This window comes from Lepisosteus platostomus, chromosome 11 (genome assembly GCF_059453375.1).
Source record: "Lepisosteus platostomus isolate fLepPlt1 chromosome 11, fLepPlt1.hap1, whole genome shotgun sequence".
Taxonomy (NCBI): domain Eukaryota; kingdom Metazoa; phylum Chordata; class Actinopteri; order Semionotiformes; family Lepisosteidae; genus Lepisosteus; species Lepisosteus platostomus.
In genome coordinates this window covers 34,933,576-35,221,933 of record NC_142621.1, presented here as the reverse complement: position 1 = coordinate 35,221,933, position 288,358 = coordinate 34,933,576, and the positions used below count along the sequence as shown (strand labels likewise).

Here is a 288,358-nt window from a genome sequence, read left to right as displayed (position 1 = left end):
CCACAAAAGCTGCAAAAGGCAAGGTCATAGTAACACTACTAACTTGAATTCTGCATTTATATACATACTACCCAAGATACGTTTTTAATAGTAATTATATTTTATCATAGGAGATAGTCCTGTTCTCTTTTGCCAGTTAATAATAATTAGCATAAAGCCATTTATTAACTACATAAAAAGTGATGAGTTTATTCATTTTCTGAACTCATTCTTTATTATACACACTTATATAAATGTATTAATCTTCAGTATTCTTTGATGATCCATTGCTGGATCTAGGCCTCCCCAAACATATATACACATACATACTTGCATCTCAAAATTACATTGAAATATTTTTACTTGCAGTGCTTGGTGATGTTAATAGCAGAAGACCCATATCATCTCCTAAACATTGCAATTAATATCAATTATTAAGTAAAATGAAAGTGAATTTTCAAGCAGCAGTTTTGTTTAGTCACAAAATCTCTTTTGTAATACACCTTTAGTGGGAATGGAAACACTATCTTAGATTCCCACACACTTTCCAGGAATTGACCTGTATCAGTCAGAGGTTACAAATGGGAGTGTGTATCATGTTATTTTTAATTAGCAGTTTGCATATCCCTGATTAATTTACCGAAACCTGTACTTGAACTTAACTCTGCTTTGAAGATTTTAACCAAAACTTTATTCTGTCCAGCATAGGAGATAGACAACTAAAGAATTACAGCCTTCATTTTGGCACATCATCTTTAACTTTGCTCTGTGTGCATTGGGTCTATTAAGGGAAAAAAAACACCTTTGTCATGCTCACAGTAGCTGCAATACTTTAAAGTCAGGTTTTGTTTGCTTAGTGTGTTAATGAAGACTACAGGGACAGGGATGTCAAACACAGAGGATCCTGGTTTTTAAATGAGTGCTGCTGTCTTGGCAATTAATTGGTATGGATTTCTAAAGGGGTCTAATAAAAAGTCAGCTTTCAGCACAGCTAAAAATCTGCAAGAGTGATGTTTAGCCTTCTGAAATACTAATTGGTCAAACAATTACATAAGGCAAATGATACATACACATCACACACCCTGTTGGCATTTAAATCCAAATCTGCAACTAATGCTGTAAATGAACTAGTCTTTACATTTCAATGAGCTAAAATATCCTGCAGACAACCCTCACACTACTAAGCATATTATTACATTATTATGCTGATATTTCCAGGATCAAAGAGGTGGAACAGACATCAGATTGAAGTAAAATGCTATGCGGTTATTATACATAAAACAAAAATAGACTGTTGGGCAGTCTGTGAGGTCTTGGCAATATCCCATCTTTATAGGAGTGGCAGGGTCCAGGGTCATTCAGCGGCATTCATCTGTACTCCCACTGTCTCTTTATTCAACTGCAGCATCAAACTGTCTAAGTATTAGTATTCTTGAAAAGCTTTAGACATCATATCATAACTGCTGAACTCAATAACAAAATCTCAGAAACTGAAATGAACGGTGAAATGTTAAACTTGACTGAATAATGATAATTAGATTAGGTCACATACACCAACCATTTTTATTTTGCAAACTGTATGAGACGCTAGTACTGTACTGTATGTTGAATAATCTATACACCAATAATTAATCTGTTACATGAAAAGTTGTGTTTTTCAATTTTGAAACAGTAAGATTGCTCAAAATCAGTAGACTTTAGCACCTTCTGTTAATGAACATTATACCAAGATGTAGGCATGTTTCTGAAATTTCATTTAAACACATATTTCAATATTCCTAATTTACTTTTTTATATCTAAGTATTTATATCTAATTATCTAAGTAGTAAATTGTGGTCTCAGTTGTACTGTTTTTAGGGCACACAACAGTATCTTTTAGCACCTACAAAAAACCTTACAAACTGATTAATTGAAAATAGGGTGATCAATAAAATCTGTTAGCAGAGAAATGGAAACTAAAATCAGACAGGCAGAAATGTTAAGGAAAATACATTTTCTAATAATCTAAACAATATAATAGAGTAGACAGATTAACTGTTAAGACAATAAATCATACATCTCCTGGAATTGTTGCAAATGATAAATCTATATAATTCAGGCTAATACATTGGTTAACTGACTTTTTTTTCTTTTTTCTTTAATATCCTGGTTTTTAGAAATGGCCTGTTCATATCACAATAAAGACAAGTTGGCAGTACAGAAGTTGACTAAACCAGATCTCTTGGAGCCACCAGCATGGCTGCAGGCCATCATACAACAAGTACATTCTGTTGTGATGGTTCTACTAATTTTCAAAATACAGGTAGGTAAATATAATTAGAAACTCTTCCATAGAGAAGCAAAACCCAAAATACAAAATTAAACAGCTAAATATACACAAAATGGCATTTGCTGAATATGTGGCTGACTGAACAAAATATTAAAATACAGTTTTATAAATGATGCACTGGCATCCCATCCTGGGTGTATCCTGAATGGATGGATTCCTGTAACCCAAAAAGTTAAAAAAATCAGTGGTCACTCTGTGCAGATGTGCAGTCCAGACTCTCGTGATCACTTGCAGTCGTTGCTGTAGTTTAAACATATGTCTGGAGGATTTGACTCTACAAATTCTGCCCTTAACATATGGGTAATGCATATTCTTAACTCTGGACAACTTTTTTAAGTCAGTCAGGAAAAATGAGTATTCAAGTACTTAGGTCAGTTGAATGTTTCACTTAGCTGAAGTACTAAAGTGCTTTGCGGAAGCAAACCAGATGATGCAGGTGTCCTGAGGACTGAAATTCGGAAACACTGCTACAGTTGCCACAGGCATCTCAAAATCCTAAGATAATAGGTGTCATAGTACAAATAGTTTCAATACTTGTGTCCAACATCAATGCAATCTAAATAAGTACTTTTTTCCCCCAGAAGCATTTGATCTTGACTGGTCTTCCTAAACTCCTGTATATGCTTTTCCATCATTATGAAGCCATACGGGATCATGCCAAATTTCTGGGGAGGCAATTTGCTTATTCCATAAAGAATCTCAGCTGCCTCTTCTTTTTTGTGCACATGAAGGCATAATTAAAATTCTTTCCTAGCCACTGTGTCTGTCTATGAACAGGGAAGACTGGTCTGCATGCCGAGTGCACGCTCCATGCTGCGTGACATATTATGAGCTCCCATTGGTGTGACAATGGTTTATATGAGCCATCTCCTACCGTATGTGCACACTGGAAACCTAAATGCATCTTCATTTGAGGATAATTGATTACCAAAAGATGAAAAAATCTGTTATATAAAGAGCTTTCATCCGCACCTGAAGCCAAATACAGCCACTTGTAAAATTGAAAAACTACCACATTTTCTGTAAAAACTGCAGGCTGAGTGCACTAAAGTGAGGCATTACAATATCCCTTATGGTAACCCTTGACAAGAATTCCCTGCCTTGAAGTGCTATAGGTTATCCATTCGATTGCTGATGTGCATTTGCAGCATTACTGTCATTCCTGATTCCACTAACACATATGATATATGGGATACCTGCAGTGAGAAGACTTTATAACATTAATGCTTCCCACAGTATTTTATATTGCTTACAAAGCTTACAAAATTAGGAAAGTAAAAGGATTTGGCTAATTGAAGAACACTTTTGAAAACTGAGACAACAGAAACAAGATTTGACATCTAAAATAACATTTTATTTCTCTTGATAAGAGTTTACTACCTTTGTTCAAACACTGGTTTGTGGAATTGTTTCAATTACTCTTCTGTTTTTAAAATGAAAATTCAAAGCAATTTTTTAATACTGAAATTCTGGATTGTATTCATGAGGCATTTTCCATCATGCTAAGTGTGATGTTCTTTTTAGAAACAGAAAGTGAACTCCAGAATTTAATGGGGCTCTCAAATGTTAACACCCTAAAAGATTTGGATGATGCATTACAACTTCATTTTTTTCTTATAACAATGCAGAAACAAGTATAAAGTGTTATTAAAAGTTGGGTGAACAAAAATCAACTTTTCATGTAACAAAAATCAATGTTTTTTTTTCATGAAAAGACAATACAATATATTTTAAAAAGCACACTATTTCAAAGGTACTTCAATGTTATTTCGTATTCATGAAATCTTTGAAGATCATTAATGTACAGGAAATACATACAGTCTAGAGTAGAATTAGTTCCAGTAGGTAGCTGTATTAGCATGCATAGGCTGCAAAAGAACAAGTAAAGGTTTAGTCCATGCTGAAAAGAGAAGAAGAGAAACACAATATTTTGGCTGTGGAGCCTTCTCTGGGTGAGTAAGGCTCCACACCTAAGAAGGCTTCACAGCCGAAATGTTGTGTTTCTTTACTTCTCTTTTCAGCATGGAATAAACCTTTACTTGTTCGTAGGGTAGATTATATAGACTATCTATATATTATGTGTAATATATAGATAGATGTGCATGTGAACATTCATGCAGTATATTATGCATTATACTAATGCATTTCATACAGTATACTGTATACTATCCCTACATTGTAAATTCTGTTGTACAGTATATACAAAATTGTGTCCCTTGTGTCTCTTTTCTGGAAGGCCATTGTGTAAAAGGAAAATGGTGAATTAAAATAGTGGATGATGGCAGGGAGAGAATGGGTTCAAATGGGCAAACTCATAAATGCCCACTTGCAGTTTAAAAGAATGAGCTACAGTAGCTGTATTTTGAGGTATAAGGCTACTGAAGCTCAGGTAAATAAATAACCTTGTTAAGATGGTTATATGAATCACCACATGGAAAATTTATATTATATCAGTTCATTTACCCTTAACTCTTCCCTTCTATCTCCTTTTAAATGTATGTATTTACTGTATGTGCGTCTACATAAGGTATTTGTGAGTGTATGTACAGTAAGCTAAAGTTGACTACACAAAGTTTGCAGCAGATACCTACTGTACATGTGCTGTAAAAATGTGTTTACTTTGACGATACCAGTTTCCTTGCAATACGCCAGCGGTGGGGTTTGAGAGTGCTAATAGGTGAAGGGTGGGAGGTTTTAAGTATTTGTAGCTACAAAACCAAGTGCAAGTGTATGCTAGTTGCAGTGAGCCACAAGAGTAGATAGGTTGGTGGAGGTACAAGATGTCATCTGAGTGATCCGGAATTTTCCAGAGGGGCCTTGAATGAACATGGTATTGGAAATATATTTACAGGTGATGCAGCAAGTTATGTTGCAGGGGGATGTGCTTGGTGTGGATGATTGCTGAGGGCGATCAAGGGAGCTGTGAACAAGAAGGTTACGCAAATAAGGTGGTCGGTGATACGAGACAATGGGACAGTCAGAAAAAAGGGTACCAGTGAAGAGATTATCCTGTAAGAAGGGGAAGCTGTCATTAATGATCCTGGGGATAGGAAGGGTGGTAGGGTTGCGTGAGGATTAAAGATCTCTCCAGCCCCTAGTTTCTCATTTCACCTCTAACGGCCATGAACATACTGATCTCTCTGTCTGCGTTCTCAAAGAGGGGTTTTGAGACTCCTATTGCATAAAGACATCCGAAACCAAAATTATCCTGAAACTAGGATTACACCTTCCCCCTTCTCTCAATGACATTCCTTATAATCTTCTCTATTCATTTGCAGGTTTTGACTTCACACCTCTCTGCACCTCTCCCGACATCACACCACCTACTGTAAGTCTCCACTCTGCTTCTCTTCTGCACCTGCCTCCTCTCCACTCCTGGGTTTTGTTCTCCCATTCTCACACCCAAAGAAGGCTCCACAGCCTAAACGTTGTGTTTCTTTTCTTCTCTTTTCAGCATGGAATAAACCTCTACTTGTTCCTTTGCAGCCTACGCAGCTACCTACTTGAACTAATTTAAGACAATAACAACGTAAATTGGATTAAAGTGATCAGTCTATATATAATATTGTTACTGTTTGTACACATGATTTTCTAGTCATAGTGAAACATTGGCAGAACATACCAATCTACTGTATACACACATGCAAGATACAAATTGCAAAACAATCTAGCAGTCTGAACTAATATCACGCTCTACATGTTTGTGAGAAAGTGCCAGACAACAAGCATTAATTCCAAGCTCTTATATAAAATGGGGACATAAGAAAAGAAAACTTTTAAACAGGTAAATGGACTACCCTACTTCTGAAGCAGGTTCAGTACATACTCATGTGTACTACCAGTATTTAGACAGCTGCATTCCACTCACAGTAGCAGTAGCATTAGTGCTAGCAATAGAGTGTAACACACCTGATCTCTTTGACAGCCACAGTATTTTTATGTTCCAGGACTCTGCTTGATGTCACATAGTAGAGTGAGATATCAGGTGTTACAATAGATGATTACAATTTATAAGTGTTATGAATAAACATTGTCTATGTGATGTCAGCACTGGAGCACTAGCGAAACTAGTGAACTTCTTTCAGCACATATTTAGCTAGCTAGTCCAGCTCGCGACATTAAAAATACAAGAATTCTATAGTACGTATGGGCAGATAGACAGCATTCTGCTTCTAATAGTAGAATGTAATACAATGCATGGTCGAAGAACCAGCTCTGCTGAAGAAAGCAGAGAGACATTTGTGTTTATACCAGCTGCTTCAAACTTATGATGGCTATGGCTTTACTTTTGTAAGTGATGTTTGGATTGGAGTACTCTGCCAGCATGCACTTTTGGCCAGCTCCCAAATATGAACCCAGCATATGTGCACCAACTTATAATAGTTGTGAACTACATATGATATTTGAGATAGGCTTTCCACTCTGACGCACAGAGTGGCAGAGTTTTGTAGAGAACGTTTCTTAAAGTCACTGAGATACTGTTGACTCTTGGACATTTGCTCTCTCCACACCCATTGAACTCTGTAGCTCTTTCAAAGTTGTCATTGGCCTCGAAGTGGTCTTAGATATTTCCAGTTTCCTTCTTGCCCAGGCAGGCACTTTGGAGAGTCTGATGTAGGCAGTATCTGGCTGATGCGATGTACCTTCTATTTATGAGTGATTGAGCAGATTGTCAACGTCTTTGAGATATTCAAAGACTTTCATATTTTTGTACCCTTCTCCTGAACTGTGCTTTTTAATTACTTTATTCCTGACTTGCTTTGTTTTTACAAACTAAGTTTGAAAAACTTCCTCCTTGGTCTTCATGGTTGAGTCTTTTCTTGAAATTCACTACCTGACTAAGGAACCTCAGAGACACATGTTTTTATTATGAAATCAAGAGAACTAATTCTGTGATCTGTTAAGGTAATTTTATGCACCTTAATTAAGGTTTGCCTAAGCAAGTGGCAAGAGTTTGAATACTCATGTTATCATGACCTTTCCCTTTTACTTTTTGCTTACTTTTCTTAAATTGAATGGTTGGAGTAGGACGTGTATGTAACAAATATTAATTGCAAATGAACAAGTAAAGGTTTATTCCATGCTGAAAAGAGAAGAAAAATAACACGTTTTGGCTGTGGAACCTTCTTCACATGGAAGAAGCTCCGAAGAACCCAACGAAGGCTTCACAGCCGAAACGTTGTGTTTCATTTCTTCTCTTTTCAGGATGGAATAAACCTTTACTTGTTCCTTTGCAACGTATGCATGCTGACGCAGGTATCTACTTGAAATATTAATTGCTACTTCAATGTATCATGACTTTAAGCTTTAAAATAACAAAATATGAGAACAATGCAGTGGTCTGAATACTGTACATTTGCAAGGCACTGTACCTCTTAGTACTGGTTTTGGACAATGTACCAGAGCCCAGAAAATAGATCCTTCTCTTACACTGTCTGGGTAGAGCAAGGCAATATGAATGACTCCTTCACAGTGGCTGTGACTTCCCTGACTGCTCTCTTCAGTTCCCATCAGCTCCTCAGTTGCTTTCATTTTCTCCAGTAGTCCCAGCAACCAGGTATGTCAATTTGTCAATTTGTGTTGATGAGAGGTATTTGTGAACTACAAAATCAGGACTTCTGAACAAATTCAGCTTGAACCATCTTGTTGAAAAAACATCTAGTGTGCATCTACGAGACAGCTTGTAGAACAGAGGCAGAGTTCAACTCATTAATACTTGCAGGAAATGTGGAGATATGGCAACAGAAGTTCAAGCGGGTAGTTGCATCAGCATGCGTAGGCTGCAAAGTAACAAGTAAAGGTTTATTCCACGTTAAAATATATTATAAGAAACATAGTGTTTCAGCTGTGGAGCCTTCTTCAGGTGTGAAGGGACAAGGCTTATCATTTAAGTGATATTAAGTATTTCAAAAATCTGTGAGTGTCTGGACCAAACAGCCTGTTGGCTGTCACAGGAATGTTGTGACAAACCCTCTCTACAGTCTGTCACACCTGAAGTAGGCTACACATCCAAAACGTTGTTTCTTTTCTTTTTCCTGAAAAGAAGGTTGTCTACCAATTCAGGGAAGGGGGGTAGAAAAATATTTTTTTACAGGTGTAGACAAAATTGCAGAAAAGTCCAGTGAAAGACTGTCCTGTACAGTAAGTAATGGGTGAAACTAGAATCAGGATGAGGTTGTAGGTTGTAGGTCAACAGCAAGTTCAGAAATGTTAATCAGGGTAAAGAGATGAAACAATTTATTCGTTTAGGGGAAGATTAGGAAGGTTAGGACAATGGGCCAGACAAAGCAGGCACTGACTTCAATACATAATTAAGATGGGACAATCACAGAGGTCTCTGGAACAGCAAGGTTTAAAAAAGACTTGTAGTTTAAATATGTCAATATGAGAAGAAATGTTTAAGATCAGACCTAGGGTCAGCTGCAAAACAGGTTTAAGGAATGTGGTTGATCAGTGCAAATGCAAAAAGTGAAGGATTTACTGTAATTCCAGCAAAAAGGCAACAATAGGGATCAAAATCCGAAGGCTTCCCGATAGCAACAATGGTTATACGGAAGTAGACAAGGTGCAGCTTTAGTGGAAAACTGTTTATAGTATTCAGAACAATAAGTGCCATCTAAATTAATGGATCAAATATGAAACAGAATGAGCACAGATTATATAATATTTCTGTAAATGCCGAAAGTGAGATCAAATTCCGAAATCATAACAATGGAAGAAGATTGATAGATTTAAGACTGACAGGATTGCAATCAATGGTTCTAGTTTGAAAAGAATTAATAGAGTGATTAAGAAGCAAGGTGAGATTGATGATTGGATGTCATAGCTAGAGAAGAGAAAAGAAGGATGAGAGATAGAGTGAACATTGAGACATGGAAGGCACAGCTAGAGGAATAACTGTATCAAGAACATAGTCCTAAGTGCCTGGAACAGAGGTCAAATGACAGTCTCTGTTAAAGAGGCAGGAAGAAAAGGTTATGCTGGTCACCAGGAACAGAGGCGGAAAAAAAGGCAGATATAAAATGTTGTAGGATGCCTTCTGACCGAGTCAGATGTAGGATGCCAGACAGACCTAGGGCTATGGTGGTGTTACTACATGGCGCAACATGGCTATTCCTATAACTCATCAGATTGTGGAACAAAATTGTTCTCTATCATGTTTCCAGATTTGGACATACAGTACATAAGGAGTAGGCACTTCTGGAAGCTGCACAAATCAGCAAGAAGTACAAGAATTAATATTAAAACTGGATATGTTTAAGTCTTCTTAATGATTAGTAAGATATTTTAATCTAACAGAGTCTAGATAAGTAACAGGTGTAAAGCAGGATATAGCCTGGACAGGACGCCAGTCTATGACAGGAGACACACAGATATGAACAGGCACACGTTCACACCAAGCCAAGTTTCCCAGAAACCAATTAACCTACAAGTACTGTATGTGTTTGGACTGTGGCAGGAAATTGAGCACCTAGAAAAAAAAACATACAAACACAGGGAGAACATATACACTTCACACAGTTACAGTAGCACCCTAGGAATTGAACCAGAGCCCAGCATGGTTTTATCTACTGTGCCACAGTGTCCCACTATCATTTTCTATGCAACTGTAACAGCCCTTTCTTGATTCTAACCGAGCCTGGGGGAGATCTACCACATTAACCCTTGTATAATCTGTTTTAAAGGCAGCACCCAGATTAAAGTTGTGCTGTAACCAAGTTTTGACATTAAGCAGTTAGCAACTGCTCACATACATATCCTTATAACTTTAGAGTTGAGTTGTAGTGGAAGACCGTCTCCTGGTCAATTCAGTTTGGTCAGTGTTGCTCTTTTTCCCTCTTCTCTTTACCAACAGGCTGACATGGATACGACCAAGGTTGCTACTCTTGTGAGTTTCCTGCTCCCTCATAACCTTGTCCGTATTCCGTTTATTAAGGCAATTCTGCATGTCTCTGGAGTGTCTCACTACCACTGTCTGGTGGCCTAACCCCTTAACTGACACTCCAGTTACCTTCTTACTGTGACAAAAAACAATACTGTATGTATGAGTTATTTCGATTGAACATTGAAAAAATGTCAGTGGCCATGCACACCTTTTAATTTTCAATGAAACATATTTGTTCTTCTTTTACATGGTGTACCTCAACATTCCATATACTGTAACTGGTATTCTTCACTTGGGTTGGTCAGATCTGGCCACTCAAAGTCTAATCCATCCCAAAAAATATTTCAGCTCACAAAAACATATATTTGTTCATAGGTTATTTGCTATAAGCAGTGATATCTCATTACATTGCAGTTACATTACATTGAGCAGAGTGCCTCAGTACAATAAATGCTGAGGAAGGCAGACAGAGCTATATAAAAACATTTCAATGCTATTTCACATGCATTGGAGTCAGTCTCCAAAGTGGTCTAAGGAGTGTGCTAGAATAGCATTTCAATACAAACATCACATAAAAGATGTGAGCTTGTAACCAGAATCCATTGCATGCCTCCAGAATAAACACTAATAGCTCTCATAATAATGAGGAGACATACTTTAAAAATACTTCACAAACAGGAAAATACTGTGTTTTACTGTATTCTGCTACTACAAGCATGAAGCTGACTGCCTCTACTGTATATAATTACTGCAAGTACGCAGTGTGCTGGAAAAAGTCTGGAATGTCATAGAAGAGAGAACTGGCTTAGCACTTCAATACAAACATCACATACAACATCAGAAAATAATCAACATATGCTGAAAATGTCTAGTGTAAAAGCTCTTTTCTGCTATATAACATTGTGCAGAGTTTTTGGGCTAACATCCAGCTAACATCAGGGCCTGAGTTTTTTCGAGAGTGCTTGTGCTTCATACTTTATTCAAATATTCCAAACAGAATGATTGCTGTGTCTATATATTCGCAATGCGGCATCTAATGACAACCGTAGTACTGATTAAAGCCACAAGAGCCTACTAAATCCTATTAAATGTTAAAGTATCTCTGTGTGAGAAAAACAGAAAATAAATGACTTCTGTGGGAATTCCAATGACACACAGATATCCCTCTTTGAAGAAGGACAACATAAAAAAGTGTAACCACAGTGATTGAGTCTGCTAAGACTTTACAGACTTTTAGGGTAGCTTATGCGTTTTTTTTCTGTTATTTACAAATGCACTTTTTAAATGTAATATTTAATAACTAATATTATTTCTAATATACTGAAAGGGCTGTTAGTGCCAGGGCCCTTTCTCCTGCAGAACCAGGAAAACAAAACTCAATCCTACAAATGAGGCACTAATGCCATAGAGGAATGAAGAGAAAAGAATTTCTGTGCAGAACTAAATTACTCCCTAAATGGCTGTGAAACAAATGTGAGTCTTTTTTCCCTATTTCCCTAGTGCAAAAAACAGCAAGAGTCTGTGGTGAATACCACAAAAAGAAAATAAATCTTTCCTCCGCTATAAAACAACAGTCCCTTTCCTAATTCCTGAAATCAGTCTCTTCAGTGCTCACATTACCTAATTGCATTCTGTAGGTTTTCGTTTGCCAGTTAAATCAGCTGTACTATCTGCCTGTGTTATATGCTTGTTATTGTAATATTCACTTCTGATAATTTAGTGAATATAACCAACCAATGTTGATTGAGTATACAGACCAAATTATGCTATACAATGATTGGTGAAGGCAGGGTCAGGAGGCATGTTAGCTAGGTATCACAGAACAGGGAATGCATGGGTTAGTGTGTTTAGAGTTAGAGTAACAGAAAAAAGTTTTTTTTTTCTTGAGCAACACATCATCATCCTGGATGCTTTGTTCTTACACAAAGTGTACGAAAGAAAACAAGACAGTCAGCACTCTTCATGCACGTTATGTTTGAATTGAAATATTCTGCCACCAAAGCCCTAAGTTAATGTTGCTAGCACAAACACATATTTTATGGAGACAGACAACAGGCATCTTGATCAAAGTAGCAGAATAGAGTCAGTGTGTTTGTTTCTCCTTGCCTAATGCAGTTCAGTCTCTGTTTGGAAACAAGTTTAATATGAAGATCCTCACATAGATAAGCTGAACTCAAAGCTTGATGTTAAAATTGCTTACCTTTTTTGCATCACTGCAAGAAGCAAATAACACTGTGTTACTACTGTATATAATTAGAATGATGTGAAAAAAATCAACTTTATATTCAGATCCCAAAATATCAAGCTATATGTGCTGTAATAGATAAACTGTATGTGTGAGTGCTGCTCTTGTAACAACTGGTGTCATGTTGTTTGAGTCTTGTGTTTGATGGTATTTTGTTTTGTGAAATCTTTTGTGAGCCTTTTTCAAGTTAAGTCAACTGTTTAATGAGATTAATGGAGAACAGAATGAAGAACTGTTACCACTTTATTGACTCTTTTAATTTATAGACGGGGTTTGCCAGAAACACGTCCTTTACAAACAAGCAAAATTCAGTACTCATGGGAATATCTGCTTCAACGGTACCAACCACTTCTACTGAATGAAATATATGGACCTATTTCTGCAGAATGCTAATGCGGCAAACATCATGATAAAAACAACTAGGAAAAACTCAAGGACAGGCAATCTAAAACATCTGGCCAGTAGTGAGGGAAAGGGTGTGTCCATTTGAGGAATAAAAAAACAACTTCATTTGATTCCTCTGCCTAAATAATTTTCAGCAAAAGTCAACTCTCTCCATGAGTAAAGAGATGCTGATGTCCTGGCCTTTGTAGAGATTTGGCTCACAGACTCAGACTTGAACTCTGGCTGGACCAACATAGCACAGTAACAGGAAGAACACAGGTAGGAGGTGTTTTTATATCAGTAAAGGATGGTGCCACAACACCATGGTGCAGAAGAGACTTTGTTTACCTGATAGTGAGTTGCTGTCATTATCAGACCTTTTTCTCAACCTGGAGAATTCCTGCAAATATTTGTAACCTTTGTGTACATTCACGTAAAGGCAAATGCAGTTAACATTAAGGTTTTAGACTTTTTGACCAACAGATTACAAAGAGTGGGGGTACAATAATGGTTTAATGTCAAAGCAGTTTTGACCTTCCGCTGCGTATCCTCAGGGCTGTGTGCTATCCCCCATCCTGTACATTCTTTATACAAACAGCTGTAGAAGCCCTTTTGGGGACAGACACATCACCAAACTTGCTAACAACTCTGCTATTGTCAGTCTCCTCAAAGATGCAGACACAGATCATGGGCCTGTTGTGGATTATTTTGTTGAATACTGTAACAACAACTAAGTACCTAACTGTCGGTGCTAGAACTAATTTACTAACTTGATGCTGTTTCTCCTTTGCTATAGGGTTGCTAATCTCAGGTCTTATCCAACCTGGGCTTTGGGAGAGGTTCCCTTTGCTCCTCCCCCTCTTCTGAGACACCCAGCTGATTCTAGTCCTGAATCTCTTCTCTAGTCCGTCTGTCCTTCATACTGTTTGTAACCTTTGACCTTTGACCTTTGACCCGCCGATGGAGAACCTCTTCTCCCCTTCCACGGAATCTAATTAAACCATCTACAGGATTTATACCCAATTGATCTTTAACTTATAATCAACCCAAATTATCTTGCCCCTTTCACGGTGGATACATTTTCTCCAGGATTTATAAACAGCTGATGTTATTAGCTGACCCCTTGTGGAGCAAGATAAAAAGAAAGAGCCCTGTTCTGTTCTCAGTAGCAATATAAATCCTAGGTTGACCTAGGTTGATCTCATTTAGCCAGGCCCACTCTACCATCTTTATTTTCTGGCAAACCTGACATGGCAACATCCTTTCACTTTCATGCCTAAGACTTCTAGCCTCAAACCTGATGGCACTAGGGCACCTTCTCTCAGAAGAACTTTAAGAGACATGAGATCTTTAACCTACCTGAGTGAAGGGAGCCAACCTCATTCTCCTCTTACCTTTGACCACACACTCTACTTAGAGCTCAATAGACAACCCACAGGATTCTTCAACATTAAACCGTACTGTTATTATAGTGGAGAGGTGAGTAGGTTTCCCTAAAGACTAGCCAGATTGCTGGCTACGTGCTTTTACTCTATCCCTCAGATTCTCAGATTTTTCTCACTGTTTCTATCCCCCTTTTCTATCTGCATGGTTAATAAGCTGCAGATGTCTGAAAGTGTGAATGCCTCTTTTTTTCTCATTTCTACAAATTAAAAAGAGAAAAAAAAGAGAAAACCATTCATAAATCTCACCCGTATTTTCTCCCTATTACTAATATTCACACAGACTATTTCTTTCTCTAAATTACTGTGAGGTTCAGTTTTCACCTAACAAATGTGTGCTCATTATTACTAACATGCGTTGACATTCTTATAGATATTTTACGTCCTTGCTATTTTACCTCAGTAAAATACAGCTACAGTATCTATTTCACTCACTGACAGCCCAACTACCTTATTTATTTATTTATGGATGGTGAGAATAATTTAGCATCTGTTTTAATCTTAAGCATGTATGTGTTTTATTATTTGTAAATACATTTTTGTTATATGCATTGTTTATTATGTGACTTCTTTCACCTGCCTTCAAACCAAATTCCCCATATTGGATGGTAAAGTAAACAAGTAGAAACATTCCTCAGGTATGATGGTCAGCTAAATTAAGATCCCAGAGCTCTAAGAGTAATGGCATATTTTTAAACGTGATCTGAAAACAGCTCAATTTCAAATAAACTACAGTATGAAGAAGCTAGTTTGATAAGTGAGACATTTTTTTCTATGAGGAATAGCATCACCGAATGAAAAAATATATTTACAAATGTTTATTTTAGTTAGGCACAGGATCTGACTTAATCTGCTGGTGGGTAAGAGCCAACCACCTGGCTGTAAGACAAAGAAGTTAGGACCCACTTACAAAGAGAAATGTTACCCTAGGAAGTGCTGCAAAATTGGAGTCAGAATGGAGGAAGGATACAGAAAGATGAATGTGAACGGTACTTATATAGTAGCTTTCAGGAAATTTCATGTCATTTTCAAGAAGTGACAGTAACAAAGAATTGCAAGTTAGAGTTGAAGAGGTGAAGATGCCCTTGACTGCACTCATCCTTCCTGAACGTCTGTTACAATTTCTATTTCATAAATAAAATAAAATCACCAATACAGGATTAAGTACTAAAATATGTCAAAAAGGGGGTAGGAGTGTCCATTATTGCAGTTTCCATTAAATTATGAATTACATTTTTTTCAGCCCCAAAACAGACTATTATATTACATGGGAAAATTATGCATACCATATATGAGCTTTCTGGAAAAGTTGACTTCTTTAAAAATGTAACACAGTCAATGAAAATTGTTCCTATACCTTTTTTATCATAAATATACAAGCTCTTTATGCCATATACAGTCATATACAGCAAGCAACACATATAATAAGCAATTAATTATTTCAGGGGAAATCCGGTAATTCAGGTTTTACAGACGAAATGTAGCAGATTTTTCCATTAAATCTGAAGTCCATTAAAGCAAAGTCTGTTAAACCAAGTGTTTACTGTACTTTGTCAATGAGAGCAAATTGACTATTTTTTATGCAACCAGGAATGTGAGCTGAAATGCAGCTTAGGGTGCTGATTTCAAAATATAGCCACTACAATAACCATCCCTGTTGCTGTACTATCCATATTCTACAAATTTCTAGTCTAGTCTATAATGTGTATAGAACTGTTTAGTTCGCAAAAAAAGAGAAAATTGTCATGTTGTGGAAGTTTGTGTGTTTTCTTTTATTTGTATGAGAGAGAAGTTGAAGAGAAAAAAGTTTTGGTTTACTTTAAGACTTGTGTCTTACCCCAAAAAACTGTTTTCTGGCATCAAAGGTAATGCATAAGCACAGCACAGGAATCAAAAAGGGAAATGAGAGACAATCTGCATAGATTGATGGTATCTCCATAGGACACAAAAAACTATAGAGGAAATCAGAAATACTATTAGTTTAGTCAGTGCATCTTGAAGAGGTGCCAGAGATTATGGTCAACAGGCACAAGTTTAAAAGTATTAGTGACTTTGACTTTGCAACCTAGGCACTTGCCTTGTCACTTAGAAATAATATATGGTGAGGTCAATTTTTGCATAATGCAGAAATAGCCATTTGGGTGGAGCTGACTGACAAAGTAGTTGAGAGCTGAAGTATGTAAAATGAAAGTGCAAGTCCCCAGAATACTCACATACTGTATGTCGTGGAAATGAAAATTTGGTTTCTGCATGAGTTAATTTTAATTCAACTTGGATACATCCTGCAAATATGAATTGACCCTGGACATCTTAGAACGTGAAAGAGGGGTGAGGGTTAAAGAGACAGAAGTAGTTGGTGGCAATGAATGAAAAAGACTAAGGGTAATGAGGAAGAGAAATCAGAGAGCTTTTGAAAAGGAGGTGTGAGAGTAGGAGTTATAAATAATCCAGTTGTGGCAGAGCCAGTGCACTGACAGCAACAGAAGTCAGTGTTTAATGCTTTACATTAGAGGTAATGATTCCACTGCTGAAGGTAGGTTGTGACCCGAGCTGTATTTGTAAAAGTAGAGCTGCAAAAGTACAGGGCAAGATTAAGGATGAAGGTATCTGGTTCAGGCATACATGTTGGGAAGTCTGTGCACTACACATTATGGCAGAGAGCAAATTAAAGGTAGAATTACTGTAGGAGTTTCAATTATTGAGGATGTGGACATTATAATTAGATGTAATAATAATCTGTTGATGTAATAATTGTTGAAGCCAGAAGAAATAAAGATCTTAGAGTAAGAAATAGCTGAAGACAAAATATGAGGTGTGCAACCACAACAAGCTAAGGTGCACTGAATAAAGGTAGATATCTAAAGCACTGGGCAGGTGGTAAAGTAAAGAGGGAGTGGGAGGAAGTTTGAGGATGACACCTCACCAGGGGGATAGTAGAGAAATGTAAACACGAGGTGTTCCTAGGGCTAATGGCACAATGGTTAGGATGCCTGATTTTGACAGAAGATGGGGTTTGAGAGCCTGGGGTATGTGTCACCAGCAGGTTAGGGCACGAAACATTGTTGTATGTTGTTTAGGTTGCCCAGGACACCTGAAGGATTAGGGACCGCAGTATAGGAAATGGAGACAGCAAGGGCTGGGCCTGACATGATGCAATGATGTGTGTGCTTGGACCCACTAGGAGGTAGTAAATGTAGGCATTAGAAGCAGAGAGGGCTCTTGCTGAGACAGTTGAAGAGTTGCCATTAGTACATGTACATTGGAATTCTTATTTGCCCTGATCTCTCGGGACATACACAGTACAGCGGACTACACAGTACAACAGACAACAGCACACAATGTAGATAGTACATTACAAACATAATAAATAATAACAGCAGAAAAATAAATGTGTAATAGTAAGAAAAAATATGGTAGACCATGCAAAAACTGTATAGTGCATAGTGCATTGAGGCATTGTAGTTAGTTGTGAAGTATGCACACTGCAATAGGGTAGAAGCTGTTCTGTGGCTGTGGTTTTCTCTAGCACAGCTGACAGGGACAGAGAGAGGCTAAAATGTCTGTATATACAGTACAGCAAATAGCTGACCTACACAGGTTTCAAGGACACGAGGGGAGACACCATCGGGGTTGGCTACTTTACAGGTTTTCACCCTCTTAAGGGCCCTTAACACTTCATGTTTAAAGAGCTGTGATACAAAGTCCCATGGTTCACTATTTTAATATTCCTGGTAGAAACACATCCATCCACACATTAGTTGATGTAGGATGTGATCACCTCTGTATACTCATTTAAATCAGTGGAAGTGGAACTCATTTATTTCCTGGAAGTAAAAAGTAAAATGTTTTCTCAGAGACATTTTCAGGTGAACTTTTATCCAGTCTCTGTTAGGTAATTAGGTAAAGGGAAGCTTGAAGCCCATAGCTTGATGAGCCAGTAACAGTACTCTGGTTTTAATTTCTTTGAGCAGCTGAAGAGAAGGGGGAGCTAGGGAGAGTTGAATGTTAAGTTTTGTCACATGCAAAACTGAACACAGAGGAAGTGGAGGAGGAAGAAAGAAAAGGGATGGAGGTGGAAGGAGTATGTCAATACTGGAGGGAGTAGCAAGGAAGATTTAGTAAAATACAAAAGTAGGTTTCAATGCTCAACATCACCCAGCAGGAACATTGGTTGAAGTAATCAAGCTGTTGCTTGTGATATTCATAGAACAATGAGCAAAAAGAAAAAAATGGAGAGTTGTAACAGTGAAAATAAGGGGAGAGTAGTAAATAAGGGATCCAACTGCATTATGTTGGAATCCAGGGAATAAGAAAAAGAACTCTTTTTTCTTTCATTTGTAAATAGTCAGAATGTTTACTATACACCGGAGTTTAGCTAGTTCTGTGTATTTTATTTTTGCTACTATAACCACACTACCATTTCCATAGCTGAAAAAGCTGTAATGGAGTAAGTAGAGGAAGTGATACAGGGGCTATGGCACATAGGATAAAATTCAGAGCTGAGGTTTGTGGGCCAGACAATTTCTATAAGGCTTAAGAAGGCTTGAGACTGAGCCAGCAGCAAAGCTGGTTAGGAGAGAGGCAACTGACTGCTGCGAAGACTTGGCTGACAAAGTGAACATGGCAGAAAGGTGGTCATCTCAAGCCGCTAAATCTTTTCTGGATCTAAGGAGGACCTCATCAGAGCAACAGATCCATAGCAAAAGTGTGGAGCTTTTTTTTATAAAGACAAAACTGTGTCTGTGAAGAACACATAAGAAGTAATCAATTGCAACAGCTCAGGTATTCATGCTTGCAATCAATGTAGAAAATGAGCATGTGAAGCAGACCTACTGTAGTATTTCTAGTTTTTCAGAAAATGACATACACCCACTCCCCAGGGTTCTGCAAGTGTTTACATAATCCGGACTTGGCATAAATTGGAAGCAATCCTTTTCAGATGTTATGGGATACACGTAGAGAATTACCATTCATTATATTGCAGCAATCCTTTCTTATGTTTTCCCAATTATATATAGGGAGAGAAATTAAATAACTATAGATGAAAAAAACATTTAAAAAGGAGCCCTGGTGATGACCGCATTTTGCATACACTGAATTTACCTCACTATTTGTTCTTTACATATGTAACATAACATGAGAATTCTATCATGGGACCGATGGAGGTTTTTACATAAAGTCGAATTAATGCAAGTTTGAGTCTTATCTAACCTGGGGAGAAGGTGGAATGGAAAATTAGAGTAGCAGAGGAGATGGATGGCTAAATGTCAAGTTAAAGCAGGGTAGGTACTTGCTAAAAGCAATCAATCCATAGGTATGCTGGGTCCATTAAACCTTTTTTTTTGTCTTACAGTATGTAAAGCTCTGGAGGGGAATGAGGTACAGAAAAAGGCTTCAGAACCTCAATTTCAATAATCTGAACGTTTCTCTTTCTTTTTTTTTCCAGTTGCAAATGTGTTGAACATTCTCTCTTGCTCTTTTAGAGACCTATTGTAGTTGATACAAAGTAATGTCCACAAACAAAGGAAACTCCAAGGGACCAGAATTTGTCTTCTGCCAGCAAAGTCTTGTGAGAAGGTTAATCTTCCTCGTTAGCAGGTGAGCCGGACTCAAGCTGCTGTTTGTGGCTTATAGATCAGATCTTTTTTCACACAGGTAGTCTGAAGGTCATATACTTGTCTGTTCTGGAACTGCATCAGATGTATGATCCATATAATCCTTTGAGGTGAAACAATTTAATTTTCACAATGCTGTTAAGCCTTCATGAGTTCTCTTATTAAAAAAGAAAGACTCCTTACGTCTGAGTCTGAATCCATACTATCTCTCTGTATTCAGAGTTACAATATTATACTGATGTACTATATCTAGGACACCTGTCTTTCAGTCATATGTTTTCTTCATTCCTTGCGTGGGGAATCCTGGAGAATTTCCGAGTCATTCTTTCAGATAGGCCTTTGAGGCCCTCTGCTGACCTTAGGCAGGATTACAACATTGTTGTGGTCACCTTATAACAGTCAGCTAGAAAAAGAATTATCAAGTGATTAAGAGCCACAGGGTTTCTCCTCTCCCAGTGAGGTGGATATTCCCTTTCAGTTTGCCTGTCCCAATTCCTAATCCATAGAAATGAGGGTAAGGGTGGATTTGATCTCCAGCTGTTGTAAACTGAATATGTAACTTGGATTTGGTCAAGTACTATAAATTACAGTAGCCTTAGTGTATTTACAATAGAACACAGTATAGAAAGAGGTATGAAGCATGATACAAACTGTGTGTACTCATGGCAAAACAATGTGCTTTCATGGTATTCACTTCATGAACCTGGTGAAAAGCCACATAAACCATTCAAAATTATGGCAAACTTTCAGAACAGATTTTCCATTCTGCACTATGCTATTTTGTGTAGTCAGTAAAGTTACAGTGACATTCTAAGCAATGCAACCTTCCTGCCTACCTCAGCTGTATGATGCTGGAAGGACTCAGCAGAAGAAGGACAATTAACGTTTTCATTACACTGCTGCAGGTCCCCATGGACTGAAGGGCTGCTTATTTTGTTCCAATGAAGATAAAGAATTTTATTTCTGTTGATTATAATTACTTGAAAAAGGTTCATTCAAGGAGAAGAACAGCTTTTCTGGGGCAATGAAAAACATGAGCTCATTATTAGAGGTATGCAGCACAGGGAGATGGCAGAAAATAATGGCTTAATAAGATCATGGAACAAAAGAAAATAACAAAGGAACATTTTATTTCATAACTGTATTAATGCAAACTTGGCTTTTGATTGTAAGTGCAAGTGATATTTGTATTATTTTGTTTCAGTCACAGTTTCATCAGTTCTCATTGTGTCTGTCTGAAATCCCTCTTGTTGTTCTGAACAAGCCATTTATTTTCTTTGCATTTGTCACTTCTTCCCAAATAATTGCTATTAATAACTTAAGAATTACTTTTGACGTAGAACAGCAATTAAAGTAATGTGGTTAGTGTAATTATTAACATGGTTATTATATATCACACATTAGTTCCAACAGTGTTTCAGAAAAAAAAATTAAGGTCTTACAGTATGCCAAAAGAAACACATAACCAAATAATTTAAAAGTTTGTAAGGACTGATAGTCAAGCTCTGTGCTACCCATTTTGTATTAATAAAATAAAAATGGAAGGATGGTTTTGGAAGTTTTTTATTAAGGGAGTAAGACTGTGTCTCTATTCAGACAATGAGCTGATGCAATATAAAGGCCACCCTGTAGAATTCAAGTAATGGGAAGAAATGTAATGCAATGCACTAGATAAAATATTCAAAATAATCAAAAACCCAATCAACCTCTTCAGCATTGCATAAACAAGAGAACACAAAACTAAGCTGAAATATATTTAACACATACTGTAGAATAGGAGGCAATTCTTTACACAGTGGGGTGTGGGAGTGTGGAATAGGCTATTGGCCATGTTGTTAAAGATGATATCCTAGCTTCCTCCAAGAAATAACTGAATGAGATATTAAAGTCAATAGAACAACTAAGTGAGATGGACAGCATGGACTCTTCTCGTTTGCAAGCTTTCATACAGTATGTTGAAATTGAGCAGCTGTAGCAATATTTTTATAAGATAGCTGCCACCATAGTCAAAATGTACTGAGTTCAGGAGTACTGCAAATAAGAATTGTTGAAAAATAATTATTGTAAATTTTTTATTGGTCTTTGATATGAACATTTAGTGAAACACATGTGCAGTAGTACTGTATAAAGCCATGTGCACCCCTTCCTGTTTTAATTCCGACTCTGCTCTAAATCAATCAAGCTTATTAAATCTTTAGATAATCAAATTGAAAGCTTCATTGAACTAGTGTTTGATCATTTTTGGTACTCTGAACTTATTTCATAAATATTCTCCTTTGTGTGTGTAATTAAAAAAATAGAGAGTAGAACTCCTTTTCAACTTGGTCTGTGATTACTGCTAAACTATAACTATAATGCTAATTGTTTAACGATTAATCATGTGTAGACAGAGGTAGGAATGACAGTTTTAAATTCTCTCATTATTTAACAGAAGTTCATGAGGTCAAATTTTAATGTTGCACTTCTGCTCCCCTACAAATAAATATTTACTGGCTGCCCCAAATCTGCGCACATCTTTTCTAGCACTTGGCATTTTGGTCTTGTTAGCATTAGTCTTCTCTGTCAAAAACACTGCATATCAACACCTATCAAACATGCTCAGACCTGCATCCTGATTCTCATTCGTTCCACATTTTATGCATCTTATGTCCTCCGTTTCTGCTCAACATGGCAGCCAAACCAATTTGCGTTTAGCTGATTGTTAAAAGAAATCTGTATAAGTGGTTCTGGGAATCCTTTTGGCTCTTGCTGTAAATTCCTCACCCCAGGGGTGGGAGTGCCAAAGTATTAAGTATTATGAAATGCATCACAAAATCTCTAGGTGCTGTTCAAACCCTAACCCTAACCCTAGCTCAGGCACTTCAACAACATATATCTAAAACTTTGCTTTGAAAAGTTGTGTTCAAAAAGTTACCCAAGTGACTCCAATGTAGTCCAAAATGCTTCAAGTGGCAGTTTGATGACCTTTTCAAAGTAACTGCTGTGAATCTGCTTTCATTTTCCAGTATTTCTTTTTTGCGTTACCTTTTGCTCCTGGAATGGCAAATAAAAATCAACATGTTTGGTATTGTCTGCAGGTAGGATTATAAATAACACTCAGGTTTAGCTAAACCTACAGTTTTTCTCGGGTTAAATGCAAAAAACGAGAATTTAGCACGTACAAAGAGAGTTTTCAAATTTTTGATTTTTGTCCAGTTTTGATTGACAGGCACGCATCTTAGGAAAAAACGGCAAAATTGGGCCAAATTAATTTTTCAAAGAAATAACAAAAAACACTTTTTCTACATTTCCCATGCGTTCTAGGGCACAGCGGATGCATCACAAAATGTCTGGGAGTTGTTGAAACCCGAACCCTAACCCTAGCTCAGGCACTTCCACAGCATATATCTAAAACTTTGCTTTGAAAAGTTGTGTTCAAAAAGTTACCCAAATGATTCCAGAGTAGCCCAGAATGCTTAAAGTGACAGTTTGATGACCTTTTCAAAGTACTATGAATCTGCTTTCATTTTCCAGTATTTCTTTTTTGTGTTACCTGCTGCTCATGGAATGTCAAATAAAAAATGTTTGGTATCTTCTTCAGGTCAGGATTATAAATAACACTCAGGGTTTGCTAAACCTACAGTTTATTTCGGGTTAAAATGCAAAAAGACAATAGAATTTAGCACATAGAAAGATGGTTTTCAAAGTTTTGATTTTTGACCAATTTGATTGACAGTCAAAGTTTATTTGTAATAAAAAAGAAAACCAAAAGGCACAGGGTACTCTAGGTACTGGATTGGGAAGCACCGTCTTTGCCTCTATGCTGTAGCACATCAATCCAGCAGGTGTTATAGTTCAGCCTTAATGTATCAATTTGTAAATACTTTAAAAGTGAGTTTTGTTCATTTTAATTAGTTAATTGGTTACATTAAGCCTACTGTGGCATTTGAGAACTCCAGGGTGTTGATGTTCTCAGATTCTCTAAACTACTTAATTTAACAAATTATCTACTTCAACAGCCATTTTCGCTTCAAGTGTTTAAAAATGGATGATTTGAGGGTCACTGAAAAATATCTTTGATTGTGCTTCTCGAGAAAGAAGGGGCTTCACTCTTGACATAGATATTTCCACTCATTAAACACCTGTGGAAGAGATTTGTTTTTTGGCATCCTTTTTAATTAAAAAATACCTCTTTAATGCAAAATTGTAGTTAAGTCTGCCTGTTGATTGTTTGTTCATTCAACATTCAGTAAATTAAGTGGTATAAAGTGTAGAACACTCATATTAATAATGAAATTGCGTGTCTGGAATAAAATGGAGATTTTTTACTGTGTTTTTTTGTGTTTAGTTATAAGCCATGATAATTAAAAAGTGTTTGAGATTGCTTAATATTGATTCTAGTCCTACTGTAAGGAAGACATCAAATACCACATCTACTCTGGGCTATAGACAGACTGAAAAGTACAGAATTCTGGCAGGAGTAATTGGTAGTCTTTGGATCATTTCCATCCAGTTAAATTTTGTCAGTATTTTATCTTCAGCTACTGCAGTGCTGAACTCAGCACAATCATAAGACCAGGGACCAAAAGTCAATGACATGACCTTCTCCTAATAGTATTTTCAAAATGACGCGAGTATTTAGTTGTATGGCTGAGTGGATTAGAGCAATGATTTTATTTGTGAGAATGGGTTGTTGTCTTGAAATTGACAGATTGTTTTCATCAAACTGGTAATCATCACAAAAAAAAAATTCTGTGTGTACTTTTAGATTGAGCTTTCTAAAAACATTATGAGGTTAGAAAACCATAAAAACATGATATTTGAAATTTTCTAGAATTCAAAAACATCTCGAAATTGAAAGAGATTTATGTTTTGTTTTTCTTTTGCTTTCTGTACTACTTATTTGTTTCAATGAAGGAACTTGAAATGCACAGTCAAGCAGCCTACAACAAACCTACAGAAAGTAGGGAAAAGTATCTCTTTGCTGATCTTATTTGGTATAATAAAGCTCGGTGCATGAGCTTTACAGTCCTGAATGTATTTTTTTTTGTTTCTCTGCAGTTTGTTCTTCTCTCTGTGCATGTTACATGTATTTTTTTAAGACTTTATTTCAACTTACTTTTATTGGGAGGTTAGATTACTTTTGGAGTCTCTGTCCAGGAGTTTTTCCTACATTTAAACAAAAATGCAACTGACAGAAGTAGCCAATAGTCTTCTCTGCCCATAAAATGTCTGATGCTAAGGAACCTTTTAAATCTGTTTTGAAATAGCTTTCCGAGCAATGATCAGAGAACTGTTTTTTGTTTTAAATTCCAGTTATAATTGTTCTCTAAGTTTTTCACTAGATATATAGAAGTGATCATGAATGCACCTTTTTTTTAAAAAAGATTTAAACAAGAAAAAATCACATAACACTTATCTTCACAAGGGTGTATTCAACCTAATTGATGCAAGTGAGAGTTTTTAATTTATTCCCTAAAAGCTTATATAGGATATGCAAGGACAACATTCTTTCACAAGAAAGATATCTTAATGTTAAACTCAACTGTGAGGCCTCGAATCGGAGTTTAACCCTTGTCTTCATGAGGGGTTATCCTAACAACAATGAATGATATGTCACAACATGGCTGGTCAGAGCTCAAGCGCAAGGAACCGAGAAGTGGCGGAAACGCCCCAAAGAGACCCAGCTGTTTGGGTCCGGGACAGTGGGAAAGTGGAGTGAAAAAGAGGTAATGATAGAATAATAGATTACTGGCTAGCAGGGCTTAATAGCAGGTCAGGAATGAAAACAGAGCAGGCAAAAAAGTAAAAGGGGCAGGTGTGGCAAAGCGCCAGGCCTCAGAGGCGTAGCCCACTTCAACCTGTCAGTCGGAATCAGAGAGCCTCGACTTCAGGGTGAAACTGACTGCCGACCTCACCCAAAAAAAAAAGGGGAAAAAAATTAAATACAGAACTGGACGGTAGAGTCAGTGCAAAAGAACAGGTGAAGCCCAAAAGTCCTAGAAGAGACTGCCTCACTGCATCCCCAGCAAAAAACAGAAAGGTTAGCATGGCATCGTTCCAGCCCTTGTTCAAACTCAGCCCGTCAATTGGAATCAGAGAGCCTCGGCTTCAGGACAGAACCTACTGCCATGCTCCCTGGAAAAAGGGGACAGCACAGTTCTGGGGGGCAGCCCTCCTGAGTGGCCAGGGACCCAAGTCGGTAAGCTAGAAGGTCAACACACCAAAAACAGGAGAGGCAGAAAACCCCCACAATGTGATCCACTCGGGGCCAGTGATTCAAGGCGCACGCCCTAATAGGGCATCACCTCTGAGATCAGGCCAGGTGTGTGCTGTCAGCTCAGTCTCTCAGGATCCTCACTCCAACTTAAGGAACTGAGTGAGAACAGAATTGCATACTCAGGTGCCCTTTGGATCAAACTAGGGGAAACATCTATTAGGAACGGGTGACAAAACCTGCCCTTAGTCCCCTCTCATCTCCCGGATCCCCGGGTCAGCACTGGTGCAGGGAGCAGTTCCAATCAGAGCCCGAGAGTAAAGGAATCCTCAGGGAGCTCAAGCTAATGGAGAGGAGTGGAATGGATTCCTAATGACTGGATCCCTAGGAAGAAAGGGAGAAGGATTCAGTGAGGTCCTGGAAGGTGGCTAGGAAATTAGACAGCCCGAGAAACTGAGAGATGGTGAGAGAAAGGAAAAGTGTCCTGAAGGGTTTGATAAAAAAGGCTGCCCCAGAGAGAAGCCAGGAAGGTTGCAGGGATCAGGGCAGTCAGAAAGAAGACTTAGAGTAAGTGCAGGATTCTCTATGGAACAGGAATGTGTTTGCAAGCCTGAGGGAATGATGACCACATGGAGAGAGCCTTTGGGTTATGGATGGCAAAAGGCTGCCTTCTGAAGCAAATCAGAACCACCAGAGAAGAGAAAGCCAGTGGAAAAGAGTCCGGAGTTCAAAGGGAAAGGCCAGAAGCAGCAGAGGAGACTAGAGTGAAAACTTGGAACTGAAACGAAGACTTGGAGCTGGAACTGCAGTGCAGGGCGAAGTGCAGGCTTGAAACTGAAGCTGCTGCACAGGCAGAGTAAAGACTTTAAAAGCACAGGCTGCTTCAGTGGAGAAGGCTGAGGGTCAACTGTCAATTGGGATTGGGAAGCCTTGGCTCTTGGAGATTTGCTCACTCAGCTTCGGGAAGCAGATTCATGATGCCAAGCTTCCGGGAACAGAAATACACATGGGTCTGGCATTCCAGGGTGGCAGAACTACCCTGAATAACTCAGTCCATTGCAGCTTCAGCCCGCTGGCCTGGAGAGATACAGAGAGAGGGTAGGAGAAAAACTCCAACTGGGATGATAAATGGAATAGCAGTGCTTTGGCATTAAACAGAGAAACAGAGCAACAGACAAATTAAAATCATAATTGCTCATTAAGAAGGATATGGTCAGAGCGGCAAGCACTGAAAAACCATTAGCCCTCGTGTAAATGTGATGGTTTCCCACAGCAACCATGGGCAGAGAGATGCCGCAGGACAATATGATAGATATTGGCTTTTATTTCCCTGGCCATGTATTAATTTAGAAAAGTAATTCTGAATTTGTTTCACATCAGGTGTTGGATGTTATCAAAGTATGAATGCTCAAATGCTTTTATGACTTATGTTAGTGGACAATACTAGCAGTAGCAAAGAAGTGCTACTGTATTTACTGTACATTTTTACTTTAGAGTTAGACATTTAGAACAAATCAGGAAAAAAATCATAAACACTTTTACGTTTATAGAGTGTAATGTTATGCAGTCAAACCTGTAAAAAGGATTGTTGTAATGTTCCAGACCAAATAAAACAAACTACATGTTTGAATGTGTCTGCACCACAAAAAATGTCCCTAAGCCACACATAACAATACTGTTCTTATTGATCCCTGGTCTGTGTTTTTCTCTGCATACTAGCTGTTCCTGTCTGGTCTAAAGAAGTTTGTAAAATGGTTTTGGCATTCCTCCAGGAATACAATAGGAGCAATAGAAGTACAGTATATAGGAATAGCATTGATCTGAGTATGGTGGCTCTGTTTTGGATAAAGCAGTTAGAAAATGGATGGATGAATGAGTATGGGGGGATTTTTAGACTACATGTTTTTCATTTTTATCTGACAAATTTTAATTAAATGCCCAGCTACAGTATGCCTGGTACTCTATATACACATGCTGTTTTAATTTGTTTATATTTCACAGATCTGGAGGTCTGCTACTGTTACAAAAATTAAAAATAAAAAAAACAATAGAAGAAAGTATTTTTAAAAAGTCCAAACAAATCCTTCTTTTGCAAACCTGATCATTCACTACCTGTTTAAACCAATTCTGCAGTTTATAAATTGTGTTTCAATCCAATTATTAGAAATAGAGGCTAAACAAAATTTTATATTTATAGCATTCTGGATTATCATATTAAAAAAAATCTCAATCATATTTTGAAACATCTTCTTGCACATTAAATTATTTAAAACGTTATTTTGCATTGTTCACAGTTATGACATATCATTATCAGTTCAGTATGTTTTCACACACCTGTTTTTTCTGCTTGCTTATAATGAATAGATTAATTTTGTCATTCATAATTGACCTGCTGGTATTCCTCCCACATTCTTGGTTTGAAATAACTTGTTACTAGACTGACAGACAATTTACACTACTGCAGTCTTGTCTGCTGTTGATAGAGCAGGGGCTATTAAAGTTGCAGGCAGCCAAATCACAATAAAGCGTGAAATTTAATGGACTTAAAAGTGCTTTCAACCTAACTGATTCATTTTTATTTAATTTTGTTCTCCCTCAGAGTTATTAAAGGGGACACCAACAGCAGAAATGATAACTACAATAAATTAGATAATACATATTTAGCAAAGTTTTCATGATTAAAAAAGGCAGCATTTGTGACTTTGCAATTAAAGTTGTGGAGGAGCTAGCCAACTATATCTGCACATTTGAGCAAAAAGAGAATTCCTTTACAGAACTTTCATAAAAATAGTAATACGTTCAGTAGCGGGTTGTAAGATTGGACATAGAAATTAATTTATTGTATTAGCCTTAACTGTTGGCACTGCTGTCACATTTCTTGTGTCCAGGGCACGATTATAGTCGATATAGTCGATTAAAGTCGATAGCCAATGGGACCCTCCAAGGGTACGCAAGACGAAAAAACAATTGTAATGGCTGAAAAATTAGATTAAAAATAACTCCAAATAGTCTCATTACACAAAATATCAGTCTGTTTGTGGACCTTTGACACACTTAGATATGGAAAAACAAACAAGAGATACTAAATAAAGACTTAGCAAGTGCAAAAAAGTAGGCTGAAGAGTAGGCTGATAAATTGTATTATGGTAAAAAGTGTCTGTCCAGTAAAGGGTCAGACGAGCAAGCCTGCTTTACAAGAGCCAGCAATTTCAAGCATGTCAAGACACTGTAGCGGCGATGCTTGTTAATAAGGCAGAATTAAGTGTTGCAGTGCTTTCCCAAATGAGGCCCCATCTCTCTCTTCATCTCTGTGGTGCAGCCACAGAGAAGCTATTCATGCAGGCTGATTTAAAGATGTTTTCTTTTGATAAGGGACAGCTCCCAAATGGGGATGCACTTAGCTAAGCCTGGCTATCATGATCAATGGTCATCCATTGGCGCCTATCTGTCTAGGGAGTGCCAGATGGACATCTGGACTGCATTCCTAAGTGTCAGGAGTAAGTGACTCATATCTCACCTTGATCAACCAATCAGGGACTGGTAGGGCCAAGTAACCCACGTGGTGCCCATGGAACTTTCAGCCAATGAATGAGCTGAAGTTCCTCCAGGTAAAAACAGGCAACACAGAGAGCCTGTAGGAGACTATTCGTAGGACTATTCCAGTAGGAGAATTCTAAGGAGAATTCCAGGGGTGCGAGACAATTCCAGGGCAGGATGGCCCAGGAGCAGAAGGCTCCAAAGGGCAGGACATTCTCGCAGCGCACCTCCTGACCATCCTGAGACTCAGCCCGGACAACCACGGAACGGCCCACCCAGGGACGCCATTAAATGTAGAGGTTTGATGGGTTTACTGAGACAATTATTAATTGTAGCAGTAATCATGAGGTTGTTGGTTGTTCTGACGATTGATTTTCTAAAAGCCACAACGAACAACCTCGTGATTACTGCTACAATTAATAATTGTCTCAGTAAACCCATCAAACCTCTACAACACCAAAACTGTCAAATCGTTTCCCCTTTTTTAGAGCTACCTTGGCCAACATCAACATTATTGAGATTGGTGACATGATAAAAATAAATCAAAATTACCGATGGTAATTGGGAAAAAGAGTGTAGTTGCTCGAGGCAATTTACAGTACTAGTTTCCTTAAGTACTTGGTGTTTTGGTGATATTCGAAATTGCTGATTGTCTGTCGCTCAGAACCAGTGTTACCAGTGTAACGAAACTGTCCTGTAACTTCCATTTTGTTAGAAAGTAAACTGAGATGGATCTTTCCAATTGTCGGCTTGTATGCATTCTACTTTATCTTGCACTGAAGGTAAAACAGCCTTGCACACTGTTTCCAACACCTACACACAAAACTGATATACAAAGGTACAAAAGGGTGCAAAAATCAAACAAGTAAAAAACACAAATATGATAAAATTATTTTGGACTGGGATTTACAGTACATGGTGTGGTGAACCCACATTTCCATTTCGTTAATGTATGGTTTGTACTGTGGTCTTAGCAAATAGCTGTCTTGAAGTCCTCTAATTTACATCACCACATAGACACTAAACATACTATCTTAAAAGACAAACCAGTTGCATATTTCAAATGTAAACTGAAAGAAGTTAAAAAACAAACACCTAATACAGTTCAGTATAGGCAAACACTGAATCTTGCAAGGACATATCAAAGGTATCTTACCTTGTTAGCTATAGAGTGGCTAAAAAAGGATTGCCACACAATCACAAAAAATCTATGCTTACCAGTTGCTAAAGTTGTATGACTGGAGAAAAGGCAGCTAAAAAGCTGAATAAGATCCCTCTCTCTGATAATACAGTGTCACAGCAGATACATACCATCCCTGATACATCCAATCTCATCCAGTTAGTCAATTGCATCAAAAAAGTGAATTTTACACACTGCACATAGATGAAGTGACAGAAGTTGAAAATCTGGCATACTGTATATTTTGATTTACATTTGGTACTCATTTGAGAATACAGTACTGTATGTGAGGAGTTTTTTGTTTTGTCATCCCCTTGTAACCCATACAACAGGGGAAGGATTGACTGGACAGGCTGTGTGGGAATTTATGTTGACTATGACAGGGAAACATAGAGGAGTTGTAGTTCTATGAAGAAATCACTGGTTTTCTGGGTACACTGTAGCATGCATTCGAGAGGCCTTTGCCTCTGAAGTGCCAGAACACCTGTCAGTTCTGAATGACTCAGTGAAAACAGTTAAAGAACTGCAATGCAATTGTTATATTTCAGGGTTAGAAAGAATCAGTATTGATGAGTGCATTTCAAAACACAATGAAAGTAAAACATACACAGTAACTTGTAAAACCTCCGATATACATCACAAAATAGACAAAATTTCCAGTGATGCACCATATTCTGTGATTCAGAATGAAGCAAAAAAAGCTTCCTGGATGTAAAGAAGCGGGCTTGTGAATACACCTCTTTTAATCCAGTATTAACATTGCTCTCAACTTCAAGATAGTTTTGCTGATAAACGGAACTTAATTCTGCATGCAGATCACATTGGAAACTTCCTGTGGTGAAATATCCACTGCACAACTTGTATTTAACTCGCTCATACATAGGATTTAATTAGTTATTACAATGACTAGTGAGCAGGAAGGGCCACATCACATTCTCTCTCTTGACGAGACTAGGGATTTGCGGCAACAGGGCAACTTACAGCACTTTCACAAAGTTCACAATTTTGTGATTAATTCTAAATGTTTCTAAACTCTAAGAGAATTTGTTCTGTTTCCAAGGTTTAAAAACTGCTCTTAGAAATTGGGAGTTCCGCTATAATTTCATTAATTACAACACTGTGTAACGAAAGGGACAGTGAACATAAGAAAACACTGGTTGTCATATGGCAAGTTTTGACATCTTGTTGCACTGTTTTTCATAGACAACCTGTTTGAGTTGTCATCTTGCTTGCATGAAGAAAACTGGCTACAGAAACTAGCACACCTGGCAGACATTTTTTTCTGCTTTGGATGAACCGAATCTAATTCTCCAGGGTATCACCATCACAATGTTCAACACAAAAGGCAAAAGCAAAGCAATGATAAAAAAACTGAAATTCTGGGCTATCTGTGTCCAAAACAATTCTCTTCAGAGCTTTCCAGCACTGACAGAATTCACTGGAAACAAACAAAATGCTCTTAAATAAAAAAAAAAACATGTGCTAGGCCTCATATTTGAACATCTTAGTCAATCAGCAGCTGCAAAAATACTTTCCTACAATGGACACATCTCTGAGCTGGATACAAAATCCATTTGAAGTTACACCCCGTGTTCCAAAGCTGTCATTTTATGAACAAGAGAAACTGCTGGAATTGATGTCCGATGGGGATTGCGGTTACAGTTCTAACAGAAACCATTTATTTAGGTTATAGTTTATAAGAGGGTGCTTGGCTGAAAAAGTTTGAAAACAGCTGCTCTGTGTGAATCTCCATGCGAAATTTCACAGAGTATTCAAGTTTCCTCCCACCTTCAAAAGAGCTGACTCAGTTAATTATTGCTGCTATATTGTCAGTGTAGGTGTGTGCTGTGTGATGAAATGGCATCCCATCCAGGATGTCTTGCTGAGTGGATAAGTAAGTGGCTGGCTCAATATGCTGAAATTAGATTAATATTGTAACGCAACGGGGGCTCAGGCGGGCGCCCTTGCCGCATTAGGTCGGCCCCCCACCGTCGGGGGCTCGAACCCGGGACTCCCGCGTCTCTCTGCAGCGACCCAGCCCCGTGAGCTAAAGAGAGATCTCTCTACAGCCCAGTAGCTGTAGTCCTGCTATCACAGGGAAGGGCGGTGACGTCACCTGCTCTGGTACGCAGGCTCTTACACAGTGCCTGTCGCCGTAAGCGTTACAATATACAAAAAATATATTTGATAAAGATCATCACTATGCCTCTTTCTAATAAAAAATAAATTCCTTGGTGGTTGATTTTTGTCTGGGCAGTAATCTGTCATTACACAGCCTGGCAAAGTGTGTCAAAAGAGGAAAAGAGTCTCCCTGCACCTTGAGGATTTGTTTTCCATTGGTCTGACAACCAAAAAACTTGACAGTTGTTTGTACAACTTCGATAGCCTACTACTGCAATGCTACAGAAGATTATGAAGTGGGAGATCTACCTTGAAAGAATGAAACTAACTTTCTGTTGGTATTCTCCTTGTCCTTTGTGCAAATTTAGTATTGTGTGTTACTGGGGTTATTTTTTTTAGTACAAGAAAATAACTTTTCCGATTGAATGCTATGGCTTTATCTTAACTTCCAGGTACTTTACTACAGGACCAGAGGAGACTAAAACATAAGATAACAGGAATGTTTGCTGTAATGTTCTATGACTTCCTCATTAACCAGTACGGACATATTAAAACCACTGGCAACCAAAGCAGAAGAAAGCTTCATTAACAGTTTAAGAAATTCTTGAAAGACGTCTTTGGTTCTATGTAAAAAAAAAACAAGTGATTCCATTTATTTGCTTCTGAGTGCTCGTGTTCTACAACTTATTCCAAAAACACTAAAGCCCTTCTTGAGAGCTGTGTTTTGCAAACGTAATTGCACCCATTAGCTTCAAAGCAGGTTCAAAGCCTGTGAAGCACAAGTTTCATTTTAAAACCATATTGTAGGATCTCTCTGTGTTGCCTAGTGTTAGCTCAATTCTGGTGCCTTGTGGAAACACTCTTTTATGAGGTGGACAGAGAGAGTTCCCACAGGCAGGCATAGTGAGTTTAGGTTTGTGTTACAGTATCTGTCATAGGTTCACACTGTTTACTCTAAATGGAGCTTTGAATGGTCTGCTCATCAAATTACCAGAGCAGTCACTTGATATACTATAGGACATTAGAGTATCACAGTTTTTGAACATGTGAAAAAAATACACATTAACATTTACACTGAATCAGATTCTTAACAAAACCCCTAAAGTGATGACGGAAGTACTGGGAAACTTACACCCGAAAAAAAACTTAAAACATTAAAAAATATGGAGCTATACTAAGGTAGTTCTAAAATAATGGCCATAATAAGTAAAAAAAGAAATTGCTGATAAGACATAAATGAAATGCTGAAATCCTAACAGGATGTACATGTGGTATAAAGTCATGTAATGGAAATCACAAGTTGCATATCTACATTTCTGCTGTGTGAAACAGTTAAATCAAGAAAACACTAGACAATATCTGCATGCAGATCTAAGAGGTTAGTGAAAACATAAAGGCCTTAGAACTATCATTTTAATTTTATCATAAAAAAATCTTAAAGGTAATTAACCACTGCAGACTCACAATCTATAAAAGCTGTAAAGCATCCTTTTTAAGAAAAAAATGACTGAGCTGTTTTTGATTAAATGCGGACCACATGTGAAACTTGTTTTAACCACGTGACCTTACACTGTTATAGAAATTCTGTTCTTTCTCTCTTGGCTTGCTTTTAGGAACTGTCTCTCTTTTCACATCACTTATGCCAGGAAAAATTAATAAATAAACAGCTGTAAGAATAGACTGCTTGTTTAGTTGCAATAGAAAAGGTAGATATTATGTTTTCTGTCAATGTACAATACATCATTTACTGTTTATAATATTTCACCACTTATATGTTGCATATATCCACTGTGACCCAAAAGACACACCTCCCCAGCTGCCTGAAACTTTATTAAAGAAGTTTATCTTCCTTTACTTATCTTACATCCATGGGGATGACACTTCTGAATGATACATCTGCAAAACTTTTAAGTCCCCAAAAGGAAAATTATCTGTAGTATTTATCAGATAAATTCGGAATACATAGAACATACTGTACCTCAGAACCTTTTGCTGTTCCTCTTTTAAAATTACTGCTGTAAAAGGAGGTACAGAGGAACAGACCAAGAAGGTATGCATAACATTTCACTTGAGAAATAGAGGAGACTACCTGTAATGGGCCATGTGAACAGAAACGGATGACACTTATCCCAGTCCCCCACAGGCAGGCCATGAGGTTGTTTTTAATTATATTGTTTTGCTCGTATTCCATGCTTTGGAAAGCTTAAGATACGGTGCACTTGATGCAGCACATCCTAGAGTTCCTGCCTTAGGTCATCCTTTGAAAGGTTCTTTGATCACTCATCAGTACATAATTTAAAGAGTTTCCTTACCTGGACTTTAAGTATAATTCAAATAAATCAAATAAAAGATGTCAGTACATAATTTTAATAATATTATAAGTTGTTTTAAACATGTTTAATGCATTCTTCTGTCCATTCAGTTTCATTGCACAAGCAATCATGTTGTGCCATGTGACATACAGTATAAGACTCTCACATGGGGTAGAGTTGAATAGACCTCTTAGTCTTAGTGGATTCTAATCCTCGGTTTTGTCTGAAATGCTAGAAGAAACAGCATAGATAAGATCACTTTATTGGCCATTTACAATTTCTTGTATTATGAATTTGTCTTTTTGCATACACCAACTTGCTCTCCATGAGGCACACAGACAGGGAGAAAAGCTTGGGATAAGAGCCCAGGGTCAGCCATTTATACGGCTATATATAAATATATTACACGGCGCCCCTGGAGCAGTTGGGGTTAAGGGTCTTGCTCAAGAGCCCAACAGAATAGGATTCCTCTTCCAGCCACGGGATACAAACCGGCAACCTTCCAGCTATAGGCGGAGATCCTTAGCCACAGAGCCACCCAACCGTCCTGCATGGGACTGTGTTTGAGGCTTTGGAATCAAATACAGTGTTATAGATGCCATTCCCAGGGTCAACATTTCTGTTGAGCCCTTGACCAAGGTGCTTCTTTTTCATTGATCCAGTAAAATATCCAGATCTCTAAATACAAATGTAAGTGATTTTAAATCAGCAGGGGGGACTGGCAAACAGGAAGTGGCTCTAGCATTGTATAGGTAAATGTTGGTCTGGCCATGCTAGATGTGTAAGAGTGAGAGGATGCATGTGTCCTTTTACTCTCCAGCACAGTTCTGATGATGGAGTAATTATCAGGCCCAGATTTAGATAGGACAATCAAATATTTATTAACAATAAACATTACAATACGCTACCTACAAAAATAAGTTCTACTACGGTATCCATTCTCTTGTTGGCATCACATTGTGCAATGATGATGACTTATGAGGTCTGTTTCCCCTTCTTCTTCCCTTCTTTTCTTCATCCTGTATTTTCCAGTCCCGTATTTATGCCATCTGCGTGGAGCTTGCTACACTATATCTATTCATATGGAGGCAAGCTTAATGACCTCACTGAAAATGTCCATGTTAATGTTGAATGTTTATTATTGAATACTGTGTCTTAATAATTTACTGTGAAGTTTATTAACCTGAACTAGGTGGAAGCAAGCAATGGACTGCAAGGTGTCTTTGAGTTTTGGCAACCAGAACCTCACCGCATCAAGCTCATGATCCAGGCAGTCTGAGCACATCCTCAGCCACTGTACAAAAATGCTAAGTGAGGATCACTATTATTGGTAAAGGCTGTGACAGATTTCACTGTACTTTCATACAGTAGCTCACAGCAAGTGCCTTTGCTTAGCAAGACAGGCCACAGCTTTTGTCAACGTAGGGGAAAGGGCAGAACCAGTATCCACTACAGGACTCTCGGTTATGACACAAAACTGGCAGCTGATGGTTGACATATAAAAAAGCAGCTCATGTTTCCAGTCGCCGTCACAGAGACCTTGTCCTGTGATGAAACACCTTAACACATCATCTTGTTGGAGCAGACAGTATGATTGGACTGTCCGATTGCTGAAGCACACAGAGGAGACCAATGTTAAGTAGATGGCTAAGTAAATACATTCCTGATGATGCCTCCAAGTGCTTCACAAAATGTTTGTTATAAAAGTAAAGGACACCCTTTGATTTCATTTGTGTATTACTCGATGTTTACTCTCCTTCGAGGCCAAGAAAGAGACCTATGTTAATATACAGTAGCAAGACAATATCCATTGTTCCAAAATTTCTGAGTAAGGTTTGAACAAGCTGGAAAGTAGAACCCTTTAAACATTCCTGAAACTCTTCTACTCACAACAATATGATAACAAAATGAGGTGCACAGCATGAAGTTGAGCGTGTCGCTTGCCTGTGCAGCTGTTGATAGAGGTGTAAGAGCAATTATTTTTCAGTAGATCTGAGGGCTTGTATGAATTATTTTGAGGCAAAGGCAGCTGTGTATCTGCCCTGATCTCAATAATAATGTGAAAATATTTAAAAAAAAGGTTTTTGAGAATTAAAAAAAGACAACATATAAGAGACAACCATGTGGGATCATGGTAGAGCGCGAGCTGTACATTTGTAGCTCTGAATATTTTAGAACGTCTTTCCAACCTGGGATATTTCTTCCTGAATTCAAAGACAGGTGAACTAGTAGCATAGTATTCAAATCACAGTAATTTACTGGATAAATGATTTTGCCTTTCAAACCTGAAGCACAGCATAGAGTACTTGTCATTTTTGTCACATTCTGTCAAATTCTGTCAAATTCTCATCTATAACAGGAGTTAACATGTACTGTATGGACTTCTATGTTATTGACAATGACGTGGCGTTCTAAAAAGTATTGAATGCTCAAACTTGTATCATTAAACAAAGCACAAATAGTTGGTAGACTTTAAATATTTATATTGCAGCACTCTTTGCTGACATGGATTAAAAAAATAAGACGTAATTTATATTCTCATGAAAATAGTGCCATTTCACAGCACTACCATACAGCAGTACATACCAGGACCAATAGGACTACTAAATTTTCCCAGATTAATTCCTGGGACATTACTGTCACTGCCATGTGTCGCACATCCCTCCCCAGTCCCAAAGACTGTCCAGGATGATTGACTATGCCTGAATTTACACTGAGCCCAAGGGTCTCTTTACAGTCACAAGCATGGACACAGTAACCAAAAACAGCTAAATAAATATGGCAGGATCAAGTAATAGACATCAATATAGAACATTTAGCGCAGTTTATTTACACTGTACGGTGTCTGTACTACAGGACCTTATTGTATGGCTAGAACCTAGAATATAGTTCCAACACCTTTCTACAGGGGCTCTTAGTTGTTACACCTTCCTGGTTAGTGCTAAAATAGGGTGCACCACAGCTGATATGCAAGCACAGCCTGCTAAAGAAATTAACTTGCTTAGGGGTAAGCTTTACAACTGCACAGTGAGGAATCCATGTTCTTAGTCAGCAGGAGGTATTCTCATGTTTCTTGCTTGAAGGTCCCAGCTCCCAACACAACCTAGAGTCAGAGCGTTGGTGGGAGCATTATTACTGGATAAATAATTACTGGAGTGCTTTTTATACATTGTACTGTTTTGTGTGAGTTTGCTTGTTTTTTGAGTTCACTCATATTTTCATATTTTCACAGTTTCATATTTTGAAACACATTAACCCAATATTAAAGGGAAGCTTAGAGCTGACAAGACTGCCCACTGAAAATACCTTAAAGAACATTGACAGTCAAGACAGTGTGCTGGGCTTCACTCTAGCATTTTGTTTTGGCTCATGTGCATTATTGCTTAATTAATAACACCTATAACAGTAAATGTAAAGTATTCTGATGAGACACATCTTTGATTTAAAATGTAAAAACCTTGTTATAATGCTTGCTTTTTCATAAATGTGTAACCTAAGGCTTCATATAAACACAATGAATGTTAAATCAAAGGTTCTGTTTTACTTTGTGTACCTAAATTAATTTAGCTTTGCCAAGGTTTTGCACATATGCAATCATGAGGTCTCCATTGCTCTTTTATTTTACTTCTTTCTTTTTTGTTAAGTTAATAAGTTGTGCAAATACTAATTACAATGACTACAAGTTTTAAAGTGATAAAATGTGAAAACTGTGCAACCCTGACTAATATTGGGGGAAAAGCTTTTCTTAGACAGTAAGTTACGCCTGTCATGAAAGTGGGTATTGTCTTTTATCCTAAAAATTTCCTTTCACACTTTCCAAATCAAATGCATACAAGCATAACTCTGTGCCCATCTCTCAGTGTGCTGTCTGGCAGTGGAATGTTTCTGTCTACTCACAACAGCAGATCCTGTCTAGGGTAATGTAATAATAATTGCTTACACTTATATAGCGCTTTTCTGGACACTCCCCCACCACTGTGCAGCATCCACCTGGATGATGTTTATGTTATTGATTACTCTCTTTTGTGATTTTTTTAATAGCTTAAGGACGTCATTAATGCCCTTGCCTGGAGAGAAAACACAGATGTGATATACAGTAATACTATAGTTTTCAGAGAATTCTTCCTTGTGACCACTTGGACAGATTTTGTCTGAAACCAAAGTTCTTGTTTGGTGTCTTGTGAAAGAATATTTGCTCGTAATATTCACAGTGTTGAATAATGGCCCTGGTACAACTAAAATGTTCCTTCGAATATATAACTTGTAAGGCCACACTAGGTATTGTTTGGCAAGGGGTGGAGCTTCTTGTTGAGAAACGACATCTTTAAGGGCCTGCAGCTTTCAACAGTGAGTGATTTAACAAGTTACAGCTGTGGGTGGCCTTACAGTGGCATTATGTCTAGGAATCACCTGCTTGCTCCCTGACAAGAGACAGAAGAAAACTTACAACACAGAGGGAGGAAGCAAGAGAGTGCTCTCCTGTAGTAGTATGCTGTGAGGTGGATGGTTGTGTTTTTAAAGAAGTCTGTATGCAGAAGGGCTGGTCACTGTGTGTGTAGTTGTGTGATTTAGGAAGCTATCAGGCGAAACAGGCTGAGGTTTACTTATCTCTCTCCTGTAAGGGACTGGAGTAAGAGAGACAATTGTGGAGGCAACTGGGGCTTGAAAAATCCTACCGTGAGACTTCAAAACAGGCTGTGCTGGAGGCATGCCAAAAGAACACAGCTGTGTAAGCTGCTGAGCTGCATGTCTTGCCCATAGGATTTCAAGCTACATTTTGTGTGCTATACTGCTCGTGTTTATATGAGTTAGTGTTTTCTGTTATTTTCAGATAGCAGACTGGTGGCTCCGGAAGCACTGATAGAGGCTCGTTAATGCAGCCTGGTGGTGCAAGACAAAGGGTCTGCCGGTTGTACGTCGACGCAGTGTTGATGGGCAGACTGGCTGAGCACCGAGTGCACTGGCAGCTGCAACACCCATTGCAGATCATGGTCCAAGTCTGACTAAGGTTGGAGAGCAGAATGACTGGGCATCAGGAGCACTGGCAGCTGCTATACTGTATACATGTTTGTGTGTTATGAAAGCACTGACAGCGAGTGGTGTGTGTCTGATAAGGCAGAAGAGATACCGCGGATCCAGGGTCTCCATTGTCTGGTCTCTATATTTGTTGCTGTGATGTGCCGATAGCTGTTAGTGAGTCTTTGCAAGCAGTTAAGACACCGTGAATACAGGTGCTCCAATGTCCAAAATATGTGATTGTTCAATGTGTAACACAGCCTGGTGGCACAGGGTGGAGGCATCAGTGGCAGCATGCCAACACTAAGTCAAGAGGCAGCCTGGTGTTACATCAGGTAAGCCAGCTGCTACTAAGTTGATTGTGTTACACTGCAGAGCTAGGTGCTCTGAGTGAATCCACTGCGAAGCCAGATGAACTGACTTTAAGATACTAGGGAGTCAGGAACTCCAAACCTAGTAGCAGACATTGCTGGTCGTTGTAGTGGTCATTGCTGTGTCGAACCACTGGTAAGGTAAAGAAGGCATCAGAGCAGTCCCTGCCAAACGGGAGTGACCAGGACTCGGATTCCCACTGCTCCTACTAGCTAGTGACTAATATGCGAGGCAGCTGTTAATACCCTGATGCACTGGGAGGGCCATAAGAGCTATTGCCATGGCATTAGATGGTTTATGTCATGATGAAGATTTCTTGGCCTGGGTTACAGCAGGCAAAGGGCTCACAGATCCTCAATTCAGCTATAGCTCAGACAGAGTGTTGAATAGAACAGTAACTGGAGGCAGCCAGGTTTATAATGCTGGAAGCTTGGAATCTAGCATATCTCCCTTAAAGGGGGGACAAATACATCACTAGTATTCACTGTAAGCATAAGAATACAAGAAAAACTACTGGCTTCAACACCATGACACCATGCCTGCTATATTAGAAATTTCAAAAGCCTGACCTTGAGCTTGAGGCATAATTTGACAATCAACTTTCTTCCTAATTAACATGTTTTGCACCAGATTAATTCAGATCACACAGAGCATATCTTGATGCTTATTATATCAAGATCTTAACCTTTATATTCAAGCAATAGCTGTGTGCCTTTGTCCTGTCTTATAGCAATGTACAGTAATGTCAAGACTTAAAATTAAAATAATATTTCTGCATTGACAAGCCAGCATTGATGCAACAACTCATGCCTCTCTCTGCATTTAGCAAATTCTCTGTTTTTGAACTGTGCAGATTTTCAACTGCACAATTTGCTTTATTCACTTTTAGATTTTATTATTAGAAATTTACTCTATGCAGTTTATGTACATTCATCAACCAGCCACAACTGTAAAATACTCTTCAAGAAGATGTTCTATATGTCTCATTAAAATTAGATATTTACAGTAAAGCATAAGTTCACCTGGAATGACAAACAGTGAAAATTTTGCAAAGTACAAAATGAATCTCTAAATTTGCCATAGTAAATTCTTGTCAAGTGGTAGGTGGATTGTCAGCAAAAGTAGAAAAGCTGAGGTTCAATGAAGCGAGATAGACAAGTTGATTGATTACTCTTCTTCCACAGATTTCCCTGTGTTTAGATCCCTGAACGTGTACTAAAAAGCTCTCTGCCTCCCAGTGTTTGAAAAGCATATTAGTTTTAAATCCCTGCTCAGCCATACTCTTGCACCATTTATCCCATAATCCAAAGGAAACTGGACAGCCTTTGATGACCTCCAGGCATAAAGGCTTGTAGACCAATTAGCTGCCCTGTGCCTTGAGCAGCACTTTACATCAACTGCAAGAACCATAATAAATGAACTCTTAGCACTGGTAAATGGTACCATATTTAGCTACATTAACTCTTAGTACTGGTTCCACATATGTTACAGAGGTACTGCAGGGTCAAATCATCCTCTGCAGTCAGATCTGGAAATGTCAGAGATGGCTGTGTTCTTGCTTTTAAATCTCTCATTGAGCAGTGAGGGAAAGACAATATGTTCAGCAGAGTCAGTGCCAATGGAATTCAGTGTATTCAATACACAGAGAAGGAACGTGGTAAACCTTCTGGTTTCAGTGGAGAGTAAGAGGAAAAGTCACAGTAGGGAGAACAATTGTCACAATTTGGAAATGACACAGAATTGGCAAGCATGGGAAATGTATACTGAATTAGATCACCATCATTCTGATGCCTGAGAATAAAGAAGGCAAATTCAGATAAAATGAATCTGTTGTGAGTATTACAGTAGCTGAGTGGGGCACGATGTTATTTTTGTCTTGTAGCTAAAACTATATGCTCTGTCAAAAAAAAAACGATTGGTGTTATAAGATGAGACCAGACCGCAGATATCAATGGATAACCAATTAATTTTGTGAAAAACTTCTGTTAAACGTGTAGAATAAGATAGGAATACATACAACTCACTTTTGTTCTCCTATCCTTCATTGTAATCTAAATATGGTAGTAGTAAAGGACAAAGAACCAGAGGTATTGTCTTACAAGGCTGTTGGAAGCCTGACACATTTCCACTTGAAGAGGCCAAAGGTGGAAATAAGGAAATAAGTGAAGCATAACTGTTATGAAATACATATCATTCTGGAAACCTGACTGTGGGACTTTTTGGATATCTACTAACATCTCATGACTTTGAAAATAACAAGATCAATGAATTCAATCTACCATTTCCCAGAGGAAAAAAAAAGGCATTAAAAATATGTTTAAAATATAGAATTAATAACCTTTTTTAGCTAGGTTTTTCAGAAAGTATTGTTTAACATACAGTATTTGTATACTACTAGTTTGTTCACAATTTTAAAGACGCATGCTGTTACTTGACTTAACGCTTAAAGCCCGTGGACAGCTTTCAATTTAACTCTGAATTTTACCTCTTATTTTGTTTGCTTCATGTTTCTGCAGTACTTTTTAATGAAGATGTCAAAAAAGAAGAAATATTACAAATAAGAGAAAAACATATTGTCTTGCTCATTTAGTTGTACAGTAAGTAGTCTAAGATCCCAGTGAATCTTCTTCAAGAACATTCATTGACATGAATAGTTACTGTTGAGTTTGAAGGGGACATTGATTACTGGTATTTTAGAGGCCAAGTGAGCAACAGGAGTAATTGGGAGAAAGATAAGGAGTTGTCTTTGTACTTACAGGCAGAGTTTTCCTTGGTCTTTAGCAAGCTCATAGAGCTCATTGTGCATATTGTTTATTGTTCATCATTTTTCCATTATGAAGAATCAGAACCTTCTTAGTTTTGAACAGAGAGGAGAAATAATACAAAGCATTCAGAATCATCAAAGCCATTGGACCAAAATCAACCCAATGGTTTATTTAATGAACACTGAAACACAAACCAGTGCGTACAAGTGGAAACTACATGGACATGAATTGAAAACTGAGAAAAGGAGGCAATTAATTTCCCAAAGAGTTGGAGAAATAGAGAACAAGCTACTAAACCATGTTGTTGAAGCCTGTACTATGATCTAGAGATAGATTAACTACTAACTACCAAACAAGCTAGATGGGATGACTGGCCTTCTTTCCTTAACAGCCTTTCTTGTTATTATGTTCCATTATTGTGCGAGCTATATACCAGAGCTGTCAATGGGGAGCCCTGAATGGCCTTTTTGTCTCCTGGCTTTCAGTTCATCTGAGTCCTCATTTGCAGTACTTGATTGCTCTGTTTATTAAGTCTTAACTCCTTCCTACAACCAGCAAAATGCTAACATGGATGAAGTTTATTGACTCAGCAATAAAAAGCTGATATTTCAATTTTTTCTGGTTAAATAGATGGGAGACGACTTTGAAGTCTGTAGGAGGGGAAAGAAATGAAATCCCCACCTTCTTTCCCACTGTTACCACTGCATGTAAGGGAGAGTATCTGCCAGGGTACTGTTTGATGGTTTATGTATTTTTAATTCACATGGTGTGCTGAAAGCACACACTGCTTTTTGGGGGAGATAAATGTCCTTGTTTTAAGATCTACCTTGTCTTTATTTCTGCTAGTTTGTTTGGGTAAAAAAATGGTAACTTAGCCTCTCTTGTCAGGAAAGGTGACCGTTCTCATTTCCTTCTCGTGGTGGTGAACCAAAACAACATTAATCACTGCTCATGTTAAAAGGAGGCTGGGGTGTGGAGTCTTCTTCTTTGCATTTTTAGTTTGTTTTCTTTGAGCTTTTTCCTTTGTGGAAGCATGACAAAGCTGATTGAGTTGTCTTGCCAAGTTTTACAGTATTTTAATGTTTTTTAAGGGGAAAACCAGACTACGGTATGTCCGGTAGAGAAGAAAGTGTCATTACAATATGAGATGCTCTGCCTGAGGTCCCCTTCCTTTTAACATTTAACGTTTGCTTCATGCTGTCCTTGTTGAAAGATCAAAGTGTACCATACAAATAAGCTATAAGTGTTCCTTGTTGGTATTCCTAAGTACATTTTTTGTGACTTTCTTAATTTTGTGTTTAGGTACATATTTAAGATGTTCACTGCATAGTCATGGCATAAGAACTAGGAAATGTTAGCAATGAGAGAAGGTCATTCAGCCCATCAAGCTCCTGTGGCAGTTAGTGGTTAATTGATCTGAAGATGTTATCTGACCATTTCTTGGAAAAAGCCAGTGAAACCAATCAGCTTCAAGAACCCCCACACTTGTTACATGCTCCCACAACCCGTTGGGTAAAGAGGTGCCTTCTGTTTTCAGATGTAAATGCACGCCCACATACTGTAGTTTCCACTGCAGTTACATTAATATGTCCCACTTATAGTTAGAAATTAGTTTCTAGACTGGTGCACGGGGGAGGTGTGGCCGAGGCAAACAATCCAAAAGAATAATCCTTAGAGGGTATCCAAAACACAAGGGTAAGTCCAAAACCAGGAGATCCATCAAAACTAGGAATTAAAACCAGAAACTGGGTCGGAACCGGTGGACAGGGAACGGGAACGGGAACAGATATTAAAACCTTAACGGGACCAGGCGCTTCCAGGTCCCGGACTCGCACGGCACTGAAACCAGATGCAGAGCCCGGATGAGCGTCAGCGCCTGGCTTTTAAGGTGGGCTGGGAACAGGAATCAGGAGCACAGAATAAAGTCTTAAGTGAAAGGGCTGGAGCACCCTTAAGGAGGGGGAACTATAATCATGACAACTGCAACTGTGTAAATGAAATGGCATGATTTTTTGGTATGGAGAATGATATCTTAAGAAGGCAACATGCTAACTTAATGAGAATTTGTTGTTGTTTCAGTTAGTCTGTTGACTTTTATTTGTTAGAAAATAGCATTTCCAATTTAAAACAAAAAGCCGCTGAGATTATTAATTCCCTATTGGCATTAAAAGCACATTACTTAATGTGGTGAAAATTACACCAGTCACGCATGGCCAACACATGTAATACATTTTCTGCATTTCTGATGCTTGCTCTTTTAAGCTGTGGCAATTTAAAAAAATAGATTGGTCATGCTCACTAATTATTACTATCCATTTGCTAGTGACTCAAAATACCCAACCTGGCATATAAAATGGCCTGATTTCACAAATCAAGGTGCATTAAATTACTGAAATGCACGAAAACCAGAAGGCTGGAGAACCCCTGATTTGGGGCATTTGTATTGTATTTCCTGTATTACACTTATTTCTTGCATGTGGCCTTTTCAGGGTTCTTGGGCTACACATTGGACTGCAAACCACAAATGTACAATGATAATACATTGTTTTCTGTGCATCAGCCTCCAGGCCTTATTTTTGAGAGATCAGCACAGTATTCCCTTTCATCAAAGAAAATTAAAATGCAAGTCTCTCCCACAAATGTTCCCCCCCACTTAAAATATATATGAAGATTGGACAAAAAAGTCCAGCAAATACTTGACAAGAACCCCAGGCTTTCAGCACAACCCAATACCTCCCTGTTCCTTACGCATTTCACAGGCCAGGTCTTTCTAAAATTGGGTCTGGTGTAGTTGCAAGAGTGACTAGGAATAAGGATCTGACTGTGTAGGCATGATTACCTGTTTGCATTGACAACCAAACTGCTTAGTATTCAAAGTGTTTTAAAAATGATCAAAATTCTTTATTTTTTAATTTTATTTAATTATACTGAATTGCATGCCCAATTAAGCCATGATTAGTGGGCAAGGTTTATAGATTAAATTGTGTTTGATAGTAAGAATTGAGCAGTGGCATTGAAGCATTGGATCTTGTGCCTTGGAAATTCAGGACTATCTTTCTCTGGGCCACTAAACTACGACTGCTCAGGAATATTTCATCAGTACCACTGCAATAAAATTCCAGTTAGTACTCTGTCATTGTTTCAGCCTTGTCCTTGATAATGTTGAGACAAGCAGACTTTTGTTATCTGGGAGGCTGGAACACAAAGATAAGCCAAATAGTTAAACCATTGTTTGTAAAGTGTGTGTCAGGTCAGCATTATGCACTTGAGAAATAAATGAACAAATCCTATGAGCCGATCCCACCTTTATTTACCCATTAGATTAGGTGGCATAAGGGTAAATTAGTACAGGATCACAAAACAACATGGCAGGAAATAAAGAGAAACAAATAAAAAAAAACATCTCTACTACTGGCAAGGGCATTTCCAACTACTAAGCACCTATAATAAGTATAGTATAAGTATAAGTAAATACTAAGTACAATAATAAATGTTGCTAATGTTTTAGATGGGAGGCCATTTCAACCACTCTGTGTCTCTGCTGAAACATATACACTGTTCTCAGGAAGTTCTCAATAAAGCAAAAGTTCTAGGAAAAGAAAAAGATACAACATAAGTTGACATGTCAAAAACCAGGCACTTTTAAATAAATTCCTGGATATGCTGCAGTAGAGAGTATAGACTCTTATCCTTGTTTTTAGGTTTGACTTTATTAGTAGGATTTTAAAAACTTGGATCAGGTCCCCTCATAATTCTTCCAATCAGCTTATCTCCCAGTTGATTACTCTACCCTAAAATACCTTGTTCTGGACCCTCTCTGCCTTAGTATTGCCCATGGAAAACTTTGATGGAGTATTATTTGTAGTATTATGAATGGTAGTAGCAGTAGTAGTACTTGTAGCAGTCTTAGTATTGATAGTAGTAATAGCAGGAGTAATTACTAGTAATAAGCAGTTATTATAGGACAGTAGCTGTCATAGCAGTAGTAAGATTAAAACATAAGGGTATCAGTACTGTACTAACAGAAGTGGAACTTGCGACAATAATCATAGTAAAAGCAGTAGTAGCAGCAACTACAACAACAGAGTACTGATCTGTACACATACAGTATCTAGACGTAGTAACACAGAGCTTGTTGCTTTCTTTCTGTAATGTTTGTTTCACGTACAAAATGACTGGTGCACATTTGCATTTATAAATTGTATAAACCTGCCCTAAAATGCAATTTTGAAAAATGACTGAATCATATTAAAGAATTTATGGATCCTGACAACTAAGTTATGGTAATTGTATTAAAAAACTTACAGTATATAATCCCATTAATACCAATATCTCATATTCAGCTTCTAACACTATTACTGCTAATACCAATCATGACCATCATTGTCCACATACTGCTGGACTGAACTAAAGGCTGTACTCATGTCCTCATCATGCAAAACTGAACAGGGCCATTTTAGTGAAACTTTCATGGTGCTGCTTTGATATCCTGTGTACTTATGGTCATGCTGATGCTAAAAGAAAACCGCCCCCTTGCTCCCAAAGAGTTGAAAATCAGACACACTTTCCCCATGAACTACATGCCTCAGGGCTTGTTGAACAATTTTTCCAACTTCAAAGTCCGTGCCAGTGCTGAAGCCTGCATGATGAAACCCTGGAGGGATTTGGCATCAATTTTAGATCACAGGAAGAGAAAAAGAAAACCTACCAAGAGCACCCAGGAGCCATATTATCATTAACTTCGTAGCACGCGGACAGAAAGCACGCATGAAAGAGGGGGAGTGAGAGAATGAGCCCTGTTGAATCATAGAAGTGTTACAGAGGATGAACAACTCTGCACCTCTGCACTGCTTGAAAAGAGTTGATTAATGATGAAGCTGTCCTGTTTTTTTTTTCTACAACTAGAAAAGACGAGCAGGAATATATGGCAGCAGCCACTGGAGGGAAGCAGGACAGGGAGCAAACAAGTTTCAATTTACGTCAGGACCAGCCTGTGCCTCCTGTGCAAGGAATTCTGCATTCACACGCAAGGATGAAAACCTCCCTTGTTATTTCCAGTGAAACAGAGATGCTGGGGCCCTCTGAGGAAAACAGAATGTCTTATCTTTGTAGGTCAGCCTTGGATGTTATTTTTCCTCTCTGTACTCTTGCTACCATAAAAAAACACTAGCCAAAGTCTATCCTGAAAATGTCAAATCTGAAGACAAATTAAGTAGTGAAAAGGTAAATCTAGAAATTGTGGGACAGTGGACCCTCACTGATTAGTCCTCCAAAAATTACTGAAGCCAACAAATCAGGTAACCATACTGTACAGTTGAATCTCTTACAAAGTTCAAACACAGAGCTAATTACTTATGTTTGCTTGATGTGTGTGAGCATAGCTTCTTAATACACTGGCTATTCTGAAACAAAGTGTGTGCTTTTCTGAGGCAGTCTCTCTCAGGTTACGGGCTGGAGGTTGGTGCATCCATTACCCCAGGGACTGTGTGTCACTTACCCCTGGAATTTACAATTAGCTATTGGCTGCATGGGCATTTAGAATTAGCTACAGTACATGGTTAATTGATTATGATAAGAGTTTCCTGCTGTACATAGCAAGTAGAAAACATTCCTTCTTTACATGACTGAGTGATGCTTAATATTCCCCTGTATGTTTGCAAACCATGACAAAAAGGAAGAGAGTGGCTCTTATTCCTCCAATACAAGACCTGAGCTTGAGGAATAAGAACCACTCTCTGGGATTGGGGTTTCTAGAGGGTTTCTTTCTGGGGTTATAGAGCACAAAACTCAAAATAATACATAGGCAAACCCAGACTGCTAATGCTGTTTGATGTACATTAAGAATTGACACACTCTCTCCCATTTAGCCTACATTCTATTCACAAGAAGTCTTACCATGTACAGTGATGTGAAAAAAGTACACCCTCTTAAGATCGAGTGCATAAATGAATGCCCTCAAACATCACCGAGTTGAAGCAGTTTTGTGAGTAGGAGGCGAGAATTCCTCCCAGGCAATGAGAGAGGCTGAAAAACTCTTACAGTAAATGTACTGCAAGTTATTTCTTCTAAAGGGGGTTCCACACATTACTATATCATGGGGTGCACTTTTCCACACAAGGCTACTGAATGTTGGCTGATTTTTTTGTTTAATAAATAAAATGCGTGTGTTATTTATCAAATGAAGTTAGATTTGTAAACTAAGTGTAGTAGTGACATGTTATAAAGGTCAGGTGTGAGTTAGAAGTCTTGCTGAAGAAATATGGACATATTGCAACTTACTGAGAAGAGTGTTAGGGAGCCCATAGAGCAAGCACTGATATTATAAATGCATGAAATGCAGTAAGTTGAAATATGCATGAATCAGGCACTCAGCGTTAGACATTGATAGAAACTGCCAAATGGAGACAATATTTCTAGGGTAAAAAAAATATGTCTTAATCAAAATTTTCACATTGGACTCAAAAGACAGGAGAGAATCAAGTGTGACTGTTGTCCACTTATATCCTTCACAAGTCTTTGCAACATGGAAATACGAGCAAGATCATGAAGAATGATTGTGTTTTTTAACTAAAAAAATAAGAATTATTTAATCTTTTCCATTTTAAGAAAAAAAACTAGCTAGAGATAACGGTAGGCTTTCAAAAACCTATCTAGTATGGGGTTTTGCAGTTATAATAAGTTAGTTTTTCTGATTCAAGCAATCCATTAGTGGATGTGTAACAGGAAATATAGATACTGTATCCATATTACTCTTCATGAGTGGGAAGCTGTAGCTTAGCTTTCAGAATTCTGATATCAACTCAGACTGACCAGATTAGGTATACAGAAGTATGTAAGTGTTTTTCCACACTAGGCACGGGTACATCAGGCTGAAGCATATTAGTGTTATTTTAGCTTTATCTGATTTGTCACCGGAAAACAAATTAAATGTTCCTCACTAGTAGAAAGTACAGCTCACAGTACAGTAGACACTCACAGGATTAAAGTGGAATTGCAACGCTATTTTTATATTTCAGGGTTAAAAAGGATTGCATTGATGAGCGCATTTCAGACCACAATGAAAGTAACGTACACAGTAACGTGTAAAAGCTCAAAATAGTTGAAATCTCCAGGTATGCGTAGCAACATATTCTGCGATTCAGAAAAAGGCAACAAAATGTCCTGTGAGGTGATGCAGCCCTATTACAATGTAAAGAAGCAGGCTTGTGAATACATCTCTTATAATACAATTTAAATATCACTGTCAACTTTGAGACAGTTTTACAAATACTACTTTCTTGTTAACTCTGCAAATGTTCATGTTGGAACATTTTAGTGGTGAAATGTCTGCTGCACAACCTGTAGTTATCTGCTCATACATCACATTACATTACTCATTAGAGAGACGAAAGGGCCCATTTCAAGACCAGCAGTTTGTGGCAACATGGCAGCTATACAGTACTTACACAAAGTTAATGATTTTGTGCTTTATTCAGAATTTGTACAATTGTGCCATACCGTCAATGAATTTATTTTCTAACTGAGATTTAAGAACCGGTCTGAGAAATTGAGACTGCAGTTCCCCTTTAAGTGCTAGACAAACTATAGCCTGCTATAAACATCCATTATCTTTCTTAAAAACAAACACAAATTTTGTTTGTCTAACCTAAATGACAATGTTTGTCTTAAATTATTCTTAAAAACTTTTTATTATTTACAAAACATTCTAGCTTCTATATGTTTTTATCTTTTCAACACAAAACATACACAAATTCTGAATTGGCTTTTTCAGTCCTCCCTAAGCATTACATAGTAAGTGACCTTGAAAAAATCAGACTTCTGCACTAGCTACAGTACACAAGTAGGGAAAGAGAAAAGTAATCTGGATAAGTTAGATGCATAATGTAAAATTTGCTAATGTTTACAAATTATTGTAACACTTCGGGGTTCAGACAGGCGCCCTTGCCGTTGCCGCTTACAGTCGGCCCCGCACCGTCGGGGACGTGAACCTGGGCCACCGGCGTCACTCAACAGGGACCCAGCCTGGTGAGCTAAAGAGAGATCTCCCCACAGCCCAGCAGCTGTGGTCCTGCTATTACAGGGAAGGGCGGTGACGTCACCGCTCTGGTAAGCCAGCTCTTACACAGTGCCTGTCGGCCGTATGCGTTACATTATGAAGTGAATGCTCACATCATGAAAGTGTAGCATACAGCATAAATATTCATCCTCTTTATAAAATTTAAATTATCAGGTTTTTCCAAATCATTTCTGCAATCATGACTGTATTTAGCACAGCTGACTACATGATACACAATTCCAGTTTATTGCTGAGCTGGTGCCTTACATATTTTGTGTTTTGGTCTTGTGCCATATACATTATTCATTCTGCCACTTCTACCTGTATTTTTATTAAAAACTAAACTTTTTTTCTTACTTAGGTTAGGAATGTCTATTTATACACTTTCTTTTTATTAATAAATATTCCTTCATGTTGATTATCAACCAACTATATATTGGTTGATTATTTGGATGATTATATTGGTTGGAGAAAGAGAGGATTCATTGCACCTGAAAACCAAGCACATTTAAGATCACAAATGCCGTATTTTGTTTTAAATATGAGTGAGTACTTAATATAAGCATAATATTTAACTGCACACAAAGACCGCCTTGCCTATCAGTACGTTATAATTATTTTGCATCAATTCAGTGTTTGTCTCCACCTTCTGGCCAGATTTCATAGACAATGAAGGTCAGCTGTTTCAACGTTTCTGCCAGTAATAGACACATTAACTCATGAATTAGGTACTCCCATAGTTGGAATTTAGAGAGGCTATGCCTGCAGTACTCACAGTGATAAGTATTTCTTTCCCTCTCATTACAGGATCTTGAAGAGGTTTTTTCGTGAATTCTCTTTGTGGCACAATACCATATCTGCTACTGCTAATCGCTTTTCCTGTTTCATGTTTTGTGGTCAGCTGTCACTGACTCTGCAACTGGTCTATCCAAGACTGAACCCAATCCAGACCTGTTCTAGTCCAGCTCATCATAATGCAGCTCTGCTGCCTTTGCTGCTGCTCTGTGGAGATCTGGAATCCTCCTCCCCCCCTCACACAGCCATAACAGATACCTGGCCTGTGGAAACGTTCTATAGCTGTACTTCAGTAAAGGATTCTTCACCTCAATGCGATATGTATACATTCAAGTTGGCTATTAATTCCAGTGAAGGACTCAGTTATTTCTACTGCCATCTTTTTGTTTCTTTAGCCATTAACATCTGTTTTAATTTCTGCATGGCGACATGCAGACTACTTTCTCCCTAAACTGTACATAACCATTTTATAGCATTTATTGGCATACTACAGTTTAAAATAGACATTTATTGTCTCATTATCAGTGTATAACTGTTCATAATTCACACTGGCACACAAGACAAAAGAGGTTAAGCTAAAATTGTGTTAGACCTAAGCTAAACTATACTGATGGAAAAAAGAAACACAACATTTTCTGGAATAAGAATACTATAGTTACAACTTATGTACTTTCACAAAAAGTTGTCAATTTGTTTTAAGCCCTCTGACCAGCAATACAGCTTGTGCAGTGAGGCATTGCAATTTGCCAATCACACGAAAGCTCGTTAGGTGCACTTTTACCCAATGAGGTCCAAGTGGAACAGGCCCACACTTAGTTAGATTTCTGTGCATTCCATAATGCCTTGAATGTCACCAGAAGCAAGGGAGAGGGCCATTGGCATGCTGCAGGGAGGCATGTCATGTGCCATCGTTGCCAGACACTATGGAGTAAGCTGCTCCATTGTGTCCCTACTGCAGAGAAGGTTTCAGCAGACTGGCAGGACAGATGACCGTCCAAGATCTTGTCGCCCTTGAGTGACCACACCAGAGCATGACCGACACATCAGACTGGTCCATCTGAGAGATCGTTTCAGATCTGCCACCTGTACTGCTGCTAAAACTGCCGGCAGACACAATGCTCGGATCAGTGACAGGACAGTGAGGCTCCATGCTGCTGGCCTTAGAGCAAGGCGACCTGTCAGATACCTCTGCTCACACCTCTTAGACGTCACACCTGACTGGCTTGGGCCAGACACAGGCTGCGATGGACTCGTCAGCAGTGGCATTAGGTCCTCTTCACTGATGAGTCACTCTTCAGCCTGTTCCTCATAGACGGGAGGGCCAGAGTGTGGAGGAGGAGGTGTTGTGTTTCTTTTTTCCATCAGTATATAATTAGACCTTAGGAATACTACAAGTCATTCTTTCTCCACTTCACAAGAAGGAAGCCTTCTATACATTCCAAAGTATCACTCCTTGCCTTGGAGGATTTGTTGTAAAAACAGGTTTAAGGAACTTTTTAATGTACCTTTTTACCTTTTTAATGTATCAGGAAAAGATGTCTAAAACTAGATTGAAATCCAGTTTTTAGAAATATGAAGGCAAAAACAAAGTGAACAGCATTAGCTATTTAAAATTACTTTCAATGAACAGAACACCAGAATGCAACTGGATTGAGAATTGAAAGACAATTTTACATGAATGACAGAAAACATTGTATTTGCATAGAAAATCATCAATACACTGAATGGATTACCATGAAAACATATGGAAGCAAAGAAGCTGGCATCTTTCAGAACAAGAATTTACACTGTAGTGGACCAGTATTAACACTTGATAATATTTAAGTATTAATAGTCTGTGTGATTGAAAATGACGAACACTGAAGGGGGAACAGGATGGCCCATTCTTGTTTTTAATTTTCCTGTTCTTGCATAGGTACACTGAGGGAATCTAAATTCTAAAATATCAATGCAAGTTTTTGTTTTGATGATTTTTTATTTTATGTATTATTTATTTGTTGAGTAGTCTCTATTATCCAGGGTGGTGGAATGCAGAATGCTGCTACATGCACAAAGACAGGCAAGGCTAGGCTGTATTGCACATTTATTTTCCCAGAGCCAGATCTCACCCTCGAGGTCTGCACTGTTTTGAGTGAGAAAGTGCGTAAAGCAGCTCAGGGCCCTGATGGGAAACAGGGACTGCAGAGGTATTTAGCATCTCAGCAATGTAAAGGTCTCTTTTGCCTTGGGTATTGTAAAGTTGAGGATGGCTCATGGGCTGTGAATCCTGCTTATTTTGTACCCAAGAAAGATAAAAGAGTCACCTGCCCCAGTGACTCTTTATAATTTTAACTTACTTCCAAACACTGAGGATGACTAGTCCTTAAGAAATCGTGAAACTGCAGAGACTGCTACGAGGAGAACACTGAGACAGGTTTCCCTAAACTCCAGAAGTCCCAAACCACCACCTGCTTCCAAGCAATCCGTCTTTCTCCTATCGTTCATCTTGTCCTCACTTTAACAAACAGCTCTACAGGTTCCTTTTAAAATAAGTTTGCAATATGCTGTGTCACGGTTGGTGCTGCTTTGGGGATAAAGTTTTTAGCTCATTTAAGAAAAACCTTTTAATACTGCAACATCCATCTTAAGATGACAAATGAGCTTTGGAAACAAATGAATTTCCTCCCTTGGGCATCCCTCCCTGACAGGGCACTTTCCTTCAGCATCTCTGTGTGTTTATTAGTAGAAATTGGATCATTTATGCATCCTTCAGAATAATAAAAGGTAATACTCTACATTAGAAATATGTATACATAAACAAACTCTTAGCAATATATTGTCTTGTGTGACATGCTTTGAACATGTAATGGATTAAAAATAAAGCAATGCTTACTTAAGTCTGAGTGGGAATTCTACAGTATATAAAAAAAATAGAAAAATATTTTAAAAGTTCATTGTGGTCATTTATTTTACTTTTTCAGTAGTTTTAGATTATAAAATACCTATTATGTAACCTAGCCATTCTAGCCATTCAGAATCTTGTCATTCTTGTCATTTTATTGAAGATAGTCAAGCTTAAACTTCTTAAGTGCACTTTGTGGTTAAATATTGTAGCCCTGTCAGATTATATTTTGGGCCTCTGAAACTGCATTAAACTTCAGTGATGACTTCAACAGACATTGTGAGTGGTATTTTCCACCATTTCTGATGGTTTTAACAGGATTGAGATTTTCTTAATTTTCTTGCCAGGGAAGTTGAGAGAAGTCTTATTAAAATCCTCATACCTACCACACACTCTTTATCTGACTGGGGTTTCCTAATATTTCGGTCACTGAATGTAGGAAGAAGAAGATACAAAAGGAATGTTTAATGATGGTAATGTTTTTATCTAAAATTACTACAGGATATTGGACATATTTCATTATTAGAAATGTTTCATTTTATGACAAGAACTCATCTGTAATTAAACTTGTAGATGGACAAGAGTCTTAAAATGGAAAGACTCAAAACAGTTTTGTTTTTTTCTTGTACAGTAGCTTACTGAGTGAGTTTTAGGAAATCATTTTAATTAAGAGACAATATATCACAAATGTATTGATTGATTGGTGTAAACAATAATGTTAAAAAATTTGTCATGATACAATCAGTTTTTTTTCTTTCACTTATGTTTTGTTGATTATTAACCAATTAATGGTTCCAGTTAGCAAGAAAGCAGATGTTTTAGCAGTGTATAACAGTTTTTCTGCTTTTAGTGATTAAATTTGTAGTGAAGGAAATCATGGAAATGCAGAGCTATTTTGGTATTGCGCTATTTTTGCTATTTATTATTTATGTGCTTTATGTGTTCTATCTAGAGACTGAAACATTTAGAAAATCATATTTGAAATGTTAGTATAGGAAATCACAAACTCCCTGCCAAAACATTACTCCAGATGTAATTTTACAAAATGTGAGTTTACAGAAGCTTGCAATCCAGTTACTGTAAATAAAGAACAGTAGTCAAACAATTGTTCAAGGTAGAAATATGTTAGGCAAAGTATTATTAGTAATAGCTATCCATCCATTTTCTAAGCCATCCACCCATCTATTTTCTCACTGCTTTATCCTAGACAGTATCCTGGGGGAGCTGGAACCTGTCCTGGCAAGAAATGGAACAAGGTAGGATACATTCCGGATGAGACGCCAGTCTATCTCAGGGCACACACAGACACAAACATGCACACACTCATACTAAGGGCAACTTTTTCCAGAAGCCAATTAACCTACTTCAAACAAGTGTGACTATGAATCACCACATGATGCACAACTACCTGAATGCTGTGGAAGTAGTGAGGGCTTGAGCTGGTCAGTGTTCTCTTGTATTATCATAAATCGTGTTCTTTCCAGGCACCTGCAGGCCTCCAGTAATGTCATTGAGAGCTGTGCTTTTTCTCCACTTGAAGTTAACTCTCCTTTAAGTCTAAAGTCTGTAGTATCAAATGATCAGCAGATCTGATTGGTGAGAAGGTCAAGGAATGAAGTCCATTCAACCCATGCAGTACAGGGGTTGTACAGTAGGCACAAGATGAACTGATTAACAATTGATGCTTCCAAATCGGAGGTGTATAAAATTAACATTATTAGAAATGTTTCGTTTTATGACAAGAACTCATCTGTAATGAAACTTGTAGATGGACACAAGTCTTAAAATGGAAAGAATCAAAACAGTTTTGTTGTACAGTAGGGACAAGATGAACTGATTAACAATTGATGCTTCCAAATCGGAGGTGTATAAAATTAAAAAATATTTAAGTTCTGAAATAGTCTCCTTCTACTTCGTCCTCAAAGAAAAACAAGTATCTCAGAGAAAACAAGTAAACACAGTATCTCAATGAAATCCTGTATAAATGTTTTATTCTGAACGTGTAGACTCAAGAGGAGACAGGTGAGCACCTAACAGGAACTTTAACAGAAAGTTGGCTTGGGTGTTAATACCAATAAAGGTATTTTCTAGAAGCTCCAGCTGGAGATTGATAAGCTGTCATTCCAGCATTGAAATTAAATTAAAACCTGTCGTTATTTTCATAATGCATAGTAGACTAGAGGTATGCACCGTTGGCAAGATGATAAATGAAGGAAAATAAAGAATTTGATTCATTCTTGGCATGATGCACTCTGTCAAGTCATTGATCAACTGGTTTTAATTAGTAATCCATTGTTTAGTGCCTGGAATACCACTGAAGGGTTGTGACAATCAATTTTGAACAAATTCCATCTCTTTGACTAAAGTCTGCCTCGAGGAAATCACTGTGGATGTGTCGGGCTATCACAGCAACATCTGTGTCTTTCTTTATACTGTCACAAATGATAGGAGAGATGCAATGTTCCCTGAGGAAGTCGGCTGCCTTGCTTTGTAGAAGAATTAGCTCTGAAATTCAACTGCATTTAGCATTTGCCTTCGATGAAAGAGTTCTGGAATCCCAATAACTACAATTTGGGCAAAATGCTAATTTATGTATCAGGGAAGGGGGGGATAAATGAGTAAATATTTAGTAGACTATCAAGTTAGATTTTGTTATATTCAGGTTATTCAAAGCCTTGCTTTGAAGAGGCAAGAGTTCTCCTGTCAAAGTTTATTAGCAGCTTTAAAAAGCAAAACACATTTAAAATGCTCTCACTTTTGACTTTAGGCAAAGGAAAGCAATGCATAGAGAACAGCAGATAAACAAGGTTAGATTGAGGATGACACTAGATGTTTTTATGTTTTATTAAACGCTGATAAGGCTCAAATTGTAAACGTGCTTGATCAGGGAGCAGCCTGAGCCCTATGATCTACATTGTTGCAGACTTGTTCAAGTGACTCCTTGAAACTGCTAGGTGCCTTTCAACTTGCAGGAATTCTTCAGTAAGGGATTGTATAGCTCACAGCATGTTGAATGACAATTATCTCTGATTGGTGGCATGTCAGAGAAGAAGGCCCTCATTTTAAGAAGTGTGAGGAGTTCAGTCCTTTTAGGTAACAGGCATGATAAACCTGATTGCTCAGTGTCTAACCCAGTACTAGCACATTGCCACTACTCCTGCAAAGGAAGCTGGGAAATTTGGATCTAATAGGAATTTGTCAATTTCAATCAATCCAAAATGAACACATTATAGGTTTTACTCGACTTTCAATAAAGGACCTGTTTTTCTTTATATGAGAAGTTTTCCAGACCTTTTTGCTGAGATGGGACATTCCTGAACCCAGTAGTCATCACATTTATCATGTTCTCACAATCCCCATGGCAAAGTAGAAATATTACTTGATTGCAATGGGGATGTCTATCATAATTCATATATCATGATCTCACCACAGTCATAACAAAAATATATGCCTAAGTGGCCCAAATGATCTTTGCCTAAAAATTGAGTCTTTTTTCACAAACTGAAGTACTATAGTTAACGTTGAGATCAATTCCTCATTTACTCTTCAGTAATTAAATCCCTTCCTTAGTCCTGTTAATAGTCCTATTTACACAGAAGAATTCAATGTGTCCAATTCTGGATGTCCTCCTTTTAATGTGTCTTCAAGTTACAATTTCCTGACTAATGGAGCATTCTAAGGAATCTAAAATCACCCTTCACAGTCCCAGAATATGCTTACAGATGCTGTTTTGACCAAATGAACCTCTGTACATTGTACTTTTTTATCAGATTGTACTAGCATATACAGAATCCTGCCATATTAAAATCACCAATCTGAGGTGAGGCAATTTTCTTAATATTAGTCCATTAGTCTACTCTGCTCCAGTGTCATAGACATCAGCCATCAGTCAGGTCCTGCACAGTACAATGGCCCAAGGCATTAGGTGCTGCTGTGTCTATGTCTGCTCTGTTTTGTGCATAGTGTTGTGTGGCATTTGTTTATAACTTGTAATATCTCCACTCTGTCATTTAATAAAAATTTTAAATAATATATGTGTTCAAAATACAGCACATTGAGTTGCTCTCCTTTTACAATATGTTTACTTTTGCTTGTATGATATTTAATTGTCTGTAAGGGCGGCAGTGCGTTAGAAAAAAAAATGCCTTCCTGTCTAACTGTAAGCTACATACGTGACCTTATGTTCACTTTGACAGGTACAGTACAATCGTTCCTCCTGACCAGATACAGTCAAAGCAACTTGGAAAGGAAAGCATGTCGACTTAGTTCATCTCACGACACTATAGCAACCATTACTGAGAAGGCTCCCACAGGGGCCTGACTGTGTGATGGTTTGTTTTTAACTTCTCCAGCTCAATGCAAAATTTCTCATTTGGGCTTTCTCGAGCTCCCTTGTGTCTTCTGGTTTTTATTCCGGACATTTAACAAGCAGCAATGATCTAAAAAGATATTATGCTGAGTTATTCAAAATGTTACATATCCAAAACGCAACTCATGTGTGTATCATCGATCTTCCTCACTTAAGACATTTCAACATCAGAAAATACTGTAACACTTCCCAGTTTCATTTCCCTTACTAAGACACGCAGCAGTACAAGAGTGTACTTGAACTAATCTGAATTTGTTTCAGTCAGGATCAGGGTCACAAGACAGAATTCTATGCTCCAAATATAAGAAATGCAAGCTACAACAAAAGCTATCTGAAAAAACCTCATCATTACCCATCATATTTCCAAAAAACATGTAACACTGTAAACTAGAAGTTTCTGTCTAGAAAATTTCAGAATAGGCTTTCTATTATGGAAATTAATGTGGCATACTGTAGCTGAGAAGCCCTGGTTGCAATAAATACTGTCCTAAACAATAAATGCAAGATGTGAAGAAGAATCTCTTTCATGTATTGTGCATATACTGTTAACTGCAACACTGTATGAGAGTGACTGCAGTCCCCCAGGTAAGCATCTGTTCTTGAAAACAAAATTATCCAGGGCTGTGCTCTCTATTCATAGAACACATCCTCTCTGCATGCTATTTCCCATGGGTCTGCCTCACAGCAGCAATCCCCTCATCGCATGTAGCTCAACGGGAATGGTGACGCCAGAGAAGAACAATTGTAGGCATCGACTCTCTAAGCAACATGAATAAAAGAATCTTCAACAGGCATTCTCTTCTCTAACTGGCCTTCCTGCCTTTTTGTTTCTGACACAGAGAGGCCATGCTACTTCAGTGCTCTTGCTGTGTCTGAACTCATAAATTAACCACCTCTTATTAATGCTCTCTATTTTGAAATGAACTAGGCTGACAGTCATCCCACAGTCGAGCCCTCTGATTGTTGAGGGGCTTTAGCAATCCTCCAAGCAATTTGCGTGAAGCTTCAGTGATCTAATGAACAGGCCGAGTCAATTAGTCAAGGCCGACACTTTGTCCTTCTTATTTGGCTCTGGCGCATTAAGTGGGTGGCTTTGTCAGCCGATATTAATAAACGACAAGGCAAGCTTCGGCTAAACTCAGCCTGTCACTTTGGCCTGCCCTGAAAGACTATCCTCAACCTCTGTGAGTAATTAACAGTAAGCTAGTCTGAGCAAATAGAGAGGAAAAAAAACTGCCAATGAAAACCCTGCATCATGAATGCAGAGTAAGGGGTATGCAATGCAATATACTGTAAATCACTTTTATAATGTTCAATGACAAAGAAAAAAATGCAGCAATTGAACAAAAGAACATATTGCATTTTAATAATATTTCTTTTCATAATGACAATAACATTACAGTATCAATTAACAGATAGGAAAACAAAAATAGATTACATTTTGCTTCATATAAAGAGCAATAAACATGTAACTACACATTAAAGAGTATGTATCCCTTTATTATTTGGGTCCATTTGAGTTTGGACCTCATTTTTGATGAACACTTTAAATCTTAGTTACAGGTTTCTCCACTAGCTGTCTCTTTGACATGACTGGTAGACTACTTCAACTCTGAAATAAAACTTATCTTACAAAATTGTGTCATTCTTTCCAAACACCTAATAGAGCAGGGTGCAATTCTCTTGTCAATCACTTGACTTTGGTGACCCTTAGCAGCCGTTCAATAAAAAAGCTACTTTGTCAGCTTGGCATCAAAACTCTTGCACTGCTCAGATAAAAAAAAAAAACTGTCCTTCACACAGTCAGTCTTCCACCACACTGTGGGCTGAGACTGGATTAGCTACATGCAGTCAGTCTGTCTCTGTGAATGACTTTTCTTACAGTCCCACTTAGTGGAGAACAGCAGAGGTTATCAGGTAGGTTCATGAATTGCAGGGCTCAGGGAGGCGCAAGACAACACACCTCTGTCTCAGACCCTTGTACTTAAATGTAATTGTGGAGAAGACACGCCACAGACAATCAGTGTGAAATAAAAGTTGGCATATTCCACTTGGAGTTTACCAGTCTGCTTAAAAGCTCCCTAGCATTAACTGTAATCTGAAGTGTTTAATACAGAAGTTACAGAAGGTGTTAGGGTTAAGCCCAGCACTCACAAATGTGTCACCCCACATCCCTTTGCTGCCATTATTTTATCATGTAATGGGTTTTTAAAGCCTCTAATGTTTCCCCAGAGCAATTTTTTTTAATCTTGGCAGACACCTGTGCTCTTGACCAACATCAGTGTATCTCAGTGTAACATTCATTTTCAGGTCATCTGTTATGAACTCCAGTAGTACAATCTGAAATATTACTTAAATAATTCCTTGTCAGAAGCTCTGTACTCTCCCAATTTCTTAGAACTCTGTACTGTACATTTTATTAATTCACAAGGAAATCTGACCAGATATATAACAAGACAGAATGTGTGCACAATAAGCATTCATTGATACTAATATAGCGTGATAATATTACACTTAACAAATTAATGAATTGCATTTTGGGCACAGAGTGCTAGTGCTTATAAAAGTATGATCTTGTCTCACTGCTCTCATAATCCAGGCTTTGAGAGAGGTAGAGAGAATGAAAGTGGCAGACTAGGTTGAGAGAGTACTTACTTTCTTTAAAAAAAGAATAGAGACTGGTCAGTGGAAAGATAAAATTGCACTGAGCCCACCAGTGCATTAACCTGTTGAACTTAGGCGAAAGACAATTAAGAGGTGGGGAGGATTGAAATGGTATCTCAGAGTTCATTTTCCAGGCTTTACTGGCTATAAGTGTTAAGGGAGCTAGAGGAGCCAGGCTCCCTGCAGTGATAGGGCTGAGCTGGCAGCCGAGGGGATTGACAACCTGAAGCTAGAGAGCATCACACTGATGGAGACAGAAAGGCAATTTGTGTCAAATTTGTAGCATTGCACAACCATTTCTCTCCTGCAAGAAGTAGACAAAGAAGACTACAGAGCGACCTTACCTCTGTCTTTGACTTACAAATGGCTGCAAGGCTGCAGTTAGTCACAAAAAACACTAAGAATTGATCAAGTTAAATCTGTATCTTGTGTATCTAATCTCTATCTTTGCCTTGTGTTGTTAGGGTTTAAGGTTGTTGTATATTAAAGACAATTCCTCGTCCAGAGAAACGATATACAGTACTCATTGAACACTTCAATTCTTTAACTTTTTAATACTTTTCATGTAAATGACCACAGATCAAAATGGGGTAAGGTTTTTGTTCTCCTTCAAGAAAACTCACATTAAATAAAGGTAAAAAAAAGCTTAACACCAAGTTTACCCGTAATGTTTTCCTTTTCATAAGAAAATAATATAAAAACTGCGATTTCAGAGAAAACTTTTAGGATTAGAATTTAAGATACCCAGCTTGTTCTGTAGTTAATTTATCTGTTATTATGGGTTGAAGTGTCCTGTGGTCAATCACTGGATCTGTCACTGAGACTACCTCTTCTCTCCATAAAAAACAGTTTTCTATGTACAATATACTGTACCTCCTTTAATGCTTGGTTCAAAATATTGTAACGCTTACGGCCGACAGGCGCTGTGTAAGAGCCGGCGTACCAGAGCGGGTGACGTCACCGCCCTTCCCTGTGATAGCAGGACCACAGCTACTGGGCTGTGGAGAGATCTCTCTTTGGCTCACGGGGCTAGGTCGCTGCAGAGAGACGCGGAAGTCCCGGGTTCGAGCCCCGGACGGTGCAGGGGCCGACCAGATGCGGCAAGGGCGCCCGCCTGAGCCCCCGTTGCGTTACATTGGTGTCAGCAGTGGGATGGGATAGCCCTTCGCCGGGGACGGCGATTTAAGCGGGGGAGAGTGTAACGCTTACGGCCGACAGGCGCTGTGTAAGAGCCGGCGTACCAGAGCGGGTGACGTCACCGCCCTTCCCTGTGATAGCAGGACCACAGCTACTGGGCTGTGGAGAGATCTCTCTTTGGCTCACGGGGCTAGGTCGCTGCAGAGAGACGCGGAAGTCCCGGGTTCGAGCCCCGGACGGTGCAGGGGCCGACCAGATGCGGCAAGGGCGCCCGCCCGAGCCCCCGTTGCGTTACAATATCTTATATCAGACATAATGTGCATCAGAAACAGTTTTTATTATAAAAGGCATACAATTACAGCATAGATAGAAAACTACAACTGTATGTAAAGTATAAAAGACTAAGTATGTGATTTAAAATGTGTTATAAAAGTAAGTCTTTAAACTTTTCTAGTAAACGTAGGTAAAGTCCCAAGCTGACATTTTGAAGTTTCAGAATCTTATTGTAATGACGCGGCGCGATGACGAAGAGCTCACAGGCAGGTGGAGAGCACCGCAACGAGAAGGCGGCAAAAACCAGAAGCATGCAAAATAAACCCAAAACTCGGGGCTGAAAAGCGGTAGCGGCTAGAAAGCGCTGCAGCAAGAAAACAAGCGCAAAATAATAGAATAATGTATTCTACACCAAAAAGGGTGTGGAGAACTACGAGGAAACAAACGCACAGCAGCTCAGCTCATGGTGAAGGTATTTAAAGGAAAATGGAGCTACTAATTAAATAATAAACTAATTGGAAGACCGCTGTGACACTGCCTGTGCGGAGATCTAACAGCGCCGGGAGGTGTGCTGTACCGAGCGTGCATGCAGGACCAATCAGCCGCACCCGCTCGTGCCTGACAGTTATAAAGATTATATTGCATTATAATATAGTATAGATTTCCCTTTCATTTTAAAGATTTACACTGCGTAACAAAGTTCACAAAGACTGACGATGAGTTCGAATTTCATTATCATTGTCAAATGTAAAAATATTTTAAAACCAACTACCCAGTGAACTGGAATCTATTGCAGTGATGTCAGCACAGGGGTTATGTTCAGTTTAATTTCAGCAACAAATGGAATAAGTCTAAAGTAAATTACAAATATTTTTTTTTATTTCAGGCACAACTCCAGAAGTTGTGTTCTGTAGTGGTTATAAGTGTGATAAATCATGGGGTTTAAGAAAAAACAGCACTACAATAGTCAAATTGCATTATTTATACCTCCTATCTCTGTCTAAGACAAAACACCGATATGTACACCATGAATCAATCCTCTCCAGGTAAACTGAATTTCTCAAAGAGGTTAGCTATACAACTGAAAATAAGATTCTAGCCCAAGTTACTAGAGGCTGGAAGTCATTTTTATTGATTCTATCAGACAGGTCAAAGGAAACAGGCCCAGCTGGTTCAATTTCTGTGTTTCATAGCCAGTAAAGTGAAATAGCCATAAAAACCTTAACTTCCAGTCAGTAGTCACCTAATTTCATACTATGAGACATTTTACACGAGCCACACAAATACATTAACATCTACTGTGCATATAAACACACAAAGGAAAACTTCATTCATTGAATTCATTACATATTCACATGATTACACACATACTAGGTCTATATAATAATAATAATAATAATAATAATAATAATAATAATAATAATAATAAATAATTGCTTACACTTATATAGTGCTTTTCTGGACACTCCACTCAAAGCGCTTTACAGGTAATGGGGACTCCCCTCCACCACCACCAATGTCCAGCATCCACCATATATATGTATATCTATAAGAAAGATACATAATTACATTTTAGACTTTAAGAAATGTTATTGCAACTGTTGCAACTGTTGTCAAACTGTGAAGAAGCGGCACCAGACAAAGACGCTCTACTACTAAATGCAACAGATCAGTATATTAGAAGGCTCTGAAGAAAGATATTGTTCCTGCCTTGTAAACCTTCAATCTCCATGGTCAATATATTGTATAATTATATAAAATCTAGAAAACACCCATTTTTCATCCAAACAAACCTCCCTATCAGAATTAAGAATGTAATGAAATTGGTTTGGGATCATAGTGCACAGATATTGGAATCACCTCCTGAATATTTTAACTATAACAATAAGCTTAATATGACAAAATAAAACTTAAGTGTTTTATTTTATTTTTTAATGGTTTTGTACACAATTGAGCTATATAGCACAGCAAAGCTATATAACATTGTTTTCCAGTTTAGTTGCCTTTTAGTATATTTCATTGTTATTACTGAGCCTGGAAAATATCATACCTAACTGTGTCTAGACAGATATTTACAAGCATAGAATACCTCCAACACCATATAACTCCAGGTTAAATCAAAATAGATCTTTGTACACAGTGAATTACCTGCTTCGTTTATGAAAAAAAAATGAACACAAAACAAAGTGGATTTTCACTTTACACAATCCCTTTCCCCTCCCATCACAAGTTGCTGTCATGACTTCCTACACTGTTGGTGGACATATGCTTGAATTAACGCAAAGAATAACTATTGGAGACTTGCCCTGTCATTTCCTGAAGTGTCAAATGTTGAGGTAAAAGTTAATTTTGTGGGCATCAGATGTGTAATGAAGTCTCAGTTTGACTTCAAGACAACAGGAATGCACACAAAACTTTAATAGTTTTGTTTGTTTGTTTTCACTCCATCGTGCCCATTTATTGAGTTTCATAGAGCTTTTCTCAAGCAGAAAAAGAAAACATAATTAACTTTACAGGAAATAAAAAATAAACAGCTTTGCCTGCACTGTGGCAAAAGGTCAGAGAAAGTGATGTTCCCATCAACAGCTCAGTGGAACATCACTGTCCAGGGTACTGAAAGTCCTTTACTCTCTGTCTAAAATGCTGAAAGCTCTTTACTGTTCACTGGAATAGCTCTGTACAAGGTGATGAAAGCGTATTACTGTTCAGTGAAACAGCTCTGTTCATGGTGATGAAGGCTTGAGGATGAAGAGGAGAACTGTGAGGTTCTCTCTGTTCTCACTAGTAAGACTGCAGGGGCCTGGGGACTCAGCTAACTATTTTATCAGTGAATGAGCGTGAAAATCCAGAATTTCATGCACCAGACTGCTCTTCATATGGCAAGCATTCTACACAATAACAAGCACCTTTCATTGAGTATTATTGTAGTAACTTAGCATTGCCTTACCTTTTGGGCCTCTAGTCCAGGTTTTTGGGTTATTTTAGGTTACCAGAATGTCAAGTCAGCTTTTTGAAACTAGTTGATTTTAAATTAGACAAGTACACTGTAAATATTTAGATAGTGTATCATGGCATGCAGAGGAAATTAGGAGTCCATGAGAAAATATGGACTAACATGTGCAGACATGTATCAATGAGCCTAGTTAAATATTTAAGCTTTGGCCATTAGGAATACAAACAAAAATTGCAAAAACAGCAATAAATCAAATGAAAATGTAGTCAATTCTGTCACCATGTAATTGGGTGCTAAGATCTGTTATTGATCCAGGGGATAAGTTAACTTTACATTGTAAGTACGGTGAAAGACGACATGTCATCACTGTTTTAGTTAAGAAGATGAACTGGAACAACCTACCGAGTGCGGGGAAGGTGATGTGTGATTGCACAGAGCTGAAGGCAATTCTCAAAGCAATTTATTTGAGCAGAATGCTCTAGCTGAATATCAGTCTTAGATGATTACCTTTCATTCTGACACAATCACATCATGTATACAGTAGGTGTTTGTTTTTCTATAGGAAAATGTAAATCCCTGGACAGAACTCGGCAACACACAAAATATTGTAAAGCTTTTTTAACTCGCTGCTTCTCCAAAATGGCTCGGTGACAGAAAGGCTATAACGTTTACTCATTACTAGTTAAAAGGCTAAAGAGCAGAAGTTCAGCAATTTTTAACATTCTCTCTGCTTGTTGATATTGGAAAGCCCGAAGGGCAGCAAACCAATCTGTAGATCACGCACATAATAAGCTGCCTGCCATATGTAGTTTTGCAAATTATAAAGAGCAGATTTCGATACATGTGGTGATTTCATGATAACTTCTAACCTAATGGACACCTGCAATCGCGATGTCTGCGAACTTTTAGAGGGGATGGAGGAGCGATTTACGGTACAAATCTACTTTGAAATCTCTGCCAAGGTTCTTAATGGGGAAATGAAAATTTACCCATACAGTATAACGCGCAAAAATGAAGTGTACTGTAAATCAGATTAAAACGTAGAAGAAGAGGACGAAAAAAACAAATACTGAGAATTAGGGATGGAGAATATATATTGAAAATTACTACTTTTGTATTAAGCAATTATTTCGCCTTCTCCCCGAGTGTATCTCTACGATTGTCGGCAGTCGACTATGGAACAGTGATGATCACTGCTGCGAAAAATACACTTTGATTCCTGCTTACCTTTATACAATACGGTCCAATATAGTGGCAGAATCCTCTTTAGACGAATAAAATTGTGCGAGACCGCCGGAGCTTCGCGTTTACAATCCCTCCGTAACATACAGTACGGCGTCTCACATGTGTTTGGCTGTAGGCTAGGCTGATACAATATTACCAAAGCTAAATTAAAAACAGAAAACGACAATAATATATACATTTTTATTATTACTGTCATTCGGTCGTTGATAAATATCTGGCTGGATTAAGTTAAAGGACACGCGAAAAAACATTGTTAAACTCAAGATTATACTTTTGGGGCAGGCAGAAACCAACTACTCGCACTGATTTTGAACTAAATTTAATGGCGGAGTTTGATGGGATTAAAAATGTTTTTTAATGCCACTTTAAGGGTACAGAATTTGATCAACCCCTTTATAAGAAAATATTTACGAAAATATAATTTTGTATACGTTACCATGTTATGAATCTGAAATATTATCAGTTTGTAAACAATGAAATATATACCCGTTTTAGCAGCATGATTTAATTTAGAATTTTGTGTATCATGATAAGTGTTCTAAGTGGATAAGAACAATGTGCATTACAGATTTTGAACTGTGGTATAAAGCATTAATTTTGCTTATTGGTTTGGATTAAGAACTTTTAACATGGAACTGATGTTTCTGGTAAACTGGTAGACATCTTATGCCAGGACTGATAAAAAATACTGTAGTTAATGGTCAATTTCATCGTGGCAAAGAAGCAGGGGATAGAGCTTGCTTATCCAGTAAACTGTGTGCTAATCCCAGTGTCTGGACCTCACCTACTGCACCTAACATGGAAACATGACTACTGAATTGAAAATTAATTATTTGCGAGTAATTTCTGTATCCCAAGCTTAATGCTGTAAAAATAAAAAAACTAAATTATGAATTATTTGTATTTAAACCATGCCCTTATGTTGTTTGGAGAGGCCTGTTTTTAAAAACATGCTCTAGAGTAGAGCCTTGAAGTATAGAAAAGACCAAAGCTGAGGAAGACTTCCAAAAATTCAAGGATCCAGATTCACAGAGAGCTTTTTGATGGGTTTGATTCTCAGAAACAATCTGAAATTCACTTTCAAGATGTAATAGATGTCTTCAGCAAACTGTTGTGACCATTAAGGTCTAAGAGAATTCATCCCAATCATTGTATACAGAACAGAGAGGGATCCCAGCCTATAAAGACATAATAGGCAAGGCGAGCTTTTACTGAGGTGCCTTATTATTGAGGTTCAGCTGTAAATATTCCACAGCAGAGTAGGGAGGGAGTATGACACAGGAACATGTGTTGTGTGCACTTGATTTCAAATGCTTTTGACAAGGTTCAGCCCCAGGTCAGCAGGAAAATGTAATTGGTTTTCATAAAAATAATGGCGAAGTAAACTGTCTCAGCAAATGGGGGCCCCTTTTCCAGAGGAAAGATATTTCACAAGCAATGTAAGTCCTTAATTTTCTGTAAATCATTCCCAGCAGGCCAAAGCATGTTCAGAACAAATTTATATCGTCAGAAAAGCAGGAGCTGACACTAGGTCAGGGAAAATGATATTTTACACAGGATAATCCTATAGTGATGAAAGATTTTACTTTGGGTGCATTGCAAGTGCTGTTTCTGCCAAGCCAGGCTTTACAAGGAACCTGCTTATTAACAGCCTATAATCCATTCAAAAACATTTTTTTAGTTATTTTCTCCCTCTGTGCTTTCATGAATACTTTAGAGCAGATTTTTTAGCTTGTTTTTCACAATTATACTAAATCTGATAACAGATACTGTTTATGTTATTGGCAGATCAATGACCATGGATCGATGTACAGTAACTATAGTAACAGCTACAAACTCTTAATTGCTTGGCTCTACTCTGTGTGTAAATGATTTCTGTATCGTTTTACAGTACAACTGTTTCCATGCAAATGCAGGGAATCCAGTCACCTATTAGAATATGATAAATAATTTACAATCAAAATCTGCCAGAAAGCAAACAATGAAAAAAAAATCAATAATAATTGTAGGATGCACTGTTAGCATGCATTGCAGTACATGGAGCTGAAATATCCACTTGTTCTGTTTGATAGAAAGACTGTACCTGTGGAATAAAGCAGAAACGTAATCTCTGGAAAAATGTTCAGAAAAAAACAATAGTCCCATTTTAATTCATTCATTACAATATTGTTAATATTTAGAACAGCCATCAGAACGTAGTCTAGCTCCAGGGAATAATAATTCCTTCATCTTGGTTTTCTAAAACCTAAATAAAAGTACTGGCAAACTGTGTTTGACAAAAGTTGGTAACTGTATTGGAAACTGCATTTCTTAACCCTGTGTTATGAAATTCCTCACTGTAGTTATTTCTGATTAATAAACAGCAGCATTTTTCTCTTTGCAGTGTTGAAGTAATTTCACTGTTTGGCATGAACACTTCTTATTTAGCAATCAACCCAGTAAAAAAAACTGCTACACTCATCTAATATATTCTAATATATAGCTGTCTACCAGAAGAAGTCTAATTCATATGGGATCTGAAAATATATACTGGACCTAACATACAAATACTTCCTTTTCGGTAATGTATTGAAAGAACCATCTATTTGTCTTTGGGTACACCACAGTCCAAGTTGTTTTTTATTAATTTTATTCCAAACAGTTATGCTAGCGCCAACAAGTTTGTGATAAAAGCCATATTTACAAAAGTACCCAATTAAGTGTCTCACTACATTCCCTTCCCTCTCTCCATTAACAGGAGAGAGTTGGATGCCAGCTAGTCAAACCCGTAATCATATATTGAATCACATTTAGTGCTGCAACAGAAAAGTGCAGAATGGATACATATTTTTTATTGGTAGATAAATAATAGCATCAATTTTCAAGTATTCCATGGTAATGAACTAATTTCAATACAAATACTTGACAAATAATTTTGCTTGAAGAGAAATACACTCAATGAATGAGATATTCCTATTCCTAAACTAATTTTTTTATTTTTGTCTCCTTGAAATTGTGCAATTTCAAAATGAGATTTTCTAAGAAATGTGAAAAGGTTCAAGAGAAAATAAATCACCTTTAATCACCACAGACATATTCTTTCCCAAATAAAAGGTGTGCAACCATGTCTTCCCTACAAAATTTAAACTGCATTTTACCCTGTAAAACAGAACTCCTAATCAGAAACAGCTTCATCGATGTAAAATGTGAAATGAGATTTTTTGCAAGACATAGTAACTCCATAAATAAAAAAAAGTCATATCTGCTTTCTAGACCAATTTCAGACATATGAAGAAACCAATTTAACTCCATGTTTGTTTAGATGATGTCCCAAGTGTTCAATATACAGTAGTAGAAACAGTGTTATTAAGAGAGAAACTCCACAGTGACAAGTCACATAGAGGTGACTTTTTGCAACACCAGATGCTTATGCTACTCCCTACCAGGCTCAGGGGGAAAAGTACATCTTTCAGATCAGAATTACTGATCTGATATAATGGCAACAAAAAGAAAAACATCAGACTGCACAAGGGAATGGTTAACATGGGTGCTATTGTACAACTTAATCCCCTTGATGTTTAATCAGTACTGAGGCTTTAAAACAGCATTTATTTAAAACACAGTATGCTTTTCTCTATGAAAAAAATGAATTTCCTGTTTAGAACTGAGTGTATGTCTTTGACACATGACAAAGGTTCAAGAATTTAAACAAAGAACTGTTTTTTTTCAAGGGACTGCAGGTAACAGAGCCATTAATATGGTAAATGTAGAAACTCACTTAAGTTGTCAGTTATAAATATTTAAGACGAGTTATAAATATTTAATAGATGATTAAGAAAAACAATGAAGAATTTACAGATGTGGTACAAAGGAAACCATTTATGTTAATACTGTATGCTGTAGTACTGTAGACGGATTAGATTTATAGAGCATAATGTCAGCACTGTACATGTCTTTGTTTATTTTCTTTGGTATGGACATAAACCTTAAAGAGGTGGCTCAAATTTAAGCAATAAAGAGTGGACAAAATTAACCCAGATTGTGTTCTGTTTAACTCGGGAATTCACATCTTCACCATCCTCACCCATTGTGACCAACCTGATTTCCCCGACTCATGCCATTTTAAATAGAAAGATGCTGTTAATCTTTTAATAATAAAAAGCCACTCAAAAACCAAATCCCATACATGAGAATTGTTTTTAAAAAATTTAATACTCCAATAAACTAGAGTAAATAAGTATACAATTAGCCACCTGTCATGCTGGTGATCAATTAATCTATCTCCACCTCTTCCATAATGCTTTAACCAGTCTTCTCCTAATCAATTTCCAGCTCTAGACATTCAGCATTAGATCTGACATCAAGGCAGGAGAGACCATTGTCAGGGTGTTCCTGGAAGATTCTGGTGCTAGGAAGTGAGGGCAAGGAAGAGGGGCAGAGGTAGCGGGTGAAACAGGTCAACAGTATCGGAGAGATACTGTAAGGAAACAGAACTGAGAAAAGGGGAGATGGCAGGGCCCGGCTGTGTTGAGACGGCACAAGTGAAAAAAAAAGATGAAGGAGGGGTGATACACGGTGAGGCAGCAAGACAGAGTAAAGATGAGGCAACAAGCAAGAGAAATAGTAAGGCAGCATTGATGGGAAAGAGCAAGAAAGTAGGGATGAGGCAGGATGAGTTAGCATTGGTGACATATGGAGAAGCAGTAAAGATGAGGGAGTATCAGGCATCAGTGGTGACCCATGCTGAGGCAGTAGGTACGAGGCATTGTGAGGCATCAGGGGTGACCCATCGAGAGGCAGCACGTTAGAGGCATCGTGAGGCATTAGGAGAGACCCATGCTGAGGCAGTAGGTACGAGGCATTGTGAGGCATCAGGAGTGACCCATGGAGAAACAGTCGGAATGAGGCATCGTGAGGCATCAGGAGTGATCTTTTGTGACGCAGTAGGTACGAGGCATCGTGAGGCATCAGGGGTGACCCATGGAGAGGAAGTAGGTATGAGGCATCAAGAGGCATCTGGGGTGACTCATATTGAGGTAGCAGGCATGAGGCATTGAGAGGGATCAGGGGTGACCCATAGCGAGACATCAGGTATGAGGCATCATGAGGCATCAGTGGTGACCCATGGAGAAGCAGTAGGTATAAGGCATCGTGAAGCATCAATGGCGACCCATGGAGAAGCAGTACGTATGAGGCATCAAGAGGCATCAGAGGTGACCCATAGAGAAGCAGTAGGTATGAGGCATCGTGAGGCATCAGAGGTGACCCATAGCGAGGCAGCGGGTATGAGGCACTGTGAGGCATCAGGGGTGACCCATAGCGAAGCAGTAGGTATGAGGCATCGTGAGGCATCAGAGGTGACCCATAGCGAGGCAGCGGGTATGAGGCACTGTGAGGCATCAGGGGTGACCCAGACCGAGGCAGTAGGTATGAGGCATCGTGAGGCATCAGGGGTGACCCACAGAGAAGTTGGCGAAGTTGACTGTAGATTGACTGTAGAATCGGTGGAAGTGGACAAAAAAGATTGTTGGAGAAAGAGGGCCTGAGGTTGATGGGCCGGAGAGCTGAGGTACATTGAGGGAGCTTACGGGAGGGCAAGGGAACAACTACTCTTGAAGTACGAGAGCAGGAGGGAATGGAGGCCTGAAGGCATAAGGACGTCCGAGTGCTGACAGCAGAGGTCCAGGTAGCTTTAGTTCTTGAAGCCAGGATCTGTGGGTACAGACCGGGAGAGAAGAGCACAGGATCAGTACAAGAACACAGGAGACAGGAGAGAGCTGTGCTTCACAGTACTCATCAGCAGAGATCAGGCTATTCCTGGGTATCAGATAATTAACATCACTTGATCTAAATGCTTTTTTTTAAGATAAAGCCTTTACCAGCAAGCCTATCAACTTCCAATACTACAAACTATAAAATCTTGAATCGTTTTAATTTTTAGTAGTTTGTAAGTTCCTTAACTTACTTTAGCATTTTATTTTATGTGAAGCACATTCACTGTAACGAAATGTGCTATATAAATTAAATTTATTATTATTTTTATTAACTACCATGTGAAGTTAATTTAAATTTTAACACAATGTAATATAATACAGTAGCTATGTCCACATATTTCTATCCATCCAATTTCTAATAGTTTCTTTCAATAGAGGGTCACAGGAGCCTATCTCACCAAGCAATGGGCACAAGGCACTATGCACCCTGAATGGGACACCAGTCCATTGCTGGGCAGACATACACACACACACCTAGGGCCAATTTTCCCAGACCAAATAACTTATCAGTATTTTATTGGACTGTGGGAGGAAACCCATGTAAACACAGGGAGAGCGTGCAAACTCCACACAGATAGCACCCCAGGAATTGAAACCAGGGCCCCAGCACTGAAAGATAGCAAAGCTAACTACTGCACCACTGTGCTGTCGTTTACATATTTATGAGTGATATATAACACAAATGCATTTTGTTAGAATAAGATGTAAACAGGCATGTTGTATATATATAGTTTTTAAACTTTATTAAACTATTTAATTTCCAGTTGCGATTAAGTGTGTTACCATGGTTACCTTACACTGTGACGCTGTCGACTAATGCGATCTGAAACCATGGGGAACAGTTACATCATAGAACTGTAGTCATAGCATTGGGATAAACAAACTAATAAACATACTCCTGTGTGTTTGCATTGGGCTAAACAAAGTAATAAACACAAATACTACCTTCAATAAACACACTGCTGTATTAATACTAAGATTTATATTCAAATTCCATACATCATACCAATTGCTTACTCAAAAAAAATACCATAGTGCAGAAAGGTTTTCTTCGTAAGATAATATACGATATACTGTGGGTAGGCTTCGCTCGATCGCAGGTCACAGTGAAATGTAACGGAGATTATTTACTTCCCACTTATGAGTTATTACAGTTCGCACTCTCATGATTCATAACTAACGGTTTTTAGAGACTATAGCCCAGTTTTCCCTTGTACAGTAGACATTCTCACCAAAGTTTCTCTCCGCATAGCGACAATAGTGAATAGGAGCGAAAGGCCAGCAATGATCCAAACTGCGTCTTCTCCAGTCTTCATTGTTTCAGTTTCCGGGTCCAAGTCCAACTGGACCACCCTCGCAGCGATCGCTGAAAGGTTGTTGCCGAGCGCCGCGGCATTCGGGACCAGCGAACCAGGGGATGGCGATGTAGACACGGGTGTGAGACTGCAGTCCCTCAGTACCTCTTCGGGCCCTGGCGGGTCCAGAGGAGGCAGGAGAGGAGCCGGATCATTAGACTGTCTGAAGCTCAGCTCCACCAGGCCGGGTGCGTCCTGCTCGGAGTCCAAGAAAGGCGCCCCCCCTCCAGCGAGCCTTAAGGCCAGTCTCGGTATGCGAGCCAGGTGAAAGATTTTGTCTTCCAGCGTAACTAACGCCAGAAGACATATTATTATTTTAATGACTAACAGGACCATGTCCAATGAGTCTATTGCGATTCAGAGCAGTTTCGCAAATGCGCCAGAACTGCGATGACACCGAACTTGGAAACCCACGTTCCGAATATTCCAGTGTTACGTCATAATTCTACATGACAGATCTCTCCCGTGTGATGCAATTCGGAACACGCTGTCTGAACTCTAAACTGCACTTTCGTTTCCAGTTGGACTAATGTGCACAGGCAGCACACCAACCAAACATATAAGTCGACTATATGACTGCCTATGAACGCAGAAGAAGTTTAAGTATGGATGGTAAAGATTTTCAATTATTGTTTATCTAATAGTTTGTAGTTCTGTGTACAATGCTGCAAACAAATCTACAGAGATTGGGCTCCCAAATCTTGCAATTCTTCACCTCGTTTCACCTAACAACATAAATTTATTTTTCTTTAGCAAAGCCCTACCAGGACATTAAAAACTTTATAGTGCGTGGTACCTGTAAAAGACAGACAATATGGTCTCTGTGGCCTGCATTGTACAGTTTGTATGGTTTGCTGAACGATAGCTTTCAAATCCATGGTCATGCCCTAATTCCTCAGCTTTTGGACATAAACACAGGGATCGCATGTATTACCCACAATATTCATTTAATTCAAACACTTATTCTTGATTAAACTAGAATTGTACTATACTGAAAATTTGAACTATACTCTTTTTATTATAGTTTAATATGCATTGTGGCATAATTAAAACAAAATATTTTAACTCTTATTGATAAAATACAAATAAACATATCACATTAAGTCATTTATAAAAATAAGGAAGCTTTTTCATAAGGAATATTCATAAAATGGTATGGTCTGGTCATTATTGGGTATGAATAAAAACAATGGTCGTGTGCTAATGTGGACATTAAGGTGATATATATCAAATGCATATGCAAAACAATGTGAATCTTTGCTACATATCTGAGAAATAATTTACTTCCTGAAAACTTTTTCAAAAATAATGCAAGGCTCTTCAGGTCATCACTGTACAGTAAATGAGAATTTGTTCTCGACTGACTTACCTGTTTAAATGAAGGATAACTATTCTTTAGCCTTTTCCTTCTATAAATTATAGAAATTCTGTTTTGGGCAACTTTTTTCTATTAAATCACCAATCTGCCAAAAGGGCTGTCAAAAATCAGGCAAGCCTTTGTCTTTCTTTTTCATAACTCCACTGGCTGAAGTTCTTTTCAAATCTTTAATGCACTGTGAATGTTTGTTGTTAATTAAAGCACGTTTTAAAGCTGTCACATTCCAATATGGTCTGAGTGCTAAAACTTTTTAGTTTTAATGGTTTGCTTCATATATGTAAATAAAATACCCGATGAAAGAAAGCAATTCATGGTGGGACCTTTCTTCGTTTGTAAGTTTAGGTACCGTCAATTATAATCACAGTTATATCCAAGGGATTTTTATCACAGCAGGTCACATCTCTAACACTTCAAGAGGGCATAATCTCTCTTCGTTTTTCTTTTCCATATCAAAGTCAGCCATTCGTCTTGACTAGCCTTATTATGAATCTGTTAAAAATTCAATCACGGACACTGTGCTTTCACTTGTGAACTTTAGCCAGACTTATCATCAGCACTTTCCCAAAAGCAAAACGAGAGATTCATTGGAGCACATCAGTCCAACCTCAGTCATTTTGGCACGTTCCTCATCTCTCCACAAAGCTCTTGATTGTTTGGTTCTCATTACCTCTGAGTAAAAAAAATTAAGGGACAACTTACTTGGTTTTCTATGACAACATTTCACCACTGATCCCTACAGTATGTCCTTGGAGAAGGTGATACAGTATTTCTTAATGTCATGTATTATTTGAACAGCTTATAGTTTACAGCTAACTGGAACAATCTACCATACCCTATTATCCTTTGTGAAACACTTAGGTAACAATCCTCTAGTTAACAGGTTATTAGCAAAAGGCACTTGAACAAAACAATGATACTGTTGTTGCATTGCGGCCTGCTCCTAGCTAAATCTGCTCTTCTTCTGTGGACTTTGTTTCAAAAACAGAGTTCTCCAAAATCTCTTACCAAGAACTATGAGGGTCAGTCTAAGAGCAAAGTGGTATAATTCCCTGTTACGTGGTCAAATAATGTGTTGTATGTCTAAAACTGTTGATAAGGACGTGTTCCTTTGATGAAATGAAGTGCATGTCTGCAAACATTCTAGGTCAGCAACAGCATCTGTCCTTGACAATAATGATGAGGCATAATTCTGTCAAAACTGTTGCGATGATTGGAACAGTAACCAAATTAAACCTGAGGGGGGAGCACAGTGACATTGTTGACTCAGAAGACAGCTGGGTACATCTGGATGAAATGTTCACTGGTGTATTATCTACAGTATGTAACTCACATCTTCAAACATTAATGACCTTCTGTCATTATTTGTCCCTTCTCATGATTTGTTTTGCTATTCATTTTTAGCTGAACAGGATGTGTTTTGCAGAAACACTTTGCTGGATATTAAATAATAAAACAGACCTACTTATTTCAAAGGACTTGATTTCCCTCAAAGAATCCTTTCAACCCAATATGAATCATTATCAATATTGTGTTACATATCCACCCAGTCTGGAATTTCCGCACTGTGTCCCAACATGTCGGCTCACTGTGATGACCGATGTATTCCCAAGGGGGAGAAAGAAGAAATGCACACAGGCTTCTCAGACCCGTCCACCCATTGAGCTTTTTATTTCCTGTCATGCTACAAGATCTGGAATGACTTAATATTCAGCATCAGTTGCAGGAGAAGCTGTCTTCCAATGGGAACCTGCAGGCACCTGAGAAATCACAGGAGTCACAGGTTTTCTGGGAGCCAAGAGAGCCCTGGCCAAATGATCTCAAGCCCAATCCAGCTGGTGCAAAGCTGGGGAATTTCAGCCAGAGCTGGCCAGTAAGATGCCTAATCTTGGATTTATACTGTCAGAATCATAGAACCCAACCTGCACTTGGAATGAATGCCTTTACTGGTTGAGTCACTCAGAAGCTCTGACCTCCTTTTACATAAAACAGTGCTCTAAAATGCTTGATCATTACACCGTATCTGTAAACTAGTGGGATAGAAATATTTGATGGCACCGAAGATCTTGAAAATTCTCTGGATCATCTTGATGTCTTAAATCTGTAAGAGCTTTGGCCCCACCCCCTGACAAACTTAATTTGCTTCCTGTAAACTTAGAAAGAATTTTGAGATTCGACTGTCAGGAGCAAGCAGATGACTTAACCAGCCAGGCTTCCACAGAAACATCTTCATCCTGAGACAGTGGGATCCCATCAGGCAAACAGACTTCACCAAATCCAGACAATTTAACAAGTGGTATACCCTTCACTCTAAGGATTACCTCTGCCACCTTATGTCCACAACTGCTTACAGTCCTTTCTTTGGGTTCATAGGGAAAGACGAATATTTCATATTTCATTCACTCCATTGACAAGGATCACAGTTCAGTGGTCACAATGTATAGCGTGTATAACTGAGAATGATTGTTTTATGTCTTTTCAGATTACATGGAGGTTTTTCACCATTTCACCACACCAAGTGTGGAAAATAAACATTAAACAGACACAACCTGCTGCCAAATGAATCAAGTTCTCAAACTGTCCGAGTTACATATGTCTTTCAATTTCAAGAGAAACCACTAGTCCCACACAAAGTAGCTTTTTCATGCAGAGCATCATAATTATTTCCCTTTGTGTTGTATCCCCTTCACTCATGCATTTTTAATTTCATGTTTACAATGTTAAAGGCTTGCAATTGTCCAGACATTATTCCTTAGAAAGGAAATAAACATGTAATAAAGGCATCTCACTGATATATCTAGTACCGTATATGTAAACACAATGTCACTGAAGGAGAAAAATAAACTGCAAACGAATAGAGGAACAAAATAACATTTAATTAAACAAGAAAACCATAAACAAGTACAATGAGATTCAAATATGGCTGTTCTTTATTTCCTTAATAGTTTACTAGAAGTAAACAACACTGGCCTAGTGTTTAAAGACAGCTACAATATGGCATAATCTATAATTAGAGCAATTTTGTTTTCTCCATGTTCATGTGGATTTCCACCAAGTGCTTTAGTTTCCTCCCGCAGTCCAAAGACATACTGGTAGGTTAATTGGCTTCTGAGGAAATTGGCCCTGGTTTGAGTGTAGACATGTCTGTCTGTGTGTCTGCCCTGCAATGGACTGGCATCCCATTCAGGGTGTGTCCTGCCTTGTGCCTGTTGCTTGCTGGGATAGGCTCTGGCTCCTCCACGACCCTGTATTGCATTAAGCTTTTAGCTTTTAAATGTATGGATAATGGGTTTCTTTCGCCACATTTTTGAGAAGTATACTGTAGCACAATGAGTATTTGATATAGTGAATCTCCATCTTGTCCGAATCTAAAGCCCTCTCACAACAGGTACTGCCATACTGTAGACAGTGTATTAGAGGCCCAATAAGGGATTTGTATTTCTGAGGGCCAAGCATTTCCTATGAATCTGTGTTTTGAGTTCACATATTGGGAGACAGAGAAACTGACATATTTTAATAATTTTATTGTTTTTGATTATGGCACAAAAAGTAAGATAAAATCTGGGTTTGTTAGACACCTGGGCACTCTAAAAATCTAATTGGCAGGCAATTAAAGCAATTTGGAAGGTAGTACCTACAGTACTGGTTGCAAATACAAAATACAAAAAAATACTTGTAAGCTTTCACTGAGCACTTCTCTGAAATGGGGTTCACATGTCTATTTAATTTAAAGCATGCCTGAGCCTGAGATTCTGCAAAGTAAACTTTTCATTTGATAGTTTTCAAGGGGGTCTGCTTTCCCAATTTCTCGGTTATTAAATTTCAGTAAAAAAAATCTCAAAATTTTGAATTCGTGTAAAATTAACTTTGTGAACGTACTGTATGGTTTCCATGTTGTTACAGGCAGATGAGAAATCACTGTTCTCGCCACAAGCGAGAAACACAGTTGGTGCAAACTGTGACAGGAAAGTGGTCCTTCCTGCTCACCTGCCGCTGTAAGCAAATGAGAAACAGAAACATGGTCTCCTAACAACATTAATTACGATGAGTGCATTTAATTGGTTGGCAGGTTGCTCTTCTTTGTAATAATAAAAAGCAACTAAAAACGTCTTGTATGTGTTAGTTTCATGAATATATTTACTATTAATATAATAGCAAAATTCGCTTGGTCTAAAGCACGTTTATAATGTAACAGGACAGGGCTGTTACAACAAGTGTTATTGCCTCATTCTGAATCACAGACAATAACGGCAATATGGCGCTACACATATGTTGAAACTTAATCTCTTTTGTGATGTAAATTGGATATTGTGATGTTGTACACATTACTGTGTACTTGGTAGTTTCATTGTTATTTGAAATGCACTGATCATTGCTGATCTATTATATTAAGCCCAAAATGCAAAAATGGTGTAGCAATTCTCCTTTAATACCTATGCTAGCTGTTATACAGGGTGGGGTGAAGGGAATTTGTGTAGAACTGTGTGGAACGTAAATTATGAAACATTCATTTTTTTTAATCTTGAAAACAAGACAAAAACTAGGCCAAAGTAGCGTAAGCTTGTTTTTTCCTTTCTCTACAAGGGGAGGGGGGGGGGGGTTTATTATACTGCTCTACTGAGTGTTCAAAGGAGGGAGAAAAGTATTCTACACACCAAAGATGGGAAAACAAATCTCATAAGGCATGTGTTTCTGAGCAGCCCTGAAACAGCTTCTTTGCCTGTGCTCATTGGAGACAGGGTCCTCTCTCAAACAGAGTTATCAGACTGTTTTGTAAATTATAGACAGGCTGGGGGAACCATTGCTTCATGCTGACGCTGAAGAAGACATCAGCAATGCTTAAATGGGGCAGCAGATTTCATGTAATGGAGGGGACATCTGCTGGTGTGATTACAGAATGACAGACACATTTCAGTTTCTACAAAAATGATAAAATAATATTTATTATGACAAGGGGTGGCTGTATTTGGCCCTGCAGAACCCGCAGGTGTTATAACTCACCCTTACATCCTCAATTGGTAATTTCTTGGAATGTTTGTTTTGATCAGTTTCATAAATTGTTCGTTAAGGATATTATACAATGATATTTTCTCTGTTGTATCCACTGTTAAAACTTCTTGCATCTCACAGTTTGGCACTGGGGTAGAGGCTGGGTGAGGGTCTCTGTGCTTTGAGGACTTGTTGAATTTTCTCTCCAGTAATTTAGTAATCTCAAATTTTAACACAAATTCCATTACCAGCAGATTTCCCAACACTGAGCAATGCCAATTCTTTTACCACTTATAAGAAAACAATGTTAATTTTACATTTTTTTGTTCTTAAATGAGAAACAGATTAAACCCTCCTGATGCAAAGAAAAACTAGTGTTCACCCAGAAAATACAACAAAAGCAGCACACAAGAATCATTTCAGTTTACTCCACCTTTGTCCATTTACCAGTGCAGTTCTAAAAGCGAGGGTTTTCCCCTTTCTCAGATTGGAAGACTCAATGTCCAAGTTTATTAAACCCACCCTCAACAATACCATCCAAGTTTGCCCGATTTAAAGCATTACATTCAAATTAAAAGAACATTCCCCTCTTTTGTAGATTTTAAAACGCTTATTGCTAAAGAAGGAAACCCTGGAAAAGTGTTAATCACAAATAGTTTGGGGAAAAAGAAGTAATGAAGGATCAGCCATACTCTACATAAAGTTTTATAAATGGGGATTGAATAGATATTTCATTAATTAGAAATTAACTATAAACCAAAGTTCTATAGAATATCAATAATGCATTAAGTCAGGATTAGGGTGCGGTCAGTGTTAATATTAATGCTACTGTGTACTGTATGTATAAATGCATTATTAACATTCTACAAAACCTCAGTTTACAGTAAATTGATCATTAACATTATCTTCTTGCACCTCTAAACATGCTCTGTTTAAACATTCAAGTTCTGATTTAAAATATTCACTTCTAAATTGGGTGAACTGTAATTTAACAAAATGGGACACCATACTTTTGCAAAGCACTCCCAAAATTAAACTAAATGAACAAGATTTTCACAATTTAAGGGTTTGTGCATTACAAATGTTTACTGAGTGCAGATATCCTTATTCCGTTCGGACTCCATACGTAACGCAGTATAAAAACAAGTAGTGCATGCTGGTCCTGGAAATGTTTGGAAATTAAACCCGAAAAGTTTTGGTACTGTAAATTCAGTTCCACAGATCAAAGTCATTTGATAGCGTTAAATAATCATAATCATAGTAACAATAAAATTCCTTACATTTATTTTGTGCTTTTCTGGACACTCCACTCCACTGAAAGCACTTTACAGGTAATGGGGACTCCCCTCCACCACCACCAATGTGCAGCACCACCTGGATGATACAACAGCAGCCATAGTGCACCAGTACACTCACCACACACCAGCTATCAGTGGGGAGGAGAACATGATGTGATGAAGCCAGTTCATAGATGGGGATTATTAGGAGGCCATGACTGTTAAAGGTCAATGGGAAGTTTGGCCAGGACATCAGAGTAACATCCCTACTCTTTTCAAGAAACACTCTGGGATTTTTAATGACCACAGAGAGTCAGGACCTCGGTTTTACATCTCAGCCTAAGGATGGCGCCTTTTTACAATATAGCATCCCAATCCTTATACTGGGGCACAAGGATCCACACAGACCACAGGGTGAGCATCCCCTGCTGGCCTCACTAACACCTCTTCCAGCAGCAACCTTAGCTTTTCCAGGAGGTCTCCAAATCAGGTACTGACCAGGCTCACACCTGCTTAGCTTTAGTGGGTTGCCAGCTGTGAGTTGCAGGGTGATAGCTGCTGGCTAGAGTTTGTCATGTCTCAGTGGCAATTTTTTGAAGTGCTTTACAAAACAAAGTAGAGGTGGACATCTCTCAAAGTGAGAAAACAGGGGTGCTTTTTCTCTCTGCTCATGGCTCCCTGTGAGCCTAGCCCTGGCTTGAGAAAACCCTGTATTTAATCTGACAGCCCTACCCCAGTAATGGCCAGACAAGCCCCATTGTTTGGAATACTGGTAGCTGCATAGGTAGAGAGGTGGGGGTGTGAATGAAATCTCTTTGCATATGAGAGCTCCCATCTGAACAGAATGCTTCCAATGCATGTCACCCCTTAGGAGTGTTCTTTTTCTGTTGCTAAAGATCAAAGAAGGAGCCAAGGAGCTTTGAACAGATCTCACTCAGTCTTTAGGGTAGCAAATAGCTCAAGGTGCTTTTAGATTTTAAGGGTAACAACAACAGGATACTCCAGGCTGTCAAACCCCGTTCAAAAGAAATGGAAAACATTACCAGAAAAAAAGGAGGACAGGGTGAGATGCTGGTGAAATGACTAAATAGAAGATGAATTCCTCCCCTATGCACCTTGGAAACATGATTCACTATTAATGCAAAAGAGGTCTTCTATAATCACATTCAAAAATATATTAAAATGTATAGGGGCTCTTAGTATTCATAGCGCTTCTGTCCTTGTGACCGTGGGATTCTGATCTTATCTGATCTGAAAATCTCATCCATAATTTAAAACAAGCATATTCTTTAATAATTCCAGGAGGAACAATAGGAACAATGCCAGGGAGTTTTTCTTCTTTTTGCCAGTGAATGTGGTCCTGAGCATTCCTGACTAAAAACCTGTTCAGAATACATGCTATAGCTCCCTGAAGTATTATTTGGGTAAAACCAGTTATGCATATGCACAAAAACAGGGACAAAAATGGGTAAGAGATGAGAGGCATGCTTGTTATTTGAATATTAAAAGACTGAGAGACAAATATAGTTAAACAGTTAAAATTTTCATAGCTAAATAATTTTATTGGTTTTGCATTGGCCTTAATTGTGTATAGCTTAAATGTGGATAGAACTGTGATGAAAAGAGAAGAAAAAAAGAAGATTGGTTACCTAATGTAATCCTATATCAAATATTTATTTATAGGCTCCTGTATTTCATTCCAAAGCCACATATGTGTAAGCATGAGGATTTAGAATGAAATACAGGGAAACTAAGAACAACATAATAACATAAGGATTTTCACCAACAAGAACAGGCCATTTGCCCCATCTAGTTAGTTTTGTTGTTAGTATCAAATAAATCTGAGGATTTCATCCAGTCACTTATCGAAAGAAGCCATGTTAGCTGCAGCAGCATGGCTGAATAGCTTGTTCCAAATCCCTGAAACCCTTTAAATAATTTAAAGATTGAACTGGATAGACAGTGATAGAAATACACAGATAAGAAGTGTACTGTTAGATACTGACACTCATACACATTCAGCATTTAATAGGACCAAAATCAAAGTCTGCTTTCCTCTGAAGAGTGAAGCATTGCTCATGTAGACTAGAAAATTGAAAAAAAAGTTGTAACAGTGATCAAACTGTCTACTCTCTTATTAACATATTTTTTTCAGAATACCAAGGGACACATACTTTTCACCTGGGCATTGAGGATGTTCTTTTCATTTCCTCCACAGTAGAAAGGCTTGTATCAATGTACCACTTTGCAAAGATACATCCTGAGGGACTTAATGGCTTCCTGCTGAATGGTCACAGAACACTCCTCCTGGGTATTGCTGACACCTGAACTCATTTCATATATTCCAGTGACAGTCATGCCATGTCCCGGAAAGCCATAGTCCTGTAAGTGTTATGCCTAAATTCCAAGTATACTTTTTATTATATTATACTTATTGTAATATTAGTGTAATATTTAATTATAATTGATTTAAATAAGAAACTAAGCATTCAAAAGGACCTTATCCACATAAATCTGATTTATTAAATTTTTAATATAGTAAAACCCTGCACAGGTTATTGAGCTTCTGTTTATGAGATAACAGGAGGCACATCTTTACACCAAGGACTGTAGGTGCATAGAACAAGCTACCCAACTCTGGATTCTTTTAAGAAACAACTGGATGAGATTCACAGATTGATTAGCTGCTAACCACCAAACAGGCTAAATGGGACAAATGGTCTCCTATTATTTGTCACCTTTTTATTTTTTAAACAGGTGTTAATTTTTAAGTGATTCTGTGTTTTCTGTAGATAATTTTGGTGTTTGTGATTTTGGTATTAATATAGCGTTTTGAGACTCATTTTTCATACATTTTCCAATGCCTTCCCGCAAACAATTTTGTCTTCTGAGTGACACTGTTTATAAGATATTCCATTTCTGTTACAAGTGTCAACCGATCTACTTCTTCGTTTTTCACATATTTCTCATTGAAAGCAGATGCTGTTAAGACAGGAAAATAAAATCATGCAAATACCATTAAATATACTGTACTTTAACATACTGTATCTTTCATAATAATATCCCTATGCTGTCAAAAGTACAATGTTTGATTAACTGGGTTTAACTGATAAATGGCAGTAGAAACTGCAAGGAAATTAAGACTTGGAAAAGCAAGTGTTGTGTCCTTTATGGCGAGTACTATCAGGGTGGGAACAATTACAGTTTTAGCCTAAAATCCACAGCATTTTCATTTCTGAGAACACACTGTAGTTTCACAAACAGCCAAGGGCCATAGCCAAAGGCTGGGAAACACTTGGATATTGACATGTGCTTAGAGTCCTTACTAACGCGAGACAAGTGAAATATTCCCAGATCATTCTTGTGTCACCAATAATCATTTGGTTGATTACTTGTTAAAAATCAATTATAGTAACCACAATAAGAATCTTTATTTTATTAAATCATGACTATGACACCTGAAATCTAATTTGTGCCATACTGATTTATTTTGTTTCTGTTATATCAGCAGTATTTATTTATAGATTAATGTTTACATAAATTGGTTGGAGGAGGAACTGTGTCCCGGCTGTGCTTCACTAACTTAATGGATCTTACTTTATTAGTATATTTTTGACTATTGAAAGAATACTAATTATACACTGAAGAAATTATTGGTTGAAGTTAATAATTAAAGCAATCATGGTCATTCCCTTCTATTTTTAACACCATTTGTTAAATCCAAGCAATTTCTTTTTCCTTAAAGGGCTGAACTATTCATTGTGGGGATGAAAATAGAACAAGTCTTACTGGCAATGTGTGACTCACTTGGAAACATGTTAAACAGAGGAAAATATTAAACACAAAAGAAGACTATTAGGCAGGAAAACTAGATCATATCATATAACTGATTATAATTTAGTTTGAAAGACACCTTTAGCATTCCTACATGAGCAGGAAAAGCTGTTAAATGCAGATATTTTTAAGGTCTTTCCTAGGCCTTTTCCTACTCTATTTTATGCTGTGTTCTGCTTTGCTGTTAGGACCTGGGTTTAATAAATCTCACTAAGTATATTCAAGGAAACATAGCACATAGCAACTAATCTATTAATATTTCCGTTTTATTTCTCTGTACCTTTTCCTTATGTGTCCTGTTCGCTTTAGGGATTTTTTTTCTGCTACTGTAGAGTAATTAAAATGAAGGCCCCTAGGACAACCATGAGATGGCAAAACTGTTACAAAAATTTGCTTACACAGAGTGGGGCCATTAATATTCCTGTATTAATGGCTTTGATAAGACTGCAGGAAACCAAAGTACAAACTTGTTAATAGAACACTTTTCCAGTTTAAGGAAGCTGCAAAGCACTGCTGGGAGTTTAATGGAGATAAAATACAAAGCTGATGGGGAACACAGGTTAATATTGCAGTAATGACAGCTTGTGCTATCCTTGCCAAATGCCATAGCACTGCTCTAGATTCTAAAAAACTTTCAGAGGTGTTCTTTGCAAATGGTATTTGGCTGTGAGCTACTTAATACAGTCACATCATCTTGTGAAGCTCACAGAAAATCTAAAGATAATTTGCAAATGACTTTAAAGCTATAATAATCCAAGTTCAATCCTGAATACACAGAGCTGTGTGACAGGATATGAATTGTAAAGTGACTGCTGTGTCAGGCTTGAAAGAGCTGAACATTTAATTCTTGTCCATCACTGCAGACTAGTTTTCGTTCTGTCATCTGTGGTCTTGGCATCTGGAGCTGCATGCGTCTTTTTTCCAAATCCCAATTTCTTTACATTTTGTCACTAAAATGGCATTTTCAGTAATGTATCCCTCATCATGGAATACTCCAAGGCTTGTGCACAGGAAACTTGCCTTTTAAAAGGGTAGGAAGAGAGGGGTGTTGCATCACCAGTATTCCAGTTCCATGACTTTTGTGATGCACCGCGACAGTTTCTTTAAGCAGAGTCAAGTACTGCAAAGAAGCCACTACACTCTTCCCACCCTGTTCCTCGATACCCCTTGCAGGCAGTTTTCCTTCTTGTTAACAAATAAAACAGATCATGCTTGCTTCTAGCGATCAAATTACTGCAGCAAAATGATTTCCTGCATTTTCCACCAGAGGTATGGTAACTTTGCTGGTTGCGAGGCAACTCATATAAGATCTTCAGAAACATGAGGGTCACCTATTATGCTGCACACTGAAGTTGCAATGCCCATATTTAATTGAACACAAAGGAAGCTCTTCTATGCAAGAAAAATATACTTATCCTCTTTGCTGCCTCCTGTGAAAGAAGATGATCAGGTTTTTTAAGAAGTTATATGTTAAACCTAAATTTGAGTCCCCCCCCCCCCATCTACCAGCCTCTTCTCCTGAAAAACTTCATAAGCAGCTTAAATCAGACCTCACAAAATCATGACAGTGACACATCCTTACCCAATCCCAGTGTAAACTAAGCCAACATGTTCTAGCTGTGAAAGGTAGTTGTTAACTTGCCATGGATAAAGAAAATACATATCTAAAATTGCAGGGGCCATTTGAAAGCTTTATTACAGCTTATTTCTAACAGCTCTTCCAGGAACATGATTGTTCTAGCTATTTTCTAACTTTTATGATGTAGAAGACAGTTCTGTGGTTCACAAAGTGTGATGAGCCAGGATCCTGAAAACTTTTCTTGAAGTGCGTAAGAATCATTATCCTTGTTGATAACTCCTAAAGCCTGTCATTTAAAAAGCCATTGCAGAGAGTTATGAAGATGACAGCACCTCACTGCCTGTCACTGACATCAGAGATGATCTAATATCATCATGAAGTAAATACGTTTGTTAGCCAGAGGCTCTGTATTTTTAAAGGCCAAAAAAACTCTGTGAGAGAAGAGACACTCAAAACCTACTTCTAACATTGCAGACTAAATATTATTTCCATCAAACTGCATAATTTGTTCTATGACTCTTCTCACTGTTCTCTAGCAATGGATTCTTGGGAAATTACAAAATTGGTTTGGTTCACACCGCAGCTCTCACCAGGAAAAGATGGATGGTTTGGTTGGCTGACATATAAATAGAACAAAAACTAGTGCTAAAGAAGCATTTTTTTGTACATTCAGTAAGCTCTTATTAAAACAAGGACACAATGTCTAACTATCATTGTCTGCAAAGAGATTAAAAAGACTCATGTGACTATAACCTATTTCCCTGGATTTTGCTTGATTTCAGATATTAATATTAAACCAGTTTCATCTCAAGAAAAGCCTAGGGCATCTGTAAATAAATTGTCTCAAATTAAAGAAAATGTCACAATTGTTTTTTATTAGAAATATAAATTGACACAATGAGTTTGAGGAATCATACAGAGTAAACCATCCAGTGTGGTAAGCTAAGATGTCCCATGTCGTAGAGCAGACCCACACAGGCATCAGAACGAATCCACCCTGAGGCTGTTCCATGTTTCCACACTGCTCCAGTCCTACTGAAACAAAACCCTCAGAAAATCAGTCTGTTTAAAAACAGAAACATCAACACACTGAGCCAGGTTAAGACTTTTCTCACTGTATTAGAGTGACACCGTGTGGTGGCAGACAACAGCAGCTGGGGACTGTTATATAACAAGACTGATCGTGTATCCATATGAAAACCTCCACAAAACTGATTTGCTCTCATCAAGACTTACAAGACTTACAGTTACAACCATTCAGGAACATTTAGGGACAGCGATTTTCTGGTTTATAGTGATTTACAGTAATTTAACGAATATGGAAACATACATGTTTTGTAGCTCACAAAAATTAATCTTTTCTAACAACTCCTATCCAAATACTGTAAATGTAGTATAAAAAAGACAGTTTCAGTCTGAAATTAACAATTAAACAAACAACTGTCCAATGGTCTGTCAATGTCCATTGTCACAACATGTACGGTACTCCAAAAATTGGTATCCACTAACCTTTTCTTTAAGCAGCTATTCAATGCCTGAAATAATGCACAGGATGATGTTATTCACTTTGGAAATGCTGCTTTAACAATTTCTAATTTTTAATAATAACTAATTGCAAAACCAGCTCAATGGGACAGCAGGCAATACTTGTGGCACCAAATAGGCTTCTTTGAAATTTAGGCAATAGGTTCAGCTTGTGGAATGAGTGCAGCTCTGCTCTGCCTCTGCTGGGATCCAATCACAGCCACCTGAGGGCTCAGAGATTGCACACCATTCCCTAAACAGCAGCAACATCTGTTACACTAAAAGACTACTGTTTACTGTGGCAGAATTCTAGATAGTTTAGCTCACTTCTGTAACAAGCTCAGTGCATTGAACCCTGACAACAGAATGCCATCAGAGCAGATTCTAATTTATTGTAATAACACTATAAATCCATAACTCCTACTAACTTCAGTTGTGGAAGGATGTGCAGAAGCAACACTTCACAGTGTGTTGACTGAAGGTCTAGGTAAATATAAGTCACCATCCACCACTAAGCAAATGTAGTGTATTTAGATGTTTAATGCTGATCATGGACCAAACTGAGTTACTCAAAGTAAAAAATGTATGCTATTTTTTTGTGTGCAACTCAGGTTTTATTGCTCCAAATGCCAGTGTGGATAAAATTAAGAAACACATTCAGCTGCACATTCTTTTAATTCAGATGGCTTGTACACCATAAGCCATTCTTAAACTCTTCTGTGAATATAATCACAATTACTTAAATATATATTCTCTTAGAATGTCAGTCAGTTGTTTTAGAAAGAACAGATTTTACAGAGCATTGTTCTTTATTTATCGCTTCCATTGTAGTACTGACTTGAAGATAAACATCCCCCAAAATATACTTGGCTCTTATTTTCTAGCCTTGGATTTTTATGCACAAATATAACAAAAATAAGGTTCATGCTTTCAACTCAAATAGCACTTAGCAATGTTATACTTACAGGATTAGAAGAAAAAGCTCATTAGAAGTCTGTGTAATGTTTCAACCTAAAAGAAAAGAAGATCCATCAGTTTTTTGCTTAAAAATCATCAATATGGAACACTATCATTCATCAAGTTAAGTTTTTACTTGCTCTTTAATTTTTTATGTATCTAATTGCTTCTTACATTTAAGGTATTTATACATGAACACTGAGTGAAAAAGATGATGGATTTTGGGATGCTTGTAAACAGTAACGAAATGCACATTTCAGACTAATTAGCACCCTCTAATTATTAAAAAAAAACTCTGGCTGTTGCCAGTGCGTTTTTTTTTTACACAAAGGCTATGGAGTATGGCCCCACCAGCCATACTCCATACATGTTGTTAAAACCTATCCTAGCTTCTTTCAAAAACAGCTGGATGAGATTTCCTGATCATTTAGCCAATAAAAACAAATAAACCAGATGGACTGAACAGCCTTCTCTCACCCGTGAACATGATTATGTTCTTAAATGTTATGACATGTATCAGTACAAGATAAGAAAATACCCAGGGTGTCCTGCAATCACAAAGTCAATACAGTCCCCGATATCATTCTTCTTGTGCTTGTAGTTAAAAAGGAACCAGAAAAAAGAAAACCGTATCAACTAGCATAGTGTTTTCTCTGTTACATTTAGCAGAAATAACCTTTTATTTTATACCACTACGTTTCGTTTCCCGTATATCACTATATGATAATGCTTAATTTGACCGTTAGTTACGTTCAAGGATTTCATCAAGCACCACAGCATCAGTGTGTCTGTAAAGCAACATCATCTGATCTTTAGATAACACGTGTATGCTTGGGCTCTTCTCCAGACCACCTGCTATTTTGTGCAAGTACAGACACTATTCCAGTGTTGTACCTGTCCAAATATAAGCACAATGATCCTCAAACCCAACTTCAGTCACCTTAAAATAAGCTGAAACAAGGGCACTGGAGTGGTGGAGTGAGCAGCTGTAAATCAGCACTAATCCAAGAGCTCCATACCTGTACAGCAGAGCTTTGCCCTTGTTATTAGCCACAGAGAAGAAGCCGCTGCGAGGAGAGAAGTCCATACACTGAGGGAGGAAAATGGTTTTCCGTCGGAATACGGGAAAGTTGGAAAAGACGTTGAAACTAGGGATGTGAACCTGAAATCACCAAAACAAAAACAAAAAACTGAAATTTAACTTTGAAAGATGGGCAAAGACAAACAGATGGCGTACAGTTCAGCATCTGGATCACGTTTTTAAAAGCTCATTCAGAACTGACAAAGCAACTGTACCCATCTGTGATTTTAATGAATTTATTCCGTATCTTCATATTTGGTGGTACACACCTGGCAGTGTAATTAACATGCAATGAAACTAACCTAGTCCCATAAATGTAAAACTATACTGAGATAGCTGTCAATAATGAAGTGACTTTGATGCAGCACTATCAACACTAACACCTCGTTGTTCCACAACATACAAGAACCTTTTGACTTTCCTATTTATGTTGTCATTTCACAGTGGTTTCCATGGATACCTGACCGCGCATTGAGAAACAACATAAGTATATCTTGAACAGTAGCTCAGTCAATTCATTAGAGGTCTGTATGTTACAGGGGCCTTTTCCGTAAACAGATTATCACACTAAACTGGTCACTGAAACACTGAAAAAACAGTAGAATTCCAAGGTCATTTCTAGGGGTAAATTAAATATTTACAGCTGACAGTAGGGCTGAAGTCATTGCAATTCACTGAAGGCCTTTTTTTCCAGAGTTACTTTTCAGCATTTCACTGAAATATGGCAACATTAAGCAATGGGTCCTGAAAGTGTTTTACCCCTTACATTCTTTTATTAGAGACTAACCACATAACTCTGTGATTCATTGAAAGTAAGATGCTGAAGGCAAAAACTGAAGAATGACACTTAAGTTGAAAAGATTGCTCCTTTTGCCACAGATGCTGACACAAACTCTGCTTCTTATTTAATCTTTCTGTGAAACTAATGGAGACAATTACATTGGCAATGGATTTTCTGGACTTTCATGTTACTTAAAGGTGCATCTAATATACGCTACCCATTAAACATGCATTTGCCATCTATCCATTAGTGTGGGTCACAGCAACCACCCCAATTGGACACACAGGCACAATTTACAAACACCAATCAACCTGGACAAAAAAAACCCACTTATGTCAAGTTTCTGATCCAGAAATGTTCACACTGACTTTCTGAAATGTTACCATCTGCAGAAATCACTTATTTATAATTATTTCATTTAAGCTGTGGATGTGCCTGAAAACAGACACCATGCTTTAGCTTTTGCAAAGCACAGACACATGACTGTTCTTGCAACTATGCCCCCAAATCAATTTATCATGCCAGACTGAAATTATCTTACTCCATGAATTCTTGTTCTGACAGATGACCGTTCCATTATCAAATCTTCCCGAAACCTTTGCAAAGCTAATGTGCTGAAATTAAGACACCTTAAACACAAAATCAGCTTTCAGGGGATGTTGTAATTCAGCCTTCAGGCACACAGAAGATCCCTTCTGAACACTGACTTACCAGTTTGACGGCTTCGTCTACTACGTTGGAAGCCATCGCTAGTATTTCTGTGGTGGGATTGAACAGCAGCGAAGAAGCTGATGTCACCAGATTCATGATGCCCTTTAATGGCTTAGGTGTAGACTCTTGAAGACAAGCATCATGCGAATAGATATTTACCACTCCAGAATTAGACCTGGGGAAGACCAGACAGATAGTGGTCAGGATGAAAAATATTTTAAAAACACAATTCAGGTTTTGGTGAAGGCTTGACAGGATGCTCTATACCAAACGTTTTAAGGTTAGAGTTTAAAGAAAAACTCGAGCTCACTGTGGCTCATGAGAATTGGGAGATGCCCATTTCTGGTCTAACCAAGTATTATCTCTATACAAGATTCATGTGACACCATATAACCTGTGCCTGTTGGCTTGTAATGCCTACAGCCTCCTTCATATTGTGAACGCAGAAATACAATTAATTAAATAGCCTCAGCAGGAAAGCCAAAAGCATTAACATGCATTTGGAACAGTAGAGTAGTACAACAAAGCTAATTAATGATCAATTCATGGTCTTATAGCTTTGCAAGCTGCTCTCTAATTTGAGCACCAAAAACCCTGCGGCTGAGTGGAGGAGAACGTCTGTAAAGGTAGAGAAAGCAGTATTCGGAGTTGCCACTTCAATGCACAGTGGGCAAAGGCAGGAGTCAAAGGAGCACAATTTTCCTCATGGGCAAACCACCTGCTCACAGGAAATTAATTAGGGTAGCCAACCCACACAGTTTGATTACAGAGGATCAGAAAAGCAATGAGAGGGGAGGCTGTCAGGGAGTTTTGAAGATTTGCAAAGAAAAAGGACTGGCTGGGAATCATCAGGTGAGGCTATAAACTGCTAAACGTCTAACTCCTATAATGTTACTGGTCATGCATGTACACCGAGTACTGCACCTTCTCCAAAGTATGCCCATTCATATACTCTCCCAATTCACAATTCAAATCTCTAAGGAAACACTTGGTGGCTTCACAAAGAAAAACAAAGTGTAGTGTCATTTGCAAATATTAATAAGGCAATACTGAATAAATGCAAAGGAGTATTACTACCACAGACCTTTTATATGTACACAGTGATTATTAAGAATGTTAATGCACAAATATGGTGCATATATAGTTTAAAAAGCTAAAAAAAAGTTATTAATATAAAAGACAGCCGTTATCCTTGAAAACACAGAAGCTTTCAGATACGGAATGTCTATATACAAATGATTGCATATAACATCTATACATTGGGATGCAGATGCTCTTGTTCTGACTACTGGGTCCAATACTCGTCTGTGGCATTTTTAATGTAACTCAATATGAATATATATTTATTTTTAAACACCTTACTTTCTTTACAAAGCCTTTCTGATGCCAAGAATGGTTGCTAGAGAGAGTAGCATTTTGCAAAGGTATCAATTTTTGCAGTGTTGAATCCATTCAGACTATGTGCAATAATGGCCCAATTTTGAAGAAATGACACTGAAGAGTCATCATGCGGAGAATGAACGGGGACAAAATGAGTTCCGACAACAGCGGCTTTGTTAAGGACTTCATCTCATTTGGAGGCAGAGGCAGATGTGTGCCATTTTAGTGTGCCTTTCATTGGGTACTGCCCCAATTTGTTTAGGAGCCACTCTTTGCCCTTTTTTTTACTTTATGGTTTCAAATGACATTTTCGCCATCCCACCCAAAGAACATCCGTAGGTTTCACCATATCACCATATTTAACCAAATATCAACCTTGAATGAAGCCGAGTCCATATTATTCTGAGCAGCCAGAATGTGGATAGCAAACTCAATACTAAACAAAACTCAATTCCACTCCTGGCCCTGGCCAGCCAGGTATTTCATCACTGTACTGCTGTCTACAATACTGCAAGGACAAACTACAGGCTGTTTTTGTGAGAACCTCAAATTACAAGCAGTTTTTACTAGTGACATTGAAAAATCCACACTAGCATAAAAAAGCTTACTAAACAGTTTTGTTGTGGTGAAGGAGGCACAGGTCATCTCAATTTTGCCAATATTACGTGGACACATAATTCACATGGTACATTTTTAGATCTTAGCATTTTTACAAAGATTTGGCCTTATGATACAGTTTATACAGCCTTTTTTACAGGAAAAAAATATTTTGAATGTATTTTAAATTCCTAGCTGCAATTTTGTTTTAAGAACAATCATGAGAATCATCCCTCTAACCAGGTCTTTCCTACAGAAATAGGAAAGGACTAATCTTGTTCAATGACAGACAAGGCTCTCTGTACAACACAAAAGAATAACTGCAGCTGCACATACCAGTGACCAATACTGTGTGTGTCATTTTCAGCAAAGCCAGTCCTGTAACCCTGTCTGTAGATGGCTCTGTACTTGAGCTCCAATCAAAATTGAAAAACCTTGGGGTTATATTCGATTCTGGCTTAACATTCGACCCACATGTACAGCATACTGTCAAAACATCTTTTTTTCACCTTAGAAATATCGCAAGACTACGCCCTATGCTATCATTAACTGTGGCTGAAAAGCTGATCAACATATTTGTATTCTCTCGAATTGACTACTGCAATGCTCTGCTCCCTGGGGTATCTAAATCTACTCTGAACAAGCTGCAGTATGTCCAAAATTCAGCAGCCAGAATCCTGACCAGATCTAGTGCAAGTGTTCACATTACTCCCATCCTGGAGTCCTTGCACTGGCTTCCGGTCAAATTCCGCGTAGACTTTAAAATCCTCATGCTCACCTACAAGGCTTTACATGGCTTGGCACCTCAATACCTGTCTGAACTTTTATCGCCCTACTCCCCACCTCGCAACCTCCGCTCTTCAAATTCTGCCCTCCTTACTGTCCCCCAAGCCCGTCTACATTGTATGGGCGACAGGGCCTTCTCCTGCTATGCCCCCAAGCTCTGGAACTCCTTGCCCAAGGATATTAGAGAGTCACCTTCTCTAAACTCCTTCAAATCCAGACTCAAAACCCTCCTTTTCAGAAAAGCCTTTACTTAACTGGTTCCATTCTTCACCCCTCTGCTCTTCTTAATACCATCTTCCACGGTCTCCTCTATTGTTATTGTTGTATTGCTGTAATTATAATTGTGTCCTGTCTTGTGAAATTTTTCTTATTTATTGTTGTAGTCTTCTTATTTATTGTTATTGTCATCCTGTAAAGCGCTTTGAGAAGCCACCTTTAAAGGCGCTATATAAAATAAAGTTTATTATTATTATTATATTATTATTAAAAGCCACAAACACTTTTGGCTATAAAGTGGGAACAAAGCTTTTTGAACTCCCCGAGATGTATGCACCTATGTATGTAAGGGTATGCACCGATAATCATTTAATAATTGCCCATTCACAAAGTTTAATAATGTCATTGTAACAAAAATACAGCCTTATGTTAAATATTATACACTCTATTTAAAAGAACAAATGATTTATTAACTGGCCTGGATACTGTTGTTCTGCCTAAGTGCTTTCTCATTTTCAAGTTGTTATCCCCCTCGTTCAGATCTAAATTTAAAATAAGAAGAGAGCAAAGATCTTCGAGTTCCATTCATTTGGCGTCAGCCCCCGTCTCTGAGCTACTTGAAGGCGGATCACTTCATTTATTTTTATGGTTGAGACAACTAAGCTAAGAATTAAATCAAACGCAATACCCCCATCTCATTGATGTCAAAACAACGTGTTGTGAGGAGACACGACAGCACACACTCACAGCGTTCCTAAGCTAGCTTTTCTACTTTATAAAAAGACTATTTTCTAGAAAAAGGCCTGCTGTCAGGGAGGTATGTGCTTTTCCATTTTGAATTCCATTTATAGCTCCAATTCTCAAATGTAAAAATAGCTTACCTGTTTATACCCGTTACAATAAAAGTGAAATATCCTGTATTTCACAATAGATTAGGAAACAAACAGAAAAGCTTTAAAAAAAAACATGAATACTTCCAGGTAGTATTCTCACTTGGGCATTAAACCACTAACTCCTTCACTTTCAGCCTTTTATACAAACCCAAGCAAAAAGCTTTTTCCTTTGCAGGCTGATTTGTTGGCATGCAAAGTGTTTTTGTTTTCTGGCATCTCTTTGTGAACCAGAGAATGAGTTGAGATTATTCCATTACAATGCAATATTCACTATTGTTCAATGTTTTATTCCAAAATATAAATGACCCACCCCCTCCCCTGAAAAATATGCACACCTTTACAGAGAATATTCCTCACCTCATAGAAAACACTGGTACAGCAAAAGGAACTCAATTTTACATTTAAGGTAGCTAAACCCATGTAACCCAGTGTACTGTCTTATTAATCAGCATTAGGAGTTTTCTTATTTAATACCTTCTTATATGTTTTACTGCTTCAATGCCAAAGCTCAATGTATACACACATATATACAGATAACTTGCTATCTATCGTTTCTAAAATTTTAAAGAACTCAAATGTTATGGCTTTCAGCAGAAGGGTAGACGTCAAATTTAAAGATAAATTTTATCTCCTTCCATTCTGTTTGAAAATAAAATACTTTTGAAGCCAGGAATGTATGAGCATAGTTCTTTTACTGAATGTTAAAAAATATCCTTAATTCTCTCACAAACCATGATACAAAAAACTATGAATATAAGAGATACATTTTTCCTCTGCAGTCCCAGTGAAGACTGGTTCTTTTAAAGAAAATGATGTAAAATTGGTACCACCTGTTCCCTAAGTCCTGATCACAATGAGCAGAATATGTTTGAGACTAGCTTATTAACAGAGTTCTAAAGCCCATAATAAAACCTGTGCAATTTCAAATGAAAGCTTTTTCAAAGTTCTTTTCTCCATCATAAACAGTTTTTTATACATAGCCTGTTTTTCTATTTATGAAGAAAATAAACAGAATTGATATTTTACCACCAAACTCTTAAACAAGATTGAGGAACATTACAGATCTGGTAAAGAAAAACATTTTCCTTCTTGTGCCACCAGGTGGTGACGTTTGAGCTAACAGTAATTTGAAAGCGAGGCAATTTTCTCAATCCCAAAAAATCCAAAAAGACTACTACGGTTCCACTGAGGTGTTAAAGGTTTTCAGCAGCAGATACTGATTTGAAAACATAGCATCTTTTGACAATCAGAGGCTGAGCTCCTCACAAGAAAGGCCATCACCATTTGTTTCTGCTAACCTGAGTGAAACAGAGATACATTCCACTGTAGCAAGGACTGAATAAAATCGAAACAACAAGCAAAGAATTATCCAGGAAAAAAACATACTGTGGAGCAGTCTGATTCATTGTTAAAAGATGCTTTCCCCCACCCCACAGAGATAGAAAAGGTGCAAGTAAATCTCCTGCAATTAAAATACACTGGGTTAATTATCTGCCATGCTAACTTATGATTAATGAGAGAATAATCAGAAACACCCTTATATTACCATGTGCTTTCACCTAATTAAACTAATGAGTAATTGCTGGTTTTCAAAATGTGGAATTCAGAAAGAATGACGCAAGGGAAACTGTACATTTGCAAGTCAAAAGCAAAGCACAATTCTCTCACTTTGGCCTAAAATCCTCTGCTTTGGAGATGTGAAGCGCTCTTTAGGACAGCTGAACCCTTGACTTCTCCATACTGTAACCTAACAATTCCCAGTTTATTTCCTCTAATAAACACAAAGTTGAATTATAACAGCGGTGTCAAGGTCAAAGCTCCTGAATCTATCTGACTTGTAAGCTAAATTCAAGTTTAATGTTATATGTACCCAAATACAATGAAATGCTTACTTGTGTGTTTTCCTCACATGACAAATGACATAACAGATGATATAGAAAATGATATAACAAATGACATCACAATTCTGGGAGACAGGAACACAGAAGCAGCTAACTGATCTGTTGGAGACCAAGGAAGACTATGGATAATCCTGTTGTTATTTAAAAAAAAAACATCTAAAATAACACGAAATGATAGATCAGGAGAATGACATTTAATCTTTACTGAAAGCCCTGATAAAAATAGAATGTGGAATACAGACTGTCTAATGCATCTGGGGGAGATTAAGAAAGGATTATCAAGACATTTTGTTGTTTCACGTGTTTTTGATTCACAGTTTGCAGCGTGTCCGTGAGTTATACCAGCTCCTTATTTCACTGGATACTTTTGCAATTTTGTGCAAAATATGTCACATGAGCTGCCCCATTGAAAAGGTAGAACTGTTAGTACACAGAGGCACGTTCTGTTCAAACAGGAGAGGTAATGAATACCTTCACCCTTACTGGATCTTTAAACATCAATGAGAACCTCTAAAAAAGCCTTCTAGAAGCTGCTGCTGCAGGTAAATAATAAAAGCGTGCAACACACTTCAAGAAGAGTCTGAACTATATTCTTCACTAGACAAGACAGTTCTACCTGATCTCCTCTCCAGAGGGTACGTGGATAGATTATATGGCAGCTCAGATTAGATGCACATCAGCACAAGAGCTTCCACACTACTCTTAATCGTAGGAAGCTAAATGGGTTCTAAAAATATCACAAGCCAACCTCTTCGTAGGTTTGCCTAAGGATTCACATCCCTTAAGGCTGACTTATGCTCACACACAGCAAAGAACAAATTGCACAAATAACATTGGGTAGGTATACAAATGAGGAAATACTATTGTAATGAAATTTATTCACTGTATTTGGCCAATAGACCTTATAATTAATATTGTGGTTTCATCTTAAGACCCCAACAGCTATGTCTCCATACAATGAGAAGAAATAGAACCATGAACCAGGCTTTAAAAAGCTAGATTACTTTTATTAGATGGGGGAGTAAATGCAGAAATAAATTAAGTCCTTCGCAATCAGAAAAAAAAAAACAGTCCTTCTTACCCACAAGCCAGATACTGCCCATTTCTGGACACAGCAATACTTGTTCCTTTTAAACAGCCTTCATCTGTGAACCGGTTCATCCATTTACTGCTTTTAACATCCCAGATGTATACTTCTCCCTCATCTGAAAAACAGGGAAGGCAAATATTCTTTCAAATGCTGCAGTCAGCTTCCTGGTGAACACAAAGCCCAGTGCAAGCCTAGTGCACTGATCACAACATTAGTGGAACAGAAAGGTAACCCATGTCAAGCAGTGAACACTTCAGTATCCACTTAAATTAAAAAGATTAGCACAATCTGCTTAAATTATAAAAAAAATGTACACTTAATTGTTTAAAATCTTGTTCTATTTTTCATGTTACTTGTACCATCTTGTCAGTAATATACTTAAAATGACTTTATAAAACGATTCTCCCCTGAAGTTCATTCTTTGGGTAGTGTACATGTAAGTTTTTTGTATACAGTGTTGCATCTTTCTTCACTTGAAATAACATTAAGCACCTACTCTTTTAGTTTAATATAGCTTGGAAATTTATAAATGGATAACAGAATTCACATAACAGGTACCAATATTTAGTGCTACGCCACTTACAGAACAGAATTCAGTTTACCCACAATTTTTACTGCTACTTTTAAGATTAAATCAGTGATTAGTAAACCTGAAAAAAATCTAAATAAAATCTTTAAAATAATATCAGTTAAAACGAATAACAGTGATCAACAGTGAACAAAAACAGTGAATAGCATTTTCAAATGAATTAACGCCTGTAAGCAAGAATGACGTCTTTCATGAGCTAGCACACATTTAAAACAAAATTTGGTAAACTTTATTTAAAACGTGTAGCATAATTAGCTTCATTTATAACATTTGGTATGATGCAATACTAGAACAAATGCATGTTGTTTTATTTTTACATGTCCCTACAAGGCTTTAAACACGTGATTATAATGCATTTTGACGCTGTAATAAAGGGATTATAAAGCCATTATGCAACACCATTCAAATAAAGAGTTGCACAAAATTCCTTCACCAGACAGCAGAGCTCTGCTCATTCTGCGGCAGCATATGTTAGATTTCCTCACCAGAGCAGGCGTAGATTTTGCTGCCATCAGAGGAGAATGTGGCTCCTGTCACTTTACCATTGATCTTCATGCTCCGCACCAGCTCCTTGGTCTGCAACATTTATCAGATATTAAAGCTCACTTTATATTCAGATTTAACCAGCTGCAAATAATAAAACCAGTATTGGACTGCTGCTATTATTAAAACCACGATATTGCCAATTGGGTCAATTTTTTTTTGTGATCAACATTTTTAGTGAATTTTCAAACAGATGAATAAACAAAAACAAATGAAAAAAAAAGAAAAACAAGCAACAACACTATAATCAACAATGCAGTACCAATACGGTCATGCAGGCATACCATTTTATCATAAGCTCATGAAGGAATACCAATTACTTATAACATTGTGTTTTCCATGGTGTCTTAAATAAAGAACAAAGAAGTAACAAAACTCTGTTACACACCTTCAAGGTGAGCAGATGGAGATACCCTGAGGTCCCAGAGAGGAGAAGAAATGAACCATCGGGAGACACCTCAAACTCTTTCACCTGGCTCTCATTTAATGCTGGAGGAAAACGAATCAGGATCCTGATCAATTTCAGCACTGACACAAACATAAGAAGGGTTACAAGCAAGAGGAGGCAATTTGGCCCAACTGGCTTCTTTGGTAATTAGTAGGTAATTGATCCAAGGATCACACCCATCTGTTTCTTGAAAGAAAACACACTTCCTTTACAATAAAACAAAACTTCAGAAACAGTTTTCTGGAGCTTCACTAAGCAGAAAGTATACCCGATGCACACATTTGAGAGCAGAAGCCAGGAACACACAGGAGTCCTGATGTGAATGTGCCTATAAAGGACTTCATCTACATTTACTCTATTTTTCTCCCATTCATTTTAAGTAATTAATTTAAGTCATACCATAAACCAAACCACACCACGCTGCTACTGGCATCTTTCATACATCATACATTGTGTCTTTCGTACATCTACAGATGGTTCAATACCAACAAACAGTCTTTTTTTCTCTTAACATGTATGAATCATCAATTGTCGTCTATATTATACTAATGAAGTCTGATATTGCCAACTGTCTGACTCAGCTTCGCAGCACAGAAAAAACTGGAAACCCAGTTGAAATGCTCCCCAGCCAAGCCATTCATTACTTGACACAGGGTGTTGCCATGGTAACAGCGCAAGACAACCATGCTGTACAACCTTTGATAAGGCAACATAGGTTCACAGGATTACTGGTGTAAAATCTCACCTCTGACACCATGCACAGGGATTATTTTTCCTTCTATCATGTCATACACGTAAAAGAGCCGGTTGCGAGTGCCCGTGGCGATGACCTGCTCGCCATCTGCACTAAATCGGGCCTTGTGCACAGGAAAGCGCTCCAGGAAGATACTCTGGATCTTGGGGTTGGTCTTTCCATCAACCTTGGAGAAAACACAAACAATGGGATTCAGGGAGTCTGAAGGGGGGTTTAAGCAGAAGCCAAAAAGAACAGATACAGATGAAATCAGAAGTATTAATATACACATAATACTAATACATAGCGTAATTTCAGAGAATCTCACAATGTTGTTTTAGTGATTCTGAATCTAAATCCACACTCATTTGGCAGAGGTAGCTTGATTTTGTCAGGCTTGCCCCTGCTGTGATATTTGTCATACTAGCATTTGTAATGGCAGTCAGCCACCCACCTCTCACTTGGTACCAGTTACCATGGAAAAACTTGACAGGAAATCTGTATCACCTGCAAGCACGCCTGCATTAGGTGGTGCAGAATACTTAAGAACTGCACTGCCACTGCTCAGGGCTCTGTTATAGAGTTCTGTCTATGAGCCATAGCTTTGCCGTTCCTGATTTGTCTATGTTGAGGGGATATTTATAGTTCCTTATCTACCACTAACTCAAGATTGGAAGAGAGTCCTGACCACACGACAATTCATCTGTACTGTAGCATAATTTAATCTTGGTTTGTACTGGGGAGCCTCAGTGTGAGACACTGATGCTGAACCACAGCTTAACACTCGATCTCAGAGGAAAGCAATTATTTTAGGGACCTGAGACACAATGACAGGTTCTGTTTATGTCCACAGAGGAAAGCAGTACCTGGAATAGAGATACAGACTGGTCCATCCCTGCTGTCATCACCACCTGGGCTGAAGGGTGAAACTGGACTGTGGTTAGTTTCGTGTCTGATGGACGGTCGTTGTTGGCATTCAAACAGTTCTTCATCTGAGAAAAGAGCAGAAAACATATATGGAAAAAATCCCACACTCACCTCAACAGCATACAGGTTCACAGAGGGACAGGGTAGAGAGTGCTTCACAGTCCATACTCACTGGTTCCAATGTAATGAACATTACAAAGTGCAGAACATAAATACTAAAAAGATCACTTGCTTGTCTCACTAGTTTTATTCTAGTGTCCCATGTTTTTTCCTCTTTTATTTTGTCTTTCTGCAGCTCTGTTTCCAACAGCACAGGAACATGTCTTTCTGAGTTTTGTGGTCTCTGGATGTCTAAGCAGGAATAGGTCATATAACAGTCACCACTTAAGGTTCTGCAGTTTGTACAGAATTAATGGAATCTGTACACGCACAAATTTAAATAAAAAGACCTCCAAGATAAACTTAGTTTTTTCTTTATAACATTCAGAAAAACAGATATTGTGCATATTTATTTTCTCGTTATATGAAGCCAATGAATTAATGGAATATTAAAACAAATTTGTCAGGAATGAGTCCCATGCTTCAGTGTACTGTAAAAACAAATCCTCCAAAACATCAGTTTGAAACTGAAAAGTGACTTGGAGAATATATACTGTAAAAGAACCAGCCAGGAGCATAGTTTCCTGTAACTATATTCTCCTAGCTGGTGCTCTAATCCCGTGCTTTCAAATGGGTATTTTCTCAAAACAATCTTTTGAAACCAGATACTCCAAAACCCCAGACAGTGCTTAACAACCATGCTGGGACTCTTAATCTAAAAACCCCAGGTCTGTGAGAATCCTTGTCCATATTGTAAACATCAGTATCTGGGTACCGTAGCCTAAAGTTGCCTCCACAACCACAAATCCTTCACCTGTATGATTCCTTTGGGAAGAGATTCGGAAACAGCAACAAAGTTGCCTGTCTTTTTTAACAGGCTGTCCTCCTCATCATCATCATCACTGTCACCTTGGAAAAAATAAGCACAAAGAACAATCAAACCAATAAAGAGCTGCTTAACAGTCGTTTCTAGAGAAGACTTTAGGGAACATTCCATAGTGATAAACAGATATGATTTACCTTTTATAATAGACAACCACTTACTGCCAAAAGACTGTCAATATTGTAATACTTAACATGTAAATTAAGTATTACAATAAAGAAACTTAAATGTACTTGAAAGGGTGACAGGGAAAATACAACTGCAAAGCATAAACTAAGAAACTCTTCTCAAATAAGTACTGAGAGAAAACAATAAATACCTGGAAGATTAAGATAAATTGTGTAACATTTTCAATTAGCACAGAAGGTGAAATTTATCATCTTGTGACTGTGGCATACTCTTTGAGGAGGTGTCCAAGGGCAGATATCTTCTTAGTTTTATGAAGTTGCTCAATGTCCTTACCCTTCTGTCCTTTCCTCCTGTTCATCTTCTTCGCACCCTTCTCTGCCCATGATGGCGTTCCACCCATTGCTCTCTGGAACCTGCAGGTGGAACAGAGGGCAGTGAGGCAGGGAATACAATGCAAGTTTACACAAGTTTAGTTCAGCTGCAGTCAGATGGAACCCACCTATGAAACAGAACTGAACTGAAGATATGTACTTTGTGAGATGACAGCCCTGTTAGGGCCGTATTCCTCAGAAACCTCTGGGGAAATGAGCTGCTGCACTCAGTTGCCTGACCACTGGCTCAAAGCAGAAGCAGAAGGACTGACCAAGCAAAGAATTCACAAAACTCACTCATTTCTTCAGTCCATGGCCAGTCCTTCTCCTTCCTGTGAATGGAGCACAGAGAGATTCTGCCATCTGCCTTTCAGACGACACACATCCACTGACTGAGACAGGAAGACGTTTTCTTCGTTCACCTGACTAATTGTTCTTGAGAAACTAATCAAGAACTAATCATAGCCAGCAGCCATATCACCCTGCAACTCACAACTGGAAACCCACTGAAGCTAAGCAGGTGTGAGCCTGGTCAGTACCTAGATGGGAGACCTCCTGGGAAAAACTAAGGTTGCTGCTGGAAGAGGTGTTAGTGGGGCCAGCAGGGGGCGCTCACCCTGCGGTCCATGTGGGTCCTAATGCCCCAGTATAGTGACGGGGACACTATACTATAAACAGGTGCCGTCCTTCGGATGAGACGTAAAACCGAGGTCCTGACTTTCTGTGGTCATTAAAAAAATCCCAGGGCATTTCTCGAAAAGAGTAGGGGTGTAATCCCAGCGTCCTGGCCAAATTTCCCATTGGCCCTTACCAATCATGGCCTCCTAATAATCCCCCTCTATGAATTGGCTACATTACTCTGCTCTCCTCACCACTGATAGCTGATCTGTGGTGAGCGTTCTGGCGCACCATTGCTGCCGTTGCATCATCCAGGTGGATACTGCACATTGGCGGTGGTGGAGGGGAGTCCCCATTACCTGTAAAGCGCTTTGAGTGGAGTGTCCAGAAAAGCGCTATATAAGTGTAAGCAATTATAATTATTATCATATAAGGTGATGGAGAGATGGAGACAATGCATTCTAAAGAGATGAGGTATAAAAACTGGCTTTCATTGAAAAGAACCAAAGATTTCATCTCAATTGACCAAAACTTTAACTTTCTTTACCAGACCCACAGTGTCCCTTGCAATTATTAAAATTTGTATTCTTTTTTCTTGAAAACGTGGAGAGAAGTTTTCAATAATGCAAAAAAAAAACCCCTCTGAAAACAGCCTTCAACTGATTTACGAAGAATAAATTGTGGACACAGCTGGTTTCTCTACAGCTGCTGATACGGTGGGAGAGGCACAGCAGAAGACTGTGAAAATGGAAAACTCACTGCTCACGCAGTCTCCGCTGCACCATCTGCTTCGGGAGTTTCTTCTCTATGTCGCTCTTCAGAAAATCCTTCCGGAACCTGTGAGTCATGTCCACGCTAAAGTAAAGGCAGAACAGAGATAAAACACTGAAGACATTTCACAAAACCTTTTGCCGATTCTTACCAAACTCACTGCCATATCTGCTGATGAAAGCTATGCCTGGAGCAGTAGGAGAAAGCTGACTTTCAAAGGAACATAACAGGATTATTCTTCAACACTTATTAGAAGCATTTAAAGACCCTCCACAATGTAGAACTTGGAGCCAAAGGATAAATAAGCTACCTGGAAGCACTGCCTTTAAGGACATGTTTTAAGACTTTAAGTCGCCTCATATGATATTTTCCTACAGATGATGTTTACAGAGGTGAATGCCAATTCTAAGAAAAAATATTCAGATGGACATCAACAAAACATGGACAATACTCAACAAGCTGCAGCAGAACAATGTTACAAGGCTCAAGCTGTACATGGTATGAGTGGATTTACAAGGAAATAAACGAGAGGAGGTCAGCTCCTCGTATATTGCTTGTTTTTTTGCTAGTGGCTAAAGGATCCCAAAATCTTATCTAGTCATATCAATATCTATCTTCTTGACGTTGCTAGAGAATTAGATTTTTAGAAACAGACATCCAAGCTTAACGGTGCTGCTGGAGGGTGTATTCTACGTCAATTTCAACTGTATATTAAAGTTTTTTCATTGCTTTGCGACACAGATTACACAGCCAACCTCCAGCAACCGCCCCGAGACCCGTACTCACTCTTCCTCAAGGTTGTCATCCTCGTCCAACCAGGCGGCCTTTTTGGTACGCTCCACTTGCAGCCGAGATTCGTTCTCAACTTCTGAATCACTGGAGGACTCATCCAGCAGGTTGCCACTTGGCGCACCCTCATCCTTAAAGAGGAAACAGAATATAAACCTTAGCTTGTTCATAGCAGAGCACAGCATTGTTTAAATTACAGACCGGGGGTCTCCAACCCTAGTGTTTTTCAAGTCAATTGCAAACAATCCCAATTCAACACATGATGATTCTATATTGTAACACAATATGTGAAAAAGTCCAAAGGGGATGAATACTTCTGATAGCTGCTGTACGGGATAATCTGGAATGACCCCCGAGAGGGTTCTCCACCTCCGCCATCCACGCATGAGTTGATTAACTTTCTCATGGAAGAAAGGTGCCACATCTCTCCTGAAGAATTCCAGGTGCTGGTTGACTCTTTGCCATGGAGCATACACCTCATACGAGCCACACGTGGTGGCCCAGTGCTCTGGCAAGTGACTTTACATTAATTAGTGCATTTATTTTTACGTTCACTACCTGTACACGTTACCAATCATTTTAATCACATTGTTTGGGATATGGAAGTGAGATTAAGTGTCAACAGCTCATGCATCTAAAATGTAGAAATTTTATGATGATTAACGTACTTCAGTGAGATGACTTGTTTAGTATGTGAATTTGAAGAGGCTATACTGAGCTCTTATTGCTAGATGACTAAAATACAGGTTACAAAACTAGTCAAGAAAATCTACATCACCTATTTCTAAGCACCAAAACTTAAAAGTTCTTATTCAGGGTATAATGCACTTCACACATGGCTCTTGCATGTTGGCTTATTTTGTGTTAAATAAATAATGACATAAATAATGAAATAATAGTGTAGTCTGTTATGTGTTGTCACCTGAGGTTAGACTGAATTAATTTTAGAACCTGGTAAGGACCAGGCGATTTTTTCTTATTTCCAGATAAATAAAACCATAGAACTGAAAGAGGGTGTACTTTCTTTTTCACATGACTGTAAAGCACACCCTTTCAAATGAAAACTACCATAGAAAAGTAAGAAATCACTATTCACTTAAATACCTAACAAGTTAAAGTTCTGTTATGTGTTAGTCATTCCTCTCTTGGAATTCAAAGTGACAGATTAAAAGGCCACGGTGCTCTATAACCGCATAAAGAGGTAATTAGATCACCGTATCTGAATAATTACCTGTCTGGTTAAAGGCTTTCAACTTTTATCTCGGTGCCAGGTGACCCGCTTGTTTTCAGATTACCTTAAACCGCGTTGTGCTCCAAACATCGTAGCACTTCATTTAGTAGGCTATAAGAACGCAAATAGAAACCTGTCTTAAGTCCATTATGTTGTAACGGTATCCGATACTTCCGGGGGATATACACAACGATTCTAGGACCAATCTGTGATGTATCTTTTTAATTATGCGTCTGCTCCATTAGTTATCTAAATGTAATTTGTACACCTGGTGTAAAAGTAGGTATGTCCACAGAACATTAAGGGATGCTTTCAGTCTATTTTTTTAATTTTACTAAAAAAGCATGTTTAAAGACTTGATCTGAAATAAAACTAAGGCGCTTTCAAGCAGGGAACTTGTGCACCAGAAACAAAACATTTAACCTCGGCGTCTACTCAAAAAGATAGTCGCGCAGTGGATCGGTCAGTTGACGTATTGTAAAAACTGCAGCCTTCAGTTTGATTTCATTTTGTGGTTGTCTTGTTTAGAATAGTTTAAGGAATGGGGAGCCCTTTGCTTAGCAACGTTTTAAAGCCCCAGCTATTTAAAAAAAATACCGAGTAAAACCCAAGATGGTGTACACGGCAGCGAGTGAGAAAACGGAGTCCACACGAGCGAAAGTGCTTCTCGGCCGGCAAATGAGCTTACCTCTGCCGCTCCTATGAGCCTCTCCACCAGCTCGTCTTCGGCCCCAAACACCAGGTCCTCCAGCAGCCTCTCTGACTCCTCTTTCTCGCCCAGCGCCGTCACCTTGCTGAGGTGGATCTGCCTCTTAATCTCTTCTGCTTCGAGCTGACTGTCCGAGACTGCAGCTCTTTTTCTACTTTTCCGTTGTGACGCTTCACATTTGCGGTTATTTTCATCCATATTAATATATTTTAGTCAAAACTAAAACCTTTAAAAAAATGAAGTACCCTACGCTGTTTATATCAAATAATGAGGACCTCACGCGCTTAGGATGTCACAAACCTTGACACCTAACTAGCAATCCTAGCAAATCAAATCTAGCATCCCTTCTTCAAAGCACTACTCGACAGATAATCGGGGATCGCGTAGTTGATCACAATTTTATCACTGCCATCGAGCGTACATTTTAATATTACTTAAAAGCTACTCGTAGTGCTTTGCAAGTATGCGTAAAAACTCTCCCACATGGTGAAAACACGAACTTCCGCTAACTTAACCTTTGAACTATGACTTTTGAACTGTGAATGAGGCATACAATTTAAAATGCAGAAAACGAATGGATTTTACTCTATAATGTGTTCTGTTTTTGCTTGCTTTTTGTTTCAAAGTTGAATGATATGGTTTATATGATAACCGTAATATCCCAGATATGACATGTAAAAATCTGTTATGTAAACGGCTAGTCTTCCTCATTGATTTTAAGAGTAAGCGCTTTCGTCCGTTAGTTTTTTGCACATTTAAATAGTAAATGGCTTAATGAAAATAATTCTGAACACATTATAGCTTTTTTGTAAGGTGGTCTCAAATTATACTTTGGGGAAACAAATGTTTGACTGATATATTTACCCCCCCTTAATAATTGAAGTGGTTCGTTTCAGTCTGGTTTCCTGTGACAAATAATCCTCAAGTCTTTTGTTAACAGAATTAATTTAATTTTACGCCATTTTGGCTCTAAAATACAGCGCGTGTTGTGTTTAGAAACAGGGGGACCGTGGAGCCAATATGGCAAACACGTTCTTACAGTTTCAGGACCTTCTGCGAAACTCTTGAGCGCAGCAACCCCTCCTAGTCTCCGCCCAGCGACTCTTTATATAGCTGCTCTCTGCTCTGGAATTTCCCCGTCGGCCGTCAGTCGCTGTCCGTGTGCTGTCCAGTCCGCTTCTCTGTCAGTCTTCCGAGAGTCAACTATTTTTGGAAAGGTACTTTTCTGTTCATGCTGGCCACGTCCGACGCGATCTGAAAGGAGATGTTAGCCCCATTGTATTGGCCTTGATCTTGGGTTTTAATTTAATCTGTGATTTAAGAGATTGATTTCTTTGGCATATGGTTTGCGTCTTGTGTGCTATTGCAAAGATACTGCATATAAGATCGTTTTGAAAAGCCTTTACAATTGGACCTGTACGTATAATTGTCCTTGTAAGGATATACTTGTATTACACTGCGTTGCAAGCTGTGATGGTTTCATTGAATAATACTGGTGGATCGGTTTAACAGGTCTGCTAATAGTACGATATTACTTTATTTGGGTGAAACCCTTAATTCTGGTTTTGGAAAATATTGAAAAACGCTCATTGTACAACATTCCGTGAGCTACTTTGGGCGCTCCTTTTGTTTCGGGAATAGAAATTTGCCGGTTCCCGGTGAAGTGCAGCAGCAGCAGGCCATGTGGCAGATTGGCATTCGGCGAAAATTAAACATGGCCGCTTTTGAGACAATACAGTAGATCGCTTTTGGTCAAGTTCATCTGGGCTTCAGCTGGCAAGCCGTTGCCTGGGATCGAACTATAAAGGGTGGATTGTCCAAACTATACATCTGAAAAGACATTAAGCCTTACACTACCCTTAATCAATTTCTTGGAAGTTTGGGTTCTTTATGTGAAGGCAGTACTAAATAAATCAGCCATTCACACCCAGATTTTACCCTTAACATAAACTTAAAATAATGCAACTCTCTGCTTCCGCCTGAATCCTTCATTTTTGTGAACAAAGATGTCCCGTATCGACAGATGAGTAATCTGCTCTAGATTCACATGTTAAAGGAAGAGAATGACGTGAATTATTTGGAGACGCTATAGGTTTGCAATGGGTTGCACTATTGGAGCTCTCCGGGGCTTGTTAACAGCGAGGTTTGCATGAAGGTCAGAAGGGTTCGGAATCATATCCATGGCCATAAAAAAACTTATTTAGTTAAGCCAAGAAAATTAGTGGAATAGAAGTTAAAATAATGGAGCGGAAGGAATCCATTCAGTCGGAACTGAAGCAGCTCATCATGGGGATATTTAAACACCAGTTACAAAATATTTCCCGAACCCTGTTCAAGCAACCGTAAAGCGCAAATAATTGGTGATGAGTTTAAATTTGGCATAATTGCGACTTTCCACTTCGCTTTTGTTACAGCACAATGGCCGCCCAAGAGGAACGCACCTTCATTGCTATCAAGCCCGACGGTGTCCAGAGAGGACTCATCGGAGAGATCATTAAGCGCTTTGAGCAGAAAGGCTTCAGACTTGTGGCAATGAAAATGCTTCACGTAAGTACCACTCCCTACCTGTCATCTGTCAAAACATGTAGTTGAGGAAGCCTTAAAAGCGGTGGTTAAATTTTTTAAATGTTCAGTTTTACTTCTATACATTGACAGAGTTTCCTTTATGGTCCTATGGTATCCTTTGGTAACTATAACCATATCGTTCCGATACATCAGCAGTGTACTATCTGTTCCACCCCCTCTTAATCTGTGAGGAGTTGAATGTCTAGACACCTGCCATTTATAGTCTGCTCTCTTCTATCAATAGAAAGTCTTGGGCCCAGTGTGGATGAACCAGCTTCAGTCTTAATTCCATCTTCTTGCTTGCAGTTTTAGACAAGGTGGTCATTTCAGAACAGGGCTCTGGAAACTGCTATTCAGTTGTGCAGCTTCATGTTTGAGAAGGCATGAAGCAGTTGCATGATTTTACCGTATCGGTTGTACAGTTGTTGAAAGATTACTGGAGTGAGTTTTTTTTTTAAGACAGGCTTCAAGTATGTCAATCCTTCAAGACTAGAAGAGTTTAGCTTTGGCTTTTAATATTTACAGCACTGTTTTTCCATTGGCAGAATAGGGTGCTCAAATGAAGTGTTTAATGGTTCATTCATGGAACTTGGTTTTACTTTGTAAGTGCAAATGAGCCATTCCCAGAATGGCAACTGAAGTCTATTTTTGGCCATTGCCCTGCTTCATGATGGTTCAGTGCTGCTTGTCATTTGTACACCCTGATATGGCCCACCCTGAGTGAAGGGGAGCGGGGGTGTGTACATCTGAGCAGGAGTTTGGTGTGCACAGTAACACCTGAAAAACTACATGAGAAACGTATTTGGTGTAATTTCAAAATGCCTACACTGGCGTAAAATGGTTTTCCAATTAATTTTGACCGCTACGTTGTGTGCTGTGATGTATTTGTTGGAAATCTTTTAAGTTTTTGAAAAGATGGCATAAGCCTAGATGAATTTCACTAATTGGAATGTTACTAATTTGCAACACATCTCTCTAAGCAGTGGCATGAAATGGCTCGTGGCTTAGCTGTTATTTTCATCTACAGGCATCAGAGGAGCTCCTGAAAGAGCATTACATCGACCTTAAAGACAGACCGTTCTACTCCGGCCTGGTAAAATACATGAACTCGGGTCCCGTTGTTGCCATGGTAAGCTTTCTCATCAATTGTACTTCACTTTACAAGACAGTGAGATGGATAAGCTTCCCGTGCTGAACTGTAACAAAACACCCCCTTTTCAGGTATGGGAAGGCCTTAAGGTAGTGAAGACTGGCAGAGTAATGCTGGGCGAGACCGACCCTGCAGCCTCCAAGCCCGGTACCATCCGTGGTGACTTCTGCATTCAGGTTGGCAGGTGAGTGAAAGGCGCACCTATTCTGGAAAGGGAAAAGTGAATCTAAATCAACAAAAATTGTGAATGCATCAATCAAGGTGCATTCACAATTTTTAGAGCTTTTGATAAAGAATTGATCTCATTACCTAGGTGAAACTTTCTGAATTGGAAAAGGGATTGAAGTGGAGGTGGGACATTTCTTTTGCGTGCAAATTTGAGATTTTCTGCTTGACTTTCCACTGTACCGATGTTCTTTTTACATGTTTAGTGATATTTGCCCTTATTTTCTAAAAGGTGGACTCCCTTGTATGATACCCATATACAGTTGGCTAAAGTGGCAGTAATGTCAGCTAGTCATGCTGTGTGAGGGATGCTCTTGTGATGGACTTGATTAGTCAGTGAGCACTTCTTAGAGTTGTAGTTTCTCTTAAAAGTTTCAAAATGTGGTGCAGTGGTAAGCATTGCTGCCTTGCAGCACTGGGGCCCTGGGTTCAATTCCTGATGTCTATCTGCATGGAGTTTGTATTGTAACCTTTGTATAGGTTATAGCCAGTAGCTGTGGTTTACTCCAACAGTCCAAAAACATCCTGGAAGATTCATTGGCTTCTGGGGAAAATGGGCTCTGGTCTGTGTCCTGTAACGAACTGTTGTCGTGTCCAATCCTGCTTTGCGTTCATCGCTTGCTGGGATAGGCTCTGGTTCCCCCGCAAACCCGTGTTTGATAAAGAGGTTAGAAAATGGAGAATGGATAGTCCAAATGTACTGGGTCTGTTTTGACATTGCAGAGATTTGAAGGACCTTTATAGCGTTATAGCTTCATAGCTTGTTTGTGGATTTGGAAGACCGTCAGGGGGAAATAACTGGGCTATTCAGCCTTCCTTAATCTTGGCTGCTGAAGTGTGGACTAGACTGAATATACAGTATCCCCCCCCCCTGCAAAACACTGTCCAACTTGAAAACTCAGAAGTGAGCAGTGGTTAGTGGAAACAAGGTCATTTTTGTACGATCATCTCCTCAGTTGTTTTCTAAGTGTTCCTCTTGCCGTTTCAGGAACATCATTCACGGCAGCGACTCGGTGGAGAGCGCTAACAAGGAGATCAGCCTGTGGTTCAAGCCAGAGGAGCTGGTGGCTTATAAGAGCACAGCCCATGACTGGATCTACGAGTAACCTGGTGCCCTCGAGAGCCTCTGTGCTTGACCTCCCTCTCTTCCTGCCCATCTCCTTTCATTCCAGAGAATGTAGACCTGGGAGCAACATTTGTATTGTCCCTTTTATGAATGCAGAGCACTTACCAATAAAACCATGGAGACCCAGTTCTGGATTCCTTTTTTAAATGAGAATTTGAGAAATTGATTAAAATGTTTCCAATTGTTTCACAGTTAATCTCGACCCGGTACCTAGAAACTAAATAAAACTGGTTTACCTGACACGTTTCTTATAGTAAAGTTTAATTAGTTTTCTTCCAAAAAATATAATCTATATAGCCTAATTGTATTGTATAATTGCAACAACCTGACAGTTAACAGCTAGGAAGCACTATACACTATTCTCCCAGTCAGTCTTTACCTCCTCCAGTGGATATTTTGAGCACAGTTAAATAGATTGCATTGGTACATTTTGGTGAGAGGCACCTTTCTTTAAACAGCAATTGCATCCAGTTTGCTGTTGAATCCAGTTTTGTTTGCTGACATCTCATTGATTGAAGAGTATAAACAACATGCTTTCCTGACCTTGTTGCAACACAAGATTAGAAAGTTAATCTCTTCAGTCCTAGACTACAGGTTTAGTAACTTGTGACCAAATTACTGGAGTAGATTTTTTTAAATGGATTTCACTTTGTTGGATTAATTCCAAGAACACCCAGAATCATTTTAAGGAGTAGGTGGCACAAGTGTCCTTCAGGGCTGGTATACAACTTCTAAGGGGCAACATAAAATTTGTCCAGATTATCCGCCAATCTGTTTTGGTGATATTTGTTTCTATCAATAAAAGATTAATTATTTTTTAAATTAAATTTAAAAAAGAAAAATTGTCAGCAAAATCCTGCACAAAAATGTTACCAAGGGTGTAGGCCACTAATACTTTAAAACAAAGTTATACATACACACTGAACTGTTACTCGCATATAAGTTATCCCAAGGATACCACTTTTCAACAGCAATGTTGTTTTGCCATGAGATAGAACAATGGAGCATCAGATTTTCTGCTTCTCTATATCATGAATATAGTGTTACATAGTAATCTTTACCCACCTAATGCTGCTGCTAAAGCCTTATAACAGGAATGTCCTTTTTCAGGGAGATACATGGTGAAACTGGTCAAATTTAAACATGTGCACAATCCTTTAATCCAAAACCATAAATTAATAGTAAATTATTGGTTCCACACATAGTGATGCCACCATTATCCGAGCGGGAGTGAAGTATTAGGTATACTTCTGGCTGGAATGTCTCCATCTGCTGTTAAAACCCACTTTCGGTAACTATGCAGATCATAATATAAATTACAGATGAGACAGGTCACAATACAAAAAAGTATTGCATTTCCACAATTGCCTTCAGATGCCGGTTGAATAGCCAGAGGCATGAACAAGGTGTAGAGTAGGGATCCCCAGCCCTGGTCTTGGAGGGTTATTATAACCACTGTTTTTACAGTTCAGATGGACTTGTATTGGCCTCAGTTAACTCAGTTTAACTTAATCAATTTAAGAACTCCCCCCCCCCAGCTCTGGATAGGTCCTGAGAGTTCAAGGACATCTAGAAAACTAGCAGACACACCCAACCTCCTGGACCAGGACTGGGTAGAATAGAGCTTGAAGACTTGGGTGATTGAGGTATACACATGGCTTTATCAATGCATCACTTATCATGGACTTAGTCATTCAGTTATGCGTGTCATACCTTAAAACTACATCACTTTGTCACTCCAAGCAGTTTCTTGACACAGAGTACATCACTATACAAAAGGAAAACTGGTCATCATGGTGAAAAAAGGGCACTTCATTTCAGTAAGAAATGCAACACTTGTTTTTTGTATAATTATTTTATTCAGTGTAAAAAAAGGTCTTTAGTGAATTATTTTCATCTTTTACACAAAGTTATAATTTTAATGCTTTCACATCCATGCTGAAAATTTTTGCAAGGTTTGTAAAAAAAAAAGTAATCCAACATTCTTAAAAGTATTTCACGTTATCTTTTTTAATTATGTACATATTCAAAGAAAAACTTATACCTTGTTCACTGCACAAATTACCATGAAAATGAAAGGAAAGAATCTGTACAGACACTATATATCAAAACTCTTACAGAAAAGCATGTATAAACCCCATTTGTAGCTCTTGCCTCATGATTGCCACAAGGTCCAAAAATTATAGTTATTAATATTTTTTTATTTATTTTCTACAAAGGATCTTTGTTTTAAATTTGTATCCAAAATACAAGAGTACGGAAGAGAACTTAATTTTCCCCTATAGTCACAGTTTCTGAAAATCATTCCCCAGTTACAAAGGATTATCAGTATATCAAATATATAGCACCATAATACAAAGACTGAGGAAAAGAGGGGATTCACATCAGAGAAAGAGAGAGACCCGTGTTAGTATCCAATAAACAGAAGTTGCACATAACTAAAGACCCTTGCCACCTAAGTAAAGTTTTCAGTTCAGAATAATGGGCTTCATCTTATCAGTCTCCATAATTTACAATGTTTGGTTCAGGAAATATACCAGTGTGCATTTATATATATATATCCATTTAGTTTGCAATTTCCAAAAAAATGCTATGAGGTTTAACAGCAAAGGTTTGCTTTAGAAATGCCTTAGCCAGATGTGAAAGTTTGGTGTGCTTCTCTCATTTTTATGTTAAAATGACATCAATAGTTAGCTAGCAGCTCAATTTGATTTGAAACTAAATTGTCCCACCAACATTAACATACAGTTAAAGATAACTCTTGTTTTTTCTGAGATATAGTACATTTAATATAATTATACTTTTTAATTAGTTATTTAAAGCTGGATCTTTCATGTAGGTCTCCCTGTTATAGTGATATTGTACTGTTTAAATTTTAAGTTTAACCAATTTAATTTTTTTTATTTAGCAATACAATACACTGACAGAGAATGTCTGGGAAGGATACAGCATGACTGGTCAATCACAAGCACACCTTTGTTGTTTGTGATACATCTTGGGTACCCAAACAGAAGTTAGATTGATCTAAATAAAGGCTATGTAACTACGCATAATTTTTTGCTGAAAAAATCGTATTTGGTAGAATATTATAAACTCTTTATTGCTCTGCTGAAAATGGAATATGACCGAACTGTTCTTCACTTAATGCAAGCGAAAACATTAAATGCATATTTTAATTTCACTTGTACTATGTGTCCATATATCCCCTACATATTGAACATCAAAACAATGTATAGAATACCCCTCACCCCTCCATTGCAAAAAACAAACAGTAGAACCACTAAACCAAATTAGGGGACTGTGCCCCACCACCCCTTCAGACAACTAAAAGGAATAAACACATTGCTGGCTTACAAAATCCTGTAACTCTTCTTGTGTGCAGTACTCATTTTTGTTTTGTAATATATACTATATATATTTATATATAAGAATCCTTCAAAAGCATTCAACCATATCGCACAGAAAAAAAAGACATTCTCATACAAATTCAAAGGAACCTTTTTTTCATGGCCAAGAATCTGCAGTTTTCAATTGTTTAAAATATATTCTAAATTTTGTCAGAACAAGCCGTGGTGTGCCACTGTAGGAAAGACATTATTTTATTTTTTTCAGAAGCAATACTTGTTTTAATAAGAGGGTGCTTATAAGACATACTTTGTCAGCCTGTTATCTCGTGAAAACTGTGCAGAGGAACAGTAAATGTGGTTCATGTACAAACAGGACCATGAAGAACAAGTTTCTCTGGACAAGCGACATTGTGTTGGTACGACAAGACTGCTGTTCATGCAACCCCTGGTAGGTGTCAGTGGTGTCACTGCTCTCTCACTCTCTCGACATGAACCGTCGTTGTCCATCACTACACCTTCCTTAAGGTCCTTGTGTACTTGAAATACATTTCATCCATTTCACTTCTGCGCAGTATGCATTTTTTTTCCACACTCCAATTGTCTGAATACGCCAACTGAATTTATAAATGTTCGGCACTAGAGATTTTATTAATACTTCTGAGTACACAGAGACAGGACCAAACAGGAAAATGAAAAAGGTTCCTTTGTACCCTTTGCTCCAAATGGTCTGTGCATATTCTAAATACTGACGACTCAGAAAGCCACAGGCTATAGCCAACCCCATCCAGCCCCCAGCACACCAATAGAACACGATGCAAATATTTCCTGAGAATTTAGCCTGTCAACCTTACTGGTATTTGAAGCAAGACGAAGAGTGCAGGAATATTTAATACTCCTGTGATGAGTACTGAACCTCATGTAACTTTTATTCATTTAAAACGATATTATAGGAAATGTCATCTTTTTGTGTAACAATTATAATTCTCATATTTTCTATGTACGGAAAAAGCCAGTTTGCAACAGCAAATGTTTATTGCACAGTCAGTCTCAATGTAAGTGGTTCATACATGTTACGATATCTTGGTTGTGTTTATATAAAATACATGTACAAATAGTCACAGACAAAAGTATTAGAACTCCTTATGACCTACAGTGGGAAATATTCAGTGAATTTGAACCTTAAAATTAGATACACAACAGCAGAATTTTTTTTTTTTAATTTCTGCCTGCATGCATTGTGTATTGGGGAGAGTTAACATTCATTCCCATAATTCAAGGGGTGATGGTTTGCTGGGACCACACCCCAAGGACCCTAAAGCTCTTTACATTTATCTGGGGACCTGATTCCAGGCAGTCATTCACTAAAAGCCCTGCTACACAGCACATCAACTGAAATGTAAAATCACTTAACCAATGGAATGAAAGGAGAAATTTAGATAGGCCAGATTGGGCCCAACACAGGTTAAGATTTACACACATTACCAGAGTTAACATCCTTACTCTTATGAGGAGTGCCATAGGATCTTTAAATGATCTTTAAGAACGAGGCAGCCAGATTCGCTTAAAGAAGAAAAAATTAGTCTAGGGATCAGGATAGTAACATGTCCCAATATGTAAGCTTAGCAAATAGTGTTTATTGCACTTCCTAATGATGAGTCTAACATTGCTGGAGATGGAGACTGCCAAAACTTGTGTCTGTGACATTGAACACACTAGGTTTCTACAGGATTTGCACGTGTAGAGTGTGAAGGCTTGGGTAAACTAGTCCACCTTAATATAATAAAACTCATGTTGAACATCGACTGTCAGATGGTTACTCTTATATATATAGACAGGAGTCTCGAGAGATTAATATACACATGCCAACTGCAATTTGGAGGTGTATATGTAATATTGAATGTGGAAGGACTAAAAACCATTATTTCTTTCCACAACTTTTGGAGGCCTTATAAAATAAGAATATTGATACATAATTTGCCAGATACGACAATATAAACTTGTGACTTAGAATCTCTTTTGTTTTTTTGAATAATTTTGGAGATTTCTATACTTCACAAAAGAATGAAGATTGCAAATTACATTTTAAAGAGGTAGCACAAACATGTTTGTTCAAGTCTATTTTGATAGAGAATGTATTGTATGAGGAATACAAAAAACAGGCCAAATAGGTTCAATGTTCTGCTGATTAAAAAAGTAAAAAAAAATGTTCTTATCAGCTGTTAATCTCTTTAAATCTGAATGTTTAATAGGCTCAGTTAAATATGGTACCCATCTATTAAATGTAGCAATATGGCTCTGAAAAGATCATTCCAGATAGGTTTAATATATCTCTTCATAAAAAGCAACATAAAAACTTAGCTTGCATATCTTCATTTACATAGTTACCTGTAGTGTGCATCACATTTCTTACAGAGCTTTCTAAATCAGAAAACTAAGCCCGATTCATTTCTCTATATGTTTTGTAGCCTTCAGTGTACTTTTTCCATGAAAGATAAAGAAAACCACAAGAAAACTTGGCAAATGAGATGATGCTGCACCTAAGGAGTTTTACATTCCTGCCTTGGAATCTTTTAGACAGTGTTTCTGTTTTAAATCCAAGTGTCTGTTAATACCAGTAAGGTTTATGATTTAGATAATATATTCTGAACTCACATGCCGTCTTTTCTCAACAAACCTATATCTGCCTCTCCTTAAACTTAAAGTTTTCACTAAACACCCAAAAAAGTTACAAAAAATGACAAAGGAAAGAAACTATTTGCAAAAGATACACAACAGTTCTGAACTTTGAAAATCTTACAAAACATCTTTGAAAACTTCAAGTACAATGAACGTTAAAGTCCATCTGGCAAATTGTTTAAAAAAATCACACAAAATAATTTCTCTCATTTTTTTTCTAAGTTTTGTTTGGAAATCCTTACAAACCCTCTATTTAAGATCCCCCGTTAAATCTCTTCTGCAGTCAGTATCGCTACACATCAGCCCACTGCTGAAACCCACATGTGGGCCAAGACAGGCAGAATTAAGGCTTTTGTTTCATCAAAAGTCTCTCGGCTGTCTTACGGTTCCTGTTTGATGTAGTAGCTGCCAGAACCGTTGCTTTCCTGGTCAGAGACTCCTTGCGAAAACGTGAACTCATCTCCTTCCAGGTTTTCTTCCTTCAGCTGCATTGAGACCACTGCAAGCAAAACAGGAAAAACTTTGAAACTTATGGCGAAAAACCCTCTGGCTAGAAAGCATGGCATATTACAGGCATTGAAAAAAAATGGCAAAAAATTCACTGGCTTACAGTGTCCATGACGTTTTTAACTATGAAAATTCCAAGAAAATTCAAAATAAGATTTGAAATCCAGGGCTGCTGTTACAAGACATACCTGAGAAGAATACATCTAATTACACTGTGACTTACACACACATACATCTGGAACCTTGAGCTCGGAATCTGGCAAGTGGCACAGAAAATACACAAAATGCACAAACAAAGGAAGGACATGACAGAAGTAATATTATGGATGCAGTCCTGATTTACTATAAATACACACTTAGATACCAATAAAGAAATCTGAATTGGATCATGCCAGAAATGTACCAAACGACCTGGGAAATCACCAAGATTTGGTAAATGTATTCCCCTGGTTCACTCCATTGCTCAGAGATTTAAATTTCAGAGAATGAAGATGCTGTGAAATAACCACCTGGCCAGGTCTTCTTTAAACCTGAGGACCCTTATCAGCAGAGGTGGTGGAGCTGCTGATATGAGGCAGACAGGGCCCAGAACCAGGAGGCATCCTCTTGTCTTCCCAAGACTGCACACGACAAAGTGTAGCTGGTGCAGCAGGGCAGATAAACACCCCCTGATCTCCATCAGGAACCTTCCAGAAGAAACGTGTTCAGACTGGCAACAATAATCTGGAGTACAACTACCAACATAGGCATGGTGGCATTGCTCTCCACTGAGGACCAGTGTTTAGGACAATAAACACAAAGTGGCTCCCCTTATCAGCCCCCACGAATCCACTAAACAAGTTTTAACATTTTAAGGACAGTCATAGCTAGAGCATCATGGAAAACAACACCTTTCTAGAGTTAGAGAAATTCAAAACAGACCTTTACCAAACCAAACAGTTTTTACAATAAGAAAAAACAATGTAAGAAGTCTTTCTAAGCAACGAGTCTTCCCTAAATATTATCACCTGGTCCTGGCCCAACGTCAAAATCAAAACGGAAACCAAAACTCCTTATCCAAGAGCACACACCCTAGGAGAAACCCTGAACAAAGCAAACCACTATTCCACGATTTCAAACTTTTTTTAATTTTGGGAGGCTGGCTATTTCTGGAGCCCCCTAGTTCCACTTTTTCTGACAATTTATCGACGGGACCCCATCTAATCCCTACCCTCAACCACTGATAGGCAATAGGGAAGCTGGCAGCATGTAGCTGATGGACTGAGTGTTTCTTTCCGTGATAAATAAGCACACAAAGGGAGGGCAATGAGGGAGGGGATTTCTTTTCTATTAAAAGGGAAAGTCATTAGCAGTTGTTGAGTTGGCAAATGATAGAAAAAAAAATCAAATCAATGGTCGTCTAGATTGAAGAATGGTTTTCAACAAAGGAGTTGCAATCAAAAGATCAATGGATATAGTGTAAATAAATCAAGAGGTGCTGCTCTCTCCTGCTCCCCTCCTGCCCCTGGCAGCCGTGCAGCCTGCGGTGTGAAGAGTGACTGGGAGAGTGGTGGATTACCTGTTCTGAGGCCGGGGCTGAGCTCTCGGCTAGTGCTGGGAGGCTGCAGGGCCCCCTGGGGTGCTTGTGCAGGATGGGGTCGGTATGGGGGGGGAGTCAGCTCTTCGTCACCAGATAAGCTCCTCCGCACCATGCCTGTCATGGGCAGACTCGACAAACTGACAGGCTTCTTCACAAGCGGCATCTTCCTCTCTAAACACCAAGTCAGACTACAGTAAGCTATTCAGCTCCGTTGCCTTATTGTATTTTACCCCTGTTTCTGTTTCTTTTCCAGACCACAATTAAAAGCTTCAAAAAAGGCCGTCATATTTGCTCTTCATATTTTTAATTACGATAGTAAAAAAATGAATACAATGGGTTCTGAGCTTCCCCGGTCTCAGTTTCCTGCCTTTTCTGTTGAAAACAGCGTCTCAGAGTAAGTTTTTTTTAAAGTCAACACTCAAGTCCAGAAAACAAAAAAAAAGCAGGTGCGTCGGTTTTCAGTCCACAGAAGTGAGCTCCACCGCTCCAGCCCCCTGTGCCCTCCCTAATCGGTGTATAGCGTTCGTGGGAACAATCAAAAGACCGTCTCCTTCTATTGCCCTGATGTCTCTGACCCTGACGACTGAAATGAAGCCAATTCTGTTTTGCTCTCCTGTGCAATTCTCAGAGTTAAAGACAGCTGCTAACCTGCAAACCAGTTTTTAAAACAGATTTTTTTTAAAAATCCAACCCAAACAACCCAAAACCAAGAAAAGGAGAGAAAACTCCACCAAGCAAGTTTGCGTTATTAAAAACAGGAGGGCAAGAGGGAACACCAAACCACATGTAAGAAGTCACCCACTTTTCTTTTGGCCTTTGTACTGCTGGGACTTCTTCTTCTGTTTCGTCACACTCGTGGGAATTTCTCGGGAGGCTGGAGAGACAAGGAATCACAGCCTGAAATTTCAACTGTCATCCATTTACTGGTAAATTATGCAAGTTAAATTACGTATAAATACTAAATTATTATTATCCTAGACAGAACAATGGTAGAGTGTGTTATAAAAAAAAGTGAATAATTACTCAGAGAAGGAAGATACTTTAACTCTGAAATCTAGCCGTGGCCAACAGCATAAATACTGTTTGCTAACTGTTTGCATATTTCTCTATTTATCAAGACTTCTGGAAAAAACAGTTTAATAATGTTGGCAGGATTAATAGGTAACGTTCGGGACAAGGTAAGAACATGCATAACCTGATGCTCTACATGCCACTGATGGATCTTACAAGGTCAACAGTTCATTGGAACAAAGGTATGTGAAGATGGCAGAAGATGTGAGATAAATGGACAATTAAGGGTCTTGTGCTCGGTTGAGTGGTATCAATCACCATGCCTTTAATAAGCAGGCCTTGTAACATCATTACCGATATTATTTACTGAAGGAAAAACATCTCATCAGTTCCCAGTGACTCTAGACGTCCTACTACTAATCACTAAGGTATTCATAAGGTCTAAGACCTAGCAATGCATTTCATATGATTCTGGGAAATGAGATCATAAGTCCTTAACATATTTACCCAGACTTTGAGCTTGACGATTGGTAATGTGATGGTGTTTTAAAATTTTAAAATGACATAACTCCCTTTAGGATGCAATTAATGGTCACTGGGTCGAATCCCAAGGTTTGCAAATCATATACACTGTCCCGGATATAGTATGATTTCATCATTATTAAACAGAACCATTTTTAATATCACAGATGTACTGTATGGCCAAAGTCAAGTCAAACGTAAAAGAGACGGCGCAAAAAAAAAAATGCAACTCACTAAAGACTGTGACTGTAAAGTTACAGCGCTACATTTTAAGTTCATGCCAATCATTTCCTTCCTTTTTGAGCATCTATTATAATCAGATATATAATGTGCATGTAAATCCCACCTGGAATCCTAATCCATGAAGTGTGGAGAACCATAAAAAGTCTTTATGTATTAAAGAGGGATTAGTCTGCTTAGCTGTTTACAAGCAACAGAATTAACTTTCCTCTACAAAATCCAAAATGAATTGGATTAAGAGGAGCAGTTTTGAAAAGCAGATTTTACACAGAATTATTAAGTTCCACATCTTTCAGACAGAAAAATACTTTCTGTGGGCAAGGAAAGAAAGCTAAGAGGTTTGTGGGCTTTCTTATGTGCTGCTGAATGCTACGCCCACCCTGGCCATATAAACGTTTCTCAGGGCATCTCCCTTACTCTGTGCTGCCGGAGGCTGTAGCTGGTATCCAGTCAGCTGGCACCACCCCACAGGGTAGAGATCCGGAGACTCGCAGTCCACCCACTGATCGTACTCGTCCTCCCAGCCGTCGAAATGGATCCGCAACAGCCGGTGAACGATGCGGGTCACCGTGGCGACGCACACCAGCCGGGGCTCCATGAGGTCCACGGCCTCCAGCTTCATCCCCGTTCGAAAGCCGTGGTTAGGAACCTCCTGGAGGGCATGAGCCCAGGACGTCAAAGGGGAAGCCCTTGGATCTCCTAACATTTTCCTACTGCTCTGTTCCCTCCACCCTAAGGGTTTCCCTATTCTCCTTCCTGCTTCAAACCTGCCACTTCTCATCAAAGCTGGTTTTGCAAGGGTGTCTCAATCCCTAGGGAGCGATACGGAATTCTCTTTTCCATTTAATTTTCAACCACAAATAGACAATGTATCAAGAGCGGACACATTCTTGAAAGTCTTAAGAAATGAGACTGTGGAAGCAGGCTTAATAAAAAGATCACATGGCTCCGCGACTTGCATTTCTGTTTCTTATCAATCTGTTTTCTAACTGCTTTATCTAATTCATGGTCAATTTGTACAATGAGATTAACAAGATGTTTAATATCTTAAACAAATCTGCTCTGCTTTGAGTAAGTTTAAGCATCCTCTGATAGCTTACCTTATTAAACAGCTTGACTGGAGCTGCTATGGAACCTGTTTCCCTGAGGTAGTCAAACCATTTGAATGGGAGTTTGGTGTAGCCTGCCAAACAGAAGATGAGGTGAATTTTAGGCTGGATTGTACACTGCAAGATTTAAGCTTCAGAATTCAGTTTCAGAATTTTCAGCTTCCCCTCTTTGTCTTTTAAATGCAAAAATGTGAACAGAGGTCGTTTTCGTTAACAGACTCCTCAAGCTCAGTGCTTCCATCTTCATATCTGTATGTCATGGAATTCCTACCACAGCAAATGCATACACTACATAAACAGAACATGACTTTTCCTACATAGAAAAGGCAAAAAAGCTGGATTCCATCACTACTTGTACTGTGCAAACACAAAATGTAATGACTAGTTAAAACTTCCCAACACCCCAAAAATAATGTTAAACTTTTACTTACAGTCAATGTATATAATGTATATAACCTTACAATGAAAACTAATGACTGTTACTTTTGTATGGACCTTATTAACGTTCACATATTTATGTCCAGAAATGTATTGAATAATTTTACGTATTTGTATGTTTTCATGTATGGAAAACATGAAGAAATCATCACAAAAATTATCAGGATGCAAACAGAATCTTCTGAGTCAGTTTAATTCCGATTAATCTGCGCCTGCCAACTACTTGTTATAATACTTAAGAGACAGAAAAAAAAGGACACAATGAAAAGTTGTCTAGAAAAAACTCTTATGGCCGGTGAGGGGCACACCAACCCAAAGCTTATTCCTGGAGCATGTTGCACAAGGCAGGAATTGCATTTAGAGACACCAGTTAACCTGCGTGCAGCATGTGTTTGGGAGGCGAGAAGAAACTGGAGCAGACAGAAAAACAAAATAAACACAGGTAGATCATGCAAGCTCCATGCAGAAGGCAGCCCAGTCTGAAAGTGCTGCCGATTTCAAGAAAGCCACTCAGAAGGACTATTTTAAGCTGTACCTCTGGGTGGCGTGAGCTCGATGGTGTTGATTTCACAGAAACCAGCAGGGAATATGGAAGGGGAGGTGGAATGATAGCAGAACCAGTCTGAGCCGTCCGCAGCCTCCGAGCCATCAATTCCTATCATGAGGTAACCGTCTGCCAAGACCTACAAAACAGCAGTAATTGAAAGGAAGACAGAACAGTAGTCACATATTTGTGAAGCTGGACTGAGTCAAAGAGCTCAGTAAACCTTTTTTGTCATTAAAAGGTTGACAAACTATTGGTGCCTCGTACAAAAAAAAAAAATACTCAAAAGACCTATAAGTCTATTGTATAATCTGCTGTACAGGGATAGCCACATCATCCTAGGTGTTAAACTAGTTCAGTCTTAAATAGAAAGCAGTGGAAAATTAGAAAAAAATATTTTTTAATAATATTGAAAAAAATGTACAAAATATGCTGGCATACGGCTAGTTTACTCAACTTTATTAGTACAGTACAGCTCAAAGTACAAAACAATTCTGTATCCTGCAACCCCTATTTATCCTGGAAGGCATTTCATGCAATATACTCACTGAACATACAAAAAGTTAAAATAGCCTTTTTCCTTTGACAATTCATACTTTGTAAAGAACTGTCCCACACAATAACTCTGTGCCTCATTTTAATTAATACTGCAACAGCTCTTCCCTCACTTAATAGTCCCTTGCTTGTTTTCTTCATAAAGAATGACTGCAGCAAACAAAGAGTATGACAATTCCTGGCTTTCCATATAAAAGAGGACAAGAGTGTCACCTGGTGGGAGAACCGTGCATTTGCACACATCTCTCCCACAATAGCCCTTCCATGGCTTCAATCCACAACAAAACTATTGTGAATAAATCCACCTGAGAAAAAAAAAACTATTTCTACAACAGTAATAAGTATAACATTTCTAAACACTTTCCAAAGTCTGCAGCTACTGAGCAACTAGTTGTGTGATGGCATGAAATCCTACGTATTTCATGCCAACAATTTGTAAACTTCAAAACATTCTTGTAATCTGATCACAACCAAGACCAATCTTTAATTCCACTTTTTAACTGTCAGGAGTAGCATCATCCTTGTCTCAGTTGTTAAAGATGTGGCAAGAAAAACTACTAATACAAATATTTCTAGGTACAAAGTTCTGGTTTGGCGCTGCTGGAGTGAGAGAGCAGATACAGTAGCTATGTGTCAGTGGGGGTTTCCATTTTTCATTTCCTCCATGCTCTTGGGTTCTTTATTGAAATAATTACTTGATGGGTTAGTTCTATTTTTCTTCAGATTTTAATGTGTGAGGAACTGCTGAAACTGGAAAACCTGCAAAACTGTGGATCTGCAGGACTGGACTTGGTCACTGCCAACTGTTCTGTTGCACATTCATCTGCACCCAGTGATTAAATAGCAACACCAGCACTGGAGTCACTGATATATTAAACCAATGCAAACAAATGGAATATCTTGGCTAATGATGACAATCCAAAACACCTTTGGACAGTTCATATTAACATTAATAAGCAATACTTTTTTACTATTGGTTCTGGTGCTTTTTTACTACATCTAAATTGATGCTAGTTTATTTTATTATTCCCGTTATCTACTTTTAACAAAGTGCTGGTTTTACAGCTCTGTACTACAGTATGATTATTCAGAGCTGCACATATTATGCACATCTTTAAAAGAAACAACAGAAAGACCAGTGCTATTAAAAGATGAGCATTGTAACAGTGCAGTTATTGTTGCAATTTTACAACTACAGATGATGTATAGTTTCATATACTACATTCCCCTTTTTATTCAACATAACATTTACATTATGGGAAGCTTAAGAGCTCATTACCTTCCTTACAGTAGCTACACATATTGCAGAAAGATTTAAAGGGTCAATCGCTTCCAGCTTCATCCCATCTTTGAACCATTCCCCACTCTGGTCAACATCTTTCACCTGCCAGACACAGGAGGAGGAGGAGAGCCACAGTGAAAACACAGCATTATTTAAAACAATGATGTTTTAATTACTTCAGAATGGGGATATTTACATCAGATTGAAGCTCGGAGATAGAGTTAAAGTTAAAGAAATTGTATATACAGAAATGTTTTTCCACCCGATGGGAATTTTGTCTTTCACTGGAAGAAAGGTATTTTCAATATTACCTAACTGATCAAAATACAGATATTGTAAATGGTATTGCTTCCCTGTGTTTTAGATATGCTCTTGCCTGTAGACAAAAACACCAGCAAAAATACAAGCACCCCCTTAAAAATGCTTATATCACACTTTAAATAACAGTGGAACTATGTGGAACTATTCAAACTGAAAACAGAAGGCACGTCTTCGCCCAAAGGGTTCAGGAGTATGGAATAAACTTCCCAGTTATGTTGTTGAAGCCGATTTCCCTGTAATTGGACAGCCTAAAATATTTACACCATTAAAGGCGTTTGAACACATTTGAACAGGCAAACATGAATGAGTCTTCTCACTAGCGCTATAGCAAGATTGTACGCTTATGCATGTCCGCCTGCAGTTAATGAGGCAAGAGCTCCTCTTCATTATCCTTCACAGTCCTACAACAACTCACCTTCATAAACAAGTGTGCCGCGGCGTCAGCCACACCTTCTATTTTCTTTGCAATATCTGAGAAAAGAACATAGCATTAATTATTTAAACACTTTTTTTGTAGTTTGGCTCCATATGCTACTTTTTGTGTTTTGGAAGAATATGCTATTGTTTTTTTTCTAAAATGCACAAGTTTACATTTCTAAAAGTTTACCTTCCTTAAAAAGATGGTTTACAAAACATCTGCACCTTATTACACGTCGGGAGACATCAAACTACCCAGACAAGCATTAAGACTCTTTTTCCTCTGCAGTAACTGCCACAACAATTCTTCTCCTGCGGCCGACAGAGGACTCCTACTCCGTTGGGTCCCTGAGCAAGGCTCTTAAGCCCACCTCCTCCAGGGGCGCCGTATAAATGGCTGACCCTGTGCTCTGACCCCAAGCTTCTCTCTCCCCGTCTGTGTGCCTGTGTGTCTCATGGAGAGCAAGCTGGGGTATGCGAAAAGACAAATTCCTAATACAAGAAATTGCACATGGCTAATAAAGTGATCTTATCTCTTAATTGTTGTGCCCCCATTCTCAAACAGCAGTCCTGGTCTACTTATTTACATGCTCATACTGTTGTCAAGCAAGCTACCACAACTCTCACCGTCTGAGAGATGCAACACAAACCTGAAGCAGATAAAACCATGGAGAGATGCAGGGAACTAAAAGATAAAGTGTGGGAAAACCACAACACAAAAATGTCCGGTATCTGAAAACTGAGGGACTACTGTGGTAAACCCAGTCAGGTAATGGATCATCGTGAAGTACACGTTTCAGAGCTTGGGGAAGCGCGGCAGAGCCCCTGACCTGATCGCTTGAAGCGGTGACCGATGCTTCGAGACCAGCCGATGCAGTGAATGAGGGGGCTGTACATGTGGCACCAGAAATCGTCCGTGCCATCCTCGCTCTCCTCGTACACCAGCCGCAGCCGGCCGCCGATCACGGAGTCCACGATCGCCACCCGCGTCCGACACAGGTGCGTCTTATCCACCACTTCCACGCGCATCAGCTTCTTGAAGGGGTACTGCATGCTCTCCTGGACCTGGGAGAGAACACGGTGCAGAACGTGGTCAGCTCTCGCCAAGCTGCTCTTGAACCGCAAGATAAATATGGGGGAAGGAATGCGGAATTTTGGCTATGATTATCCTGAAATTAAGAAAATAATATTGATCGGAACATGAACATCATTAGCCACATAACAGTCTATATGGGGCAGTTTGTAAATTAAGAGGAGCAGGAGTTACCAGGGGGGCGGGGCAGTAACATAGTGGTTAGCATTACTAGGAGTGTTTTCTCCCACAAACTGTAGGTTAATTGGCTTCTGGGAAAGTTGAAGCTGGTGTGAGTGTGTAGATGTCTGTGTTTGTGTATGTCTGTGGTGACATGAACTGGTGCCTCATTCAGGGTGTACCCCTCCTTGAGCCTCTTGCTTACCGGGATAGGCTTTATCTCCCCTGAGACCATACATAGGGAGAAAGACTTGGAAAATGGATGGATGGAGTTATCAGGCAGGAGAGTAATATGAGAGAGGGGATACGCACCTTTGCAGAGAAGTCCGGGGGAAGCGTTTTAGCACCAGTGAGCCGCTTTACAAGAAATGCTTTCCAGTTGGTGCATTTATGCTGAATAGCTACAGAAAAACAGAGGGGGACAGTTGCCAGAGACACCATTAAGCTAAACCCTCAATATAAATTGCCCATAAACGCAATGATTATTTTAATAAAAATTACACATGCAGAATACAGTCAGAAAGGCAGTTAAGCAGCTAGATGGATAAACAGAAAGTCAAATACAGTAACTCAAACATTAACATACACAGAATAATATACAAGCTGACAGATAGGGTGTCTACACTGGAGGATTAATTAGGATAAATTATACTGGAAATAATTAGATTAAAAAAAAATTAAGTTATGTATTAGCTGCTGAAAATTATTTTTCTGATAAGCACTTGGGATTGGCACAGTTCACTTACATTTGGGAGGTACGAGGGGCTTGCCACTGGTAGCACACCAACCCACTGGGTGCACATCGGGAACACAGAGGTTACACCAGAAGTCTCGGCTGGAGTCGTTGTCAAAGCCCTCGTACCGCAGCAGTGCCTTGAAGCCTACACACAGAACAGATCGGGCATTACTACCTTGCAGTGATGTCTCATCAAATCTCAGGAGGTCAGAAAGGCTGGGCCTAGTAAGAATCACAATGGGAGATGCCTGCGAGAAACCAGGTTACCGTTGCAAGTGGTGATGGGAGATTTGTAGGGGGCACTCTTTTCTCTGACCATGGACACTGCCTCATGGAGGTGCAGTACTTCAGATGAGTCTGAAGCATTTATAATACTTAGTGGGAAGAGAGTATTGATGCATAGCTCATGGGATTCAAGTGATTCTGTATTTATAATCAGAGCCCTATGTGTACTTTCACAGCAGACAGGCCTTTTTATATGGTATTTAGTTTGTTTCATCACTGGAAGATAAAACAAATATAGTTTGCACGTAAAATTATGAAAAGCTCAGACCTTTCAAATAGATCAGACAGGTCCAATTAACAGAGATTTATAGGGCTGCTACTAAGCTGGGCAAGACTCCCTATGCTCAGATGTAGTTTTGGTCAAAATGTGGGCTGTTTAACCAGAAAAATTCAATATAAAAATACTATAGTATTTTTTATAGTGTAATACCGTCAGAAATATCATGAGTAAGGTGAGGTCTGTGCTTTGCTGCAACAATGACTATGCTGCATGATATGGCACAATTTAAAAAATTAATCATTTGCTACCTGATGATCATAAATTGCAAGGCCTTCAACTGCACCACTCAGAAGATTCTTTAATGAGAGACAATTAAGTATTATCTCTGAAGTTTTCAACCAAAGAGTTGCCTCTCCTTTTTCTTCTCACTACCTGAGTAGCTCTGGTTCTGGTTATACCTGCTAATTTGACGATTCCCGCGATCCAGTAGACCTTTCCTGGCAGATTGCTATCTGTGTTAGGAACTTCTACTCTTACTCCTTCCGAGATGTCACCCCAGGACCTTCCCATTGGTACCTGGTTTACAAATTTAAAACAGGAAAACTACTTTTCATAGGATGATAAAAAAAACATTCATCAATCTTAATTCCATTAAATCCCCGAATCTTGGCAGTAAATTAATGGAATGCTCTGCACCTGCAATATTCTGAACATTTCACCATTTTGAAAGGAGAGAAGCATTTGTCTGAAATAAAATTAATATGGAAAAAAAACATAACTCCTATTTGTAAAAGCACAATAACAAACAGTGTAGTAGTTTTAATTCTACTTACGTGCTTAAAGCAGCTAACAGGTGCCGCAACAGAGTTATTGCTGCTGATGTAACGACCCCAATCAAACCCCTCCACAGGAACCACTGAAAAGGGCAAGACAAGGACAGAAAGATAAAATATATTCAATTTATCACTGCTTCAGGTGACTTATTACCAACAGTGCTAATATCCACTCCAGCACCCAATTCCCTAAATATCTTTAATGCATTTTCAAGAAATTGAATCTTTTTGTGTTTTTATAAGAGTCCCACTCAGAAATGGCAAGCTTAAACGGCATTCATTTTCCAAAAGGCAGTGCCCTCTGTGTGCTATGCTTATATTCGTCAACCATGTGCTTCCTTTCAGCTACTTCTGGGAGCACTAATAAGAGAGTAATGATCTAGTAATACCACGCACCTACACTATGTACATTACAGAATTCAAATTTCTGCATCAAGGAAGGTGTCATTTATTCTTAGATTCACACATAAATGTAGTAAATGTTAACCACTCTGTGAATATACAAACTCTTACTAGTTAAATAGTCACAGTTACAGGACTTCACTGTCCCTCACCTGTTTTTGATTTAGCTTGGTTTTGTTGGTTTGCCTGGTACTGGGCATATGCTGCTAACTTGGCCATTAGAGGTTGTTTTTGTAAGACTTTTGCCTTTTTTGTAGGTGGTTTACCCTGCAAATAAAAAATATCCAATATTCAATGTTATTAACATATAAAGACATAAATATGTACATTATTTGTAGATTACAATCTTATAAAAGTGAATACAGCTGCTGTTCTTCTCTCTGTGACTCTAACCTAGGTCTTTTTGCTAACACAAGCACCAAAACAGCTTTCTTTGGGGTCACGTGTAAAATAAAGAACATTACCTGGAGCCTAGCCAGAATGCTGGCTTTCTTTGAGTTAGAGGAATAACTTCTGGAACAGGAGACGCTGCAGAATCGCTTGGTTTTGGAATAAAAGGCATCTCTGACTCCCACCATTCCACACATCTCACAGGTAGCTGAAAGAACAGGCAATTGTGGGTTACATCACACTTACAAGTGGTGGGAACAGTGAGAAACCTTTTAATTGAGCAAACATCCCTGCACGATCCCAGACTGTCGCTGGAAACATTTTTTTCTCAATTTATTCATTAATGTCCTACAGAAAAAAAAAACAGAACACACCCGATATAATTTAAAACAAGCAAATACTGTTAAAAACTGCACAGCTTACTCTGTCATGTGACTTTCCTTTAAACTTGCCTTTTTCTAGTTATGTTTAGAGATGATGACTCTTCCCAGAGCCCTTGTAACTCACATTTCAGTCTACAGATTACCAGTTGATATATATGTACAGTATATAGCTATGCATTTATTTATACCAGCTATTGAATGATGTTCTTTTCAACAGAACAGAGAATGAAAGAATGTAAAATAATCACAACTATGATATTTTAAATATAGATAATAAAGCTAAAAAATACTGAAAGAGTAATGAGTAAGTTTGGCCTCTAGTAAAGACAGAATGACTTAACTGCATTTTAAATGGTGGTATGGCGCTATAAAACAAACACCAAACACTCTGTGTGCTGGTGGTATGGCGCTATAAAATAAACACCAAACAATGTGTGCTATGCCTTAAATTTGGGTAATTAGACTTGTGTTGTGAGAGGACAGCGTGAACTTGTGGACTGACCCATGCCAGCTTTGCCATCTGGGTAGGTGTACACCTGCCCATTGTTCTTGATGATGGGCAGGTTGGCAGGTATGGAGGCGACCTCCTCCTCGCTCTCCTCCGAGCTAGAGCTGCTGCTGGTGTCCTCACTGCAGCTGTCATACCCATCATACATCCCGAAGGAGTCCCGCCTCTTCCTGTCTGACCGAGGAGTGTGTTCAGTCTGGGTGAACAAAGACAGGCATTGAAGAGCTCTGGCTGCAGACCTGGCATTTCCTATTGCCTTGGCCTTATGGGTTACAATCAGAAACACAGCAGGCATATTAACCAGCCTGAAAACCAACGTGCACTTAGTGTATTCAGATTAAAAATCTACACCAAAGCTACTGTATGCTGCCTATTTTTCTTTAGTTTAAGAGCATGATTCCAGATTGCAAAAACAGCTTTCTCAAAATACCAAAGTTTCTATAGTTTCTTTTAAACAAAACTTAACACATGATTAAAGTGGTGCATTTTAAAGTATAAGAACATGCGAACAGCTGCAAATTCAGCTGCTTCTTGAAGCAGCTCAGACTCTCAGAGTCTGGATCTCAACACAGGCCTAGCTAGAATGCTTCTTAAAGGCACCAACAGCTCTTTGTGTAAAGACATGTTTTCTACTCCCCAATCTAAATGATTGCTCCTTTAGTTTCTAAATGTGATCTATGTTTTATTACAGAGTCATAATAATTTTTTTTCATTACAGAGTCGTAAGTAGTCCTATAAATTGACCCAATATAAAAACCTCAGAGGCAGATATATTAGATGATATTATCATCCAGGTGGGTGCTGCACATTGGAGGTGGTGGAGGGGAGTCCCCCATTACCTGTAAGGTGCTTTTACTGGAGTGTCCAGAAAAGCGCTATATAAGTGTAAGCAATTATTATTAATATTAGGATCAAGCCTACTTTATCTAAACTAAACAGACTATGTTCCTTTAACCTGTCTATTAAAATATGTTAAAAAGGAAATAACTTTAGAAAAAAATTATGAGTAATGAAACCACATGTAATGTCATTACACTGTAACCAAAGTTGAATTATATAGATTTTTATTTTTAATTAGTCCACACTAGTGTATTGTCCAGCTTCCCTTGTTTTAAATTTCTCAGGTTTTGCTACATACAGTACCTTGGCATTTTGGTGTCTTGATGAGAACATAGAAGAATCTAGACATCCAGGTCCCTCTCATGAGTAGCAGTTCAGAATCTGCAATGGGGTATGCCTAGAGCATGTTTCTTTTTCCTGAATTGATCGCTTTGCTCTTAACATTACATTTTATTTGGCACACCTCGTATTTTGGAAAGGAGAACATGTTGTGTCAGTATTCAGTTTAGCTGTACAGTGCAAAATCCACTATCTGCTGGAGCTTACTACTGTGATAACTTAATCAATATTTAAAAGATATGTTTCTTAGCCTGCATATAAGAAAGTTTATTTTAATGGTATAATGGATGGCAGCGTGTGCCTTCAAGAACACAGCTTTGAACAGTATTCTAAGCACAGAAGAGACTTATTTGATAAATATGATGAACTCCCAAAACAGAAACTCGCTGTTCCAATAAATGCTACTCAAAGACCCAAGATAATAAGAACAGAACTTAAAAAAACCTTGCAAACATTTTTACAATGATTTCTTCCACTTATTACCATTCAATATTTCCAACTTTCAATGGTAGTCGAAACTTACTACACCCGAAATACACCTAGAAAATCTTTGTATAGTATATGTATTACTGGTCAGTGAGCACCTTACACAGAAAAACAAATATTTATGGAAATGAAATTTCAATGATCGCTATCCGATTTCATATGCATTTCACAGGATGCAATACATTCTACGGCCGCAAACGACAGTTGTAAGTATTTCAATAAGCTTAACTACTCCAACTGCAGTACACTACGAGTTAAAGGTGACAATAAAAAGATATACCGAGTTTTCACAAATATTTAAACAAGTCATTTAAAACTTGGTATCATAACATTTCCGGGCTCTAATTTGTAAACATGGCTACGATTTTGAACTCCGGCAGAAATGCTTAAAAATCTCAAGGCAGAGCGAAACTGCTGTGTGACACGGTAACAGCAGAATGGTAACCCGCAACGCTGGTCTACAGAGCAATAAGCAGCTATTTCTCAGCATTTATTTCTTCGGAACTCTAACACCTAGTAACAAGGTGTGTTCGCTGGGGTTTTTATCTGTAATATCAGAAAAACACGTATTTTGAAGGATTTACCCTTTACATACACGAATGACATGGAAGTCTACGTACCAAGTATTTCAAAAAAACAAGGAAGCATTATCTGTGTGTGTGCTTTGAATGCTACTACCACTGCAGTCGTGACGGGCCTGCACGCCTTTTCCACTTCGTCCTGCAAACTAGCGTCTCTGCAATGTGTTTCAGCTAATTCTCGGGTGCTTCACAATCGTTAAAGCCCCGGCAATCCGTCAGCCGAACCTTTGGAAACCTGATTGTTTTACCTAGGCGAATCTGGAGGCCCCTTTTTTCTACTGCTGTTTCTGCTGCAGGCTGACAATCACAACAAAGGAAGAGAAAAACAGGCTTGTTGCACTCCAAAGCACCACGCTCGATCTCCCCGCTCAACTCACCAAATCCCTGGCGTTTTCCATCAGCCCCTCATGCAATGCCGTTTTGTTTTGTGTGTGCAGTTGTAAAATTCCCGAGAAGGAGAAATAGAACAGAAAATCAAACTAAAACCCAAAATATTGAACTCCAGCTGAATATCAACAAAATTATCATATCTGCAGCGCGCAGGCGCAGGGTAAACCCCCTGGTTGCCATTGGTCGGAACGAGGAAATGGTAATCGACACAGTCCTTACACGGAGGATTTTGGCCCCTGGAGGCCACCGTACTACCTCAGAGGGGGGGAGTCTGTTATCGTTGCTTCAATGGAGCGCACCTGTTCTGCAGGCACCCAAAGACATATCACGAGTTGAACGGAATTATGACACTTCTGTTTTTTATTTGACATCCTTCAAAGAGCTATTGTATCCAAAGGAATGTAGCTAGATAGACCTCAGGCAGTTTTTTACTTGCACTGAACAAAAGCCCACTGATGTTACGAATTGACCCAGCTAAAAGAAATTGTACAACATCTGGGGCGCACCTGCTCGGTACATGAGGAGCGATCGAAAGAAGAGAAGACTCCGACACAGTTTTAAGAAAGCAGAGACCTTGTGATGGAGGCAGTGAATTTACACATCCACGCCGAATACGCTGTATCCCGTATGTGGTGTACATAGCTTTTGCGTTAAAAATTTGAAAACCTAATGTTTACGGTTCGCCCCCAAAACTAAAATGACCTGATTATTCACACGCAACGTACGAGTTAAGTGTGTGTTGTACATTTTGAAATCGTAACTGTTTTTCAAGATAAATACATTTCTTTAGTTCTCTCATCCTGAGTCGATCACGAATTTACAATACCATTCACCCCATTTTACTGTTGAGTCCCGCTTACCAAAGCGGACAACAGATTTTCCAAAGAGGAATTCTGACATGGGAACATTGGTTTTAAATGTGCACACATTTATTTCAACCAGCTTTTTTACCTTGCAACTTCCAATACAACACGAACTCATATAACATACTACATATACTTCAACCGTGAAAGTAGAAATACAGCTGCCATTGTACCATTAAATACATACGTTATCAGTAACAAGAACAATAATTAAGCTCGGAACTTTCGACATTTTGCGGCGCACAAAAACGTACCTTTCTAAGCCAACAGATTGCTTTATCGTTCGGTCCAACTAGAGGTCGATTAACTTCTGCTTTGATAGGGACACCTCTGTGTAAACCACTTCTGTGTGCGCGTTTTAATCGAAGACTGAGAGCAGTGTGTCTTTTCAGCACTTTGTAAAACAGCAGGAGTGTCAGGAAAACATATTTCAAGAGCTTGCTATTGGGATAGTTTGACATATTAAAACAGAACCATGGTAAATTAAAAAGTCTGTTTTTTTATAATTTTGTTTTGGTCGTGGTAATACCAACGTCGCAAGGAACAAGTATGAGCTGGTTAAACAAGCAGCAAAATTTGAGACCCAGCAGAGGGCGCTGTTTTGTAACATCAAATCAGACTCAGCTTTACCTAAAGCAGGTGAGTTGTTAAACGTCTTATGTGCCAGGTAGACAGCACTCTATAAAAATATTTCTTTTTAAAATGCAATGTATTAAATATGATATTGCACATGTTCGTTGGGCATGACATACCAACTTTCAACAATTCAAAAACAAGCACTAATCGCATGTGTAGCACCATATACAGATTCACAAACCTGAAATACAAACAAAATTAAACATTTTGGCGTCAGATTCCACCTTGTTCTAATATTTAATAATCCAACAGACTTCCTCACTTTCTGCTTTCGATAATATACCACCTCCATTCATCTGAGGGATATATTCTAATCAGAAGTGCAGACATTCGATAAGTTCTTTACTAGTTTATTTAGTTCCTCCAGTGGGTTCTAAATTGGCTATTTCTTTTGAGTTTTATGTTTGTCTTAAAACACATAATGCAAGACTTTACCTAGTTAATAACGAACAAGTCGTATGGTTCAGTGCATTTGAATAAATAAAAACGAATACAGTACTTGGAAGACAATGAAGAAGTGAACGCACAAAAAGATAATTCGATACACTCTGTTCTGTTTGAATATTTCAAAAATATTAATTTCACGACTCGTGCAAAATGAAACTACTAATTAATTAACGACACCCAGGCGTAATCTTTAAAGAAACGAAAATTGCAGCGCAATATTCCAGCCCTTCCAGTCGCAAATCCCAGCCCCGGTTTTAGAATGTGACGTCATCACGTGACGGTCTGGTCAACAACTCAGCTGCACAGGGAGCTGGAGGAGCGGCAGCCAAATAAAACACAAGACATCGCTCCCTTAAAGGGAGGGACTGCAACTTGCCCGGATTCTTTTATTTTTTTATTATTTTTTAATTTTTTTTTTAAAGAAGTCCGGCATCTACACAACGTTGAGGAGCAGATAAATTCGTACAAGATAACAAGAGGTGGAGGGCTGCACCGCATCGGAAAGAGAGAGAGAGAGAGAAGAAAATGGAGTTAGAGGACGGAGTTGTATACCAGGACGACCCGGGGACGGCGGCAATGATGTCGGAGCGGGTGTCGGGCCTGGCCAGCTCCATCTACCGCGAGTTCGAGAGGCTCATCGGCAAGTACGACGAGGACGTGGTGAAGGAGCTGATGCCGCTGGTGGTGGCCGTGCTGGAGAACCTGGACTCCGTCTTCGCCGAGAATCAGGAGCACGAAGTGGAGCTGGAGCTGCTGAAGGAGGACAACGAGCAGCTGATCACTCAGTACGAGAGGGAGAAGGCGCTGAGGAAGCACGCCGAGGAGGTGAGGGGGATTGAGCCGGGAGAAGGGGCGGGGGTGATATTTCCCCGCTAGGCCGTTGGTATTATTCATCATATTCCTGCACCGACCCTGTGCCAACCGCCAGCCGCCTCTGGGCCACACACGGTGTACAACACCCCAGGCGTTACCGTGCGCGCATCATGGCATGAGCGATCTGCACTGTCCGGAGACCCAGCTAACTGTTACCCTTCTTCCACACCACCCTTAATCATCGTGCCGTGGCATCGCCCGATTGCATTTTCCTTCTGTCAGCTGCCATAATTCATAATTCAGCTGCCATAAGTCACAACCCAGCCCACCCCGAAAAAGTAAGTTCGGACGTGCCTTGGGTTTTCCAGAAAACAACTGCACTGCCGTTCTGAGTAAAGAGGCTTCACATTCCGCAGGTTGTGGCCGTCGTGCCGAGCCCCTTCGCAGGCAGTTCCTGTGCCCCTGTATAGATGGTGGCAGAAGCATCGGATTGTTGAACCGGTGACGGGGAGAGTTGACAAGGTTGCGCGCACATTTGCCTTCTTAGGGACCTCCTCGTAGGTTTGGAGGCTGTTGGTGTAGCTGCGGGACTAGATCGTTATACGTTTATCCGTTTCCGAAGAGAGAGTGGCCTGCTATTTTTAAAGCACAGAGGAAGAAATGGAGAGGGAGGTGCTGTAGTGTATTTTCCTGTAGTAAAATTCCTGGATATACTTATCCATTTTGCATCCCTTTATCTGTCAAGTTCAGTGAGTGCTTTGAAGGTACAAGCTGGCAGTCATTCACAAACGGATCCCACAGGTGTGCTGGTGTATCAAGCATTTGAGTGGTTCCTCTATCATTATTTTGTAAGAACTGAGATTAGGCACTATTGGGGTACTGAGTTTTCTTGTTTTTTTTAATGATATTACTTTACTTTTAATTTCATCATAGAAATCCATAACATCCTTTCCCCTAGTCTGCATTTATTCTTGTTTGCTTAACATGGACCATAAGTGTCGAAGATAAAGTATGTGCACATGAGTTGTCATGACACTAAAAGTTTCAAGTTTTATGTTTTATTTATGATATTGTGTGAAGAGCAGTACATTTAATTTGGTTAAAAATAAGCAATTATTCAGTGTTTTAAGTTTAGACTTAGTCTTTAATGAATGAGTTCATGCTATGAAATGGTTTGAGATACTCCGTCAGGATTTGGGTGTTCACATTTAAATATATAGTGAGTTGTGTAGAAAAAGTGAATGATTTTTAGATTTCTACCCGTGTTAAACGATTTTGTTCCAGTGTTATTTTTACAGTTACAGTTTTTCTAATGTGAATATTTTGCTAATGCCAGCGGGTTTGTGGATCTGAATTGCAGGTTTTGCAATTCACAGGAACTTATTTTCAGAAATATTCACCCTGCATGACCATTTGCTAAGAGTCCCCTTGTATTTGTGCAAACTATTTGATTTGACATCAATCATTCTTCATATCACTGATGCGGAAAAATGCAGTACTTGTGCTATTTAACAGTGGCAAGGGCTGTTCTGAAGAGCCCCTACCTGAACTGAGTCACTTGCGTGCACCAGCCTAATCTAAATAGCCTATTTTTATCTTCAAGCTATGAAGTTAAGGTGGTGTATCCATAATCAACGAATCTGGAAAAAAACTATTTTAATGAAGAAGTAAATTGCTAAAGGGAAACAACTTGTACAATGAAGACGTCACAGTGGCAGTGAGACAACAGATCTCAGAAGCTAATCAAGTTAGAACCAGGTTACTACTGGACTGGGTGACCTCTAAGGAAAGCCAGGTTTGCTGTTGTACAGGTGGATCAGTAATTTGCTCTCTTCCCACTGGAACAAAATGTCACCATGCTGGGACATTGGTTTGGACAGCTCCTAGTGCTATAGGCAGGGCCTTCCTTCAGAAGAGATATTAACTCAAGGTCCTGACTATATAGGCATTAAAATATCACATGGCACTGCTCATAAGACCCGAGTGTGACCTGGTTAATGTCTCTGGTGTTACACAATTTGCCATCCTTAATTTCTCTCTGAATTCTATTGATTACCAGTTTCTCTATTCTGCACCTTATCTGCTCTATAGTGGGGTTACTGATGGAAAATTTTGCACTTGGGTATTTTAGGATTGCCTTTATCACAGCCCATATGAGAATCTGCTGCTGTATTCCCTGTTTAATCCTTCATGAATGCTGTAGTACCGTATGGCTGTTCAGTGCAACTCTGTGGATGTCAGCTCTTGCCAGCTCAACTAAATCTCAAAAGCCACAATCACAGCCACCCCACAGCTTCTTCTGTACTCAGACATGATGCATAATGGCAGTAGCAGCAGAAACTTGCATACACAGTTCTGTATTTTGATTACTAACAAACAACATTACCAAGGAGAATGGGAATCATTTCATGTTTCATGCACTTGTCATTTTTAGACCAATCAGAGGCAGATGGGAGATCTTGTGCTTATTGGTTGCCCTGTGGGAACCAGCCCTCCATCTGAATCAAGGCAGTTAGTTTCCAGCCTGTACTGGTTTTGGCTTTGCTACAAGTGGCACATGGGCTTTAGTAATCACAGTAGTGCAAATGCCCTGGATTGGTTTTCTCTTTTGCATTTTATGAAGGTTTTATGTCCTAGGAAGTGAAAGTGCATGTTATTCTTAGAATGTTAGAAGAAAGAAAGTCTGCAATTCCCACCAATTAAGCCTTGGGAGTTTTAAGAGCTTGGTCACCCCTGTCTAGGCTCATTATGGAGCAGTACAGTTTCTCAGAGCTCCTACTACACGTTGAAATTGTTTAAGCATCTGTGTCCATAGGTGCTGATGTATTATTATGCTATGCAAGGAAGTGGTGCTTTGCTGAGTGGATCCCTGGATGAGGAGAAGACTGTCGTTGACAGACGGGGCATCTCCTTTCACATTGCTTTCCAGGGATGGGGATAGTGAAGCCAAGCTGTCAGATTTCATACTGTGAAGTCTAGCAGGTATCCAGTAAGCTGCAGAAATCCAGGTTATGTGGCATGTTGAGGTTTACCTGTATGTGCAGTGCTTGGCTAGATTCATACACCCCGGTGAGACTCCGGAGAGATGCTGTGTGTGGCTTTGCACTGCCCTGAAGGTTTGGCTTTAGGATACATTTCATATTATTTAACAGCCTGAATCAATGTGGAGCCCCCATATCTTAAAATAAGACATTAATAAAAAGGACAGAGAACAGTTTTGACACTAGGTCTTCTGTACATTTAATTAGATTATAATACAGACTGAATCCTTTGCTCAGGGAGCTATTATCTTTTTTTTTTTCAGTTATTGAGCAAATATGTTGTCTAATTTGACAGGTTTAGAGTTCTGTGACATTGAATAAGCATTAATTGATGCAAAAGATGCCCTTTTCCGGAAGAAAATGCTTGATTAACCTTATGCTATAGTTTTAGCAGAATACGAACACTGCATCCTGATAAAGCTGGTAGGTACTATTTTTGGTGGACTGAATAGTTTTGGATTGAGATGACAGTTTGATTCATTACTTCCTTCAATAGTCTGCTCATACTTTCCATAATTTCATCTGCCCAGTGTATCCCTTGTGCCTCAAGCCTGGTATGAAGCACAAATTCTGACTAAATTAAGAAAGAAGCTTTATGATTTTGGCAGCAGTTATTAGTACAGCATGGAGCAATTATTTGCTTATTCCTGGGGTAGGGCTGGACTAAGGCTGTGACCTCCACAGTTATAGAACCAAGACGTGACAGACTGTGTGGACTCCTGAACACAGCGAGAAGAGTCCCTGATCAAATACTTTGCTTTTTAGCTTGCATGGTGGTTTTCATGATATCACACAATTTCTTGATTACGAATACCCAAACTCAGAAATCAAAATTAAAGCTCTGTCCAGTTAGTCCCTTTATAACCCCCTCCCAGCAAATGCAGAAACCAAGAAATCAAATAGCGTAGTCAAATAATCGACATGCAGCTTTATTAATAATGCTCGTTGATGTCCGAGCCTTTCTGGCAAGCGTGATGAGCTTTATTTTATGTGTTCTGATCTGGACATAGATGGACACTAGTGGTGCAATCACTTAGTGTAATTAGGTTCACCAATTCAGCAGTTTTCATTCCTGGCCTGATTAAATTTTAACCGGACACTTAGAACAAACCTGATCAGGCTCCTTCATGTGGGTATGTGTGGTTTTACAGCTGCAGGCATGGCTGCTGGGGAAAAAAAAAGATTCTGTCGGAGCATTTCAATTACATTTATAAAACTGCAAAGATAAGCAAATGGCAAAACTTAAATGACATCCACTCATCTGCATGTCAGAAAGCAGTGAGTTCTGACATTTTCACTAACCTGCTAGGAATGCTTTTGGCATTGTCTTTTTTTACCTGAAATGCTCTCGTTGCATATGTATGTTTTTTTTAACTTGGTTAAAATTGGGGGGGAAAAAGACCTTGAGGATCTGGATGTGATGTATTTTAAAATATTTCTTCTTCTGCCATATTTGTTTTGTCTAGTTTGAAGAAATTGCTTACTAAAGTTATCAAAGTAGAAAATGTGGGCTTGGAGGGCTAAAACAAACATCTTAACACAAATAGTTGTTAGGGTCTGGAACAAACTGTCTTGCAGTGCTATCTTTCCGAGTTGTTTCCCTGGTATCTTTCATGAAATGGCAAGAAAAAAATCCTCAGATCAATATGTTACAGGCAACGGAATGAGCAAAATGGGCCATGCAGCCCTTGTTTCACGTGTACAACTCTGACAACCTTTCCAGCAAAAGTAGCTTCCAGAAAAATGGGGGGAAAAAAATCAATTTAAAATGACTCATTAATTGAGAATAGTGTTTCCCCACTGCGGTTTATGTGTCTAAGTGGCATTATGGCTCAGCTCAAAGTTCAGGTGTAGCTGCTGCAAACTCAATGAGATCAGCTTTGCAAAGCAGTTGTGCTGCAGCAGGCTGTAAAGTGTCTTCACAAATGGCTAGGCCTCTTGGTTCTGTGTTGTTGCCTTGACAACACGTGATGAGTGTCTCAGTATTGTGGTTTCGGTGTCCAGTTCTTGAGGCCGTTTTGCCTTGCTTTGTGACTGTGCTCCCCCTCTCTGGTGATGTTAAAACATGAGATGATGATGTAATTGTTCAGTGACACATCACCACTATCTTCCCAGCCAGCAGACAGCTGGAGAGAGCTGCCAGCTACACAGTTACACTTAGTCATTTTCTTGGATTGTTTCTGCTGAGTTGGAAGGCTATGGAGTTTATTCGCAATGCTGATCTGCTTTTCTTCTTGGCATAAACTGGTTAGGAAGTGATTTTGGACACGCCCAAGTTAACCTCTTCCCTTGTATCCACTACAGTTATTATACATGCGTTGTAATCACTGTCATATGGGTTTTGTAGTTACATGGACAGCCTTAGAAGAAGACAATGTTTTTCAGTTCACTTTAAATTGTTCAGTAACAGTACTCAGTCTCTTATTTTGGTTTCTTTTATGTTCTCAAAAACGAAACATGAGAGGATGGTTAGTAATTAAGCTTCAGGTCTGCTTTCCTTTACAGGCCTCTTAGTGTGTAATAAATATTTTTTCAGAAGAAAGAAATATTAGTACCTTGAAGATCAAATCAATTATTGTTTTTTCACTCAGGGCAGGGGGGAGAAAACATAATTTTTAGTTAAAAGATGGCAGTATTTTATGCATACAGAAAAATAAATGCACAAAGCTTCTACCATTTGGTAAATTGATTATGAAAGAATAATGTAAGTGATTATTTGCTGTGAAGGAGTTAGAGGCTGCCGGTGGTATTCAGACAAGGACATGTCTCTAAACTGAACTTTTTACCATCAAATTGGCGTTATTTCTGCCCCCAAAACCTGGGGATTTATATCTGAATTTCTAGACTGCATTTACAGAAAGCTATAAGCAATAAGATTTTTTTTTTCTTTCAGTGCTAATTAGTATGCAAGGTGTGCTTTTATGAACATGTATCTTGAGAGGCACTTTTTAATGGTGATGTGTTTCAGCGAAACTTTTTCAGTGAAATATATTTCTGTCAGCCTCTTCAGCATTGATAGTTACTTCAACCTAATGAGCGGGTTACAGTTTAGGACCAAAATGCTGTATTGGAAATCTCCTCTGGTTTATTCTTGTCTATTTTTTTTTTTATCGGCGCAAAACCTCAAGGCAGCAGTTTTTTTAGTGAGAAAGTCCACTTTGCAACATACAAATTTTAATTGGCGGGGGGGAAGCCCTTATGTAAATAATCTGCCTTGTTGTAGAGCTTGGGGTTTCATAGATGCAACCAGAGTGAATTTGATTCTGAGGGTATTGAAGTAGTTTAAAAGTGCCTTTAAATGCCGTTTTTAAGTTCAGGAATAATCCATATGAAACAAGGACAGGGTTATTCTTGAAATTGTCACGTCCTTCACAGATGTGTATGTTTGTGTGTGCAGTGATGTTACATGGTTCCGCTTTTTCTAGCAACTCTTAGCAGTTTGGTCATTTGTGGTCTAAGACAACCTCCAGTCATATTCTTAACCGGTTACTGCAGCGTGCTTTCCCACTGCAGGACGTCTGAGGAAAGCATGTTTCCTGAAAGCATTTTTGGAGACTTGTGGGAATGATGCAGAATACCGAAGGCTTGACGAGACCCTTGAGCTTGGATGTAAGCTCTGAAACGAAGAGGGCGTCGTTTCAAATTTCGATAGTTGCTGTGCAATGTTGTCTTTGCATCTGTCATTGTCATGGGTTGAAAGGGTCTGTGGTACCAGTGAGCGCAGCCGCACTTCATTCTCTGCTTTCCACAGCCTGTAAAAGCCAAGATGGAACTCTCTCATTTTCAGGACGGCCGTCTTTGTTGGGGGATTCTTTACAGGGACGAGGAAGTAAAGCAGTCTCTGTGGTTACACAAAAAGTATAAACCCTTAATTGGGGAAAGAGGTTCAGTAAGGTCTGCAGCACAATGAATGCAGGCCTTACAGATGGCATCGTTCAGGTGGCTATTAAGTTACTGTGAAGAAACTCATAAGCATTTCGGTTCAAGGATCCTATTACTACACTTCTTCGTTAATTTCCTGCTGTTTTACAATAGCTTGGTGTAATCAACAAATGGTAAATGTTTTCTAAACAAAATAGCACATGATCTCCAACGCTTTGTGGCTGCACTTCTCCCCACAGTAAATGCTGTTCACACAACTCTTCTCGGGGGTTAGAGATCATCAACAACTGACCACTGTTGTCAGCTGTGCTATACGTGTTACACGAGCATAACTGCATTAAGGCACATGTCCAAAAATGCAAATCAGCCATGCAAGGGTGACAAAATAAATTATTCTTTGTGGATACACTGTAGAAAAGTCAACTGCAATACTAATTTCCACTTTAATCTGTCCTGCATTGCTGAATTTATAGCATGCAGAAACCACGTGTTTTGTGTAATACAGCTTTCAGAGGTGCAACACAATTTCCTTTCAGGATTCTTATTAGGTCTCCGAGAGACTTTTCAGTGATTCCTTTTTATCACTATTGCTGCAGTAGATTTATTGATCAGGATAGCTGAAACAATCATTCGTTTTTTTGGCAGGGTATTTCAGGAAAATGTGCTTTACAGCTCAGTGGGCTGTAGTGTTAAGCAGTATTATAACTCTGTGGGGTACTTGAATGAAGTCGACCCTCCTCCGGTCAGGCATACAGAGATTTCAAAGCTTCAACCTGCCTGGCCCTTGAGAGTCTTTTTGTGGAGCACACTGCAGCCCACAAAATAGCAGTCTTGGCAGCCTGCGGCAGTCAGGACAGTGAGAATGACTGAGGGGAGGGTGCAGAGGTAGAGACAGGGTGAGGCTGTCCAGGCTGTGTGTACATTTGATTCCTGGGAAGCTCAGCACAGGAAAGGGGATCTTTGGCCTCTCTGAAGGCAAATTCCAAGAATCGGACTGTGAATCTTTTTGCTGCTGTCATCATGTATAATAATCTCCTTATTCCCTTCTGAAAAAGAGCTGTTGTTTTTGGGCATAGTGCAATAGCACTGTAAACAATCTTGGATACTCATCATCCAGTGGCATTTGTTTTCCATAAGTTTAAAAGCTTGGATTTGGAGAACAGTTTTGATCTTTTTTTTTAAAACCTCTTTTTTGTTTGAGGGTCATAACCTTAAGCTGGGTGGAAGGATTCAAGTGCCCTTTTCATGTACAAAAAAGGCATGCTGTTAACTCTTCTGAGGGTTTACCAGCCTTTTCATTTGAGACATAAGCATTTAAGGGAGTGGGTTTTTAGACTTGGCAGCCAGATATATTTAGTACTGGAAATTCCTTTTCATTAATTTGCTGACTAATGTTTTAATGCAGCAATTTAAAGCAGTCTTCTTTTTTCCCTCTTCTCCATTTCCATCAATTGTACATTTTCTGCAGCCACCAGACTCGTAGCAGAAGGACAATCCTCAGCGAGGTTTTTTTCCTGCTGCTGCTGTCCTGCTCTGTTTGTAAAGCCTTTTGACAGCAGTGTCTTTCCAATCCCCTCCCTCTTGGTGACCAAGCTGTCTGACTATGCATGGTGTTACTCTGGTCAGTTGATATGGTCATGCAGCTACAGCATAGCACTTTCACTTTGCTGAATTTGGGACCAGACAGATATAAAATTTTAAACACTGCATAAGCTGTGACTGTGCTCTTACCTTTAGAATTACTTTCCTTCAGGTCTGGCACCTGTTCCCAGATCAAATGACGGAAATGGGATTTCTCTTACTAATTCAACAGTCTCATCACCGTACAGGTCCCATTTGCTGATAAGCTGTATGTGGCCATTGCCCAGCTTTTCCTTCTGGGAACACTAGACCATATCAGGAACTGAATTGTGCTTCAGCCTCTGCTGCTCCTGTCCGCCCAGGCAGCCTTGGCATAATCTTTATTGGATCTTGCACCTGAAAACCTGATCGTTTTGCTGAGGTGAAAAGTGCTAATGATAGTTAGTGTTAGTGTTATCTTTATACTTCTGAATTAGAATTGCCCATTGTTAGTAAAATGGGCCTACAGCTAGAACCCCCATGCAAGCAAGAAAGAGACAGAATATTTGTGCGTGTCCTGTGACTGTGGCTTTGTTTTGGAACGATGGCCCAGTGTGAGCAGCAGAGCTTGGCTATCAGAAAGAGTGGGCAGCACAGTCCCCAGGGATTGTGTCGTCGGACCACAAAGCTTCCGGTCAGCTGCAGGGTGTTGAGGGAGGGCAGCTGAGGATACCCTTGGCCATCATCGAACCTACCCCAAACCCCTGCCACTGCCGTGGAAACTCCCAGCCAGTTAAAGGGCATGGCTCAGATCTGAACCGTCACCGGACTCCGGGGCCCAGCCTGCAATGTGAATGGTTAAAGTCCTCGGATATTTCAGTTCTGATCAGGCTGCTGGGTTATATACTGAGCACGAGGGTTCCAGGTTCTGGGATGTGTGCCTGTGATCTGGTACAGGGTAAGGATCCTTGCCAGCGGAGTCCTGAGGTCCCTTGTAGAAAGCAGCCCTTCTTCTGAAGGGGGATTTCTCTAGTCAGGCTTAGTTTTATAAATGAATGGTTTTACCATTTACCTTTATCCCCTTTACCTGATTTTAAGTGGCTAATTCTTCTATTTAAAGAAACCTAGAACACTCAGCATCAAAACTCTTGAGCTGTGGGCAACCTTTCTTGCGAGATTGAAAATAAATAGCTGCCAGGAAGGGATGTTTTTTCTGATTTCTTCTTTGGTGTGTGTGATTTCTTGCTACATCTTTAGCAATTTTTTAATCATTGACAGGCAGATTTGTTCAGAGATCCCCAGTGTTAATTCAGGTTATAGCACCATAATAGGAGATGCACAATGACACACATTTTTAAAATAGCCATGAAACTCAAGAGGCTAAATGATGCATCCTGTTCCTCTTCCTGTTCCCCTTATATGTTCACACAAACTCTGATTTGTAGCTGGGGCTCAGTATGACATAGCAGACAGATTAGTAGTCATCTTGAAGACTTGAATTAAATCACAGTTCATAAAATGTAAATTTGAATTTAAAGGAATTTTAAAGAAAAATAAGTATGTTGACAATCTAAATTAACTTTGTCAGAAGATCAGACTACGGGCATTGTTTTACTGCGATGTATTGCTCCTAAATGTAAATCTCTAGATTGGTTGCTTATAAAGTCACGTACTCAGTAGTTCTTGTTATTGACTTTTAAGGCTTTAAACAATCTGGCTTCATCATACATCTCTGAACTCCTCCATATTAATACTCCCTCCTGTAAGCTCTATTCAGCTCTGATCCTTTGCTCGCTGTACCTAGGACTAAATCTCCGGCTTTTGGTGACTGCTCCATTCTCATGGAATGCCTTTCCTCCGGCTCTTCGAGAGACAAATACTTTGACTCTCTTCAAATCTAAATTCAAAGCTCGCCTTTTTACTATGGTCTATGTCTGATTGTATTATAGTTTTTCTTTCTTTTTCACTATATAGAGTGTCCTTGAGTTTGGAAAGGCACTACATAAATAAAAGTGATGATGATGATGATGATGATTATTGCTACTATTAATAATATCACTGTCGTTGGGCAGAAGACGCTTGAGTATTTGATTCGGCAATTTTTTTCTTGCTTTTCTACAGACCACACCAGTTTGTCCAGTAGTGTCTGTCTCTTGGTACATACCTCTCAGTGTTTAAATTATTTTCTGATGAGATGCTTTAATGAAACGTTTTGCTTATCTAGGGATATAATAAATAAGAAAAACCCCAACATTTCAGTTAGTTTCCTCTGCTGTGTTCACTGCATGATTTCATGAACATGCTTTTTGCCTCTCCCTGCCAGTTTTTAGGTATTTTTTCAGTGTAGAAAGTGTTGGATGGATAGATCTAGAAACCTTTTTTTTTCCTCTTTCTGGGCTACCAGCAGCAATTATGACCTACACCCCTAATGTTATGCAGCAGACATTTCACTGCAGAAATGTTCCACTGTGATCTGCCTGCAGAGTTAACAAGTAGGTTTTGGTGGCACTACTGTGTTGAAATAAAAAACAATGTTTCTATTGGGTTAAAAGTTGTATTCACAAGCCTGCTTGTTTACAGTGTCGTAGGACCGCCCACATTTGTTGCCTTGTTCTGAATTGCACATACCTGGATAATTTATCTATTTTGTGGTGTAAAAAATCCAATTTACAAGTTACCATGTATATTTTACGTTTATTACGCTTTTAAATGCACTTATCAAAGCTGATTCTTTCTAACCCTGAAATATTAAAATAGTATTGCAGTTCCGCTCTAAATAAAGCTCTCCTCCCAGACACAACTCGGTTTCAACTCGGTCTCCATTTTTTCTTTGGCAGTGCTGTGTTTATGTTCTCATTCTCTGATGACATGCCTTTCATTTTCAACTGGAAATGCGCTGAGGAATGAGGAAGCCTGAATAAAATAACTTTTACGCTGCGATCCTGCTGTACTACGGAGCTGAAGGAATTTGTGAGGAAGTCCCTGCCCATTGTCTAAGGAAAGAGAGCAGAAACTGGGCTCTCCTGGATTGAAATTGGTACATATCTCCCCTGTGCTGAAAGAACTGGCATACTTAACTGTGGCTGTTCTAAATAATGTGCTTTAGAAAGCATTTGTCCCAGAAGTTCTGCAGAACTGCCGAAGTTAGTCCTTTGTGTTTTTGCCAGCTGGAATGTGAGCCAGAGTAGTAGTAGGAGGCTGAGAATGCTCTTCTGCTCGATGTTTTGATCCTGTGCTGTTTCGTGACCTCTTATTAATCAACAGAAAGCATGTCCGATTTAAACCTTCTGTCTGCTAATGTTCATGCTGAAAGCTTCAAAATTCCCCTTCATGAAACTGCAGCCTGGACAGGACTCTAAATAAATAAGACAGTGGCTTTGCCAGGGGCTGACCGCTGCTAAGCTGGGCGGCCAAATAGAATTGAGTAGCTAGCGCCCGCAGGCCTTAACGCCAAGGGAAGAATCAGTCTTGGAAGCTGGATTGCTTTCAGGTCACATGAGGCTTTGTTCCTGTGAGCGAGCCAGAGGCCTACCACGCTGCTTCCCTTGCTGTTTGTGTCTGGAAATCGAAAACCTCCTCAGAAACCACACTCGCGTTTCTCGTCTATCTTTTAGCTTGTGATGTTGGCCTCTGCCCTTTCAGCTTCAGCTTGGCCTTCGGTAAAACTCATTCTTCACAGCAGGGCAGATGCATGTAAAATGTGGGGCAAAACTAAAGTAACACGATGTCGGTTAATGGAAGCACATGGTCTCGCTCACTAAAGCAGTTTAGTATATTGCATTCGTACAGTATCCACAGTCCCACATTATGCACTGTGTGTTCCTCCTGACAATATTTTTACTCTTTATTTTCTGCCCAGCTCATCTAATGTATCATGAGATCTGACTGGCTTGGCTCTGTTAATCAAAAGGTTGTGCATGCACACCCCTGTGTCATAAAGAGTTACCAATTTACTTGCGAAGCAGTTGTCTCAAGAATGGCCGTTTCTTTTCAGAATGTTTAAACTTCTGAGTATATCAAATGCTGCACATTTGAGCCAGGAGTATGTTTTGTTGTCCGATACCAGCACCCCCAGAGAAACCTTCGGGGGTGATACAGGGATGTGACAGGATGTAAAAAAGATTTTAAGAAGAGACTAAACATTAGCAGGCAGTTCTTAATATTAAGAGGGGCTCCTCTGCACTCTGCTGCTCCCATATGCTACTGTATTTAGAATTGCATTCCTGCGCTATTTGTTGGACTTTTTTTGTGTTGTGAAGTTGAAGTTTCCACACTTTAAAAAAAGGTGGGAAGCTGAGAGAAGGCACCCTCAGAGTTTGGGGCTTGGAAAGGAATGAGTGGGACATTATTCTTGACCTGACCCGAGGATATTTTTCAGCCCCATCCTACCCATGACCCCATTCCCATCTCTTACACGTTAGCACCTTTCCAAAGAAATGAGCAGAGTAAAAAAAAAAAGAGTGAAGACTTGAAACTGCACCTGAAACCAGAGTTGCTGTCGTTTGCTTTTTTTCTCTCACTTCACAGAGCCAGTTTGAGCGAGATGCCACACTGCCCTGTTTACAGCTCAGAAACATTATTTTTTTAACCTTGCATAGCAACAGTGTCAAGACAGTTGGTGTTAACTAACATTGCATATATTTACCAGCTTGTGGTGATTTCTAAGGGATTATTGAGGTGGAAAAAGCTTTATTTTGTGAAAATCGGGTCTCATGAAGTGTGCAGTTTTTAAAATTAAAAGCATAGTGCAACCTGTGTCTTTGTAAATGGGGCTCAACCTTAAGGATGTGATTGTCACAGCTGTGGCAGAAACCATTAATTGGCGCTTTTGCTCTTTAAATGATGTATTCTGGCAATACACTGTTCTGTTGTCTACTGAGGTAATCTGCTAATTTAGTATTTGGTAAATTCAATACCATAATTTACCTGTGAAATTTACATCTTTTTTTAATCTTGGCACTCATACTCCTTACATGTGATATCACATGACATGCTGGGCTTCATAGCTGGGCCTGTAGGATATGCTGTGTGAGCAGCTGCATGCATAGACTAGTGTTTCTAGTCCATTGCTGAGGGATGCGTAAAAACGCCTCACAACACCTCCAGGTTGTTAGAGTCCAGAAACTCGTCACCGTCTTGTCATGCGAGTTGCAGCGCTATCCATAGTACTTGAAGTTCCTTCTTCAAGAGTAGTAGCTGCCAGGATCTTTGGCAACGCTGCTGTAGGATTGTGTGGCCACAGTAATGGCACAACAGTCTGGACAGTTGTAATGTTGTTTTAATAATTTCTCATTAATAATTATATTCCTGCATTAATCAGATTGAAACCTTATACCATGGATATACCTCCATCGATCCATTTTTGATCTGCTTTATCCTTTTCAGGGGCACAGGGGAACCTGGCAAACAATTGGCACAAGGCAGGGTACACCCTGGATGGGACACTAGTTCAGTGCAGGGCACAGAGACACACTACACACACTCACTCCCAGAAGCCGGTTGACCTGCAAGTATGTCTTTTGCCTGTGGGAAGAAATTGGAGCACTTTGAGAACTCCATGCAGACAGCACCCCATCAAACCCACGGCCCCAGTGCTGTGAAGCAGCAGTGCCAACCACTGCACTGCCACTCTTGTAATTACCTAATATATTTCAAAAGCTTTTTCTGTCTGTGCACGTTTAAGGTAGAAAAAAGTATGAATGATGTTGGATTGAGCGCTCTGTGTGTAGTTGAAGTTTATGAAAGTTAATGTAGTTTGGCTTCTAGTAATTTTGTCCTTTTACCATTAAATGCAGAAGTTGACAGTTCAGTGGTCTATTTTTAGGTATTCTGAAACAACCAGCCTCAGCTGAAATTTCCCCTTTCACCTGGGTTGTTATGTGAGTGCACTTCTCCCTCAGGCCAGCTTCCCCTGGGCCGTTCCTCCATTGCAGAGAGCGTTGTTCTTGGTTAACAAAGGCACTCTTTATGTTGTTGCTGTGCATGTGGAGATGCAGCCTCCAATACTGTACCGGGGCCACGGATACAATATTTTTGTTATTCATGTGGTGTCACCCTTGAATCATGCCTTCTTTTCTCCAGAGGGCTGTTCTCCCTCCAAGCCCCACATGACCTCTGTAAATACTGAAACAATACCTGTGCTTATTTTCCACCAAAAAAAAAACTCTTGGAAACCCACTAAAAAGCTAGTTATGTAATGATTTTTTTTTGGCTTCTGTGTGTGAAAGAATGAGTCCTTTCTGAATGCGCTTTGGGAGCCAAGAATTATATCTGCGGATGCCTTGATAAAGCAATTTTTGTGTGCCACAAATTTTTTTTTGTGGGGACATTTGCTGTGGCTGACGAAAAACCTAGTGTGTGATTTCAGTCATTATAAGCTACAATTTAATTTTTAGATTCACCTGAAGTTATGAAGCTGACTTACCTGTACTGTCAGGTTTTCAGTATGTGTTTGTCCCTTGTGCGTCGATGGTTGGATGAGTAATTTGCTGCTGTAATTTGAATTCTTCCTAGACTATTCCACAGTTGCAAGAACAGGTGTCTCTGTTCCATCCTGTTCAAATGTGAGCCAATTCACAGGAACAGCTTAACTACTACTTGATAAGATGATCAGGTGTATATTTAGAAGAGGCGTTGCTGTTAAAAAATGACTTAAATGAAACAGTTCATTACATTTAATACATTCGTGAATTTTGTTTCAGACGTAGATTGAAAATGTACAAGTGCAAGGCTGTAGATTTGCGTTTGAAGCAAAATGACTGTTGTGTGTAAGAATCCCAGCATCATTAGCACTGACTCTGTACTTTGCCTAGGACAGCCATGGTAGCAATACTGGGCCTCAATAAATAGCAAAAATGCTAATGAGAGAGTGCATGAGCTTCATTGTATTTTGATTGAAAGCTCTTCCACATTGCATTGACTTTCTCATGATGACCTTCATTGAAACAGAGGAAGTGAGTGGAGACGGGAGTTTCCAGGAAAAAAGCCCTTCCTCTCATTTTTTTGTCCTCTGTAGACATGTTCATAGGAGTAGAATTGTTTTGTGCAGCCACCCTGTATGACTATATGAACTCTAGTGAGGGAGAGTCACATCCTGCACTTGCTTAATGCATCTTGTCTGTGAAAAGAACAGAATTGTAAGGGAGGTGTTGGCAAATGGAATCATTCTTTGCCCTGGGCACCTATTGCAGTGCTGAGTGGCCAAGCCAGGTCTATAGGACACCTCCTTCAGTATTGAACCCTTGATTATCTCAGCTGGGTGCTTTGATATTATTTCCTCCAAGAGAAGATGCACTTTCAGCCTTGTGACCAATATATCAGGAGATAATCGGAAAGAAAAAAATAGAGATAATTGATTCCTTGAAGACCCTTGGGCAGCCACTTGTGGTTTGTCTCTGGGAGTGTGCAGTGGGGAGTGCTGTTTTAAATTGGAGAGCAAATTGGGTTGTTTCCTGAGGCCTAATTTTTTCTGTTGAGCTGCTTGGTAGTGATTTTGTGGTGGTGGCAGTCCACATTATAATGCATCTGGTAAATATCTAATATCTAGTTAAAGCTGAGCAGTGAGGTGTTGCTGAATCTTGGTAAAAACTTTGGAAACCATGTCAAAGCAGAATATGCATAACATAAATAGCAAGTATATGTTCTAGGCCTGCTAAAACCATGGCAACTGAAAGTGCCACAGTGTGTCCTGCGCGTCTCCCTCTCCCTGAGGGCATCTGTCCTTTTTCCAGACGGCTCTGTGGCTCATACTTTCTCTCCACATGTGGCCACGTCTTCCTTCTTTCACAATTGTGGGGCTTGTTTTTGTTTTCCTCCATTTTCTGTAGGCCGCTATCACTGGAAGCTAAGTATCCAGGTCATTGGGCTGTAGAATAATTAGATTCACCTCCTCTAGGACATACAGTATTGGCAGGCTGCTAAGAGAAGATGCATTCAAACAGACGCCTGGCCGTTCGTGATGTGAAACGGCTTCTGCTGCGAGAGGGGTGTGTTATTAGCAGAGCCACCTGCTTGTTGGTCACCCGTGACAGCACAGAAATGGCTGCCTTTTCTTAAACTTAACTTTATTCAGCATTTAAGGTCACTCATCCAGGGAGATAGCTGCAGGTCTTGCATTTAACACTGAAATATTTAGTGACTAAACTACTGTTTCATTAGACTTCATGAAGCAAACACACTCTTACCCTGTTTGCATAAACTTGTGTTCAGTGCATATCAGCCACTGGAAGCCTCAGCCGCACAGAAGATGTGGTGAAAGGCAGCTGTCATCCTCCTCTTCCATCACTCAGCCAGAGTTCCTGTTCTCCCTGCTGGGCCACTTGCCTGAATGACGTTTGGGTTTTTCTTCAGCACATAGTACAGAGGTTTTAACCTGACACTGAGGAGGGGAGGTCTCCTTCGAAACAAAGTGATACTCTTCAAAGCCAAGTTTAGAAATGTAAAACCACCACTGTTTAGTGGATGTGCTCTAGTAGTACTTACAGCTTATCTGCAGCTCACCTTGTATTTTAGAGTTTAATATAGCTCTGCTTTCATATTAAGAGGATTCTATTGAAAAATGAACAGTCCCAAACTGTGAACTGTGTGCTCCTCCTGCCAATATAGTTGTACCTATTTTCTGTCCACATATGTGTACATATGCCTTGTATATGAATCTTGTATCTAGTTTAAGTTCTCTGTTTCTCACACTTCAAGTGACTCTTGTTGTGCTGTATATTTTCTTTTTTTTCCCTCATGCACGATTCTTTTAGTCCTGATCTGGTTCTTGCTATGGTTCCATATGGGCATCTGTCTCACCGCTGGGTTATTAACGGTGCTCTGAAATGTTAAGAAGAGATGATGTACAATACTTCACAAAAGAGATTTATGCAGGTTAATGCCCCCAGGTCATTCTTTGAAGCCCAGGTTTGGAGTGGATTAGATCCTTTCTACTGGCAGGCCTTTCAAGTCCTGACTGGCCATAAAGGGTAACAGAACCCAAAGAAAGTCTTTCTTTGTGGTGAATAAAAATTAGAAAGCCTAAAGCCGTTTTAAATTGCATGCAGATAACTTTCTAAAGTGTGGTCATATGAAGTCTGTCTGCTAGGTCATATGATAAGTTGATAAATTAAGCTGGCAAAGCATATGGGCTGTGCTATAGACCACATGTGTACTTTAAGTCTTCACATGCCAGCTGATTGAACTTTAACTTATGACTTTTTCTCTGGTTGTTGGGTGTTGGTTACCTGTGCTGTCCATCCATCTGTGTGCAGCAGAGAGCTGTGGTGTAGGATGCGTCTGACTTTTAGTTCTGCTGAGACAGATTTATTCTATAATTCTCTGTTGACTTGCTTAAGCCTCTTAGCAGCTGAGTATTTGCCACATAAAGGAAAAGGGTTTTCCCCGCTCTGAATCAGGATTCTGACAGTGAGCAACTGCAGTCTTCAACTTTGAGAAATGGATCTTCTGGTGCTCATAGAAATGAATTTTCTACAAGCTCCCCCTTAAAGAATTTAACCCAGATTTTTAGTAGAGTTTCCAATAAGGCATCGGCAGATATGAAAGGACCAATTTTATGAGGTGTCCACCAAAAGAATGCATGGCAAGTTTCTTTGTTTTCTGATAAATCCCTCTGTAATTTGCATCGATTGTGTGCAACTCAATAAATTAAAACAAATGTAAACCCCCACTGTACTGTCCAGACATCTTTCCTGTGTACATTACCATCCCCATAAATTTTCAGTTATACAAAGAAGTAAAAACAAAAAATTGATTGTGGACTATAGGATCTTCATTTACCTGGATGACGCAGTTCTGCTGGAAAACAGAATTGTCTCTGCAGAATTGAGATTAATCTTTAATATGATTCCTCCTTTATGTGAAGGACCTTTTATTTATTAATGATTTAACTCAAGGTGGCACAGACACCGGTCTTCCTTTCTGGACAAAGGGCTTGTGTATTCTTCTTAATCACCTCTATGAACTTTGCTCTAGCAGTCTGTTTTTCTTTGTGGGTTTTAGTACCTGGAAACATTGTGCTAAGAAAGTGGATAATCCAAGGAAGTTGCACATCTCCAGGGTAGCCCAGCAAGGGCGGCAGAAAACATCTATGATCTGACAGCAACAGAAAATATGTATTTTTGGATAGGGTGTTGTTAAAGCTGCATCCATTTATGAACTACTTATGTATTCTAACTGCCTTTTACTTGCCAGTAAATGTAGATCACCAGCAAACCTCTGTGCTGTTATGCTCATAGCATTGACAATCATTATTGCTGCCCCAGCATTTTCTTTAAGCCTGTAAAGAATCCTTACCCACCTCCACTGTTGGCCCTGTGTCTGCGGCTGCTGGAAATGACAGTGTCTTGCAATCATGACTAGACTGCTGTCCTCCTCTGTGAACAAAGGTCTGTACAGAATCGGTCAGGATTGCATCCATGTCTAAACAAGCTGTCCTTCCTTGACTTTGTCCAGGATCCCTTTTAGGAGGCCAAGAGATGGATTTTTATTTTTTATTTTTTAAACTGAGTTGCATTGAGATTGTTTTCACCCTTTTCTTCACAAATGGACTCGTGGTGTATTGAGAGAATATTTAAATTGGATGTGAATACTTCACTTTGAGTTAAACAATACGGATATTGTGTAATTTCCAGTACTGCTTTAGTTCTTATTCTGTGGATGACTACTATCAACCAAAATAGGTTTTAGTTGATCAGTTACAGCAATTATCACTTGTGATAAAGGCCCAGATAGAACAAAACCCAGAAGAGATGGGTACTCTGGAACTGAGAACCACTGTGATTTGTAATTATTAATGCAAATTCTCAGATACCAAAAAATCAGTATATTGAAATTAGGGCTGGGCGATATGGCCAAAAACATTATCACGATAAAAATGTTAATATCAGTCAATATTGATAATTATCACGATAAATGTCTTTCAAGTTTAAAGGCAGATTTTTTTCTCCTGAGTGAAAGTTAAAGAAACCAGACAGCTAATTGGTAAATTAAACAACTCTTTATTTTAAGAACACAACAAACACTTGCCAAACAGCAGAAACATTAAACAAATCTGAGGTTGAGAGTATTCAAGTCTTTTTTTTAATGTCAAAATATGGATGAGTAAAATTTACTAAATTAAATATCTTAATAGAAAAATTAAATACTGCAGTGTGACAAAACACACATAGAAGATGGCTCAGACAGACTGCAAAGTTTAAAGTGCTCTGTTTTATGTCTGATCTTAAAAAGCCAAAATATCTCCAAATTACCGAAGTTGAATGACCTTTTCTGTCGACGATGTCATCATCCTTCGAGCTGGTCGTTGGCAGCACTGCATTTGCTTCAGTGTCGCTCATTTCTCCACTCTAACTACAATCCTGTCAGCCACCACCGTGTGGGTAAACAACACCACGTTAGCTGCCCGGTGTGCAAAGCATAAACATATATATCGAACATTTATCAAACTTTTGTTAAAATTATATCTAGGAAAATTATATCGCGATAATTATCGTTATCGAATTATTGCCCAGCACTAATTGAAATCATGATTACATTAATAACAGTCTAATTATTTTTGCTCTAAACTTAGTTTTAAGTGTTTTTTTCTCCTTGAGTGTTGACTTCACTTAAGTAAGATCTTTTCCTCTTGATTAACATGTACTACGATACTGAATATGTATTCCAACTCCCTTAGATATGGTACTAACTTCTGTACTAAGATATATGTTATTATATTTCCTCATATTGAATACGTTTTTCCCCTTAACTTACGTTAAACATGCTTTTTCTCCTCTTAACTAGTTTGAAGTTACTCTGCGACTCTTAAAATCAAGGAGTGCTGATAAAAACATACAGCTAGTAGGAGTTAATTGTGTATACAAGAAGAGGCTCCTCAGCCAAAATATGGTACTTTATTTTTTTTATGTAACTGGCCACAGGCTTCCAGTTTGCTGTCAGCTCATAGTGAGTGTGCTCCATACAGCAGTAAAATATATCAAAACTTACTGGTTCGAAACTGAATGCTAACCTGGTCGGTGTCTTCAGAAAGTTATTTTAGTGAGATTCAGTATTCTAAATTGCAAGAGGGCCAATCTCAGAACATTGAGACAGGAGCTTCTTACAGTTTAACATAAGTTGTGGTGTAATAGACATCCTCTGCTGGACCACAACAGAAAAATGGCTCCTTCCTGAGCAGAATGGTTAAAGCTGACGCAGACAGTTTAATAGAGCTGCCATTGCCCCTGGGCACAGTCGAGTTTGGGGCAGACAGTAGTGGAGCAGAGCACTGTCAATAAATCATGTGTGGGTCACCGTGTTACCCATAGTATCGACAAACACAAGGGTAGCTTGGCAGTTTCCCATGTTTTGTTGTTTAGTAAACTACACATGATTGTGTAGGAAGGGTTAGAATTGAGTTCATGGTAAAGTAATGAAGCACATGCTTCAGGTGATGGGCTTGTTGTTCATGTGTGACTGGGGTTCACGCCCGATTAAGGAGCTGATATTAACGAATCCGTAGATGTCCAGAAGGCAGAGGGTGAGCAGCATTCGAATCACAAGACAGATCTCACCCCAGACCGATTGAAATCTCCGAATTTTCGTTGGGAGAACTATGCCTGTGGTTTAAAGCAGTGTTCATGAGGATTAACAAAGCTCTATTAGAAAAAATCTGATGAAAGTTTAAGATGAAAGAATTCTGGCTTAACTTGCTTAGTCGGACCCCTGGATCCCTGGCCGTAGGGTGAGGGGACAAGGACTCTCCAACAGAAGAAATCCATGGGTAGGTCCCGAGGTGGACATGGGTTGGAGGAGACGCCCGAGGGGCTTACAGTGATTTTTTTTTTTTAAAGGCATTGGGAAGTGACGTTATCGAGGCCTACGGCTTTAATTGACGGAGAAGAAAGGTGATTTTGGTTGCCATCGCTCCTCCTGATCTTTGTTACAGCCCTCGTTTTGTGTCCACTGTGACCACTGTATTTTGTGGTTTCAGCTACTTTTAGGTTGATTTTTTTAAGATATGTTTATGAAAGAGCAGAGCAGAGCAGAACTATTTCAAGTTGGAAATCAATAAAAACTAGGTTGTACACTTTTTTTTATTGTATTTTGTTTTACATCTAGCATTGAATTGTGTTCCTTAAACTGCCACAATCAATTGCTAAAAAACAATATTAACTCGCAATCTATTTAGTATGGTGCCTATCCAACTTTAGCCCTGCAGTCTACCACCTATTGCTGAATGCCTGGGTTTGTACTAAACCCTTCGTCTCCAAGTGCACTTCCTACTGCAGCAGTACCCATCGGTCTCTGTTTGCTTTTCGATCTTTCTCTTCCGTTTCTTTAGGAGTTTTTTTTATGTGTTTGTGCTCTGAAACAAGCATGCAATTAACTGTTTTTAAATTGCCTTGTTCCGACTAAATTTTACACAGAGAGATGTGAAGCTACAGCAATATTGGAATCATCTTGCTTTTCTGTTCTAACAGTACAATTTGTAAAAGAGTCTATAGAGTGAATTAAATTGCTTTGAAACCATTTATTCCCTCACAAACTGCTGAAAAAAAGTAACATTTAAAGTATGAGGGAACTGCACACCCGAATTCTCAGTCCAGTCATTATCTGTAGGCAACAAAATAAATTAATCGATGGTATCGCAACATTTTACAAATTCCAAATTAAGCACAACATTGTGAACTTTGTGAAAGTACTGTATGGTCACCATGTCTCAATCCGCTGGTCTAGCCAAGGGCAAGAGCGAAAGTTCACGAGAATGTCCTTGTAATGTAGCGCAATGTACGAGCGAATGAGTACCGGTTGTGCGACACACATTTTACCACAGAAATGTTCCAGTGTGCATGTAGAATTAACGAATAGTGTTTGTCGTCAAAACCGTCTTGAAATCGAAAGCAGTATTTCTATTGGATTAAAAGAGTGTATTCACAAGCCCGTTTGTTTACAATGTAATTGGGCCGGTTCATGTCAACGGAAGTTTTGTTGCCTAGTTTTGAATCGGAGACAAAGAAGGCAGTATGTCACAGCGCAAACCAGGAAATGTAGCTTATTCTGTGATGTAAATTAGAACTTTTAATACGTCCATTGCTACAACCAGCAGTCTTTGGAGATCCATGCCAACTCTTGTTTTTAAACAAATACCTAAATCTTACTTGTGATATCATATGTTATGGAGAATGTGTTAATAATAACGAGGATATCACGTGGTCATCATTATTTACAGGCACACTGCTCCGCATTGAAGTAAATTAAAATGAGGTGCATTAGATTCAAAACACGACGGGATTTTACTGATAGGGAGAATGGTTTGTGTAGTTAAAGCCAAATGAATGATGCATTTCTGTGACGCGCTCTATGAACAAACGTACTATTGAAGATTTTGACATTTGTACATCTTGTAATCCACGTCGGTTGATATCAGTCAAAATGTGGAATGGCCATTTTCAGTGGTTTTAAACGTGTATGAATTAATCATAAGGTTTTATTTAGTGGAATGTAAGCTGTCCGTTCATTGTGATGCATTGCTGGCCTGTGGCCGTATATCTTAACTGTGTCTTGCAGCGGTGTTTTGGTATTGCATGTGGAACCATCACCTTTCAGTATAGGGCCACTGGGAAATGTTTAAGAGATGGTTTACAGTTATTTAGTATGAAGCACTTTCTGCTGTGGCTGGAATGTACTGCAGCTGAAGAGCCCTTTTATTGCATGGGTTCAGTACAAGCTCTGCTGTGATAATGCCTAACCGGCTTAACAGGCTGCAAGCCTCAGATTACAAAAAAATCAATTTTTTTGTTTTTCAGAAGCACAGTTTTGGAGCAAAACACCCAACTTTAAGTAGATTGATTTTTGTTTAAATAGACACAAATTACTGTGTTGGGTCCCTGTCTGTGTGTGCTTGTCTGTTTAAAGTCACCTGCCTTGGAGACGTAAAACCGAGGTCCTGACTCTCTGTGGTCATTAAAAATCCCAGGGCGCTTCTCGAAAAGAGTAGGGGTGTAACCCCGGTGTCCTGGCCAAATTTCCAATTGGCCCTTACTAATCATGGCCTCCTAATAATCCCCCTCTATGAATTGGCTACATTACTCTGCTCTCCTCCCCACTGATAGCTAATGTGTGGTGAGCGTTCTGGCGCACTATGGCTGCCGTCGCATCATCCAGGTGGATGCTGCACATTGGTGGTGGTGGAGGGGAGTCCCCATTACCTGTAAAGCGCTTTGAGTGGAGTGTCCAGAAAAGCGCTATATAAGTGTAAGCAATTATTATTATTATTATTATTATTATTATTATTATTATTATTACTTCATTTGGAAAGATGTGTGGAGAGTAACATCTTTGTAGCCTTTTCCAATACTTTCTTACCATTCCCATCCAGGAGTCCTGGCAGCGCTGAACTCCATGAGAACACAGAGTACAATCTACACGAGAAGGTTTCCCCTTCAGTATAGAATCAAACCCAAGCTAGGGGCAATAGCCACATGTTTTAATTTGCCTAGATATCTTGACTGCAATTTTTGAGTACTGAGGTAGTTTCCCGTTTAAATGAGCATGTTTTTTTTCTGGATCAGATACAATACAAAATGGGTGCTTTTGACCTTGGCTCTTTTCATTCCGGACAGAAACTTCATAAATGCTTTGCTCATGAAATAGATGGACTGACGTCTGGACTTGAAACAGAGGTGCTCAAAGCTGACCTAGTCCCCCAGCTCTGATAATCCCAGTGGGATCATTTTAATAGCATTTTATAGATCATAACTATTTTTTCCCACAAGAATTATAAAATAGTTTAACAACGCCATTTATAAAAGTGAAGTCATTACGGTCATCTCAGAACTACCTGAACCCACTGAAACGATGATGCTACAACACAAAAAAAAAAGCTTTGGGAGATGTAAGCATCCGAACTATGACATGTAAAAATGAATCTTGCATGTGTTCTACTTGAGATTTTGAGAGTTGAGCAGAAAAGTAAAAAAAATGACCTCCCTTTCTATTTTTAAAAAATATATATTTTTCATAAACTATACAATAGTTTTGAAACCTCACACATGATAAAAAAAGATCAGAATCACCCCTGTATGTGTATCAATGATGAAGATATAGATGTCTAATGGTAGGTGAGTGTTTATTTGCAAAATGATTTGAAAAGTTGATTTATTTTAACAGCACTATATAAAATACATTTTTATTCCCCTGCAGAAAATTTTAATATAATGTTTTTCTTCTGAATGTTGCAATATAAAAACATCCTTGGAATTTTGCTTGTCTTTGTTTTTTTTTATAGTTAATGTTCAGATATCGATAATCCTCAAATAAGGACCTTAGATCTTTTTACTTCATTTGCAGGTGAATCCCATCTTACAAACAACAATTGATTTCCACCCTTATGTGCAGCACACAATGGTCATATTGGTCCTGATGTAACAATTAAGCATGAGTGTGATTGTTCTAATTGCACATCTGCAGTGTACAATCAGTCATTTAAAAGGCCAGGAATTGGAAGCTATTAGAAGATGGAAGGCTATCTTTATTTCGGAATACGGAGATTATACAGGTGCCACTGTATGTGTTCCATGCTGGTACATCCGCAGTCATGTAAGATGCAATTTATAAGGTTTTTATTTTCGGGGCAGACAAAAATATACTGTATATATAGGCTTCTGGGAAAGCAGATTACAGCTGTTAGTTACAGTACTGTCTCTTGGTTCCGTATGTTTGGCCTAGATGCTGCCCAATGTGAACCCTGTAATCAGATGAGTCATATTGCGTTTTGTCTTGTTGGATCTGGTAATGAACGCTAAGGAAGTTGTGATGGAATGATAAGTTTTGTTTACTCTGTATAAAAACGTGAACACACCGGGTCCGCTCAGTGTGGGGAAAAAGTTGCAGAATATTATTCCTTCACCACATCATTTTTAACTCTGAATGAGAAGAAAAAAGGTTCACCATTCTCCCTAAGCACTGTTGCTTTCTTTATTTCTCTTGCAGCCAGGGTGTGTGCAATACGCCCTGTGTCTGAGTTCAAGAGGCAGGTCATAGCTGAAACTGACAAGCCTCTAAACTGACTCACTAAATTGCGGTTAGCTCACATCTTGGACTGGGCGGGCTTCAGTCCTGACTAAAGCATAGACACTGAAAATTGCATGGAAAGGAGTTTGGTTGTATTAAACATTTTCAGCCTTTTATTTTGTGCAGTTTATGAAGTTTTGTCATTGAGTACGTGCTTTAAACTACTTGGTTTCCAAATAATTTCAGTAGAAACCGCTTTTAGAAAGACCTTGTAGACTGTTCCTTGAAGACTATTTTTACCACCATTTTTAAATGGAATGGTTAAAGTAAAAGTTTAAATAGATTTGTTGTGGTATGCTAATTGTCTAATCTTACTCCGATTAATCATTGATAAGCCATATTTATGAAATGTATGTGCATTTTGCTCTTCGTATCCTTATGGAATGGTTTGGCATTAAATCAGTGGTAATAGTTGTTCTCTAATCTGCCAGTTTTATAGGGTGAATAACATGTCTGTAATGAAGCTGTTTGCCATAATCTTTGGTCATTATCTGATATTGAGAATCCATGACTCCAACATGCATCAAATGACGTTGTTGCTATGATACATTGACACAATATGTTTTACAAAGAAAGTGTTTAAAGAATGTCTGATTTGTAATGTGGTACACGTGGAAGGAATCTAAGCTTGCGTGATTGCCACATGAAAGAAATCACACCAAACCAAAGTTCATTTGCTCATTGCAACTCATTAACTTCTTTCCATTTTGGCTTGAAGTTTTTTAATCCCTGCTATGAAGGTTTCTTAGGTTACAAGCACAGTTGCCTCTCAGTGTGTAAAAATCACATTCCAGTGTTATTTTATTCAACTAAGCTGTGGGAGTTCCCATTATAAAACATATAAAAATAAGTTTTCTACCATTGTATGAGGAGGACTTAATGACAATACCAAGGACGGAAAACTCAAAAGAAAATTTAGTTAAAAGATGTAGGCCTTATTTTGTCAGAATAAAAGGGCTCAGGTTGACCTATTTATCATAATTCTATAAAATGCTTTGATCAGATTGTCCGTGCAGTCAGTTGTACATCTCAGTGAAATGTTCTGGGTGCTGGTGGAGGTAATAGACATTCCATTGTGAAACAATGTTCGCTTGGTAAGCAAACAACTGGAACTGCTTAAGATCTTGATATCTTATAGATGTTTTTCTGCTGGAATATCTGCTATTGTTTTGGCGTCCTCATGTATGACTAAAATACTGTGACTCTTGCTGTATAAAAAGAGAGACACTGATGTATTGAGTTTGAGCTACATTCAGAACTATTCTGTACTATGCATACAGTAAAGATCTGCTTTCCTGCTCACCTCAAAAACCTGATTGAGTGATTTCTGCAGCTGTTTAGTGAATCTCTGTTGTTTGTTTTCTGTGCAGAAATTCATCGAGTTTGAGGACTCCCAGGAGCAAGAGAAGAAGGATCTGCAGGGACGGGTGGAAACTCTGGAGTCGCAGTCCCGCCAGCTGGAACTCAAGGCCAAGAACTATGCTGATCAGAGTAAGTCTGCAAATTGAGAGCAGACGCTCCTTGCTCCCTCTTTCCGTCCTTCCCTCTGACGACATGTGACCCTCCTTTGTTGGTTGGTTGGTTGCTCCCTCTCTAACAATACGCTGCCTCTTACTGTTTTGTTTGCTCTGATGACACACGGGCCCTTGCTCCCTTTCCCTGGGACAACATGAGACCCGTCTCTCGCACCCTCTCCGTGATGGTACTCAGCCCCTACCTCTCTCTCATTCCCTCCCTAAGCCAGAAAGTCTCATTTTAGGTTTTGTTTCAGTGTAAAACAGTTTCAGTAATGGCTTCCTTCTTGCTTTCCAACCATAAAGTGCCGAGTTGTGGCGTCCTTGGGATATTTTTGTCACATGCACATTTACACCAGTCTCCATCATGTTGGTATGAATTTTTTCCCTCCAGATATAATGTTGTGTGTTTATGCCAAAGCGTTCCACTTTTGTCTCATCTGTCCACAGAATATTGTTCCAGTGGAGTTGTGGAACATTCAGGTGGTCTTGGGGAAAAATTGAGACAGGCAGCACTGTTTTTTTTTTTTCTGGAGAGCAGTGGTTTTCTCTGTATCCTCCCATGCACACCACTCTTTTTCCAGTGTTTTTCTTATTGTGGACTCAAACTCAGACATTAGCCAGTGCAAGAGATGCTTGCAGATCCTTTGTCACCTCCTTGAGCACTGCACTTGTTCTTGCAGTGATTTTTGTTAAACAAACACTCCTAGGGAGGTTAGTGTTGGTACTGAATTTCTTCCATTGCACGCTATCTGCTTGGCTGTAGACTGATGGAGGCCTAAGTCTTCAGAAATGCTTTGGTAACACTTTCCAGCCTTTGAAACCTCTTTTGATTTGTGCATGTTTCAGTTCAACATTCTGTATCTGTATTGTAAAGAGCAGACTCTGTTGGTAACCAAACTTTGTGGGGTCTTCATAGAGCAGGGCACCTCAAACTCACACCTGAATGTCATCTCATTGATGGGAACTCCTGCCTCCAATTACCATCTTTAATAGAGGTCATTATCCTAGAGGTTCTCGTACTTTTTCCAGCATAGACAGTGAATGTTTAGACAATGTTCAATATAAACAAGAAAAAGTATTATTGACAGTGCGTTATGTGTTTATTCACACACGTTTATTTGTCATTATTATTTAAACAAAGATCAGATCAGGCTTTGGGAGCAATTAATGCAGGAATGGTGATGATTCCAAAGGGTTCCTAAACAATTTCTCACAATGTTTGTTTGTATCATGCTCTATATAATGTGTAGAAAACATATACAGACGAAAGACCAAGGACATGTGACTGTTTTTTCCAGAAATCTCTTGTATGCAGCCAAAATACAAGTAAAGCCTTTGTTTTTTTGCTTATTTTGCATGTAATAAAGATGGTTATTATTTTATCAGATATTATGCGCCGCCCCCCCCCCCCCCCCCCCCCCCCCCCCCATGTTTGTAGATAAATTGTTCTTTTACTTATTTAAAGCTACATCTGGCAAATAAAAGAGAAATTAATTGGATTATACCTGCAGGGCTGGTATCCTGCACCACATGATGGGTGTGTGACTACCTTCTTTTTTGCCAGAACAGCTTTGTGCACTAGGGTAGTTGTATAATGAAAAACCGGAACAGGAGGTGAGTCCAAGACATTTTTGTCAGGCTCAATTCACAATAATGTTTCTAAGTCCTGGGGGACAGGGCTGGGCTCATAGGAATGATCTGTGTCGCAGAACAAGTAGGGCACCTGCGTACCAGGCTATAGAATCAGAATGGCTATACTACTGCTCAGTCGGCCAAGCGTTCTAGTTATTTTTGCTCACACAGAAGGAACAGAATGCTGGAACGTGTAAGAACTGTTTAGCTCTCATGCAAGAAAACTTTATTCACGTAATGTTACCTTTACATGTAAATGAGTGACAGTCTTTCAAAACTAAGCTTGATGCTGTGAGAGAGTGCCTCAGTGTAGTGAAAACGTATGATGTCAGACTTTTTAGAGTTTCCATTTGTTCTAATTTCTGTCCGAACACTTTTTCATATCTGGTCGCTGCTTTTATAGGAGTGACAGGACCATTTGATGTTGAGTTACAGATCTGTGTTCAATGCATATTTAGGGCTGCAGACAGTAAGGTGTGAATTCTGGGGGGGAAAGAGGTGAAACTCCCTATTCTGAATTAAATGTGGCTTAACAGAGGAACTCCACAGAATAAAGTTTTTTAATCCATCGCTCAGAGCTATCTGCACAACCTAGAATCTGCGTATGGACTAAATACAGTGAATTAATTCTGAAGAATTAGTTTATGCTTTCCTGTCCAATTCGTTATTATGAAGCTTTTTTTAAAATATCTCTTATATATATATATCTTCTGAGAACTGTGTACAGGACTTAGAATCCACTCAGAAAGGGTCTGGTTTCACTTGAAATCATCTTATTCCTAATGAAGAGGAGTACCTGTTTCTCTTGCACTTTTAGTCATGAATAACAATAAGCACATTGTTTGTGTACCCTAGCATCACACAATTTCCATAGTTGGGCTCTGCATGGAGTGGGAGCATAAATAGATGTGATGGTTTGTTCTGTTTCAAAATTGTGTGGCCTGCTGGAAATCAAGGGAACACTCATGAACACTTGCCCTATTAGCACCTCGGAAAGCTTGTGTGAGGTGGCCTGTTTTTATTTTGCTGAGGTATTGCGTCCTGTACAAACTTGACCTTCCCCTCTATGGGGAGGAAAAGCCCAGTGTAAGACTCATCATACGATGCCGATGAACTGTCAGCAGAAGTGTTCTGTAAAGTGCAAATGAATGAGGCTGTGCTGCATTCTGAAGTCTTTGTGGCATTGCTGAACAAAATACTCCAGAGTCCAAAACAAGAAGATTAGACGTGTTTTACGGGAACTAGAGAAAAAGGAGATCGTTGTTGCTGTTTTAACAATTCTGAGAGGTTTTAAAATTCAGCCCCATTCCATACATTTTCTGTTCACTTTCTAGAAAGTCAGACAGCTGCAGTCAGGAGAGAAGTATATTTGTGTGCCAGCTGCCTGTAAATTAGTCTCCATTTGACAATCCTTACGCCATGCAAGCTGAGCCCCTCTAGGTTAAAGCCCTTATTTTGCTTTTAACTTACCCAAGGCCCTCAATGATAGTGTTGCCTAAGTATGCTGTATATATTTGCTGAAGATGTATTTTCAAGATTTCTTTATTTTGATGGTTTTCCCTAGATGTTTAGTTCTTTCTGGCTCTGGAAAAAATGCAACGTGATTGATTATCAGTTTAAGAATACAGAGTCAGTCCAGAATCATTCCCACCATCACAAATAAATAAATTTTGTGGCAAACAGATTTTTTTTGTTTTGACCAATGTGCTCTCGAAATAAAACCAAAAGTGAAGAGTGAAGAATGTGCCCAGTGCTGCTTTTGTGCCAAGTTAACGTTAACAGTGTAGAAGGGATTGCTTTGTGCCAATGAGTTAATTTGGTTTATGTTTAGGAGGCAGATGTTGTAACGCCTGCTAAGCTCAGTTTAAACCTGAGAGTTAATAGAGGGATTACTGTGTTTAGCCACCCTTTAGTCAAGCCCATTGAAACTGAGTTGGGAGATTACCGATTCCTGTGTTTTGTTAGAACTGCGAGTCTGTTCCCTTTTAAATGAGTCCCCCTTGTGGCCATATCTATGAGCTGCTATAATACAATTTCCTCTGATCAGTACAAGTACTGTGTCTTAGTTTTGTTATTAGATCTATACACACACAAAAAGCTGCATTATCTAATGTAGTGCTGAAAATAGGGTTAAGGACAGTCTTTTACCACCCATATCAGTCTATTTTAATCTTTTGTTCACAAAAAAGTGTTAGTGTGTGACCAGATTTCTCAAATAATAAAAGGGCTGTATCACTAAAGCATTTCTTCACAAGCCAACAGCACAGTCTATTATAGGTAAGTAGTACTAAGCTTATGATTTCATCTAGTAGGGTTCTCAGGTCTGATTTTAGACGTTTTTCAGTTTGCCTTTGTGTTCTGGTAGCATAAACTGAAGTTATATATTTTGTTTAAACTACTCCTGCCAGTAGAATGGATTTTTTTTTTGCAGGGCCAGTCTTTAGCCTGTCTAATAGCTAATAACTGACTAGAATGTGAATTGTTGTATGCTAAAATACAATAATGCAATAAGTGGCTGTAGAAATATACTTTTGACTGTGTCTTAGTTAATAAATAAACCCAATTCTGAAGCACACAGGCAGGAGGTGTTCATAAACTCCCTAAGAGCAAGGTTGACACAGTCCAGGGTTAGTGGTTGGCACACTTCACTGAGCCAAGTCCAGGAGGGGAAACCAGGGACAGGGCAGGGCAGGTTGGCCTGCACCTGGAGCCAGGCAAGACAGGTCACAAGAGCTCTGGGCAGTCCACCAGGTTGCGCATCAGTACTGGGCTGATTGGTGTGTGTGCTCTTCATGGGGGGGGTCTCCTCCAGAGACCAGGCCAAGTACTCGCTGTCAGGATGGACTGGGGAGGCATGCCAGGGACCTCTTGCAGACTGGTTTCTCATTGCACTGGGGTGCTATACGTATATTGTCTTCTCAGCAACTCTTTCATGGCAGGCAGGAGCCAGGAGGGGTGGCCTGCAGCCACTACAGCTGCAAATGCCCCTCAGAATCAATGCGGGTGGTCATAACAGTTTGCAATTGTTTTCCCAATTTTGGGCTCCTGAGCCGACAGAGTAGTCCCTGTACTCATGCATGAACTAAAAATACTAAAAAGTGTAAAATCATGTTACTCTTCCAAGCTTTTACATTCACTTAACAGTATCATATCCGTAAAGCCACTGTTTTCCGTCATTCTGATTTGCCAGATATTTGTTGTATCATGGCATCCTCCACACATGAACAAGTAATAGGTTTATTCCATGCTGAAAAAAGGAAGAAAGAAAACGCAACGTTTCGTTTCAGCCTTCTTCAGGTGTGAGGGTGTGCTAGGTAGCTAGGTGTACATCCCTTCAGCCTCCCTGACTGCTGCCTACTGCTCCTTGCACAGATTTTCCTATTGGACGTCGGTCTTCCCAGTCGGCTCCTTGCAGAGTCCATGAAGCGCAAGCACATCACAGTCATGTTCCAGGTTTCTGTCCCTGCTTTCCCTCATTCCATATTTGTCAGCTAATGCTTTTTTCCCCCTGGTATTCTTTAATTTTAAATTGATAGTGGATTCACATGTCATCAAGCTCTTAATTTTGTGGTCTTCACTATTGACAATGTTTGCCTTCTGGTGAGGTACTGTAACTGTTTCTGCAAACTCTACTGGCCATTCATGGGTTTCTCAGCTCCCTCCTCTACCTTCTAATGTTACAGCTAGATCAGCTGTTCAGTTACACTTTCCATTACTGTTTGGTTTTTTTATTTAGTTCTGCACAGGATTTGCCTGATCTTCGTCTACATTGTATTTCTATATAGTTCTTCAGTGTACTCCTCCTGTCGGTTCCTGACTTCCACTGGCTCACCCTTGCCTTTACCCGATGTGCTGCTGCTGCTGTTTTTTCTCTTTAATGTCTTTTTTGATACAAAACTCTCCATCATGTCACATTCTTCTTTCTTTCAGATCTTCCTAGCTCTGTTTGTTTCTGTCTGGAGCTGAATCGTCCATATGCTTGCCTCCCTCTGTAGTTTTAAATAGTTTCTATTTTCTTCCATTTTTCTTTTCACCATTTCCTCAGTTAGCCAGGTCTTCTCAGCTTCCTTACACTTAAACTCACTGCTTGTTAAAGTGCTTGCTTTTAACTGTCAGCTGCTTGGAGGAGAGTTGAATTTAAAACAAGAATCAATACAGCAAAAAAAATGCAGGGATGAAACTGAGGAATAAGAAAATTCAGACACCATGCAAGCGTGTTGACAAGGTGACAGATGTGCAGTTGCTATTGAATCATGGATCGTAATAGGGAAACACAATTCCACAGGATGAGGTCTTTTTCTTAGGAGAAAAAGGAACATGTTTAGAGCTGAAATAAGCCTGGTCAGGGTGCTCATGAGGAGCATGGCTTTGATAGTGGACAGGGACAGAAGGAAGATGTAAGGTGTAAGGTAGGAGGGTTTTAAAATTGGCATAGAGAAGGGTTTCCACTGAGCCTCTCCCACTCTGTGGCACCAAAATCAAAATGACCTACCATTTCCAGATTGTTAAACCACTTGATAAAAGACCCCTGTCAAAGCAATCTTACATTGGGTGCCATCTTAACTCAGTTAATTGTATCTTTCATGCCTGGAGGCAGTTTCATAACGTAGGAATCTTGTTGCACCAAAAATGAGTTTGCAGTGTTCGGGGCCTGGTCAATTCTAATAGCGTTTTCCTCTTCCAGTCGGCAGGCTGGAGGAACGGGAGGCAGAACTGAAGAAAGAGTTTAACGCTCTTCATCAGAGACACACCGAGGTAAGAGATGGAGGATGATTTTCTTTTGTGTGAAGGATATTGAGGGAGCAAACGTCTTAACATGAATGGGTCACTGCTGGGTGACCTATCTGGTAAAAGGTCCATATTCTCAAATTTTTGAATTGGTTTTAATTTATATAGTAACCTTTTTGCTGTGAGCACCCTCTCAAAGAGCTTTGTGAATAAGCAGTCCTAGAGGAAGGTACAACAAATAACTAAAATCAAATTAAGATGTTCAAACAAATTGAATGTACTCAGGTTTAAATGCTTTGTGCAGAAATGACTTTGAGATATTAAAAATATGTTTGGGAACATCAGACAAGAAAAGAGAAGAAAAAAGGGATTATGAGAATAAGAGAAAACAAATACTGCGGTCTTTCAAGAAAATAATAATAATAATAATAATTGCTTACACTTATATAGTGCTTTTCTGGACACTCCACTCAAAGCGCTTTACAGGTAATGGGGACTCCCCTCCACCACCACCAACGTGCAGCCCCACCTGGATGATGCGACGGCAGCCATAGTGCGCCAGAACACTCACCACACATCAGCTATCAGTGTGGAGGAGAGCAGAGTGATGAAGCCAATTCATAGATGGGGATTATTAGGAGGCCATGATTGATAAGGGCCAATGGGAAATTTGGCCCGGATGCCGGGGTTACACCCCTACGAAAAGAGAAGTATCAGCCAGGAAGTGTGCAGGTTTGATGCAGGTTGTCACTTTTCTACATGCCAGCAACTTTAGAGTAGAATAGATCCACAGTCTGTCACATGGAGCTAAACAGCATGGAAAGCCAAACTGGGCTGTATTATGTTCTTGGGCCTTTAAAGTTAGGGGTGGAAGATGGCTAAGGAAATGGATAAGACAGCCATTGTGTTTGCATCATGATTCATTCCAGATTTTACCTGCTGCTGATTCTCTCCTAAACCCATTTCAGTTTTCTTATTTCAAATGCATGTACCAATCCATGCAAAATTTCCGAAAATGAAATTTTCAGCATTTTTTATCACTTATATTTAAGGGCCTTTCTACATCTTGAATGTGTGTGAACTTGCAGCAACTGCACTGAACGTCTACTTGTTCTGTTGAGGATGAGTTGAATTAGGAATAGAATAAGAGGCTGTAAAATAGACTACAACAAGCAAAAGATGAAATTATGAGGTAGGCAGAGTCTTTTGCTCTCCAAAACCATCCACAGAATGTTTTTTTTCCCCTGGCTATTCTTCATAATGAGGACAGCCTTTTCAGATTAAAACAAAAGGCAATTTTAGCCTGCAGAAATAAGGAGTAAGCCATATACGTGTTCCGGCATCCATAATGAATGGGTGGGTGCATGCCAGTTTTTTGTGTCTATGAAGGAATTAAACCTCTGTATGCATTGTCACTAAAGCCCAGTAGATGGCAGTCAAGCACAGAGGATTAACGAAGAGCTTTTCTGTTGGCATCCATAATTGATTTCTGTATTATCTGAGGACATTAAGCTGTGCATCAAATTCATCCCTTCAGTCTAATACTCTCCTAGACGAATATGATAGTCTTCTGGATTAGTTAGTAGAAACTGCCTTGTGAAAGACAGTGGGTGTTCATGGAGCTCTGCTCTTCACTGCAAGGGATTGAAAGGCTAGATTGTACAGTAGCTGAGCTGTCGCCAGGGGAAATGAGTGGCCCATTTTTCTATTCTTTTTTTTTTTTCCTGTTTTGCTCCAACATCAATTTCTGTGCAATCCCATTCGACAAGCAATGCCAAGGTGCCCACACCCATCTGAACCTGTACATGTGTGTTGAAAGGGCTGTAAATGGGCACTGCAGTATGGTCATTTTTAAAAACTAATCCAGCTGCCTGCCTGCCTGCCTCTTTCTGAGTCAGCCCAGTTCTATTTATAGCTGGTTCTCACTTGGGGCTGTCAGATGGTGCCAAAAATCAAAAGGAACAAAGGGAAATCGAAGCAGATCATGCACTTTGCTTGATATATAGGGTGTGATGGGCCAAGCAGCCCCAGGCAAGCAGCTCTGGTTTCTGTTCTTGTCAGTAGCCATATGCAGGCATTTGGACCATCACTGCAGGTACCCTGTCATCAAAGGCTGAAGGACAACATTCATTTCACAACTGCAGTCTTGTTGTGCGTGTTAAAATTTCACAAGGAACACAAACAGTTCAGTGTTTGCCTCAGTGTTCAAGTCAGAGCCTCTGAAATGATAATACTGTAAGTTTTACAGTACTCTGACCTTTTGAGCATGAACAGTGAAACAAAAGCCAGAGGAAGTGCATTTACCGAGTACAGGAGCCACATCTTTACCCAAAGGGTTGTGGGAGTGTGGAACAAGCTACGGGGCCATGTTGAAGCCAATACCTTGGTTTCTTCCAAGAAACGGTTTGATAAGATCCTTGAATCAGTTAACAACTAACTACCAAATGGGCTAGATGAGACCCAATACACTCCTCTTGGTTAATTTTCTTATGCTGAGCAATTTCTGCTTCCTTAAGTCAGGTGAATCAGCTCCTTTCAGTTCTTTCCACAATTTTAGATTAATCATTACAAATTCTTGAAGGTGGTGTTCAGAATGAAGAGTTTTATCACCATAGGGTGTGTCATTTTCCTCCATCTCACAAAACGCCTTCTGAATAACCACAGTTTTTTACTATAATTAAAATCATTAAAGCCTTTGTACCTTGACATGGGGGTGGGATGTAAACCGTTTCCCATAGTGCCAATAGAAGAGGTAACAATTTCAGGAGTGACTGGACTCTCAAGCCCCTGGAAAGTCACTGGACAGCACACCAGTGTTACCCTGGCCAGCTCAGATCCTCCCAGTTACACAAAGCTCAGCCAGTTGTGCTCTTGTGCTTGTAGAATTCTGTATGCTTAGAATGAACAAGATTGCATAGAGTGATTCGCTCATTTCAGGATTGTCGATCCTACTGTGCTAAATAAGCCACTCAAGGGCCTCACGCTGGAATTTTGATAATCTGTTTTTGTGCAGTATGCTTATGAGTCGCACGTGAAAAGGATGTAATGACTCTTAACAGCAAGATTACCATCATCTGGCCTCAACTCATCAGATCTCAGAACCTCAGCAAAGCTGGGCATGGTCTGTACTGGGATGGGAGACCTCCAAGGAAAACCAGGTTGCTGCTGTAAGTGGTGTTGGTAGAGCTCTCCACTCTGGTCCTCAATTTTCAAACCAAAGTCCTATTACGGTGAACAAGGACACAGTGCTGTAGGTAGTGCTGTCCTTCAGGTATTTTGTTAAACCAAGATCATTCCTAAGTGGTCATAAAATATCCCATTGTGTTATTTGGAAGTGTATGAGGTGTTAATCCAAGTATCATGGCTAAATTCCACAAAGTACTGACCTACCTACAGTTCCCCTTAATTGGTTGCTGGGGCAGAATAATACATTTATCCAGGTTGATGCTGCGCTACAGTGACATTTGATTAAATTTGGTTCCCTCTTGTATATAAAGTCTCTTGGGGGTAAAAAGCACTTATTACAATCATTTATTATAAATGTGTTAATAGCAAATAATTAAAATCTTAGATTTTAATTTGCATGTCTCCTCGCAAATTAAAATCTAAGATTTGTCAATGGAGAAGTATTCCAAACTTGCAAGATAAATGTTCACCAAATCTGAAAAGAAGAATAAATCCCAACACTACTAGCTGGACTAAGTGAGATAGCTTGGCATGTTTGCTGTTCAGTCTGTGATTGATCAAATGTTTTTGCTTCTCTTTTTTTAATTAAGATGATCCACAACTACATGGAGCACTTGGAACGCACCAAATTTCAACAGCTTACAGGAGGGGATCCATCTGAAACTGGCACCCTTGGCAGGGTTAGGTAAGTCACAAGACTGTTCACATTTACTAGTACAGTATTCCCTTATCTGTGTGGTTTGGAGTCCCTGACTTAAATTCAGCCTCAATGGTGCAAGAAATCAGTGAGCAGGGAAGAAAACATGGGCTAGCTTGATGCCAGAGCAGCCTGCTCACTGTTGGTTTAAACATCACTTCCTTGCTGAGCAGAGGCATGTAGTTAGAACTCTGGGCTCATAATTGGGAGGTTGTGGGTTCAAACCCTGGTTGAGGTACTGCTGTTTTTACCCCCGAGCAAGCTGCTTCAGTAAAATGTCCAGCTGTAAAAATGGATGTAGAATGTAAGTGAATAAGTGTTTAAATTCATAATAAAAAGCAAGGTATTCCTGAAATAGTAATTTAATTTGTGGTTTTATCCATTTCCATGCTTTGGGTTGGAGTTTACTCTGAGATTCGGGACTGTAATAATCCCTACAGTCCCTTACTGCAACATTGATACACTTGCTGTTCCCTTTGTTACAGTGCCTAAGTATAAGGACAATAATAGTATTATTACAGTAAAGAGAAAATGTGTGATATAAGGTCATGACGCTCTGTATGTTTGCTGCTGTTTCCCAAGTCTAGATGGAAATCTGCTGATGAATCCCCATCCTGTTGTCGGTACCACAGTCTGCTCAGTAATGTTTTTGCTCACATGATGCACTAATACCAGAGTGACACTTGCTTGTGTCCTCAGCCATTAAGAAAGCAAAAGTATAAGAGATTAAAAAGAGCTTCTGAATTCTGACAAGAAAATCAGGGTTCCCGCAGCCACATGTGGAACCCATTTCCTGTTCCATGCTGAAGTTGTGCTTGTTCATTGAGAAAATGACCTTTGACTCATCCTTCTAAATGTGAAGGATTTAGAATCGTAGGGTGATGCATGAATCCTCTTTTCCCTAGATGTCAGGGCGAAATGTGAGATGAGCATCCTGTTCAACTCAAATTAAAGAGATGCAACTCCCACTTTTACTCAAGTGGTTGGCAGTTGCTAAATGAGCTAGTTATTCTGTGCCCTCAGGGATGTGCAGACTACTCCTAATAATGATCTAATGGAGCTGATTTGCATTATTGTCTTAATTGTCTAAATGGGCATATTCTAAGCAATTAGTTGTGTGAGATATTTTGGTACTGCCTGAGCCTCATTAAAGAACATACTGTTCATTGTTAATAAATGATTAATGTCAGTTTAATTAATGACATTGATTATTGATTGAATAATTTGATTATTGATCACCTTTCCATGAATTGAGTAGCTCATTGCAGAGATAGAGTAGGCTCCTGAATCGGTTTTTAATTCACAATGCATCCCCTTCTCTTGTATACCTCTATATAAATTGGGCAGATTTTGCTACATTTCTGTTTTTAGAAAAAAAAACATTTGAGTGTGTGTGGTATTCACTTGCAAGCAGAGAAGCAGTGCTGTGGACCCTGAGAGAAATGATCTCCCTGTGGATAAAGCTGTGATGTCACAGTCAGGTTAAATATTTACAATGAAAAGAATGTTTTGTTAAAGTTTAATCCCTGGTGCTTGTTCCCTCAATTGTTTTATATGTGCTTACAATAGAAAATACAATATATATTTCATGTTTTTTGTTTTTTGTGGATGTGCATGTGTGAAACGAGTCTTTAGCCTCAACGCAGTTCATTAGCTGTAAAGTTTGTGATTCTACTAGTGGTCAAACGAAAGCCCTCCAATAACTAAAATTGTTTTTTTCCTCATTCCTCTACAGTACATGTACAAATATAAGCATCCCATGTGACTACAGTATGTTTCACTATGCATGGTGCACAGGGTCAGGCAGTCAGCTGGGTGCTGGGTGTTGCATCATGACTTATCCCTGTATAAAATTGGTTGTGTTGTATAACAAAACCTTTTAATTACTGTAAAACAAAAAAAGAATTGTTTTAGCTGGACTTGTGCAGGCTGAATGCATAATGCATACTGAGTACACCTGAAGTGTTTGAGAAGGTTGACAAGTTTGAGGTTTCTTCATCCATCAGCAGGCAAACATGTTTGTATTTCTGTACTTTTGAGGCTGTCCTACTGCCTCCCGCTCTGTTTATATTTACAGTCTTGTACTTCACTAGACCTCCTCACTTGCCCTCATAACACCTGTTTCTCAGGAGTTAGGATCCTTGTGAGAAAAGAATCTTAGTATCTTTCTCCAGTTGGGCCAAAGTTGTAGCTACACAAACCAATCAACTTAGTGAGGAGAGAAATGTGCCTCCTGACTTTATCCAGTAGTATACATATTGGTCAATTAGCAGTGTAACCCAGAGCTACAGCTTTTTTTGAACACTAAAAAACAGACATTTTAGAAGAAATTCTTGGGTCCCAAGCTGACAGCAATAGCTTACCAATGTCGAATCGCATCCTAATACAAATTGCAATTTTTCTTTCGGAATTTGTTAGCTCATCTGTAATTTTACCTTTCTGATGAAACGATTGTATATTCTTAATTTAGTGTTTTAATTGTGGAAATGGCATCTCAACATGGCGGTCTTAGGATTCGTTTGGTATATACTGAAATGGGAATTTAGTATCTGGTATTTCCATGAGAAGTTTTGGGTAGTTGCTGTTGGCGTTTTGATAACGGTATAATAGCACTGAAAAGCAGCCTTTTCTTACCTTGAAGTGTCTAATTTGGAAAAGCCAGTTTCTTTTATTGTTATAGTGCTTCACCTCGGGTGAAGCTCCAGCCCAGTTTACAGAAGTAGAAATCGTCAGAAGATTTGTATCATTTCCCTTGAGCCCAATGCACAGATCAGCTGCCACAGAGTGCCACAGACTGTGAGACTCTGTGCTTCCCACTTGTTTGTTTTCTTTCCGCTTTCAGTCAGCCAATAAGCTGAGCCTCTGAGGGAAGCTAAATATTTAATTAGCCCTCTTTGTGGCGTTGCTGCATTGATGCTGAGGAGAGAGAGGAGGGGAGACAGCCCGTTCCATGCTGCTTCGCAGAGAGGTGATGTCACTGCTTACAGTCTGCTGCAGAGCGGAGCTGCTCAGAGCCCGGCTCTCTGGCTGCCTGTGCTGCTGATGGCATTGTTTCTGTGGCAGCGTGACCTCCCCGGGGAGCTAGAATACACCCACCTGGCCTGCCCCCCAGAGCAGCCCTTCTCAGCGCTGACGCTCCACAATGCCAGGCCGGAGCCATGAGTCCTGGCTGCATGCTGCTCTTTGTGTTTGGCTTTGTTGGCGGGGCGGTGGTCATTAATTCCGCGATCCTGGTGTCTCTCTCCGTCCTGCTGCTCGTGCACTATTCAGTTTCAACCGGCCTGCCGGCTCTGACGCAGACCCTGCCAAGGATAATCAGGTACCTGCTGCGATCGGATCCGTATGTCCCTGTCCTCCTCCTTTCTCGATTCCTTCCCGGCTCCCGTCTGTGGTTCTTTCCTCCTTCGTCTGTCAGCGGGTGTCAGGTGTGTTTGCTTAAAATCGCCAAGTTGGTAGCTTTGTACTTTGTTTCGGCTCGAGTTCAGGAGCCTTGTTCACGACTGGGTGGACTAGAGGTTTTCAAAGGCAAATAAAAGACTAAATCCCTCTCTCTGCCGTCTTTTCTTGTTTCCGATTGCTTCTCATCTTTCATGTTTCATTGCTTTACTAAGCACAGGGTTCAGAGAGCACTTGGGAATGGTTAAGGATGAGAACTTGCGCTTAAAACTGTTTAAAATGGCTCCTTGCTTACTACTGTTTTTCAATAGATCAATACTTGCAGCATTTATAGCGAGTTGGAAGGTTAAACTCTCCCCCACCAGCCCCCATGCGAAGCTGAACACCGAAGCAGTGTTTTAATAGAAGCCTTTTTGTCATCTGCTGAATAGCAAAGCCTTTTCAACAATGTAATGTTGCTGTGTGGGCCATTGTTAGCAAGAGGCATCGAAGCTTTTCTTTTTCCTGTGAGTGTATTAAGACACTGCTATTTTAAACGGGCAGTGTATGTTTTTTACAGGGTTACATTTTGCGTTTGACAGGCTGCTCACTAACTTTTACAAGTTTCACTTAATTTCTTTGCTCCAATTTTTCCTTATTCCTGTTCTCATGTCTCCGTAGCCTATTTTTCCTAAGTTGTTTAGTATGGAAATACTTAAAGCAGTAGAAGTGTTTCTGAAATTTAGAAGAAGGTTTGTAGCCTAGTTTATCCCATTAAGTTTCTAAACTAAAAAAAAAAATTGGATTTAAGCCGGAATGTATGGAATATCTGTTCAATGTGCTGAAAACGAGTATATTTCAAGTATGTTGTGTTTGAGATGGTTTCTCTTGATTTATAAAAGAGCTGTATGGGAGTCCATGCAGTTTTTGTGTTACCATCTCTTCAAAAATAATTGCAGTGTGAAGGCAAGTGTTTTACCTAGTGAATTCATAGCCCAATGTACCACGCTCTCAACTCCTGCGCAAAATCATATTTTTACTTTATCTGATGTTTATAGCAAAACCATTGATGTGTTCTACAGTAAAATCAATAAAATGAACTGTAAAGACTTTGCAGTCATTTTACTTTAGCATTTTTCTTGAATTCCTATATTTAGGAGAAAAGCTCATATGAGCTGCAGTCATGTCTTCAAAACCACTGGAGCAGTTTCTACTATATAATGTTTAGAATAGCCTACTTCTCTGTATCTTCAATTTTATTACAATTATAGCTGTGATTATTCCCTCAGTGAAGCTAATTATTGTGCAGATGAATGCTAAAGCAGGTTTTGAAAAAGATGGTTGCAGTTCAATGATTGAAAAAATTAGGCACAACTGCTGCTTTTGTCATTAGAGACACTGTAATCTGGCTGCGTTTACTTAGGACCTGAAACCAGGAGTAATTCACACTTATGAGCTAAAGGCTATTGATAAACCTGTCCAGTAACTTAGTCACTTAACAGGTCAGGGTCTAGTTGCAGATGAGTAAGAATCAGTTTAATTATATTCATAATTATTTTTCTCTTCTACCATTGCATAATCTCAAGCCACATTGAAGATCCAGAATGGTGTCTGTGTTCCTGGTTAATAGTAGAAGTGTTAAAGAGAACAGTGGTTATTCTTTTTTTTCCGAAGATGTCAAGTCTGTTTTTATTTAAGAAGTTCCAAAAGAATGAAGATCTTGAAATCAAATTGTCGTATCTCATATCTTCAGATCGAAATGAATAGTAAAAAAATTTGAATTGTCTTGTTTGCTGTTAGCTATTTTCTTGGTTACATAAAAAACCCTCTCCTGTTTGCAGGCTGTTGGGCTCATCATACTTGATTTGTTGTTAGTAGCACAGAGGATCTCAGCCAGCTGTGTCTTGTACTGCTGGAAAGTCTGCACAAGAAATTATCACCCTTTTTGTGAAGAGCTTCCAGCACTTAAACCTAATTTCAAGTTGTGTGTTCTTGTTTCACCGCTCAGGTTAGGTTATTATTACTTTGCAAAATATTGAGTGTATCAATTCCTCTTGTAATCATTCTTAAGTAGTGAAGAGATACAGTTCCATTGATAGAAATACATTTAAGAATCAAATGCTGAAGCGATCTAAGTTTTGCACACTGCAGTTTCTCACAGTAGGCCAGTCAACCCTTCCTTCAGAACACTGATGTACACAGTCTGTGGGATTTTTATTGCAGATGTTATTTAATCTTTCTCCAGTTGTTTGTGTGGCGGAGTTAAAAGAAGACTTTTAAAACCTGCTAGACCATGGTTCTCCGGGACTGGATGCACATGCAGGAATCACATGGACACTTGAGGATTGTGTTGCCCATTACTCATCTCTCAGGGTCTAGGATATGAACTCTTGGATCCTCAGATACCACACCAGTGGAAGCCCTCTAGCCTTGTGTCAGTAAGAGAACCAATGGGGAAGAACAGTCCTCCAGGGCTCAATAAGTATGCAGTGTCTTCTGTGCATTCAGACCATGTGTTTGGAAGAAATGTCAGTGGGGGGGATCTTTTGACTTCCTTTGGGGGTGCTGTGGTAAGATCCAGTGGAGGAGGCTGATGCAGAGGAAGGTTGACATGAAGAGTAAATCAATTTATGAAGCAAACCAAACCGAATTCTGTCTTACTTTTGCTTCCTCTAGATATAAACAATAGAACTAGATGTAGGCAGAATTTCAGAATTTGGGTAAAAGTTCGTCCTTTCTGCATGACCACAAACAAATAAAATTTTTTGCTTTATCAGACTTGTTAAGCTTGTTCCTTTTCTTATATGAGAAGTTCTGACCTGCGGAAATGTCTAACAAGCAGGGTCAGAAACAATGAGAATTGTATCACCATATATACTACAGATGAAACTTTCTTGCCGTGTTTGGGGTATTCTTATAAAAGTGTTATTAAGCTTCAGTTTGCTTAATGTGAAGAAACAGTGTAAAACTTCTCGGCTGTTCTTGATTAATAGATCTTAGCTTCTTATATCCACCGTTGTCCTGTATTATGATTTGGAAATTTACATTGCCAAGTAATTTTGAGTCTGAATTAGTGAAGGATTGTATTGTGTTGTGCATGTAGCAGAATACCTGTCTTTCTATTGTTAAATCATTATACTTTATTGCTGTAACATCTAGTTGCATGGAATTTGGTTTGATGTGACACAAAATACAAATATACAACATAAAGCCAATAACAGGATGCATCCACCCAATACATTCACAAATGTGTTGTTCACCACTAGTAGGTATCCCCCTGGTACTTCCTCTTATAGCCTGTTTATGCTGGAATGTATAACATGGCAGAAACTGAACCCCAAAACAGTAGAGAATCACAGAGGTTCTGCTTACAAGATGTGTAATGATAAAATAAGGGAAAAATGTGGACAACCTCCCAGTATTGTTAGCTTTTAGTGAGAAAATGAGCAGGTGTACATAAGTATAACATCCACCCCTCTTACTAATGTGTTATTCCCAGAGTGCTATTGATACATAATGTTGTTTCACAGATGTCCTTTCATGTAGTCATTTTAAAATTGATTAACCTTGAAATAGTACACAGAATTGCCTGCCCGTTCAAAAACTAAGAGATGGTTATCTGTTCCCTGTACTTATCAATTCCTGGACCATATGGTAGCTATTGAGACAGATGTAAAATAGGATAAACAGTATTATCAGATATAAAATATTGTTCTGATCCCTCACTTACAAGTTCATCTTAGGGCTTATAGGCACAAGCTGCTTTTACTTTGATTTTGTGCTAGTATTTGGATATTTAGAGGTAATTGTTTAGTTTTGAAACACCTGAGTGGATTACTGTGGATAGCGTGTTCTTTCCTTTTGGTCAGGAGAGTTCGAGCGCTGGATTTGCAGAATTGTGAACTGCTGCCCTTTCTCATTATTTCTGCTAATCGGTCTTGCGCAATCTGCCTGACCCATGTGATGCTGTAATTGAGCCTCTGGCCAATCGTCACCCTCCCTGCTCTTTTCTGAACAATATCCGTCATCAGCAGTTTGGTCCCGTTTTCTGCTGATCTGAGCGACATCTGATCCGCTCCTTGAATCAAAAACTGAGGGAGGTGGCCGTTATTGTGAAGCCTGGAGGTACAGTGAGAACTGGATTTTAGACCTTTTGTAGAGTAATAAAAATAAAGAGGCATGTAGCTTTAGACTTCAATGTTTGATACCAGCCCAAAAAAATCCCAACAAACCCACAAATCTTTGAGAACTTGTAGTTTTTATTGTTGTTTGCGATATTTCATCAGGGATTGTTCTTGTTGCTATGGAGCTGACACATGGGGAATTTTAAGTAAGAGTTATACAGTAGGTAGCAGTGTGCTTGGGAATAAATCACTTGTGCCTTGTTCTTTTTTTATCTCTGGCAATTAGATGATTGTAAATTAGTACAGATATCCTACGTTTGTATAAAATCAGGTAAAAAAGGTCTTTCAATGCCAATTACTAGATTTGAGAGACGCAATTTAAAGAGCTCCATCAATCCAATGAATTGTTCTTCTCCTGTGGCTGGTATGTTTAGTGAATAGAGAGGTCAGATTAAAAGTCTGCTTTTAAAGCCGTGTTTGTTTGAAAAGCATATGGAAGACTGAACCATGTGTGCCAATGAATCTCACCCTTCCTGTGGTGCTCTCTTGTGGGGTTGCTCATTACTTTCTCTGTTTTGTTTCTACCCAGGAAAGAGCGTCCTGTTTCCCTGGGGATTTTCCCGCTGTCTGGGGCAGACCCTCTCCTCACTGCAGACACACGGCAAGGCGGAGCGGAGACCCCTGGGACGGAGAACTGGAGGTTCAATGATCTCAGCCACCCGCGGTCCAACACAAGCCTCAAGGTACGTACTGGGCGTCAGAAGAAGTGGTTGCACTCGAGTTCACAAAGTTCTGGAGGGGGCAACCTGCAGAACTTAAAGCCCTACAATAGTCAAGCACAGCCCCCAGTTAGTCCTCAGTGGCAGCAATCATGGGGACCTATACATCTGGTACAAGGTCATTCAGGATTCCCCAAGCACTGATGCATATGTATCCTAATGTCCCTGTAAGTTGATGGGTTGGTCATCATATCTTGCGATGCAAGAGCCACCCCTATGGGATTGCCATCTGCGTTTGTAGTATTGTCACAGAGAGCTGCATCTCTCCTCCATCTGATGCATAACTCATCCATTGGCACTGTGGGGCTCATGGTCTAGCTGGTCCAACAACGTCCATTTCAGAGGATGTGTAGGTAAGGAACATCAAATTGACAGTTCCAAATATATATGAATGAGGAGGGATCGTTTGCCAATATTGGAATTCTCTGCCTGTCAGTTAGCGTCAATTGCTGTCATTGTCAGTGACAAGGAGTCTCAAAGTCTCAGATTCCAGTCTCTTTTCCGGTTCGTTTTTTTGTCCACTTTTGGGGAAAATCATCAATAGGTGCCAAGTCTTGTGGCTGAAGGTTTCTCACAAACATTTACATCTAAAGTGGATCCATGTTGTCATGAGTTTTTGTATTAACCATGTTGTTTTTTTTAGCTGTGATGCAGTCATAATACACCCCCAAAAACTTTTAAATGAAGGGGAGGATGCAAAACATTTACATTTTTATTCTGTCTTTTCTCCTGTTAGTCATTCCAAGCTGATTAAGCACTTTGTTTTAAAGTTTTGATTTTCCCATGGAGACTGCGCTCTGTACATTTTTCAAAGTTAACATTGTTTGTCTTTTATAACCTTTGTTTTGTTTTTTTGTTATTTGAAATATAGAGGTGCTTGAATACTTTCTTGCACCTTATGGGATAAACAGTAGATATTGGGATAATGGATTATCCAAAGTATACAAAATGATTGTGGATTAAAACTGTCCCAGTACAAGAAAGCGCTGTTGAGCAAGGCCTGAGTTGGTTTTGTCTGTGCTGTTTGTGGGCCATCCTGTAAAATCTGTGAAGAAGGAAACAGAAGAAAAGAAATCCTTGTGGGAATGGTGTGCTCCGAATGGCTAATGAAGCCCCCTTGGATGGGATAGGAGGGTAATTGGGCAAGACGATCCATTCTGTAAAAACGCCAGCCATTTTCACTCTTGACATGCATGCAAACATCTCCAAAGCCAAGGACACACAGGGCTGTTTTTGTGTGAGGCTCTAATGAATATTCATTTTGCCTTACTGCTCTTTCTGATCAGGCCAGTGGGGTGACACCTTCACAACCTGGAGGAGTTCTAAGGCTTTGCAACTGCCAAAGCAGAGAAACATTGTGAACAAGCACTTTACCCGTTTCCTCCTGGCAAGGTCACAAAATTAATCATTTATTGCGACCTAAAATTTCAAGTCAATGTGACCTAATCAGCAGCACAGGACGATGCAGACTAAGTAAAAGCAAAAACACAGCTTTTTTTGTAAAACTTCTTTAACAGCATTTGTTTTAGAGAATGCTTGTGTGCCACAGGAGTATTGGGTACATAATAATACAATTTATTTTTTCATTACTGTACCAGCTCTGTTACCTTAGGACAATTAACTGCAGTAATTTGTTGACTCATTTTACTTTGCCTTGGTTTGCCTGTGTTTATTTTCCTGAATTCTGGAGGTGCAGTTTTGATTTCTTCTCCTGAGCTTTTCCTCTGTCCACCTGCTCTTGGGACCCATCATAGATACAACTCTGGGCTTCATGTCCTTAGAAGGAGGCTCGAATTATAAATCAAGTGGTGTTTAACACTGATGGGATGCTATCAGGCCACTGTTTTCAAAGCTCTCACAAGAGCTAGCAAAGTAAGAATTGATATCACGGCATGGGAGGAGTAGTGAAACTCGCTCAGGTGCTAATACTCATTATAGTAACTCCACTCGATTTTATTCTGGCCTCAGGTGCCTTGTGTGGAGTTTGCACATTTTCCCTGTGTCCTCATACAGTATAGACATGCAAATTGATTAATTGTTTGGCAACAATTCAGATATCTTTTTAGCAACAAGTGCTTGTGTATGGGTTTCCTGAAGTGGGTTGGCATCCCTACCAGGATGTGTCTGTCGTCTGCCAGGTGAAGCTCTAGCTTACTGAAACCCGGTATTAGACTTGGCAGTTATTGAAAATGGGTGGATGGAGTCTACCAAGGTTTTAACACTTGGGTACTCAAGTTAAGCTAAATTATTTTTGGTTTACTATATGACTAAGGAATGTGTTTCTTTTGCGTCATGTAGCTTTTTAAAATTTGCTTGATACATGCTTATTAACTCTTGTATTTTAAGTGAGTTCACATTTACATTAAAACTCTCGCCTTCTTTCTTCAGCATGTTTACAGGCATCTAGGGGCTGCAGGTCAGTGTGTGTCTGGAGGTGATAGTTGACCATAGTGGCGAATCCAGAACTGTTCAGACCAAACTGGAGAACTTTTAAGGCAACAATCTAAGTATTGCACATGGGTTGTGCCAGCGGCTTTTAGTAATGATCATGCAAACCCTTGTTTTTCTTTTAATTGTATAAGTAAGTTAGTTTATTTGCCATCAGGGGAAGTTTTTTTTTCTCAGCAGAATATTTGCAGAAGTGGGTGGTAAGAATTGAGCTGTGATCTGCCAGTGTTAAAATTTGTGAATATCTCCTATTTATTCATGCCCTACCCAAGAGGGAAAAAAAAAACAAGTAGACTTTACTTACACTAACTTTAAACCATTCAGACATTATGCTGAATATTTAGATGTGACTCAAAAGGAAGCATTAAATAAATTGTGATAACCAACTGCATGTGGCTGGAACACTGTTGAGTGAAGAGAGTATTAATGACACTGTGTGCTTGGAATTTGCCACTAGCACAAACTCCTACCGAAATCAGTGACATAGTTCGTGTTGAAAAAGGAGGTCTTTACATGACATTTATAAACACAACATTTTTAGCCAGTTCTTATTAAAAGTGATTCTTCATGTAGTCTCTGTTCCTAAGTTCTGTTTATGAAATCCTGTTTCTACTGTTACAGTATTCAGCCGTTATGGATTATAAGGAAGAAAGTAAGACGGAGCAGAGAGAAGCTTTGTTTTGGATTTCCTGGAAAACGGAGCGATTTGCAGTCCCTGCTGACAAATCCCCCTTGTGTTCTCATTGGAGGAGCAGGGAGAGAGGTCGGGCTGATGCTGCCATGGCAACAGAGGGCAGCGATGATGCCAGACTTGTGTTCCGATTTCAGACTGAAATTAAAGCAAGAAAACCGTATTATTATTACTGTATGTATTATTACAGACCTCTTGGAACAGATTTTGTTCTTGCTGCTTTTCTAGCTTTAAGTCCACATGCTGGCCTTTTCTTTTCTAGCTGCTCAGGTTACAGAGGTCTTGGGGTTTTTTTTGTAAAAGTTTTTTTTTTTTTTTAATTCTCTTTAGTGAGGTTTCCATTTTCCATGTATAGTCTTAACCAAAACATCTCAAAACATGCAAAAGCTTAATTTTCTGTTTTGGTTAGGATGACAAGGTGAAAAATGAGTAGGTAAGTTTGTAGCACTTTGCCACCAGACTAGTTTTAAATTAAACAGTTGATTTTTCTCAAACTTATGCGATTGGTTTCTTGTCCCTGGTACTCTTAAAGCCAGATGGGCTAAAACAACAACCGTAAAATATACCCTTTAGGTTACATTACCATATTCGTGATTTGTGTTCCGTTTCTCTAAAATGCATATCCTATCAATTGTTATTGATAAATCAAGTGAAATGATTTCCCATTTCCAAAATGTGTCTCTATGTGATTGGTTGATGTGTTGGCTTATATTACTGAATCCTAATAGTCCTGGACATTTAAATAAATACTTAAACGGAACAAAGTGAAGACCTAGGAATACAAATACATCAGTTTCAAATACGACCCAAAAACTTCCAATGTGTGAGGGAGGAAATCCTGGCTCTGGTATGTTGGACTGTTTTCAATAAAACTGTGATATAGGTCAGTTAATGAGCCTTTGTTGCAGCTGTAGTTTGCCGTCTCCAGTCTGAATACCAGAATCACTGCACTTCTGTGCATCTTAAGGTGTAGCTGCATGTTATCCTCCCGTCAGCCTATGGCTGGGCAGCGTTTTGTTCCACCGTCAGGGAACACGAGTGTTAGCGAAGACTGAAGGAAATGGGAATGGCTTCCGATGCCTCTTTCCAGAGAGTTCGAAACCCATGCGCACAAGGATTTCTTTCTTGCCGTTTGCCTTAATTCCCTAGTTATTCCTGCCCAGATTACTGTTACTCTCGTCTTTTGCCTGAGTTATTTTTGTTGTGTAACATGACCTGTGCACATAACAAGCTGAGAACACCGCTCCGAGGTACATTCATAAATCTCTAGTCAATTGGTTTTTCCACTGGAACGAGAGAAAGGTGTTACATTTCCCAGTAGAGACTGCTGATGCACGTTATTACGGGTGGTTCGGATTATGAATTAAGAACACTCTAGGGTATAGGACATCACTGTAGTCTCTTGTCCATGGTGACAATTTCATACTTGAATCAGAAATTTAATGAAGAGAACAAGGACTAAAATTATGGGCCACATGTGGCTCTTTTATCAACGAATGGAAGATTAGTCCTTCTTTCCAAAATTTATAAAGTAGCTGAACACTTGTGGCAGTTCTGTAGTCCTACTTTGTGTACATTAATTTTCTTTTGAGTATATGGTCCTCGTATTGTTTATTAGCAGGCAACCCTCACTACAGCGACGGGCATACACTGTCAGTATTGCAATCCAGTTTTATAGCAAATACCTTAGATGGAATTTGATGTCGTAGATCAGTATTACTGCTTTAATTTAGTGGTGTCTTCTCGTACCAAATCAATTTTTTTTTTTCCACAGCAACACCCTTTATCAGCTCAGTAGTACACAATACAGATACCCCAGCTTTGCTGTGTCTTGTCAGTGCTTTATAAAATGCAGTTCATTGTAATTCTCTTCCCAAGCAGTTGGAGGCGGAAGGGGTGCTAAAGGAAAGGGATGGTAAGAGGTCACAGGAAGCTTGGGGGAATTCGCTGGCACCTGAGCGCAAGGTAGTTGGCCTGAGTAGTTCATAGGTTGGCGGTAACCCAGTAACACGTGTGATGTGGCCTCTAGCTGTTCCTCCTGTGTTGTTGAGTGGCTTTGTGCTTCCAAAGCCCACAGTGCACACAGTGCAGTCAGACTGCATGCAACCCTTTAGGCAAAGAGACCTGGCTTCTGCCTTGTTCCTCACCACTAAACTTAGTGGACTTTAAGGAAACAATACTGAAAGAGCTTTCCTTGAATCCGGAATGCAATTGCCTTTCATTCCCGGCTGAACTAATAGCATGATTCTGCTGTTGGTGATGGAAACGAAGATCTTGATGCTCTACAATGCTAGAAGAACGGGTTGCATGCAGGCCATGTCCTGTCTGGGTGGCCACGTTGCATGGGACTTCACTCGCAGTGTGTGGTGGGGCTTTTGCATTGTCGTGTTAAGCACTGAAATCCAGGTAGACACCATTTTATAGCCACTAATATAGACAGCTTTCACTTCTGTGTTCTAGAGGGACTAGCCCTGCATTAGCACCATAGATTTGTTTGTTTCTTTTGAAATGCATAGCTGTAACTGTCTGCAAAATAGAACTGCCACTTCTCACTGGATCACGGTGTGTTGAATGGATTCTTGTTTATGTATTTGAGTAGCAGTGATAATTGTGTATAAAGGAGATGTTTTTTTTCTGTTTGCATCTGTGAATGCTCTGTTTTGTACCTGCTACTGCCTCTATCTCTGTATCCGTGTGGTTTGCTCCTCAATGTATCCATTTTCTTAACCCCTATTTGGTGTCCTTGATTTCAGTGTTTGTGTGTGTGTGAGAGTGTGCATCTCTATGTGGACAGGATCGAGGAAAGTCCCATTTCTGGTTACAACATTGTCACAAAACAGCCGGTCAGAGTCCTAGTCAGTCCGACTTACCCCTCTGGTTTCTGGTTCATGAAACTGGGGAGATCTGGTTTAAAGCCAGATTTAACAGATAGCCAGTCAAATTAAGGGAGAACAGGGACCAGTTACTTGCCCACATTGACTAAATAAATTGGCCCAGCCATACTGTATAACACAGACGTATAAAAATTACGATTTAGATTTATGTATGTCTGTTTGCACATACATAAATTTGTGTATTTTATACACATTTCCAATTGTTTTATTTAGTTACAAGAAACAAAGACTTACCTAAAAGTATTTTAGCTAATGGGATTCTGCCTCCTTCATGTCCATGTGATCTGTAACATTGATTTAACATTGATTTTGTTTTGTCTTCAGTTTTCACTTTGAGGTTGAAAACGGAGAAAAGACCTGACCCTGACTGCCTCGCCCCCTTCTTCCGTTAACTGGGAAGTGTTGGGTCTCGTTTTAGGATGAACTGTCCGACGTCAGCCAGGCGGGCTCCAAGTCCGTCACTCCTGTGTCCACTGCGGCTTCAGACGTGGCCATGCCCTCTGTGGACACGCCCTTGAAGGAAGAGACGGAAGGGTTAAACAAAAACCTGAACACCAGCACTCGAAAACCCGAGAGCAGTAAGAATATTGAGGTGCAGGTAGCCCCAGGAACCAGGTCTGTTTCTATAGGTGAGTACTCATTAAACAGAAAGTGTGACGTTTAAGTGTCTTCCCCTTTCTATAACAATGGGATTTACTCCTTGCTTCAGAACATGCTCCTTTGAAGAGATCTTTCAAAATGAACACCTTTCAAAATATGATTGATTAGTATATGGGTCTCTCTAGGTGTGTGAATGTCATACCCGGAAGCAAAAAAATACTCTGAATTTGTGGTTTGTGCAATCTTTTTGCACTCTTTCTTACTGCTGGAGCAGGGTTCTCATTTTCATCTTGGATCAGAGGCTATGAACTTAACGTACAAAGCAGGAGGGTCTTAGGGTCCTACCCTGGCAGGATGTTGACAAACTACCATCATCAGTAAGGATACAGTTATAAATATTAATGTACAGAAGAGCTCTGTACATCACATCCTGTTATAATCGGTCTCGGACTAATGGAAGCTGAACAAATCCGTGTAGATGGTTGTGGGTGACTTGCAGCACCTTTATCATTGATGGCTCTCTAACACGACAGTACTTATATACTCCACATTCACCAAACCCTGAGCAGGGTGGAGAATTAGATTGTTCCTGAAAATGAACCCATTAATTATCACACGTTTGCCAAGATGAATTGCACTGCATGACACAAAGGACTCTGAGCCGTCTCACTTTTCTTGCCACTGAACAACTAGTCAGTATTTCTGACATGATTGGAGAAGAAATTTGAACTTTTTTTAATTCACGCAAAAGCAGTGGCTTTCATGTTTGTGACCGCAAATATGATCCTTAACTTTTTTTTCTGCTGTCATAAATGTCTGTGTCACCTATGCTTTTATAGCAGTTAAGAAAACTCATTTGCAATTTCTGGTCTGATCACAGCAGGTTTTCTGAGTGAACAGCTGATAGGAAATATGAAACTGCTGATCGGAGACATCTGTGTTGCTCTGTGCTTAGGCATCAACATTTGTCTTAGCAAATGCAGAATAGGTAATAAGTTCATTTCTTTTAGTTTGAGAAGCATTTTGATAATCCAGTCATCCTGCAGTGAAAAGCCTGGTTTCAAAATACTTAAGCTTTTATTCCAACATGGTGACCTACATGTGTAACATGTAGCATTCAGCGTGCTCACAACTGCAGACATTTGCCAGTATAAATTTTAAATTGCATTACTCATCCTCACTATGGTTTTCTTTATTGATGGAGAAAAAATGTTTTCCGCTCCAACCAATGTCACTTGGCTTGTAAGCTGTGATTGGTCTATTCAAAATCTATGTCCTAATTCCAGCATCCAAGTTTTATATTTGTTTTGCATATTTACTAAATTGCAGGAATTGCAATAGTTTTACTTAAAGTTTTTGAATATGAATATAGCAATTATCCATACTTCGCCTAAAGTTTGTGACATTTTCTAAAATGCTCTTATTTTTTATTTCAAAATATAAATATCAGTGACCAGTCTGCAGTGTTGCGTTTCAGACCATGTTCTCTCAGATATGTGGTGGATCTAGTGGCAAGACTCACGGTACTCTATCTGTATATATCATATAACTGAAATGCAATGAATAACAGTCCTTTTCCCATTTATTTTGTTTTTGGGTAGTTATTTCCTTCACTTAATAAACTGAAGAAGGAAACTTTTGTAAAAAAACGGTGCTTCTGGGACAGAAAATCAAGGGTCCATACAAGCCAGCTAGTAGTGATAACAGCATTAAAGATGTTAAATTATACAGGTGTGAAAGGCCTGAGGGTCTTTCCTCAGAAGAAAACTGTGAACTCCTGTGCACAAACACACAGTTCTTTTACTTGCTGAATGTGAAAACGTATTACGTATTACCATCCTTCACCCTTTGTGCAGTTAAAGTTCTTCAAAATACTGCAGGAGAAAAGGTAGCTGGAAATAGTAGAATACATTGTCTAAGTTATTGTTTTTCAGTGAGGCAGTCACTTGAATTCTGATACTATGGCTTAGTAAAGTTTTGTTTTGAAGGTCTGGCTGACAATGAGGAGAAGTCGGAAGTGCAGGCCATCATTGAGTCTACCCCTGAGCTGGACATGGACCTCAGTGGCTACAAAGGTGCCAGGTGAGGAAACAGTGCCTGTGCTACAGATACTACAGGGTGGTTCTCACGTTCTCAGGATAATCTTTTATCTGAGGAATCGGGGGTAGCAGTTGTGGTAATAGGTAATTCCTGCAGTTTCCTGCACTCCAGAGAGGCTGACAGCGAGGGACCAGAACTGGCTGGATCCGGCCAGTCTGATTGGGTTCAGTCTCCCAGCAGCTAAAGAGTCAGATCAGTAGTGACACTGCAGGACCCAGCACTTTACTGCCCTGGAGAAGCTCTGAGAGATGGGCTGGTGCAGCACTCCAGAAACATTCCTTAAACCCCTTAGGACCTGAGAAGATGGTCAGGATGCATCTTTATCAACACAAATGTTGGCCTATCAGGACTACTTCTAAAGCCATGTTATCGACAGGTGTCCATGAATTAGAACTGCGAAACAATACGATTGAATCCCTTTTATAGTATTATAAATAAAATATTCTTTATTAGTTAATGTGCATACAGTTTAAAAAAGTGTTCTTTAGACCTGGTTGTTATGCACAGACAGTGCAAAACAATCTCAACTGCATGTTAAGCTCTTGAGCTTTTTAGAAAACATGGGAGCAAAAAAGGAAAATCAAGCTTTTTGCATCATATTTCATATATCAGTCAGCACTTTCTTCAGATATTTAGCATGTATCAAAAATAATATTTTAGTTGAAGCTCACTAGGTGTAACATTTGCTGCAGTGACCTCGTGTGGGTACATGGTAACATAAATACTGAGTTTGCTAATTTCATCGGTGCATGTCGGGTCTGAACCCACTGTGTACCTCACGGCCCAGTCTCCCTTCTGCAGGACCTTTTCCTATGGACTGGTTCCTGTGTGAAATTCCAGTAAGAACATCTGTTTCCCCCCCACCAGCACTCCAACCAAAGGCATTGAAAACAAGGCGTTTGACCGGAACACAGAATCTCTGTTTGAGGAGCTGTCCTCTGCTGGATCGGGGCTCATCGGGGATGTGGACGAAGGAGCTGACTTGCTGGGTAAGAGACTGAGGTGGTGAGGCTGCTGGGCTCATTAGGCAGATCCCTTGCATTGACGTTCTGCACAGGAGGTAGAGTTCAGGCTGAGACCTTTGGGTCTGTTGTTTTCAGGTATGTAGTAAGTCTGAGTAAACTGCTTGCTCAAAAATAAAGGTGTTAGAGGAAGAGTGAAAACTACAGGGAAACCCTGTTAAAACTATTCATTTCGAACTGAAGACAGTAGTCTAAAAAAAGGTGCACAGCCCTGTTGAAAGTTGGCTTCTAACAAGAAACAACTGGATGAGATCGCCTATGAGCAAACAAAGAAGCTAGATGGGTAGAATGTTTTTTTTTTATTTGTAAACTTTCTTTTTTTTAAATTGAAATTATCTTGATAATTGTATAGTTGAACTAATCAGCATTTTATGATTCGTTTCACAATAGCAAGATTAATTGAGAATAAGTTTCGATTTTGTACTTACTTTTCCCCCCAAATAATAAGACACCAACTCTAACTTTTTTGTGTTTGGAATTTTTCTTCTCAGACTCACTAAGTTTCAATCTCTTGCCCATTGTAGAAATGGTTGTGTGAGCAGCAATCAAATCAAATGAATAAATCTAAATTTAATTCACCACCAGCTCCTATAAAGAAAGAACAGAAGAATTTGGTGCCAATGTTTTTTTTTCTTTCTCAGCCTTTGTAAATTAAACAGTCACTTGAGCTTTGCAATACACAGAGCACAAGATCCATAGTGACTGCACCACTAACTCATTCAGTGCCCTGGAGCCCAGGTGTCCGTGAGCTTCACTGATTCTCCATTCCACAGCTGGGCTGGGCAGAGTTTGGTTAGCACTTAATGATTCTGAACTGGGACATATAGAAGGTAGAGCAGAACAGTGTAGGGTTTGCTTCATTTCTGAGCATTCAGTGTCCATAACATTTCAGTCTGTTCCTATAGCAATGTGTTTATCAATCCCATTGGGAGGGTGCATATAAAAATAAATGAAATAAAATGCTTAAATACATTATAATTGTTGGGTCATAACTGATCCTGTGGTCATATCAAAGAACAGAGTTAGCTCACTTAGTAGATAAGGATAAAAACAGGAATGCTTTTTTGGTGGGACTTCATGCACAAAATAGCATTTACTGAGTGTTTTGCCTGCCTTTTTTGTTTTGTGGCCTTTCCGTCTTTCTAATTCTTTCCAACTTGGTGTCTGCCTCTTTCTATTGCACCGGGTATTCAGTAGACTTGTGCCAAATACATTAGCCCCCTTGTGTGTTACTGGGAAAAGTTTCCATTGGGTTTCAGAACTCATGACAGCCCTTAATTCCAAATCTATATATCGGACTTATTTAAACTGGATTTCAGATCCAACATGGTCTGATTCATAGCACTAGTGAGAATTCCATCAATGTAGTATTTTTGTCTTGGAAATCATAAGAAGCACAAACTGATCTAAAGGTAAGGTTTGTGACTAAAGAACTCTTATGAAACTCTTCTAGTCTTTACTTCCTGTAAGTCTGGTTTCAACTGTGCTGTAGAAGGGCTGAGTCCTTACCCAGGGGTTCAGAGAGGTCTAGATTAATGCCCTTGTGGGCCTAGAAACCAAGACCTTTGAAATTATGCCACTGAAATTCCCCCTGGAATGGTGTGTGAAGCTAAACAAGATTATGAGCAGGAGTTACAGAATTTTTTCGGGGATCCCAGTTTGGATTATTCTATCTACCTTTTCAATCTGTAGTAAGAATTTTCAAATGACATGTGGGCGGAGCGGTGGCTCTGTGGCTAAGGATCTGCGCCTGTGACCGGAAGGTTGCCGGTTCAAATCCCGCGGCCGGCAGAGGAATCCTACTCCGTTGGGCCCCTGAGCAAGGCCCTTAACCCCAACTGCTCCAGGGGCGCCGTACAATGGCAGACCCTGCGCTCTGACCCCAAGCTTCTAATGCTTCCTAATGCAAGAAATTGTATAGGGCTAATAAAGAAACATTAAAACATTAAAACATTAAACATTATTTTAAAACTCACTTAAAACGCATCTATGTTTTCCAAGGCATTTATACAAAGTTAAGAATTAAAGAGGGAGATTCATTACAAACATTATCATTAAAAATAATTTTACTGATTGACCCTATAAATGTCTGCATTTTCTTTATTAAAAGGACACTTGTAGAAATCACTGTTAATTGCTAACTAATTATTTCATTGGAGTAGAAGTAATCGAGTGTCCTTGGTGGAGATAAAATGTTGAAAGCAAGCTGCCCTGTTAATACATTAATGAGAGGTTGTAAGAACAGTAAGGGCCTGTCTTTATTTTTTTAAAATCATTCTGAATAAAGTCCAATTTTCCTTTTCCACAGCCAAATCTAACATAAGAATTCCATTTTAGTTCTGTACATTATAAGGAAAATAAACCCTCTTTTTGTTTTATAGAAGTCCCATCAAGCTATTTGATAAATGTCCAGTCAAGCTAACTAGGGTTTCTCTTTTCATGCTGTCTTCTGTGTTGGGCGTTTGTTCCTCCAGTGGAATACTCTGGTGTGTATACTTTGTCTTTTCTGTATTCTGTCATTTTTTTTCTCTTTTCTTTTCCTCAGAATTCTCTTTGATGATTCTATCATATGACTTTTCTTTCCCCAATTTTGAGATGTCCTCTGCAAGATGACCAATCATCCAGCTGTTCCTTAAACAACTGTCAATAATTCAGCTATGCCTATAATTTTTAATTCAATCTTTCATGGCAACCATATGACACTCCACTACTGAAAAGAAAGAAAAATCAATGTCTATAGCAATAATCCATGAAACAGGTTCTCTCTGCAGTGTTTACTTTAGAATCCCAATGCAAACATTGGCCTTTGTTTTATTGTTACAGGAGGTTGTAGGTGAATTGCATTACACATCACAATACATGCAGCTTACTTCCTTGTGTCATTCATGTGTTCATTTTGAAGTAATGAACGTCTGTTCTTTTTGAAGTGTTTGTGACTTTGAAGAAAGGGTACTAGGGGTGTTTGTATTACAATTCTGCGCTTGCAATTTTTTTCTCCATTTTCAGGACTCAAATACCATCTGTTGACATTCTTTGATCCCTGCACATGTCCATCTCATAGCTTAAGCTTGCCTTCCTGTTTTCTGTCTCATTGTCTACATTTTCTGTTCCCTCTGCTCTACATGGATTGTATGGGTTTTCAGACTGTAGTTTCTTTGGTAAGACCTCATCTGCTTCACTGTGTTCTTTACCTAAGTGTTTTTGAACTACATGCTCTGTAGAACAGAGCCTGTGATGTTCATGTGCTTCATGTCTGTCACTCTGAGACTTATAAGGTTCCTACCTACTGATTTTAAGTATAGCTTTACAGGATATAGGATTATAGGAGAATAAATAAGGGGTTCTCAATTCTTTGTGTCCATGGAAAATTTTCAATTTCTTTCAGCATTGAAACAGTTTTTTTGTTCATAAATGGAAACTCTTAATATCATTCAATATAAAAAAATACATTCCTTATTTCAATAGCAAAACATTACTAGATGATCACTGATAAATTAATAAATCCATCCTTAGATGTTGGAATCTCAGTATTCAATGAGAGTTTTGAATCCACACATAAGGTAAAACTTACCAAGAAAGTTGGTTGGCAACCCAGCCTCAGAGTAAATTAATTTATAAGATGGACATCCTATCATATCACTGTGTAGTTTTGACAGATGGTTTTGGAACCAGAGTGAAACATATTTTCCATGCCAAGTCTTTTATTAATATAAAATATAAAAGTCTGAGGAGTCTAGACTTGATAATGTGTTGTCCAAAGCATCTTCTAAGGAAACATCCCTTTCTCTTTTCATCAGGTATGGGCCGTGAAGTAGAAAACCTCATCCTTGAAAACACACAGCTCCTGGAGACAAAGTATGTTGATGGTGGGATTGTGGGTTTTGTAGCGTTGATCAAAAAAATAAAGGTAAAACAATGAACAGCCTTTTACACGAGTACTGTAGTATTTAAAATAGTCTTCAGTGTTTAATATAGTCTTCAGTGTTGTTGATAGAAAATATTAAAAGAGCTTTGCATAATGTTTAATCCATGGTTTTTATTTTAGCTGCACTAGGAAGGCAGCATGCAGAATTTGGCACGGACATCTGTGCGTTTAATGAGGTTCGGAGCAGGAGATTAAAGTCCTCTCTCATAATGATCACCAGCTGCCACATAGAGTAGAAATTAATTCCTGTTTCAGCAAGAGTTTATACATTACCCTAGCACTTGTGAGCATCTAAGGTTCACATTTATTAGAATGATTATCTGTGGCCTTGCTGTGTATTTTAGCTGCCATTGGCTGCAGCATATTTGTTACTCTACTGGAAGTCCTTAAGAGTTTCTGTGGTTGTTAACCACATAACCATGATGTTTATATGGGTCAGAAAGCAGCTCTTGGTTTATGGAAGCAAGTTACATTGAGTCCTTGAATTTCCTGAGTAGTTTTTTAAAACTTTAAGGGTTGTTAGGGGGAAAGGGCTCAAGCAGTAAAAACTTTTTTGCAGATCAGGTTGAATACAGGAGTTCACCAATAGCAGGTAGGCAGGTAGTAAGGGTTTTAGTCAAATGTCACACTATAACATTGGCACTAAATTAAAAGTGCCGGAAGAATTAGTTTGGGTTTAGTCTTCTGTCACCCAGCCTTGTGACTTGCTAGGTTCCTGTGTACTTGCAGGGTCATTTTGACAACTGCATTACTCTTCCAGTTGTTGCAACCTCTGCTGTAGACACAGCAGAGGTTGGTATCGGTGTGTAAAAATAGCATATGGTTCTACAGTCCACAATCCTTGCTCCGCCTGTGATCCTTCAAACGTTCAAACGGTGAGCTCTGGTGATTAAATTTTAGGGGAGGACGTTTTAGAAGTCATTGTCATTTGGCGAGTAAGGTTCCATAGCACTATATTCTGTAAGAATAGCATGGTGATTCTGTTATGATTCTACACTATATCTAGAGCCTGTTTAAGTCATGCTGGCCTGACTTAATTTGACTTTGATTTCCCATTATAATTCTGCACTTACTGAAGGGCCACCTTGCGTTTTTGTTAGGTGTTTAAGGCACATGGTCTAACACCCAAAACCCCAATGACCACTGTGAATCCCCATTGCCCTCCCCACCTCACACAGGAATGCTCTGAACGTGGTGAAGAATGACCTGATCGCCAAGGTGGACGAGCTGTCATGCGAGAAGGAGGTGTTGCAGGGGGAGCTGGAGGCCGTCAAGCAAGCCAAAACCAAACTGGAGGAGAAGAACAAGGAGCTGGAGGAAGAGCTGAAGAAGTAAGTGCAGCTTCAGTCACTTCTGGCACATGAATTGTGCACGACTGTTCACTGCAAATGCTGTGGTGCCAGACGAGCCAATATCAGAAGTATGTTGGTCTTTGTGATGGTGTTATAATAGTGTGCCATGTAAGATTCACCTTTAAAGATTTATTTGGCTCTAAGTGTCACATTATGCCTTCCCACGGTATTCTAACTAAAGAGAAGAGAAGTCATTATTCAACATTTTAAGCATGTGCAATAATAATTGGATGGCCAGCTGGTTGAAGTTTATATGTATTCTGGATCTAAAGACGCAAACTTTTTTTTTGCTTACATTTTTCCTTCATCAGAAAGATGCCTATTCCTGGTAATGGTTGAAGCAACCTGAAATGTATGCATTGGGCACAAGCAGGACTAGACCCAGAGCATGATTCCAGTCCACTGAGGACGAGTACATAGACTTTCACAACACCAGTTAACCAAACCAGAATGTCTTTAAAGGTGAAAGGAAACCAGAGCACTTTGTGTGGAATCTGTATAGTCCCTCAGTTCATGTAGATTTACACAGAGTTGACACTCTGGAATAAATCCCAGGACCCCAGAACTAAGTGGCACATGTCCATTCAATCCTTTTTTAAGCCTTTTTTTCCCTCTCAGGATAATTCCAGGAATTAGCGGTAGGACATTTTGAGTAATGGAAGTAAAGTTAAAATGAAAGACTTCTCTCAAAAACTGTGTGAAGCTCCACTTTACTTCAGCAATTTAACTGTCACACCTTTCTCATACATGTGCTAAAACTGTTTTGTATTAACCTAACTCTCCAGTTATTCCGTTTTTAAAGAAATGTTGGAATACCCTGTTCTGAAAATTCTGTGCACAACAGATGGTTCATGCCTCAGGTCACTGCAGGGAGACCTGAAAATGAGGATTCTCTTTATAATGCATCAATTAACACATCTTTTCCTGTATCTGGCACACACAAGTAGGCTTTAAATACTATGTATGAAGGAAAAGCATTTATACATCATCAGTTTTACATAAGCCTAAATTAATATTCCCAAAACAACAGTTTAAAGCAGCACTTAAAATGACTGTTTCTTCCAGGAAGTCTGCTGTAGTAACAAATGAGAGAAAGTGGTTTTAAGATAGTTTTCCTGGGTGTGCTATAAGAATAAGGATTGTAAATAAAAACAAGTCTTGGGTACTTTCTCTCTACCATTGGAGGTATTAATCAAAAACAGAAAGGATCTTCTACAGTTAACAATGGGAGAATAAATAATTTCACAGAACTACTAGCCTTGAATTTAAGTACTGTATGTTTTCAAGTGACTTTTTTTCTTACATGTGCAGTATTTGAAGCTAAAACGCCTAATTCATTATGAGTTCCATTCTCCTTTTCTGTAGGATAAAAATGATTATGGAGAACAGGTAAATGTGAAAAATAGTTCAGTGTAGAGTCAGAACGATAACAGAGTACACAAGGGGTTCAGATCCCAGAATGCTTTGTCTTACAGGGTGCGTGCTGAAGTGGAAGAAGCAAAGCAAAAATCTAAGGAGGAGGATGATGTAAGTTTGACACGACAGAAATGTATCCTCTTTTCCAAGAAAGGTTTTTCACATTTATGTGGTTTAGGACTTAATGGACATGCATATCTCCTAACAGACAGAAAACAATGCATGAATCACAAAGTGATTTTGTTCAATCTATAGAATTTTCACTATGTTTTCAGGTGTCATTGCAGTGCTGTATGAGTCAGGCAGCCTCTGAACAGTTTTGTTTTTGGCAAAATGATGGATAGTCTTTTGGTGTGAAAATCTTTAATTAAAGACGGCTAATTTCAAAACCTCTTATACAGATGTGTAGTGTACTATGACTTCACTGGGATTTGAAAGAAGTATTTAGAATTCTGGAAGGGACTGACAATGGTAAATCCAGATATGCCTTCAAGGTCAAAGAAACTAGGTCAAGATAGCAGGCAGATTAAGGATCAGATATGTGATGGGCCTCTCAGCTAAGAGTTGTGGGCTATCGTTGCCATGGCAGCAGTTTCACTGGTAACACTCAAGCAGATTGACAGGGCCTTTAGATGGTATCTTTCAAGCAACCCAAGGAACAAGAGGCTGAGCTGCCTTCTGTAACCCTCAAACTTGCCTATGGTCTTGTGGTTTTATGACCAAGATTTAATATTTTTGTTCCTGCCAGAGCGACGTCCCCACAGCCCAGAGGAAGCGGTTCACACGTGTCGAGATGGCCCGGGTTCTGATGGAGAGGAACCAGTACAAAGAGAGGCTCATGGAGCTCCAGGAGGCCGTGCGGTGGACTGAGATGATCCGGTGAGAAAAAACACACACTGTCTTCTTAGAACATCGTTTAGTAGTGTCTCTTAGAGTCATCTTTAGAAAAAAAACATAATAATGTATCAGCAGCCTTAGCAGCTACAAGATGAGTATTTTTTCACATTCTGAAACTGGGTCAGTCTTGGTCCCACTGACTCCTGTAGCTGACTAAAAGACGAGATGGAATTAAAATGCTCTGTCACCTGATGCAGTCAAAGGCCTCGAGACCAGACCCTCATAATTTTGTCCCAGCTGAACAGAATCTGCCAGCAGTTACGTTTCCCAGAGCAGATCTTGTTACATTCGTCCCCATTTGTTGATGCAGGGTAGTGGCATCTATTGGGATTTGAGTTTTCAATACTGCACATAACCTTTGGGACACTGTAAACCATCCTTCACTTTAAGTTCAAACTTGCAGTTCATTCACATTTCAAGATAAGCAATCAATTGGGATTCATCTGGTGGACCCGGAGTAGGGCAGTTGCTACAACAGCAGTAAACAGAAGGAAAACAAATTACTGCTAGGCTGTTTTTATCAGTGCAACAGAAATCAATATAACATAATTAAGACAGTTCTGGACTTGTTTTACCTTTTCTATTCCACAGGTCTTTGGTTCATGATGCAAATGACACATGATGTCTGAAACAAGTCAAATTTTGGTTTTAATATACTCCTAGCTACATTTGCTAGACAAACAAGACTATCTTTTCCACCAGCAAAATGAGATTAATGTGCTCATCAGTATCTTATTCCACTGTTTCTTTTCAACCGCCCCAGAGCTTCAAGAGAGAGCCCAGCTTATTCTGAAAAGAAGAAATCCAGTATCTGGCAATTGTAAGCATTTTAACATTGTTCCTTAAAACATACTTTTAAAATTCCCATACAGTTCATTTTTTGTAATGAATATTCAAACTGCCTTTCCTTTGTTTTGTCTTTTGTGTTTTTTGGTTGGTTTTGTTCTCCAGGATGTAGGTAAATCTTATTCATCAAATTCCTATCTTTGTGTGGTCACGTTCCCTAATAACCCAACTAAAGGAATACCAGCTTTGGGGCCGCTGTCTGTCTCAATGACTTCATTGCTGATCTGTCCTTCCCAGACAGCCCAGATGAATTTCTGGAGTCCAGCTAGAAGTCCGTGCCAAAATTCAACCACTGCCCACACTGATCCATTCTTTAGGATAAAGAGCATAACAGGGAATTGTGTAGGCCCACACTCTATTAACACTTTATTTAGTGGAAGTGTTTTTGAGTACACTCTGGAAAAGTCCACTGCAGAATGATTGAGAATTACAACAGCACAACTATATAAACATACGATTTTGTAGTTCTATGAAGACCCTGTCCCCCTTCATACAGTATCTTTTGTTTGTGTGTGTATAGGACTCTGAAGTACTTAATTTAAAAAAAGTGTTCTTAAATGTGATGGTTCAGGGATTGACAGGCATCCATTTAAGTAAAAGGACTTTTGTAGCCTTGTTTAAAAAATATGCAGCCCCTTCCAATGGTATCCCTTCCTGGAATTTTATTTTTAATGTTTGGGTATGGATTTGGTGTGTTTCCTTTTTTTTCCCATTTGACTCTGCATCTTTCAGGAGTATATTCTTCACCCCACTCCATCTTCAGCTTTCCATTATCCTGTTGGTTTAAAGGAGCTGTTGTGGTTGAGCTGGGTGTGGCAGTATTAATTTCCTTGCTGCTCAGACAGTTGTGTTAATGGGGAAATTTAGGGAGGCTAGTTTGTGCAAGCCCAAATAAGAATTTACACAGGACACTAATGTTAATACTCTTTTGAACAGTGCTGTTTCAATAACCAAGTTGGCTCCTGCTTAATGGTTCTTTTGAAGAACAGCACCCTCTACAGTACAAAAACCATGTCTCGGTTTTGGGTCTTGTCTTAGAAATTCAATCCAGAAGGAAAAGTGTTACGTACTGATCTTCCCACACCACCTACAGCAGAAACCTGGTTTTCCTTTTCAGTACTATGAGTAGTAGGTCTTCTATTCCAGTACTGACTAGGGCTTGCCCTGCTTAACTTCTGAAATCTGAATAAATAAGGCTAAAGGGTGATAACACTGTTGTCATTAGTCACCTTTAAGGTTTAAAGATCTTTTAAAGAAAAAGAGCAGCAGTATTTGTTAGTTTTTAGCACTAGCATTGGGAAGGCTTTGAACTGAAGAAGGTTTCTAAATTCGTTTTACTGATTTATGTGAAACTGACAGGTGTCAGTGCACACCATTACTGCAGTTAGGTATTTTGTTTAAATATATTCATGATGAAATAGCTAAGAGGAGAGCTAGAGCCTCAGTTGTCTTTTTCTTCCAGATGCGATAATCTTTTCCATAGCATCGTTATGTTGAACACAGTGAACCAATTTTCTCATTTGCTTCTAGCACAGGCGCACATGCTTGTTAATTTATTTTAGTTTTGTGATAGTGATGAGCATATCCAGATTAAAGGGCTTAGAAAAAGCAATTTAGTCGTCTGTACTACCGCTTAAAGTAGTAGTACAGTAGTGCAAATATTTAGTAGTAGTTTAATTCTAGTCAAGAGTCGTATTGTTGTGAATCTGAGAGGGAATAAAGTCCTAGCAGTGGTTAGATAATGCAGCAGGCAGATAGAATCATGTCCCCATTTTTCTGTTAGTCCAGCGCTTGCTATTCTTGGAGTGGCAATGCATGTTGTGCCTGCAGCGCAGTGCTTGAATAGAATGGCATAGCTTGGCTGCAGTGTCCTGGGATTTGCATGAAGTTCAGAAAAATACCCCAGCCTGAGCAGGAAGAGGGAAGGACTTTTATTTTCTCCAGACAAGAAAGGAATGAGGTCAGAAATACAGCTAAACCTAAAAAGGTTTTAAATGATCTGCACTAGTTTTTAATGATCATTCGTTTTTAATGAAACTAATGATCTGTGGTCGGATTTGTGCACCATTTGAAGAAAGCTGGTGTTTGGGGAATCTTGGTCCTGCTTTTTAATCTCCATCGGTTACCCGTGAGGCTCCCTGGGGATGGAATTATTTGCATGGGGATGAAAGGTTTTCGGTTTCGTGTTGTGTGGCCTTGATCTTAGTTCTTCTCCTGTCTCTGAATTTCTGTTAGTCTCCTTGTCTCCTTTCTCTCCTCCCTCCACCAGTTTTAGCCGGCTCTTCAACCCCTCGAGCAACACCACCAAGAAACCTGAGCCTCCAGTTAACGTCAAATACAACGCACCCACCTCACACATCACCCCCACTGTCAAGAAAAGAAGCAGCACTTTATCTCAGCTACCAAGCGACAAATCAAAAGCGTTTGACTTTCTCAATGAGGAGTAAGTACCCATGGGGGTGTTTGGGCTATCTTTGGGTTCAGCCCAGAATGTGCTTTTGTTGCAGAAACTCATGTGTTATTTTCTCCCCATCCTGTTTCTTCCTTCTGTCCACTTCAGGATTGACTCGGGTAATCTGGCCTCACGCAGAGAGCAGAAGAGGGCGCAGTACAGGCAGGTGAAGGACCATGTACAAAAGGATGATGGTAGGATCCAGGCCTGCGGTTGGAGTCTTCCCCAGAAGTACAAGGTAGGCAGTAATTCAATTTTGTCTTTTCTTAAACACCGTAATGCACAGTTCAATCAGAAACCAAAACTGCATAGTTTGCTGACACCAGAAACAAAAATGTCTACATTGCTTTTGTGCTTCTACCTGTCCGCCCTGGAGCTCCTACTATAGAAGGACTGTACAGGGCTGTTTTATTTCAGCATTTTGACCTGCATATAACCACTCGACTTTGCCCTGTGCCAACAACATGCATTTCATTTCCCTATATATTTAGTATTGGTATGGCCTTTGTTTTCTTTTTCTGACGGTAAAAATTTAGACTGAGGACTGTTCTGATATGTGTGTTCACAGTGTTGTTTTCTGGAGGAATGCACTAAAACATAGCTAAAAATTGAATGTACTACTTAATTGTACTTCAATAGGATTCGAAAAGCAAAGCGGGCCCTGTGCTAACACTATTTGTTTTATATACTGTGTCATAGAACAATGTTTATCTACTTTGGTGAAATAGCTGGGCTTCTCATCTTTCTCCTGTCTCCAGGTGGCGAATGGTGGGCAGGCAGAAAGCAGGATGAAGAATTTGCCTGTCCCTGTGTTCCTTAGACCTTTGGATGAGAAGGATGCTTCTATGAAGGTATGACAGCAGCAGCAGCTGGTCATAGAAGTGCTACAAAAGATGTGTACTATATCTTTAGTGATGAAAATGTATGTCCAGTGGCTGAGAGTCTGGAACCTTTCTGTATATTGTCAACTTTCCCTGTTTGCAAAGTTCTTGGCTTTCATTCGGGCGGGATTTCTGAAGTGAGCAGAAGGGCACGTTCTGTCATCTTTGGAGGTGCAGTGACCAGCAGGGTGTGTTTTGCAGCTGTGGTGTGCTGCAGGCGTGAACTTATCCGGAGGAAAGACCCGCGACGGCGGCTCCATTGTCGGGGCCAGCGTCTTCTACAACGATGTCGCGAGTTCCGAGGTGGAGAGGCAGAGGCAGAGGAAAGGATCGCAGAGCAGTCTGGACAGGCTGGAGCAGGAGCTCAAGGTCTGCTTTCCAGTATGAATCAGAGATCAGCATCTTTGAGGAACATTTGAAAGAACCATCACCTTTTCATGTTCTTCAGCATTCATACCGAATCTAGGAACTTTTTGGCTATCCCAGAAAAATTGGGGTTTGAATCTTCAGATTAACAGTAGTGACAAAAAAAGTAATGAAGCCACTGAAAGTTATTTGTGGGAACAAATTCAGATTTTCAAGCAGCTTTAAGCATAGTAAGCATCATACATACCTGAACTGAGATTGTATTAGTTAAATATATCATCATCACTGTTATTAATAAAGAGATGTAGTTTTTTGTACCATAGATACATTCTTTACAGTTTGTATTTGCTTCAAGTGAATTACTTCTGCATTAATACAGGGGTATGCTTCACACCTCTTCAGCCTAATTAGGCTGATCATCTAGTCTTATGGATCAGAAAAGCACTTTAAGCTCATACAGAATTTTAAAGTTTCTGCTACACTGAAATTATCGTGTTTATCATTTTGGATTTACCATACATTCAGTTATTCCTGACAGACAGTTCAGCCGATGCAGGTACAAGTTGGCAGAACACCTGCTAAGTACGGGACGAGCATGATTAATTCCTGCATTGATTTTGTTGCTCTTGAAAGACTGTATTATTATGTCCTGTTTCGAGGCTCCCCTGGGCCTTTGGAAGCAGAATCTCACCCTGTCTCCCTGTGTCCCCCAGGAGCAGGAGAAAGAGCTACGACAGCACGAGGAGCTGTCCAGCCTGGTGTGGATCTGCACCAGCACTCACTCTACCACCAAAGTCATGGTCATTGATGCCAACCAGCCTGGCAATATTCTGGAGAACTTCTTTGTGTGCAATTCCCACGTCCTGTGCATCGCGAGCGTGCCAGGTAAATCAGGACCACATAGAAATACTTGCACGTTCTGACATCTCTTAAAATGACATTTTAACAGGACCATTTTCATAAGGTAAGGTTTCTTTTTCCTTTTTGCTTAAGTTTTAGATACTATGAACAAAACAAAGAGAAGAACACACACCCACTTAATGAATATTGTCAACTTTTCAGTAAACAAAAGCCTTCGTCAGGACACTGCGTCAAAGAAATAGAATATGAGCTGTCAGTTATCATGTCATAACTATCTCTTTATATTAATTTCTTAATATGATGCTCGTTTCAGCCATTTCCATTACAGAACACTGTCCCAGTCAGCTCCTCACCTGTGCTATATGGCAATCCAGATCCTAATGGAAGCACCGCAGTGCCTAGTGCACATGCAGTGAAGACTGTTTAGATGCGTTAGTCAATCAAAACTGTGTTTCTCCTAAAGCTCTTCGCCATTCGCTGCAAACATTAAATTGAAACATTGAAGATCCTTGTGTCCCGTTTGACACCTGTAAAGTCTTATGTTTCCTATAAACCTATGAAGCTTGGCGCTGGTTAAATGCTTTGCATTTCTACATTGGTTTGCAAAGTGCAGAAAAATGTCATCCTGAACTCAGTCCTGCACTATGGGTAATTTCATTAAGATAATTGAATATTGCATAGCCCCTTCAGGACACTTTTAAAGAAGCAGAGCGCTGTGCACTGGGTGGCGCTGACAAGCAGATGTGTGCTCGCAGGTGCCAGAGAGACTGACTACCCAGCCGGGGAAGAGGTTCCCCAGGAGGCAGAGGGTGGGGCAGCGGACAACGCCTCCCTGACGGCCAGCGTGGCCAGCAGCGGCTCTGCAGGCAGCGACAGCATGCTGGGGGGAATCACTGTAGTCGGCTGTACTACCGAGGGGACAGCCACCATCCCACAGACTGAGAGCACCCCTGTGTCTGCCTCCCCCATCCCAGACGTCCAGACAGGTAGACTGCAGGCTGACATCCTGTATTTCCTCTGCCAAGCTTGAAGAGCTATAGGCGTCTTGTTTCGTATCATTTATTGTCTGTGTTTTGCAGCTTGTAAATGCCTTGTTAGGAAATGTGCATTGCAGTTTGGTAAAAACAAACCTGAATCAATGGCGCATAATACAACCGCAGATAAATATAATTAAAAACTGCTTCAGCGTAAAATGTCCTTCTTTGGGGCGCAGCCGTAGTAAATCTTGTGAGTGCATTGCAAGTACTGTGGTATACATGCACAGTTATATGCACAAGCAACACTTATTTTCACTTTTAAAGGATTTTGTGGAAGTATTGTTTTGGTTAAAACCTATAAGCATATTGTATAATACAGTATATGATCGTGGAGTATATTCAAGTTACATTATACCTCGTCATTGTGTACACAATATGCACATTCGTGTCACTCCAAATGCTGTTTGAAAAGTTAATCTGAGTGTTGTCTTCTGCTAGTAAGAGCTGACCATCTTGCTGTTTAATTTTTTATTATTTTTATGCAGTAACTTGGGAGACTTGCACTTTCGCTTAACACAGCTGAGTGTGACACAACAGGTTCCTGTCCTGCAGACAGGGCAGAAATGAAGGAGGTTGAAACGCTTAAAGAAAGAGAAACATGTAAGACAGGGAAAGGAGGAAAGAAACAGGAGGGGGAATTGTGGAGATAATTTCTGCTTCTATCCCGAGTTTGTCTCTGGGTTCAGCTTTTTTTCTGGCCCTTTTATGGCGAGTGGTAGTTGCCGATTGTTCCTTTGGTTTGTGTGCGCATGATCCTTCCCTCTCCCAGGAGAGACGGGTGCAGAGAACAGTGCAGTGGAAGGAGGGGTGCCCACAGCGGAGGAGGCCACAGAAGCGACTGAAGCCAGCGCGGGCTCAGGGGATGACGGAGCAGACATCAGCCAGCCAGGAATCTACACGGAGCACGTCTTCACAGACCCTCTGGGAGTGCAGAACTCTGCCGAAAGCACCCCCGTCTTTCCGCAAAGGTGCAGGAAATTAAAACTTCCGCTGATCCCTGCCTTCACAAGTGCATGCAAGGCAAAACCGGATCAGAACATAAATATCAGTGCCAGATAGCCTCCTGGCCTCATGTATTCCACAGGGCTTGACACAGGTGCCCAGCAGAGTGCAGGCAGCCAGCAAGGTGAAAGATAGTTTAGGGTTCAAGAGCTGGGACACATCTGGAGAACGGCTTCATCAGGCAATGATAAACAGTGTGTTAAGCTGTTTATGTTAATAATGCCTTCATGTATTTATATGGAAGTTTCCAAAGAAGTGCTTTACATTTACATTTACCTTTGAAGTGCAGCCCCCACTTGGGTGATGTGGTTGTCCTTATGCACCTCCCGCCTTCTGAACAGGTGCAGAAGTGAGAAATTGCTTCAACAAATATAGGAAAGTCAGATTGTGTAGGTCCAGAGTGGAGTTTAGCCAGGACATTTGATTTTATACCATACATTTCCAAACTGTGCCATAGCATCTTGATGGACAAGAAATCAGGACCTTGGTTTAACATCTAGTCTGAAGGCCTGCACAGTGTCTGGTCCAAGGAAAGTGTTCCACCTGCTGTTTCTCTAATACCAGCGATTTGGTTTTCTAAGGTCTCCCATCCCAGTACTGATCAGGTCTTTGCTTAGTTTCTGAGCTCTGTTGCAGTGGAGATCTGCTTCACTTTCCGTCTCGTCTTGCATGCATACCAGTTTCAATAAAAATCCAGAGAACCTGACCTTTACACTCCATTCCACCTTGTAATGAATAAGAAACTAACCCTAACGCTGGCTTGCAGGGAGTCTGACTTATTCAAGGATGGCGTGACGTCTCTGCCGGACGAGCAGGATCTCATGAGAGAGGAGGCACAGAAGATGAGCAGTGTCCTGCCCACCATGTGGCTTGGAGCTCAGAATGGCTGGTAGGCTTCACTGATGAGGGGTGCACCTACAAAGACCAAATCAGAACTCATTTGCTGTCCCTTCAAAGCACGTTCCATTATGATTCACTTTTTCATCTCTTATGGGCCTTGACAGTGGAGCTTCTTTAAAAAGCTATTAAAATCAGAACATTCTGATAGTCATTACAGTTCTGCATTCCCTTTGAATGATTGAATTTCATAGCCATTTAATGCATATTTAGAAATACTTCCATATCCCAAAAAAAACATGATAAATAAAAGTTAAGGGTTATTAAGAGCTCCAATGGGAGTTAAATACATTTCTGACATGTGGCACTGGCGTGGTGGTTTTATTCTACATGACATATCAGGTGAGACATGCTTTTGGAAGTCATGTTCTACAGCAGCTAAAAACTTAAATCTGAAATCTACCCCACATGTGTAACTCAGGAGTAATACATCAATGATCCAGCAATCTAGAGTGGATAACAGGTCAGGTTGAGAGAGCCCGCACTTGGAATTAACACCTTTTAATGAAAAATAATACCAGTAATGTTAGCAGAGTGAGATTGGATGTTTACAAAATAGCTCACAGTTATATCCAAAGATCTAAGACTTTCTACGAGCACTTTTGAATGTTATTATTGTCAACACTTCTACTAGTACTCAATAAAATGTAGTGAATTGGTTTCTGTAGCTGAGTTTTGTGCTTGCCACTTTGCTGTTTTTCAGCTTGTACGTCCACTCTTCAGTGGCTCAGTGGAGGAAGTGTCTCCATTCAATAAAATTGAAGGACTCTATTCTCAGCATTGTGTAAGTACAGTTGTTTAGTAGTATGTGCTTTGCTATGAGGGAGTGTTCTTCACTGAAGTTATTAATTGGTTTATGTTGGGTGTTCTTACCCTGTTTTAGCTCTGTTATTTGCACTTGTTTTTGATATTCCTCATGATTGCCCCTCTCCCATTCAGCTCTGGTTCGTCTGCTTAATTCATACAGTCACATTCCTCAGAGAACACCCAGCAGGACAAGCCTCCATTACCAGAATGATCAATGCCTACCCACTGAAGCGTTTTGAGTGCCTGACTCTTTACTTGCTAAACAAATTGAAAAGAATCTATATGTAAGAAATGTGCTCAGGACATGCAGGAATATTTTGTACTGAAAATAATTAAAAGTAAAAATGCTTCAGTCATATTCATTAGATAGCTACTGTATGTGACAGTTCTCTGGTACAAATTTGATTTTGTTGTTCATTCAGTTTTTAGTATGACTGGAAGTCAATGTATGGACAAAACAATACACAGCAATAAGAAACAATACCTAGAAACTTGTTGAATTTATACAGTTAGGAAGAGCCATCTAGTGGGCAAAATGAGAATTGAATCATTGTTCCATATTGATTACCACCTGACTTGCACTGCACATAAAACTTGATTGTGACAAAAAAATGAGTTATATCCATGCTAGGTTTTCAGAAATCACAAATTAACTGGCATAGACTTTTTTAAAATTAAAAATGCATTTCAAAATACAAACCTGAAAGGTTCTGCCTATCACATATTGGGAGAAAAGTATATCACATATTGGTAGAAGTCTTAACCCAAGACTTCGATATTTAAACAAAATTGAAAAATATAGATTTTCTTAGATGGGTTGCTTTGATGTATGTGTGACAAGCATCCAATCACTGTAGGCTGATTTTGTATTTTTGGTTTGAATAGAAATACAAAATCACTTTAGCAGATTCTTGTCCTTAAAGTTACAATCCTATTTTTTCCTTTTTGTAAATCTTTCCCCAGACATGTCAAAGGAAGGGTATTAGTTGCACTGGCTGATGGGACGTTGGCCATCTTTCACCGAGGTGTAGGTAAGAAGAAACACAGACATGAAAACATATTTTGGTTACAGTATAACTTCTTGTATTGATAAAATGACACTCCCATTGCCTTCAGTGTATGTAACAAGATAGATGATATGTTGTTTTGAAAAATGCTGGTGAACTTTTTCCCCCTAAAAATTGAGAGTACAGCTCGGGAAATCCTAAAAAATAGTGTCGTCTTTGGCAGATTGTTATTGGTGACTCCCAACATCAGTACTGCTAATGTCTGCCTGATGTTGCGATCACTCAGTGATTTTGAGGTACAGCAGTAAGCCCGGTATATCCTCACAGATAAACACGAAACAGAAATTTGCTCAGTGAAAAGCTATTTGCTCACAGAAATCTGGAAAACCAAGTCTGTTCTTCAGACGAGTGGGCCAGACTGTGTCAAAGGCTATTAGGGTCACTGAGGGGGCACACATTATCCTTGAGTTAAGGAACCTCCTGTGTATCTTTACTCACAGATGGGCAGTGGGACTTAACGAACTATCACCTTTTGGACCTGGGGCGACCCCATCACTCCATTCGCTGCATGTCGGTGGTGCATGACAAGGTGTGGTGTGGCTACCGAAATAAAATCTACGTGGTTCAGCCCAAAGCCATGAAAATAGAGGTGAGTAGGGAGTGACATGCATTTCTGACCTTATTTTTATACTTTCCTTATCTTGTGGATGTCATTGCAGGTGAGCATATTTACTGACCATTTTGTTTTTTTAAACTAGCTTCATCTCATAAATAGTAAAAAGGGATAAAATAAATTTGTGTTTAATGCCTGATGCAAGGTTTCAGTACTCCTCTCATTTAGCATTGATGACCAGGTGGAATTTAACCAGTGAGATTACGATGATAGTGTTTGGCGCAGTGTATTCCCACCTGTTTCCATACGTCATTAATTGATACGATCTGGTTGCAAAGCTGTGTGAGAGCAGAAAGTATAAATTAAATGTTAAATTTCTTCAAAAACGATGACCTGGATGCAGAAAGCTACAACTACAGTTCTTATTCATCATTGCTGTTCTTTTCTTTTAGAAATCCTTCGATGCTCATCCTCGAAAGGAGAGCCAGGTGAGGCAGCTGGCATGGGTGGGCGATGGTATTTGGGTGTCAATTCGCCTGGATTCCACCCTGCGGCTCTTCCATGCTCACACCTTCCAGCACTTACAGGACGTCGATATCGAGCCCTATGTCAGCAAAATGCTGGGTAAGGAATTTATTTCCCTCCTCCAGGTTGAAAACACCCCAGAGCACTTTGGGAGAATAATCTTGATGTTCTAACTCAGCGATGGAGTCTCGCAATAACAAAGATATGAATTATTCTCACATTAAAATAACATTTGTGGTTGTTTTTTTTTAAACTTGGGGTTTAAAAGAGTTTCTGGCCTTCAGAATAGAGATTTTATTGAACTTTTCAAAGCTCAGCAGCCATTGGCAACCTAGACATCTGGCTAGATTCTGACACTTGAGCACTGTTGAAACTGTTCGGTTGAAACTGAACAATTTCTGTAACTCTCTTAATTAATGGTTATGGTGGTGCTGTAGTTCAATGTAGTTCAAGTATTCTTGTGCTTTTTTCACAGGCACTGGCAAACTAGGCTTTTCTTTTGTAAGGATTACAGCCTTAATGGTGTCTTGTAATCGTCTCTGGGTTGGAACTGGAAACGGAGTTATTATTTCCATTCCTTTGATTGAAAGTAAGTAGCTTCACTTTGTTTTGTTTTGGAAAGATGCATGACATCCCAAACTGAAGCAAAATGCTTGTTTTGAGAGTGGAGTTCAGCATCAATGGCCTCTATGCACAAAAACGTAACTGCATGATAACCGGTGAATATGAGATTAAGAGAAATCTTGTTATAGTTTTTATTTTGGCTTGGGCCTTTTCCATATTCCATGACATCACATATCCATTCCAGCTGAAGTGTGTCTGTACCAGTACTGTAGTGTTTATTTGCAAGATTGGTTAACTGCTCTGTCTGTACGGAACTGACTGCAAGAGAGGATAGACTGATGTATTCTTGAAAAATATTAACACATTGGCCCACTGTACTTCTGTCAAGACATCAACAGGACACTTGGTCAACATTTTGAAGGACATCCAAGTGGTGTCCACACAGTGTTCTTGAATCCATGACAAATTGAATGTACAGAGTCTTCAGGACTGGGAAGAAACACTGTCCTAACTTAGTCAGACGGTTGAACCATCACAGATTTATTTCCCACACCTGTATTTAAATATGTAACTAGTAAGCCATTGAATAACAGGCCAATACTGTAGCAATGTATTTTTCTCTTAACAGATACTCGCATTCAGATTCATTTATATTACTTTTATTTATAAAGCAAATCAGATGGAAATTTAAGATGAAGTTAAATGACCCGAATATAATATATTGAGTTTTTGTTTTTCTATGTTTATGATAGTGAGTTAGTATCCAGTACAGACCATGGATCTTTAAACAGCTATCCTTGAAGTATTCTCAGGCTTTTTTTTGTTCAGAATTATTCTTCCTTAAAAGAAATATTTGTTTCTCAAACCATTTTCTTAAAAGGTATCTGGAATTTGTGACTCTGCAATTAACGTTCATAAGTAGGAGTATATTTGTAACCCTTAATTATTTTGTCATCTGTATCCAGCAGAACAGTTCGACAGATGCCTGACTGATTTTCCACTTGTATAAAAAAAGTTTCTTCCCAGGGACACAAATAATATAATTAGCTCATTTTTACTCTAGAATTATAGTGACATCAATATAATTAAGAAATTGAACTTTAATGCAGAATAAATGCTTAGATAGTGTTGCCAGTAAGAATGGTGCCCTCGAATCGTAGTACCAGGAGCCCATGTCGGTAAAGGCAGGCTTGCAGAATTTTCTTGCCCAAGGCCATATGACCTGACTCAGAAGGATCTTTGAGGAGTGGTGGGTTCTCATTAACTCTTCTCCTCTACTGTCATACCTGTCCACTCTCCCCCTCTCCGTTTTCTTACTGTAGCCGTTAACCTTCACCAGGGACGTTTACTGGGGCTGAGGGGTAAGTCCTGACCGCAAACCAAACAAGCTGCTCTCTCTCTGACTGCTCCAGGCCTTTCTCTGCCCTTTCAGAGCCCCCTGCTCTCTGATCTCTCCACCCCTCATTTTCCGTAATGTAACCCCTTCCCTTCCCTAGCAGGGCCGTGCCGAATGCATACAGTTCCAGGTAGTTTCTTGAAAGGCCTTTCCTTGGCCGACATATTTGATTTCTGTGTTTCTTTAATGTCAGTAGCAGAATGAAGTTACTGTACTGTTCTGACTATCTGGTAGGTAATCGAATATCAGCATCAGAAAGTCTTTTAAAATGTCCCCTCACACACATCTATTTGTGCTCAAAGCTGCCATAAAGGGTTCAAAGCTTTATTTGACACTGTAGTGAAGTGATAAACCTTGTTATAAGTGGGCAATTTAAAATAATTGAACTTTAAGTGGTCTGGAGGGCAGTGTTAAGCAGAACGAAGATTTAAATATTTTGGTTTTCATAAGTTGATGTCAGGGCTAACTATTATAGAGTTTTTTTATCACAGTTCCCCATATCTGCTGCATTTTTTTTCCTTTGGTAGACTGTTGCAAACGGTACCTGCTGCACCTCAGATTTGCATTATTACCACACAAATGAGGAATCATAATCATTACTGACACTCGGATTGGGCCACAGTTAAGCACAAATCCTGAGTCTCTGACGTCTTTGAGAATGGGACCTTAGTGACCTGCACTCAGGTTATAGTAGGCACATCAGCGTTGTTATGCAAAATAAAAGCATGACACTCTTTTAAAGTGAAATATGTCAGTCAAGAAAAGAACTTAAAGGACTGTTTGGCTCAGCCACATTCCTCTATTTCCCTCTCTTTCGCACCTGTGAACAGTGCATCACAGCAGGTGTATGTTTGCTGAGAACCACAAACGTACTGAGAACTTGTGCCTTGGCCTCTGCTGCAGACAGGCTTTGGCGCTCATTCCTTTTCCTGTTTGTTTCTTCATGGCCACTACTTATCATTTCTGACATTTCTTGTTTTTTTTCATCAATTCCATCTGTCTTTTTAACCCCCTTTATTTTTTCCATCAGCAGTCGTCCTTCTTTTCCTAGGAATGGAGCTATGCGGCGTAACGAATGAGCCCATAATGCGTCTTTTAGGCCTTTAAAGAAATGCCGCCTCACACTGTCACGGCTGTCAAGACGACTGTTTTGGCTTGCTCCATCGCTTTTATGAGTATCAGTTCAGCATGTCTGTCCGTGTTCATTTGTCTTTCTTTTTTCAGTTTCAGTTCACCCTTCTGCCATGACTTGGCACGTCAATGCTGTCACCATTTTGTGCGAGTTCTGTTGGGCCTCACCACTGCCTTAGTCCAATGCCTGCACTGTGCTCATTCAGTGCTTCATTTGTTCATTGAAAGGTGAACATTGGAGCCCAGATGCCTTCTGGACTAATGAAATGTTTAATGTGTTTTATTTTAAAGCTAATAAAGTTGCCACAGGAACTGCGAAAGGTCCAGGCAGTGTAATTCGGGTGTATGGGGATGAGAACAGTGACAAAGTGACTCCAGGTACATACATACCCTACTGCTCCATGGCCCATGCACAGCTCTGCTTCCACGGGCACCGAGACGCAGTGAAGTTTTTTGCTGCGGTTCCAGGTAAGGTTCTGACTGCACGTTTTAAGAAGCAAGAGATGCCTGTTTCAGCATAGCATGAGGTGGAAACAGCAGAAGCTTTCCATCTGTGACATGTAATCATTTTTCATATCTGTATTCTTATTCAGTATGTTTTTTTATGGGTGTGGTTTTTTCATCCCTTGCTACACATGAATTGCAGACTTCTGGAGTGTCCAGAAAAGCGCTGTATAAGTGTAAGCAATTATTATTATTGTTATTATTATTAAAGCGTGTCTGTGCTTTTATCTTTTTAACAGGCCAGGTGATTTGCTCTTCAGCCAGCTCTGGAAGTGACACTCTTACTGACAAACCAGGTTCTTCTGCCTCAGAGCCGTCCAGCCAGGACAAGCTTGTCAAGTCTGTCCTAGTGCTCAGTGGAGGAGAGGGCTACATTGATTTCAGAATGGGTAAGGATGATCGCCATTTGCATTAACCATGGTTATTCTCAAGTACTATCGGATGGATCAAGAATTGCCTATAAATCTGATAGAGCAATACATTAAGCACCATTGCATACTCCTCCATTACACCTGCATGCAACTGCTCAAAACATAAAACATGTATTTTTCTGCTATATGCATGGAAGCTCCTTGCCATTAATCGATGGTACAGGTACAGAATAGCACTCTGCCCTTATAATGAAATAGAGCAAATGTTGATACTACTCTTCCTTTACTGGAAGAAGATGGATCTAAATGCTCTTGCCTATTTTAGGTAAAATACTTTCCAGTTCTTACAGAACTAAGCATCTTCGGGTTATGTAATGTATGGTTCTACTGATAGATGTAGATTTGTAACTTCACATTTTAAAATGAGATTTTCTTTGTATGGAAGGAAAAGTGACCAGGGATGCAAACATTTTAAAACTTTAGTTTAGATTAAGTGAATCTAAGAGTAAATCGATCATTGCTGCAAGCGACAAAGAACCACTGCACAGTACCAATTCCACAGCACATACAAAAACGTTTTTTTTTTCTCTGGGTCACTGTGCTGTGCCATAAGTTCAGGTAAAGGTGCCATTAAATGAACTGGGCTTCTCAAGCAGTTCAGCCCGTTCAGGTTAAGAGTTCGGTTGAGCTCTGCAAGTCCAAACGTCACCACTTCGGATCAGAGACTCCTCAGTCGAGCAGGGAGTTCTTGAGGGGTGCCTCACTGTTTCAGCCCTTTAGCAAGCTCTTCTGTTAAGGCATCCCCAGGCTTACATTGTAATTCCAAGCTGTGTTCCCGCGAAATCAACCAGCCCCCTCAAACACTCCCCATGAACTCCCCGGTTGTGCTTTTGCAGGTGACGAAGGATCCGCTGCAGAGGAATCCGACACCACACTGCAGCTCCAGCCCTTCCTGGCCAAAGCAGAACGAAGCCATCTGATCGTGTGGCAGGTCATGCTGAGCGAAGAGTGATCCACCTCATTCTCACACAGTGCCATCAGCAAGTAAGAGGAAGACCGTGAAAACCTTCTGCATGTTCTTTTTCTTTTTTTAAATTTTAATTTTAAATGCATCTGTATTCCTATTGTTATTTTTTTTTATTATTTTGCACCCGAGTGTGGGATGGACTTTTCACTATGTATGACGCTTCTCTATTCCTTGTAATAACAAAGCAGGCAAGGGTTGGTGACTGCAGCCTGGTTGAGTGTCGTCACCCACATCCCTGCCTTGTCAGGGAAGCTTCAAACTCTTCCTTTGTATGGTTTGGAGATGGAAGTGAAATGCTGCTGCGCCTTAGATGTAGTTAAGCTTGTATATTAGAGATGAATGAGAAACCAATGGACCTATATGATACACACATTGTTATACGGAGATTGGGAATGTTGTGGGGATGTAATTTTTTTTTTTTTAAACACTGGGGAGTCATAGTTATGTGACAGTGCCACAGGTTTGTGTCCCTTGTGTTCCCTGCTCTACTCCCTGTGTAATAGTTTAATAGATCTTGACTCACAGGCTACCACACTGTTAATGTACTCCGAGTGGTATGTATGTCAGACGTGACTGTCTTTTACACCCATCCTGCGTTTCCTTTCTACTCGGCAAATGAGTGGACAGTGTGCTCGTGTCCCACTAATCCTTGAGGAATAGTGTTCAAGTTGCTGGCCTGTTTTTAAGGTTGTGTATGCCTGCATGGTGAAGTCCATTTGTATTTCCCTTTGCTACCGTCTTACTTTATTCTCCCTTGTCCTGTTAGGTCTTCCTTCCTGTGAAAGATATAGCTTGCAGACACTTTAAGCAACATAGGCTGCCTTAGTTTAAGCAAAACACACTTTTAATGATGTACACTAACTGTTCTAAGGAACTAAATTTGTATTTACAACCATGTGTGACGGAGTATTTATTTCTACGTGGGTGTCACAAAGTTACCAAAGCAAAAAAAACAACAAAAAAAAACAACCTCGCTTAGTTATTTTTAAGGGACAGCTTTTTTCGCACTGCCCTTGGCCCTAGAACTTGTTTAAGAGTTGCAGTCATCCAAGTGAACAGTTATTCACTTATTATATATATTTTTTAAAATATACATCTCTGAAAATCTGTTTGGAACATTACCTACAGGGATACATAGAAATGTAACAGATTCTGTTGCACCTCAGAAACCATTTTCTAAACACTGAGTTCTGTTTTTTTTTCTTCCTTCATTTGATCTATTAATACTTGCATTTTGAAAACTTTTAATCCTACTTTTAAAATTTTATGGTCTGTGTAATTTTTTGTACATTTTTGTCGAAGACATTTTAATCTGTGTTTCACTTTCCTCTGTAAACGCAGAATGCTAAGTGTCTGTTCAGAACAACAGGGGGCTTTTTTTTCCTGTGATGGGGGGATAAAGCAGTCTTCGTATCGCAGTGTAGCCATTTCAGTATTTATTTCTATGATTGAGCCTTTGTGGTTCAGAATGTAACTTTGTACATGAAATATATATAAATATGTATATGAAACATAAGTGGCTTGGTTTGTTGTTTTGATGCAGATTGTTTATAAACCAGTAACAAGAGGTACATAATGGAAAACAAATACAAGTAAGTTTTGAGTAAGAGTGGCTGATTTTGTAAAACACTCTTGTTCTAATGAGCTATGCACGTTTTTGAAGATCACCACAGTGCATTTTGTTTTAAATACCAGTTTTTACAGTGTGGGGCTCTGGAATCAGTATGTGTTACATACTGCTGGGGCCTTTAACTTCTGGCTAAGTAGACGCAGACATCACAAGCAACCTACAGCCTTCACTGTCTTGTTACCATGACAATATTTCTTGGTAGGTGTGTGCTTTAATAGCATCTTAGCCTTATTTTTAACAATCTATTAAACTGAATTTAATTGGGAATCTGCAGTCTATGGTGTGTCATTGATCTGTGTACCAGGGCATCTCTCCTTTCTGCTGTCATGCCAGTGAGGGTTAATCCAAATGAGCTGAATGGACTGAATTGGTCCCTTTTTATCTGGAAACATTCAAGTTGTCTAATGTCCTGGTTGTGCTTTCATTTAAGATGGGCCCCTTTTGACTACTTTTTTCAAGGCCTTCATACTTTTTCTCATTTGCATTTATTTTAATTTTGTAGCTTACTGGCATGTTGGTGCAGTGGTTAGCATTGCTGCCTTGCAGCGCTGGGGTCCTGGATGCCATGCAAACTCGGGGAGAACATACACTAGTACCCTAAGTCCAGAACTGGTTTCCTTCCACAGTCCCAAAATAGTGGTAGGTTAATTGGCTTCTGGGAAAAAGTGCCCTGGAGTGAGTCTGTCTGCCCTGTGTTAGACTGGTGTCCCATACAGCGTGTAGCCTCTCTTGTGCCCATTGCTTGCCAGGATAGGTTCCAACTCCCCTGCAACCTTGCATTGGAAGAAGCAGTTTGAAAATGGGTTAATTTTCCCTGCTTTCGACCTCGGAAAACAATTCAGAAAATTCAACCTGCTTTTTTTTTTCTTTATGTTCTCATCTGTTTTGTCAGTTTTCCTGCCTCTATTGCAGTGTACATGGATCAAAGCAACTGCTACACATGCCAGTGACTTAAAACATTTTTACAATTGTAGTTCTTTTTAATGGTTATTTAAAGGCGAGTTTCAGCTAGTTATTTAATTCAGCTCTTTAAAGTCTCAGCTTAAAGTGTTAACCCCAATGTTTACAACTCAGGGCCAAATTCAGTACCATGAGTCCCTCCTTATGTAAAATTGCAGCTTGTTGCCCCAGAATTCTAAGGATCATATCTGCATGATCAGAACTGCTTGGCAGATTTCAGAGACCTGGGGTTTTTGTGGGTATTTGTTTTTGTGTGCAGGATGGGGGATAGTTTCACTTCTATATCTCACCAATTATTTTATACAAGAGGTCTTAATAAATTAACATCTACAGAACTCCAGCTCTCATTTACTGTACATATTACTTTGTTAAAGCATATTTTTCCTACTTACAGTACATTTCTAGAAAGTGAATCTATAAATCAAACAATTTTTAAGAATATTTTTTGTTTTTATAGTTGGAAAGTGAAGACAATCTAAAATAATATGTAAAATAACACTGGACGACATTTCAGAATGGCTTTTATTTGTGATATTTACAATAAATATCGTCTCTGAGCTTGAATGGTTTTAAAGTTTCTTTTTATGGGGATTTATTTTCTTCCCATATTCATTGCTTTTGTTTCATTTTGGTTCTTAGCAGCCATAAAGTTGCAAAGTTTTAATCAAAGTAGTTTTTTACTGGGATTCTTTCATAAATAACCCATTTGTTTTCTAGACATTCTCATACACACTTTTCTTCCCTCATTACTGAGCCCCTCTTTCACCTTATAGAAACAAGTGTTCATATCACCAGAGTGGGACAGTAGAAGTACACTGGGCCAAAACCACAATATCAGTGCATCAAAACCATACTTCAATGTTGTTATGCCATGAGTCAAAAGTATATTGTTTCCTTCTAAGTGGAGTGACTGTCATTCTCTAAAAAACTAGGCAGGCTCGTAGTTAATGAAGACACAATTGTCATTTGTATGGGCTCATTCCAGAGGGCAGTGTAAGGTGCCATTACATTTGGATTTGGCAAAACCAGATCAGGAGCCCATGAGTAGAACAATGTGTCAATCTAAAGTGGATATAATCTGAGTTTTCTTTAAGGTCATGCCAGCACTGACAAAGGTGCAGTGTGGCCTCTTAAGAAGGAACACATACACTTGCATAAAGTTTTTTGAAGCATTTAAAAAGAGCTTGAATAGATTTTTGTTTTTCGGCTAAGTGGTTGAGTGTGTTTTTATGAGGCTCGCTGACGATATCTGACTGAACCACAGCTTTTGTTTGAATGTCATGGCTATTTCTTTTTCCAGCGTTAAGAGTATTTGCCTTTCCTGTTCTGTTCACTAGAAGTTTGCTGTTGAGAGCTCTTTAAAGAGCCATTAGAGTACTTATGAGTCTTGCAAAGCGGAAGCACTCTGTTGGTGTTAATGGACCAAAGCAGAGGAGACTACGTGCGCACATTGAAGAAATTCTTCTCAAGTGTGTCCGTACACGCAGGAAGGATGTCAAAGGAAGTGTCCACCTCTCTGCAGGTGAGTTGATTGCATGGGCAGCTATGTCTACTTGTCGACGTAATCCTCAATATTACAAGAGGAATCATATGACTAGTCCTTTGGCATTGGCTCTTTCTGACGTTCTTTAGCTATTAATGAAGGAGTGAAGGACGAGGGATTTTCTGTTAAGCTCAATAATAATGCAGTTCACAGAAGCTATGCATCCCATCTTGTGGGACGTTTTGTGTGGGTTACTGAATACAATTTGCAATTAAAATCCATACACTATCCATATAAATGCCTGGGTCTGTACATACAGCAGAAATAGAAAAAATGCTCACTCTCGGATGATGTGCCACTGGAATAGGACATTGTCGCATTGGCTGAAGGCCGAAAGTGCATCCACCTCTCACAGATGATAGGGAGGGAAAAGCAACTTGTAGTCAAAATGTTTTGTTTCTCCAAAGCATGAGAACTCTGGTTCAGGATCCTGATGGCTGAAGGTTTTTTCTAATCGCTGGCAGTTCAAGAGCAGGCAGTTGTTAGAGATGCTCTCAGTTCTGTTCCTTGTTCTCAAAAATTTTCCAGATCTATACTCCGCATTCAAGTCTTACCAGAATTCTTTTCATCTCTTGATTTTATTTTAGAGCTGTGGCTACAGCTAACAAGGCAACATTTACCAGAATCAAAACATTAAAAAGTGAGCTTGAAAGGCATAGATTTGAAAGGCAGAACACAACTAAGGTAACAAAGAGCTCTGTTCCAACTGAGTATCTCTCTGTGAAATCACTATAGCTCTGTTTCAGTCTTCTCACAAAGCAATCGCAATATCTTATTTCCCCTGCCTAGATGGGTGTCTGTAGGGATGAGTAAGGTTCTGGGAAGAAATAAATGAATAAGGAAGGTATTGTAACAATAACTGTAATATTAGCAGCTATTACTGAATATTTCATTTAGAAACAACTTTGTATCTCTTGCAGAAACTGAAATGCTAATGCTGTTCAGTAAGGTGTTCTGAGTAAATGGAGAAATGTGATGCATATGCAAATCTAGGCTGACGTTTCAGTAAAAATTTAGTTCTTGCATGGTAGTGCACAATCACAGGATTCATAAGGTTAGCAGCAAGTCTTCATGCTTTTATAGTTTTTCCTTACTTGAGGGGATGGCATGGCCAATCGAAATTCAACCTGAGCTGCTGAAGGCTGTATAAAACTGCAAGAGCAACACATAAAAGCTTTAAAGATCCACGGGGATAGATGTCAGGGGCTACAAAATTAAATCATTCACTGAAAGGTGTAAGTACACTAAAACAATACTTAGGCATAACTTTTTAATTATTTCACAAAATACACAACCAAATCCTTGTGTTTTATTGCAAAATATTGTATTTTCCATAACCTGTGCTTTTGTTTATCAAAGAACCCCACACTCTGGGTGTTAAGGGGAACATGCTTCAGCCCTCCATGTTAGAGTTCTTACTTAGCCTGCAAACTTATATACAAATTACATAAAACCACAAGCACATAGTAACAGACAGTTTATTGTTGGTGTATCCACTGCTGATGTCCTAACCCAAGATGTTGGAAGAATGCAGAAGTAGAAGTCCACTCTTGCTCTATTCTCCTTGAGTCGAACCTACCTGGGGATTGCCAAGCTACTTTTTTTCTGCAGGCGGACCCTTATTATGCAAAACACGATACAAACAGACAGAAATACAGATGCATGCTATTTGAGAAATAAAAACAGGCTTTTTATATTTGGACTCTGTTCCTAATGAGCTCTGACTAATCAGCCTTTCGTTATAGAAACAGATGACAAGCTATTTCTGTTTTTTTATAATATTTTCAAACAAGATACAATTATTTAGGGATTCCATTCCCTTATGTATGTCTGTCTTGTGGAAGAGAGAATTTTATCACATTGTGAATTTTAATTGGAGATTAAGACTGGGTTAAGAAAATCGAACTTCAATAAGACATTATCATTTTAATTGTTTCTTTTTTCCAATCTTCTCTGGCTCTCTGCATGACATAACTTCAATCTTATAACTTTGAAAAGCTGTAATTAATTTTCATTGTGCAGGAAAGAGAAATGTTAAACTCATGCACAGCGAGCTGTATAACCAACAATCCAGCACATTCACTCCCACTTGGCCTACTCTGTGCCCACGAAACAGATCTGCACTCATCTTGTTCGTTTTAACAGCCAGCCACGCTGACTCATTCTTAAACAATAGCCACACAGTTATGAAGTAGAGGTATCCATTAACTCAATCTCTTCCACAGCAGTGATGTACTGTTACAGTATTTCATAGATAAAAGGCATCCTCAGTAGGGAAGTAAGCAGTGTTTAATGTGCAGAAATACATCATTAAGACTGCCTTGTTTGGCATATCTTCAGAGTCTATTAATAGGGATATGCTAAATTTGAATTTGTGATATTTTGAACAGGTTTTATTTGTGGGGACATTATGCAGTGATGAAAGAAAATCTTTATCAGCCCTGTGGTGTTTCTGCCAACGGTAAGTCTGAATATGTGGTATTCAAATGCCTATAAAGCAGTCTCATGCTTCCCAGTGTTCATTCACTTCACATTTAATTTCTGGATAAAAGCGAAAAAATGGATGTTGTGTAATTCCCTATGTGCTGGTTACTGTACATAATTGCATGTCAAAAGCTGGCAATAAACAGTGCTGATTGCAAAAATGCCAGCTTTCATTCCCTTAATGACCTCCCTTAGATGAGTAATTAACACTATCACCTTCATGCGGGACAGGAGCTTCTCAGATTAATAGGGATGCAGTACTCTTGAGGTTTCAAAAAGAAAATAGTGTAAAAATGAAGCTCTTAGACAAAATACGCTTCAGGTTGCACAGATAGGAACAATTCTGTCCTATCTAATTGCAGTGGTAGTAGTGATAACTGGAACCTGAGGAGCACTGTTAGGAAAAACACTGCTGTTTTCATCTTTCTCTTGTGAGTGTTTATTCACAATTACTGAACTGTAATTACAACTTTGAGAGATTTCCCATGTTGGAGTCCTATATTAATGGTGTAAAAAAGGATTTATTTTTGTTTCAGACCATCAATTCAGAAGATTTGCCCATCTAATTTCACCAGGAGTGCGAGATGTTGTAACCACTGCTGACAAAAAAAAAACAAGATCTCATAGAGCAGACAAGTGTCTTGTACTATAGATGTGTTTAGTAGGGGTGATGCATGCCATCTCACACCAGAGAAACATTATCCCAAAAATGTTTAACAAGTGATAAAAGAAACAAGGGCTGTGATGCATGTCTGACACTGAAAGTGGAAAACAAACTAGTTCTCTATAATAATATCAATTCAAACAGCAGAGGGCAGCAGCTCTTTGCAAATTAGCAGTTTATTTCTGTGTTTTAAGTACTCTACTTTCCAGACAAGGGCTACTGAATTAATTTCCTATTTTAAATCCGTTTGTGAGAAGCTTATAGAGCAAACTGCAAAAATAGAGTACCACCTAAAATACTAAAAATAAAAGAAGAAACTCAGTTTGGAATGATAAAAGGAACCATGAGGGAAAAACTAAGAATTTATTTTTCATTTCTTGTACTGCATTTTTCTTTGTGTGGAACAAAAAATGAACTGACCTTCAGTAAAATTAATCCCCTGCCACCTGCCTTGTGTTGCAGAATCAAAAATGTATTTTGTAATTTAGCATCAAAAAAGATTAATGTAACACTTCCGGTGTCATAGTTTATTTTTTCTTTAGGGAAAAAAATTAACACTCATTTTTCTTCATTTAAAAACAACTTCCACAATTCAACACTTTGAGGGAAAAAAATATAAATTACCTTCATGCTAAACTCCCTCAAGATCTCCAGGCATTCTATTTCTCATACAACCCCACCTCCAGCATCCAGCTTTATTGTATCACAAAGATAATTTAAAATATGTTCATTTTGGCCACTTCAGCTGCTGACAAGCCCTATTTTTCTCTTGTAAAGCCCATGCAAAGTGGCCTTGGAGTCCATCTCATACCGTCTGTAAGGTTTGAGTCAGAATGTAGGATTAATTCTTCAGAAAATGGGAGAAATCGGAGACCAAGCATAGAAAGGCCTCTGTAAAAGCTGCATAATTAAACCTGATGCACAGGGATTCTGGCAAAGACTGAAACGGCTTCTAGTGATTTTCCAGGCTGGTACTTACCAAGGGAGGAAATAGGGAAGGCAAAAATGGCCCTCGAGTGTGCGGAGAAGGAGTCTTGATGGCCTTCTGTGCTCCATTACGCCTGTTGTTTTTGAATGAGTATTTGCACCAAATGTTTAATGGAGCGAGAGCAGGCTGGGAATATTGAAAGTGTCTTCCTGTTTGAGAAATGGCCCTGATTCAAAAGCCCAGCCTGTGCTCGCAGTTCTACAATTCATAGTTTATCTACCTGCCCTAAGAGATGGGGGGAAGTGATTTCTGTTGCAGAGTCCATCCAGGAACTGCTTATTGTTGTTGTTGTTTTTATTGTGTGGAAGCAATTAAGAAGGCAAACAATTTTGCTAGGACATATAGTGAAAAGCATAAAATTTAAATCAAGGACTGTTATATACAAATTGTAAAATTCACAATTAAGTCTTCATTTAGAATATTGTGTACAATTTTAGCCACCGTGTTAAATCAAATATATCAGTTCTCTGGAATCAGTCTATAGAAGAGCAACAAGATGCATTCGGGAGCTGAAGAGAATGTTTTACACTGACAGGCTTAAGGAACAGAATCACTTTAGTCTTGATCAGAGAAGACGACGAGTGGACCTCAAAATCATCAAAGGCAATGTCAAAATTAACCCAGGTGATGTCTTCAAAATGAACTGTTAAACACGAATGAGAGAGTACAAGTGTGCTTAATATGCAGAAAAGGGAGCCCAAAGAATTGTGGGATTATGGAAAGGAGTACAAGAGTGAATTGTAAAATGTTTTTGCTTTTACATTTTCCTTGTTTCTATTTTTGTAAAAGCCCTCAAGGATGCCTAGGAGTGAGGTGTGCAAAGAATATATTTGTATTATATTGTCTAGACCAGAACACAAACCTGAATCTCAGAATCAGAAACGGGGTTTAGATTTATTTCTGTAAATAGAGATTGCAAACTAAATTGTTGGTTTCTACAGTCATTAAAGTTCTTAGCCACTCATGAATGCTCTACCAAAAAAAGGGCTCTCTACAAGTTTTATAGTCTGCATTAATGTTACTCTGCTGCGGCTATTTTTATGGGAAAAAATCACCAGGAAATAATTTTGGCTTCAGCACAGAGGGTTTTAAGCCAGGTTTCGAAAGCTTCTGCGAAAGGCACAAAACAGTCGATTGTGCAACGCTTGTCTGTTTGCCTTTTTTAATAGCCAGAACATTTCTCACTTTATTAATCCGAAGGCAGAAACCTCCTGTGGCCTACGTGCTCGCTTTTGCAAGTAGCTGACTCATTGAATGATAAAAGCCTGGTTATTAATGAGGCTTTGAATTGCATGGGCTAGAGTTTTATGTGTGCTGTATCAGGCTGTTGTAATTTACTGTTAAAAGCCAGCTGCATTGCAGGTGGTGAATTCTTAAATGGAATAATCCAGAAAAAATAGATATTTTACAATTTATTAACAAATTTGTATGTAGAGGAGTCATTTCTGTTGAACTTAAATAAAAAATACTGTTTTTTAAAGCCATGTTAATATACTAACTTATGAGCCAGAAGACCATTCAAAATGCCCTCTGAAGTGTGTTGTCTAAGACATTTCTTTTTAAAATGAAAGACACGTCTTTTATATTATAGTTTTATATGTTTTCATCAATTAGAACAGAGTAGTACAGGTCTTTTTAGAGGGTCTTTCCCAAAAAGGAGCCATCACCACCACAATAAGAGCAATTAAATCACAAAGTGCAAATGTGCATTGAATACTCTCTATGGTCCATCTGGAATAATAAGTAAAACAAATCCCAAGCTCTCACTGAAGTGTCAATGCCACAATGAAACATGTCACCCAAGAACATCCCACAGGTGTCCGATAGAGATGAGTGTGGGTGATCTAGCACACTGGTCTTGCCAAGTTAGTGACGTCACAGATATCTGAGAAAGCAACAGGCTGTCTGAAATGGAAGATGGACTTTTTCTTTTTTCAGCTACACTTAATATTGATCTTATGGGACTCCGTTTCCTCAGAGTGGCTTCCTGGTAGTGATTTGCAGCATGATACATGAAGCATTCGGTGTGAATTTGACACAGAGTGAACTCCTTGGGGTCCGATTTGGTGTTTACACGGCTAAGCTGTTTCATCATAGAGTTCATCCACATTTTAAAATGCAAGTGATCTGAGCATAGTATATCTTGCTTCCTTCAAAATGTCTGCTTTTTACTTCATTGTAGTTAAATAAAACCCATATCAATCTGGACCATAGTCACTCTCAAAGCATTTTGCCAATTAAATTTAGTACCCTTTCTCCATTTCTCGAATCATCTTAATGTTGTGTAGAGTACTTGTTTCTAACCTTATTCCTGGAGTAAGACTGTGTCTCCTAATTTTTGCTTCAGTTGAGTTCTTAGTTGCTATCTGGTCGACTTCAGTTTTCTACATAGGGCATATGCTTACAGATCCTAAAAGCCAGAGATTTTGATCATCATTATTAGTCCTGTTTCCCAGTATTTTCAGAATTACCCTCATTCCAGTGCATTGCCTGAAATGTAACCCATTGGATCTCTGCAAGAGCTCCACTATAAGTATCAGTCCATCTCAGGGCACCAACAGACCAAAACACACACACACATGCTCACACCAGGGCCACTTTTTACAGAAGCCAGAGCATGTACAGTATAAGAAACCCACTCAAATACTGGGATACTATGTAAACCTCACACAACACCCCAGTCTGGAACTAAACCCAGGGGTCCAGCACTGCACGGCAGCAATACTGGCCACTGTGCAGCCCTATATCTGTTATATTATGCATACTGTATGTATTAGAACTATATAATAAAATTATATATATATTTTAATTCACATTCTAATTTCTATTCTGTTGGAGAAAGTATGATGACATTGATAAGACAGAATTTAGAGTCTTAAACACATTTACATGATACCCAGAGGTATTCCTTCCTGCTATTACATCACATATATCATTTGTATGTGAAAATAAATTTCTTTGCCCCAAAATGACCTGAGCATATGACAGTCTGCATCATATATGAAACTTAAAAACCTTCATATGCTCTTTAGGGCAGAGTGGTGGCACTGTGGCTAAGGATCTGTGCCTGTGGCTGGAAGGTTACTGGTTAAAATCCTGCGGCCAGCAGAGGAATCCTACCCCCTTGGGCTCCTGAGCAAGGCCGTTAACCCCAACTGCTCCAGGGGCGCTGTACACTGGCTGACTCTGCGCTCTGACCCCAAGCGTCTCTCCCTGTCTGTGTGTCTCATGAAGAGCAAGCTGGGGTATGCGAAAAGACGAATTCCTAATGCAAGAAATTGTATGGCCAATAAAGTGATCTGATCTTATGCTCAGATATTCACTGGCTGTTGTAGAAAATCTACAGAAGAGCTATCTATTCTATTAAAAGGATAATTGTATTATTAACATTTTAACATTATGAACATTATGACTGGCTGTGAAACATCATGTGGAAAAAGAATAGAGTTAAAACCAAAAAGAGAGATCTCGGACCACATAACTACAGGACAATGCTGTAATAAATGTGGAAGTATTTTATTCACATTTCTGAGACAAAGTGAAGAGAAGTGGCAGAAACTTTAACCTCAAGATGGGTTATTTAATGGAGGAAAGATACAAAAAACACCAATGTTCAAAACAATTTTAAAATACTTTTTTATGTAAACATAAACAGAAGCCCTGAATGTAATTCTCTAACACGATTTTCAAATTATGAGTAAACTCTCTTGACAAGATGTTTTCTTTTCCACAGAGCTGTACATCTATAATACAGTAGCTTTGTGAATGTGTCTCCTGGAATTTCAGCTGGAACACAGTGAGACGCACCCAATAAGCAGAAGTCCACCTCCACACTAAGCTGAATACCAGGGGTGCTGTGATAGAGAGCAAAGTGTAAAGCCAAAGTTTCCATAAAGGGAAATGATTAGTCCACTACAGTTTCATGACCCTTCATAAATCCATTCATATAAGGATATGAACTCAATCCAAAACATAAAGCACCTTTTCCCTTCAGTGTATTCACGCATGTATGTTAATCAGAACTGAAACTATATTTTCTACAACATTGTTAATGAATTACCCATCTCGCACAAAAAATATAAATACTCTTTCTAAAAGATCCATCTTCTTAAAACACCCACACACGTTTTAAATGGTCTGCCTTATAATGTATTACACATATTAGGGAAATTGTCCACTTATTATTATTAATATCTCTAATTTTAAGAAATTAACATAATGGAGGGAAATGGTTATTCATATAATTTCTACATAAATGTATACAAAAATATATAAGCTCAGGTGACATGGTGGAGCAGTTTTTTACATTATTGCCTTGCAGTGCTGGTGCCCTGGGTTCAATTCCTGGGATACTATCTGTGTGGAGTCTGTATGTTCTCCGTTGGTTTGCGAAGGGTTTCCTGAGGGTGCTCCAGTTTCCTCCCATAGTCCAAAGTCTTCAATGAAGTGGCCTTTGAGGGAGAGTGTGCTTGTTTCTGTCCATTTGGGCCTGCAATACACTGGCGTTCTCTTCACAATGTATACTGCTTTGCATCCAGTGCTTCCTGGGATAGGCTCAAGGCCCCTGTGGCTGTAGCCCTGAATTGGATAAGTGGTTATTGAAAGAGATGTGATGTGACATTTATACATAAATATAGAAATATATGCATAAATACAGAAAAAGAGACAACACATGGCTTTCTGCCATTATTTGTGAATTCATCATTTGCAGTTTATGTTTATATCTGAAAATGAGTACAAGGATTAGTACAGTTTATTTTCTACTTCGCAGTTGCTACAAACTGCAAGACAGTAACCCGGTCTTATTGTTGCTTTAGTTCATAAAAACTATAAGCACAGCTGACAATAATGTGTCTGCTTTGGATTTCATCACTGTTGAAAGATGCTTTTGCTTTTCAAAACAGATGCATTTTGGAAAAAGGAATCCAAGTGAAAACCTACAGTGAGAGGCATTCATTTCTTTTGAGTTTCCCTCGGGCAAAGCGCTGAAACGAGAGACGTGTCTCAGGGCAGCTTGATCACCCAGCACTAGGCTTCCATCATTCAGCACTCACAACGGAATTGAACATGAGCTAGACGATTGGCATTTAAAACTCCACAGATATACTGTACCTTTGAATGGTATAAACAGATTCCCAGATGCCTTGGGTTAAATAGCCTCCACTATGTCTTACATTCTTATGTTTCATATCTGGGATAATGGGTAACAAATAGATATGGTAACATGATTAAATTGAGGAAACATTTTCTGACTTCCAGCAATAGGGAGGGACGTCTTTATCTTCTCTGCTTTATTTAAACTTTATTTTATGTACAAGTCAAACTCCAGTAGGTACTGAATGCAGGGCCTCTCCTTGGTGATTTCCAGTTTATTCACTGGTTAAATATTCGATGCATTGGAGATGGATAATTTTTCAAGGGAATTTCAACATGTTGATTTGAGCGATGTGCTTTGGTGACTTATTTCTTTCAGTGTTAAAGAGGGAGATCCAGTGCCAAAGCAAAATCAAACACAAACTATACCGAATTGCAGTTATGAAGTGGTAATGTTGTTGTATTATGTATTGATTGCATGCTACAAAACAGCTTCATAATTCCAATGGTATCAGGACCATTGCACCATTCATGGATATACAACAAAGATGTAGAAACTCTTTGGGTTTCTTGTTCAAAAAGTTTTAATCTATCCATCCAGTTTCTAACAGCTTTATCCAATGCAGGATCACGGGGGAGCTAGGAGCCTATCCCAGCAAGCAAAGCAGGATACACCCTGGATGAAATGCCAGCCCATCATTGGACAGACAGACACAAAGTTAAACACACACACACCAGGCCATCTGGCTAGTTTTCCCATAAGCCAGTTAACCTACCGGAATTTGTTTTCAGGTGAGAAATTGCCAATTGTCTGACAGTTCAGTCTTTTAGTCTCAACAGTCCACCCTCACTTCCTGTCAATATCAGTCTGCATGGGTTCACCTCTTGGGGTAAAGGTCTTTGTTTCAGCCCGTTTACCTTACCTGGGCTGTTTTAATTAGAAGAAGGGCCAGGCAAGTAATAGTAACAGAGCCATGGAGGACATAAAAGTACATTTAAAAAAGCTTTTAAAGTCAATAGAAAATGGGTGGAATATCAGGCCATAATTTTCTTTGAAACATTTTGGACTCCCAGTGTTTTCATGTTATGTGAGAGAGTAAACTGCTTCGGAATGTGTGGTAAATATTCTGTTATACAAAATAAGGGTTTAAGATATTGTAACAGATTCGTGTTCTGGGGCTTATGCCCTTGCCGCTCCTGCCCCAGTTTGTCCCTCACGGCATGTTGTGGTTTATAAATGTGTTTAACCCCTTTTCCTGAGTCCTACGCCTGCTCCATTCTGTACCGGACCCCGCAGTCATATTATAAGTGAGTTTAAACTAAATTTTGCATTAAAAGCTTTGGTGAAATGATTCTTTAAGTGTCAGTAGTCAAAGAGTTAGTGATGGATCTGAGATGTGACTACCACAAACTTGGTGCTGGTCACTGTGTAGGGCCTGGTCTTCAGCAGAGCTAGAAGACCAAAATCAGATCTAGGGTTTGATTGCTGCAAATCTGAAGTCAACAGCTTTTCAAAGTTGATGTTGAGAACATTGAACATAACTTCAGATTTATCAGACTTCATCTTAAGCCAAAGCTAAAAATGTAGCTGCAGGAATATAAATATGCATAAAAAATGCTCTATGTATAAGTAATTGTCTGGAGATTTGCTTTAAGACGACAGCAAACTACAGTAAAGTAATAGTGTTAGCGGAGAACAGGATTTCTGAACATGGGGCAATATCGTATAACCAGGGTGCATAGTGTTTCTACAATCCTGCTAACTATAAACTAAATAATGAAGGAGCTGCTTGTGTTTAAACTCTGTGAAGGAGTTGCCCAGCTGTGGTAAAGGAAACTGCAACCAATAAAGTACATTTTTTATGAATGCATTTATTTGTGTTTTTCCCCACAAAATAACCCATAAAATGCAATTCAAAACTGTATATTTTGCTTTTTCACAGATGCTTCTTCCTCACAGTGCTTAACAGAGGGAGAAAATACTGGCTGTGTTCCACAAAGACATGAGTCCCATGTGAATTCTTCCCCCAGTCCATTGGAGTCCTTCAAAAGCTGCAAGGCTGTCTTTCTGGTGGACGAACATTTCATGGGTCTCAGAACACTGCAGGCCCTCTAAGGCTCCAGAGGTGAACTTAACAGTTTTGCAAGTGTGCAGGTTTTATTGTGCGTGTGTGGCAAACTCGTGCATTTTGTAGTGTGAGCAGTGGAAAATGAAAAGAAGGAAAAAAAGATATCCAGGAACACAGATCAATGTAAGCACTGAAATCCTGTATTACTTCGTTCTGCTGTGTATTGTTGGTTAATTTCAGCTGAAGGTCAATAGTCCTCCTGTAAAGCTACTTTCCCTTGACATTGATTGCCTTTGTCTGGAGGGAAATCAATACTTTTGTCATTTAGCAAAATGAGAGTTTCAGATTCCCGTGAAACTCTATCAGTGTCGACACGTCCCATCAGGGGGTTCATCAAAAATACGATAAAGCAACTCAATGCATCACCAGGGATTTTACCTTCTCGGGTAACTTGTGATTTTTCTCATTTGCATTCTAATACCAAGGTGGCTTTTTATTACAGCTGCCACAGGGTATTAGAGAATAAAGCTCTCAGAGAAAGAAGCCATTGTACGGCGTGATCAAGAGTCATAATTCAAATGTAAATAATTAAAAGATGTCAAGGATAGGGTATGACTTTTTATTATTATGCTTTACAATCTTGGATGATCAAAATATAACTTTAAAAGCAAAATTAGTTAAGATTGCATCAATGGTTGGTCGGAGCACCTAGAAATATTTTGACTTTGAACCTATTTAAAAAAAAGCTCTAATAGGACAATGGTTCTCTTTGGCTTTAATGCAAAATGCAAAGAGTTGCAAAGTACAAACAGGAAAAACAAACAATACAGTCCTTTATTAACAAATGAGGAAAAAAACAGGTTCCTAAGACTGTTACTGATCTTCTTCTCTTTGATGCCTGTTTTTAGATTTTAGACAAGAGGGGCACTCACCTACTGTAAGTGCAGTTTGAATTCTACTGAGTGTGGGTTCGAGCTTGTGTTATGTCATTAGCTGGCTGTGACTAGGATTCCCCTAGCAGTGGAGAACATTAAGCTCAGTGGTTGCAGGATGTGCAGGTCTCTGACACAACTGGTCATACCACATTAGGTGTGTACAACAAAAATAATTAGGGGTTCTCATTTTCTATAAAAAACAATGCATTATGAAGCATGAATACACCTCCTTCACTGCTCAAGGTGGGAGAGATGAGGATGATTCCAGAAAGACTGCATCTCACAAGACCTAGTGTGCATCTCACCTCTGTCTTGGCCTTCTTATTTGCAATAATTATATAATAAAACTGCTTTATCTCTCTTCAGCAGGGGACTTAAAGACAACCAAAATGGATTTGAGCACAACTGTCTTGAAGCTTTGTAAATATCTGTGAATGTGATGTTCACCTTAACTCCTTTTCATAACAGAAACTAATGATATTAAAAATGGTAACTCACCATAGACAACATCTTGCGGATGACATACTAAAGACTAAAAGCATATAAAGTATTTCTTTTCCAATATTATAATTTTGTATTGTATGTTAAATATGTTACTTTTACCTTGCAATAAAAGACACTGTATCATTATAATTATTGTCCTAAGTAAATTTTCCGCTGGGTGGCTGATACAAATAAAAAGAAGGTCCGTGAAGTAACAGGATACTTTGTCCTACATGGAGATCTGTGACATGCCTGATGTTTATTGGCCTGAAGTGCAGGTAGTAAGATTTTTTTTGTATATGTAAGAGCAGTGTTTCCAATGTGCAGAAGTAAAACAGGAATTTGTTGTGTTTTGTCATTTCAAATGCAATTCTGTCTCCACAGAGAGCTTTTTGTTTCTTTTATAAATACGATGAAGCATACAAAACTGAAAGGTTCAGGAAGGGGTAAAATGTAGTATTGCTTTTCTAGAGAAAAAAAAGCAGAGGGACCCATTTTCTATTTTGGACAAAGCATGGACATACTGTACCAAGCACAACTGAAACAAATCTATGAACTAGGCTGTTTTCTAATTTCTGATCAGGAATAACAAAGACATATTTCCCCAAAACCTGAATGTACTTATCAGAGAAATAAAAAATAAAAGTAATTTAAAAACTGTACCTCAGTAGGAATGCTTTCTTCCTTAATTTAGACTAAATATTTTTATGACTTCCCAGAAAATAATAGTGTATCTATGTCTGAAGCTGCTGTTACAATTGCTTTTTAATTTTTTAACATATTCAATTTTTGGATGACTACAAAACTACAGTAGGTGGGTGGTTGACTTCACACCTTGTACAAAGAGGATAATTCAGTATCAAGCTGGAGTACATCTAGACTAGGGAAGGATCGCTGCGATACCCTGCTGGTATTGTCACAGCTCTTTTTCTGAAAGATAATGGAAATCACCTCCCGATGACAAATTTATATTTTTGCGGTGAGGAGTTGTGTGTGGGGGGGAGGGGGAGGGGATCTGGCTGAACACTTTCTGCGTCACTGGGGAACTGAGCGAAATTATACATAGTTTAAAAAAACAATGCACCTTTCCAGTAGAGTGGAAATAAAATAATCTAAAAACTACCAAATTTCAAGTAAGAAAGAAACAATTTGAAAGAAACAAAATCATTTTGATGGTAGTCATACAACTGTGTGCATGATATCCCAAATTTAATTCTCCAGAAGAAAAAGAGCATCAGAGTGGGTTGAATGAAAGATTATTAAAGGTAACTCAACTGTTGCCTGAAAAGACATTGTCTGCTTTGTGAGTGTGTGGCAAGAATGAGAAGAACCAAAAAATAAGATCATAACGTCAGATTCGAGAGAGTAAAGCAGTGCGTCTTCACTACTGCATTTGTATTCACTATGGGCTGCAGGGAAGAACTTTCTTCCAGACTTCAGAAACGGGCCTTTCAAAAGAATCTTTTGTGTCCTTGTGTAAGTAGCATGCTGTGTTATGGTATAGCCAACATTTACTGAATTCTGTCTTTAGGTTAGAGTAGGTCCAGTGTCTTGATGACTGATTAAAAATGCTGATCCTTAATTAGCTGAAGACTGGAGTCTGGGGATGTGTACATTTACCTGAAGGCAGAGAAAGCCCACTGGTCTCATTGTTGAGCAAGATCCTCACGAGACTGACCTGTATTGCATTTTCTGTATTCTGTCACAACTCCCCCTACCTGGTGCTGCCCCTCCTTGAAGATGGATATGGTGCCTTAAGCAAATCAGACCTTGATGATTTCCCTGTGAATGCCCAAAAGCCCAGAGGCTCATTTTTATTTCCCAGTAGGTCCTAATAAAAGTCTAATTTATTCAACATTTGAAACATTTTTCTATGATGTAATATTAGTAATTATTGAAGATTCAAGCTCAGAGTTTACCAGTGAAGTGAGCTTACTATGCATTCTAAATTTATTTTTTGTTATTGGTTTTATTGTCTGGATGAATTCCAAATGCCTCAAGAGGCATTGCAGCATTAATATTGACCCTTACTTTAGCTGTAGTTAAATTATATGTTGTTTTTTTCTTTCCTTGTGCCCTGTTCGCTCCCTTTTTGTGCTTAACCTGACCGGCCACATTTGAGGGGTTGCTATAGTTATGTCAAGTTCTCTGATATATATCCTTTAAAGTATTTGGTTAAATAATATCCAGTGTTTTTGGTAAGTCTGCTATCCCTGGTAGCTATTGTCTTTTACAGTATTGTTTGCAGTTGTCTATCATGTAGAGAGGAAAAGATCCAAGATCTATTGGTCTCCATGGTCACTCCAGAGGGTATCTTATATTGCAGCTATATCATTATTTCAAGCAGGAGTTTATATACTTAGCTAGCATGGATTTGTGTGTATTTCTTCCTGTTCTCAGAATGCCTAATCTGTTTGCTGTTGTCATTTTCTAAGTAGATAGGTTTTACTCATTTTAATCACAGTGTGTTGCACTCCACAGAGTCTCAGATCAAGATTTTAAAGAACAGGGGGAGGGGAGTGTGTCTGGTTTGCATGTATGCATGGGTTTTGGTCTCATGATGAATCGTTTCCCTCATTCATTACCTTTTTTTTTTCTAATCTCGTCGTCATAAACCCAGCACATAGAATTTATGGCTTAGAGAAATTATGCAGCTTGCAGTATTACAGAGTGGGTTATGTAATGTGATTTATTTCATTGGTTGGCCTACTAAATCAGACAGCAGAGTGAGGACCTTCTGATTTTATTTTCCTCCTTGCATGGGCTGATTTAAGGTGATGCATTTCTTTCTCAAATCTCTTCCTCTGTGACTTTCAGAAACTGTGAGCGCACATAAGCTCAATTAGAAAAGACTGGCAACTTCAGGTCTAGGCCGCTTATTCTCTAGTATCTCTTTTATTATTTGTAACTGGAGAGGATAGTATTTGGAAACATACAAGTATAACAATGTACTGGAAGCATCACTCAACGTGACCTGGCAATAGAGGCGGTTGTCTGGTCATTTTGTGCCCTGCAGAGCAGTCTGCACTAAAATGGCTGGGTGTTGAAGTCAGAAATCTAAAATAAGAAAAGGCAAATCTGAGAATCTGAACCTGGCAATATTACTTTCAAAGGAAGTTAAGACTCACACCCTTAACTCCAATGTTTCCAGGTGATTTTAGAATGATAATTGTTTCATAAAAAAACCCACATACATTTTAGTGCAAATACATATTCATGACTGTTACTTCAAATTTCATATGTATTATGTAAGGACAATAAAATTCGCTATGTGTGTCAGTTTGCATTAGGGCATCAGCTAAGTGAATATGTATGAATAAATTAAGGTATTTTGCAATCAAAGGCCCTACAGTGAGGGCTTTAAGATTTAGATCAGTGGTATCCAAGCCTCCCTGAAGGACCTGATACTTATATTAAGAAGTAGATTAGTGACTTAGATAAAGCTTGTAACCAGGAAATTATCTGTTCTAACTCCATTTCCAAAAAAGAAGCAATAATGTCTCTTTAAGACGTGGAGTATATTTTAGAAAAAAAAAACAAATATACAGGATCTTAAATAAAAAACATGTTACACACAGAACAAACACACATGATGCAGTCCGACAAATAATAACCTTCCCACTTTCCCTGTTCTGTGAATGTTAGTCTCTGAACTACAGACAAGGTATATTACTGTGAAAGGGGGTGGGAGTACATGAGTGAGAAATGAGAAAAGACAATACAGGTCAATCTCTCTGAGGAAGCCTCCTCAGATGTCCACCCTGCTAGGGCTGGTTTTTGCTCATCAGGCATACCTAGTCACTATCACTTTGCAGAGTGGCTGAGGAAGCAGTTAATTCAAAATGTGACCCCACATGGGTAGAACTATGAAGCAAATACAGTAGGGAACAGCTAATGCCCCTTCTAACTACCAATGAAATTACCAGAATTGGCACTTGGAAAATCAAGACAAAGTACAAAGCAGGCAGAGCAGCCCAGATAGCAAAGGAGCTGAGAATCAATGAGAATCAACATCACAGGTTGGACTGTACGAGATGGTAAGATGGTGAGATGATGAGGTGGTAATCTACTCAGGTCAGGAGGAGGACAATGACCCTCATACAGAAGGAGAGGCCCTCACGGTCTCAAAAGAAACACACCAAACCCTCATCAGCTGGGAACCAGCAGGCTTAGCGAACACCATTGCTTTGTTCAGAACTAAAACCCAGAAAATATGGTTGAATATCATACAGTGCTGTAACCCCACCAAATACAAGTAAAAGGAAACAAAAGTGGTACTCCACTATCGATCACCAAATTTTTGGACCCGTAGAAAGAGAAAGATAACAATCCTATTTATGATTTTAATGCTAAGATTGGAGTAAGTTTGGATTGGCTTTGGAGACATCATGGGAAAACATGGTCTTGGCCTGATGAAAGAAAATAAAATTGCATTTTTGTTTCATTACTTTTGATTTTACTGCCTTCAAGTTCAGACAGGTTAAGGAAGCAGGACCCTTTAAGAGAAATGGCATGAAATATGTCTCAATATAAAAGTGCAGAGGTCTTAGCGCCTTCAGATAAAACTGTGTTGGGCAACTAAGCTACCTTCCCAGTAACATCTGAGAGTGATGCCAGTTTTTTTTCTGAAACCTGTGCCAGGTTGTTCCAGACAACAGCAAGGTCAATCACTCAGAGGAATATATAAGCGTATAAAGAAATCACATATGGAATGCAAAAGTATCTGTTTTTATATACTCTGCAGGCATTCTTACCTCTGAGCCCAGCATTACCTGGCAGAACATTAAAGAAGGAAAAGATTATACAGGAAATATCATAAGCTTCTCTGTATCACTCTCCTTCTCCTGAACAGTACACCAAGTACACCAACTGCTCCAGTGTTGCCAGTTTAACCTCCTCTTTCAAGAGACAACTAATACAGCTGGTTTCTCACTCTCCATAACAGCAGTGTCAGTTGTTTTTTAAGTGCAGTAACTTTCAGTGACGGGTAGAACAATGTGCCCATAAGACAGGAGAAAGACAGAGAGCAGCATCCATACTTAGTGTTTCTGTTTTTTTCAGACAACCTTGAATCAATACATTTATGGGTTTTAGGAAAAACCTTGTAATCTCTGTGTGACTATAACTCTTTTATGTTTTTCCACATTTTAGGCATCTAAGATGCAAAAAAGTCTTCTGATTTATATGCCAGTTCAGTTCTCTGATAAATTATAGGGATGTCCTTTTGCATAGATTATTCATCATGTATTGTACTGGTACTCCTATGAACATTTGTAAAAGCAGAAAAAGACTGGGAAATATACATCATCATAACAAATCTTAGCCTGAAAAGAAAGAATGCTTGTTGCTTGGAAACTGCATTTCCAACAAATTAATTTTAAGAAGATACCTGCTGCTCTATGACAGTTATGGGCAATCTGCAGTAAGCTTAGGGCGATTTGTGAAGCTCTCCATGAGCCCTGAGGCCCACTAACCCAAAACAAAGCTGATAACTAGATTAACAATATTTACAGTAAATCGGTCACAATGAAGAGTAATGATCTGTACATTAAATAACAACTGAATGGTGGGCATTAGCCTGCAATTGTTATGACAGAAATTAAAAACACAAAGACAGCATGATGGCGCAGTGGTTAGCATTGCTGCCTAGCTGTTCTGGGCCTTTGGTCCAATTCCAGACTTGGGATGCTATCAATGTGGAGTTTGTGTGAGTTTCCTGTGGGAGCTCTGGTTTCCTCCGAAAGACATACAGGTAGGTTAATTGGCCTCTGGGTGTATTTGCAATTGGTGTGAGGGTTTGTGTCTGTGTGTCTGCCCTTTGACGAACTGGTGTCCTGGCCACGGTGTATCTTATCTTTTGCCATTTGCTTGCCGGCTCCTCCTGCAACCCTATATTTAGAAAAATTAACAGATGAAAACACAACAATTTCTTGATGCTAAACAGTCATCATTTATTCTGCAAGTTACTGTATCTGAAACATTTGGTAATTTGGACCTTTCATGGAATGTGCAAAATGTCAATAGAATAAAAAAAAAACACAATTAAACTGCGTAGTAAAGTCAATATCCAGAACAAGGTCAAAACAAAAGATCTGAATTCACTTTTTTTTCTAGAACAACATAGATAACAACAGATAACAAATGGGAACGGTTATACAACCATATTCAGGACCACAGATGGCCAGGCTGCAGGCTTTACAGGTTCTTTAAAGCAAAAAAGACAAAAAAGAACAGATGAATTAATTTGAATTAACTTCTTCCCTAAACAGTTAGTTCAGTTAATTAAGGTCAGAGCTGAAGGAATACTAGAGGCTGCTGTACTGTTTTAGAACTCTTGATCAAGACATACAGTACAGTCCTTAGGAGATCAGGCTGATCTGGAGCCTAACCTGCCTAACTTAAGCAACATTCTTTGAACCATGGAAAGAAATCAGAGAAAGTCTGAAATCCAGCCCAGGATACAATTAATCCCAAGCATTAGCACAGTGCTTCGATCTAGACATAACCTAGACCTTGATGCTGACATTAAAGCATTGTATTGTTACGTGAACTATTTAATTACCAAAAAAATCTTTGATTTTTAAAACATTTACAGTATGTCTGTTGTGTGTTCTCCAGGCAACACATGGGTTTGTGTTGAATGTCCATCAAACTTTAGAGGCAGCTTTGTAACTTTGTTTCCCTTTGAACATTGCAGGTTTCTCTACTTACTGCATGTATTATAAGAAACATCTTCCAGGGTGTGCATTAAGGACTTGTATGAGAATGAATATTAATTCACTCTTGCGTTTTCACAACGTTGATGGTAAAACTACTGAAAGAGACTCTTAAACCTGCGTTTTGTGTATAAATTCAACCTGTAAACCTGTATAAAGTCACACTTCAACAAGATAATGACGTGAAGCATGAGACCAAAACCACACTAAAGTGTTTTGTCAAGAAGAGAGTGAATGTCCTTGAGTGGCCCAACCCAAGTCCAGACTTACATTCAGTAAAATAGGATCTAATAGAAATTTTATGGTGAGACTTGACGATTTCAGTCCATTAACTATCCCCAATGTTCAGTCAGAACTGGAACAATTGTATCTAGAAGAAATTAGAGAAGTATAATCTCCTAGTTGATTACAAGGCCATCTGTAAATTTCACATTGTATATCTTTGCTGGTATTCAACCTTCTTCTTTTGTAAGTGTTCAATTTGAAACAATATATACTGTACACAATGTATATTTAAACTTTAAATATTAACGAGTTATGAATTAATTTGCAAGGCACTTTATATTACATATAGACACCATTCCATCTCCCACAAGCACAGAAGCATGCAGGCACTGTATATTTATGTTGCAAAATACCTCTTAAGAGGTATAAACTTGTTCTCACATTTCTCTAATAGTTAATGATCATCTAATTTCTTTTTATATCTTCCATTTACGTACAAGGTGCTACTTTCCGTCCTTCCAATGCCACCCAGATAAATGGGAGAAAGATGGAGAAAAACACACACTCTGCCCTGCCACCAGGTGGCAATATTGCACTTCAGCCTGCCTTGAGAATTTGAACTGAAAAGCCTTCTCTAAAGTGACCAAATTAACTGCTCTTCCTTTTATTGTCTCAGCTGAGATAACAGCAGGGTGTCCACAGTGAATTAGTCCTATGACATCGACTTCCCTATCCCACATTCCATTCACAGCACTCCCATACACTGATTTCTCAGGACAAAAATGGTCATAGATTAGGGTAGAACTGGCCTGTTGTGTATTATATATGAAAATCTTCACTGTTGCCTATTCACTTCCAAACCCAAATAGATCTTCAACGTGTACACTTCTGTTTTCCTTCATGTTTTTTTTATTGCTTTTCATATTTAAGTAATGGGGCTTCTGTATTTTCTTATGCCGAACTGTTACTACTTATCAGAGGCTTACGATGGTTGGAAAAAAAACCCTCAAAACAAACACGACCTCCCACACAGCATAGAAATCCAGCCCCCTGCTTCGTTCATTGCTTTGGTCGGGACTCAGCAGTTATGTAACCCAGACAGCTGCTCTCGCCAGAGGGTTCCTCTGTGGGCAGCGCAGCCCCTGCAGAGGCCAAAGAGATGGTGAAGGCCTTAGTATCACAGTTTCCCGGCTGTCGGATTATTGGCAGATCGATTCTGTGCGACAATGTGGAAAATGATGCTGGGTTCCTGTCAAAACTGGTGGGAAGGGGGCATCAATTTACTACTGTACAAATTCATTTCGGACAAACTGCCCTCCACCTCCCAGCCCTGGCCACTTTCCATTCTGCCTCCCCTCAAGTTGAGATTCTGTTGAGAAGCACTGACACTGATTTTGTTTCAGTAGTTCTGTAGATCCTGAATAGGTGCAGCATGGAGACAAAACGCTATGCTGCAAGGGTGTAGCTGGGATGGTAACAGGGGAGCAAGACAAATATGCAGAGGGAAGTCAAAGTCCTAGGGAAAGTGGCATAAAAAGGAAAAAGAAAAAAAATCTTCATGTCACATTCAATAAATCATTTAATAATTTCAGATACTAACCTGCTATACAGCCATTAATACAACCTTTCAAACAAACATTAAACCGTGCTTAACTTGTTTTTGTGTCAAAAGCATTTACAGTTTCTCAGCTGGTGAGGGTTGACTCAAGACTCAAAGTGTTGTCTCAGAATGGCACTGACACAAAGAAGCTAGCTGCAGTAGCTGCAGCCGTATGCTGCTTTCCAGAAGGGTCTAAGGGGGTTACTCCACAGGGCATGTGCACCTGCTGCTTTATTTGGAGAAGGTGTTTGTACAGTACATGTTTATGTCAAAACCAGGTTCAGGTTTGCTCTGTGGATTAGCCTATGTGTTTACATCCATCCTTCCAGTTTTCACCATTTCAACAGTGAAAATGGTGATTGTTGGTATAAATATGGGTAATATTATAACAAGTGTAATTGCAAAGATTTTTTTGGTGCTATCATTTAATGTTAAATTAAGTCTTTTTCAGTGGCAAATCCTTACTATAACTTATTTTTGTAATATTTATTATCAAATGTTGCCTAAAATTACAATATATAATATTTAAAAGGATGATCTTTTGTTTAGCAATTTCGGCTATTTAATTGTCATTTTTACAAGTGAGCCTTGAGGCCTAGTAGTTAGCAGCCGAAAGTGAGATAGATAAATGGAAGTGCTTCAATTTGGGGCGAAGATATTCTTTCAAATTTATTTTGCGTCGATGTTGCTATCAGCTGGTGAAATAATGTTGTCTGCTGGACTCGAAGTTGACTGCCTGCTTGCCTGTGGTTTATTTTGCACACAGAGCTCAAGGAATAAGCAAGTGAACCATTTGTAGGCATCGCAAGTTGTGCATTGTTTTGGCTGTTGCCTTGTGGTGTTTTTTGTCCTGCGTTGTTGTGGCTTTAATTTTGCGAAGAGAGTAAATGGTGTGTGTGTGTGTGTGTGTGTGTGTGTGTGTGTGTGTGTGTGTGTGTGTGTGTGTGTGTGTGTGTGTGCTGTGGGTGAATGGCTGGTTGTTGGTGGGGGGGTGGGGGTTGAGTCTGTAGTAGAAGGAGTGCACTGCACCACTGGAGAAATGTATACATACGGCAGCAGAAGTGGGAACATTTTGGATGTAGCCTTCTGTTTCTATTAAAAACTAGCCAGCCACTGTCTCTTGCCTTTCATCTTAACAGGCTATGCTGTTGTGTCAAAGTAATTGTGTTCCACTGTTTCTTCTTTGTAATTATTTATAATTGGTTTCCCTCAGAGGTCAAACAGTTGGTGCTAAATTGAGACAGACAGAGAGACAGAAGGACAAACACACAAAAGACCTCACAACCACATATCATACTACCTGACAATCCTGAGGCTGTTCTGTGTTTTGCATGTTCAAGCTAATAGTGTTTGCAGAGTGAAAAGTTACATTTTACCCTGGCCTCCTATGGTTCTCTAATAAGATTTGTTTCTTGGCTGTATCCTGTCAGCAGTTAGGAAGGTGAGCCAAAATACAGTATATATTTTTAAACAGTTTACAATTTTATAACAATTAAACAAAACAAAGAATTGGTATTCTCAAAGAAAATTATTTTCTTCATTTTCTTTTGCACATTACTGTTATCATTTTTCACTTTCACATAATGTGCTATTGCATTATGATTATCAGAGATAAAGCCAAGTGTTTTCAGCTTGGAAAGAGAAAAGACACATTTTAAACCTCTCCCTGTAAATACAGAGGACCTGGCACTCTAACAACAAAAAAGCATCTGCTGGAGATTGCTGGCGCTCCCTCTGTGATGAATTTCACAGGAACCTGCTTGAAAACTTTGAATTGAATTTATTGGATGCTGAGGCCTCGGCACACTTGCTGCCAAGTGTTGGAAAAACATTCTATCACGCAAAGAACCGAATCGCTGGTGAGTTGAGGGCCTTGTTTGTGCTACAAGTCTGTTTTAGAGCATTCTTCTAACTGCAGGGTTTCATGGCTATCCATGTGTACATTTTTTAAACAGACGCCTCCATATGCTTATGACAAATGTCCAAATTGGAAGTTAGTAAGTTGCTGAGTCTCGTTTTTCTTCAAACTCACTGCTTTCTTTCCTAAGAATGCATAATGTACTGTACTTAAATTAAGATAGGTAAAAGAAAAGTGTCATGACTAGATTAGCATTCTTCATGCTTGCTGTTCAGCAGTCTGTGCCTTCCACCAATGTGTAAAAAATCAAATGTATTGTAGTGACAGTGTTCTCTTGTCAACTCCTAACAAGCAGTGGATCTAAGTGTGTGTTGTGCACATGGAATTTAAATTATTTTTAATGTTCTTATTCGTGTTGGGAGTATACTTCAAAACTAACGTCTAAAGCTAACAAAATGTGGTCTTTTTATTTGTCTTTTACTAATTTAACAAGGCATTCAATGACTGAGTTCTACTGTATCTAATATCTGATTAGCAACAGAGCCGGCCATTTTCATGCCTGTGTTGCATGGTGGTGTGATGAAAAAAGGGCCATTTGGTATATTTACATGTTACACAAAGCTGACCCTCTCCTCCCCACCCCACCAGCCAATATATTCTGCACCCCCAGTCTGAAATTTGTTCATGCGTCCCTGGGACATGACCCCTGTCTGTTGAAGGTTGTCAGAAAAAGAATCAATATTTTACAAGCTGAGGGACAGTGTGGAATTTCAGCACTGTGCCCCCGCTCTGACAGTGATAGAAGTGTAACCATGGTGACAGGCAGAAATTAAAAGAAGTACTGAGTTGAAATAAAGTAACACAACATGAAGAATGCTTACAGAAGTAGCCAGAGGGAAGTACTGAAATGCAATGGGAATGCTCAGAGCTCCTTCATGTTGTAGTACCACAGTATTTGGCAGTTTTAATGTTGTGTACTACTGTATATTTTAAAAGATGCAAGGATCTGAAACAGTACCATTTTTTTTCTAGGAAAGGTTAGCCTAGGATTCCTCAGATATGACACGTATATAGTTGTCTCTAACAATGCAATTGCCTGTATTTTAAGTTTGAAAAATGTAAAGCTATACATATTGGACAATAATATTTTTTCTGTTAAACATGTTGCCCCACGAAGTGACTATCAACTACATTATAACTCAGCATGTGAATATGTACGTCTGCAGCTCTGAAGATATGTGTGGAGGTACTGTATTTTTAGAAAATAAATTCTAAATAGAGGATGCCACTTATGACAACGGGTCTCTTAAGTCAGTATTCAGGACCTTTAAGTTTATATCTTAAAGAGAAGTTTTTGTGTAGAACTCAACAGTTAGGTAGCTGAATTTCTGTACGCCTCTTGGGATTTAAAAAATAGAGCAATTTACACTTCATCTGTGTACCAGTATTTTTGCTGTTCCAGAATTTTACTTACCTAGATTTGTGTGAATCAGCATATGTTTTTGCCAAAATTTATTTTTGCTAAGCATTTTTCAATTACTTGCAGACAGTAGGCAAATCCTTGTCAGCTGTTCCTGAACCTTCTAAAGATGGGCTGAGCCCTATGTGGGAATGATTAATGACAGGAGTAGCAAAGTAAGATTCTGTCTTTGACCTTCTTGAGAGAAAGAAACGACTTACCTTGTACTCAAATAATAGATCTCATCTTGAGTGTTCAGACAATTATGAATGAATTTTTCATGATCGTCTTTGCTCTCCACTGTAATGTGAAAGCTTGATAACTCATAAAGTAATGAGTAACATTGCCTTGATAACATTGTGAAAATATTACTTTAAAAAAACTTTTAAAGGTGTACACAACCAGAGTCCTCCTACAGTATACTGCTTCAAAATGATATTTTTAATGTCAAAATCTTGACATTTTACTTACAGTTTGCCTGGAAATTAATATGGATCAACCACTTTTTAATTCAAGTTATGCTGTATCTTTCCTTTTTCAAGCCTTCTTACAATTTATATTCAAAGAATTCATGGCGTGCTAGTCCCCACTGGCCAGCTTTTGTTTATTGGCCACTGTTCACAAGAATTCAGTCTCTGTCTGTGCTTAGGGGCTATTGGCCATGGAACTACCTGCTATCTGAGAGAAACAATCACTTTATTGGAATGAGAATCCCAGCCTTCTCTTTCATTTCCCCCTGTGGAGCCAATCTCTTCCTAAAATCTCCTCAAGCCCTTGTCTGCAAGATCTTTTGACATTTTCAATTTGCTTCTGGTTTCCCCCCTGTAAACTCCTCCAATCTATTCCCAGGTACACCACTAGTAATAAAGCCGCCATCACAGTGATAAAACCCCAGAAACATATTGGACTTGCTTTTAGTACTGAACTGGGGTCTTGTCGGCTTCAGACTTTTCCTCAGGCTTATTTTTTATCTTTCAAGAAAAAAATGGAGTAATTTCTGTATATTAGGAAAGTCAAATAAAATTTAAGTACAATTTCCCCAGGCCTTAAATCTTCAGAATTTTAAACTTGCATCCTAAGGCATAAAATAATCAATTTGGTGTTCAGATAAAAAACCTAGATATGAGGTTTTTTTCTAAACCTCACAATAAAGGAGATTATCTGATATCCATCGTGAACTGAAAACCATTACACCTTCATTTGATGTTTAAAGCCTGTCTTGCATTAAAGATGGACATTTATCTAGCTCATCATGCTCAGGCATTTGCTAGCGACTCAAAACCTCAAATCATAAGCAACGGAGAGCAAGATTGTTAGTTTTGAGCCACTTTTCATATACACCATGTCTGGTCTTTAGTCCTTAAAGTGCCTTGCACTCCTTTTATTCTCTTCTTAACAGCTGCTTGCCTAGGCTGAATTGATTTGAGTCTTCTCTGTAAGACTCTTCTAGGACTGTAAGGACAGTCCTTAAGACTACCTACCAGGAAGGCCCTTGATTTGTTTGTAAAGGCCTAAATAAAAAATGTTTTAATATTCAGTGGGTTATAGGAACCCTCAACACCCCCTGGACACACCATGGAGACTGTACTGCTCATTGTACACAGGAAGCCAGGGGCTACAAACAAATGGCCTGGGTGCCATACCTGGCCTGTCAAGCTTATTTGTGTAACCTGTGTAGCAGATACAGTCAGATCCTCAGTTATCGTTCAGTTTGCAGCTTGTCTGTGCCGCATAGTTCACACGCAAAGTAGGTGCCTTTGATGATGTTATGGTAACACATCACTGCCGTAAACAGAGCTGCCTCCAACTCTCTACCTCGGTCCAATCACAGGGTGCCTGTGGGTGATGTTACTAATCTAGGTATACGGGAGCATGTCTTTGTAAGAAAACTGGAGTGGAAAAAAGTGTAAATGCTGTGACAGCTGTACATACTTCTCTAAACACCTCCTCCAAATTTTGGAATAACCTTAGCAATTAAAACGCCACCATTATGCTCACCGAAGCTGTATTTGGAGGGTTTTTCTTTCAGTTTTATAAAGATATTCTTGAACATTGTAATATGCCCCCTGTAATTATGTGACTGAAAAAAGAAAATAAAGAATGTGGTGAGGATAAGTGAAGTAATTCATATTTATTTGCCAAAGTGAATGGAAACTGACATGTTTGTTTGTACAGAACAGGTGGCTGTGATGTTTTGAAGGACGTTCTCAAGTCTTGATATTGCAACTTATTTCCAATTTGTAGCACATTTTGCTTCAAAACGTCTCTCCTTGTCTTGGCCAACATATGTCTTTGAACAGCTCTTTTCTGCAATGAACAAAATGTAGATGAAAATGTAGTTTTCAAGTGTCTAACACACACCTTGACTCTATACTTAGAGTTGCCACTTGCTTCAGAATGTGATGCAATTGCCAAAACTAATAGATTCCAGATATCAAGAAACAGTAGTAGCAGTAAATAATTTACTGTACTGATTTAATTCTTAATCATTAATATATTCTTTAAATGTATAATGTATCTTTAAATTGCTGTAACTATAGAAAATTGTAATTCTCTTTTTATAACTAAGCTTTTAAAAATAGTGTTCTAAATGTTTTAATTTAATTTTAATGGTTTCGTCAGGCAATCTCCTTTTAACATTATACTGTACAGTATGTGGCCAATTTTTTTCCCTGTTCAAATCACTGCTAATTTAAAAAAAAGGCAAGATGCGTTTCATTTTTAACATCACAGCCAGTGTCTTATCAGTCTTTCAAGCAGAGTTTGCAGGTGATGCTGATCAATAAACCCAGAGCCCGTTTGAAATTCATTTCTGCCCTGCAGTTTACAAATTGATATGAATATATTAGATTGCACATTTAATTTCAACAGTTGTTTGATATGTATGAAAGGTACGGCTTGCCAGGTAGCACCTTGGTGCAGCAGTTAGCATTACGGCCTTGTGGTGCTGGGGTTCTAGGTACAATTCCTGTGGTGTTATCTGTGGAGTTTGTACAGTATGTCCTCCCTGTGTTTGTGTGGGTTTCTTCCAGGTGCTCCTGTTTCATCCCACAGTCCAAAGACATACTGGTAGGTTGATTGGCCTCTGGAAAAATTGACCCTGGTATGGTACTGTATGTGTGCCTGACTTGTGCCTGAGGCTACAGCACAACCCTCTATTGGAAGATGCAGTTAGAAAATGGATGAAGGGAATCTCCTCTCATTCTCTTTTCTTGTAACAATCTTTTGAATGACTTTAAGAATTAAAGAAGAATTAAGCAGTTTTTTAGGGTGTCCCTCTGACACCATGATCAGAGACAGAATGAGATTTTAAAACTGCCCCTAAATTGTAAGTCATTATTGTGTAAATACAGCATTACACCTTTGCTGAGTATTTTAATATTGGTGTTTAATGTTCATTTGTAATCAAGGTGTGATATTGATACACTGTTTACTTTGTTCCATAGCCCAAATTGTTGCAATGATGTTAATTGCACATTTGCATCTAGGAAAAGACATAATACTGAATTTACAACTTAAAATCTTTTAAGGGTAGTTTTAACATTTTGTTCTATTCCAAAGTGTCCTGATGAATTATGTGGTCTTTTCTTATCTTCTTATCTTTTTTTTTATCAGGCCCAAATGCAAAACAGCATTTTCAATGGATTTCTTCTAGAAAATCATCTAAATGAAAGATATAACAAAGCACAGAAAACAACTTAAAGGAAAACTAAAATTTAACAGTCCTCAAAAGTGCTTAAAGGCAAAGCCTAAGCACTCTGTTAACATAAAAATGCCTTTATTTTCCCTTTTGGCAACTGCCCTTCCCATATCAAATTATTTAGATGGCCAGCATGTCTCAGTTAGTCCAGAGAGAAAAACAGACCCCAAATAAAGTGCTCTTCTTTGAAACTAACTAATAAAAAAATAATAGAAAGATTGAAAATGTATCCTTGAATGATCCTGTGCTTTCAAAATTCATTAAAATTCATCATCTCGGATATCCACAATGTGTGTTTTCTCTTCTGTGTGGATAATGAGACATTAGTTTGAATATCTTGGATTTTCAAATGCTAATATTTAGCATATTTAGCTCAGGTTACCATAAAAATCAAATACATATATATATATCGAATTATGGTGTTTTATATATTTAATGTGTGATAACTAGATAATGTGTACATTTACATTATACTGTGAATTATACATATACAGTATAATTTAGAGCAAATTAGAACAATATTTATTTGAATTGTTTCATTACATCAGATGAATCCAAAGTAAGAGGAAAGTCTATTATTTGTAATTAGCCATCACTGTATATCTTTAAGTTAATCTCCCTTTTATTTGTGCATGTAGCACAAAGAGAGCTAAAAGGATATTAATTTATCATCCTAATATAGCAGGTTTTTTTTTACAATGAAAATCATTCTGATCAATTTTCACAGAAAAAAAGCTAAAAACGTGCTGAGGGCATTAACATTCAAGGCTCACTGTTTAAAGGTCTTGTCCTCCCTTGACAATTAGAGTTAGATTAAGTATTTCTGACAGTTTGATATTTTAATCCAACTATCTTGGGTAACAGATGGGATTGTAAATAGTTTCTGAAATATTCAGCAGGATGCTACTGTGCCAGCAAATGGTCTTCATTGTTTTAAATATTTGAACTTATTTCAACTTCAACCTCAATTGGTATCTCCTGCACCAAAATCTGCTACAGAAGATGCATTAATGCTATGAAGAAACCAAAACACCCAAGAGATGCCAGTTTTTCTTTAGCTGTCTATTTTTACTCTGTGAGGTACTGATTAAGAATGTATTGGGCCATGTGGCTTGAGAAAAAATAGTGCTCTATATTCAGGTTTCAGAAACAAATGCCTGTAGAAAAAAATCCAGAACTTTTAAATGTTTGTAAAGCATACAATTCATGTATGTAGTGCAGCTCTTGGTGTTTTCTGTAAAAGACTAAATAAATATTTGAAACCAACTAATTGAATATGGGGTGTTTACCATAAACAAAAGCTTATTTCTTCGGTAAGTAAATGCTTCTGGGCTGTAAACCAAGTATAGACTTTAAGTTGACACATAGACACTTACCTCCAGCAAACAGAATTCATTCAGTGTACTAACTGCAATCTCAGAGGCTGAGATATTTATTGCCCCTTCTGTTAACCACTTCTGGAAAGGCAATATGGGATCTTTGTTTGGGCCAGAGCACCACAGTTCATAAGCCTTATACCTGAAAAATGTAAGAGTTTCTTTGTGGAATGTCTTCATTAAGAGTCTTAAATACTGGATTATCTGAGCTCTTTCTACTGAATCAATAACAAACATCTTGCCCTGCTGCAAAATGCATTCTGGGTATTTGTGAAACACATCAGGAATCAGCTGTCAGGAAAAGTGACGCTTCTTACTTCAGTTGAACCCATGGTGAGAATAGAATTACTCAAAAAAGGAGAATTCGTTTATGTGTCTGGCTTTTCAAACATTTACAGTATATTTGGCGGCAGCCACCTGTAGAATGTCAGCGTGTATTGAAATGTATCCTTCCTAAAGTTAACCTTTGCTCATTTCGTGTAGATCTGTTGTCTAGGCCTCAGCTGGTAATGTATAAAACAGGACAAAAATGTCCCTTCCTATCATCATAATTGGTTTGCGGTGCTATGGTGGAATTACAGTCAGCAGCAGATCGTTGCACATTTTTAAATTGTGTTTTAATTCAACAATGTGTATTGTACATGTTTGTATGAATTGTAAATTACTTATTAGTGATTTTGTGTGCGCTGTTTGCTATTCTTTTTCATGTTTTCCATCAAAAGCAGGGTTCTTTACTAAAGTTTCACTATTTATTATCCTGAAATCAAATGCCTTTCTTGGGCTTCTTTATCATGAAATCTGTTATCCAACATCATTAACAAGAGAAGAAGCCTATTAATCAACTTTAACCAACACATAGTTGAGGACAAAAGAATTGGCGTTCATTTGACCTAATGTTTTCCCCTAAATGTTTTAATATGAATTCTGTTGTGGATCTACAATTCACAAAACAAAAGCTGTAACGCTTTAAAACCACTTTTCAGCACTCAGTCAATGCTGCCACTTCTCATCATCACTGTGTAAATGTGTGTTTTATCTCATCTGCAATGTAAAATTAGGATGCATCTGCACTTATTTCAGGCTGTGGTTATTTATTCGTTTTGTGAACCACAAAGGCACTATGCCATCTACTTTTTCAAGGACATGCCTAGAGGACTGGGCAGACACATACAAAAACTTCATTTGAGTAATAAAAATGTGATTTGTGTTCACCTTTGGCAAGCAGCGCTTCTCATAGACCTGTCTCTGCAAAGACTTCACAGTGTGTATTTATTTATGGCTGTAGGCTCTACCTGTTTGAAAACATTGCACTTGGCAATGAAAGCGTCCAGAATGAAAAGGTAATTTTAGCATATCTGTGGGAACTTCCCCAGAAGCAATTAAGGGAAATAAAAAAAAACAAGGGAAATACAGGCTGTATTGTTTTCCTCAGTGAGGCAGATAAGTTTAATTTGTAAACCCCAGTAATTTGTTGGCATCAGGCCTTGCTGTTCAATAGGGGCCTTCACACAAGATTGCTGCAGTTCAGTATTTCATTGCTGTGTTTTTGGGCCTTTCACTTCACATCAGCTGTCCATTCCCTCAGTAAGAGACAGCTGGACTGAAAGCTGAGATGTTTACTTTCTAACTGGAATCCGTTTGTCAACTTTTCAGCCTTGCCAAGTCATATCCGAGGGGCCTGTGATGCCTTTCTTTTATAATTGCATGTCGGCTTAAGAAGGATTTTCTGCAATTTGAATTTTTTACTAAGCACTCTGTCAAAAGCAGGCCGGCGTTGACAAATATCCCTTTAGATGAGAGGCATACCGATGTTTCTCTTTACTCGCTAGAAATAGGTAATTCATTCCGAGCAAAATGGCAGGGTTTCACAGGTAGCAAAATGTGCATTTTAGAAATATAGGCCAGGTTTGTCACAATGCTCAGACTTGAAGGTATCCACTAAATACTACAAGAGGAAAAAAAAGGGAAATAAAGCCAAAATGACAATTTGAAAAAATCACCCAGGCACTGTTTATTTCTTTATTCTTTTAATTAATGTGAATTTCAGCTGAACTTTTGGCTCTAGTAAATTGCTTTTCTTTGTAAAAACAACATGAATGTGTTGTACTATGCTGGTCTCTTTTATTGTCTCAAGACTCACAACCTACGCTTTGTTCTTTTTCTGGTACACACTATGCCAGAAAAAAACCCAACAAATTAGAACTACTGAAGTGCTTGTTGTCTGGACCGTCGGGGAAAAAATCCCCAGCACGCTTTTTAACTCGGCATGTAAAATCTTCTTAATTTTCAGTGAGGGGGATGGAATAATTCTGGTGGTTATTGCGGGAGCTTCCAGTACAGGTAAAAACAATACACAGTAGAATACATTTCTGCCTGGGTTTAGTAACCATTATGAAAACTCAGATGTGTTATCATTATACCTATGAATTACCATGATTTTGTTTAGGTATCACCACATCTTTACTCTATATTTCTATGGGAGACAACAATAAATGTTTCTGGGAGAAATCTCAGCAACTATGCACTGATCCTGGTTAAGGTGTGCTTGGGAAAACGCCTCAGTCTACAGCGAATGGGGGGTAAAGGGGTAATGATTTATGTATATCAGTAACAGTATAATAAGTTTGAGCTATATAGTATTGTATTAAATGGAGGATTTGAAGGGTACGTGCTATATTCTAACCTGGAAGGACCTCCATGAGATCTAAGTAAAGGGATATGGCATCCTAAACACAGGGGTGAAATAAGTATCAGCACAATACAGTATAGCAGCTCAAATGTGAACTGCCTTGCTTCCAAACGGTACACTACCTGGGAATTCTGCACAGAATACTGCAGAGCACAGCCCACTCTGGACAAACATAGTTGTCCTGCTGCATCCTTTTCAGTCACTTTACTGTGTCGCAGCACTTTACTCATACCCTTGTGAATGTTGTCCTCTTATGAACCAGCATGTCACAGCATTGATCTCTTTTATTCATACTAATATCAGGGATGGTTATTGGTAAGTTGCATGGTGACTTAACAAAGTGTTGCAAGCAATACTTACTGAACAGGAGGACAGCCATATCTGCCTGATTCACTCAACCCAAACTCTTCTAGTATGGATCGATTGGTTCACAGAATAAAGATTTTTTATATGAGACAATATAATTGAAGCAAGATCCACCATCCCTGCATTTTCATTATACTGTAGAATTTCACAAGGGATGCTGAATGACATTGCAGTGAACTGGCAAACTCAAGTCTCCAGCTCTGAGCTAACCCTATGGGCGTGTGGTGTTTCTGCTGTTAAAAAGCAAAACTATTTGAGGGTTATTCTAACATTTTAATGTATGCTTATAATCAATAACATCCTCATTTTAAAAGGCTGTGGCTCCAATTAAGACTGTGGTTTTGGGAGACCAGATCATATAAAATCTTGAAAAATAATGATAAAAACACATTTTTTTCTGTTTTTATGTGATGTACAGTAAGGTGATCTTGCAAGCCTGAAACAACTTCTGGGAATACTCAAGATGGATGCTGTATTTATCCTGCTGTATATGAAAAGCAAGGGTAGGTACAAATCCCCCTCCCATTAACTGTTCCTGCTGCTCTCCCAGGAATATGTGAGGCACATGAAGGAATTTTCCAGAACATCTAAGTGTATTTTATAGCATAGCCAGAGGTCGGGGTCATCTGTTTGCAGAGCAGTGAGCAATGAAATGTCAATCTCTCTGAGAGCAGTTACTCTACCACTCTGTCAATGACATCACTACACCAATCAGGCATGACTGATGTCAGCCTAGGGTTATATCCAACTTCATGTGATGATATTTTTAGAAATGTCCCTTTCCTCAGCTTACATCTTTCATTTCAGGGGCTAAAGAAATCTATTATCCACAGGGGTCTTTTCCTCTGGCACTCATTTCTATACTATTTTGCTTAAGCAGGCACACACGATCTGCGGTCACAGGGCAGTTTTGCCTGTCTAAACATTGTCTTGACCAGACAAGCAATTTTCAGATCCCCAAGTTCTTACAATCCTATCTGCTTTCTTTCAAAGACAGCAATTGTCACAGTCTCACTGAATAAATCATGCATATGCAGAAAATAAGGTAAAATATAGGAAAGCAAACCAGATTCTGTATTGCCCTATTATTCAGTATTTGGAAAAAACAAATAAAATGGCTGTCTGTAAATTGCATGGAGCGGCACTTCACATAGAAGTGAAATAAGACTGTAAGATAACACACTGTAGAGGCTTTGTACAACAACCACAGGAAAGTACTGTAGTTGCAAAGTAATCAGACCAGGTAAACTAAGAGAGACTAATGGTAAGTTTTCATTTTTGTTGTCAGTCCTACTGAAGTACTGACTGTTGATACAAGTACTTGGGATCATTTATGGCGGAATGAGATTCTTGGGTGAAGATACAACCAAGGAGATAAAATGAACCAGGTGACTGTTCTTATGCCCTTGAGCCCTAATGAAATGAGAATTTCAAAAGTTATAGAGAAAATAAATGGATACCCAGTTGTTTTTCAAATCTTAATGCACATAGCGGGTTTAGGTATTTATCTAATATTGTAGCGCTAGCATTCGAATGGGTGCACTGCCATGTCCAGTCACAGGTGTCCCGGTGTTCTCCTAGGGACTCACTCAAAAGTGATTGTTTGCAAGTCAGTCCAGGAAAAGTATGTTTTGACAAGCTCACACATCACACACACACTTACACATCTCAAGGCGTCCCCTGCCTGGATATACTGTTTACCATTTCTCTCTACTTGAGACATGTCTACTCTCATTCTATTTTTCTATGTCATTAAAAGTTTTGGGGGTGAGGGTGGGCATCAGAGGTTTCTGCAGTATTTATAATAAAGAACATGCTTAAACCATAGGTTTTTCAGACTTTGCTGCCATTTTTCTGACTGGGTTTGCATTAGTATACTGGGGAAAGAAACAGTTTATGTTGACATTACCTGGTATTCCTTGCCAAGCCAAATAAAGTACAGTATGTTGAAATGGTGCTGTTTTTAACTTCTGAATATAAATATGCCATACACTTTAAATGTTGTACTTAAAAGCTTCACAGAAGTACAGACATTCTTTTTCTAGATCTGCTTAACTCTGTTTAATCACGTCTACTACCTCAGTAACACTGACCTTCTGGAGCACTGATCTCCATTGTGGCCTGGAGAATATTGGAAGCTGTGTAAATATTGACATTCTTAATGTCTGAGCAAACTTAAATTCATGACTTGGATGCACAAGGACTGTTGTCCTAAATCCCTCAGAACACTTGGAAGACTTTTTAAAAATATCATTTTTTATTTTTTCATGTTGCAGAGACTGGAGACAGTCACACTTTTTTTTTTGTACAGTATGTACATGCAACATGTGTGTAAAAGTTTGGTCTGCAGGGAGCAGTAAAGTCCTGTGTAAGAGATCTGTTTTTTTTTCGGCCTTCAGGGTGTATTGCTCAATTAAACAACAAGCCAACCTACACATTCCCAGTGTCTAAGACAGGAAGATAGGATGTGGCCAAGCAATGGTGTGATTAGCGTTTTTTGGACTATAAATATAGACACAGATACACCAGTCTGTGCCTTTTATGGCATATTTCATTCCAAAAGGTGCTTTACATAAAAAGGGGGATATATGGGAAGTTTTCTACACCAGCAGCCAAACTATGCTACAGATAAGGAGGATGAATGTAAAAACAGTCAGAGTAAAACATTTAGGGTGGCCACACTGAGCACAAATGTAGTAGAATTAAACCATGAAAGCATGGTTCTTATAGTCAGTACCATGGGATCTATAATGACCAATTAGTCAGGACTTAACTACAGTATTTGTTTAATGGACAGAACTATGCCCATTAGTCACCATACTGGGGTAGTAGTAACTGTAGGAAAATCTGGAAATTCACAAGATAGGATTCCACCTACTGAACCACCACCATCACTTACTGGAGAAACTTAGTTTGCTTTGAGGTCTCCATCCTCTTACTTAACAGGTCTGATGTTGCTTTGCTTCTGGGATCTGACACAACCAGGCTAGCAATTCCATCATCTGACTAGATTTCTATTGACCATGGGAGTTTAGCCTTTTCTGACTAAAGGCACATTGTTTTCAAATAATCCATCTTAAATTTAAAAGTTGAAGTTTAGAAATACAGTATTATAAATCCCTTTTATGGTAAAATATACTAATTATAAGTTCAAAAGATCCATCATGAGTGCTGTTATATCTAGTGTATCAATACTAGACTGGAGGCTGAAAAATATCTGTATGTTTTTATGGTCCCCCTGGGAGTTGTCAGACCCTGTTATAGAATTCTTAACCTAAAGCAAATCTTTGGATAGAAGCTAAATCATCTATAATAACAACAACAATAATAATAATAATAATAATAATAATAATAATAATAACGCTCTTAACCTGTACCATTAATTCTTTCTTAGTCCTTGTATTTTACCCATTATTTTTAAATCTGTTTACTGATGTCCTGATAATATTCAGTAGTTGCCTTATCTCTCACTGGCTGCAATTGCCCATACATTAAATTTACATACAGATGGTAAAAAAACTGCTCACCACTAGGTTGATTTTCTTAAAAGTATAGTACCTGTTGAAGGTAAAACTACAGAAGAAAAAATGTTTAATTGCTTGCTTTTTTTTTCATTCAGAGGCTATTAATCTATGGAGTTTACTTAGTATTAGGACAAAGGGAGTACATTTTACACTGAAAAAAGGCTTGAGGTCATGGTAAAGAACACTTAACAGATTGGAAATCCAAGACACTTTTTTAATAGCAAAAACACGTCTTTACAAATGTGTTGGATGTATATGGAAAAAAAAGTAAATAGAAAATATAATAATAGTACACAATTCATATGCAGCCTTTTTGAGAGAAAAGCAAATAATATTTTTACCTTTCTGGATCTTAAAGCAAAAATAACTTTTTTTCAAGTTACTGAGGGACAAAGCACCATTGGCACATGTTAAAACGTTGGATTTGCAAGCAGGTTCTTTCATCTGGGCCAGGCTGGGCAAAGGGATGAAAGCTCAGACATGTGTGAAGAAGGTAACCATGGTTAACGCAGCATGAGGAAACACATGTCTGCTGAGGGAGAAATGCCAAGGCAATCTAATTCCACAGGCAGAGCATGAGATCACCACTGTGTCCCTGCAAAGGAAGGATGCTGACAAGCACAACAACCTGAAGGCAAGATCCTTCTTTGTGCTTATTTCTTAACTAAATGTGAACTGATCAAGCCTGGTTAAGACAATGAAAGGAATTAAGAGAGAGATGAACATTGTAAAAAAACAGGCAGTAATTGTGACTGCAGGCTGATTTAATGATGATACCAGAGTATTGGTGACAACAACAGAAGGTGACAGTCGAGGAATGTGACCTTCTCTGAGGTTTATCTCAGAAGTAGAGTAGGCAGAGATTAGAATTATTGTGATTTGATGGTGATGGTCTGGTTCATCTGAAGATAGAACTAAGACGGCCACCCGTCTTTGTAGCTATTCAGTCATTAAATACGTTCACATTAGAATGACATTTATTATATCCATGTCTTATATTTCTAAAATAGCAAATCCAATTAACATTTTAATGGTAGTTTAATATCATGGTAAATGTCATGAATGACAAAACAAAGATTTTTTATAGTGCCTAGTTAATGTCATAATGTGAGTATCATTCTCTATAGGGCAATACCAGGGATGCACGGTTGAGCTGAATCAGCTTTCCTTCAAAATATGCTTTTGTCTGAGTCATTGTCTGTTGTCACATTGCAGGCTTCACAGTGCTTTACTGGAGGGTTCATGCCAGTCCAACAACTAATGCTGCTCTCACTGCAAGATCACAGGTAGCTGAGCAAATCTCAACACTGTCTGTCAGTCACAGACCACTAATGGGACAGCCCAGGCTCTGACTGCTATTGTGTTGGCTATAGGACTCAACCTGCACTGCAAGCAATGAGAGTAGCTTGGAAGCCATGATTTTGCCTGCATTTTATAATTGAAGGTTTGCAGCAAGTAATTTAGCTTTACTCCAAACTTGTTGCAGGTGTATTAATTGAAAAAGTATTTGTCTTCTGGCAAAATGAAAATTTTCCCCCATTAAGGAGATTAGACTCTTGGCTCTGTAATTCCTATATGTACTTAACTACAATCTGCTTATTAGGACCCAAGTTGCATTGTTTTCTCACGAGACTATAAACGTTTGGAGTAATGGTAGGTTGGAGCCAGTTTGAGAAGCTTCAAAAAATCAAAGCCATTTATGGTACCTCAATAGAGGATCCCTCCTTATTTGGATGATGATGACTACATATAACAGGGTCCAGATAGGCAGCTGAACTGTAGACAAGTGAAGACATGTTCTGTAAGAAGGCAGCGATGTGCAGACAGGGTGGCCTGTGCTAAGTATAGCTGTCACAATGTCACAGGCATACTTCGGGAATGTAATGAGGTCATATTATTGGTAAACACTGATTATGCTATGAGGTTTAGGCTTTCAAAGCTTTAGGCAGTAAGGCTGAAATTATTTTTAAAAGTAGCACAGAAGTGTTAATTCCACACTTAATTATTGGAAATTGACACAGTGAAAGAAGAAAAACAATGAAGAAGAAAGACTAGAGCCAAGAATTGTCTCTGTGGCCTATCTCACTCATTTGTTAGTTTCGTACCCACTGTAAGTGAATCTAAAATTACTCCCAGCCGTTCCTTGAATGAGCCTGCTTCTCACACTCAGAGCTCTTTGAGTCAAAACAGTTTTCTATTCTACATCCTTAGTCAGTTGTTATGTGTCTTTTAACCTGTTTAACTATTATAGTTTTTTTTTCATTTACTGTATGTATTGAAAAAATATGTACTACACTTATATATTGTTTTCTGACTTTCTGTTGATAATTCTATTTTGTTTGCAGCTACACCTGCAGCTCAAGATAGAAAACTCATTTCTTCATTCCACATTCCTGAAAGAAGATACTATAGCCTTCATGTGAGCACATGTAAAACCATATTTTTAAATAAAATTGTTTTATCTTGTCACAGTAGGACACTCCCTTAAAACTGGGAGTGTATCCAGCTGCTGTTCTCTGGAATGATTCCAAAACAGTGATATCTTTTTTGTAATTTTAATATCTTAATATAAGGATTCAGGATTTAATATCTATTTGTGTAACGATTTCTACACTATTCTAAATGGGATCTTTCTAAAGCATTGCACAACGTTGACATATGTAACATCTCTTGATTTAAATCTAGACTTCTACACTATAAGTTATAACATTATTTTTGCCTTTTTATTTTCTATTATCCCCCACATTGCATACAAAAAACAGCAGAGAAATATTATGTATCAATATAAACACCAACATTTTCACAAGTAATTTCTCAAGAAGTGATTTTTTTTATACCTGAATATAACACTCTACACTGGTATCTTCCCACACCAGGTGTTTGCACAGTCTTGAACTTTGTCTAAATCCTTTTCAAGATCCTCTACAGCGTCTACAGTGTTCACTCACCCACCTAATGTTATGAAAATGTCTCCAGTTTTAGATATTTCTCCAATACTCACCAATTAGAACATTAACCTTTTACCTTAACTGTCTGTTTTCTATTGTTACAGTATGTTGTACAGTATATGGAAATAGTAATAATACATTATGTAAAATAATGAAGCTTTGATATTTATGCTTTCGTTTGAAACCTTTTTTGCCACAGTAACCCATGTAATTAATTTGTAATAAACTGTCAAAAGTGTCAACAGCATTTTGACTAACCCTGTGTAATCATGAATTTATTCATGAAAGGAAAACTTCTGAATTAAATTGACCTGTACAGATACTTAATGAATTGTGATATCAACATTTTTAAGCTTTTCACCAGGCTTATTTCAAAGGTGGGCTTGATGAATCTTGTCAGACAGAAAATGTTTTACATCACTATTTAGATTACAGAAATATATTGTAACCAAATATATGATATAATGTAATTACTATGCTGTGTCTTTACTTCTACAGTTATATTACCAAGCCTATAAAGTGGAGAAAACTTGAAATCCCTGAAAATATACATTTTAAATATAAATAATTCATTGATGTTGGCAACACTGACCTTAAGGAAATTTAATAATATAGATTTGGTTATGTATTTCATTTTATTCTACCCTTTTTAAAGATGTAATTATTCAACCATTGGAGATTCCTCCCAGTTTCTTGTGCACAAGTGTTGCAGAGCATATTGGATTGATATGTAGTTTTGTTCCTCTGTGGCTTCTGTGATGCTGATGGTGTGGAACTAGATACCAGTTAGGTACAGTAAATGCTGAAACTTCTAAATGCTGATGTTATGTGTGTGGCTGCAAAAAAGCTCAAGAGATTGACACAGTTTCACCTGGATTTGTTATTTTTTCCTGGGCACTTCATTTTGTACTTCAGTAGCTAGAAAATGGAGTGAGAAGACAGGGAAAACCTTCATTACACACTTTCATTACTAGCTGTACTACCTGGCATTGTTGGGGATCATCTGATCTCTATAGATTCTCTACATAATCTCTATAGAGTCTCTATAGACTGGCAAACAGCAGTTAATAAACAATGCTTATTGCATTAGCCAGTGTACAAATTGGCCAAAAATCACACCAAGCCAGTGTACAAAATTGCTAGAGACTTCCACCAAATATTGAGTTCTCAGGCCTGAATATTTTTACAGTTTAGCTTTGTCAGTTTTTGCTGGCATTTACTGTATCTTATCTAACCTTAAGAAGTCTTCAGTTTGTGTATTCAGGTTTTGAATAAAATCTTAAGTTAAAAAATGCTCATGCATCATTTTGTAAAATGGGACACCACATCAAGGATTGAAATTATTTTGCAAGCCACTGAAAGAGCGTTAATGCTAGTGACCTGGCTAAATGCCATCCTGTGTTTCTATAGTCTTTCATACCTAAAGTTTGCCCTTAATCACCTGGTGAAGTGATTTCTCACTTCTTTACACTGATCTGATGGGCAGTGGGGCTGCTGATGCAGAATGACTGCCATGTCACCCACATGGGAGCTGTGCTGCAGTGGTGGATGAAATGGGTCCTCTCCAAAAGGCAATGTTCTGTGGTAAGAATGATAATGATGTTGATGATGATTCTTCTTAAAACACTTTAAATTGACAGTTTCATTTGAATAGTTGTGCTTAGATTTTGAAGCTTCATCTGCCGAAAGTGACTTAAAGATGCCTAAATACTGTATCAGAAGTGGTGTCTTCTCACCTAAACTAAACTTCATTAATAACAAAGTTACTCTAAAAGTACAAAAGGCCAGTGAAGGGTTTGAACTAAATTGTTGATGCACATAGCATGCACATTGTCACTCTGGATTGTGTCCTTTCCAATGCATGTATTGCCACTTTGGGCCACAGTGACCATCACCAACAACCTACGGATGATGCGTCTTATTGAATAATATAGATATTATTCTCAGGCCCTATGTGTGAAGATCCATCTATCTTGTAACCACTTCTTCCAGATCAATGTCATGGTCAGACTTGGAGCCCAGGCCAGTAAGCAGGGCACACACTGGAGAGGATGCCAGTCCATCGCAGAGCACACACAGACACAGACACGTACACTCTCACACCAGGATCAGTTTTACCAGAAGCCAATTGACCTACAGTCTTCGGACTGTGGGCAGAAACTAGAGTACCCATAGGAAACCTCCACAAACATACAAACTCATGCGGATAGCAGCCCAGGTCCAAAATTGAACCCAGGGCTCCAGGCTTGCAAAGCAGCCATGCTAACCACTGTGCCACTGTACCTCCCTGGTGTAAAGATGAAAGACTTAAATAAATAGAATGCAACAAACGTAGAAAATATATTATCTGTTAATTAAAGTATTACAAAACAATATTAGTTACTCTTATAAGACGATGAAAAACTTGTAAATGTCTCTGATGTTTACAGGGTGCTAATACCATTTTTATTTCCTGGATAAGGCCTAATGGTTTATAGAAATAAAACTATAAATAATACAGCTTTCGCTACTGTTGATAGCTTCACCTGCTGCTTTTTTCCTTTAGATATTAGTCACCAACTAAAGTATTAAACAGGCTGTCCCTGTGAATTCAACCCTTTCACTGCCACTTGCTGAGAATAGGAAGTTGTTATTTCTGGTGCTTTCTAGCCTGCTACTGTATAACATGAGTTGAGCACAGAGGAATTTAACTGCGAGAGGCGATAGCATTTCATTTAAAAAAAAAATGGAATTAAAGGCGACATTTGTTTAGACTCAGCAAATGGCTGCTAGAATAGTTTTCCAAAAGAAATACCAAAAACAAAATCTTAAAATACCCTCAAAAGGTATTTTCTAAAAGTTGTTTGCACTTTATTAAAATCTTACCTTTGTCTTCTAGACCCTGACTTTATTTCAACTGTAAAAATGCTTTTATCTTGACTCTTCCATATATTTCCACTCTATTCATGAGTTAGAGCTGATTTTAGTTTCTGGAGCACTAGATGTTAACAGTGTGTGCGAGAAGTCATCTTTCATTTTTTTGTCCAATTAAATGTCACAAGCACGCACCGGGTTTTAAAATTTCTTCTACATCAACATTTGCAAATGTATAAAAATGTAACTTCTGTGAGTGACATCACTATAGTCTTTTATATCCATGAATGCTTTCCTCCTACAAAAAAAGTGCCTTTGATTGAAGTTCATTTTTAATTCCCTCTGGCACATTATTTGATATTTTAGATTACTCAGACTCACACTGAGGTACTCAGGCACAGTTTGGCTGCCAAAAATGTCTTCCTTTATAGTAAAACCCTTTATAGTATTTGCACTATAGACAAAGGACCAAATCACCTTTTTCCATGCTATTTTAGTTCAGAAGCAAACAGAATCTCATTTTCTTAGAGAAAAAAATTTATGAGAAAATGTAAATAAATCACAAACTAATGTTTTTGACCAGAGTCTTTAGCAGTGTCAAGTAAATATGGGGTATAAAAGTTATGGGACTGTTCTATATCTGTTAGAGAGTATCACCACACCAAATGTTACTCAGTAGCTCGGTCAAATTCTAGATTCTAATGTGCTGAGAAAACAAAAAGAAAGATATAGCATAAATATTATTTTATTTAAGATCAGAGGTGTCACAACCCCACTCACTTGCAAAGAATGAGCCAGGGAGGCAGCTAAAAGAGTGCATTATGGGGAGGAGAGAGGGAGGCTAGGGGGCTTCAGCAGGTGAAATTATCTGTAAGAGTGGGTGTGAAAGTCCAATTTGACCTCCTTCCAAACAGGTTTAACAGCTCCATAAAGTTTGATAAGGCATTAAGAAAAAGAAAAAGTCTAACAAATATGTCACACAATGGCCTGAGCAAGGCCAAAGTAGGTCCGTTTTATTTCAGACTGGCTCAACCGCAAAAACACCCAAGCAAACAAGTGCAGTCTATTTACAGTGCTCCCAGTCCCCCACACCACACCCATTTTCTTAAATAACCCTTGAAAAGTGGGGTTAGGTTTGGCCTTCTGAGGCCACCATAGGCTGACTCCCCCTGGCAGTACTGACACCAAACAAACAGTGAGTAACATCCATTTTGAGAGCGCTCTCTGTTCACACCACTATACTCACCTGTGTTTAAGTATTCAAATTTATATGAAATTAGGTATATTTATGTACATTAATGTATATGAAATTAAGTAATAGTAGTTACTAGTCAAGCCCAGAGTGTGCACCCTCAGGAACTTATCTAGCAACCGCTCAATGGAAGGTGTATGAATGTTGTATTTTCTGTGCTATCGGTTTCCTGTGACAGACTCCTCTGTCACAAAATACATTCATATTCTGACTGTTTTGTATTTTCAGAGGTTGTTATTAATGACTTAATTGTATTTCTGAACTTAAACTCTTAAAGAATTGTCTCTCTGGTAAAAACACAAGTTGCAAATAAGCGAGAAAAATCACTATAACGTAAACAATTTTCACAGGGACTGCATTTTGGGAAAAGAGACAACACTCCACTCAGTACAGGCTCAAGACTGTACTTTAAACAGAAACATTGTTTGAACCCTAATGTACAAATCTACAGTATGACAATGGTGTGCATTATAGTGTAGTAACATCACATCTGGGATGGTTAGACACAAGGCTACAGGCTGGTTGAATCAGTACCCCAGAAATTGTTAATGTAGCTATATACATCCCCTGGTCTTAAGTGTACTCTTTTTGTTATACATGGGCTTTTTTGGTCAATGAAGAAACATATTTTAAAAAGGATTTTTAAAAGGATTTTAAGAAGACAATATGCTCAAATGTCAGCTTTGGAGTTATGGTGCGTGAATATTTGTTTAATAGATATTCTTCTGTGATGTTATGCCAAACTCACCAATCAGAAACCAGTATACTCTCTTTCCATTGCATAATAACACTTTATTAAACATCTCTGGCAGATGGAATGTGTGTGTCCTTTTATTATGTTCAAAAACAAACAATAAGCTGATGATCATGTGATGAGCCTGGAATGAAACTGTTTTGTACAGTGTTACTAAAAAGGCTGTCTGTCTTTCATTCTAAAGCTGAATGTGTAGAATGAAGTCCTGGAGATTAGGCTTCACATCCTGCCTAGCATTCAGAGCAGCCAGCAGGCTCATGACAATAACAGAAACAGGATGCATTACATCTCACATCTCTAAGAACAGACGTCGAATGAGGGACGGAGAACATTGTGCCAGGGTAGTGAGAGCTTGTTTAATCCCATCAGGAGATCAGATAGAGTATTGCTGATTGCTGTCTCGGCCATTAATTGTCCCCTGACTCCGAAGTCTGGGTGCAGGGGCAGGGCCTGTGTGGGAAATAGTAAAGCCTGATGCCACGTGAGCATAAGAAGGATTACAGTTGAAAAGAGTTTAGCTCCTTGGAGAGGTCTGTACCAGTGGATCTCTGTCTTATATTGAAGAAAGATATGGGAGTAAATAAGACAGCACATTTAACAAAATCTTCCATTTCCAGTGTGTTGTTTGCCATCCTTTGGGCTGGTGATTTTTTTCTGTCTTTCTTTATAACAGCTCATTGAGCTTTTTCTGCCTCATGCGACCTCCCTTCCTTTTTCCAGCTCAGTTATTTTTCTTCCACCAGTGTACACTTCACATTTCATTCATACTGTAAACTTCTTTAAAAAAATCAATTTCAGAAGTAGCAACAGCTTTGTTAGTGCCTCTGGTGATACATGACATATCTCTGTGATGTTCAACTGAAGTCTTGTGCTTTAACAGATACTGAAATCTATGGTATGCTGAGTAATGTTCCTCGTTAGTTAATTGACATGAAGGATTGCTGTAATTAGCTTCCATTGTTGGGGGCTTGACTGCTGCTTGAAATAAGGTCCCTTTTTTCTCTCAACACATACAAATGAAGTGAAACCCAGTGTGTCATCAGAGGGATACTGCAGCAGCTGTGTGTGCATTACATTAAAACATCAGATGGCTGCAGTGTCGTGTTTGTCCAGCAGAAGGCATTATTCTCGCAGGAGAAAGCCAAGAAAGTCACGTGTGAGAAAAATAAAAATCAAACATAATAAACAGGGCAGAACTAGGGCTCGGTATGTTATTTTGGAGTTCTAAAGCCAGACCAGAGCAACGCTTATCATAGGATAATGATGTGGGTACTATACAGTATTTGTTGTTTTGGCTTGTGCAGGTTTGAATTGAATAAAATCTAACAAACTGGGCTAAGCATTTTGAAATGATTTGTTTGAATTGGGAATTACCAGGCCTGTGTTGTGACACAGGAAGGTATCCACATCAACTACAACGACAACAATAAGAGAAACAGGTATAATGGGGACCTGTAAGAATATAGTGATAAAGAAAGAAATTTTTAGGAGCCTGTCTTTGTTGATTGTTAAATGCTGGTTGCTAAAGGAGTATACCTGTAAGTCAAATTGGAGGGTGGCATTGTGTGTGTCTAAATGTTTGTCTGTCTTATGATGTTAAAGAATCGGGGCATAATGGGTTTTCCTTAGTAACTAGGAGCTGGGAAAGTGTGAGTCAGTGAAAGACATGTTCACAAATGTCATTATCCTGTTAAGCATTAAGCCCTGTTTGACTTGTTTGTTTGTGCTAATGCATCTATGCCTGCTGGCTAACATTTAAAAAGCACTGGATTGAGAAAAGTAGCATTTTCATAGCTATATTTAAATTCTTTATTGTAATAAATTTCTCTTTTGGGAAGTACAGTCATTGTTTGGAGGTTGAGGTGATGGTTTTTCACTGCTTGGCATAAAATGGGTTGTGATACTAAGGTACATTTCTGAGACAAAATAATAAGATGAGAGTTCATCATAAAGTCTTAATGCTGTTGTGGCATGATAGAGGAATCATGAAGGTATAGCATGGCACTGAGCATCCACATTTCATCTACAGTTTTGGTGCCTTGTGGCTTTAAAAGATAATACCTTCCTTGCTTACTTATGCATATTAGAATATGAAATCATGATAAAAGATACAGTATTAGACAAAATGAGACTAAATATTATTGTTAAAGAGGTACTGTACTGTAGCTACTTCAAGCCTGTGGTCTGTTGATCTTCTCTAATCTTAATTGTTCACATTACCACTGTCACATTAATGCTATTAATTCTAATGAGTGATAAGAACATAAGAAATGACAGAGGACCAGTGGGTCCGGCCAGTAGATTTGGTTGTTAGTAATTAATGGATCCAAGGTTTCATCCAACTATTTCTTGAAAAAGTATCAGCCTCCACACCACAGCTGAGTAACTTGTTCCTTACTGTACTTCCACAACTCTGCGTACAAAAGTGAGAACCCCTTTCTCATGTGCTGCAAGCTGCACTTTTTCAGATACAGCTCCCTGAAAGGAGGACATCAAAACAGGAGGGGAGGAAATGAAACATTTTTTGTTTTATTTCAGTTTTTATACAAAAGCAGGTGCAGAGAGGGATTTGCTGGAAAGTAGGACAGGGTCCTTTGTTTGCCTTATATTTCCATACAGACAAAGAGTTGTGTTTCATGGCCTTCAAATATTAATCACAGGGAAAGCCTCTGTGTAAAATGTAGGCAGACAGTAAGAACAGAATTTGCATTCAATTTTTTTTCTTTCCTGTTTTATACTGGGAGGCAGTTGCACACCTAAAAATTTGGATGTCTTACCATAAAGCAAACATACAACTGTATAACACCATGCCAATCTTGTTGTAATCTTAAAGATGTGCAATCGAGGTCTCAACCAGACATTTTGAGAAAGTCTAAAGTATATTGTTTAAGGATAACAGTATACTCTTAGATCAACTTTATATTTAATGTGTGTTCTTGTATAGAGAATAAGAACATAAAGTTACAAATGAGAATGTATTAGTTAGTTGATCTAATTGACCTCTCTCTTCCATCCTTTTCATAAAAGAAGCCAGACAACATAGCTAAATAGTTTGTTCCGTATTCTCACAAACCTTAAGACCTGCTGCCAAGACTTCTACTTGACAAGGATGGTATTTGTCAGAGGCAATTTCCACCTGGAATTATGTCCCATTAAACATTTTGTAATGACTTTGCAATTATAGACAGTAGAGGCCTGGCTCAGGGTTTAAATTGGCCACCTTGTCTGTTGTTCTTGTGTCTTTTCCGTAGCTGAAAGTTTCCAATTTTAAAAAAATAATAAAAACACAGAACACAGCTAATTGACTGTCACACTGACCAGTCTCAGGCCTAGTGACTGGGGCATTGTATGTTCAGCTCATCTACAGCCAGGACTCTTAGTTCAGTTCCCAACCATACTGCATTCCTGTTATTGGGAGGCCTAGGGAGTTCTATCACTAAGATGGCTTAATCTTCTCACAAGTGTATGCTACAATAATAGAAGCACCCAATGCTGGCCAGAATCAGTGATATAAAATAATTGTGTGCTCACAAGCATATATGTGTTTTAGGGAGACATATACAGTATGCACTTTCATTTTTGAGAATTATCTGGATCCATGTTTGAATTGTGTGGAAAAAGTACACAGGCACATAGAGGATAATTTTATGGAGGTCGCTGATACTGTATATGACTACTGATATTTGGTTTTGGAATGTTGTTAATAAAACCTATGATGCATTGGCATGACTTGAACTTGTCCAGTGCTGAGTAGCCACTGTATACAGTACTAACAGGTTTGTTGACATGCACGGAGTCACATTTTACATGAGGCAGGTAAAAAATTACAGGCAGCTGTAAAATTATATACAGCTATTTCTGAGACTTACATCACAAAAGCTAATTAATGTGGAAACAAACACGACTAATTCTGAAACTAGCCCTACTTTTTTAAATGGAGTAACCAGTGACAGGCAGTACAGGCCTCAGAAACACAAATCTTCAGCCAGCAATGTTGTCAAGCATCTCTGTGAGAAGCCACGTGGATAGAAGTGATAGAAATAATAACTGATGGCATTCTTCTAAATTCCAAGAGCTCTGATGACTAAAAGACATACAGTAACTTAACAGCCACACCCTGGTAACAGGTTGCAGACAATAACATGCCTTGTCAGGTTATTCTAAAGATAATCTGTCCAATTACCCTGTAGTTCTGTAACGGTAAAGCCCTTGGTAAATCATTTTGCTGTCTAGTTTGTGGTGTAGCCTGCATCTTTGAAGACTGAGATGAAAAGAAGGCAAGGGTGGAATACCTGTACTGCATGGGGAAAATTAGGTACTGCTCGCTTCTCCTAAGAGGAAAAGAATTGTTGACACTAGAATAAATACATTTGAACTGGTTGGACTAGCAGTTGCTACAGGAAAATCTGAAACAATACCCTGGGTAAGTACGAAGAGGCCCTTTCATGAAGTCTGGGCCAGATTAGATGCTAAGCAATGTTTCCAAAAATATACAAGATTACTCAGTGTTGTTTTAAGAGTGAGGGTGATGACCCTGACATCATGGACACATCTGACACAGAGTAATAAAATCCACCCTGCTTAAGTTGCCTCTGACCTACATCCATTCTGTGAGCTGCAGAGGTAAGAGTCTCTCATTTTCCCTCATCTGTTTAGATGGCCAGTGTGTTGAGCTGTTTGGTGAGGCAGAGGTAATGATTGCTCTTCAGAGTGCCATTGTTAGTCATCCCTAGCCATTGCTGTTAAGAGAATCTTGGGGTACTTTGAGCCCTGCAAAACGGAAGATGCATTCAGTTAAAAAAGTCAACAACTTGGTCCCTAAGTTATGAAATCCTTCAAACTATTTTCCCTTGACCTCCCAGTAAGGGCACAGATATAGATGCTTGAATTGTCTACCTCAATTGAGACTGATTTGAGATAGGTTAGGATCCTATATGTCTCCTGACCTGCCCTGTCTCTGCTTTTAGAAGACTCTGATACCAGCCCTTTTTCCCCTACAACACATCCCATTCAGGCAAAACCTTGATTGTCTTCCCATACATGCTTTCTCACAAAGGCTGACACTGTGCTCTTGCTCTGCTGAAATGAGGCAATTGTGATCATGTCACGTCTCTTGGTGTACTTCCTAGTCTGAGGACAGGAATGTGTCAGAAAGACTATTTTGTACCATCTCTCCTCAATCTAATGAGACTTTTTCATTTCCTAAGTTTAAACTGTTTGCCATTTCAGTAGTGAGTGCTAAGGCAACAGAGAATTGAGTAAAAGGGAAGCTTTATACTGGGAACAAAGAAACAATTCAGCTCAGAAACAACATGATGATGGACTGGGCTTTGAATTCCTTTATATGTTCATTATAACAGAAGCTTTAACTTTTCATGCCACAGAATATTATATATGTTATAGTGTAATGCAACAGTCACTAAAATTGTCTGAGGGTATTTACTGATACATAAACAAATGTTTAATATTCTCTAACCAAACATGCCACAAGTAACTCACTATTTGGCACTCCTTGTCTTCTTTGCTGTATGTATTCCAAAAATATATTGTCTGTTATAGTTGCTATTGTTCTAAAACTTTAATTAATATACCTTATGTCACACTTCAGTACAGACACAAAAATTCTCTATTTTCCATCATGACTTGGCAAATACCATAATTTACCTTGAAGTACACCTTTGTATTAAAAGACCCTGTATTAAGATTTTGTAATAATGTAGATATTACTCTGTTACTACTGTAGATATTGTTACTGTGTATAGTAGCTACCTAGCCAGAAATGACCAGACAGAGCTCATATTGTTGGACATATTGTTGGAATAATCTACTTCAGCCACACTTTTGCACATTTTGGGAGTCTTAAACACCCCTTTTCCTTTTTTTTTTTACACTGCGTGACAGTTTCATAGTATTCGTAAAGCAGGTTGCTGCAACCTTTGGCAAATTAGCATTACAACGAGTGGCTGTCCGAGTGGACCAGGTCAATCCCAGGGGGTCGTCACCCAGACGACCCTCAGTGCATCAGGCTCTTTAACAGACTGGAGGGAGGGGAGGGTCACTTTAAAGGGTAATTGGAGAGGCAAGAGGGGAGGAATGGTCCCTCCTGGTGGAGTGAGCGTTGGTCATTAATGTTGGGGGCCGTCACAGCTTTTATCTGCTCTGACATGGAAGGGCTGTGACACTCGAGGACAGGTGGCCTTTTAGTCTCTGTCAGCTTGATGTGACATGACTGTAACAGCTGTTTCCCCGTATTTGTTGATGTAGCAACTTAAATAAAAGGACCAACACCTGGTAAGATAGCTTCTCAGGTGTTCGATACTCCATTAGGCAACTTGTTTCCCTGTTTTTATACTTTTTTTAACCTTGCTAGGGGTCTCTTTACATTTATTGCAAGATTTCTAAAACTGTTGGGTGTACTGCTTTTCCACATTCATTTGTTTTACCGCTTTTAATAGTTAATAAATATATGCTTATTTGTAATAATTCTTTACAACAACTATTTGTATAATCAGAAATAAGTTAAAAGCAATTCCAAAACATCTGTTTTTCCAGAACAAATATTTTGATATTCATATTGAAAGAGTTACTTTACTGAACCAAAATACACGCATTAGTTCTTTCTCTTTCAGTGTGAATTTAAGAAAAGCGTTTGATAGCATCTATCAAGAGAATTTGCCTTAGCTCATACTGTGTTTTTCTGGAACCATGGTTTTAAGTAAGTGTGGTGCAATCTACATGAGATGTATTTATTATATTTGTAAACAATTGAAGATCTGAGGCTTTTGTGAGGGGCACAGAGGGCATGTTAGATGTCAGAGGTCAGACAGGGTATAATAAGGCTGAAATCATAAATTCAAGCAGCTGCCACTGCGTCAACCAGAAGTAAACACAGGAGGTTAGTGGTGGAACAAATTGTACAGAATGCACCAAAACTATAGTTGTCTGCAACTGTGAAATCAGTGGTTTTGTTTGGAGAAATAGTTTTATTCTGTGTAGAAGTGAGTTTAGGTGTAGTTCAGCGATAGGAATATCTTCTTTAAATTGAAAAAAAGAGGAAAAGAAACTTATAAACATGCTACATTTGTGTTTAAGTCGTGTTTAAGTCATGTTCAAGACAGAAGTAGAAGGAGTAATGCCTCAGTTATGAATTAATAGATTGTTTGCAAACATAAGCACTCACTATTAGAATTGAAGGTGATAGTTGTTATACTGTGGAGAGGTTTCAGTTTTGTTTTTTCAGTAATGCTCTTCGTACAACTGCACACATTTTTTTTGCGTTAATTCTTGCTAACTCTTTAAGAAATGTCCCGAAAGAAGAAGCTGGTGCCACTAGTTAAAACAAAGGCACAGTTTATTCATGTTAATCAATATTTTAACAAAGTTTGATACTATTAAAAATATTTGTTTCAGTTTTAAATAATGGTTCAAAACATTGTCATATTTTAAGAAGACCTCTTCCAGAAAGCTTTAACTATTTATTATCTGCTCTCATAAAGCTTTAACTACTCATATCTGAACTTACACAATAAGAGGTCAAGATGTAATGCTAATGGTATTAAAATGTTTCAGTTTCTTAGAACAGTTCAATTAATGCAAAACTATTGAAAAGCTACAGAAGCTTGAGAAGCTTGTTACATTTTTCTTGTAGTATTTGTTTCTAAGAGGGATAAATTGATCAAATATCACCATGATTATTAAATACTTGAAAGGGATTACCTTTGCAAATAAATTCAGAAAAGGTGATATCTGTTTTTCCAAACATAGAGGCATGAACAGGCATGTTCATACTGTACATGTTCAACATGTTTTCAGAGGGAGGACTATTAGGGCAGTTAAGTTGAGTTTTACTTTTTGGAGATACTTTTTTTTAAAAGAAGCCTCTCTCTCTTCATCATCCACCCCTGCACTCTTTGAATAGAATGTTTCTATCTTTAAACCTCATCCAAAATAAAGCAAATGACGTTTTCAGCTTTTCATGAACACAATGGAAGGCAAAGGCTGTAATTTCTCTTGTGCAGTTTAATAATGACTGATTCCAACAGAGCAGATTGAGAAGGAAATGATTTAGAAAAACCTAGAGATGCAGACACCATAAGTATGAATCGAAGATAGTCTCTGTTTTCCCTTTAAATTACACTGTGATACCCTGGTCAGACTCATGACCACGCCTCAATGTGCCAAGGTCTGTAAAAGACAAGTCAGCTTCTGTGTTTGCCTAACACCACCTCCAGATTGTAGAACAGACCTCCTGGTGCTTTGCTTTTTCAATAAGTGTCACAGCAAGGTGTCACCAACAGATTCACGGACAGAGCAGGATATCATTATCAAATTACCAGTGTGAAGCCCAGTTTGAAATGGAAAGCTTACTAAAGTGTTTTTGTTTTACTCAAACTGTCCATCAGCAACAAGAATAAACTCTAGAACTTATATATTCAGAACTCCATAATTTACACATACTGTATACAGTACTGTATATACAGTATATATACTGTACACACTCTGCACATCTTTAATCTCTAAGGCACTTAGTCCAAGACACTTTTCATTCTGGGAAAGAACCTACTACAGAAATATGATTTAAAGTTCTGTATTTCAAATGCCTGGCTGTTTTTTTTATTTTTAGCCACAAATATATTTTGTTCTCTACAGGGCTGATGATATGCTGTCTTCTGCAGCTCCATCAGAAGCCTATGGTTCTGCTATAGCTTGTCCTAGTTCCATAAATATGATGGGACTTGTAATCACGCATGATCCAGGGATAAAGATCACAACTTGTGACAGTGTCCTATCTTTATGTAAAATATCTTTGTGTACCTGCAGGTTCTTTTAGGGGGCACCTAAAATGAGATTGATAAATGGATTCTATTGTGGGGCAGCTACCCTAAAATTACAGCTGTCCACCTTTAGAAGTAGGTCCTTAAATGAAACAGTTTTCCTGTTTGTGAGTTAATTATACTTTAAGTCTCAGAGATTTCTTTCCCTTTCGAATGATTGTTTCAAAGTGTTTTCTAGAAGTAAATTGCTTTTCATGTGTGTATACCGTATTGTATGTATTTTAAAAAGGGTAGCACAGTGGCACAGTAGTTAGGGTTGCTACTTTGAAGCACTGGGGTCCTGGGTTCAGTTCTGGACCTGGGGTGCTAACCGCATGAAGTTTGTACAGTATGTTCTCCTCCTGTGCATGTGGGTTTCCTCCATGTGCTCTGTTTCTTCCCACAGTGCAAAGACTAACTGATTTAAAATTGACTTCTGAGAAAACTGACCCTGGTGTGAGTGTGTGCGTAATCTGTATTTGTGTCTCTCTGCCATGTGATGGATTGGTGTCCCATCCAGGGTGTACTCTGTCTTGCATCTGTTGCACTGATACCCCTGTGATCCTGTAATGGAAAAACTGTTAGAAAGTGGATGAATGTACAGTATATATGTGGGGAAGTATTAAAAACTGAGAACAGGAGGCACTTTTTTAACATAGAGGCATAAGGGAGTGTAGGAAATGCTACCCAGCCATGTTGTTGAAGCCAATATATTATTTTTTTCATGAAATAAGTGGATGAGATCCTCAGTTCAATTATCTAAAATAACAGCCAAATGTGCTGTCTGCCCTACCCTTTCTTATGTTCTAATCCGCTGAGACACCTTTAACAAATCGAATCCAGAGTCTATCAAAGGGCACATTGGCACTTCATAGAATAATTATGTGAGACGTTCAAGCATTCTTATACAGTATGTTAAATCACTGTTTTATTATTACAGTTGCTCTTTCACAGTGGTTATGTTACACTGTGGGTGAGATCAATGCCTTCCTGGAGAAAAATAATAAATTAAAGCAGTACAAACTGTTAGCAGGCTGCACATGGACAAAACCTAAAAACAAGTCTTAATATTATCATGCAGTGTTTGAGTATTGAACTGGTTTTCCTCCCAGATCACTGATCTGTCTTGCAGCTCCATATAGCTTGCGGTAATGATGGTGCCGAAAGTGCTCCCAAGCAGCACAAACACAGCCAAGTGGCACTTCATTGTCGAGATGACTTATTTTACGAACACAGCTCCATGTGTATCTCACAGATACCGTAGAGCTTTTCAATGTACGTCTGAAGAAATCAATCAAAAGGGAATCTTCCTAGGCTTTTGCCTTCTGAACTGTTTTATTCTCAGAATAAAAAATACAATTGAGTAATGACATCAATCTGTGAAAGTAAAAGGAGACAGGTAGAGGTTTTCAGTCTCGGCTGCACCTTTTGTAACTTTATCTGTGAGGCTCTTAAGCAAGATATACTGAGAGATGACAGGCGGCGGTGCTGGTGGAGGGGTGGTGATTTTGCTTCTAAAACAAAAAGCTGCACAGAAATGACGTTACTGCTTTAACTGCATTTACCTGGAGCACTTGAGGGCCAGATTAGATTTTTTTCAAGTGAAAAAACACTTAAATGTAAAAGTTTCATTTCACAGGCCATGAATAGTCTGAGTTTCTGCTTGGCAATAAACAAGTAAGCTCCACATTTTCTTTTAACATACTAATGCTAAAGGTTGAAATAGACCGTGGGTTGTAAAGTGATGCAGTGGTTAGCTTTGCAGCCTCATAACTCTGGGCCTGGGATGAATTCTGGATATGGGGTGCTATCTGAATTAAGTTTGTATGTTTTCCCTATGTTTGCATTGGTTTCTTCTGGGTGCTCCAAATTCCTCCCACTATTCAAAGACATAACAGTAGGTTAATTGTTTTCTGGGAAAATCGGTCCTGGTGTGAGTGTGTGCATTTGTGTCTGTGTGTGCTCTGCGGTGGACTAGAGTCCCAGCCAGGGTGTACCCTGCCTTGTGTCTGGCTCCCCCGTGTCCCTGAAATGGAAAAAGAGGTTTGAAAATGGATGGAAGGGTGATTAGACTGTTCCATAGAAATGAAATGATCCCATGACTTCTGGCAATACCGCCTAATATGAATCCATACTTTGAGAAAGCAAGGTTTTAAGCTCAATGATCATTTCCATCTCTGGAATATTCTTCCAATACAGCAACTCTCTAGGTGATTGTCCAGATGCAAGTCATCCATCTGCTTCTTCAGTGAATCTAATTTGCTCTACATGCATGTAGCTTTTCACCTTTTTGCTTTGACTTCTTTAAGACCACACTAACAAAGCCAACCATGCAGAATTACAGAGAGTACACATTGATCATCGGAGCTTTCTGCAAAGGTTAAAAATAAAGACTTTGGTGAATCCTACATGCACTCAGGGGAGACACTCTTTGTGTTACTTATTCAACTCACATCTCCGGCCCTGTTAATTGATCAATCCAAGCTTTTTACTCTGGGTACAGGATTCACAGGACCTGATTAACACTGGTTTTAGACTTGCTTATCTAAATTAACATTTTTAACATCTATTTCTAACAACCAAAATGGGTTTTATCTGTCAAATCACCTCAACTTATGTTCTTACTAGTTAGACCAAGATTTGTATTTATCAGTGTCTGTGAAACAGCTGTATAGAGAAGCACACTGAACAGCAGAGAGCAATGTAAAGAACCTCTTTATGGCAAAGGTATAAAATGGAAAATATTTAATGTTTAGCTCTGGTATCAGGTTTGTTAATTACGAAACACTGAAACGCTGAAAAGAGCTTAACTTCATGTTGTTTTATTTATTATTCTCAAGAACGTTAAAAAAACTTTTTGTGTGTTTATCTGTATGGTATATCTGTAAGGGTTAGGTGCTACCTGTTTTACTTAAAAAACAAGTTGATTAGGTCATAGAGGAAAAATGACAAAGGGATAATGTGATGTTAAATTTTATTTATGTACTTTATGTACTGTTACAAAGTTGTGAATGCAAGAAAACCTAAGATCTAAGGTCTACATGTGCTTTGTTTCAGTGATCATGCTTCTTCCCTAATTACTTTCTGATAGTAATGTTGATAATGGGATAATGTTAATAGGGCTGTGAGGTACAGATTCACATTAATGGGTTGAAGCCATACTGTCTCTTTTCAGTATTACAGAGAAATACAGGAAAAAAATGTACCTATTCTTAAATTATTCAGTCCTGCAAACACATACAGTATACAAGAGAATGACATTTTAATTTAAAAATCAAACTCAAAATCAAGTGACATTTATAGAACTAAAGGAATAAGGCAGGTGATGGAACAGGCTTTTAGGGACTCCCATTAAAGTGATGCAGAAAGAATATAATCCTGGATGTGTGCACTTTTCAGATGAAATTTGATGGATGAGCATTTGGTTGTAAGGTAGTCTTGAAAGATGTATTATGAAGGAAAAGAGAGTAGATGTGGCAATGGTTTAGAGCTTGTGTTTTCTTCATATCAACTTGATGAGGTAATAGGACCACTTCAAGAATATTAAAAGTTATTAAGTTTGAATGTAATGTATTAAAGAAAAACTAGATCTACATTGGGTGTCTGCAAGATCCTTTTCAGATTTTTATCATCATCATACATACAGTATACTGTAGCTGTGCAGAGCTCTCCATTGATCATAAAAGAGGCAAATCCTTCTGATTTGGTTCCAGTTTGTTTAGTTCATGGGAGTCATTTTAATTTTTGTTAATTATTATTAATTGTGTGACATTGATATCTGCCATTCTGACTAAAATACAGTAATTTTAGACGTGGTAAGCTTTGCTGACTCATAGCACTGGACTCCTTTGGTTCCTAGTGTGCCTTCTGCATGGACATCATGTGTTCTCCTTGTGTTTCCTGGGGTTTCATATGGGTGCTCCGGTTTCCTCCTCTAGTCCAAAAACTCACTAGGAAAACTTGGCTGGCTTCTGGGTAAATTGGCCCTGGTGCGAGTTCTTCTGAAAGCTGCATGTGAGGGATAGCATTAAAATGATGCACAGTAGAACATTGTACATGAACAAATGAATTGTAGAACATTGTGCGTTCTTTATTTTTATTTTCCCAATGAAAATGGGGATGTATCAGCTGGTCTTCTCAATGAAACAGACAGATAATGGCAAAAGCTGGACAAGCAACAGAAAATGTAAGAGGAATCCCATTAGAGAAATGTCTAATAACATACAGTAAGTAGTGAAATATGAACATTTGATGCAAGAGCTTGTTTCCTTTAACAAGATTTCAAATGAGACGGTAGCACATGGCAGAATGCAGTTAGGTAGAACCGTGAGAAAGAGCAGACACAGTGATAAGGAACCAAATTTGGACCATTTGAATAAAAGCTGGTTTGATAGCTGAAAATGAAATGGATTCACTCTTTTTGAAAAAGGCAGGAGGCAGTACCTATTTACTTATGAATCCTGCATTTTTTACAAGTACGCAAATCAATGAGCAAAATATGGAAACAACCCACAGGTTGACCATAATATAGCCTTACAGATGAATGCTTATGTACCTGCTTATGATTGTATAACTCCTAACAGTGCAGAACAAGTGGCCACAGCCCAGGTGACTGATTTACATCTCCCATGAGCACAAATCCACCAAAACCAATACGAAGATTGGGAGAGAATTTTGTTACTGTATTTATTGAGGAGTTCGAACTTCAGAAAAGAATAAAAAAGGGAAAGAGAACTATAGAAACAGAAATGTTAAATGTGTTCTCAGAGAAAAACAAGAAAAGGTAATCAGTCTCATACTTTCCCAGCCCCCCTAGACTGAGGGAATGACAGGTTTTTCTCATGTGAATTCAGTCTACAGAATTTTAAAAAGACCACCGATCATAAAGTCTTGGGGTTGGGTAAAAGCTATTGCACTAGTTAAAGACTCTAATGTTTTTTAAGTTTGAAAAAGAAGTTGATTAGGTGATAGAGGAAAAATTAAAAAGGAATAATGTGTCATTGTGTTATAAAGTGTTGTTTGAAAAATGAAAATAGATCACTATTGCACATTAAAAGTACTATTGAATTTCTTTTATATGGAGATATACAGTATATTCTTTATTTAGAAGAGAGTTCAAGGATTTAATTTTTAGAATAGAAAAAATTCACTAACAGCATTGACTGTCAATGAAACCAAAATTGGTATATGAGACTCCTTATATAGGGATTCAGGGTTTAATTGTGAATACATTTACAGGGAACTCAAAGTATTAATACATTTCATGTTTGTATATTAATTATATTATAGCCTCTAAAGATTAATTTTGTCTTGGGCAGAAATTTAAAACTATGAATTTACTTAAGAAGACAGTACTAGTTTCCGTGTAAGAAACAAACTTACAGTACAATTTGTTCCATAGCTTGGAGATTTCATGTCAGCCAGTTAAGTGATTGTGGGAAGCGGGCAGTGATAATGAATTCATTTTTCTGTTTGTCTGCAGTAGTAACTTTTTACCAGACTTCCCTAAAGGTCCATAATTCGTTTTTGTAAAGCATATTACATCAAAACTCATGATCATGGACTGCCATATAGTCCCGTACTAAAGTACAAAGGCTTGAATATTCCCAATTCTTTACTACTGGCTCAACAGGCATCACCTTTTGTGAGTTACTGAAATTATTTTCCTCCATCTTGTAGACACGGTGAACTAAAATCCTGTTGTCTTTCAGCCTGAAGTACTGTAGGAGATCACCTACTGTATTGTGTGTAACTTGCTTTGGATAAAATTGCTCACTAAAATGATATTATTTTAACTCGGTGTTAATGAAATTCAACACCTCTGAGCTAGACAGAAAAGTCACATTGTCTGTTAAGAATGAAACTGGGGTGAGTTTCTAGTAAAAGCTATAAAGTTTCACTTTAATTTGCTGGCAGGTTTTACTGACCCCTTGAATCTCAGGGGTTGGGGAGAAAGCAGAGCTCTTTTTCAAGCCATGGAGACTCAGTGAGACTCAAAGTTTTTACAACCCAGCTCTGAAAAGTAGCAGTCCTGTCTGAGTGCCTGAACTGCACCACAACCACAATAACAAGATCATAGGCCTGAAACCAAACCACTCACAAGTAGCGCAACACGTGATCCTGGAAACATGTGGGTGCAGTTAACTGTCTAACTTAATTTTCATGAGCTCTAGGAACTATGTGAAATTCATTCCCAAGATTAACAAACTGCTAATATGATGAAGTTCCCTCACCAGACTTTGGTAATAGCTTAATATAGCTTAGCTAAAGGGGAAAAAGAGAGAGCACCTAAATACATTTTCACTTTTACATTTCCATGTATCAAAGTACAGAACGAATGTACTTAACCAACGTCCTACTTAAAAAAACTGCAAGAAAGCACTTTGAGAATGTAAGAGAACGTCCATTGGAAAAGTGTTACTGTATTAAAGCCCCACCAAAAAATGAATTGCCAGAACTCTTTGGACTTAACCTCACTTTACAACATTCGATATTTTTAATTAGTTGACATCAAGACTTATAAAGGAAGGCGAGATCTGCAGTTTCATAGAAATCGTTGGACATTTTTAAAAATTATACAGTAGTTAGTTTTGACCATTTTTTAAAGAGGTACAGAATGCATTTTGCATTACATGGCTAGACAGTAACTCTACCAAACTAGATTGTTCCCTTTTTTCCTGATCACTTAATAGAAGTCATACTGTTTTTTTTCTCTTCTAGCATTTTGGGCACCTTCTGCTTCAGGACACAGATTGAGAAATTGAAGTAATGTGTGAATGTTTTTATTTTTGGTGGATCTGTAAGTAAATTGATTTTCTTACAAATCCTTTCACCTGCCCTTATCTGGAATTCCAACATGACTTACACAGTTACATCACGAATGTACCACACAGTTGACCACCTATGAAGATCCAGACAAAAATAGGAGTCAAAGATTGATGGCTTTGAAGAGGGCCTGAGGAATCTTGAGAAACAGATGCAGTCTGTTTCTTGTACTGTAGGTTCTCTGTAGTCAGACTGTGGGTTTTGGTACCAAAACTCCTACCAAACAAATATATCTGTTTTTGCAAATTAAGGAAAATGAAGTACAGGTAAAACCAAAGGAAGCATAAATTCCTACATTTACTGTATTATATACTGTATATGCATAGCACAGAAATGTGCAAGAATTGGGCTGTAGGGAGCAGACCACTTATTGAGCTCATTCATTTTCCATTCCCTTCTGTGTCTCTGTGCAATCCTGTTAAGGCTGGGGCTATTTCACAGGTGCCAAGAAGACTCAGCATTTGCTCAGATTTACTACTTACTATATTCACCATTTTCAATGCCCAAAGCAGTCACAGAATTTGCACTACACTTTCTGAGCTGGAGATAATGCCCATTTAATAAAGGAAAGTTGGTCTGAAAGAAAACAAGAGTAAAAGCGCCTTCTAGGCAAAGGTCTAGGAATGGTGCCAAAAAGTGAACTATTACAAACTGTCAGTACCTGTCATAATCACTGTTACTGCCAGACAACTGCTTGACCGATAAACATTTTCTTCTCCTTACATGGAGCACTGTTAAAAGGAGACATTTAAGTAATATCTCTCTAGTCTTTGTGTTATGGAAACAAAACATGGACTTGCACATGGACTTGTTCAAGTCTGCAAAGTTCTTGTTCTTCCCTTTCAGTACAGGAGCCATTGCCCAAGTAACCCCAGTCTTAATTGTTTTGTGTGTAACTGTTGTAACTTTTAACTATAATGCAGGATAATGAAAAGTAATGTTTAATTCCCTAAGATTTTAGTTTTGGATCAATTGTAGGAAGCCTAACACATTTTACAGTGAGGTTTAAGTTGATTACTGTATTAACCGGACATTGATTAAAACCTACTTTGTACAGCTTATTTTACCTCTGAATTTTCACATGGAGAGTGTCGCCAGGTTAGAACTGAATATTATCCTGTACCCACAAAGAGGAGTTAGGATGTATTGTTAAGAGGCTTCAATCATTGAAGGAATGGGCTGCAGAACAATTCAACTTCCAACTAGATGCTGTCCTACTGAACATGATTTAAGAATTCAAATGTGTTTTGTAACAATGTCTCTGGTGGTATGGAAAGTTGAACTGAAATATGGTGAATATTTATTCATTGTAGGTTCTTATTTGGAAATTTAATTAAGGTCACAGAACTCCAGAACTGGAATTGTTTTTATTTCTCTCACACAAGAATTAAATAGACCACGTGTATCATGATTGGGTCTGTTTACTGTTTGGATAGGAGATCCATAAGGGAAACCAAAATGCTTTTGTAAGTTCTGTTGGTGCACCAGTAGATGACATTTTTCCCTCTGGTCCTATGTTCCAGTATATGGAGACCAGGGACATTGTGTTGTAGGTGGTTCTGTCCTTCAGATGAGGCATTAAACCAAAATCCTGGCTATATAGACCTTTATCTCATGACAATCAATTTGTTAATTTCAGTGTCCTTAAATTTCTTTAGGTTTCTGGCTTGTGTCCCCTTGATTCAATTGGTGAAGCATTTTTTCACCTCTCCACATGGTTTGTCGTTTAGTGGGGGCTGGTGGTTCAGGGATGGATTGAAGTGGATACCTCCTACTGTATATAATAACCATGGACTTTGAGATGAAAGGTGATGTATAAAAGTTAAAGTAAAGTTAAAAAAAATATTGCTAAAACATAACTTACTGTACAGTATTTGAGATATACATTATGTACAATACAGTATAGCAAGGCTAAGTAAGACTGTTACATAAGGTACAGCACCCCCTAATGGCCTAGACAGTGTGCACTTCTCCTGTGGCAAGGGACCTGACTGTCTAGGGAGGAGAGTCATGTACTGTATGCTCTGAGCCCTGTATATACTGTATGGCTGACTGTGATCAAATCCAGGCAGGGGCATGGAGCTACAGTATGTATTCGTTTCAAGCCTTGTTTTCCTGTGTAATAGTGCTGCAAAACTCCAGCTCTCCTGGCAAGCTTAAAGAGCTCAATACTGCCTTATGCTATTTGCACACTAATGGCAACATTAAAATATTCCCTATAAGTAAATTTCATAACTGAAGTGGATCTGATAAAAAAAAAAGATCTTATAGAAAGATCAGACCTTCACAAAGAGAACCAGGCTAATACTAAAGTAGACCTTCACTAAGACTAAAGAGTAACTTATTGCACGACATGAACAGACATAATATCAATGCACAGTGTTCGCTGACACCCAGGCCAATATCCTCCAGTCTGATATGAGTTTTCACTGGGCACTAAACCATGGAATTGATGACTAGTGGGAGGATTTGCAGTCAGTAGGGCTTCAGTGCAGATTTTCTGCTTTATTAATAGCTCCTGTTAAGCAGGGGAACAGCTAAGAATAGGCACTTAGTATTCAGAGGCCCTCTTCCCTGACCTAAAGGCAAACGTAGTGGGGATTCGGGTCAGGGTTTTAAGCATCCATTGCAAAGTGATGGCTTAGAAAGTTGCATCATTAGTGCTCATGTAAGACTTGCCACTATCTCCCATTGATCCGGGGCTAATCACTTTCTAGTGGGAGTGTGATGACACTCAACGGCCCTAGTAAACAAAATAAAAACAATCGCTTGTTTTTATGTAGAACTCACTTTTTGAACTTTATTAAATGAAAGTCTGACACTTCACATAGCAATCAATAAAAAAAAAGTATGGGATATGTCAATTTGGTGTTTTGGCCATATTTCAATTTTTTTGGGCTCTGGAAATGTTTCTATTCTAAGTGACAGGATTAAAACATTGAACACATGTTCATGTTTAACATCTGTATTGAATTGCAAGTAGTCTAACCAAATCATGATATCAAGAGAATCATGCCATACTTAAGCTGTTCAATTCTGAAGACAGGAGTCATATACTGTATATAAAGGCTTTCTATAAAAAATAGTTCACCGTAAAATATTCAGCACAATGGACTGCGGGTCATTTCTTGCTACCACACAAAAGAAAAATAAGGAATGGGTGTTTGGAGATGAACAGGCTAGTATTTAGTGTTTTAAGTTAGGTGGGAAGCTGCTCAGTAACTGAGTCTCAGAAGCAGAGTTGACAAGCCCAAGCATGGAGGTGCAAATCTTCTGACTAGGAAGTGTTTATAATAGCTTCAGTGTTTCAGATTACTTCATGTCATACAATGCTAGCGTGAGACTTAACTTAATGTAAAAAGCATTACATGCCTTAAAAAACTCTTCTAAGTATGCTGGGTTGTTTGAATCAATTTTAGTCCTTTAAATTCTACTGTACTGTATGTTTTGTGGTAATATAAAGTACATTCTTAAATTAATGCAACAGAGGACAAATGTCTTACAAATAAGGCAAATCTCCTCCAAGATAATCTTATGTTATGTCTTTCAAAGGTTTTTGCTGTTATACAGTAGTTGTATTTTGTTGTTTTATATTATATTTATATACTATTTTTTGGTTTCTTCCAGGTACTTGTTTGTATAACAATGGTAAAACCATTGTTATACAGTACAACATGTACTGTATACCACAAAAATACATTGTGTTACTCAATAAATATTAATGCTTAATTCAGCAGTCCTAAAAAAAATTCAGTTTCTCCACTCCAGGGTTGTCACTGATGAAATGAAGATCGTTCTGAAGCAAATCTCCTTTTATTTTGATGTCAATTAAATTGACAGCATCATTGTTCTTGTCACTTAAGAACAGTGATGACCTACAGATCCATGTATTGTGTAGTGCATTAACTGAAACAATTTCTCAAGGGTCCAACAGTTGCATTCCACTCAGAATTTCAATCCATAATCTTCTGGACTAGATTACAGTGCCCTGACTGCTGCTTGTAAATACCATGCCTTTATGTATTCAACTTAACTTTATATTTCATAACCCATAGAAATAATGAAATTTATTAGAAATCATCAGCTCATTACATTTCTTTGTTAAAAACAGATTTCTGTTCTGCAAAGACCACATGCCTTGTGAATGTTCTTAGTGTCCAGTAAAATGACTAACAATGAAAAATATTTACTGTGGCTAAATTGTGGTAAAGTGATTGTAAAGCACTGTACATGATATGGTGAATATTAATTCATTGTAGGTTCTTATTTGGAAATTTAATTAAGGTCCCACAACTCCAGAACTGGAATTGTTTTTATTTCTCTCACACAAGAATTAAATAGACCACGTGTATCATGATTGGGTCTGTTTACTGTTTGGATAGGGGTTCCATAAGGGAAACCAAAATGCTTTTGTAAGTGCTGTTGGTGCACCAGTAGATGACATTTTTCCCTCTGGTCCAATGTTCCAGTATGTGGAGACCAGGGACATTGTGTTGTAGGTGGTTCTGTCCTTCAGATGAGGCATTAAACCAAAATCTTGGCTATATAGACCTTTATCCCATGACAATCAATTTGTTAATTTCAGTGTCCTTAAATTTCTTTAGGTTTCTGGCGTGTGTCCCCTTGATTCAATTGGTGAATTGACACAAAGAGGGTGAAACATTTCTGTAGCAAAGTGTGGTGCACACCACAAGTAAAGTAACAACAACTCAGCTGCAAACTGTCTGTGGTGTATTTTCACAAAGTAATAAGGGTATCATTTGCATTTTAAAACTATTAAATGCCACCTGCAAGAAAACATTACCAGTGGGTGTTCCCCTTTCTTTCTGGTGCCTTGCTTACATTTGGTTTATTTTGTAGGCTTCGGGTTGTCTGTAGTACTAGTGTTCTGGCCATCCGAGGTGTAGTTTTACACTCCTCCTCATTATGAGAAATTAAGGAACCAAGAGGAGATACTTTGGGCTGGAGGCTCTAACTAAAAAATGTAGACAACTAACACAATATCTGGAAACAGGGAAATATACAGTATAGTGTGTACTGTATGTACTAACAACGATTTTAGGGACCACCTGACTTGGCCTACCAGATGCTCACTTAATGATGAGCACTCTTAATATAGCTTGGCCTCCTGAATCAATCCTGTGATGAGCAAATGTGAAAACGTCTCTACTATTGCTAAAGAAAAGTGCAAATGAATGTGTACAGGAGACGTGTACAGTGTTTCTGTTGTATTTGTAACTCTTTGAGCTGAAAAAAATGAAACAGGACCAATGTCCTCGGTTGTTTTGGAGTGGGTGGCAATAAGTCATGTTCTAGATGTCAAGCACCCTTGCATAAGTGTGCCTGAATGCGCATGTGTGTGTTGGGGGGGCTGTGGCTCCATTTTTACCCCCTCTTGATGGTGTGTCATTTTCAAAAGGTAGCGATCAGGACATCATCGCTTTTCATTCAAGATTCTAGAATTGAAGCTCATCAGTTTCTCTTTTTGGGGTATCTTGGTGGAGGAAGGGCCACCAGTCCTTAGTGGTAGACCAATTATGTCTTAAGCCTACTGGGGGTGCAGCTTCCCTATGCACTCCTGTATCAATGTATACAGGTAGCTTCTCACTTTTCAGTTGTAGGGAACATAAGAACAGCAGTGACAAACACACTGCAGTATTATGCTTTATCAAACTGTATTGTGAACACATGCGTGCCTGAGGCCTCTGCTTTGCTTTTGCTTATTGGCTGTTGAATATATTGAGAACTCAATCAGAAAATGACATTAACCTTTTCCAAAGGCAGCACAATCAACTGGAACAGTCTGCACTGGTCTTAACTTCCATTGCTCCTTTGTGTCTCCATTAATTAAGGAGGCAAACAGGTTTGCCCCTGAAAGCATTTATAAACCCAGCTTTTATTATAAGCTACAGCACCATCTGATAAATTACCTTCTAATATTTATGATAAAATCTTGCTACATCTTTTAATAACTGTTTGACCTATCAAAGTGCCAGGTCACTGTGCATCTACAGGCTGATTATCCATTAAGCCGTTACTGTGCTAAGATTAGATGTGACGGTCTTTCGGAATAATCACCTTGGGTGAGATAATTTTTTTTCCTCTCTGTGCCTTTCATGTGCCTTCCCCCTCGGAGTATTTATAACTAGCAGCTCTCCATTCCATTTTGCGTAATCAAAAGCAAATATTCAAGCTATCATCATTATATGAGTGATGCAGTGTCTCTTGGTTTTAACAGTTCTCTTAATGAAACAGCACAGTGACCATTCAGAATCTATCTTCCCTTTACTCTTATGGGAGTGGGGCCAGATACATGACATTATGAGCTCGTTTGGTACTTAGAAGCTAATTGATGCAAGAATATCATCTATTCATTTCTTGGAAGACATTAGGGTATCTACAGTACTTCTACAATATAGCTTAGGAGCTTGCTCCTTACTACCACATTTCCCTTATTAAACAATCTTTGCCACTTCATTCTTGAATGTGATGTAGCTAGGATATTTTTATTCAGATATCATGCAGTTTCGTGTTTCATGCAGTTTCATGGCTACAGTTTCTTGTATGGTAGCCTCCCAAACCATGTCTCGATATATAGGGAACACATTCTTAAAATCTCATCATCTAACTGGAGAGCTCAATGTGTCGAGTGTTAT

The 288,358-nt window shown here is 38.8% G+C and overlaps 5 protein-coding genes and 1 long non-coding RNA gene across 24 annotated transcripts; 3 read left to right on the top strand and 3 right to left on the bottom strand.

Moving 5' to 3' along the window:
- Positions 1-71,924: 71,924 nt before the first annotated feature.
- Positions 71,925-75,236, bottom strand: LOC148652544 (uncharacterized). Its single transcript, XM_088599419.1, has 2 exons — positions 74,738-75,236; positions 71,925-73,443 (listed from the first exon to the last, which is right to left on the bottom strand). Exons 1-2 carry the CDS (start codon positions 75,194-75,196, stop codon positions 72,049-72,051), a joined length of 1,854 nt encoding a protein of 617 aa, XP_088455545.1. The 5' UTR covers positions 75,197-75,236; the 3' UTR covers positions 71,925-72,048.
- A 13,526-nt stretch (positions 75,237-88,762) lies between these two features.
- Positions 88,763-109,190, bottom strand: utp18 (UTP18 small subunit processome component). Of its 4 annotated transcripts, none has more exons than XM_088599417.1 (15): positions 108,651-109,190; positions 106,729-106,862; positions 105,931-106,026; positions 104,516-104,595; positions 103,985-104,079; positions 103,011-103,136; positions 102,157-102,331; positions 101,352-101,452; positions 100,906-100,996; positions 99,823-99,946; positions 92,969-93,143; positions 91,415-91,557; positions 90,404-90,449; positions 89,424-89,449; positions 88,763-88,949 (listed from the first exon to the last, which is right to left on the bottom strand). In XM_088599417.1, the coding sequence occupies exons 1-13, from the start codon at positions 108,867-108,869 to the stop codon at positions 90,425-90,427; spliced, it is 1,584 nt and encodes a 527-aa protein (XP_088455543.1). In that variant the 5' UTR covers positions 108,870-109,190; the 3' UTR covers positions 88,763-88,949; positions 89,424-89,449; positions 90,404-90,424. The 4 variants fall into 4 exon arrangements, with proteins under 4 accessions (XP_088455543.1, XP_088455540.1, XP_088455539.1 ...); XM_088599414.1 differs by having other exon boundaries at positions 88,763-88,946; XM_088599413.1 differs by lacking the exon at positions 89,424-89,449.
- A 539-nt stretch (positions 109,191-109,729) lies between these two features.
- Positions 109,730-113,863, top strand: nme2a (NME/NM23 nucleoside diphosphate kinase 2a). The gene is made up of 5 exons (XM_088599418.1): positions 109,730-109,888; positions 111,086-111,218; positions 112,264-112,365; positions 112,458-112,570; positions 113,600-113,863. Exons 2-5 carry the CDS (start codon positions 111,090-111,092, stop codon positions 113,715-113,717), a joined length of 462 nt encoding a protein of 153 aa, XP_088455544.1. The 5' UTR covers positions 109,730-109,888; positions 111,086-111,089; the 3' UTR covers positions 113,718-113,863.
- Positions 113,864-115,573: 1,710 nt separating this feature from the next.
- mbtd1 (mbt domain containing 1) lies at positions 115,574-138,018 on the bottom strand. Of its 8 annotated transcripts, XR_015925375.1 has the most exons (18): positions 137,048-138,018; positions 133,289-133,490; positions 132,478-132,611; positions 132,166-132,280; positions 131,612-131,694; positions 131,237-131,381; positions 130,284-130,418; positions 129,850-129,938; positions 129,116-129,350; positions 128,284-128,339; positions 127,545-127,649; positions 125,702-125,849; positions 124,720-124,802; positions 124,037-124,271; positions 122,649-122,720; positions 121,826-122,017; positions 120,777-120,953; positions 115,574-120,259 (listed from the first exon to the last, which is right to left on the bottom strand). XR_015925375.1 is itself a non-coding variant. In XM_088599405.1 (17 exons), exons 1-17 carry the CDS (start codon positions 137,252-137,254, stop codon positions 120,141-120,143), a joined length of 2,355 nt encoding a protein of 784 aa, XP_088455531.1. In that variant the 5' UTR covers positions 137,255-138,018; the 3' UTR covers positions 115,574-120,140. The 8 variants fall into 8 exon arrangements, 7 of the variants coding, with proteins under 7 accessions (XP_088455531.1, XP_088455533.1, XP_088455535.1 ...); XM_088599405.1 differs by lacking the exon at positions 120,777-120,953; XM_088599407.1 differs by lacking the exon at positions 120,777-120,953 and having other exon boundaries at positions 131,237-131,354.
- A 171-nt stretch (positions 138,019-138,189) lies between these two features.
- On the top strand, positions 138,190-219,791 carry LOC148652540 (C-Jun-amino-terminal kinase-interacting protein 4-like). 9 transcript variants are annotated; one of them, XM_088599397.1, is made up of 31 exons: positions 138,190-138,701; positions 165,595-165,715; positions 172,058-172,128; positions 175,878-175,972; positions 184,073-184,226; positions 189,283-189,366; positions 190,714-190,924; positions 192,884-192,977; positions 193,863-193,984; positions 197,815-197,872; positions 199,121-199,273; positions 200,770-200,821; positions 201,459-201,589; positions 202,371-202,427; positions 204,723-204,896; positions 205,014-205,143; positions 205,664-205,756; positions 205,988-206,155; positions 206,866-207,037; positions 207,769-207,999; positions 208,820-209,018; positions 209,819-209,941; positions 210,653-210,733; positions 211,720-211,787; positions 212,264-212,412; positions 212,829-213,000; positions 213,377-213,490; positions 214,788-214,826; positions 216,284-216,460; positions 216,736-216,885; positions 217,764-219,791. In XM_088599397.1, exons 1-31 carry the CDS (start codon positions 138,402-138,404, stop codon positions 217,877-217,879), a joined length of 4,059 nt encoding a protein of 1,352 aa, XP_088455523.1. In that variant the 5' UTR covers positions 138,190-138,401; the 3' UTR covers positions 217,880-219,791. The 9 variants fall into 9 exon arrangements, with proteins under 9 accessions (XP_088455523.1, XP_088455522.1, XP_088455525.1 ...); XM_088599396.1 differs by having other exon boundaries at positions 189,280-189,366; XM_088599399.1 differs by lacking the exon at positions 189,283-189,366 and having other exon boundaries at positions 138,191-138,701.
- Positions 219,792-259,478: 39,687 nt separating this feature from the next.
- Positions 259,479-261,679, top strand: LOC148652539 (uncharacterized). The gene is made up of 2 exons (XR_015925091.1): positions 259,479-259,543; positions 260,603-261,679. It is a non-coding gene; the product is annotated as an uncharacterized LOC148652539 (long non-coding RNA).
- Positions 261,680-288,358: the final 26,679 nt, after the last annotated feature.

Coding starts and splice junctions, on each gene's coding strand:
- LOC148652544 (XM_088599419.1), bottom strand. CDS start 75,196: ATGGTCCTGTTAGTCATTAAAATAATAATATGTCTTCTGGCGTTAGTT. Junction 73,444..74,737: donor CTATGCGGAGAGAAACTTTG/GTGAGAATGTCT, acceptor CTGTACCCACAG/ATCCTGGCTTCAAGAACTAA.
- utp18 (XM_088599417.1), bottom strand. CDS start 108,869: ATGGATGAAAATAACCGCAAATGTGAAGCGTCACAACGGAAAAGTAGA. Junction 101,453..102,156: donor CCCTGTGCATGGTGTCAGAG/GTGAGATTTTAC, acceptor GTTTTCCTCCAG/CATTAAATGAGAGCCAGGTG. Junction 90,450..91,414: donor GGCAAAGCTCTGCTGTACAG/GTATGGAGCTCT, acceptor CTTTTCTTTTAG/GTTGAAACATTACACAGACT.
- nme2a (XM_088599418.1), top strand. CDS start 111,090: ATGGCCGCCCAAGAGGAACGCACCTTCATTGCTATCAAGCCCGACGGT. Junction 111,219..112,263: donor TGGCAATGAAAATGCTTCAC/GTAAGTACCACT, acceptor TTTCATCTACAG/GCATCAGAGGAGCTCCTGAA. Junction 112,366..112,457: donor CGGGTCCCGTTGTTGCCATG/GTAAGCTTTCTC, acceptor CCCCCTTTTCAG/GTATGGGAAGGCCTTAAGGT.
- mbtd1 (XM_088599405.1), bottom strand. CDS start 137,254: ATGTCAAACTATCCCAATAGCAAGCTCTTGAAATATGTTTTCCTGACA. Junction 130,419..131,236: donor GGGAATCGTCAAATTAGCAG/GTATAACCAGAA, acceptor TTCTGTGTGTAG/GCTTCAAGGCACTGCTGCGG. Junction 129,939..130,283: donor GCCCCTCGTACCTCCCAAAT/GTAAGTGAACTG, acceptor GTTTTTCTGTAG/CTATTCAGCATAAATGCACC.
- LOC148652540 (XM_088599396.1), top strand. CDS start 138,402: ATGGAGTTAGAGGACGGAGTTGTATACCAGGACGACCCGGGGACGGCG. Junction 201,590..202,370: donor CGGTGGACTGAGATGATCCG/GTGAGAAAAAAC, acceptor CAACCGCCCCAG/AGCTTCAAGAGAGAGCCCAG. Junction 213,491..214,787: donor TTCCATTCCTTTGATTGAAA/GTAAGTAGCTTC, acceptor TTCTTACTGTAG/CCGTTAACCTTCACCAGGGA.